The sequence below is a fragment of the Phaenicophaeus curvirostris genome, chromosome 15, assembly GCF_032191515.1.
Source record: "Phaenicophaeus curvirostris isolate KB17595 chromosome 15, BPBGC_Pcur_1.0, whole genome shotgun sequence".
In the NCBI taxonomy this organism is placed as follows: Eukaryota; Metazoa; Chordata; class Aves; order Cuculiformes; family Cuculidae; genus Phaenicophaeus; species Phaenicophaeus curvirostris.
This window is the reverse complement of record NC_091406.1, coordinates 12,309,998-12,593,804: the sequence shown is the minus strand read 5'-3', so window position 1 is coordinate 12,593,804 and position 283,807 is coordinate 12,309,998. Positions and strand designations below refer to the sequence as shown.

The window sequence follows — 283,807 nt, the reverse complement described above, 5'->3', positions numbered from 1 at the left end:
GGATGTGGCAGTAAAGTGTGGATAAAGATCTTCAGGGGCGAGACTGCATCTTGACTTGCCCTGTGATCAGCCTCCTTTGCAAAAGAGAAAGGCAACATCTGTGGCTTCAAAAAAAATCACCTTCTCTCGGTCCTGCCAACTTCTGCTTTTGCAAAAGCCTCTTCGGGAGAAAGTATGGAAAGTGAATTATTCTGAACTATCTTGATCTGTTGAGCTCCACACCCGCCCCCCCTCCCAACACCGCCCCCAGCTTCAATAAACCCGTGCAGGCTCTGTAAATCCTGGAGAAGGAAAGTTTGTTGCAGCTGGAAAAAAGCAAATCGTAACAAAGGCTCTCAAAGCAGCGTTAAACCCCAGCATCCCCCGGCCCCCCCCCGCCCCTCAGACCAGCGCTGGTTTTCCCATCCAAAATGGGAGAAAGAGCCGCGCTTCTAGGAGAATTTCAGCAGCTCCCACTGGAAAAGAAAAAGAAAAAAAAAAATAGGGGGAAAAAATAGGGGGAAGGGGGCATTTTGATGCGGTTTTGATCCCCGGTGAGATTTGCTCACGTCTGAGCCGTTTTCCTGCAGGCGTTTCAACTTTGTATCTCCCCCTTGCCCCGAGAAAGCCACCCCTCCCACCCTCGGGATGGGAAAAAAAAAAAAAGAAAAAGCCCCCCCAAAAAACCAAAACCCCCTTTTGCGAGCACCCGCTGGCAATGAGTCCCCGCCGCCAAACCGCTCAGCCCGCTGGATCCCCGCGCCCATCGATCGCTGCGGATTTCCAAGCGGGAGGGAGGGCCGGGGGTTGGGGGGGGGTGGGGGGTGGTCGGTCCCTGCGGCAGCGCGGCCGCGGAGCCCCCAGCGCGGAGCGGAGCGCGGAGCGGGGAGAGCCCGCGGCCGCCCTTACCGGGAGCGCCTCGCCGGGGGGCTGCGCGGCTCCGGCCCCGCCGCTCACTCCGCCTCGGCCATCCCCGCTCCGCCGGGGCTCGGATCGCCTCTTCCCAAAGATTCCGAGCGCCGCTACACAACAAAAGCTTTTCTCTCTTTAGCAAAGACAGTAGTAATACGTCCCAGGGTAAACCGGATGTGAAATAGGCTGTGACTTCATGCCAGAGAGATTTTATTTTAGAAAGGAAGGTGGTACCAAGCTCTCATCTAGAGACCAATCCGCCCATTTTTTTTATATGCAGCACAATTTAACTTCCAGTGCTCTCGCCCTAATCCCTTTCTCTCTGGCTGCAGACTCAAATCCTTCTACAATCTGCAGCATTATTATTATTAGGGGGGGTGTGGGGGTGGGGGGAGGCTGCGCTGAGCATCTTTACACACTTCCAGCGTGCAAAACGGTCTATTTTTAAGGGTCGGACGTTAAAAACATAACATTTAATCGCGGTTTAGATATGAATGAAGGCTGGCCGGAGCCGTGGAGGATGCAGCAGTAACGCGTGTGCCTCCAGACCGCACCTTGCCCGTAGGGACAGGGCAGCCAGGCGGGGACGGGGACGCTGCGCATCTCCCATTAAACCCGCGGAACACGCGTTTTGGGCGAGACCCGCGGGAAATCCGCTGCGGGACGCGGTGGCTCCGCCGGTGGCTGTGTCTGAGTGTCCCCCCCCCACGCTCTCCCCAGTCCCGGGGCCCCCGCTCACCCCTGCGATGTCGAGCGTCCTCTCCCCCGGGGCGAGCGGAGCGGGCGAGCCCGGCGGGGTCTGCGGAGAGACGGGGAGGGAGTTGGGCGCATCAGGTACGGGGAGAGGCGGGCAGCGCCGGGAGCCGCTCCCTGCCCGCCACAGGTGAGCGGGGCTGGAGCCGCGGGGAGCAGCCGCCGCCGGCAGCGCCCATCGTCCCTCCCTCCTCCCGCAGCGCCGCGGGCAGCGGGCACCGGGAGCGCCTCGCTCAACAGGCTCCGGCGCTTATAAAGCACCGACCGCTGTCCTGGGGTGGGAAAAAAGCCTCGCATCACATGCACCTACTGGATTTCAAAGGGTGCCTGCTGCCCCCCTGCCCCTCTCCACGCCGTCGCGGCTCCGATTGCTGTTCCCTCCTATGAAGCTGTAGCGAGGGAAGTCGAAATCCACATATTTTGTCAGAGAGAACCTGAATCCGAATCCTACGTCGCGGTTAAACTATCTGCTGCGGGCTTTAACGGGACTTTTAAATCAAAATATTGCACGTTCTGCACACCCTTGTTTGTAACGACGTGAGAAGGATTTGCTGTGACCCACCAAACCAGTGACATTCCCAGGGAGGCTGGCAGTTCTGTGCAAGGAGCAGGCATTTTGGATAAGAGCCTGACTTAGAGCAGTCTAAACCCTGCAATGGTTTCCCTAAGCACACAGAAAAATAGAAATTCTGTTTATCGAAGTCCCCAAGCACACCAAGTTCACCCAGTCATTACGATCAGTGTTAAACAGCCACAGGTTATTTTAAAGACTCTCAATGGACTTTTTGCTTAGTTTCCTGACGTTTCCAGTGTAGCTCATCTCACTTGATTCAACGTTGTTAGCACTGAACAGAAAAGTAGGCAACAGAAAAACCTCGTGACTTCCCAAGGAAATTGTAAGTAGTGACTTTTCAAATCACTAGCACAAAGACACGCTCTTAGTGGCTAGAGGCATTTTCCAAATATCCAATGTTTCCACCTTCCTTTGCTCTTAGCTAACATAATTTACTATGTTTTTATTCTTGCACTGAAGCATGAGTTTTGTTAAAGCAACAAGTAAACTGAGATCCTCAGCTGACTTTACGAAAACAGCACAAGGTATTTTTGTTAAAGTATGAGGACATTGTGTGGCTGTAAAGCCACCGAGATTCTTTGCCTTGCCACTAGGAAATGAATTATATTATTTACAATGACCTTAAACTGCTTTTTCTAGATGAATAATATATGTTTGCAAAAATAAATAAATGTTCAGCATGGCTCCAGTATTTCATTTTCCTCTTCATTTCTCATGAACAGAGAAATTACAAGTCCATTTGTTGTATGTGTGTCTCTGTGATAGGTAGCTAGACAGACAGATGGGCTGAAAAGTGAGTGATGGAATGGCTAGAGGTTCGTGTACCTCTGCACTAAAATCTGGACAAGTGGGCAGCTGAAGCAATTTCAGAGCCAATGAGACATAACCTTGCATCCTATTTTTTTTCTTCTTACTTTCATTAGTATATAAACAATACCAACTGTGTTAATTTTAGTAAAGTGTGAAGGGTTGCAGAGGGTGGCCTTTGCCTCCACGGACACAACTGCCGCGTGCCAAAGGATGATATGTTTTTCTGAGTTCTCCCTGGGTGAAAATATTGACCTAAAATTGGAAGTTGCTCATTCTCTCTCTAATTCTCATCTGCTCAGAAAGTAGGACAAAACTATTTTTCCTCCATGGCTGAGATTCCTGTCCATCAGTGCTCACACATAACCCAGATTTTCCCTTTTCTTTTAAAGGGCTGTTATCACCGTTATCATGTCATTCCATAGTAAATGCTAAAACAATTTGGATGTAATCGAAAAAATAGGCTGGTTTATAACGGATTCTAGTAACAAAATAACTGTCTTTTAAGGAAAAAAGCCCAAGAAACCATATAAGAAAACACCTAGTCTTTTAAAGACAAATACAGTTTGTTGTTACCAACAGGAATGATCTTGGGAAGAAAATGTGCTAAGTGGGAGATACCTGTCTTGCAGTGCTGACTTTTTCCCTTTCCCGTCCAAATTCCACTCCTAATTCAAACACCACTAAGGGAATTATCAAATAAGTCCATCTGCAGGTTTCAGGCACCAAACCTAAGAGGACATCTTTGAAAATCTCAAGTTATATATAAGAATATGTATAGTACTAGTGAATCTTTGGGTCATGTGATTTTATTCTTGAATGTATTGTTCAAATGAGAAAGGAAAGATGCATTTGAACTTACTGTCCCCAAGCAAGTCAGTATGAGGCAATGTGCACCTCACTGCATGGTTTTGCAGTCACATTTGGAAAATGAAGATGTCAAGAAGACCTAAGTTTTTTTCAGGCCATTTTTATGACCCCATAAAGTTTTCAAAAAGAGGCTATGGCATTTGTGTTACAAGGTAGTGTAGAGCTAAATCCCTTTAAAAAAAGAGTGTTATTAAATCTAAACAGACGGCCAAAATCAGCTTGGCACAGCTACTATGTGCAACGCTTTGAACCTTGATGTTAGTGCAAGTGATTAGTAGCAATGATGTTAAACCAATGGAATCCTATTTTGGTAAAATAAATTTATTAAGTGATGGATTAAGCTTGACGTAGAGAAAGATTTTTAAAATAGTGAGAACTATTTTTGGTTTTGAATTTCTAGTAAGCACTTTTTGAAACCTGGCCTGTTCCTGAAGCGGCTGCATCCTCTCTCTGTATGTGTGTATAAGCATAAAACATAGACAAGATATTTATATAAGGCACCAGGGAAGAAGTGTTGTGGTTTTTTTATCATGTTGTTCTTTGTGTGCACAAAATATACATATGTTTTCTTTTAGTTTAGGAACATATACAAATCAACTGAAATTCCACAGCAGAATGCTTTGGCACAATGTGTCCTGAATAGCCAGGGGATTTGAATAAAGCAAATGAAACTCGGAGATTTACTGGCATACAGCAGATCAGATAGAGAATTAAAACAGAAAGACCATCTGCTCAAAAGCTTTGAACTCTGTTATTTACAAGTCCTTCTCATGTGATTAAATGGAAATATTTTGTTAAATGTATAATTTGAATTGGATTTCTAATTTAATGTGCTTCGAAAATACATTGAAGAATAGCTATTGACTCTTTCGTAGACATAGCAAAATTCAGTTGCTTAACTTCTTTTTCTTTGAGCTACACTCAGATACTGTTTTTATGAAAGGCAAGTCATGATATGAAAAAAAGATCACTCTTATTCTGCCTCTTTCATTTTACAGGAAGGTTCTATCCATTGCTTTTTTCTTTTTCAAAAAATCAGTGGAAAGAGAACTTCCAGAGAAAAAGTAATATGAATATTAATGCAAACAAGTTGCACTGCTTTCAAAGAGTCAATCTGAGCTGCAACGCCCCTTAAAGACATTCGAATATTCTTTCTACATCTGTGTTGAAAATTGAAAGTGGAACTTCTTTGAAACCATTATCTGTTAAAAATGGAATAAAGATGTAAAATAGCTGATGTCCAGAAACTTTGAGATTATGATTGCCTCTTGAATTTTAAAGTCTCCAAATACAAGATTTCAAACAGAAAACCCAATTACTTACAAGTTTCTCAGACTTTCTAAATCCCAGAAACAACAACCGCCACATGATTGCCAACCATCACCACGCAATTCAATCTGTAAAGACAGAAATGGAGGATTCTTTCTTAGATAGTAATAGGATTTCTTGTCTGATGTCAGAAAAGAAGAATGGGATAACATTTTTTTTTTCCTAAAAAAGCCACTGCGGAATTAATGAAAATCACCAAAAAGAACAAAGGTCACTGTCAGGAGCTTGTGGGGATTATAAAAACCTGCTTAATCCAGTGGTGATCATTGACAAGATCTTTTTCAGGAGGCTTTTCCTGCAGCAGCTGGATTTACCTACGCAGAATACAAACACCGTCTCCCATGCTCTAAATCATTGTTTCTGATGAGGTGAAGTCTCAACAAGAAATCTACAACCTCTTAGAGCTTTCATAGCATCTTTAGTATAAATTCAGCACACCTTCTATGACTAGGAGGCTCTCCCTACACAAAGGGAGGAGTCTACTCTTGTCATCCAGGTATGGATGTCATTCAGTCACCCTTTAGAAACAAGAAAAAGTTTTGTGGCTCACTGTCCTTCCTGCTCTGCATTTGGAAGGAAAGATCTATTCAAGGCTCAGATCTTAGGAATATGACTTGTGGCTTGATATACTTAATGACAGTTTTAGTTCCTATGGAACAATGAGCTAACCTGTAATTCCATATTTTCTCAAACAACAGTTTTGATATTGATAATGATGTCTTTTTCTAAAACTGGGTAGGATAAAAATCTATGTAAGTAGAATTTCTAGATTATTCAGGGTTCCTGAAGGTGGATACTTTTTTTCCTTTTAAAAATTTATCTAATAATATAATGTTTAGTGCATTAATGAGCCCTTGTTACTTATTTTTGGAAAAAGAAAAGAAGTGACTATGAAAAGGAAGAGAGTGAAGTAGATTAAATATTTATAGAGATAAAAAACTTTAAAATACATTTTTAAAAAATTAAGACAATTAATCAGTGGGGGAAAACTAAGCTCATTATTGTCCTGCTGTAAATGTTTGCCTTCAGTTGAACTAAAAGATGTAGAGTTTAAATCCATGCATATTCAGCCAAACACTTGAGAATCCACTTAATGCCGCAGGTCATAAACATTCTTAAACTTTAATGTGTCACATTAGGCTGATTTTTGCTGCTTTGGAAGCCAAATACCCTGCTGACTTCTTGGGTGGCCTTAGACACATTTAATTTCTCTCCCTGTTTTGGTGCCTTTATCTTCAATGAGAATGCTGCAACCTGTGAAGTTCAATTAGCCAAAATTCCTGTAGATTTCAGGGAGTGCAGTGCTAACCTAAAGCTTTCTTGCAAAAACAGTTTAGAAACCACAGAAAAGTTTGGAAATTGAATGTAACACACATTAGCTTAACATGTGCTGGTGCCCACGGTCATTGAGACACGCACAGTGTTTGATTCTCTCATTCCTCCTACTCCTCTGCCTTCCTCACTCTTAGATATGGTGACAAGGAGGCTCTTCAGATGATTTTATCTCCCAATTGGACACATGGTATGCCTCCTGACTGATGATGTTACTGCATGTTACTTGCTTAATTACAGTACAATGTCCAATCACTCTTTCATGCACTGCCCTGTTCTGGAGTTTGAAGTCTGCTGTAGAAACAGCAGAGTAAACATTTAGGTGATTTTCAGATTTTCAAATTTAAATTTTGTGTGACCTGCGTAATGCTAAAAATCCAAGTTCAGTCAGGCACAGGAAAAACAGATGAGGAATACACCGGGAAAATCATTAATGAAGTGATGTTGTAATTGTATGATATTATGTTTAGCCTTTGCACTCATCTCTTTTAAGGTCCTTGTCCAAAAAATACCAACACAAGTCTTCTGCATTTATCTGCCGTTTTAAAATTATTTATGTTTGGGTTTGCATCTGCTGAAAGATATATACAAAACACCTGTGCTGGGACAACTGAAACGTCCAGGTGTTTGTTGCAGACACTTGCAGGCAATATAAAAGCAGAGTAGGTTAGATGCAGCCTTTTCTTTGGCCTAAGGCTTATAGGTTCTATGCATTTGGCTTCCAAGGTGAATTCTTCCTGATTTCTTCTATGGTTTAAAATTGCTTGTTTTGACTGTTCTGGATTAAACTCTGATTTATATGTTTTGAATTTCCTTGCAGAGCCCCCACTGTTAGTCAGGCAGAACTGAAATTTTGATGTTGCTTCTTGATGGGCTTTTTTTTTTTTTCTTGCTCATTGCTACTTACTGATTCAACTACATTCCCTCTTCTCTCAATCTCTTTCATGGAAATATAACTCCCAGTTGTTATATTTATGTTCCCAGCTTTGGATCATGAAGCCTATATTTACAATGGTTTGTATATGTGGCTGTATTATATTATGAAATTATTGTCTTCATTCAAAAGGAGCTGAACTAATTGCTAGGCTAGAGAGGCAGAAACCCAAACAATTTAAAATCAATATTTTCTGGACATTATCAATGAATGCAAGTATTGCTTAGAACAGAAACTAATCTAAATCGTTGCTTTTTTTTTTTTTTCCTAAGGGAGAGCTACGGTTCATCTAACCCATCTTCAGCTGTGACTAATTAATTGAATCCTTGAAGTCTTATATAGACACCATTTTGTAATCAACAGAGGTAAGATGACTCAGTTTACTTGCTTAAGAGATAGAATGAATAATTTTTTCATAGGGATATATCTTATTCTACTAGACAATGCTAATAAACAGCTAAAACTTAGTTATGGAAATGTACTGAAGGTTTGTAAAGTCAGGCCTATAAAATATTGCTGCTGTTTTGTAGCTGTTCTGGAGGGCTGGGATGTTTTCGTTTCTTACTTATATCTGATCAAATGAGAGTACAAGAAAAATAGTCAACACAATAGCATTTTGATAATGAGCCCGATGTGATGCTGTGATGTTACCCTCTACTTTTTCAGAAGAAAAACCTGACTGTGTTGGCATAGGAGGTCATTTGCCAAGAGTGAAAATATTTTTCTTATTGTAAACTAAAAGCAGTGTTCTTCACTAGCATACATAATTGAAGCAAGAATCTGAGAGGCCTAAATGTTGAAATGGCTTAAGCCTGTATCAATAAAGCGTATGACACTTGTCTTATCAGTAGTCAGCAGCAAAATCTTTAATCACTTTGTAGTGGTGTCATGAGCTTCTCTCATCTGTACAGAGATGCCAATGGCCCTATGACTGCGAAACTGCTGGTATTTCTTTTGATAACACATAGTTATTTACTTTAGCTGCTAAAATACATCGAAGTATGCATTGCCCTGTATGACAAAGTGAAGACCCTTTTCTAAAGGCAGAGATACAAACTAAACAAATAGGACAGCAAACCAGCATTTGCCTGCAAGTACAACTGGTTAGTCAACAAAATTCTAGCTATTGAAACTTCCAAATGCTAGGCTCTTGGCTGAGAGCAACTAAAAGGGGCTCGGCCTTGGACTTACCCCCTCAATCCCTAAGAAGAAGAAAAAAGGAAGCAAGTAAAGAAAGTATGCTGAAGGCAAAAAGTTCCTTGGCACAAAGTACCTGCTGTACAAAGTAAAGTCTGTCAAAATTGCTAATGTTGTCACTTAGAAGAATCAGCCAAAGTTACTTATGGAAATAATTCGGTATATAATTTATATTTCCTATGATTTTTTTTTTCTGAAATAACAGAACACGCACTCTTCTCACTCCCTGTTTCTATGAACTTTTACTTGTTTTATCTTTTCATTGCTTTTGAAATTGAGTAACAGAGAAAAAAATTATCAGTTACCTAAACTACTCGAGTGTTTTTCCTTGCTTTTAAAATACACTTTAATCCAGCATTATAATTTCTACTGCCTAATGATAAAATGCCTTTTCTATGAATATGTTGTTGTAGACACACCCCCAGGAGTGGGCAGCAGTTTGTAGTTTGGATTTTCTCATTAAAGCTCAAAGATTTTAACTTTCTAGGTAGCATAGCAGGAATGCATGTATTTTAGAAATTTTTGCAATCCAAATGCTGAAAAATACTTAAGAATATACTTCAAAAGCATTATAAAGACTTCTTTACATGAGAGATCTACTACCTTTAAGGTAACAAATATGGGATATTTACAGCTTTGCGTGGCCTTGTGGCTCATGCGTGTGTTAACATTGCACCTGGAAAAATTCCATTACATCCAACCAAGGGAAGGTGCCAGGAACCGTCTTAATTCTGAATTCAGCAGGGCACCTGGGAATTTTAGATACCACTGAAAGGTATTCATGATAGGGACTCATAAATAGGATAATTAAAGCGCTATTTGTACTCTCAGTTACTTCTTCTGATCTAATGAGTACATGCTCATAGTAACAATGCTACTGTAGAAATGCACTTAAGTCAAAGCCTTATTTAGCATTTTGTTATCTAAAAGATGAATTTCTGCTAGTCCTTTATTCATATTGTATGACCTTTCGAAGCAAATCTGACGCTTACTATTTGCTGCAGTTTGGCTCACGTTAGGGAGGAGTCTCAGAACATGGAAATTAAAATAATTGCAAATGGAATAGTAGCAGATGATGGTCTCCAGGTGTGTCTGATATGCTCCAGTAGCTAACGGATATTTAGCCCATGGGGCCAGACTGGAAGTAACTCTCTCAAAATGCATAAAAATTGGATACTGATTCACGGCATCCCCTGTTTTGCTCTAGATATCTTCATCTACTTGTTCATAGTACTTGATAATGCAAAGCCAGCCTACTATAGTTAGATACCCATAATAAATTTTATTTTGTATTAATTCATTTTACCTTTCGCTATGTATTTGGGACTGGTATTATAGATATTAGGCATACCAATATCTGTGTCCCCAGCTCTCAAAATTCTTTTAGAAGGTGGATCAGCGTATACCTGTATGGTTATGCCTGCCACGTATTTCTCTGATGTTGATTCTCTGCTATCAGCATCCTGTGGAGCAAGAATAGGTCATACCTTCTAGAATATTTATTGTGTGTATTTACTTGGGTATAATTTTATTTACTAGTGCATAGTCAGTGTGAAGTAGCATGTGCCAAAAGCTCAAGATTAGTTTTGTCACCTTTAGTGAATAATCACAGATTTTATAGTTTCCTGTTAGCCTGTTTTATTTCTTTTGTAAATTTTGAGTTATTCAAAGTATTATACAAAAATAGAAACTAAATATGCACTAAATAAAATTACTGCTATGTAGTGAACAACACTGCTCCCAACAATGAACAGAAAAAAATAATGGTTGGAAAAATTTGTGTGCTAAAATAAGATTGTAACTCAGAGTACCATTCACCCAAAGAGATTTTACACAGTTATAAAAAGAAATAGTTTTTGTAATTAAGGTGAACGAATACATTTATTTCAGCACACCATGTTAACAACTTTAGATTAACTTCTATGACAGAAAAGCTATTTAAAGGACCACTGCAATGAAGAATGACTGACAATATGGAGCAGAAGGGTCCTCATTAGTTTTTTTACAGGAAGAAGAAATTGGAAAGCCAAAGATTTCAGAGGGCAAGAGTCAGCCAATGTAATGAGAAGGTCTTTTAGAGAGCTGTCTGTTCGCCTATTACAGAGCAAACATTTCGGTTGAAATTCCAGTGAGAAGTAACCTAGGATACTGTGGAGATTGCGAAATATGTTTGTGAAATGTTCTATTTGCACAGAATTTATCTGTTATTGAATTTAAATTAAAAACACAAGGATGCAGTCAGAGCTGTCCTGATAAGTAAAAAGCAAATACTTATTTACTGTAAGGCATTCTTGCTTGATAGTAATGATGGTATCATGGTAAGAATTAAATATCAGTGTCAGATGCTTTTTTGTCACTTATACAGTAGAATTAATTTGGAAGGTTTTTTTAATGCAGTAATTTAGAAGCTGTGCTTTTCAGCAAGCAGTGAAGGAATTAAACAGTAGTAGGGATCTGGGACTGAGCAGGTATTTCAGATAACTGTATTAGATCTTCATTAAAAGTTAGCAAAAAAACCCAACAAATGCCACTATGGAATTCAGTTTATGCTGAAGTTCTTGAAGTTTGCTGGGCAATATGCTGGATTCTCCTGTTATAACCACATAAGGGTCTGTCGAGCAGAATGACAGGGGACAGGCAATTAACAGGAACGGAGAATTGACAAAACTCCTTTGGTTTGTTTTAACACGTTCACTGCCGTGAAGGAAGAAATTTTAAGCTGATGAAAACTGTAATCTTTAAAGGATTCTGAGGGGCAGATTGTCACATCTTCTATCTCTGTCCTTCAAGTATAGTGTTCACGTGTGTTCTGCATTTCTTCTGTTCTGTTGTATTCTCAGCTCTTAAGTCTTAATCTCCAAACACCATTCTTCAAATATTAATACATTTAAATAGTTTTTTTTATACAGAGCCTGAGAGGTAGTAACTGCATGCTGTGGATGAATTAAAGAAGCAGCTGAATATTCCAAACATCTATTTACATTGTGACACCTTTTGTCAACTTGGAATTTGCAACTGTTTCCTTAGAATAGGAACTACTGAAAAATCAACAAGTAAATCAAGGCTTTAGAAATTCAGTACCATATCATGAAAATCGATATTTAGCCTTTACAAAGGGTCAAGATTTTATCCCTATTCTGGTTTTGATGGCATAACTAAATTTGAATTTATATCTTATGTTCTAGGTTATTAAGGATCTCCCTCCATAAATGAAAGCTCAGGGAGCTCAATAATTTCTATTGATCTTAGTTGTTCATTATACAGAGAACGGGTACGTTCTTGCTCTTAATGAATGCAGTTATAAGTGTCATTCCTGTCTCTTGGCCTTTTATGTGTATTTCCAAAGTTTTGTATTGGAATTAATATATAGACTTGCTCAGGTTATTGGCAGTTGTCTTGCTCACATTTCAAAGCCCCTTTCAAGAATCTGCAGAAGACTAGCACAAGGCATGAGTAACTGGATAACTAACCTTCCCAGGAAAAATGTGCATGTCTTTTAGGAGCAGCTTTGCGGGTTTTACGATTTTTTTTTTTTTATTTAGTAGCTCTATTGAGAGCAATAGGAACACAGACACTCAAAATACCCTAATTTTTCTTCAGCATCTCCAGAATTTCAAATCATACCTTCTATCACTGAACAAGACAAGCACCAGCATTAATCTTTACCTTTTCCAGCAAAATTATTACACTGCATCTACACATTACTAATGCAGCTTCTGACCTAATAAGAAAGCCACAGTATAAGAAAAAAGTAGAAATATACAAGTTTTATAAAACGGATTCTTTATAATCTATATGCTTTCTTTTTAAAACAATGAAAATGTTTTTCTAAAACATCCTTCATTTTATTTTTCTCATCAGTAGCAGGAGACCTGCTGGCATGCACATCCTGTCTCATGAGATCCAGCCAATAAAGGCAGCAGGCAGGATTAAAGTACAGCAACTGATAGAAAACATGAAACTTCATTTCTATTCTTTTCTCATGTGTATTTACATCTACAGAACAACCACACTTTTTTTACCTTAGTTGTTCTTGCCATGGGTTTTCATGCTGTATTTCTCATAAGTTCAAGGAAAAAGACTGTTCATATATAGTTTGATACCTGTGATTTCTATATCAAGATAATAAAACTTGTATGGATTGACAAACTTCTCCAGGGTATTATTTTTCATCAGCTCAATGAACAAGAACTACGTTCTGAAGATAATATGGGTGGGATTTCAGTAGGAAGGGGACAATGTCAGCTTTCTGCACTTGACGAAATGCAAGGGCCTGACACCTGTTTGATCTTACTCCTTGACAAGGTGGGCTCATTGCCTCCAGCAAAACTGAAAAAAACCCTCTAAAGGTGAACCTTGTGGTATATGGATCTGGAATTATATTTCAGGAGTTCATGTTTCTAATAGGACCCTCAGAACCAGATTAAGCGAAGAATGTATGTGCTCTCAAAGGAAAACTGAGCAATTCTTGTAACAATATTTTGTAGCTGAAGAACACTGTTATGGCAAGGAAACTTCTCTTATCCTTGCAGTTCACTATACTGCATACATGTATGTGTATATGAAATATTATTGACAGCCAAATGGCCAAGAAGCTGCTGCAAAGGGTGTTTACAGCTGCCACTTCATTGGAAGTGTCGCAGCTCCCTCTTTCCACAGGCTGTGCAATCACGGTGCAGTTTGGAAGTGTAGGGTGCAGCCTACAGCAGGCTCCCCATTAGCAGGGCCAGGCAGCAGAGCTGCAAGGATATCCTGAGTATTAACACTGCTGAGGATGAAAAAACTAACAGTTAAGTTCCACATAGCTACAAATGCATCCTCTGTCCAAGAGTTTCCCTTTTTTCTGACCTATGGAATGTAAACGAGCATATTTCCTCCTGAGCAGCTCACTAGCTTATCCTCCAGGGCCATGTTTTTGTTTGAAATTTGGCAGTGGTGGGCAGATCCTGATAGTCTTTGGGTTAGGTTAAAGTAGCTCTAGGTTTAGCTTCAGTATTGTGTTTCTAGTATTTATTTCTATATCTAACTTCAAGCAATGCATTAATATGAGGCTTTTGTGAAAAATGACATTCTCTACAGGGTTCTTCTCTTCAGCTGACATGATTAGACATATTCACAGCAAAAGCGGGTTTTCTGGGCATGTGGCAAGACTCAGATAAATAAAAAAATGCAACACCTAAATATAAGGTCCAAATCTCATAAGTTTTCTGGCAGTGGATGCCTCTAGAAGTACGCTGGGGCTTACTAGCCTTATTTCAGAGGGATAACACTGATGAAACTCATAACATGCTGTCATGACTCTTGAGAACTTTCCAAACGATTGTCCCCAACGCAGCTGAAACCATGAGGAAAAATATTCACTGACATTGAGGGCAGGCAGGTTAGGCTGATTTATTTTTAACCTCTTTAACATATGAAGTCAACCATGATCATGTGTGAGGGCACAGTACTGTTATTTAATCCATTTTGGGGAGCAGGTATTGATAACAAAGGTGCTGGAAAAATAATTTCCTCTTCAAAGGGATGTGTAATTAAAAATGAAGTTCTGTTTTCAAGTCTTGCTTGACCTTCTAATTAAGAGTACCTGTATACACTGGCTAAATATACTGCAGAAATTGTAGTGGGTCTGGGTGTCATTGTGTACAATGAATACCAAAAGTTGCTTATAGTCATGCTTTAAACAGACTATCAAGATTGTTTCTTTCTTTAGGTTATATGTCATGTTAGATGTGGCAAATAAAATTTGTGAGCATGTTTTTGATGGAGTAAACCTTTAAATGTCTTGGAGGTTCTCCATTAGCTTTAAATACATTAACATTACAAAAAGGCAATCTTGCATCTATACTTTATCCCTATAGAGTATAAGCCCTGATCTTTTTTTCTTTTTAAACTTTACTGAATGTTCTTTAACATAAATGTTTCTTTACAGCACAAGAGCATAGTAATAAGTGGAAAAATACCCTCTCAGACAGTCAAACCCACACATTTGCTAATGTATTCTCTTTGTAGGAGAAAATGATCAAGTTAGGGTTTACATTTGAGAGATTTTAAGAAAACTTGGCATTTAGTTTGAAACAATCCTCTATTATCTCTGAATTGCCTTAATTAACCTTTTCTCAGAATTAGTAGAATGTCATTAAATTATATGTGAACTACCCAACTCTTTATGTAATATTCTTCATGTTAAAAATTATGAGCAGGGATTCTGACATCAAAGTGATTTCTAGCTCTCTCCATATCTTACAAGGACATGCAGGCTTGTTAGCAGACTGTTTACTCCAGGGATGGTGAAGTAATAGATTCACTGGGATCCCAGCTAAGAGTTCATGGGTTGTAGTAGAAATAATGTTTTTTAAAAGTGTATTAGTCACAATGAGGAGAACAGTCAAGAAAAATTTGTTTTTCTTTTAGTTTTACTTAAATTTGAGTACTGAAGAAAGTTCTTAAAATACACTAAAATGTAAGTAAGTATTTTCAGAACAGACCTGTTTTTGTACCAGAGTAATATTATTCCAAATAAAAGAAAGTCTTGCAGATAATAGCGTCATTGGTCTAATCACACAGAGATGCTGAAATGCATATGTATTTTTCTGGGTGAGATGCAAATGAAATAATAAATAGACTGAAATTGGGCTGTCTATAATTAAAACAAAACAGAAGTCTTTAAGTGCTTCCACATTTTAGTCAATGGCCAGGTAGAAGTGTTCAATTTGGAGATGAAATGCTTATTGCTTGATTCTGTGATTATAGAGTACGGTAATTAAATGCTGATGAATGATTTATTAGTTCTCTTAAAATATATGCCATCACTTTCAGTTTATCTTCTACTCCTGTTCACTTGCTGAGCTAACTATAGATTTGAAGGTTTGGGGGCTTTGCCAAAGGTTGTGTTGTCTATATTTATAATGCTTTAAAAAAGGTATCAGTCAGTATTTTAAAAGGTAGTTTTCATTAAGCTTCTATTCTTTTTCTCTACTAGTCTCGTTCCTATTTTGTGCTCAGCATAATCAAGTATAAGCATCTATAAGTAGGAGACACCTACAGTGTCTTGATGTTTCCCATCTGCTCCTCTTGTGACTTCAACTGTGCTGATTGGGACAGCTAAGCACCTCCTTGAGTGGGACAAAACTCTTCTGCTCCTTTATGATGACTGACTTGCATTCATTTCCATGCAGTCACCTTGGTGATACCCACCCTCCGGGGCTTGTGAAGCCCACTCAGGCGCCTCAGGATTGAGCTAGGGCCAGAAGTGGCATGAAAGTGAAGACTGGGGCCTTTGACCTGAAGCATGAAACTTTTATTTAAAATATATAAATAGTTTCAGTGAACTCAGAGGAGCTGACACTTAAATATTTTACTAAAATGAAGCATTCATCTGGATGTTCTCTCTTTGATTGTCTTAGTTTATGTAATATACATACTAAATTAGTGAGATCCTCTGTATAATGTGAAAGATAAGTGGCAAATGTAAAATTCATAGCAATTTGGTGAGGTATTTTAAATATTTCAAATTGTAGGTAAGATCTAACAGTATATAATCCATACTATATGACAAAGTGAGAAATCATTTCTGCTGGGATGAACTTTTAGTAGTTCAAATTCAATTGTCATTAAATGGAACTAGATTGTGATGTACCATTGTGCATAAAAGAAATTTTATTCAGAATAGTCTTGGTCAGTAACTGTTCTTTGAAGTAGATGTGGACTTGCAAGATGTGTGTACATGTATGTGTATGTATGTATATTTAGTAATATATTACAGAATCACTAGGTTGGAAAGGACCCACTGGATTATCAAGTCCAACCATTCATATCAATCACTAAACCATGCCCCTCAGCACCTCATCCATATGTTCGCCTTGTACCTTTGAATTCAAAGAAAATTTAATATAACTATCTGATCTGTAGCTGTGAATATATACTATTATATTTAGCATTCATAGCTATGTGTCAGTAGTTTATTTATCTTTAACCACAAGGAAAGCCTGGGTTGTTGTAGAGCCTTTAGGACTAATTTTGAAGTTTCTTCTCAGTGGAGCCAAATAAAAGTGGAGCTGCTATAACAGCCTTTGATACACCAGTAAAGTAGGCTGTGTTTTTGTACCCTTCTAGAAGCTATAGCTCAAACAGAGAAATCAAAGGATTTTGTGAATTATTTTGGCACTCCAACACTGCAAATTATCAGGTGAAAACTAAATGAAGCCAACAGGTTTTCTCCCACTATTTCTTCCCAGTAAAATGTAACATTCAACAGGAATACTGAAGCTTAATCTACAATGTCACATGTAATCATCAGATCACTGGTATCTTTTGTACCGATTTTGAAATAATTGCATACATCTGTTCCCCAGGAGTCACCTTTGCCTACAGAGTACAGAGGTGATTTGAAGTGGAGGGAGGTAGTTCTGCAGTGATGCGCTGCTAGCACAGCAGCAAATGCAGGCACAGGGCAGTCACCTCAGCCCATAATAAGGTCTTTTCTCCGTAAGAAGATGGGGGGGCTGGAAGCAAACTCACAGGAGTTAATGGAGAGGGTCTAAATATGTCCTGGCTCTGAATACATCCCACATGGGAAAGGAATGACAGGGAATCTGTTTTGCTGAGAAGTGCTTTATTTTGAGCATATCTTAAGGAGGAGGCAAAGCCATTTAGCAGACAAACTTGCATGGAGTGCCCTTGCTGGAAACGTTTATGCTTTTCATAAAGGGATGCTGTGCATGCTAATATGCCGGTGCAGTGCTCAGCTGGTGGAGCAGAGAAAAGCAAAAGAGTAAAGACCTTGTAGGGAGGTTATCCTCCTTTGGGAACGTTGCCTTTGAAAATACCTGCCATTTTGGGCAGCCTGATACCTTCTGAAAGCGAAAGATTTTCTCCTCAGAAGTCTTTCCATAAGCCACAGGGAAAAGTTATTTCTAGCAGAGATGATTTAGCAATATCCAGAAAGGGGTGCGCTCCATTGGAAGCAGGGAAATCAATCCGGACTTCAGTGTGATAGTGGTATTTTAACACAGGGCTTGTAAGAGGCCCTGAGAGAGCCCTCTGGCAGAGACAAGTTTCACGTGCAGTGTCTGTAAGAGCTCACGTAGCTAATGCCTGCTCACACCAGTACAGGAAAAGCTTGTTTCTCTCACTGTCAGCCAGGTATTTAAATTCACTTGGCAGTCTAAGCACACGAGTTCCTTTTGAAAGAGATTTACTGCTGAAGGTTACGTGGAGCTTTTCATTAAGTCAGAGTTTTAAGAGTTAAAGAGTTCTGGATAGTAAAACTGCAAGAAATTTCTACTGACCGTGGTTCACTAGAAAATGTCAACTGGATTATCCTTTTTAGACACGAACAGTTTACTGCAATTTCTTACCTGTTCTGCAGGGTGGGGAAAATACTGCAGCTCCTTGATTTCTTTACTACATATCAAATATTTCCTACCTCACCTATTATTTTTGTGTTTTTTCATTACAATTGGAGCAAAACCTTTAATCTCCTATCTCAATTCTCAACTCTTTCTACAGCGAATGAGAGAGAATAGAGGAATGAATGGCACTGTGGCAAATGTTTTGCTATGGGTATTGTTTTAAGTTGGCAGCCATTTTGACAAGCAGGAATATATGTTTGTACAGTGTTTATAATTAATTCATTTAATCCATTTTTTAACAGCATTCATCCGGTACAGTAACAGCTTAACTTCCCTTGAAATACATAAAGCAAGGGAAATGGCAAACAATCTCTGCATTAAGTGTTATAATTAAAATGCATTTGAGTTTTATTTGAGAGTTATGAATTTTTTGGAATGGCATTTCTGTTTGCTCTAAAAAGATATTAAAGCAAACAAGGAAGCTGGAACCTGGAACTGGAAAATTAGTCACCTCTAAGAATAAGACTTCCTTTTAAAAATGGGGATGTCAATTATTAATCAGCTCCAGACACTGTCTCCTGGAGTTTCTATGAGGCGATCTTTATTTGGTTATATACATTTTTGACTGATTAACCAATTTTTTTTTATTCTTCTCAGTCACAAAAAAAGAGAGACACCTGCTGATTAAAGTGGAATTTATCTAGGGTAGGACAGCCTCTTTTGACAAAGCAGTTTAAAGAGCAGAGAAATAACAGGAAATGATGCACTTAAAGATGTTCAAAACATAGTTCAGAAGTCTTTTTTTCCTCAGTCTCTCTCGTGCACATTTATTGAAGACTGAAAATTTCCAGGTAGAGTCATGTATCTTTTTTTTTTTTTTTTAGTTCTCTTCGTTTTCTATAAAGAAAGTGAAAATAAATAAAAGGAGGAATTTTTTTACAGTCCATCCCAAGTTGTTTGAGGGTCTCTTATTTTTCTATTTGGTAACGTTGTCCTGCCCAGCAAGCAATACCCTTCCTTCCAGCCTAAAATGATAGTACAGGGTTTTTTTTTACAGAGCTACAGTAAGTACCACAACGGGCTATGTTTGATCGTGTGAGCTGTCTCCAGGTAACTAAATCTAGTGCTGGAGAAATGCTGGTGAAAATGGGCTTGCTCAGCTCCATCTTTCCTTTCTATATCAAACTTCTACGGTTTTACTCTGGGTCTGGCACACAACTTAAGTAGTAGCTTTGTCAAATACTGAAAATATTAAATGCACTGATCTGTGGGCTGGTGCTTGATTTTTTTTTTTTTTGGTAGGAACCCAATACAGCCAATCTGGAAAAGGCCTACATGATTTTCTTTATTTCCTTTTAAATTTTCCACGTATAATAGGATTTAGTCCTAGGATGAGAGGGGAGATTTCTTTCAGGTCTGTTAATCCAGAAACTGACGGCTGCCGAGGAGGCTGCTTGTACAAAGGGAAAAGACATGAGATTGCTTTTGGAAGCAGTCTCTCTCTGTTATCCTGTACCTTGAGTTTGTGAAACTCTGCATGGGTGTTAGGATTGTTAGTTTATTCCGCTAGGATTTTTGGGGTCAACTGGCTGTCCCTGTCATTGCCAGAAAGGATCACTATTAAGACATTTGTTGGAAGATCTAGTTGTTACTTGGTTTAGATCAGCTATCAGGACCCTGTCAGTCGAGGTTGCCTCAAAAAAACTGTGGAATCTGGAGTAAGGTCTGACGCCACATTGTCCCAAACCTACCTTATGGATTTGGAAGCCCTGTGGAGGGCATTCTCACGAGAGGCAGATTAATAGAAAAGAATAGCTTTTAACTGGGAAATGTATTTACCTCCTTAACTGGTCATAGGATTTTGGCTTTTCAGTGTGGTATCAGACTAAGGTCAGATAAATTGATGTAACTTCTACAAAAAAGCCAGAAAATGAGACATTAAAAATACCACTACTCTATCTGTTAGCTATATCAGTGTAACAGGCAGTAGCAGTCAGTACTGAACATATTAGAAAAATTACTATGGTTCAAACCCCTCTTGCTATTATTCTGTTATACTCTCTGCTCTGTATTTATTCCATGGCACAGAGTGGCACAGCAAGAAGTTGTCTTTTTACTGCAGCAGACAGTCATTTGCTTTGAATGTTAAATCATTTCAGAATAAACAGCAACTGAAATGACTGAATTGAATGTAGCCTGCTAAAGAATTTTGCACTAATGATTTCTACAAAGAGAATTTGTCCTTGTTAAAAAGTATGTAAACAGTAAGAAGCAATTCTAAAGCCCTCTGATGTCAATGGAAGCCTTTCTATCTCAGAAACTCATGTATGTTTGCTTTAGAAAAGCAGCTTCTCTACAGTGGAATGCTCACAGCAATTTCAAAAACCGCAAAGCAATTGGTTTTCTTAGTCTGGGGTTGTTATGAAAAAAAAGCAAAAATACAAAACATACCTAAGCAATGGGTTGAGAGGAGGAAGAAATAAGAATCTTTTTAGCAGAAAATCAACTTTAGCTTTCAGATCTCTCAAGGAACCTTAGGAACCTATAGTCTAATAGCAAAGTCATAAAAAGAATACTAAATTTGCAATGACATCATAATGATCTGTGTAGTCTTTTATCTAACTCATGATAATAGTTCACTTTAATTACCGAAAGAAATGAAAAATGAACAGATAGTCAAGTAAATATAGCCTGTCGTGCTGAACCTTTTACATGAAGATAGGGTTATCGTTCCTCACTCTTGCAAGGGACCATCTTATAACTTTATGCATAGACTTGTAGGATTTTCATTTTTTTTGTTGTGTCTCTAGGAATGATACTGAAGGCAAAGTTGTATATCCATAGTATAGAATACACAATATAAAATGTGTAAGGCCAGTGCTTCACATTTCATGGTCAAACTGATTTACTTTTTTCTAACTGCCCTAGATGAACAGCGTTGCCCAAGCAAGAAACAGGTACTCTTCTAAAATGAACAGGGAGTAATTTCTTTACTCTTCACATTGCTGATTTTTAAAGTGGAAGGGGACTACTTGGTTAGAATACTCAATACAACAGGATATTCCTCCCCTTCTTTTTTTGTTTGGTGACTAATCTGATGGACCCATTAATGAAAGACCCTATTTTGTGATTGATGCATGTCATAACCAAAATGCATTAAAAGGCTTCAGAGGACTGTGCTAATATATTAATTGTTTAAAGCTATAATGGAAGAGAAAATTCTTGAGGCAGAGGGAAGACTTCAGTGATATTAGGAATAAGCAGAGGGGGAAACAAAGCAAGCTACCTGGTAATCCTCAGTGTTCGAAAGTGGTTATTAAAATGGTCATTCTGGATCTGTCTGATAACATCTTGTGGTTTCAGATATATACAAGACTTAGACTACAGACCGAATGGTTGAGATTTTTCACTCCTCTGGCTTTAACTCCCTAATGAACATATGCCTACATCTGAGCTGGTCAGCTAGATCCCCTTGCAGACTCATTTCTAGGATGTGATTTTTGTCTGCTATTTCAGACAACTGCCCAGAAAGGGACTGGTTGTACCTAGAACAAACCTACTTCTCCCCGGTATCTTTAAAAGGAGTCTGCACTCCCTGTTGAGATGAACCTTGCAAAAAAGGGCAGACATGCCAAATTAGCGTGTTTGCCCTATGAATGAAACTGCAGATCTTCTGCTAGAGGAACAAATGCTTTCGTGAATAAAGTTGGATGCATATTTTTTGTAATGCTCAGAAAGGATAGAAATGGAACTTTTGAAATAAAAAAGTTGTTGCCTAAGGCAAGCTTTTATTAGCATTTTGTCTCTTACCTCAGTTCAGTGAGTAAATTCATTACTAATGGTTCTCAAAGAAGTCAGTCATACACAGAATTGTAGAATAGTTTAGGTTGGAAGAGACCCTAAAGATTATTTAATTCCACACCCCTCTGCTCTCCCTGCTCCCCAAGCTACCTATACAAAAGGTTTGTATGGTGCTCACTTTTGTCATTCAAAATGTACACATTGCATAGTTGACACAGAAGATGATTAAACTAGTGTGCAGTACATTTGCTGAGCCATAGTGGTTTACAGCAGTTGAGGATGGGAGTATGTGAATTGTGAATTTGTTTCCATTGTATGCTACTTAACACAATAATTAAAATCTAGAATATCCTCTTTCCCACAACAAATGCCATTTTTTAGCTGATACACCATTTTTAGCTCAAGAGTCTAGAAGGTTATCCTTTCCACTTCTTTAAGATATTACATAATGTTCTTGCCTGTCATGCCCTTGGAAGAGGACTTCTTGTTCATTGATTGTTTACACAAAACAGAAATGCACATTTCTCTGACAATGAGAATCTGACTAATCAGTATGACATTTGCAAAAGTAATCACTGATTACAGAAAGGCATGTAGAGACTGAGCTCAGACTTTGCAGTTATACAATGTCAACACACCCAGCAGAAATATTGAACTGTAACTTAGGGGGAGATTTTTCAAATAGTCCAGCTTTTTTTCAGTTTTTGAAGATCTCTACAGACTTGTAACTCTTTACCTCATGGTTAACTTTGGCAAGGTTAGCTGTTTTCTCTAGTGTCTCCTCACCTCAGTCATTTTAGTAATTCCTCCGGATGTGACTTAGACTTTCCATTGAACCCAGCTAAAAACTAAAGGTTTCCTCTAAGGTGATCAGTGTTGTAGTAATGTGCAAAATGTAATCACAGACCTGTAGTTCTCACACCTGCTCATGTGTTGCATAAGTTCAGGAGTTCTCATTTGGTCACTGGTGATTATTTCTCCCTGGTCCTCATTCAAGTAAAATAAGCAAAAGGATAAATTTGCTTCTGTTTGCTGTGCAGAACATCTCAGGGAGCTGAAAACTTGGCTTTAAATCACCCTTTTCCTGGGTTAAGGGAAGGTTGTTCAGATTTATATCTCTAGGAACACGCTTATGGGTGTGGTCTCAAATTATTAGTGGCCTACTTTCTCACTCCAGACAGAACACAAAAGCTCTCAGAGTAATTAATCTTTATGCACTTGTATTAATTTTGTTGGATTTTCAGGAACAGAAAAAGTCCTGACTGAGTATCCAAGTATAGCTTTGACTTAGAAGTTCAAACATTGAAATCTTGCGTAACTCTACTGAAATGCTCAGAATGCAGTCCATATTTAATATCTACTTCCAAATAGCAGTGATAGCATTAAGTTAGTTCCCCAGCTTGCCAGTCTTGGCAGAACAGGATGGGTTATGTAAGATGCTTTTGCATAAAGACGTAGTAGCAGCTAATGGAAATTCAACATCTTGAAGAAGTGACCTGGGAAAGATTATCAGTACAATGTATTTCATTATTATAGACTTGTATTGAGTGTTGGAAGTTTGGGAGTTCGGGATTATTTTATTCCTAGTTCTACTGTGCAATTCTAACAAGGTTGATTTAACCTAGTCATGACTTGATTTATCTAGCTGTACAACGAATGCAAAATTGACTGGAACTTCACAAAGATATTAATAGATCTAATGCTAGATGGGAGTTCTGCTTTTTTCCCATTTTTCCCTCAAGAATCTGGCACTGCCAGTAGCGAGGAATAGTGTTTTCCCCTTTACAAATGACCAAGCCCTCTGTGGTAAATGAGAGAGTAGAGGAAAGGGCAATTTCATTTCTGCTCGGTTGCTCTCCTGTGTAACACTGGGAGTATTAGAAACCCTAGTTTTTCTGTGTATTACTAAAAGTATTAAGATTTCACTGTTGAAGAGCAGTAGGGAAGGGAGTGTGATTCTGTTGATATAGCTGTCAACTTTCAACACATTAAAAGATTGAGAAGTTGAGGTGTTTTGTAGCAAAGATTTTTAAGAATCTGATATTCCAGATCTCTATCCTGCATCACTTGCAGCAGAAACTCTCTCTGAACAATTTGCATAGCAACTGTTGCCAAGAAAAAAAAAAACCTGCAGCCTAAACCAAAATTCTGATAAATTCAAATCCTATCAGCATTTCCAGCAGCTGGAGAAGACTAAATATACATAGTTCAAATGGCTGGCTTCCTCCAGCAATGGTATTTTTAGATGTTTAAAAGAAAAATAATGATTCAGAACACACAAATATTCTTGCTATATATAACCTTGGGGGCGGGGGGAGGTGCGGGTGGCCACATCAAGGCAACAGAGCATCTAGGTTTCAGTTGTCATCTGACGATGGGCATAATTCATGTTTGAAATCAAATGCACCTGCTCAAGCAAAGTAACTGATGCTCACAAGAAGCTTCTGCCTCCACTGTTTCAAGAACCTTTCAAAGTGGTGAAATGGGTGTTTTCACAAAGGCCTCTGAATCAAAACAAACTGTCCCAAATTTATGAAGCTTCCCTTGTTAAGCCATGATCCCAAGTCATACTGGAGGCAATGGAGAACCTTAGTTTGTACCCACACACCTCTCCTAGATGAGTTTTATTAATAAAGTCCTTAAAGCAGTAGTGTATCTCCTTAAAGATTTCAACTGGTGGAATGCTTTTGGGAAAGTGCATCTCTACACCCTCTGGAATAAAAAAATGAAAGGTAAAGGATAAATATAGGGACCATTTCCTCTAGGGAAAAAAAAAAAGCATAAATGAATGCAGTGTGCAATACATTGATAAAATCACATGCTGACTCAAAGAAAAGGCTAGAGTCTCGTAACCTGCCAGCAACAGTACTGAGTGAGTCCAAATCAAATAAATCTGAAATTATCCTCTATTTCAGCAAAGACCCTCTTGAGTCTCTGTCCTTTCAGTGTGACAAACTTATCATAGGCAAAGTCCAGGATAAGCCTGTAAACTGAACTGGGTAATTTGACTTGATTGCCCAACAGAAGGAACGAAAAACCTGTGTGGTAAAAAATAAGCATGGTCGTATTTAGCTTTCTAAGACAAACACCTGTCAAACAGACTCCTTCATCTGCTTGCTGCTGAAGGAAGTACTCATTAATTTTGTTGATATCAGGCTCAACTACACTGTTTGCAGAAAAGAGGTAAAATAGAACAAAATGACTCATAGGTCTTTTTTCTAACAGAAAATAGTAATTTCTCCTTCTAAATGTATGAAATTATTATTTTGTGTGTATCTAAATGTATATATGTGTATGTATGTAGGACTGAACCCCAAGTGATTAGCCAGTATGTAATAGACTCATATTGCTGAAAACTTTCTAGTTACTTTCATAGTTATGATTTTGGTATTCCTTTTTTCTTTTTAATTGAAAAAAAAAACCAAAAACACAACAAAACACCTCCCCTCCAAAAAAACCAACCAAACAACAAAAAAACCAAACCACCCAAACAAAACCAGAAAAGCCATTTTATTTATAGAATTCCTGAGATCTGCCTGGAACATTACTAAAACAAGCATGCAACCCATACCTGCTAAACCAAATGCAAACTGCTTCAGGGCACATCTGACCTTGTAGCCCACCTATTTTGTCCCATTTGCATGTGAATTGTGTATAATGCTTTCAACAGTACTGAAGGAAGCAGCAACCATGACTCTCTTTTCTGGTCACTGATAAAAGAGTATAACATTGCACTCCGTTCAAGGTATCTTTTCAAAATGGGTTCAGAATGTATTTTTCTCTGATAGTAGCTGGGGCAATAGTCTACAAGAGCTCAGAGGCTGTATGAAGTATCCAAATCTTGGAAAGTCACTCAGTGAACTTTCTGTAGTTTATCTGTAAAATTACTAGTTCCTCTTTAAACTGTTATTTGTCTAAGTTTTTGCTAGTTGCTCCTTTTCAGGTTGAACTGTCTTCTTCCATCAAAAGTAACAAAAACCAGTCTCGCTGACACTTAACCCTTCAGATGTTGCTGCAAAATTCAGAAGCAACATGTGTGTTGCTAGTCCCCTTTACAGAACCTCTTTAAATACTGCAGCAGTTGAACGCTATCTGCTTGGATGAGTCCATGCCTCAACTGCAGGACACAACACTATTTAGTTGGGCATGGCTGTTCCCAGCACAGAGCAAAAGTTGACATGCAAATTCCTCCTAGCTAACCCTCAAGGAAGTGGGACACGCAAGAATGGAGATGAAGGCCAGAGTTCTGAGCACTGGGGGAAGACTAACACTTTTAGATAGGCTGTGAATCACACCTCCTATTCCGTTCAGGTACAGCCAGGAGCCTCCAGCATTTGCTTACCCCTGCTGTGCACCCAGCAGTCTTCAAAGGTGGTGTCTATCTGCTGTGAAGTGGTGTGATTTTGGTTTCTCACACTTTACATAAACTGAGATCTGCTTGCACAAGCTGTCAGCCAGTGCAGGAAACTTCTGTAAAAATTGCAGACCTCATCTCTGTGCCCATAATGAATAGAAAGGTATTTTTTTTATCTTTAAATGAAAGCCTAATGTCTTACATATAACTCATGATCCTGTGGTATAGGCATCGTCTTATGAAAATGAAGACACTTAAGAATATTTTTTATATATATTTTGCTGCCAATTAGCCTAAGGTAAGGATCAGAGGATACAGACTAGGTTCTGTGCTTCCTCAGGGAAGAGGAGATACCACAGTCAAATAGGTATGACGCTTGGCAGTTTGGACAAGGTGTAAACAGTCTAGAAAGCAACAAAGGCAAGAAGCACAGGGAAAGAACAACATAACAGGAATAAAACGGGAAAATAACTACAAAAGAAAGCAGCGAGACTGATGCATCTCTGCACTCCCCTGCAGATCTGTCACCAGCATGACTATGGGTGGGCCTCATCCCATCATCAGACACACACAGATTTCTGAGAAGAGCTTTATGTTTCTCCTCTGTGTTTCTGAAAGAAATGCCCATCTTCCTCCCTGAAGACAGATAATATTTGTTTCACAGAAGAAATAATTGCATAGGCAGAGAACCTCATGGGATACAAGTTGGATACATAGCTAAGTTTGCCCTCAGAGATTGCAGACTCCCTCAGTGTGCTGCATGTCTGAATGATGTGTGAATCTCACTTTAAAAGGGGTAGGGCTGATACTGCCTGTGGGACTGGGATGTGTGTGTTCGTGGGTCTGCAGGGACTTTACATTGTCCTCTAATTCAAGGGCTGTGAGCGACCCAGCTGTTTTTTGGCAACACTTCTCTCCTTTTGCAAATGTACCTCTGGGAATATTTTCATTAAGAGCAGCATGGTAACCTATTGGAGGGAATACAAGCAAAAGAATAACCAGAAAAATAAGAACATTATGACCAGCTATTGAAAGATTCTGCATCTCTAAGTTCTTGTAAAGATCAGACTGTGATTTAATAAGTACCATTTTCCAGCAATAAAGAGTTGCTCTTGGGTGCTTTTTGAAGGAGTAGATAGTTCTGTATGAAAATAGGAGTCTTTAGCTCTGGACTGTCATTAGACATTCTTTCTCCTGCCTTAAGGATATTTATGTCCATTCTTGGAGCAGAGTTTGGAGTACTTAACCTGAATGCAAAAATACAATTTTTGCCTTGATGTGTTGCAAATGACTGCTTTTCAAACAGCCAGTCTAGAAGCGAGGTGTTTTGGAAAAATATGCTGCATCCTGAACCTCATGATGGATTTCCAAACACAGATACCAGCACTTATGTATTCATATACAATGGCATGATTTATAGGCTTGAAGGATTTATGGTACTTTCTCAAAATACTTCTGGAGCTTAGTTTGCATTAGTAAAAAATACCTTGGTGTATTAAAATATCACTTACCCTGAACACTAAACGTGCGTGTGCATCTGCTGTCTCTTTCTTTGCTTGCCTGTTGGAGAAGTCAGGTTTGTCAGCATTGTATGCAGGAGGGAGCACATACCGAACCAATCCATTTGAGAATGTCATCAGCTGCTATCGTTTGGTGCTGGGAGCAGCTCAGCCTTTTCTTGGCCACTGGCTTCCGTTTCACTGCTCTCAACTGAGCATCACTGGTCCTAATTGCCCTAAGTCAGCAGTCGGGAAGTGGAGAGTAGCAGGACAGCACAGGCTCTGGTCACCAACATTGCAAGCCACAGCAAGTAGTAACTAAGGGCTAGAGCTTTATTCCTCATTTCTTTTTTCCTTTTAGTTGTCTTTGGGGGTAATAAACTATTATTGTTTACTTAAAGCTGTAAGTGCTGAAGATTTTGTTCTGTTGGATGAAACCAAGTGTGTTCCTGCTTAATTTCATTATATTCATTCATTAACAAATATAACAGCAATGTTCAGCTTTTTAAAACACTGAAAATACAGGTAATTTTATCCTAAACAATATAAAAGATTAGATAAAAGGATAGCAAGTGTATTACTCGAAATGTAGTATGATATTAACAGGGAGGACTGGCAGTAGCTTAATATTATTCTCTTAATACATGTTAGCATTGTTCATTGGGATCTTTAAAGAAAAGAATTACTTTTTCTCCTTTAGTAAGTCGGGGGTTTTTTTAATATTATACCCATCTGGAAAAATTTGAGGAAGCTGAAATATAACTGATAACCTATTAAGATCTCAACAGTTCATTTCCTGGGTATTCAAAACACCAGTGTTTTCTAAAAGGAATATTTTAATATTCTGCAAAGCAAACAAGGTCATAATGTCATGCAAATTAACTTCCAGATTGGAGAGGTCTCCCATTCATACATTCGTTATGCTCCATTTTCATGGATGCTGATGACATCAAAGCATTCAGTTAAACCCGATGTTTTATTACAGTGAAATGGTAGATGGGTAATATACCCCTATAATCTTATTGCTTACTGGCACATCAGCAGAATGTTTCTTAATATGAATTTGACAGCTATTGCTCATTGAAATTAATGGTAAAACTTCTGTTGGTAGACTGCAAGAAGTTTGCAGCAGTAGATGTTGCATTGAAATGTCTTTCTGAAATTAAACAATGCAGCATTGTTGTAATATTGAACAATAAAGCAGAACATGTCTTTAATACTGAACTTGTTTAACAAAAGCTTCAGGGAAAAATATTGTATCCCAAATAAATTATGGGCATACACTGTATGTAACAGTGACTTAAGAATGGGAGTAGCTGTTGGTGAGGCTTCTCTAGAGGCTGTGGTAAAGAGGTCTCTGATTTCTCTTCTGTTTGCTAGAAGTCATACAAATCTCACTGTCACTATAAGTAAACGAAACTTCATAAATATGAGATGCCAGTGGGTTGTGTGAATCTGTGTCTGTCTCCTATATATAAAACAAAAAAATCCTTAATGAACAAATTCAAAATGGTGGTAATCCTTTGTAAAAACTTCTGCTAGGGAAAGTAATTTTACAGCAATCTTCTCACTTGTTACCTGAATATTGGACTTGAGTGTAGGGAGGGTACTTTAAAAGATGAGTACTTCCTTTGAATACGTCTTGTCATTGTGTGCTTCTCCATTCCCTGAGCTCTACCCTAGATCTCCCTGCTTAAACGCATTTGAATGTAGGAAAAGTACTGTTAATTCCTAAAAGGTATTTCATCAGAACCTTTCTCAGTCAAAGAGCTCATGATAGGTTCACTCCAGTTTAAGAGTTTGAATGATGTCTGCACAAATGAAAAGTCTTGTAGTTTGGAGTTCTTTGTCCAGACTAATTATTTGTGCTGTTTTCCTCAAACTTGGAGTGACCACATACATCCCAAGAAACCAAAAGAATAATTCCTTTTGAAAATTATTATTCTTATGTGAAAGCACTGCAGTGTTCCAACGTTGAATTAAAAAAAAAAACACAAAACAAAATTCAGATTTATATACTACACAGAAGTTGCTGTGTAATTATTTCTACAAAGGATAATTTTAAACGAATCAAATGCTCTTAATATCAGGATAAAATCCTAAATTTTAATGATCAATGCAAATATTGAACAACTACATGTATGTATGTATCCTGCTTATTAAAGTTTGAAAAATCAACTTATTTTCACTTAGAGGTGGTACTGAAAGTATTTGCGTAGAACTGAGCATTGATTCTTCTAATTTTATTGGAGATAAGGTTTCAAAATAGTGGGTTTGTTCCTCTATGTTCCGACTCTTAGCTCTTGTTTTGAAATTCTGACTAGGACTACCTAATAACAGCTTTGGGAAAATAAAAAAAAAATTAAAAAGCAGTATGAAGCCCATACTGTGCAGAACAGAATGATTGGCAATTTTGCCAGAGTCAGAATAGTGTTGTTCTGATGAAAGGGAACAACGTGGTGTTTAGGGAACTTTTGAACGAGTCCTTTGTCTGCTAACTTCATCACACCGCATCACTGAACGAACCCAAACAGTTTATATTTCTGATATAGGTACAACATCTCAGCTTTTTATTGACAAAACCTTCATAGAAATTTAATCATCTAGTGACAGACAAATACTTTATTCCCTCTGTACAAAATGCAGGCTGGCAATAAATATTTAAACAGAGTACTTTAGAAAGCTTAAAATTAATATTTCTGACATCAAGCAAATCACTAATGATTCTGCTTCTGACTGAGTGGAAGGATATGCATTTTTTTCAAGCTTTAATCATAAAAGTTTAAAAAAATTTTGGGGTTAGCAAAATGGCTACCTATCTTGTGTAAAATGGAGCTATGAAAGTGGAAAATATTACAACATGAAAAGAGGGAAAATACCAAGAATGCATAGAATTTACCAGAAGTTATAAGGTTGAAAATAAGAGAAGTAAAAGAAATTAAGATTGATTAAGTAAAACAAAGGAAAAAAAGTAATGCCACTGGATCTCTCTGGCTTTAATAGGGAATTATTGCAAGATTTCTCCTTCTTTGCCTGTCTCTTTCTGGTTGTTTCCTTGAGGCAGGCTTTTAAATAGACAATTAGGGCATACATACATCTATTCTGACTGCAACTGCAGTTGCATTAGTCATGACAGTCCCACCTCTGTCTGGGTGGTCCAAAGTCTGGTTGAAAAAGGCTTATAAATTTTGTTGTGAAGCTTTGGAGCAGATAAAAATATTTTTGAATGCAAATGAAACATGTTTAGACTATAGATTAAATATTTTTAAAACAGATTGCACAATTGATGAAGTTTTGAGCATGGAAGTGCTGCCTGCCCCGTGGTGGTGGAGTCCTTCCACTCATGGGCGATGCAGCTGGAGATAGTGGAGGTGCTGCATGAGACCTCTGTGCTACACAGGGATACCCACAGCATCTGAAAGGCACAAGCCCTTGCAGATGACCTAGAGGGAGAGCACTGTCCTTGGGGAGGCACAATTACACCTCTCCTGTCAGCAGAGGAGCTAACTCCAAGATAGCACTCTCAGAATCTCTTGAGAGGTGCCAAACTCTCAATTCATTTGCAGGAGAGTGCTCCAGCACTTTCCCTTAAGTGCTTCATCTGGTCTGTGAACTAAGTGCTTGCTGCCAGACTCTCAAGAGCAAAATTTGTTTGGTTTGGTGGATGGCAGAGACGAGAAGCTCCTGAGCGGATACGTGCTCCACTCCTTCATTTTGTGCTCCTGTAGGTTACTAAAACCCCGTTGGGTTTGTGCTTATTACTAATTTCTAGACCCTTGTCCCAAGGAGACTGAGTGGTGGTTTATGCTCACCATGCTCTGAGAGGAAAAGGAAAGTTTCAAAAACTTCTTCAGTGTGACAAATAGAGCACATTGTATTCTTTACAGCAAGGGTGATGAGACTTTGCCTCCTGAAGTTTATCTACCAGCTGCAATTTTCTCTTTCACTTTCTAAATCCTGTCCCCTTCTGATATCCTTGTTCCTTGCAAAACTTAAGTCAGGATCTATACTGGGCAGGTGACTCGTTTATACTTACAAGGCAAGAAATTCTTGACATTGAACCTATAATGTGTGTGCTGTGAATAGATCCCTAGCATGTATGCAATTGCATGGGAATTGTATTTAGTCAGCAGTCTTCAGGGAAGGTTTCTACAGGAGTGAGCACCAAGAAAACAATCAGCAGACCCCAAAACCTGCTGACAGGACATTATTTCAGAATGAGCAGGGCTGGGTGTGAGATGATAAGGTTAAATGAAGGTGAAGAGGTCAGGGAAAATGCACCGCAACGTGGTGTGCAGACTGGTGTATTAATGCGAGCCAGCATGGGAGGGTGTATTTAATGGAGGGTTCAGAATATTATGAATAGCGTGTTGTCTTTGGGTCTTACTTTTTGTCCTTCTGGATAATGCAACTCAATTCCCCTTTCCCCAAGTCTTTTTCATTATCTGAATTGAATCCTAAGTGTTACATTCAGAGGCTCTTTGCCTTTACTTAGAATTCCTGAGAGGGAAGCATCTCTTGCCAGGCAATTTTCAACTCCTGCTAGAGTAGGCTGAGTTGTTTATCTGGTTTTTACTTTTCAAATGGTTAATGATAATGAACTGTAATTGAGAATTGCTTTGGGCTTATTAATATGCATGTTGTCATCCATTTATCTCCCTGTTTCCTTTGAAATCACCTTCTCAAGGCTTTAGAATGATGTTTGGTATTCATCTTTTTTTCCCTGCTTTCCTGTTAATATTTGCACATTTTTATTTTTGTCCTTTTTTTATAATTGCATTCTTAAAATGCTTTTTCTGAGTAAGTTTCTGATTCTCCTTTAAAATTTTTCTGTTACTGTAGGCTTCTTGATTTCTAATTGCTCTATTCCAGGTTTTTAAATGTAGTTCCAGTGGATGAATAGGAGTGGAAAAGGCTTCTTAACCTAAAACTTTCACATATATCTTGCTTAGGCTCTTGTTATTAATACATGTGCTCTTACTGCCTTAAGACACTGCTGAAAACAAGATGTCATTTTCCTAACTTTTATTTTGTCTTGACCAAAACCCTATTATGGAATAATCAAGTATCTGCCTGACCATCTTGGCTTTTGTTTTGGTTTTGATAAAGAGAGAGCTTTGATACTGCTGTGTACCAGTGAACTTCTATAGACTTTTTCTTGGCTATTCATGGTGTCTTTTTGCTTCTCAGCTTGTTGGAACTGCTGGGTTCCCAGCTGAATTACTTAGGTGTAGCATGGATGAGTACTGCTCATCACTTTCCTGATCTTTTACAAATTAAGGAGTGCTGTACACCTTTGAAAAACTAATTATTAGGTACTGCTGGAATGCTGTCGAGTGCACATAGCTCAGATTCCTTTCTCCATCATTCCAAGGCAGCCTTCTTGCTTTACAAGGTGGTGGAGCACCCTGAGGATCGTCCCTTGGACCTGCCTTGGGTTCATTTCTATAGCTTCTTTCTCTTCTCTGCTTCCATGAATAGCAACTGTGCTTTCTGAAGCGATGTTCAAAGAAAGTGGGAAATGGGAGCTTGGCTCTGAAAGCCTCATTAGTGCGCTTCAATCTGAGTGATCCCACATGAAAGAGTAAGAGAACTGTATCATTAGTAAGAGAAACAAATTTTGTTCATGATCATTCACAGTTAAATGGAGAGCTGAATATAATAACAGATGAAAACTAATATGAAATTGTGTTTATTCTAGTTCTATTCATTCTAATTTTAGTCAGCCTTATGAGGACATTTTTCAAACATTGATTTTGGAAGAGATACTCCCATCTTTAAGAAAGCCAACAAAATAAACATAAAGCAACCACAAAACAATCCTGAATATCTCTAACTACTTTTATGTTACATTTCTTTTTTTTTTCCCCCTGAAAGAAAAGTTTATTATTATGGTCTCAATGATAGCACTTCATTGTCAGCTGCCCTCTCTTGGAAATAAAGCTCCAAACATGAATAGTGAGAGCCTGGAAATCTAGTTCTGAAGGCTTATGACAAGTTCAGCTCCAAAGGCATATTTGACTGTGGATAACCTTGATTCAAAGAGAGGATCATTCAGAAATATTACATCCTTATCTAATGATTGCCATCTCACTTTTTTTTAACGTGGATCCTTCCACTTTTTGCACATATGCACATTTTCTAGGCTTTTGACTTACTATCTATGACCAGAGTAGTATTTTCCTTTTGTATTTTATTTGTCCAAGTTTCTGTCTCAAAAGTTTTCCTTTCCTTGAGAAGTATTGCTTATTTAGAACTTCTTTCTTAAATACTAATAGAATGAAGAAGGTAATATATTACTACATGAATGTCCTTAATATGAAATTTTGTATCATATGAAGGCTTTTAGGAATGACAGATTGAGAGCATTAGGATGCTCTTCAGGCAGTGAGTCTGAATGTATTATTACAGTTGAAAAGGTTTGCTGAAGTTGCTAAGTCTTTGCTATCACACTTTTCTACTTGATATTTTGTGTAGAGAAGTATTTCGGGATTCAAAATTGCAATAAGGGGTCTTCAATGCACTTTTTTGGTGGAGAATACCCATGCTGCAAGGATCAATAGCAGTTGTTATGTGTTTTACTTCAGGTATCTATTTGTTTACCTAGCCGGTGTCATTATGCAGTAGTTGAATGGTCAAGGATTTATAAGTAGAACTGTAGAGAGCACCATGAAGCTTCTGTTCAGGCTTGTGACTAATAAAGGCAATAAACGAGTGCATGTCCTGGAGCTGCTCTGGCATACCTCCAATAAATAAAGCATGCTAGCATTAGTTCCCTAATTCATGAACTATCTCTTCTGACTGCTGTGACTTATAGAAAGGAAAAATTTTTACGTATCATGGAATCTAGTCTTTGACTTTGAATATTTCCTCATGGCATTTCTTTTCTGTTACAACACTATTAAATTTCTTTGCATCAAATTATTAGACATCATAACTCTTCATTACAGTGAGTAGAGGTTGATAATTGTTTTGACTATTGTTTCTGTTCTGTAATTCAGACACCAGTTTCATCCACATGTGCATTAGTGAAGCAAAACTTCTAGTTGTGCCAATTTGCTCTGCTTTCCCAAATGGAAAATAGGCAGGAGAGTGAAATTGCATAATTAGAAAATATACATTTGTTTCTTTCCCCCACTGCTCTGCAAGCAGCTTGCTACCATGCCTTTTGCAGGTGGAAGAACAGATGTTTCACAGTTGACATCCACGCTGCCCCTCAGCCAGCTGGCAGGAGAGGTCCATCATTGCCTCCCACTTGAGTTCACAGATGTCCCTTCTGAGACATGTCTTTACACAGAGGGTGATCAAACTGTGCCAAACTTGGCACTGCTGTTCAGTACAACAGGGGAGTTATGCGTCTGTGAGCTTGTGCTGATAAAAAAGCCATGGAACTGTGTCTAGGGAATCACATATAATGTAGCAGAGACTCAAAGAAGCAGCTCTATGGATTGTGATTTATAGTATATAAATATATTTATTATATAGTATATAAGTATATTTATAGTATATATATCTCCCATGGGGATTGTTGTTCGCTCACAAAATCCAGAAGACTGTTTATGCCAACTCACCTGTTGCTGCTGCCCGAGTGCTCCTCCTCAGCTTCTAACAGCCTTGTGCAGTCTAATATCCCATAGGCATTAGCTCCCAAATATCTCAACCAACTCAGTTACGCACCCTGTCTAGCTTTGAAGGTGTACTGGAAAGGAAGAGCAAAGCGTTTCTGAGAAATTTCTGGGGTTAAAAAGTTTGTAAGTACTTGTGATTCAAGAAGGCTGTGCAACCTCCCCCACATTTTTCAGAAAGAACCAATGTTCAAAAGAGATTCAGGTGGAAAATAGCTGTTGTCAGATATTTACCGCATCGCTCTGTGTGAGTGGTAGATCAACACTGTCTTAAGCAACAATGTTTTCAATTCTCTAAGCATGAACACTTGCAGTGCTACTTTTTCTAGATGGCCTTTGTAATGCTCAGTTTCCTACTAGTCTTCTGCCTTTACAAAAATTGCACTGAATAGAATTTGTAAATTGATAATAAATCAGGCCTCTGTGAAATCCTTGTAAGCCAAGGAAATTTTCCATGGAAAATATTCTGTATACCTACTTGCCTGTGGGCTTGCAGACTAGAAGATGCCAGACAACATTTCTCTTCTGCAGCCCTTGACTGCAAAGCAGGGTGAAATCAGGCTAACGTATCAAGAATTATCATTAAGTGTGAGGTCATTGATTGCCAGAAATAATGGAAGTATTTTAAGAATAGAACTTAAGAATAAAAGAACTCCTTTTAACACCAGAAGTTTTATATCTAATCCTGCACTACTTACTTCAACCGAACCAGCAAACAGAGCAATTTAGGATACGTGTTTCTTACCAAAGACTCCCTCCTGACTAAAATATCACACTGTAGCCCCTCAGAATCTGCCAGGAAAGCCTATACCCAGATTCCTCAGTCTTCATCTTTCTGCTTTGCCCTCCTTTTTCCTCTTGTTGCACAGAGGCCACAACGAAGAAAACCTTTCTTGTTTACAGCAAGCATGTTGATTTCAAATAGCACAAAAGGTTTACTCTAAAACAACTCCAGGTCATTTTTAAAAATAGCTGGGGAAAATTTTGGTTTTGTTTAGTTACGGATGGGGGAAGGATTCATAATAAAGCCAGATACGTTTGATGCAGAAAAAGAATTACTGCAGTGATCTTATTTGTCTCTGTAAAAGCATTTTTAAACAAGCAATTTTTCAGTAGTTTGGACAATTTAAGAGACATTAATTTTAAAACTCTTGATGTGTCAGGTTAATAATCTGTTCCTTGCTAGCACTGAGACGCTTTAGGATGTGTAATAAGAGATTGAATTACTCTTTTTTCAGGTTGTCCAAAGCACTGCCATTCTGGCCTCTAGTCTCTCATCTTAGGTGTTTTCCAATAGTGTAATATAGCAGCCAGCCACTTCAGGGCTGAAAGAGAATGTGACTTTAAGATAATGAGCACTGCTCAAGGAAATCACCCAACAAATGTTTGAAGGAAGTGTGGGTCAATCAAAGATTACGCTATAGAATCAAGCAAATCAAGTGGTTCAATAATCATACTTTCCTCTTCGAGATGAAAGGATGTTTATTCTAGTTTTACTCTTGGTGTTGTTGTTGGTTTGGGTTTTTTTAATATTGAAGTAAAGGAAAATTATCTGCCACCCAGTAGAACAACCATCAGTTGTCCAATTAAAATAGGACTGAGAGGAAGGAGGGCAGGCTTGGAAAGATTTCTTGCAGTGCAGGGCATAGAACTTAACACGACAAGTAAATTATGTCCCTTCTATGCAAATTCAAATATAAAGCAGCCAGGTCATGTACACAAAATCTTGCTTTCAATAACTAATTCCTGTTGTAAACAGTATTGCTGTAAGGATGTTCAACCATGATCAACTGAGTCTGAAAGATGCATAAGAGTAAGAGTGAGCCTTTCCTTTGGCTGATGAGCTATTACATCTCCTGCAGCAATGACAAATATCGCAGTGTTTCAAGATGGCATTGTTCTGTAGTTTCTCATGCGTCTTCTAAAGTGAAATCTGCATTTATGTAACTAAGAACAGAAAGGATTCTAAAAAAATCCTTTCAACTACTACAGGGTGGAGGAATCCCAAAGCAACTCATTCTCCTTTCTTTTATCCACTCCTGAGCTACTAAGCACTGCAATGATGTTTATCTAATAACTCCATTCTCCTTGAGGCACATATTCTATTAATAGTAATTATCTATGACTTATAATTTGTCTTGAATTCTCCTTAGTAGTGCAGCACTTGAACTGATTATGTACTCCCACTATTAGAATAAAAAAATGATGTGACTGCATTCTTAACAGCTGCATATAAGTGTGTGCATAAAAATATCTTATCTTCTGAAAGTGAGAGGTGTTTCTACCCACAGTGAGGTGGATGAATGTCCACCAATTGCAGAGTAAGTGGGATGAAGAGGCTCCTGACATTCTCTTTAATGAGACAGAATGTCTCCTGACATTGACTTGCAGGATTTGGAAGACTCAAAGTAACCTTAGTTTATTTATATATAGTTTATTTATTGTGGAAACTCGGAGAACAATGATGGCTTTGGTACTTAATTGGGGATTTTTGCTGTCGTAAGCATGTAATAAGGCAGACCCTGATTTAAAGAGTTTATGATATAAGTAGAAAAGACAGAAACCACTCTTGTGTGAAGTCCCCAAATGTAGATTCCAGGGAGATCATGAAATTCTCAAGGTTATATGAGACTTTTGACAGCATCAGGGAACAAATTTTAATACCTTCAATCCTAGTTTAGTGCATGTACTGTCATGGCCTATACTCCTTTTGGTAAATGAAAATTGGGTCTAGATTGTTATACCCATATCTATAGTTCAAAATTGTATGTTAGCTCTTCACTAATTTAACTGTTGGAGCAAATCCTTCTGTTGAGTAGGTGAGTACTATCCTTTGCTTCTTTTAAAACAGGAATTCAAGTTTTGCTGATTATACAAGAGTAGCTTGGAAAAGTCCAGCTAAAAGAGGAGCAGGTGGACTTTATTCCTCTGCAAAATGTATTATTTTGCAGTTGTACAGCACTTAATGTTCCTTGTATGGTTATCGCTAGGCTATTGGTAATTATGAAACATGCCACAGAGGAGGAAACTTATGAAGTCTCATTTTTGTTCTGTCTTGATTCATCTGACCTTAGAAAGTTGCATTGAAATCTTTAAATGCAGTCTGTAATTTTGAATGTTTTACGTCAGCTGAGTTGTATGCACCTTAAATGAAATTAAGGAGAGTTAGAATTTTCCAGTGCATCTGATGCTTAATGTCATATTGAGCTGGTAACTCTGTCATCTTAGCTTTATTAGCAGTTGAAAAAACAACCCCTCTGCCCCCCCTGGTCTGTATTCACCTCACAGGAATGATGTAAAATTAGCAGTTTATCTTGAAAAGTCTTCTGAAAAATACGTTTCTAAAAATATTACTGTTGTATGATAAAAAGGAAAAAACCCAAACAAACTAAAACCCCAAACAAACCACGATTTAAAGTGACTCCTCTAACTTTAGTAGTCTTTAAAGATACGTTAGGAAAAGGTATCAGGCACTTTGGACTTAAATCTTTCAAGTTTTATGTTTGTAAAACCCCTTGTTTTCAAAAAGGATACTAATTTACATTTCTACACTTGATTTATAGAGATGACCAATACCATTTTTATAAAGGACATTGTTTCTTCTCATTCATTGCATCTACAAGGGCAGCAGTGGTGGGAGCAACTCTCAATATTTGGATATGCTGAACAGGGAACAATGAAAGCCTATCTGAATATCAGTAGTTATGATATTCCCATGGGAGAAAATTCAGTGACATTGAGCCCACCCAGCAAATTAAATAAAAAATGTGAATTTGCATAACGCTGTCTTGAACAGATGTTCATCAACAGAATGCAAGCATAGTTTTTTAATCAAGAGGCGTAGTGCAAAATTTAGTTCATTGGCTTGGAGGGGGAGTGGTGTGGGGTATATGACTCCATACCAAGACTACACCTACTAAAAAGGTAGAGAAAAAACATCAGAGAAAGCTTTCCTTTTGTTTTGAAGCAAGCAACCAGTAGAATCTGGACTGCAAAACAAATTTTTGCATTTTATTTTGTTAAAATAAATAGACAATTTAATACTGAAAATGATCTATTAATGCTACCTGTAACTGCACCATCTGGTGCTACTTGTCATTACAATATGTCCAAATTACTATTGTATTTAACACCCGTGTAGTCTTGCATGGACCATTGCATTCTCATCTTAAAAGACATTAAACTGAATTGCGTGTTTTCAGAATTGCGTAACAAAAGCTGTGTCAGTGGCAAAACTAGCAGAAAGACTAGAGTAGATTACAAGAGAGCTTATAATTACGTAAAAGTAATTCAATATCATGTGGAATTTAGGTTTGGAAACATTCACCATTTTTGCTTGTGCCAATGGAAATAAGATGGTGAACTGTAATTTCAGCATACAGTGAAAGGTAGTCTATGTCATGTTAGAATTTATTGATGAATATACAAAATAAATTTACTTTTTCTAACCCTTGAAATATTTAGCAAATAAATTTCAAAATTGCTGAATGGAACCAGCAGATAGGTACTCACCTGCTCCTCAGTCTTTGCACTTCTTTGCTATTAATAGTAGAACCTAACATTGTTTTAGTAAGGACCCAAAGCAAAGATTTGCCTGAAAGTTGTGTTCGTATATGAGTTGTCATAATTATCTTCTCGTGTCAGGGAGCACCTTCAACAATTTCTTTGTATTTAGCAAAATCAATGAAGCTTCTTGGCCGCTGTGAATTTTGTTTCCTGTCAAGTGAAGTATGAATTCTATACCATCTTTTAGTTTCTGGTAGGCCACTGCAAATCTTGCACATCTTGCAAGGAAGCAATGAGATGGAAATGTAAGACCAGCAAACCTAACGCAGGAACACTATTCTCTTCATAAAACCCCGTGTAAAGTTTAGTAACCTTGATTGTTTAGAATGCTTGGGAATTGCTTGAGAATTATTTTCCCAAATAGTCTTTGACTTGGAAATTTTGGATGTAGGCTGATTTGCTGTGAGATACTGGATTTTGTACCCTCTTTCTTTGTTTCATTCCAAAGTGGTAGAACAGTACTACCAATGGAGTCTCCACAGTCAGTTTAAGATAACATACAACTCATTGCCTGCTCCATTCTTAAAAATGGAAAATCACCCTTCAGAAGAATTAGGTGAAATGATAATATAAGAAGTTATTCTGTAGTGCTATTGATCCCCAGATCAGACTTCTATGCACTCGGCCAGTATGGTTTGGGCATTTGGGTTTCTATTTTTGTTGGTTGGTTTCTGTTTGGTTTTTTGTTTGTTTGTTTTTTTATTTATTGTATGATGATGTCTACATTCTCCTCCAATTTCCCCCCCCTTATTATCAAGTAAGATTTCAAGAATGAATGTGAAAATACTCTATTTTCACTGTCCTTATGTCCCCAAAGTGGGAATTAAATGTCCCATGTTTAACTTCTGTTTAAAGATGTAGAAGTAGAAGATGATGGCTGCAGAAAATTAGTATTCTCCAAGTTTGTTAGCACTATAGAGTTATTTTAGGTGTGCCTAAAGAGTAGAAGGATTAATGTGTTTCCAATAAGTTTTGCAATTCATTTGAATTAACTATAAATACATTTAGAAAGTAAGCCATCGCCACAAAGGCTACATCAACTTAAGTTTAAAAAGGAAAAGAAACAACTGATATTTTTGTTAAATTAGACAGGTTTACCTACTAAGGCTGTTATTGATGAGCAGTGACCTGCAGGGTTAAGCTATCATGGAGCTAATGTTATAACTCAGATAACAAGTTCAACTTAAAAGTTGTTGGTAAACTGTAGATACAAAACTGCTTTTTCTAGAATGGTAATTACACCAAAAGTATTGAGTTGTTTTGTTAAGAAGTGTGCAAAATAGATGCCAAGTATATTAAAATAAAATATAAGAAACACATTTAAGAAAGTGCTGCCTTGGACCTTCTTAAAGTGAGATCTGCAGCCAGTAAGTTATCCAAGGCTTTTTCTGAAACAAGCCACTGTGCTCTTCGCAACAGAAAATGACAATTCCATTTTGAAATTTCTCTAAATATTTCCAGTGAGAAAATACAGGTCATAAAGAGACCAAGTGAAATTACTTGGTGTTATTTAGACCAAATTTATCTCAATCAAATTTGATGGCTGACTGGGAGCTCAACAAGACTGGAAACCAGGGGGTACATTAATGCTGAACTTTTCACTCAGTGCTTTGTGACACACTTGAATATGCTTTTATATCCTGCGCTATGTAATGTACAATCACCGTAGTAAAACTAGATAGCCTTGGTATATTTAAAATTTACAGATATATTTCTGACAATCTTGTAACAAATCAGTTATTTTTTACAGTAAAATATTATGCATTCAATTTTTTGCTCTTTGTTGAGGAGTACCCTATTTTACTGCCAGCTCTGTTCTCCTCAACCTGTTCATCATAGATTAGTCCATGCTTTTTATACACACAATATTTAGATAAACAGTATCGGAGACTTTAATTACAATTATTTATCCAGCTGTAGCATAATGAGGTGTTTTAGAGACTTCTCGGCATATTTGCCTGTGCAACTGTTCTGATGTGAAACATCTCCTTTAAATACTACATTTTCTGCATAATTGGTTTGTCATGAGTTTAATTAATCAGTGTATTTGCCTGGCACATACAGTACAGAAAACAACTCTAGCATCATATTATTACTTAAGTGCACCAGCTCTCTTACTGACCTGAAAGCCTTTATGGGTTCCAGAAAACAACTGGCATTTTAATCAGTAAACCATGCTTTATGGGTGCTTAATTGTGTGCACTGAAACAACAAATGAACACAAGTATGTCTATATGGTAAATAAAAGTTCTATAAATTATAGGGATATCATAATCATTTTAATAAAAATATTTAAAAGTGAAAAGGTAGAAATGAACTGTTGTGGTGAAGTACCTTTGAGCTATTTGTACTGTACTGTAAGAAAAAGTGACAATGTCCACTTGATCTGAGGTGTGTATAAGGTTATGTAGTAGTGAATTTATATTGATTTACTAAAAATGTCTGTATTTGGATCTGATCTCTAAGTGACTTTCATTGGACTGGCACTTGTTTAGAATCTTGGGTTTCATAAGTGGCTTCTGGCCTCTTCCTATTTTGTGAAAGCTTGAAATGTCTTTACCTATTGTCCTCTTTTCTATTGCCTATTTCCTATTTGGAACTTGCTATAAGAAAGTAAAGGTAGGGACCAAAGTAATATGAGAACAGAGGACGTAAGGTGCTAACGAAGAATGGCAGCAGCCTAGGTACCATATGATACAGTTTCTAGTAGCTGACAAAGCACGTTTTAACAGTTAGTGGTAGAGATTAAATAAGTTAAGCCTTTTATTCCCCTATACCATATGTGTCATAAGAAGTTAAGGACTCATCTCGCTCCCTCCAGGGAAAATAGAAATATATGGAAATAATAACAAAGAGGTAAACTCTCTTTTCCTAAGCTGTGCATTCTAAGGTCAACATAAAATACTGTTTATGTGACAAATAAGTAGTATTAAAACCACAGTAACAGCCTTGGATGCAAAGTGATATTAAATTAGTTGTAAGGTGACAAAAGGCCTGTTTAAGATCCCAAAGTAATTATTGTTACCTTAGCTTATCCTGGTATAGCATTTTTTGCAAAAACTTGTATCCACTTATAGTAAAACAGTGGTTTGCCTGAATTTTGTGCCCAGAGAGAGCTGTAGGATTTAGGCACAGGGTGAGCGCTCACCTACCCTGAGCTACATGGATGGCATCATATTCTGGAATGCCTTCTTTCTGCCTTTAGAATAGCTGTCAGGAGATGTACTAGTTTCCTCATGGGAATGCATTTATGAGTGTGCTTTGTAACAAAACCACACTGTCCTTAAATGAGTTCTAGTGCAAGAAACATGTGCTGTGGGTCTGAGCCACGGACTCTTCTTCCTGCTGGAGAATCCATCCAGCAGCCTTTGTGCAGTCCTTCACATAGATGTGAAGTGAGCCTTGGCATAGGACATGCTGCACTTCACAGAAATAACAACCTTACTCAGAATTCCTCTTAGACAGAAAAACCAGTGTACCACCCAAGGAAAGCATTTGTATTAATAATAGCTTAAGTGGGGATGACACATCAGCAGTGTCGCTGCTGGGGGCCATATATTGACCTAAACTATCTAGTTTTTATTTAACTGTCTAGGAAAATACGCAGAATAATATGAGAACTGTCAGAGGAAAACAGTTCCCTGACAATTTCTGAGGAAATTTTTTACTGTCTCTAGAATGAAACTTCTTTTCCCTGAAATGATGTAAAGCAGACATGTGCTGACTTGAAAGCCGTCTGCTTACCGAGTTTGTTGATGCTAATTTTTGTGTGACATTTTGGCTTTCATGAATCATGACATGTCAGCTAAAGTACATTTAGCAGCAAGAGTTCAGATTGCACTCGAGCCCAAGTATTATTCAATTTTTGCTGTTCCAGTGAAGGAAGGCCCTCCTGTCCTTTGACACCATAAAAATATTGCTCTTTGATCACTATTTTCTCTGTAATCATGGGGACATCTTTACCATCTCTTCAGCCTTCAAGGCAATGTGAATAGTGTGGCCAATAAGGAATAAGACTGAGGCGGTGAAAGTGGGTCTTAATTTGTCTGTTATTGTCAGCCTGCTTTCTTGGAGACCATTTAAAATAACATTTATTTGAATAATGGCTAAACTGTCCCTTGCAGAAATACGTAAGTGACAAAATCCAGTTCTGCTTTCTTGTAGTACTAAAATGAGAAAAATTTCCAATTATTTTTTTTAATGTAGTGTCTCCAGGAAATATTTTTTCCTTTTGAGGGTGTCGTAGGAGATGTTTAGAGATAATAGTAACTTTAAATGGAAACTGTGGAGAGGAAAAGTGTTTATACATCGCTGATGTGAGTATTTTCTTGGCAATTTTAGAACATTAAGGTGCTTGCTCATCAAAGTCATGCCTCCTTCATCAGCCCCAAATTAAATGATGTTTTTTCAGTGAATAAATTAATTTCCAATATTAAAATAAAGGTGGGATGTTTGAATCATGTGGATCTTCTAGTACAGCTGGAATTAGGGTTTTAAACTCACTTAGCTTTGCTTGCTGCTTATTGGTCCTGAATAGAGCACGCTTAACCAGTGGTTTTAATTTATTTCAAGGACATAATGCTCCTGTGACTGCTCTGTATATTAATGAATGGAACTCAAACATAGAAAGTGATTTTCTGATATAGAATTTTTGTATGCCTGCAACACAGAAGTACAAATAGTTACACTGCACATACAGCTTCTTACAAAGACATCCATGGCCTTTGTGGCTTCTAAGTTCCTGCACCCCTGAGGGTTTTGTTCTTTATTCACTGCTATTGTCTCTTCATGTTGTCTACATAGGGCACATAAAGGATGGTTTGGTTTTTGTTTTCATTCTTTAATAAGTTCTGTAGGCATTTCTAAGTATAGCATTTAAGGATCCATTTGCCTTAATTCACATAATTACTGAAAGATGCAGGCACTACTATTCTTAAGCTGGTCTTTTTAAGGCACTCCAGTCTACGGTAAATGGATTTATGTAGTTTTTTGTAATAGATTTGTCCACATTAAATTTAAGTAATACAGTACTGTTACACCTGAGCTATCACACAGGCTTAAAACCTGGCATTTAAAGCAGCTTCTGAAATATGGCACCAGTTAGACTCAGTTAACTATTTCTCTTCACTTCAGTCTTGCTCAATCTGCTTTAGTAGAGTTACTCCACATTTATGGTGCTGAAAGTAGCATCAGAATAAAGCCCTTGAAGTAGTAAGGATGAAACCTACTGGTTTGTAATAGTGATTTTAAAGTCTACCTGGAAAATAAACTTGAGTTACTTTTAAAAGCCTGCAGTCTGACTCCAGCCGTCAGACACGTACACTGACTTCTGTCAGCAAGGGCTCCATCCACTTTATCAGAAACAGACTTGTTCTGGGGGAGACAGGTGCAGTGTAACCTGCAGGCAAATTATGCTTGAAGTATAAATGTCTGAATGATTTCAAATCCAAGACTAGACAGGTGATGCGCTTGTTAGTTTTTAAATTGAGAAGTAATAATTTGGAAACAGGAATTCTATGGTTGCTGCACTGTGAAATGTTTTGAACTATTTGCCAGAGACCATATTCAGTGTTATTAAGGCATTATTCTGCCTGTGAGTGATTCAGCAGTTTACTCCTGAAAACAAAACCTACCTAGAAATGTAACTAAATGAAGGAAGATTCAGAAAAAATCCAAAGGAAATGTTAAATATGCTGATTTTCCATGCTAGGTCTGCATTTTACAGATATGAACATAGGGTAATTTCTTGCCCTTGGTCCAGTCTGTGTTTTGAGCCCTCCCAGCCATTAGCGTTATCTCTTTCATTCATGGAAGACACCATATACCAGTCACAAACCACTCTGCTCAGCAGCTTTTTCTTATATTGAGAGATTTAATGTGTTTTTTAAATTTGTTTTAATAATATTTTTTTCTGTTTTGAATTAAATTACTTAAGGAAGGAGAAATCCTGCTCTTGGCAGCATGTAGTACAGGATTCAATTCAATAGATCAGTAAGTAACTCAGAGGCTACGCTCTGGGTTTGGTTTCTCATGTATGTATTCATAACACTAACACTACTCAATATTAATACTTATTCAGCTACTCCTTCAGGGTGATCCAGTGTAACTCACCTTATAAACTTTTGTTATTCAGGTAATTGTTTAGTACTCAGTTCTATAAGGCCCCTGTCCAAGTGGATTTATTTACTTCACAAAAATCTGTAGGAAAACAAGTGAGAAGGATGAAGAGTGTTTCAAAATAAAATGTATTTGGGTAAAAATATGTTTTCATTTTTTAACATATTTGAGCAAGCAGACATCTAGTGCCAAGCAACTAGTGCTGGGTTTTTTTTCATGTGATGACTGGATCAGATAGGAAATGGAAGCTTTTCTTCATCCAAAATGAGGAGGAGGGGAGAAGGAAGTATACCGGGTTTCTTCCCACAAGGAATGTGTAACTTAACTTGAGAATGCATATTTGTTACATTTATTGACCAAACCCCCTCCCTTTATTCTTACAAAAGTTATTTCTGCCTTTTAAAATAAGTTCAATCCAGTGAAATTCAACTCTTTGGAAAAAGAACTAGTCCATTTCTGATCAATCCTTCCCACAGACTTATCTATGGAACTAACAGTTCTTTAATGTAATTTTCTGATGAGACTGCAGATGTTATGCACTGACTTAAGTGGCCAAGTCAGGTGACTTGGTGTACACAAAGTGGATGAAAGCAGACAATAAAGCACGTAGTTTGAGCTTTAGTATTTCTTTTACTATGATTTGTTTCACATGCAGATAGGACTTATATCTTCTTTGCTGAGAACCTACTTTCAAATCTCATAACTATTTCCCACATTTCTATTGGGAATACCATTTCTCCATGTAGTTTAAATCAGTACATCAAGCTTACAGCCCTTAGAAAAGTCAACTTCTAACAGTTGATATTTCCTAACTTTAACCAAAGCAAAGCTGGCATTCAATTATAGTCATGAAGCAGACGTAAGTATTCCAGTAAAGCATTTTAGATTCTTAGTTTTATTTAGTTTTACATTACAAAATATTACTATCTGCTCTATGAAAATATTATTATATACAAAGCAGGCGTGAGGTGGGGAGAAAAACCTTTGCAGTAGTGCTTGAATATGTAACTGTATACAGCCTAAAGAAGGCTTACTTGCTCCTTAAGACTTGTAAGGAATTTAGTACCTTAGAACTATTTAAACTCTTATTTATGGAATAAAAATAGTCCAGTCAAAATTGAGGTCAGGTCATATTTTCATGAACTAATGATCTCTTTGATAACAGCGCAAATGTGTTGCAAAGTGATTTGCAAAAATGTATCTTACATGGTTTATGAAGTTCTTCAATGACTCATGTTGTCTTTTATATGACTACATTAAATACATGACTTAGGATTTTTTTTCCACATCTGTGCTTGACAGATCACATATTTGGGGTTTGGAAAGGATTGAGAATAGTTTTTGTCTGATAAAACAACTCTCAAGATGCATGGAATTCTGTTTCCTAATTTACAATTGTGTGTATACTTCTGGTTTCTTGAGATTCCTTCACTTCTCTTGTTCAAATATACTGTTTTAAGACTTGCATCCTAGAAAACATGTCTAAGACTAATTTGTAATCTGCCATTAAGTTCTACTTGCAATATACTTTGACACTCAATTGCTATCACTTGCATCAAGCTGCTGTCTGAAAGAAACTGTGGATCTTTATTCTTTGTAGACAAGCACCACTCCAGCCATGGCTGAGTGACAATTCTGTTGAAGTAGTGATGCAGAACAGAGAGTTTACTCCTTTAGTTTCTACTCCTTGTGTCTGTGGATAAGGACTTCACAGGTTTCTCCATAAACCCAGGTGACAGACAGCATTTATGCAGAGTGTTGAAAGCTTTGATTGCTTACTAATTAGAGGAAAATCCTGCACGAATGACTTCAATAAGGAAAGCTGATGAGGAATGCTTTCCTTGTAGTGAACGGGGAGATAAACAAGAACATAATGAACTAAGCAGTAAGTCGCCTCTGAACTTTGTTTGCATAGGTATAAGAGAAAGGCCTTGAGTTAGTAACGTGACAGGATGCATCAAAGTATCAAAATACAATACAATATGCTGTATCAAAAGTGCTGAGGACTTCACATTACTGGGATTTGTCCAACTCCTGCTTAGCTCCTGTTGAGGACTGTCCTTTGAACAGAGTAGTGGATGATTTCAGAGCTGATCTAGTGTGACCTTGCATAGTTTCTGTATCTTAAAACTCCTGGATTTTTATTTGGTTTAGAAGTTATTAAAAAAAAAAAAAAGGGAGGCAGAAGAAAAACCCAGATGAATAATAATAATAATAAAGACTAACAGGTAATTGAGGTTTCCACTGTGCTATGACTACAATTGCGTTCTTAGTTCTTCTATTTCTTGCACTTCTGATCAAGCAGAACATCCTAAAGATGAATTTAAGCTATACTCTGTCGCTTTGAGGGGCTTGTGGGCTAAAACCAGAGCAATCTTTCTACTGGGACACACAGAAAGTTAGGTCAGTGTTGAATAATGTATTACCAGAGTGCGATAGCTCAAGGTAACTGCCTGTCTTTTCCCCCCCGCAGTGTCCTGTTTTGCACATACAAATTCTCATCTTAGAGCAACTTTGGCTCCAGCTCTTCCTATTGCAATACAATAAAGTCCTAAAAACAGGAAGAAACCCATATCCCATAATTTCCTTAAAATTTGTATTAAATAGAGAAATGTATATTATTTATATTCTTCTACAGAAATACATATGTTATATTAGCATATATAAATATATACATATATATATATATAAAACTTTTCTATTTATCTGCTCTTTTTACTGTATTGCTTGTTTTGTTAGTGTTTGAGCACAACCAGGACTGTTAAAAACGGACATTAATTGTAAGTAATTACATTTATTCTAATATTTAAGTTGACATTATTTACATTATTATTGATTACACCTGTGTCTCTATAAATCATTTAGTAGGAAAAATACATATTCCCTTGCTATCATTCAAACAGATGTGGAGAACTATCCTTTCTCTACATTTTCCACATGAAAAGCTCCTTTGAGAAAAGATAAGCAGTCTTGATCATCATGTTGAAATATGCTCTTAAATACCATGAGCTGCTAGTACATTTTAAAGGTGCTGATACAGCTTCCTAACCAGGAAGTTATCACTATTTTATAAAATGAATTACTATGCTCTAAGGAAACAGTGACTATTTAGTAGTTCTCTGTGTATGCTGTAAAATTCATATTTAGATTTTTTTTAAACAAAGATTAGATACAAAATATAGCTTAAGTGTCACTTGTTTTCCCATAGCTTTTAAACATTGTCATTTTGTGCATAAACTAATTTTTAAGTACTCTGAAAACTTGTAGAAATTCGTCAGTGAATCAAGGATAAGTACAGTTAGCCTGAAAAAAATAACCTCTGGTCCCTATAGCACAATTTGGTTTTTGCAAAGTAAGATGTATTTACAAATTATAAAATACTTGCCCAGAGTCCAACTTTTACTTTTTAAAAAAATAGCATATAAAAGGCTGAAAATAGGAAAAATTGTCACAATTGTAGTTTCAAAGCAAAATGAAGATTTCAGTGCACTTACAAATACATCCAAGTGTGCTAGCCTGCAGCCAGTCAGAAAAATGCAAACATGCCATCTCTGTGCAAACAGTAGTTATTATCGACTTGAATCTACTTAAACTGTCCCGATCCAAGCTCTTCTGAGTTAACAATGAGTATACAAAGTCATCTTGCAGGTTCAGTTCAGTTACCACACCAGTAAAAGCTATACACTCCTCTTGAAATAGGAGGAGGAAAACAGCTGGAGCTAGGTCACCAGATAGTCAAAATTGTTACAGTGCCAATAAAACTGCTGACAATTTACTGGAGTCTATTAGTCAGTCCCTAAATATTTTCTCACAGTGATTAAGATGTTTGTTTAGACAAAGCAAAAGGCCCTGGATTTCCTGAAACAGTACAGAATTTCATGTTTCTGTTAAAATTAATTTAATTTTAATGTACTAAAATTAATTTCAACATAGTTGTCTTTAATTTTTATGTGGCTGCATGTAATGCTTCTCTGTCTGCCTTTGACTCCCATCAGTGCCCATTACACCTGCAACAAAATTGGCTTGGGTTTCATTTGATTAGGCATATCTTTTCTAATTACATTCTTAAGAAGGATTATGGAGATGAAGGGTGAATATACAATAAAATAATAAATGACTATGAAATATGAGAAAAAATCCTGTGACTGTGTGTTGAGAGTGACAAATAAATTAAAAGATTATTATCTTTAAACTCTGAATATGCTGACAGTACTTTGCCTCTGGACAAAAAATTCTAGGGAGTTTGCTATGGGCAGTTCAGAAGCATCAGCTAGCTAACACACAGCTTGTTCCCTAACTAGCTACAAAGACTTGCTTTCAGGAGGTTTCCTGGAGCTGGAGGCTTGCACTTAGCTTGATGGGTAGCTGCATTTTTCTGTCTGTTCAGCTTTGGACCTTGAAAACTCCCTGATATCTCACTTCTGCCTTCCTAGATCCTGCCGAGAAATTGCTTATTAGTCTGCTTGTACTTCCGTGGTCACTCTCAACAGAAAAGCTTACACTATCATAACTAATAACATAAAGTACATTAACAGTTTCTTATATCTTGCTCTTTATAAATATTACCTTAAATTACAGCAGATGAAATTAAAGAAAATAGAATTCATCATTCATCTTTACTGTAAAAGGGTTATGAAAAGCTGATGGGTATGCAGCTCCCTTTGATAGGATTTTTGACATTATTTTGGGTCAATTTCAAGAGCTGCAGATCTGTGCAGCTCCTAACCTTTTGGTGAAACTATGCCAAGTTAAGCCAGTTTGGAATCAGGTTTATCTTAGCAATCCTTACTGTATTTAAAAAACAATCCAATGTAAACATTCAATTACTTGTAACAGCATTAGAACAAATATACATATTTTCTTTGACAATCGAACAAACCAATTTAAAAAGAACTCTTGCAGTAGAATCAATGTAAGAAATCTTAAAGTACTGTTAGAACCCTGCGCAGTTTCTATCTTCTTGATTTGTCCAGAGTTTGTTTCTAGGTGATGTCCAATATAAATATTCCCTGTTTGAAAATTGAGAGCACCTGTGGATAAACAAATCCTTCGAAATCCCTTCAACCCTACACAACCTTCAGTGATTTCTTTGAAATCTTGAGCTGTTCCTCAGTTGGACAGATGGTCATTTCGAAGATGCATTGCAGTAGGTTCAAAAAACTGGAATTAAAAATTAGAGGGAAGTTTAAGCTATGGATTGTTAACAATGAAGTTAACCAACAAAACTACTTGATTTTAAGTGTCTCAGCAGACTTAAAATAGAAGTGCTTTACAAAGGAGAATCATCTTAGATTTCTATGTTTGTTAACTGGATAATCAAACTCACCTGTAAGTCTGGATGACAATGACTATTTTCTCATGAACTTTGTTTTTCCAGTGTTTAAACTGAGACATGATGTAACAATGCACACTACAAGCTTTGTGAATATTAATATGCTGAAGTTTAATACTTTTCCAGTTCTTGTTTCTTTCTCTGTCCTTGTTTCTTTGCACATGGCATCAGCAATATCTTCTCCTTCAACCTGTTATGTAACTCTTTCTCTGCCATTATTCTGTATCCGAATCTGTATCCGGGACTCAGCACATTTAGCACATTCAGTGACTTTGCACCTTTCTCTGCTCCCAAACATAAAAGCTAGTGCCCAAGTGTTTTTCTACAGTTTATCATCAAAACTTTAACATTATATCCTTCTTCAGTTTGATTCACTCTATCATTCTGTTTCATTACATTAAAAACGGTACTATAATATTATACATAAAAATCAAGACAGGTTATTTTGAGAATAGTGTATGCATTGTGAATGATATGGTGAAGGTAGACTAAGTACTTGTGTTCCTCTCATTAAAAGGGCATTCTTTGCATTCTAAATTAAGAAAATTTTAAAATAAACTAAGCATGCAATTCACCTACCAAGGGCACTGTGATAAATTATTATTCAGCTCAAGGGCCTACCAAGACTTAAAACCAAAAGCCAAGCCAAAAAATGCTGTATGACAAAATAAAAAGCTCATTTGTCAGATAGGTTTTCCTTTCAATACCTTCTCTCTTTGGCTGATCTATAGAAATGTGTGTTGCATGTTACCGAATAAAGCTTTTTGTGTATGGTAGATAGTACTATTCTCTTCAGAAGAACATGCACCATAGAAACACATCTGTTCCATCTTGCATGAATAAATCCGTGGGATGTCACATCTTCAAACCTTCCTTCTAAATTAATTACAAACTGACCTTACGTAGTGAGGGAGTAAGTCCTCCTAGAGTAACAATAATGCTTATTTTTTTCATATTATATATAGCACAGTGATATTGCTATAGTGAAGTATGTGCCAGCATTACCGTTAAAAAACCTTTTCAGAGGAAGAGGAGGAGCGTATCGTACAAGTATCAACATTTTCTGTGGTGTAAAAACTGTCGTCTTTATTTCATCTGGCAATTCTTCCATATACATATTTTCAAAGGCCTCCTTTTTTCACCTCCTAAGTTGTCCTTTGCTTATATTCGATTCTAACAACATGCTGTCTAGCAAAATGCAGGCAGAGAACTATAGTAACTTAATTTCTATACTCTTAGCAATATAACTGTTGTCCTGCAACCCAATTGCTATTCCACAACACAAAGCAGTTTACATTTAAATATCTTTTATGTATCAAGTTGCATGGTGGGTGACTGCTACTGAATAGAATGTTTTTCCACTAGATACAATGGAGACTAGAACCATTTATTTAAATATTAAGGCCAGAAGATAAATTTATCCTATCCATGTATAAAAAGTACTCAGCTGCAGCACTTAATTTCAACTTGGAATTTTTTTTCATATTTTCATATGCTGTTATTTTGCTTAAAAATGTAGCAAAATACTAAACTTCCTGGCTTGCTGAGCTGGACTTGATTCAGTATATATGGAAGTACAGAGTTTGGCCTCAGATGCTATTTCAACATGCTCAATCCTAGCTGAAAAATAATATTCAACTGTTTCAAGGCATACATTTTATTAGAAACACCTTCTTCAGTATGCAGACTTCCAAATCCTAAAATTTCTGTAGTTAGCATGCTCTTAGTTTACATTTATAGTAAGAGAAAGGGTGATTAACTTTGTCTTCCAAAAATAAAATGATTAAATAGAGAGGGAAGAAAAAGGTACCCCAAGGAGCACTTTGAAAAGTACTCAAGCCCCAAGGTTCTTATAAATAGTATCAAACACAGTATACAAGAATGACTTCTTCATTTCTGTAACATATGGCCCATTACTTAAGCCATAAGAAAACTGCTTACTAGTGCACAGAAATACGACCAAACAGCTTTAGGAGAGAGCTCCTCCTTCCATGAAACCCTGTGTCATTACACTAACAAGACTGCTCATTCTAGCTGATGCTCTGAATCCAGAACACAAAGTAAAAAATGATTCTTGCACTTCCATTAAAGGAAAAATCTGTCTGGAAGACAATGAAAGGAGTTGAAAATTACCTTTGATTCCCGTGCTAATAGTCTACTTCTATAAACAGATTCATGAAATGCTGCTTCTTTCTTTATACGCACCATCGAAAGACATCAGCAATGGTCCAGCTTAGGAATCTCCACAATAACAGACGATGTTCTGCACTCCAAAAGACACTAATCAAAACCCTCAAAAGGTGCACTACGAGAACTGATGCACAGGAAATATGGTATCATATTTTTTTCCTGTTTTATTTTAAACAGAAGCCAAATGAACTCAGAGAAGTAACTCCTAAAAGTAAAGCTAATATACCCAAAATACTGCACAAAATACAATTTCTAAGTGAAATTAAATTTCTTAACTGAGTAATACTGTACCAATATTTAATCTTTTGGACTTGAGCCTGTCATTGAGTTGAACTGCCCTTGAAGTATGCAGTGGTTTGCTCACCTTACTTTTGTGTGTCCTCTGCTTCAATTGAAAGGCTTACATATATTTAATATGTTTTTAAAGCAAAACCAATCCTGGTTTTCCTTGAAAGTAATGACTGGTAAAATGATACCACATTGAATTAGAAACCTAGCAATATATATCACAATCATTATTAGTTAAAATGGAGTGCACAAACAAGAAACTGTAATTTATGAAGAGCTTCATCAACATTTTATGTAATTGCTTACTTCCTTCAAAATACCCCACCTGTCAATACTTTTTCCTTTCTAAATCTTGCTGCTGGATCTCTGACATTCTATAAGGCTAGTACAGAACATAATTTCTGAGTTTGTGAGAAGACTTGTGAACTTGCAAATGGGGCATTTAAAAAATATTTATAGTCAGTGCTATGACCTAAAGTAGTATTTTAAAAGCCTAGTTCCAATAAAGCTATTAATATACAAGGTTCAGTGTAAATATTTCATCACTACCAATGGGAATGGTAACTATGTTCTAAATATTTCTAGATCCAAAATGTGAATGGTTCAATGAAATCACTGGAGTTATGGTGTACTACGCAGGCTGAGGAACTGGCCTCTAAACAAAAGTTGTAATGATTATACATGAGCCTTTTTGATACTTCCCTTCTCTGACTGAGATAAGTAATTTGCACACATAGTCAATATTTTAATAGCAGGATCAGTAGCTCTGGCAGAAATGCTAAATTTAGCATTGGGCAGATTTTGAGTGGTCAGGAGTTAGCAGCTGTGACCTCTTGAGAGAGACATCTGCAGAAATATTTGTAAGAGATAGTGCCTCCTATCTTCCTGCCCTCTTGATTTCACATCAGCTGCTTGGCAGCATGCTTCATCTTTGAGAGACTGCATTTTTCAGATCATACTAGTAGTGAAAATCAGCAAAATTAGAGGCTAGTAGCCTTTGCTTCAGGCAGAGGCAAGATGCCATCAATCAGCTGATCAGCACTGTTCTTTTACTTTGAACTGCAACATCTCTTGGCTGTCCATGAGATTTCCCTTGGCCTGCTTTACATCTAATCTAGGAAATAAAGGTACGATCTATTCACCACACATACCAGACTCCTAGCCTCTGCTTTTATTGATACAGGGAGTTTGTGCATTCAGTACTATCTAAATGCTGTCATTATCTCTCTCGCTTCCTAAATAAAGCAAATATACCAATCTTATTGACTGCAATGTAGAGTGGAAATCAAAAACTCTGTGGCAAGGAGGCAAATGAATATATTTTTTTACCAAGAAAATGGGATGCTATTAGCTGTATATAGGCAAAAGGGAAAATTAAGCTATAAAAGACTTAAAGGTTTATGACTGCTTGAAAATTATAAGCTTTTCACTGATTATTCTAGACATGCTAAATTTGCAGGGCACACACCTCTTCTGGACCTCATGGGTATCCAAAGACATGATCGCACTGCCTGATTCAAACAAACTTAAGCAAAGGATTCAACAGTTGTATCTGTATAAAACAGATCACCTTCATGAAGAAACAGGAAAAAAAATCAGTATTAAAATGTATAAAAATAGGGACTTGATTCAAAAACTATATACAATACTGCACTTGTCAATTCTTCACACTATGGATATATGTTTAGAATTAATAACAAACTTTTTTCGAGGAGACTGTTATCTCATTACCTTACTGAGAAAACCTTAGGAAATCTTGAATTTCTTATCTCCTTCACTACATTGCTTCAACAGATAATTCTACCGTTTCTTACTGCAGATAGGAAGATTAAGAAATGGAAGATTTAAGATTAGTTTGTTTGCTGAAAATGGCATCTTACATTGTGTTACACAATGTGTTCTGCTCAGTGCAACATGGCATAGAAATAAATGTTTACATTTCTCAACTTTAAATAGCCTTTCTGCACTGTAGAGTGCCGCTGCTACTGGAAGCCACACCTGATCATTTAGAGAAAGCCGTTAACAGTAACTTTCCTCAAAAAGGACAGATTAACTGGAGTTGCAAGAGGAAATGAACAATTACAGTAATATTGTTCAAATAAACATATTGCATATAACAAGCAATTATTCAGAAATTCGACTACTTACTTCCATAGTGTCTTTTGAAAGATAAACAACCCAGTATACTAGGTTGAATCCTGCAAATGCCACTGGAAAGAGGATCCTAGAATACTGATCTATTTTACTTGTGCCTCCAATTGGTGGCAGTGGTGGTGGTGGGGCTGGTGGAGGAACAGGCACCGGTTGACACTGGGATGCAGTATGTGATATTATGCTGGCATCAGGAGACTGATCTGCCTGAGATGCTAGAGAGTTTACTCGCTTCTTCAAGTTACAGTTGGAGTCAGAATGCTGTGGAAGAAAAAAGAAAAAGGAGGTGTTCAAAAAAAAAAAAAAGAGTGGGTTTTGGGTACAGTGTCTTAGGTTTTGTGATCATTAGGCTTTTCTCTACCTTTCTACTCAACTTTCTGATATTATTTCTACTTCTCTACTGTAGAGCAAACTAAGTAAATCACAGAAACAATGCAAATATACAAAGGTATATTAGTAGCCTAAAGCTTTGCTGTAAAAAAATAATAGAATATGTACTTTCTGTATTTTTAACTCAGTAATAAACAGAAGCTACAAGACAGAAAGGAAAATAAAAGATGGAGCTAAAAGGAAAAGAAGGTAACAGTGTATCTAAATTGCAATATATTGGTATGATGGAAGTTCATGTAGATAGGAACAAAATTTAAACAAAATAGCAAATATGGGCAGGCTCAAGTGCAATCTTCACTGTGTGAGTTCATTGCTGAGTTTTGGTAAACACTCAATGAAATCAAGCCATCACACCATCAAGCCATTAGTCCCCAAACTAGCTGGTTATGAACTAGAAGACTGTAGCACAAAAGGAAACAAACTGATCTTACAGGTGCTGAAGACAGGAATGCTAAATTGACCTGTAGCTTTTTCTAGGATGAAATTTCATTTTCGAATATATTATCATTCCCAGAGCAGTTTCATATATACAACTGAAGACAAATACTCATATAAACTGTAATGGAGATATTTTTGTTTTCATTTATGGTAAAAGAAAACAAAAGTATTCCTATATTTTGTGCAATATTCATAGCTGGGTCAAACTAATCTTCAGAAAGCTGTATGAAAGCTCTTAAAAATTTAGTTAAATCTCAGGTACATTTAGTGTTTACCTCTTAGTTGCTAGGCTGGCATGTATATTCACTATATATACCTCTCTTGTTTGTGGCCAGGTTGCCATCTTTCACTTTCACAGGAATCAAAGTAATAGATCTCTTCCTTACTGAAATGGCTTAGGAACAGAATCTCCCACAAGGTCCGAGCCTGCTCTAATGGATATTAGTTACCCACTTTCACAGCAGTATCAAACGAAAGGAAACTTTCAAAAACCTTGCTATTAGTGCCACTAGCCAGGACTACCGCTAATAAGCATGGTAGCAGCCATGAGATCCATCTGATGGTTGAGAAAATACAGAAGAATATCTAGACTGTCAAGTTGTTTTTTATTGTTTTGATATGAAGTATTCAAGTTCTCTGTTAACAGGGAGCAATAGAAGTACCTTAGAGCCTATTAAGTAATGCTAACATACAATGTTTTAGTTGAGCTTGAGTTTGAGGCTTCATAAGTAAAGGACTGAAAACTTATTTCCAGATTATTGATGAAAAATGTTGTGCAGCAAAATTGCACAACATAAGACAGCTCTTCTTGGGTTTGAATAAGGAGAGTTTTTGGTCAGCAGAACTGGATAACTCACTGACTGAAGCTGATGAGAGAATTCTTAAGTAATGTAAATAACTTATAATACAACAGTATATATTTCTATTGTAAAATGGAACAGCAATATTTGAATGGCTTTAAGGTAGCAAAATTCTGTTACATATGCAATTTCCAAAGTAATTCCTTGGGTCTGAGTCAGTGACAATCGTTCACTTACATGTAGCCCACTGTCAGCATTTTTGGGATTTATCTTGCAGGATTTCTATGCATGGAAACAGAATTTAGTCAATCAGATAAATGAATGGGTCATTAAAAGGAAAAGCAGCATCTCCTAAAATACTCTGCCTATACTTGGGCCACAATTTCTAAATAAAAGAGTAGCCCAGAACACCTGGTATCTCCCATATGACTTCAAATGGAGTTAAAACAAGTATCCTTTTAGTGGTCAGTGTTTCTGCCAGAGTAACAGAATAAGTGACATTGCTACATGATGCCAAATTCTGATCATAGATGAAAGGAGCGGTATCCTGCTGAAACTAGGGAGAGGTGAATTCCTCACAGCTGATTTTAGTCTAAGTAAAAGGTAGAGAGAACATAATCATACTCAGGGAAAAAAAAAAAAGTGCTTTTTCTGTATATGCCTCTTTTACCTATTAACTTTTTCTTCCTCCACATACCATCAACACTTCCAACTTGGCACATCCTCCTCCTTCCACTTTGCCATCTACACATTAAAAGACTAGTATCATGTTTTGCATGGATATTAAATGGCATTGATACTCTGGGGTTGTGCCTATCTGGAGCACAGATGTTTGGGTTTGTATTTTCCAGTAACACAACAAGCAACAGACAGATTTAAATGCAGGATGATCTACGGATGTGTCTCAGAAACAGAAAGAGGGTTATCTGTGTCCACTTGCGCTAATCATAATAATAATAATCCCACTCTATAAGCAGACAGAGAGAGCCTGGGCTACTGCTTTCATTCAAGCTACTGTTCTGTTCTGCTTGAATGCCCTGCTATGAACTGAATTGTAAAAGTTATAAGGTAGCTTGTTTCTCACTTTACTGCAAGATAATTTGACCTTCTGTGGAGAATAAGTGGTTCCCAAAAATATAGGTGCTAAGGTGAATCTTGGCCCTTTTTTTCTGTGATATTCTGGTATAAGGTGGGTCAATTCTGCCCTGGATCAGTCAGCCATGAATCAGGCAGACCACATGTAGAATATGGTCTGTGGATGAACAGTATTGAACATATTTTGAATGTAATGGTAGTAAAATCAGTGTGAATAGGCACTTCAAAAAGTGTAATCTTGGTTGTTATTTTGTTTATATTTATTAAATCTCATTCCTGTAGGAGTATTGCTCTAGAAGGCAGATTATCTCAATGTGATTTCATCTCAAGTTGGAGATGGGAAAATCTAGAGCCAGTGTGCACCCTTAGAACTTGGGAAGCATGTTAATGAGTGTGATTATGCTCCCACTTTGGGGGCAGTTTCTGTCCATTCCTATCAATACAGTTATATTCATCACTTCTCATTACCTAGAATACCCTATTCCAATACTCAGGAAGGACCAGTGCATTTTACTGTCTCAGTAAAGCCACAGCTTTTTATCATGCTCTTCACCTGCTGAGGAAGTGTTTTAGAATTGGTGTAAATCATTAAGACCCCAAGAGTTCTTCACGCTGTCTCTACAACTTCTATGTGCCCATCTACCAAGTCAGGATCAGGACTATTTTCTTTTATATCACTAACTCGGACGTGGAATTCTAAGTCCAAATTTATCCCAGATGCGTAATGAAGATGTTTCTCAATGTGGTAGCTGAGTATAGACCAGACTTGCTGCCCCAGAACCACAGCTCATATTTTTCACTGGAATTCACTGCTAAACCAAAAGAAGGACACAGTGCGAAGGAATCATATAGTTTCTTATTACAGCTGAGTTCTGAACATCATCTACAGTAATTTGTCTGCCATATTTAGATTTAGCTTTTCCTTTTGACAAAGATTACTTACAATGACATAATGAAACCTTAGCTAAACACAGAGAAAACAGGAATGAATAGCCTATTTTGCATAATTTACACAGCCAGTCACTCAAAAGGACTGTTTTTCAAGCAGCAAGAGCAACAACAAGAAGCCTGAGGCATGGCAAGCTTGTGCCACAATGAAATAATAAACTTTGTTAAGTAACTGATCCTAATTCAGAGAAGTACTCTTAAACTCATGTGGAATGTTAGTCCCATCAAGCAATTAAATTTGTCACTACTTATGACTACCCAGTAACACAAAACAGATTGCAGTATCACTGTTTAATGTGAGATACCATAAAACTGGACCAGACAAAGACTGGCATGTATATGGGCTAGTAAGGTATAGTTTGGCTTCTGTTAAGCTTTTGCAGCTCAGCTATCTGATCTCCTAGAAAGCTCACAAAGCTTGTCTATAAAAGGTGCTGCTCTCTCACAACTCTCATCAATATCACTAGAATTTTCTTATGCTCAGAAGATCTCAGGAGGCTGTCAGGAAATTGCTTGGCTCTCAGATTTAAAAAAAATACAGCACATATAACCTTGAAGTAAATGTAATTCCTTTGTCTGCTTTTTCTGATTTTTATATCGATGCAAACTGTGATTTATGAATGTGCTTTGTTCTTATGTATCGTTTCCTCAAGAAACTTCTGTAATTCATATTTGTAAAATTTTCTGCTATCCTTTGTTCCTTCAAACTGCAAATACATATTCTCACTATCAATTTAGTTTATGACCTATCAGTAACATGAGTATGTTATGTATGCACTCAGATACTGGCTAACTTTAAACAAATTAATATCTGTCCTTACTTATCTTTCTTATACTTGCTTATGTCTCTTCTTTCCTGCAGCAATGCAGTAAAAAAAGGCTCGTGAGAACAAACTCTAAAAGTTTAGGCAAAAAATGTGTTATTCCTCCTTTACTTTACAGTTTATTGGAATAAGGGTATTTTGCTGACACGACAAAACACACAAAATGAAGCCAGAAACACAAAAAAACTAGGGTTAACATTCAATGTCTGGACACGACAGAATACTAAATTGAATATGTTATTATATAATGATTATATTATTCTTTTTCCCTGCTCATCTCATTAGCAGATACAATCTGAGTAATTTCAACCATTCATATTATACACAGAAAATCACATCCTAGTGACTTAGCTCCCAGAGGGACTTCAGCATAATTTAGCCCCTACTTTCAACAATGTGATCTGTAAAAACTCCGCTTAGCAACTGAACAATCCACATGCAGTGCTCTGCAGCAGGGAAGTTCACCTGAGTATTAAGACCTCTTTTTGCACAGGCACTAAGGTATCTCAATCTTTAAAGTCCCGTGCAGCTTAAATGTCCATCACATGCCACAGACTCTTTATAACCTGCAATTTAGATACCTCTTTGCACATCTCACTGTGGAATCTGATTAAAAAAATGTGTATTGCAAACATTTATAAACAGTGTTCTGCATAATTAAAAGCTGAATATAGTTTAGAAGTTGTTAATAGTCCTAGCTTTAGGCATCCCTTTAGGAATTCGAAGTTTCATTTCTTAGAAATATTGTGAGGAATAATATGGCAATTTGTTTTCTCTGCATTTTACCCTAGGTAAAGGGTTAAACTGCTTAGATTAAATTACTCAATTGGAGCATGGGAGAGCCACGCTCCAGTTCTTTCTTAACCTTCAGGGACTGAAATTTACCTCTCAAAATCTAGCCCCACCGTCTGGTAAAGGTGGTTAGGGGAAAGGCTGTTAACTTATTACTTTGAAGATGTTTTACTTCCTGTGAAATATCTGAAAAGACAACAGAGGAAGAATGCATAACTTCAAAAAACATACCACGCCCATTGTATTAAAATTGCTGTCATACAAAAGAGGTAAGCACTAAAGAGAACAGAAACTGGAACCCTGGTTATTGTCTTTTCAATGTGAATGTAGTGTGGTAAGAGTCTCTTCCTAACATTTGTATGTAGCATATCGTACAAATATAATTAGTACAGAGCCTCTGTCAAAATATGTGTTTATATTAAACAGGTTTAAATATTCAGAGTCACGTTCAGCTCTTAAACTTATCAGTGTCAGCCCAGAACAACCCCTGTCTCTACATTTACTTTGCTAAATTTCTGCCACATATAAAAATTACTTCCTTCAGTGTCTAAATGAGGCAGAATTGTACAAACAGCACTAGACATGTTTGAGGATTTTTCTGTAATGTAACTTAGGTTGTTTTGTTCTCACTGCCTCCCTGCAAAAAAGGTAGTGGGATTAGACTTCAATGTTGAACAAAAAAAAATCTAAAGCCAACTCATATTTAATCCTCCTATTTTGGTGTATGATTTCAGCTGCTTCTAAACCTTCCTTACTGCATTGGCTTTGTCAATTGGATGAATATTTCTCTCAGGCAGAACCAAATAATTAGCATCTACTTCCCTTACTGGGAAAACAAAAAGTCAATATAATTGGAAGTTGGTGTTTGTTTTTAATTGTCTACTTGATGATCTGAATTGTGGAGGAGCAGGAAGGTCTCCCTAATTCTGTTAAAAGTGCCATGTTCTCGATCAAGACTTTAATGCGTATAGCTGTACCTAGGATGATCTCAAAAAAGGCTGTTGATAATCAAAAAAAAAAGTGCTGTCCTTTCAGTTACAGTAGGATACTCATTAAACACACTCAATATATTCTGACGTAATTACAAAAAACTAAATCCTCTACACCAAAGCGACATACGGCTGCTCTGCAGTTGGGCAGGGTTTTTAAAGAGGATGAGAATCCTCTTCTGCCCAAGCCATGTCATTTTGAAACGTGGGGACAAGGCTCTGTGTCAGGAGAAGGAAGCTCACCCAGCAGTATTTCTCTGCTTTGTGCTATTTTCTGTTAAAACCACAAGTCTTTTAGTACATAATGGTAATCAAGCTACCACCTTGTGACAGTATTTTGTCTTTTACATGTAGTCTCTCACATGAAAAGGATGTCTTGGTCTGTGGTGTGTACTCCCTGACCATCTAGCACAGCATCACTTCAAATGGTGCATTACAGACTGTACCACCAATTTCCCTTCCCCTGCAACTTCCAGTATGGGGATATTGCTGGATAAAGGAAGCCATAATGATGAAACAATATGATTGATATAGAAAACACACATTTGAAATGGATAAAAAGCTAGATGCCATAATGTTTTTATATTTATGTATGTATATATAATGTTTGGGTTTGTCATGCTAGAACAAGCTTGGTAACCATATGAATAAAAACAGGTTTCTGTCAGGGACCAGATGACTACTCAGCTTGTTGCCATCATATTTTGGAGTGAAACACCCATAGTTTTGTTTTTCACACACGGATTGCCTGCAGCTGACAGAGAGAGCAAGCCAAATTCTGCTAACTGAGGTAAATAAAGCGGCTTTCCTGGAACCAAAGAGGTCTGCTGGGCTGTCATCAGTTAGCTGAGCTCACAGACCATTGTCTCTCGTACTAAAACCACTGTAGGCCAATGAGTTGAGCAGAGTTCCCCATGCTTTCCTTAGTACAGTGGAGCAGAATCTGGTTTTCTGCTATCTTTCCTTTCTGAGTGTACATGTTTTGGGGCTACAATATAAAAACTTGTGAGAAGAAGTTTTGTTTATTTGAATAAAGTAAGTTTTTAAATAAAATAAACTAGACTGAAGGAGGAAGCAGGCTTTCTGATACTATTTTTGACAGATGTTTTTTCAAAAAACATAGCTAATTTAGAGTTAAAAAAAACCCTGAATATATACTGTAAATATGTTTATTTTGACAAGTTTAAGTCCTCACTCAAGCAGCAAAAGCTTCTAACTGGCTGTTTTATTACTCCTTTGAATTTTCATTTATACCAAAACTGCCTCACTGAGCTTCTCTTACACAAAGCTGGAAAATGGATCTTCCATCATACAGAAAATACTAATTCAGTGATTCCCACCACAATGCTCTTTAGCTACTCTTCAGTCAGCTGAACATAATGGAGTATTAAAAACTTATAGTCTGTGCTGTTACTTTTGACGTTGCTACTGGTAGCAGAGTTCCATTGGCAGTTGTAGGTATTTTCAAGTAAGAATGTCTCACTTGTTCACTTTAATTTCCACAAATGGACTCCCCAAAATTAAGTAAACCTTCACAAACTTCACAAATTTCACAAATGTTCCCAATGCCACCTTCTATATATAGAATGACTTCTATAAATGCAAAAGGTGGTAAGCATTTTTGACTTGCTGTTCACTAGTCCCCACCCACTATGTGTCCTTTCATATAGCTAAAATTTTGACAGATTTCATGCACTTAAAAGTCTTAAATAAAAATACCACAACAAGTGGATGAAAACTTTTAACTATCCTATCTAAAAAAGAAAATGATATTAAAAAATCACAGATTAGAAAAGGCAAGGTACCAAAGCCTGAGGTAAGAGAGAAGGGAAAGATTTTAACTATAATAATAATCAGTTAATAAACATTTTAACATATAAGTCATGGATTCTAATAGCTTTTTTTTCCTTAGTGAGCTAGGAAACAACATTTTAAAAAGGGAGAAGGAGTAAATAGGGAGACAAGACAAATAGAAAAGCAGCAACCAAAATAAAGACAAATCTGGAAGGAAAAGTTATGAGAGAATTTAGAGGCAAACAAATGGAACAATTTGAGAGGCATGGGGCAAAAAAAGGGACATCAGAACCTCAGAAACAGCTCATTTTAAAATCAGCACAAGTTTCTGCTAACATTTGCTTCCAAGCGCGTTTTACAGTTTTAAAATTTTCTTTTGTATTTTCTATCTTTAACTGTGGTTTACAAAGCAAACAAAAAAAAGGTGGTCCTGAGATTTTTGTACCTTGTACTTTTAGTGAAAATCAAATTAATTTCTTTATTATATCTTACAATGTAATCAATTTTTTCAATATTTAAAAAGTGCAATATGGCTTACAAGCACAATGCTTCCCAGTTGAACTGAATAACATTTGTTGATTAGCTTTAATGAGGACCAGTAACAAGATGCTGTGGAGCTTTGGTTTTGCTGTTATATAGAACTTGCAATTATGACTTTTAACTGCTTGAACGTATCTGAAAGTTTTAACTTTAACTGCTTTTTAAAGTAAATTTATAAGCAAATGTGGAAAAATAACTATCTGGTAGGTAAGGTGTTGCCTTGATATTTAGTAGCTCTCAGACTGGTTTTCTTATTCAACTACAGCTTCAGAGGTTTTGCAGGTCATTAAAATTCTGTTATTACACTCACAATGGGAAACGTGGCCGTAGCGAAATGGATTTTGGAAACAAGAGGACTATAGTGATAAGTATATTAACATATGTTGTGAGACAGCACTCACTGCTTAGCCTGAGATGTAAGGAATAATATTTACAAGTTATTCTGACATAACTTTTTTGATACTAGAAAGCTTTCCTGTCTGCATACAGTAAAATCTATCATTAATCTTTACGTTCAGTTATGATTTTTCCCCTAGCTTCCACCAACAAAGATTTTTATGGAAGTAACAGATGCCAAGTTTATGTAAAGGCTAATTCCTCTTCTTCCAGTTGACCCACTTATGGTATGTACCAGCATACTACAGTGATGCCATAATCATCTGGACAATGCACACGCTTAGTCCATTGTACAGAATCCTACAAATTCTGCAGACTTGCTGAGAGAACCACAGCTGCCTGACCACACTGCCTACAGCATTGCTCGGTAGAAGTATTATGGCTAACAGTCTAATGGCTTTCCTCAAATATCTTACCAGATAAACATCTCTCTAGTAAATTGTATCTCAAATTTAAATAAACAGCACGAATAAATTAAGTCTTTTCATATTCCGAAATGAGAATTATGTGTGATAAATAGATATGATCTGGTTACATAATCTGTTTCAGGTTAAATCCACTTTAATATTGTTTTGCATTTGTTACTTCAACTGCCTCTTCCTATATGACGCTTATTATGAGAAAAGCAAGCAATTACCGAGACAATCTCGTCCTCTGCCGGTACAGTTGCTGCTGATAGAGCTGCTGCCAGTGCTGCTGCCCTGGCTGCCTTCCTCATTGCTCTCTGAGTCTGAAGATTGGTAAAGTAGTTGACAGCTGCAAACTCAATAAGTGCAGAGAAGACAAAGGCAAAGCACACAGCTATGAACCAATCCATGGCGGTAGCATAGGACACCTTGGGCAAAGAATGGCGTGCGCTGATGCTTAAAGTGGTCATTGTTAGAACTGTAGTGATTCCTTGAATATAAGAGAAAGAAAATGGGGGCATTAGAATTTTGCTTCAACCCTGCTACTCTTCATATATATTAAAAATACCCCAATTTCTCTTTGGTTTTAGCTGTCGTCCTATGTACATGCTATCTCTAACAAGACTGTTGAGTATTTTGCATTCTTAAGTAATTCATGTATACTGGCTTCAGCATCTAAAAGCTCTGAACAAATTTCCTTAATACATTGAGCAGACTGAAAGTTAAGATAATCCTCATGGTGCAGCTTCCTAGAATTGTGGTAAACATGGGTATATCACAATTTGGGCTCAAACTATGAAAGAAACTTTACTTGAGGGGTTAGTAAGTGGAATGTTTGGTAGAAATCTAGGTTAACATACTGTCATTTCCCAGAAGTCATCCTCTCTTTCTTCTGTTGTTGCAAGACAGATCATGGCTTACAGAACCTTCACTGAATCAATTGAGTTCTGGGTAAATATCGGTGGTAGGCTATGATCCAAACATTTCTAGCAATAAGAGTTTGGTCCTCTGTGCAGTTGTCTTTAATCACTGCACACATTCTTTAAGATTCATGAACGGTATCTTGATTTTAAAGTGACCATAGTTACAAATACAGAGGGACAGAAAAGCTACTTCTCTAAAGCTGCTTATCTATCTACACATAACAAATCTGGTCATGTAGTTCATGGGCCTCAAAATGTTCTTCACATGAACTCATGGCTTTATTCTTCCTGATTTGGAGTGTACAGCATTAATAATGTAGGAAATACACTTACTTCTCACTGCTGCCTGATACAAGCAAAAAGTGCAAGAGCAAACTCGTTCATTAATATATAAGCCTCAGTGACTCATGTTTACTTATAAATATGCCTGCTATAATGTGAAAAATACACATATTTAAAGACAGTAAGGTGGAGAATACCCTCTTCTGCTCTTTTCTGCAGATGGAAAAGGGTAGGTGGGAACGTAAATGATGTTATAATGTCATGTTGTGATGATGAATCAAAACGCTGTGAATGATGCTCAGTGGAAAGGATGCAGTGTCATTGCATACTGCAGCACCAAGACAGGTTGACTTGATTTTTTTCAGAGGTTTTTTGCAACTCTCTCACGTGATGTAGCTTGCCAGCTGCCCGAGGTTAACTACATCCCAATGTCATTACTTAATGTGTTTTAATGAAATGCATATAGGAGATGGGATAAAAATATGTAGGATCTCTAGTTCTCCCAAATCTGACAGACTTGTTTTATAATATGAATACAAGTATGCTGAGATATATTTCAATTTCAAAGGTCCACAATGAACTATTCAATATGATGTGTGATTAGATTAGAATCTGTCCATGTGCTAGTTAGTAATAAAAATGATATATTCTGTGTCTGAATAAAAACTTACTGCAGCAAGAATTTAAACTTAGGAATAGGACTCCTATTCTATTACAGATATAGATAAGACTTCTCTCAATGTGGAGTGAATATTGATGAAATGCTCTGCTCTGTGGAAAACTACTTTATCAAATTGATTGCCAAATTACAGTTAGTAAACTCTGTAACTGATGATTGTTTACCCTTGCCTTTCCAATCTGAACACTTCTTAGAAAGTTTTGAAGATTCTGTTACATACTGCAAATACTGAAATATGAACTCCTTTTTTATGAAAAATGAAACAACAAAAAGACCCAAACACCTTTCCCTCTCTGAGACTTTATTATAAATAAAATTTAATGACTAGATATTTAAAATTCCCAGGATGGTCTGCTAGGAAAGTAGAAGCTGACTACTATAATTCTGCAAAACAGCAGATGAATTTTTTTGTTAGGAATAAAAAAGATTAGATAAAAGCATATCAAAATGTGAAATAATAGCCATCACTATATAGATTCAGAGCATATTTAAAATCAGGCCTCCAGTAACCATGTTACTTATTTTAGGTAATTTCTAAATTACCTAAAGTTTTATGTCAGTTATAAATTACCTAACATTTCATAAAACTTCACATATACATACATATATACATATATGCTTAGCTATGTATGTAGCTCCACATAAAATAAGTAATTTCGTACTAGAAGTCTGATGTTCTTTCCAATGACACAATTATAAAGAACATGAGTACCTCTTTAAGTATTTCTGTCTCCTATCTTTCACTTGCAGACCAGTGAAGAGCAGGTGCTTATGACCATTGATTTATCTTTGCACAGTGGTCAGAGTATTTATTGCAATATTACCTGCAAAGGATAACTGGCATCCATTTTGGAGGTAAACAGAGCTGCTAAATTAATTTGTTCTGAGAAATTGGTTGGGCACACCATTGTTATTTTTCTACTATTAGCTTCTCTTATCTCAGACTTACAGTTTGGGAACTTAGAAGCAAAACTGAAAATTTGTAATTCAAGTATTTGCAATATGATGCAGAAACAAGACTTATTTCTCCATTTTGAACTTTTTTGGTTTTACTGGGATCTGAAAGTCTCTTTTTGTCATAAGAATTTGCCCTCTTTTCCCTACATGAAGGTCTTCAGAATCCATGGGATTTTGAATTAGGGGACTATATATTCAGACTGTGCCTGGGAGAAATAAGAATGGAATAAGGACTGAAATATTCTTTTGAAATGCTGACACGACTAGTTTTCCGCAATACTGAGAAAGATGTCTATTTCACTTTTTTTGTAAAATATTTTCCATTCCTAATTTTATGTTTACTTGTCAGTACGACATCTAAGAGCTGTTATTCCAGAGTTTTGGGGTATCTGTGTATAAACCTTCTATATATATTATGCTTCAGATGCAATAAACTTCCTTGGAAGTCTATTGCTTTATATTTTAGTATTTTTTTAAACTTAAAGAAATCCCAATTGCAAGAAAATAATACTTGAAAGTGCTTAATGATGCCAAACTGCATCCCAGTTCCCAAAGAGGGTTTTACAAGAATGAAAGTGTTGATCTTCCTTCAGAGGCACCTAAGGAAGTTGTGTTCACCTAGCATTCCTAAAAGTTAGGAATGCTTTTATGAATATCATTCTATACTGTTAGGAAATGCCACTTGACCAAAATCACATTATACTAATTCCATATCTTCCTAACTACAAATATAGACTGATTTTTAATTATGAGACTTGCATGATTTATGCTTGGGGAACACATACCTGCCTTTTTGTAACTGAAGACAAGTCTCACAAAGGGAATTCTTTATATAAAAATACTAGGCAAAACATGTATGTTTGGGCAGTGGATTCATGAAGTTTTTTCAATTTTTTTTTTGCCTAGTATTTTTATTATTTGCCTTCTAGAAACATCAATTCAGTCAGTGAAAGTTTATCCCTTAACAATAACTGCCATTTCAGATCCTATCAATATTCCAGTGGGGGGTGCGTGTCAAATTTATTAGCAGAGTACACATTACAAATTAAGGAGACAAAACTCACAGGTTTGGGAGCATTAATTACAAAAAAAGGGCCTGCCGTGGAATAAGGACAGACCTTTCATATTACAACTCCAACTTGTGCTAGGTACGAGATTCTTCTCACCTAACTTTATCAATCTAAAGTCCTTGCTAGTTGTTTAGATACCTTTGCAGACAAGGGGAAGACAACGAGTGCTAGATGAGGTACCTTATGTCAGATGAGATTAATTCCATCCCCTGTGGATTTTGGGGTTTTTTTTCAGCTTTAACTCAGATTGATTTCACAAGAGAATAAATCAATAGAAAAGTTCCTCTTTAAAAAATGGAGAGGTTGACATTTACCCTGAAATTGTCCCTTCTTGCATATGAAAAAATATTGAGGGGAAGAAAAACATCACAAACAATTCTGGCTAACTAAGCTTTCTGAGTAAAGCACATTGACCTTAGTGAGCAGATCAAGTATTATTTAATTTAATTTTAGTATTTACTTTTGTTCACTGAAACCTATTCACCGTCTTTTCCAATCCCCACTGGATTACAGTAGCTATTTGATACAACAGATGCAATACAGTGAATGAAGTGAATGATGTAAGAACAAAAAAAAATACCAGCTACGGTTCTTGCTGGAACAGATTCTTTGTTGATCCAAAACACAACTTGAGACAGGACTACAGTCATGATGCATGGAATGTATGTCTGAATGAGATAGTAGCCTATTTTCCTTTGAAGATGGAAATAGAGCAGCTGAAGTGAATATTCACCTAAAACAAACAAGTAATGAAAGTAATGAATGAATGGTATATGTGATGCTAAGCTTTTCAAGGACCTTAATGCAGCATACCAAAAACTGTTCTGGCTGGAACAGACTCCTTGTTAATCCAGAAAGACACCTGAGAAAGAATGACTGTCATAATGCATGGAGTATATATCTGTATCATGAAGTAGCCCATCTTCCTTTGCAAGTGGAAATAAACTGTCATGATTACATATTCACCTGTTAAGAGACAAGTCTGTAAGCATTATTTTGGCAACATATGAGTAAATATTGGCTTAAAGCCAACATACAGTGTTCCGAGGAAAGCACTTACAGGCTTCATAATGCATAATAAAAATAAGCTGATTAACAAAGGTAAAATGACCCTGTGGAAACAGAGGAGAATAATATTTATTTTTGTGTATTTTTTTTATTGGGGTGGAGAGACAGGGAATTCTTAAGAACTGCATGAAAAATAGTATGCTTAAAAAGACTGTTTTGAAAAGCCTTCTTCTAAGAGACAATGGTTAGATTCTTTCCAATTATTTTAGTTTTTAAAATGGCAAAGACACTTAAACTAATTCTGCTCTATATGAGAAAACCCCTGTAATTTATTTTCAAGATGTGTTTTATAAAGTCAATAGTTCCCACACGGCTACGTCTTACCTGTGTTAGATTTAATTGTTTCACTAGATACAGTTTGTCCTATGAGATCATACTGGAGGAGACTGGAAGACTCCTGTGGTACTTCTACTGAATGCAGGGGTCCTTTTTTCCATGTGTAAATTATCTCACTTTTTGGATAAGCATCTGAGTTACAGAGGGAAAAAATACTATTATTAATTATGTAATGCATAAACAATAGAAAAAATAAGTATCACGATCCCTTCTGTGGCTCAAATACCTATAGAAACATGTATTCTGCTCCAGAAAGTTCCTAATCTCATCAATGATAAAAGGCAAAAAAAATATTGAGAGAATGGTTGAGGTGGGACCTGACAGGCACTAGCTTTTGTTTCTTAATTTGTTATAAAGCACACACATTGATTACCACAGAACTACTCTGGTATAATTTGCAAAACTAGAATATAGCAAATATACCACAGCCTTTATGACTTGCTGAAGGACTCTTTTGTCTACTTGATGTGTAAGAACAAACAATAAAATATGCTTCAACAGTCACCATTCAGTGAATAAATCCATGCGCTTATGAATGGTCTGAGTCTCAGAGGATAAAGATTCCAGTATAAAAAAATAATAACAAATTTCAGCTATGTCATTAAGTATTGTCTTCGGATCTCACTTCTTATCTTCTCACATACAGGTAGACCAAAGGCATTACTATAAAAAACCAGAAAGGTACAGGAAAAACTTACAGCTTCCAAACTTCAATGGGCATGCATGTCCATCCATAGGGAAGTTCACCAACCGCATAGGACAATCTGCATTAATGGTTAGTCTAGAATACATTACAGTAAATGACAATGAAAAAAAATGGTATGCAGGAACTTGGCATGAAAGAATCAAAAATAAAGGTCAATGAAAAGCAAAAGCATAGGCTCTCACCTCATTGTGTAAAGAATAGTTCCATTCTGCATAATTCTGAAAAGTTTGTTAGGAGTTGTCATATTATGAGCAATTGATTTTTTTCCGTTTCTAAAAAAGGTGTCCGGTGTCCAAATTTTACTGACCATTAAATTGTTCAATCTCAAAATTTCAGTTGGCCCACTAAACTTCAACCTCTCATCAGTCCATGTCTGCCGAAAGAAGACATCCATTGTGTATTCCTATGGAAAATAAATAGGAAGTTGACTTATGTGTAGGGGCCAGCAGTCCCAAGTGGCTGTGTATACAGTTCCTCCCTGAAAGAACCTAACACACATGTCAATAGCATTTCATTTACTGCTTAAACACGTAATCCTATTATCATTAAGTAGTTACTAAAAAAAGTAGTCTGTGAAAAAATATCCTATTTTCTTATTGTTCAAGGAATAGCTACAAATTAATCAGTGAACAGATACTTTGATATAAGTAAGTTAAAAAAAACCCTTCATTGTCCCCTCAGAGGTAATAATTTAATTCAAAGTGACTGAGGCCTAAGAAAATACAAATAACTAATTAAAAGTGCAAAAAAAATAATGTGCCAGGAACAAAAAGACATGCTCAGTACTTCTACAGCAGCTTACTTTGGTTATTCGCAAAGAAAGGACTGATGGGAGTGAGTCACATCACAGTAGGATTATGGTGTCAAGTTAATGTTAATCTAAGTTATTTTTCTCTAGGATTCTTAGTAATATTCTCACAAGCCTTCAGAAAGGAGTTCTCTACATAAGTTGTTTATGAAATGGAGCTAAACCTTGGCTGGAGGCAAATGTGCAAGAAGGCGAAGTGATGCCTCCTCTTAGGATGACTGATGAAGAGAGGTGGAAAAGCTTTCGGTTGCATCTTGGGGCTCACAGCTGTTTGCCTGCGCACTGAACTGAAGGCTCAGGTGAGCAGGCGTCGGAGGAAGCGTACAAGGGAAAAACAGTGATCAAAGTCAATTCCAGAATAAGAACAGCAATGCCATCCTCATGGCAAAGGCTTAACATTTTCCTGGGGCTGCTGCTGCGATGGACAGCGCACCCAGGTCTGCAGCTGCAGGGATTGGGGGGCACCCAGCAAGGCAAGGGGCAGCTGACCCCCAAATGGCACCTTCCCCGCAGGGGCTCGGCAGGTTGTCGCCTACTCTGCAACCCTCCTGCAAACCTATGCATCAGGCCACAGATGCTCCCAATCTTCTCAACGAGGTTAAAGAGACATCTTTAACCTCTCGGGTGAGGCTGGCGATGCCCTCTATGCTCAGCCTCAGGCCGGGGAAATAGCCGTATGCGGCTCCGCACACCCGCTCTGCCGGGCCCCAGAGATTGTCAAGAGGATTAAGGCTCGTAATCTGCTTTAATGACGGTCAACTCAGATGCCACCGTAATGAATCCCAGGAAAGGAGAGCAGGGGCAGCAAGCAGGGCCCTTACCATTTCCACATCGGACACCGGCCCAAAGCTGGTCACGTAGATGTCTGTTTTGACTTCAGTTACGGCACCTGTGAGACATGGAGAGGAGCTGGGAGAGGAGCAGCACCCCTGGGACCTTGGCTCCCACCACCCCTTCAGCCGGCCCAGGACAGGGCTCCCCATGCCCACCAGCCACCCCGAAGGGATGGGAGCTCCCCTCTACCTCCGAATCCCGGTCGAAGCCTGTTGTCGTAGCCGTCCAACAGCTTGTCAAGGATCCGAGTCACGTTTTCTGAGTAGAGGTCCCCCGCATCATCCTGGGCTCCCACCACCTTCTCTATGCTGTGAGGAGACATGAGTCCTGCTGTCAGCTCCTTTGCCTGGCCCCTGTCCGATTCTCCTCTCCAACCCCCCTGCTCAGCCTTCCTGTTCGACTCTCCTGTCCGTCTCCTTGCTCCAGCCTCTGCCAAACTCGCCCTCCAACCTCCCTACTCATCCCTCCTGTTGGACTCGCTCCATTCTCCATCCTCCCTGCTCCGTCCTCCCATCGGACTCACTCTATTCTTCATCCTCCCTACTCATCTGTCCCATCAGACTCACTCCATTCTCCGTCTTCCCTACTCATCCCTCTTGTTGGACTCACTCCATTCTCCATCCTCCCTACTCATCCCTCCCGTCGGACTCACTTTATTTTCCATCCTCCCAGCTCATCTCTCTCATAATATTCACTCTCTATCCTTCCTGCTCCATCCTCCCGTCGGACTCACTCCATTCTCCATCCTCTTTGCTCCGTCCTCCCATCGGACTCCATTCTCCATCCTCCCAGCTCATTCCCCTCGTCGGACTCACTCTATTCTCCATCCTCCCTGATCCATCCTCCCGTGGGGCTCACTCCCTTCTCCACCCTCCCTGCTCACCCCCGCTCCGGTCCCGTCCCCGCCGCCCGTGCCCCGCTCAGCCGCCCCCGGCGAGGATCTCCGGCCGCTCCCGGGGCTTTGGGCTCACCTGGCCGCCAGGCAGAGGCAGGCGAGGAGCAGAGCCATGCCTCGGGTGTCCTCCGAGCCGTCAGCTGGAGCGGGAGCCGGTGCCGGGGCTCATCCTCCCGTCCCCTCTGGTCCCTCTGCCCGGGGGGGGCCGTGGCCGTGCGTGTCCTTTGGCTCCGCTCAGCCTCATCCGACTGCGCCGGGGGGGAATTGGGGTCTGGAGGGACGGTGCGCGGCCGGAGAGCAGTGACAATAATCGAATAAGGCATTAGGGGAGATTAAAAGGAAGAAATCCACTGCTAGTTTTGGCATGGAATTAGCAGGGACCCGTTAGGAAATCTGGAAAAGCGCTGGCATCTTGCTGATAGAGATTATGTTAGAAATGGCCCCAGCTTTTATTATGTTTATGGTTCACGGGGAGATTATTATGCAGCTTCTGCATCATTAAAACTTTGGGGGGGGGGTTGGGGGGGGAGAAACACTACAGTTTCCAATTTACTGGTGGTTTTCGACCTTTCTCAATGAATTTCCTCATGATCGGTCTTCATGAACTGTATAGAGGACTTGAATATCTAAACATGAATATATGAACGCTAAACAGTCAAAGTTGGTTCTGGTTCAGGGTTTGGGATTTTTTTGTTTTTAATACTAAGCCGTTTTGAAGGGTTACATACGCAGATTTCACTCGGACTTTAAACCAGGGCATTACTAGGACTTTTGTTAGAATTGGAGCTCCTTACTTTTAAACCACACGGATTGTATATCATTACTAATTTTGTCCTGATAAGTACTGGCTGGATCATTACCGTCCCCTCTTTCAATAAGTGTGTTAAAGTACTCAGCTCTAAAGGAAAATACATTCAGGCTGCTCCAGCTTTTTCTGTGACCTTATTACTTCTTATAAAGCCAATGACTGACATCACACCTATGCCATTTAGCTACACTGTAAACAAAGCAGTTGGGTTTATTGTTGTTCCTCGTGGTAATACAGAGGAACGTAGAGTGAGATCAAAGCAAATTAATTGTTTTCATATAATTTTGTTGTGTAAAGCAAATATGCATTACCAGCTTCTAAGTAATTATATTTAATTTTCAAGCAATGAAATTATTTGCACAAAATAAGGAGAACTGTGTATGTATTCAGCAGTACAACTAGATGAAGTCCAAAACTGGGGTTCTGTGCTCAGGTTTTGTGTTTAAGAGAGAACACGACAGTACAAAACCAAAAGAATATAGAAATGTGATTTAAAATACCAAATAGCCTCTGTCATTGAGTCCCTTTCCCTGTTGCTGTGGTCAGTGGCGTCAGATAATTCACATAGGTGGGCTGGTTGCACACAGCTGGAGTGCTGGCTCTGCCTCTGAGCAATTGTGAATCCAAATTTCTGAGAGGCTTTGGTGCTCTATGAATACACCAAAGACATGATCTCTATGTATTCATCATAAGCTAGTATAGCTCAGTATTTTTCTTGATACCTGGAATCATTTATCTGCATGAATTTATTCACAGACAATAGTACTGCATCTATGAAAAATCAAAGGCTTACATGAGCTACTGGGAAAATGTGGAAAAAAAAAAGGAAAGAAAGCGGAAAAGTAGAGAAGGGAAATCAGGAAACCAGAAACTTCTGGGTGTTATGTTCTTTTATCTGGTCCTGATTTAAAACTTTACCCTATTTTTCAAATACGTTTGGTCTCTCTGATGTGTTTGAGGCTTTTGTGTGCATCACTTTTCAGAACATTAAAACCACATGTAGCATAGAAACACCACTAGTAACCACTTTTGCAGAAATGCTTCTATTAGTATTCAATATTTAACAAATTTTAAAGGTTTTTTTTTCTCTTTTTCTAGTTACACTGGATCACTTCATTCCAATCAGCCTTTTCCAATCAGCATCCCCCAGCCTAACTGCACAGATGCAATTTGTCTTTTTTTAAAAGGTTTATTTTAGCAGCTTCTTTTAATAAGCATCTCCTCCACCAACCATCCCTCATTTCCTTTATTTCCCTTCCCTTCTCATTGTTGTGAATTAGACAAAAACACGTTTTCTGTTAATCACGTAATTTTCAACTGCCTTTTGCTCAATAGCACCCTGTTCCAAATTAGACTCCCGTTGTGTCAAAAGACAAACAGTCTCTGTCTCATTTACTAAGAGTAGACCAGGATGTGAGTCAGAGAAATGGAACATTTGGGTTTTTTCCCTGGAAATTTGGGGAGACCAATATATTTACTTTTTGGATCAGGTTCTGGGTCATCTGTGCTGGTCTTACAGACAAAGCACCTACGGAAGTGCAGGGTCTAAAAAATTTTGCGTTAGATATATGCACATCCATGGCAGCCTACTTCACAACTTATTTAGACTGAAAAATTAGTGCTTTGTGGAGAACTCAAGGAAAGAAAACAGAGAACATAAATACTACATGAATTTAAATGTTCTAGTTCACTGTGCTTTGTTTATGCTTTTCACCTAAGATAAGGCAAGCTAAAGGGATGATTTGGACAGATAAACAATTCAGTGTTTGCCTTCAAAATAAAAATATAGATCATGACTCTTGTCCTCAAACAGGAGGGTTTTGTTGAATCCCTGCCAACACTGAAGTGTGGTGCAGCAGCGGCATATTTGGTTATCCGTGTTTAGTATTGCTGCTGTAAGGAACATAGTACACTCCTCTCGATGCCAACGTGCTCTGTTGAAAAGAATAATTTACAGGAGTAACCAAGTAAATTAGCATGGGATTTGGGCCACGAAGCTACTCCCCTTTTAGTCCCTCAGCTAGCTTTTCATACTGCTGCTGAGCACTGGGCTTTGCTCTGCTGCAATCCTACTGTTGGAATTAATGAACGAATTCTGTAAATAAAGGAGTGCAAGTTACAAGTTGGGAGTTGAATGAAAATCCGAGTGCAGCGAATCAATGAGAGTTTAGAGCAAATCCAGCTTAGTCGAATATGTGTTTTGAAGAATCTAGAGCAAAGCATACCTGTTCTTCAGCCAGCAAACTCTCTAACTCCCCTAGCTGTCTATTATTATCTCAACTCTGAGTCTAGCCTAACAATTTTTGCATGGCAACATGGATCTCTGATGGCAAGGTAGATAACTTGGGCAAATGTCTGAATGAGTCATATAATTTCAGCCTGGGATTTCCCAGCATGTAAATGGTGTGATAATAGTCTTTGTGAGGAATTTGCAGAGAAGAGTCAGACAAAAAAAAATCTCAAAGCTATTCAAAATATTCCAGGCTGCCTTCTAAACTACTAAACTCAGCCTTTGCACGGTAGAAGCAGTAGAAGGGACTTTACTGTCAGTCACAGAGCTAGATGGTTTCATGAGCTGAAATAGTCTTTAGATAGATTTTTTAGATTTTATTAATCTTGAACTTTCAGTTAATGTTTTCTTTTTGTGGATTTGGAATTTTCAAGAGCAAATTTTAATGGAACTGTGGTTATCAGGCCAGTTTACGAATAAACATAACTGAGAAAATGATTTGGAAATCATAATTTTGTAAGTTTGTATCAAGCCTTATAAAGCAAAAGTGGTCATGAAGACAGGAAGAGAAGTTTCCTGGGAGACAAAGCTCTTGTGAGAATAATGAGAACATTTATCTTACAAAAGGCTTGTCGGCAACATATGCTTCCAGCGTTTAAACAAACAACCAGTTTGGAAATTTGTTGAGCGAGTGGCATGAACTGGACAACAGCTTGGAAGAAGTGAATGGCAAATTGGCAAGCATGATGACAAGATTACACTTTCCAGCTGCTAATTTTATCACCTTGTAGGATGTCATTAGCACTGTGATGAAACATGATCTTTCTGATTCTTTTGGGAATACTATTGCTGAAAATTAAATCAATTTTGTAACAGCTGAAAACTTCTTGAGAAATGTGTTTGTTTTTTTCTTGAAACTGAGGAATTTTGAAATGAAAATAGATATTCTGACTAAAGTTTCTGTGGCAACTGGCAAGTTAAAATATGATGAATTTGGCACGAAGGCTGAAAGACTGCAGTTAAGTCTCTGGTATTTACAGTTATTCTGATACGAGCTAACTGTTCTGCCCCTGATTGAGAGATGTGGTGTGCTTCCCCCACTTTTTTTTTCCTCAGCATCTTCATACTAGATAAGAAGAAATAAGCTTTTATGATGTGGATGTGATTACTAAATTGGTTGAAAGAAGACAGTGTATAAACATGTGCCCTTCATAAAAAAAAAATCGTATTTCAAGGGTTTGGGGTCTTTTTTGTTACTAGCTCTGTTTATTTCCAAATGAAGAAATTAATTTTGTAGATGATTGAGAATGGAGATACTGGGTAAATATTTTAATCCTTGTACAATTCAGTGTAAATGAGATGCATGCCAGATTGCCATTCCTCATGGTCATCTTACTGTCACAGTACAGTGTTTACTCTGTTTACCCTTTCAGTACATTTCCTGTGCCTTCAAAAACCTTCAGGAGAATGTGATCACCTACTGCTACCTATGCTGCTCTGCCCAACCTGTCGCTGATAATACTGAGTGTGGATGAGTCATCTGCTCACAGATTGCCTTGTTGGTACCTTGCAACACAGGCAGCTGGCACAGGACAGAGCAGCTCTCAGAACAGAGGGAGCACACTACAGTAAAGGTGCCTTTGTGCTACTCATTCTTGTCCTGTGCAAAGCTCGACCTCAGTGAAAAATTGTTTTCTGATCAATATGTACAAATCTGCACCTGCAAACAAGTGTAGAAACATACATTTTTATTTTTACATGTTAAATGCTTCAATATCTGAGCCTATAAGCAGAGGAGATCGAACTTGAGTTTGCTTTTATGTCCAGGAAAATAAAAAGTTCAAAGAGACAGAAACCAGAACGTATTGTTCCAAATCTCAGATTGATTCGTAGACATGATTCAATGTGCAGTCTAGCATAAACAGTTCAGTAGAGAAAGGAAGCTTGCTTTTGGCAGGTTTACTGAGCAGCAAATGAAACAAATCCTTCACTAATGAAGGATATGGGACAGTCTGCTGTTCAGTTATTAGCACTTGTTCCACCTACCATGCAGGTACATAGCTGACATTTCAAAGTAAAGATGGAACTGGCTACGAAGTGTATAAATTGACACAAGTAGTGCATGGTTTCTTGTTTTCCCTAGTGGTTTCTATCAGTCATAATAATGATTAAAGCATTTCTGGGCAATGCAAAGCATCCATGAATCATTCTATATAAGGTGATGTCTCTCTTGAGGTGCTTAATACACGTACTATCTACAGGTAACCGAGGCCCATAGACTCCTTCCCTGTCACAGAGAGGTGAAACACTGCAGAACAGACATGGTAGGAACACATAGGAGTAAGCTGTGTAACTCTACCTTGCCTCAGTTCTTGAAAGATCTTTCCTTCTGTGAGCCTTTTTGCCACCTGCCATACCAACCACTTTTCACTACTAAATGGCAAGAGAGCTTTTAGTTAATGGCAGCAGTTGTTTCATATTCTCAGTTGCAAAGGGAAAGGAATCAGGGAGCGATAGCAACACAACTGGACATTCTGCGTCATCCTGTTCTTCTGTGTGTTTCAGTCACCATTTTTTCAGCACCATCACCACCAGCAGAGCTGATGGCCAAATAATCATTCTGTAAGTGAATAAGAGAAGGAATGCCTTACTTTTTGAAACCTTGCTGGTTCTGCCAATGTTCTCATCTATTTAGTTAGGTTCCTAATTTTCTTATGCTATCTCAGTACTGTGTGTCTGAAAGACAGATCCATTTTAAAAGAAGAAGTGCTCTTGTATCTCAGAGATACTATACGGAAAGCAAAACTGATTCGCTAGGTTATGTATGCTTGGTGTTAATCATCTGCTACTACTTCACATTCACAAGTAAAGAATGAGTCTTAGCATTAATTTATAGGGAAGGCAACAGTATCCTTTGTCTCAGGACATATAGTCATAATAGGGGAGAACCAGGCTATACTGTATATTTTCTGGTTTTCTGAATCTTGCATAAACTTTGCCATCCTGACTGCATTGGCAAGTGTCCCAGTCCTAATCTAGGAAAAGCAAGTTCTCCGTATGTGACTATCAACCCAGCATGTTGGTTCTATAATTGTTTGGGTGTGCTTCCAGCACAGGTGTAAGTGCAGGTCCAGGTGGAAAGCTAACCCTTCTCCAGCAGCAGCACCTGGGCCAGGAGGCCCTGGCAACAGCAGATTTACGGCACCTGAACTGGTGTGAAGCTTAGTGAATTCAACTGTGTTAATTGATAGTAATCCCTGTGATTATATAATAGTAATGAATGGGGTGATTTTTTTCTTTACAGTGCCCAGGCTCTGCTTCATAACAGATAGATGGTTTCCAGCAGGCATTCTTCATGTTTCAAGAATGAGAGAATAAAAACTCTTAAGTCTTATGATTTCTGCATTTATTTTGGAGGTCAGTCTTTTTTTTTTACATTATCTAGAGAGAATGTTAAGCCCAAATGCACGATGAAAAAAGCCTAGTAAATCCATGCTGTCCTTTTATTAATTGTGTGGTACTAGATAAATGGGTTTCTAATTAGTGATGTAGATGGTGGACTTCCAGTGTTTTACAGGCAGAGCATAGTCACATTCAATATCATTGTCTTTGATATAAAGCAGCCCAGAGAAAAATATGCAAGATTGCACAAAAGTTAGACAAGTGATTCAGGAGATTGTAATATGCTGGTTAATATTCTCTCCTTGAGCACACTTCCTTAGCAGTACACATTTAAAAATCCACCTAAAGGAACTTTTCAGTTATGTATTCATATGCCTTTATAGAATTCTATGATAGCATTAAATCTTTAGCAACCACTACATAATGAGGTTTATTTTACTATAGGTATGTAGGATTAAGCTTAATTTAGTTTGTTTTCACATCATTTTTGGATAAAGGTTCCTTTCTTATAAACTTACTTCTCAGCTCTGGCTATTTCTGCTTGAATTTTCTTCCAAAATGATGATTTAAAACCTTCAACTTATCTTAGATCTCAAGAAAGGTGAAATAATGAACTTCTGTTTAATCTTTGGGGGTTTTGTTTGTTTGCTTTTACATGAGAGTGAAATACAATAAAAAGGGGAGAGAGAGAGTGCACTTATTTCCCTCTTATTCAGAGTCACTTAAAGCACTAAATTGCCTGGATGATTTATGTGCCTAGAGAATTCATGTTTTTCTCTCAGAATCCTCCAGTTCACCAGTTTTGGGGTTGTGTGTTAGTTGAGAAAGAAATGTAGAAGAATTAATGTAATTTAATTCTGTAGCTCTGAATAAAATGAATACATGTTAGATCCAGAATGTCTTAAATATATATTTTATTATACCAAAGGCATTAATATTTCATGCTAGAGCAACTGTGAAATACATTGATAACCAGTATTATCCCCTCTAGCTCACACTTCTTGACTGTGACCAGTGATTGGATTTGTGTCATTTCCCTGTTGATACTCACCTAAGCACTTTACTAAAATTAATTTATCTATATTTCTCTCTGTTTCATATATTCTCTCAGAAACAGTTACATGAGTGAAATACATAACTTAAATGCATGAATTCCAAAGTCACATGCTTGTATTTTTGTGCATTTAAGCATGTACTGTTAGCTGGGCACTCAGTAAAACAGAAAGCAAGCACCATGTGTAAGTTGTTTTGTCAGTTACATGTTAAACCATCCTTTAAGTATTGCGTTCTATAGAACACTGTTTATGAGAAATCTATTAAGATAAATATATTAAAAGAAAATGTTTAATTCTTCCCTTTAGTGTTGCAAATAATTTTCATGTTATTGTAACTGTCAGACAATCTTTTCCCTTCTTCTTCCCTATCCCCTCCAGGAATGGGAGAAGTAAGATTTGTGATATTATTTCTTGTGGACTATTTGGCAATGTTTAAAGGTTTCACTTGATTTTCCTTTTCTTCACAATATTGAAATTTCTTTTACCTCCCATGTTGGAGATTATTTTGTAGACTTGCATAAAACATCCATTCTGACCTATGAATCTCTCCCTCTTGTTGACTACTTAGATAGAGCTAAGCCGGGTAAGTGTTTCTTAATTAGGTTCATGCTCAACAATTGCTTGAAGTTATTAGGAAAGACTATATGGTTGTATTATGGAAAGCGTTATGATGTATGTTTAATGCTCTATAGTAGTAAAAGGAATAAGAAAAACGTTTTATTCTCAACTTTCCTGACATATGAAGAACAATAAAAATGACAGTTATCACAGATTTCACCTATAGTGCTAGCAGCTTTTTCTGTCTTTCTAACTTTGTATTCCCTGAATCCGTACATTAATTGTAATAGTATTGGAATTTGTTATTTCACATCCATCTTAAACTGGAGCATTATCAAAGTTGCAGTACTGTAAAAGATTAACCTTCCAAGCAACCTGAAAAATACAGCCTGTCTTTGTCAATCTCATTCTGAGTATTTTATACTCAAATATTTTGTTTACATGTTCATAAACATTTCAGACTATCAAATGGAGGCATGAAAATATTAGTTACTCATGCTGCAAAAGATCTGTATGCCTTTTCTTATGTTGCAACTAAATCACTGTATAGGTATGTCCAAGATGCTCCATTTACTTCTTTTCTAAGAAACGTTGTTAGGCCTTTCAGGGAACATTGAACTTGTAGTTACTTTGCTGTACATCTCTAACTATTGTCCTTAAATGCCCTACTATAAACAGGAGCTAGTTATCTCGGTCAAATGACACACGTATTTGAACAGTAAAATCTTGACAAATGAAGACTAATTTAATAGAGTTAAAGGACACATTTATTTCTGGTTTTGCACCCTCTCCTAGTATAAAAAGTAAACGCTATTTAAGTGTAAATATTAAAAGCAGCAGCATGAGCTGTAGGGAAATAAACCAAACACCACAACTCAACAGAAACATGTACATTATCTTTTAGTTAATATAAGTACCTGAGTAAGAGGATAATTTAAAGATGCAATATTACTACAAAAGTTTCATGCAGAATTATTCAGATAGAAAATTATGTGAATCAAAACTATTATTAGATTGCTCATGCACTTGCTACATATTAAAATCATTTATGATGCATTTCACAGAAAAGCCATGTATTTACTGCAGATTTTTTCTGTCTTCAAAGATTTATGGTACTGCACATACTATTCTTTACTACTATTTCTACAGTGGATAAAATTATATTTCTCAGATGAGCATCTTGGAATCATTAATTTGTCACCAGTTACAAAATATAGAAACACTAATTAGAGTAAGTGCTTTCTAGATATTTATAGCCTTTACTAGAAAGGGGATCTGGCAGAGGCTGAAATGAAAGACACAGAGGGAAAAAAATAGAGAAATTGTTTGCTTAAAGTACTTGCCAGATGTTCTTTGACATGATATATGGTGAAAGAATGAAATATACCCTAGAATAATTTTATTATAATAGGTATTATACACAGAGGCTTCTTAGGTTGCTAACACTTCTATCTCAATTGAAAATTGTTCTTTTCAGTCTTGGAATAGAAAGGTATATAAATAAACAGTGTTAAGAGCTGAGTTGAAGTGAATTTTTGACAGTTGCTCATATTCAGATGATATTCCGGACAAATATTCCAGCCCTGTTCCTATTACTTAGTGAAATCTCACATCTTCCATTATAATAATCGGGATTCCTGCAAACAAAGAAACACAGACAAGGATTGTGAAATCTGATCCTAAACTTTGGCTGTGAAGGGAAAGATGTAATACAGAGTTCTTGTTTTTATTGTAAAACACGAAGAGATGACAGTGAACTCTCCTATGCAGAAAAGCTCTAGACCTCAGGTACACAGTGACTGAAAGAGCTGGGTCGCTACTGGGCTCTGAACGTTACGGAAAAATATTCTAAGTCAGCAGTTGCGTTGTGTCCTGTGTAGGAAGACAAATATGACGTGTATGTCTGTCTGTAACAGCAACACAACAACCCCCATGTGCTTTTATGCACAAGCTGCACAGTGTTAATTTATACAAGGAATAGTTGTAGCATAAGCATGGACATTGTATTTTCCAATCAATTGAGGCCGTAGTTTAGCAGATTAATTAGAATGCTTGCTATCAAACCTACAATTTCAGGGCACGGTGCCTGTCTGTTCCCAGTACATTCATCTCTTTTTCACCTCAGCACTGGAAATTTTACTTTCCATAGCCTTATTCAATCTTGATATTAGAGAAATAACCCAACAACTTAAAAATCGGATCCATCTAAAAGTACGTATTTGATTCGGCTGAAAGGCTTCCATTTCTTTATTATTATGGCAGTTTTGTGTTTATTAGTCCTTGTATGTAGTAGTTTATACATATATCTCCGTATATAATCTTGATCAGCACTGCCATCTTTTCATGTCTCTGTTAATACATGTTACAAATAAGAGACAAAATAGTTTAGGCAATGGACAAAAAACATTCTGTTATAGGACAACTGGAGGAAAAATAACAGTTTAATGGCAGCTATTTTTATCCTCTTTATCCTATTTCCCAGTATAATTATTTCTGGATCAGTGTCCTCCTTTCTGCATGCAGGCTTCTGTGAATATACTAATTTTTTTTCTTCTGCTGTAATGTATCGTTTTAAGTTGTTTTTCACCGTTTTTATAGCTACTCTTTCTTCATCTCTCACAAATGCATTCATAGCATTTTAAAAATCTTGGTTAATGCATATACTATTTTGTAAGTGCGTTATTTCCATTTAGATGTGTCAGCCCTTTTCTTTCTGCGAGTATTGGTATTTCTAATTGAAAATTAAACGTGATTTCTCTTCCCTTCAGTACTGCAGTAGATCTATGCAAATGTTTCTGTTGCAGATAATAAGATACAAATGCTGTTCCTCTCAGTTTAATCAGTGCATTGGGTCATAGTGGCCTTCAGTACCCAAAGTAAATTTGGCTTTCTAAAGTCTGAGTATATGGGGAGAAGGATACCGATTCCCTTTAAAATGCTTTGAGACCAATGGATAAAAGTGACGATCCCTGCATAACAACTGTTGTGTATAATTTTTGAACTAATGAGTCTAGTGTTGTTTGCTCTGACACATTTGGGAGCTAGTTTGGATAAAGAACAGCTTCTACCCAATAAATTATCAGCAACAGTGGCAGTGTCGCTATCTGTACAGTTTGTTACTGCTTATTTTTTGAGCAAAGTTTAAATGCATAGAATTCTCTGTCACCAAACTCAAAGCTGTTTTCGAGGTAGCTTTTCTTTAAAAATAGCACTTGAAAAATGCTATGGCAGTAATTTTTGATTATTGTTAACTTTTGCTAGCTTCCATTGTGTCTAATGAGTTCTGCCCATCTTTATATAGCAGTCAATTGAAGTGTCTCTCTTCAGGCTCATCATTTTACATCTTTGAAGCCCCAGCTACTTCTGGTTCAGCTCAGTTACCCAGCATCTAAAATTATTGGTAGTGTCTTTACTTCCATGTGCTATTCTGCTTATAATATTTTTTAGTGTGAACCTATACGCACATATGTTTAAGCTCATACAAATAGAATAATACCAGATAGATGAGAGAGAGTTAACTTATATAAATCTTGCCTCATGAGAAGGCTGCAGCTGACAAGAAGATAGAATAATCTCAAAAAGGTCTTACTGGTTCTGTGTATGACTTTTATAGAAATTCCTTACTTGTAATGAAGGACGAATTTCAGTAAAAAGAAAATAAAATTTTGTCTTGAAATCTGTCACAAATACTCTGAGGGAACCCTTTAAGCTTTGTCTCTGCTGCAGAGAACCTCGGGCTTCTTCCTGTGCAGAATGTCTGTAGGCTTCTGAAGGTCCTCGGCAGTCACGCTGTCTGCTAAAAAGAAAGACCTTTTGGAAGGCTGCAATGAAGTGGAAGTTTTGCAGAGAATGTTCCTGGATTTTGCTGTCCATTATCATAAATTCATGTGTCAAAATCCATCGTATAAAAAACCCTTTTCCTAGTCAAGGGTGATGATGATGATACTGCCTTCCTTGTCCTTCCTTTCTCTTATGTGTTAGCCTTACTGATTTAGATTATTTAGCTCTCAGAGTTCTTTGACCATCTTAGCTTCTGCTGTACCCGCTACAGTTGTGATGCTATTTTATGACAGCCTTTATTGATGGGGTAATACTTATCTAATGAAGCTTTGAAAATTATTAATCAAATACCTCATGGGAATTGCCAGCTTTCTTTGTTAATGTATTTCTTTAAATCAATGGCAGATTTAACAGCTAAATTCTAGTCAAAAATTCTTTCTGTGGGAGTACTGTTGAATGTCAATTCAGGAAACAAAGCCTACCAAATAAGTCTAGTTATCCTTGTCTGACAAGTAACATTTTATCAACAGACAAACCCATTAGTTTTGCTAACATTTCTTCCCAAGTAAATTCTTCAGTCTTTGGTCCTCTTTGTTCTAATTATTTCCTATTATGTCCTAAAAAAAAAATTAAATATATGCAGTCACTTTACTTCTTCCTCTTGGTAATATCATGATATTTATACCTCTTTTTTTGATGTATCTGAGGTAAGAAAAGGAATTATATATATTCATAAAATTATAAAATAATTTAAGTTGGAAGGGACCTCCAGAGGTCATCTGTTCTACCTCTCTGCTCAAAGACCGTATCCAGCTCCAAAGTCAAATCATGTTGCTTAAGGTGAAATCCACCTCAATCTCGAGCGTTTCCAAGGATGGCGTTTCAGAGCCTTTCTGGGTAGTCTATTCCAACTTTCTGTGGTTTTTTTTATTCCTGTTTATCTAGGTGAGGTTTCCTTTCTTGCATTTTGTATCTGTTCCCTGTTTTCTTCATGTTTTATGCTACTGCCTTAATACCGTTTATCGGAAAGTAAGAAAACAATGAAAATCTTACAAATACATAACACAAAACCTATCTAGAAGTGGGAGCTGGCTCAAAAGTTAGTCCTGTCATCAGTGGAACTCATTGTGTTTGAAATTTAACCTTTCTCCCCACCTGCTCTGATCTACCAGTGTTTTGCTGCTGACAGTCTGCACGTTAGCTGAAATGCCAGAAAGTAATATACCTACAGAGTCAGTGTTTGACTTGGTTTTTGAACATCAGGAAAGAATATTAGTCTACGTCCAGAGAATGTGAAACTGCAGATGAAAATGGGAAGGGAGGAAACCGGAGTGTAATAATGATAGAGTAGTGATGAGCCTCCTTTAGCCCACAGGGCTCTATCACGATGCAGTTCCAAAAGAATTCCTGTTGAATGTACTCTGTGTACTGAAGGGAGACAAAGTATTTTTAGAAACAACATTAATAAAAGAAAACATTGATCTAGTTATGTTTTGCACTGGTTTTGACAAATGCAGATACCTAACAAAACAATGCAAGTTCAACGCAAGTTGAACAGAAGGTGATTGCTCTACATCCATTTCATTTGTTTTCCTATCTCCACCTACTGGGAGGAGGCTACATTACACAATTGCCTGCAATGACATGTGTGGTTACCTAGAACTCAAGACTACTTTAGCACTGAGCTACATTTTTGTTTTGCATAATATTAAGTGCCTGCAATAACCAAATAAAGTAATATGCATGAGAATCAGATTTTTTTTTTGAAAATATTGTTAGTAATCCTATTTTCAGCTTCCTCTGCCCTATATGTCGTAAGTGCAAGGTTTTAGAGACTAGCAACTGAAGTGAAATATTTTTATCATGAATATTAAAGCATCACTGACTTTTACTAATTTGGTTTTGGTTCATAGCACTAATTAATAGTATAAGTAGTAATATGAACTTATTAAAGCAATTACAAAAATATTTTATTCATTGCAATAGCAATCTGTGAAGTTTGATAGCTCAGTTGTTATTACCACAGCAGCAAATATTGTGGAATTCCACTACTGAATTTAAAAGTAGAGGAGTTAGGGTTTTGCCTTAACAAAATGTTTATTATTTTCCATACCTTTATCAAAGTTACTTTGTCTTTTATAGCCATTGTATTTTTCCACAGCTGTGGAAGTTTTCATCACTTTCTCTCATTACTTTATCCACAAGGTGCTGAATTCCTTTGTTGTAAGTAAAGAAGGGAGTAGTTTGACATCTTAAGCTCATTGGACCAATTGAGATTTACGTGATTATTCTGCATGATTACTGCTGATCACATGTTCTGGAGGCACTAGAAATTCTGAGCAGGGCAGATGCTGGTCTCGAAATTTACTTTTATTGTGGCACCAGAAATCTCATTTGACTAAGTGCAGACAACTAGTCAAGAAGAATATCTTTATGCCCAGCCTTTACCCTGTGCTATATTTTAGTGAATATTTTTATCTGAGCAAAAACTACGTCTAGAATCACCAGGTTGCAAAAGACCTTTTGTATCGTCGAGTCCAACCATTCCTATCTGCCACTAAACCACATCCCTGAGCACCTCATCTACCCGTCATCTAAATACTTTTAGGGAAGGTGACTCAACCACTTCCCTGGCCAGCCTCTGCCATTGCCCGATGACCCTTTCTGTGAAATACTTTTTCCTGACAGCCAGTCTGAACTTCCCCTGGCACAGCTTGAGGCCATTCCCCCTTGTCCTATCACCTGTCACTTGGAAGAAGAGGCCAGCTCTCTCCTCTCTACAACCTCCTTTAAAATAGTTCTAGAGAGCAATGATGTCTCCCCTCAGGCTAAACAACCCCAGCTCTCTCAGCTGCTCCTCGTAAGACTTGTTCTCCAGCCCCCTCACCAGCTTTGTTGCTCTTCTCTGGACTCGCTCCAGAGCCTCAACATCCTTCTTGTAGCGAGGGGCCCAGAACTGAACACAGGATTCAAGGTGCAGTCTCACCAGGGCTGAGTACAGGTTCAACCATATGTGAATCCAACCAGTTATCTGACTCAACTCTTACTTGAACTTCCCAGCTTAGTTTTACTTTTATCTGAACGTTATGCCTGGTTATGTGAGTTGCTTCTCCTCATTAGGAGGCCTGATCTTGATTTGTTTGAGTTTTTTTTTAACTGGAATAGAGTCTGAAAATTTTACTTTAGGAAAAAATCAAAGCTACTGTTTATATGGTTTCTTCTATCTGAACTATGATTAAATTTTTATGTGCGTTCATCATATACAAGTTTGTTAATTTTGATCCAAAGTCAGCAGCAATGATATAAAGATGGTTATTATATGAAGGAAATAATGTCGTTCTCAATTGCCTTCTCTTGCGCTTTGCAGTTTATTTTCATTTTAACCATCAAGTAAGATGGATTTTATATAAACAACTGAAATGCAGATTGTCTTAATGAATATGTGTTTCTGGACATACTCAGCAACAAAGCCTCTGTTTCAAGGCCAGAAAATTCCATGTATATAAAAAATGAATTTAGAATTCTATTGTATTTCAAGAACTTGTACTAAATTTTACAACTTTCCTCAGCTGGCCCTAGCCAGAGATGGAAATATGGCTATATATGGAAGTGTCATGAGGTCTTAGATATTGTTCTCTGAAGTATGGAGTATCTTTCCTAAGGAAAGGATATCCATGGCTTTAAATTTGAGTTAGGTATCTACTGATTGAGCAGGAGCCTTAAAATGAGGTTTTCTTTTGAAATGACAGTGACTTAAGGTATGATGGTTGATTTCTTTCTATATGATGTTACAGATTCTCACTCATGCAAACAGAGAAGAGAACAACAAGATTAAAATGACCAATCGGTATTCAAAAAGCGACTATTTTTGGTATAACACACAATAACTGGCATTCAGCTGCTGAGAAATATGACTGAAGTATAACAGCTTTTCTAGAACTGTGGTGTTTTTTTCACTAATGAAGGACAGCTCATCCCTCCTCTATTGCAACTGTGTTTTGAAGTTCTCTGTTACTTAATTTATATATTATTTACAGAATCCATAATAATTCTCTTGAGAAATGATTCCTATGCAAATCAGCAAAGTATGAAAGGATAACACCCGTGTAGCACTCTTGTTCTCCGACGTACTTCTTAGAGATCAATTTTTGGCTCTGTGGAGTGTAATTCATGCAGGGTATGTCGAAAGCCCTACTGAAAATTGTTGACAGTTTGAACTTCTTACTGAGTCAGTCAACAACAGCATCTATATATGTAGCTGAGCTGTATACACAGAGGAAAGTAATTTTATTTTTAGCAGATAACTGTCTTTACAGAGAAGTCTCAAAACAGAATCCTAATAAGGGTCTGTTCTGTATCCCCTGTTTCTAGGAACTACTCAGTGTATGCTACAGGTGTGGGCAGTTTTCTCCCTCTGCAAAAAATGTCCCATCTAAACCTGAGACTGTCCTCGTGCATTTCCTAAAATCCTGTGCTGTCAGCAAGGAAAACCTCAACTCTATGATTAACTTGCTAGCAATATTTAAATAATCTACTAAGAATGTTTTTAGTAAGCTTTTCTGATCTTTCTGCTTCTAAATCTTATTACCGTCTCTAATTTTTCCAGTAGGAAATGGGTATTTAAAATTTTTCCAGGACCAAAGCACAAATAAATCATCCAATTTAATGAAACATTAAACACAGAGCTTAACTGCAGTTTAGTAAAATCATTAGCTGATCTACAATAGAGACATGCTAATGATTTAACTTGGAATGTGCAGAGCCCTTCCAGGAACTACCTTGTCTTACAACTCTACCAAAAGAATTGTGTGTGTTTGCTTTGTTTATTTCTCCCTAATATCTCAGATGATGATTAGGACATAAAATACCTATCTTTCTTCAATAATGCTGATGATGACTAAGGAAGAAAACCAGATATTTTGGAATAGATCTGATAGTGCACCAAACTATGATTAAAACTAAAGGGAAGTTGCAGGTGGAATAAGAGAAAAATGTATGACATTTTTTGTGTATCTTTAATAGTTGGTGTCTACAGTTGCACCTATGCAGCATGCATACTTTGGTCCCTATAAAGACAATTCTTTCTTTCAGTGCATTGATACATCTGTGTTCAATAAAGGTGAAGATACTTGCATATATTCAAGGTAACTGATTTTTCTTTTCTTAGGGTCTTTTCTTGCTTCTTGCAAGTGGTAGATTTGTCAGCTTTGTCAGAAAATACAGTTTAGGTACTGAATTTTTATTCTTTAGGAAAATGAGAAAGATTTTAACTCAACTCTGTTAATGGGACAAAAGGAGAATTGAAAATTTGAATTAACTTTTCTTTATTTAAAGAACACCTCTGTTATGTAAGAACACTTAGAATTCAGGAATCTTTGCCACATAAGCAAATTCTCCTAACAAATGTTTCTTTTCCTTATTCCTAAAACAATGGTCATCCCAATTATGGGAGAACTCCTTAGGGTAAGAAAGCAAGCATTGGATTGTAGCATTGCTTTTGCTTTAGAACTCAATAATATAATCACCAGAATTACCAAAATCTTCATCTGCTTTGAAATGTCCAGACTAAAAATTAAAATGGTCTGTTTTCTTTAGAGAACATCCAGTTACTTTCAGAGAAGTGTTCTGGCCTAATGCAATATCATCAGAAACTCAATCATTACATGAAGATGTTGAAGCAAACTGCTTCCAGAGAGCAGTGCGCACAAGTTCAGTACCCTTAGTTTTTCTAATAATAGGTGAACATTAACTTTTTTGAAAAACTGTCTATACTTTTTCTGTGGTTATGACTAAACTTGTAAACTATTATGAAATATTTATCAAGTAATGAAACTTTTAATGAGTCATTGAAGAGAAACCAGGAAGCTGGGGAAAGGTTTTAATATAAGGTTTTGAGGTTTGAGATTTTGCATTTTAAAAAGAGAAATTGGCAAGACAAAATATACATAAGAGACTATAATTCCACTTAATATGTAAGTCCAGAGAAGAGCGACAAAGCTTGTGAAGGGGCTGGAGAACAAGTCTTATGAGGAGCAACTGAGAGAGCTGGGGTTGTCTAGCCTGAAGAAGAGGAGGCTGAGGGGAGACCTCATTGCTCTCTACAACTACCTGAAGGGAGGTCATGGAGAGGAGGGAGCTGGGCTCTTCTCCCAAGTGACAGGGGACAGGACAAGAGGGAATGGCCTCAAGTTCCGCCAGGGTAGGTTCAGGCTGGACATTAGGAAAAAATTCTTCACTGAAAGGGTCATTAGGCAGTGGAACGGTCTGCCCAGGGAGGTGGTTGACTCGCCTTCCCTGGAGGTGTTTAAGGTGCGGGTGGATGAGGTACTGAGGGGCATGGTTTAGAGCTTGGTGGGAATGGTTGGACTCGATGATCCAGTGGGTCTCTTCTAACCTGGTGATTCTATGAAATTGTGTAGGATCTAATGGATGTTCTGACTATCACTTTTCTTTTAGAGTTAACGCAGAAGGTGGTAAGGTAAATCCTTATTGTCTTCTGCCATAACAAGAGTTTAATCCCAAATTCTGAAGAAGGGAGAGAAAGGAAAAATCCAGAGAGGTAGTGGCAGACTTTCTTAATTTTTTTTTAAATGACATGTAGTTTCAGACTAACAATTTAGCCTGCAAATAAAAAAACCATTTCCATAATGCATTCCAAGAAACGAATTACTGTGAAAATATTGCCGAATTGAAAATAAATTGCCAAGACGTATAGAAAAATTCCTCCTTTTCTCAATATTCTCATTTCCAACAGCGTATAGTAGAAGAACTCATTTGCAAAGTTAATAACACAGTAACACAAATAATTTTCCAGGAAATAAAGTGGTTAAAAAGTTCAGTAGTTTATGACTTGATTTTGAAGCCTGTTGAAAGGTTTCCCTTTCGAGAATATGGATCAACCCTTAATATATTACATGGAAGTCAATTCCCAGAATTCCTATTTCCTTTTGCTGCAAGCAAACTTACAGCCTTTTGCTTTGTTCCCAAACAAAACAAAACAGCTTTGTTGAGCTTAAGACCTTGAGTTATAGCCTAGTGAAGTGGGAATTTAAGTGTTGTACATAAACTTATTAGTGTGATAAATATCCAGTTTTTGGTAATTCATAGATTTGCCTTCCAAATTGCATACATAATGCTACTACTAAGTGTCGATCTGCTGGAGGGCAGGGAGGCTCTGCAAAGGGATCTGAACAGGCTGGACCGCTGGGCAGAGTCCAATGGCATGAGGTTTAACAAGGCCAAATGCCGGGTCCTGCACTTGGGGCACAACAACCCTGTGCAGAGCTACAGACTGGGAGAAGTCTGTCTAGAAAGCTGCCTGGAGGAGAGGGACCTGGGGGTGTTGGTTGACAGCGACTTAACATGAGCCAGCAGTGGCCCAGGTGGCCAAGAAGGCCAATGGCATCTTGGCTTGGATCAGAAACGGCGTGACCAGCAGGTCCAGGGAGGTTCTTCTCCCTCTGTACTCGGAACTGGTGAGACCGCTCCTTGAATACTGTGTTCAGTTCTGGGCCCCTCACCACAAGAAGGATGTTGAGGCTCTGGAGCGAGTCCAGAGAAGAGCAATGAAGCTGGTGAAGGGGCTGGAGAACAGGCCTTATGAGGAACGGCTGAGAGAGCTGGGGGTGTTTAGCCTGGAGAAGAGGAGGCTGAGGGGAGACCTCATTGCTCTCTACAACTGCCTGAAGGGAGGTTGTAGAGAGGAGGGTGCTGGCCTCTTCTCCCAAGTGACAGGGGACAGGACAAGAGGGAATGGCCTCAAGCTCCGCCAGGGGAGGTTTAGGCTGGACATTAGGAAAAAATTCTTCACAGAAAGGGTCATTGGGCACTGGCAGAGGCTACCCCAGGAAGGGGGTTGAGTCACGGTTGGACGAGGTGCTAAGCGTCATGGTTTAGTGTTTGATAGGAATGGTTGGACTCGATGAGCCGGTGGGTCTCTTCCAACCTGGTTATTCTATGTTTCTATTCTATGATTCTACATTAAAGGAACTAAAACTAATTAGAATATTTTATGTGCAAGATACACTATCCTGGACATAGTAGCCTTTTGCTCTTAAATAGAGAACACTGTTGTGTCCTCAGGTATCCTGACGACTAATAGCAATATTTTGAGTGCCTTCAAGTATAAGGATGTGGAAATTAAGTATCAAACATCTCTTAAATGCTAGTTAACCATCTGTTCATGTCAAGTGCTGCTAAGTACTTTGGCCTAAGAGAAGAAAATATTTTTTTCTTGTTTAAGAATTTTGTAGCCCAATTAAAATTGTTATACATCTGCTAATGTGGAATGAGTTCCTTGGATCATAACTTAAGAGGAAACTACCTTTACAGTCATTAAATTGTAATTCAGAACTCTATTATCTCAGAAAGGTTTTGTTCAAGATCCCACTTTGATTATCCTGATCATTACAAGACCTCTAAATTTTTTGCTTAGAAAAAATCAGGTAATGCTTCCCCTACTGGGCTTTTTTTTTTTATTTTTACTTCAGTAATATAGAAAGGTTGTGCTACAGACACTTTGTGCATATAGTTGTCCTGTCCTTATACTTATGACTTTGAACATTAAAATAAAAGTGATGTTCCAGGGCTCCATAACTACAATTCCAATTCTTTTATCAGTCAACTGGATTGTTGATGCATTGCCATCCTTCTCTTTCCCCTTCATGGCAGCTCAAAAGTGGCTAATTCCAAGTGTCACATTTCTCCTTGGTGTGAGCACAATGGAGCACATGCAAGTTGCTAAAGATGCCATGTTACTAATGAGGCTCATTAATGGGCTCATGATGAGCACTCTGCAGAGAGCTACTGAATTCTTGCTGCATTTATGGTCTCACAAGAGTATTTGAGGTAAACAATGAGACTTTATCTACATCAGTAGATAGGGTCATGGAACGCGAGTATGCAGACTTCTCCAGAACTCTGGTGTGCGATATGTTTTTTTAAGATCTTTTGTATGAAACTCCCATTTTTACAACAGATATCTTTTGCTTAATCATGGGATTTTGACAGCAAAACTCAAGATTTGGTTTGATAAGCTGTGATAGAACGTGATAATATTTTCACATTGGAATGACTCAATTCGAGAAGTTCACAAAACCTGAAGCCATTTCCTTTGATCTATATAGTCATTCTTTTCTCAGATGATGGCCAGCAACTTATTTGGAATCAGAAACTCCATTTATTACTGCTGGAAGTATCTCTGATTGACAAAGAGGAGTGAAAAAAAGCTAGGCTTTTCATATGTATGTGTAGGTTCAGAACTCTATTTTAATGGTTAACACTTTCTTCTGGAATTCCCGATCATCTTAAACGTTTTCTCTCCCTTTCTCTCAGAAAGTTTAAGAAAGCCCTTGGAAGGGAAAGCCATAAATTATCACTAGGTCCCCTAAAGGTTATATGTTTTAGAATCTGCTTTTAGAAAAATGAAACATCTTTTTAAAAAGATTTTGAACAAAAAATTAAAAATCCACCTTACTGAATTCTGAATAGTTTTCTGCTGCCTTTCTCTCTTATCTTCCACTCCCTATAGCAAATTTGATCTCTTTTACCAAACCTTGATGGACAGATGACTCTAAAAATTAGTAAGCTTGTTAATACAACCTGTTGCTAAGTGTCTATTTTACCTATCTTGCAAATAGTCCTTCTGTGTAACACACTTCTTTTTTTACACCATTCTAAGTATGAAGTGTTGACTGTCAGTGAACTCATACAGCCTGATGCTGTTTTAGTGGCATTTGTCCTAGCTTTAGACCTCAAGCAAGTTTTCAGTGGCTGGACACAAAATCCCAATGTTACTGGCCACAGCTGAATCATGTAACACAAGGTGGAGGTACTGTGGATGGGCAAAATGAAGTCACTTCTGTTACATCAAGTCTGTAAGGTACTGGCTCATGCCCTTGTTTACCCTTTTACAGTATCATTTTCTGACCTGAATGAGACTTTCAAATGGAAAGTAGAGATGAGGGGTGGGTATCTATCCCTTGCAGAAGGGAGGAAGGAATGCAGAAGTCTTTCTCCTTGCACATGTCCTATCAGCCAGTCAGCTCCCAAGGCAGAGCTTGATGAGGAAGGTGGCTTAATATGTATTTTTCTTTTAAAAAACCCACAAGTGAAATAATATCTAAGTGACTTTCTTATTAGATTGTTAGCTGAATCTGAATTAAGAAATTCAGAAGCAAATTGCCCTCTCACCTGTGTTTTACAGTAGTCTTACCTCTTCCTTTCCCATCCTTGCAGACATCAAGTTGTATAACAGGACCACAAGAAAGTGATGATGAAATTACTATAATCAAATAATTGTGAAAGATCTTTAATTTTGAAAGCAGTGAAACTAAATGAAGACTTCATTTTTGTACAACGCAGGCTATGTATCCAAAATCTGAAAGCATTCTGGTGTTGAATTTGAGAGACTTCAATGGAGTATGACTTCCAGGTTACAGGACACTATTTTTTTAGTTACTTTGAATAATGTTCCCAAATGACCGTTGCTTCTTAATATGTCAAAGCTGGTGTTATTGCTAGACAAAAAGATCTATAACAACTAGACATGTTGTCCAACGACGCTGGAAACCAAGAGATGGGTTTACTAAGGGAAGATCTATTTAGGTGCTTTGATGATGCAGTCATATGTTTAGCAGAATTATTTAAAGGCAATTGAGACAGCAACAACTACTTCCCACTGAATTTCACTTAGTCACTTCTGTAAATCCCATATGTATCATCTACATCTTTAAGTACTTTAAATATCTGGCCCTAAGTTGAACAGCTGAAATCTGTTCAAACTATGGTCAGGCTTGTTTTTTCACTGCTGGAAGAGAATCACATTTTTAAAGCTGGTCCTCAAATTAATAAGAGTTTCAACCTTAGATACTGTTGCTCAATGGAGGTATTAACGTTATTTGTGAACTTCAGTCAGTGTGACCCATTAGGAATCTCTGCATATATTACTTTTTACTAACATTATAAATTTTATAAGAAATGTTATCATAACTGCTTTTTTTCCCTTTCTTTTTCCTTTAATTCATAGATTAAACTGTTAAACATTCCTGCCTGAATACCAATTCTAAAATTTCTAAAATTAACAAATCATAAATCAAAGTAGGTAAAGCTATTTCCTTGTAGGAAGAGAATTTGTTAATTTTCAAAGTAATAAACCACTGTAGGGAGACATCCGTTATAGTGCTGGGGTGGGGGGGTGTTTTGGGTTGTTTTTTTTTATATACTAATTTTTTTCTACTTTTTTAAGCTTACATAGTGATATGGGCTAGGGATGAGTAAAAACCACCACTGTCAATGTTTCAATAGGGAAAAAAAGCATCCAAATCCTTATTTAACAGATGACTCACATAACCAATACAATGGGAAATGTATCTTCATATACAGCTGTCTGTTATGCTACTATGCCAAAACACAGGAGAGGAGAATGGACAGGTTTTTTTCTTTTCTAGTCTCAATTGACACCATTTTTTTCCCTATATTATCGACTGAATGCATGGAAAAGGGTTCCAAATGCATCATGTAGTTTGTTAAAACTGTGCAAATTATGCATGGCTTCATAATATATATGTCTTCACTCTAAAAAAGGTAGATGGGACTGGAGGATGAGATTAGTGAGAGTGCCAGTATGGTCTCAGGCCAATACTACTTATTCATTTTTCAAGTGCCTATTCTTATAATGAACCAATTCATACAAAAAATCAGAAGCTTATAGCCTACAGAACATATTCTTACTTTGATGTTGAGTTTTTAGGCTAGAGTTTTTTATTATTAATCCTTAAGTCTTTGGGATAATCTAGTCAGGAAGTAAAAGAAATATCAGGTAACTGATGTAGCTAAATGAACTGAAAGGTGTGAAGTGTCAATACAAAGCAACAGCACTTACTAGTTCACAAGTGAGTCAGTAACTTTTTTGCATACAAATATATAAAACAATTAGAAGGTCATTAAGTAGTTTTGACTTGCAAAAAGATTTTATTAGAATGGAATAACAATATGTTGGTCACTGGTACGTGAATATGAAGTTGTAAATGGTTTACCAATTGCAAACAGAAGCGTGGAGGAAAGTCTAACACTTATGGATGACATACAGAGATAGTGAGTGACCTTATCAACTCTGTAAACTGCTACTGAATACTTACATCCAAAAGAGGCTCTCTTTTCATTTGTTTTGGTCCTTCCTCTGCTATATCTTTCTAATATCAATTGAATGACTGTTTACTAGTTTACCAAATGATTCTAGGGCAGTATAAAACATTCTGGAGCTCATTATTAATAAGATGCCACTTGGCTCCTATGGTAACTTTTTATCTAACCCAGATCTTATATCTCTGCTGCTCTGTGTTAGATAATTATTAGAAGACTGTGGATAAAAGTGAAACAGCTGTAACTTACTGAGACTTAAATAGGCCTTTCCCTTCTGTATGTGCCTTTGCAGAAATGTGTTTAAATGAAAACCAAAATGGCAAATGATTAAGAAAAAAGTGAAAGTGAAATTCAGCAGGTTGCACCATCCTTAACAGAGCAGAGTGAAACACTGTTCAAGATCACAGTCCTCATAGGCTTGAATGTTTTGGGAGTCTTGGTACCCAGCAGTTCCTTGTGGTATGCAAGATGAAAAGTAAGCACTGCAGTGATTTTCAGAGCGAGAGACTTGTCCTACCTTTTACAATTTACTACAATATGTTATCCTAATTCTGCAAGAATGAGTTGCTGTACTCTTAGGTTGAGTAGTGATTTGACCAGATGCAAGGAGCTCTAGACTGGACTATCAGAGGATGCTATTGATCATGGCAACTGTGTATGTGCTAATCTTAATGATTAACATATTGAGCAGACTGTCTGAAACTGGTTGGTTTATTTTGGTAGTCTACCAACAGTGCTAAATAAATCTCAGGGTTGAAAGAAATTAATTGCAAAGAATAGGATTTCTAGGCGAGTTATATTCCATGCTCATAGTACAAAGCATGGTATTTCTAATGTATTTATTTTACATACTTGAAAAAGGATTTTACTTATCCTGCATCAGAATATATATATATAAGCTGACATTTTCATAAGGCTGTTGCTGATTGCATAGAAGCAACACACTCCATTCTAGCTAATATAATCTATTTTGGTAACAGACATTTGGGTCAATCTGTTCTCATACAAATTCTTAATAAACACATTCTTCCACCTCCCCCCCACCCCCCCATGCAAGCTGAATAGAGGGGAAAATGTAAAGCAAATGGGCAAGCTAGAAGAATTGCATCTTTATATTTCCAGGAAATGTCGATATTGTTTACTACTATATACTATGGGGACTATAAAAATAAATTTCACTTTTTATTGTGTTCTATGAAGTTTTAGTGTACAATTTCAAAAATGTATTTTCTGAGTCAAAGAATAAAAGCTGTTATTTCTACAGACAGATGGTTAAGCATGTAGTTATCCTGTCTGCATGTGCAAGCAAAGGTTATTGCACTCTCATTGCCTGCACCTTGCTTTCAAAATTTGGCCTTAATTTTATTTACAGAGCTGTTTATTTAATAATGTAAGAAGTTGACTTCACTGTGCCTCTTTTTCACAAGTGTTGTAGTATATAAATGAATTAGGGTTATGTTCTGAAACCATTTTATCTTACAGCAAGATTTAATATGATGTACATGTAATCAAAATTAGTACTTGATTGCCAACTTCTGATCTACTCTAATGCTTATATATTTGTTTATCTTGGAGAGTACTAGTGTTTAATTTTTCAATAATTGAAAAGAAGTATTGCATTTTAAAATTTTTAGCAACTACTGCACAGCTGTTAAATTTAATAACCTAACTAGTTTGACTAAAATCATTAAAAGTCATTTGAGTCTGTAGTACATTTCAAACCACTCAGACCAATCTGTGAGCTTGGTGACACAAGCACCACCAAACACCTTGTGTCATCCAGCACTTTATAAAATAAAAGATAATTAAATGCCTTTATGAAGAATTTGTTTTCATGAGCAAGAAATATTCCTTTCTAACAATGAAAGAATCTCCCTGTAAGGAATGATAATCAGAGGGCAGAGAGAAATGGTTCTGCTGAGTGGAGTCTTGCTTTTTTCTGATTTGTTATTGTTTGGGTGTGGGTTTTTTTTGTTGAATTGACTGGATGCTTTGTTTTTTAGTTTTATCTGAGGTTTGGTTTTTTTTCCTTTTTTTGGTAGAAGGCAGCCTCACAGATAAAACAGACTTTTCCTGATGCAGAAAGCATTTTTCATTTCTGGAGATCAAAGTTTCTGGTTTTGATGAATTCACAAGAAAATCCAAACCTCGGGATCATATTAGATCCTGGGGAATGGTGATGTCTGTCCACTGTGTGGCTTTGTACTAAATTTCAAAATTAGAGAAACTGTGTCAAGGTGCTTCTCAGGAAAACCTTCCTGTATCAGAGCCCATTATTGGGTACAAGCACTTTATTTTTGATAATTACCAATGCAAAAGGTTCCAACGCTTGGTGCTGACAAAGTTCTAGGATAAATCTATGTAAAAATCAGCGTCTTTAGTGTATCATGACAAAGGCTGTTCACTTCTGTGTGGTTCACTGATAAACAGATAGCAATTTAAAAAAGCATTTACAGAGACAAAACAGAGAAGGTGTCATAATTGTCATAATAAGATGCTTCTCTCATTTTCTGTGGTTCACCAGTGAAGGGAGGGGTCCATACCATAGTTTGAGAAGCAGGGCTTCAAAAAGGCTCTGTAGCCCTTCCGAGCCACTGAAGACAGAAGTGCTTTATCATTGTCTTTTTATTCTGCTTTGGTCTTTTGCAACTGTTTTTTGTCAATGCTGATGTAGTTTTTGTAGCATTCCATAATATAAAATCCAAAGTATTGAAAAAAAGTGGAAATGCGGCAGTGTTTTGTGCATTTCTTTTCACTGTGTGCAGTCCATGTCGGTGTCTTTGTTGGTTACCGTGGAAACTATCATGGGGTGAAATTTGATTGGCTGCATTCTCCAATTGATTATTAAAGTCGTGGGCAGTTTCAAGTGGCAGACATCTCATAGGTTGCACAAAGTAAGCAGCACTAAATGATTCACAGTTTAAGATTCTTTTATTTTAAACTAAGTCACATGAAGCACGACATCTGTAATGCCTTCAAAGTTTGATTGGAGTCACTAACAGATGGAGAATTTCATCATTTTTGAAGCTTTAGTGTTTTGTTTCTTTTTTCTCTCCCCCCCCCCCCCCATCCATGTAGACACTTTAAACTCTTTATTTCATGTCTAGAGCTATTTCTTGATGTGTTTTTCTGGTGATATCTGCTATAGGACATGCTCCTGGCACTAAGGGGGAGGAGCAAAATAACCCACAGATGGCTAAACAAAAAAAAGCCCCTCAATATCCCAAAACTCTGTACTGAAAACCAGAAAGATCTTTGTAAGAAACTACTAACTGTTACAAAATATAATCTTATATTTCATATTGTCAGAGGAATAGGAGCAGCTCACATTCTCTGAGCTGCTTATGTTCTTCCCCTTTTTTATGTCTTAAGAATTTACACAAAAATTATTTAATAGCCTGTCCGGCTCACATTGCTGACTTCATGCATACTAATAGGCTACAGAGTGATGCAGTCAATACCCTTGATTGTGCTTTGCTTATATTTTTTTTCAACAGTATTAGGAATGCGTTTTTTTTGTTTTCAACCAAAAATTCACTGGTGACTGAAGTGTCCATACGTCAGATTGTCCCACTTACTTCTGAAAAGGCAAAGTGTGGCTTAAAGCAAAAAAAAAAACCCCATTGTTTCAAGAAATTATTTGGGAAGTCATGGATGATAATGTAATTCCCCTATACCTACCTTCAGTGTCTAATGTTCGGGTGTTGCCTTCTGTACCTAACATTACTTGATCATCGCTGTCTGCTAAAAAAAGTCGAGTATCTGATCTTAGTGAAGAGTTTATATTGCATTGCAAAGGGCTGACATCCCAGATTATTCTAGAATGTTTATATGATTGCGTTAGGAGGAAAGAGTGAGTGTAAAGTAGAATTACTATACCATTTAGAGATATGCTCGCCATCTTTATTTTCCAGCTGCTGCTTTTTTAGGAGTAGCACTTCTTTTTCATTCTTGAATGACTCCAATACTTTTTTCATTATTGTAGACACTTATTCAATTAATAAAATTATATATAGCTAAAGTACCTCTTCACCTTTATGCTCAACTCTGGTAATAATCAACAGCAATGGAACAGGTTGCCTAAGGAGGTTTTGCAGTCTCTACCACTGTAAGTTGTCCAGACCTGACTAGATCAAGCCCTGAGTGAACATCTCTGACATCAGAGTCGATCCTCCTCCTTCCTGTTTCAAGCTGGTAAAAAAATCTTCTGAGCAAAGCTCTGAATCATAACTATTCAGATCAAATAATTTTCTACACAATTTTCAAAAATTATTTATTTTTTTTTAAAAAAAGAAAAGTATCTGAAGCAAATTTCTGTCTAATTTTTTACAAGTTTGCTCACCAGTTGGACAGTCAGATGTTAAACACAGGCAGACACGGATATCTGAAGAGCTGCTGCAGTCTCTCACCTTTGCAGTACTATATCACTTGTTCTTTCAAAGCAGGAAATCCCAAGAATTCAAGGGCTAACCCTCCAGAGCAATCAGCTATATTTTTCTGCATGGATTGAGTACAATACTGCATTGTACTTATTTTTGATGCCCTGCAAAAAAAAAAAAAAAAAGACATGTAGGCAATGATGTTCATCAACCAAATTTGTAATCTTTTGAAAGAATAAAATCAAGTTTTTTGTCCAGGCTATTTGTCTCTAAAATAGTATAGCTGGGAATTCAGTCTTTTTCTACACTTTAATTTGTCAGACTGTTGCAGCAGCTTTCTGTTATTTTGCCAAGGTCTGAAGTTGGGTATCTGGCCTGTGGTTACCTGATTCACCCCTCTTAGCATTTTTAGTATGGGCAAAATATTGTCTCTCTTATAATCTTCTTGAGTTTCTCCAGTTTTCCATGATTTATTAGAAAATTAGCATTACCAGACAAGTGATCTCATCTGCCTCTTCTGTTTTGGGTACTGTTTAGGTTTTATTGTTTGTGGTTTTGCCTTTTTTTTCCTTCTAGTTTTTCTGATTTTTAAATTTTTTATCCTTCATGAGCTTTCCTTACAAACCTTCCTAATAAATAATTGTTAACAAATTATGTTATCATCTTCTTCTGCAACAGCTTATCCTATATTTCGATTTTTTTCACATGAAGCATTACTGTTTAATTACTGTATCCCTAATTATTATTCTATGAATTATATCGTTTTATATTGTATATATACTACAGCTGGTTTTCTTTTTTATGTGAGGTTTCCAGTTTTCATGAAATTTCACTAAACTATATAGAACAGTATGCTAAGGCTGGTTGTATCTAGGAGAAAAAAATCTCTAAAATTTATTCCAAATTAAAAATGACAGAATTCATTAAAAATGACAGACTGATGATGGGTCTGAGGTGTGGTTTGAAGATCTCTCTGCCCAAGTCAGTCATGGTCAAGCAGTGTGCACTGAGGGAATTTGGAATCTTCCTTCAGTCCATTGATGGATATTCCTGGAAGTCACTGAAAGATCCCCCCTGGAAATAGTGTATCATACCTTGGTCCCTTTCCAAAAGCAGGCAACAGAAAAGTGAGGACAGGCGGTGACTAATAGTGCAAATTTAAGTTCCTTGCTCCTTTTATAAGATTCATAAAACTTCCTGTCAAAAGCTCTCTCATTTGGCTACCAAATCTTATGTCTGGTCTAGCTTCGCATAGTTCTTTCTAAAGGAAAGACTTTTTCTAGGGTCAACCTAAAAACAAAAATTTCAGAGCAAGTATTTCAAAATTTGACTAAGCTCGGGTTTTGAGGTATGCCTGTTATTTTAATGTGAAAATGGTTGTAATTTTGCTACTGTGTTGAAGAATAATTGATGTCTTCTCGAAGTTAAACCCAACATTAACCCTATTTGAAGTTTCAGATCATCATTATTCTTGAATGTTAATTCTCCTAAGCATTCAATTGTCTTTGTCATGAAAAATATATATAGAAGTGCAGAGTTCCAGTGGAAGATTAATTTGTTTACATGTTTTTGTTTTGTCCTTAGTAAGAAGCTGTTAGCAGATTTAACCTAGGATGCTGGAGATTAAGCCTGATGTACTGCATTGAATATTCACAAGTAATTGTCAAATGCATTTTATTTGTGATAGGATCAAAGAGAAAAGTTAAATGTATGAGCTTGGAAGAGATAGTTAACATGTAACACCAGTTACTGTACTTTTTGTTAATATATGACATCTTTATATGCATCTTTGTTTATCTGAAGTGCTGAAATATCCTCTAAGGATTTGATCAAAAAGATATCAATTTAAAGCCAAAGGTGTCAATTAACACAACTAGAGCACTCATTTTATCACAGACTATAGCACAAAGATGATAATGGACAGATGAGCCAGTACTACTTTGGACTGGACTGCCTCACTCAGCAATCTTAGGAGGCTTCCCACTCAAATTGCTTTTCCAATGCCCTAACAAGACAGATTACCTAATAGTATAGTTCTACTGTAAGGGCAGGAGAAGAAACAGAGATAAAAATAGGTATGCAGATGGAAACTGTTTCACTTTTCCATATGCTAATAGCAAACTACTAGGCCTCTTAATCATCCCTCTCATTAGTGGCTGTATTTCCAAAATGATCTCAAAAGGATCTTTAAATGCGGATAGTCAGAGAGAGAGCTACACATATAAAACTGCGTGAAATTTTGAGGGAGAAAAAATTAGAGGCAGAGTGTTGGTGTTGTTATGGAATAACTGGAATGTGATTTTGGGTGTGCAAATAGCTTGCACACCATACAGTATCCTTTCATCTAGAAAATGTCTTTAAATACCGATCTCTTTGAGCAGTGTAAAGGGAAGTCCTTTACATAAAACTCTATTGTTAAAGGTGATAACTTTCTTAAAACGTCTGAATAAGAATTTTTGTTATTTAGGAAATATTGCATATTGAAGAAAGGACCAGTCTTAAGGCCGAGGACGCGCAGATATCAAGGAGCGCAACTTAAAAGACAAAGCGTGTAACATACAACGTGGTCTCAGTGTATCAGTAAATATGTGGCAAAAATGCAGTCTGATGCAACTTCAGACCCTGAGAATATGTGGAGACTTACTGAAAGGAGCATAATATTCAGCAGATTTATCTGTGTATGTACAATAAAAGCCTCAGATTCAAATGTTCAGTTGTATATTTTCCTGTGGAACACAAAGATCAAAGATGGGGGGAAAAAGAAAAATAACTCTCCAGCAACACTCCACAGTGTTGATGCTATCAGTGGTCACTGCAAATCTTGTTATTATACATTATTTTACAAGTAATGACTTATTTGTTTAGAACTTAAGATAAATAAAATATGTTGAATATTATGTGAGGTGTTATGAATATACAATAAGGCAGCTCCATTTATCAGTGATTTGTAACATGGTTGAATTCCTTAAAATGGATGTGATGAATTTCTAAGTTACTATATCATGGCAGGAATCGCTGTCAAGTATTAGCTGATATTTTCCTTAGAGTCCCTTAACCATAACATGTGATGTCTTAGCTTTTGATTTACTTTGCAAAAAGATTTATACAGAGGGTCCTAAACACTAATATCTTCTTAACATAGATCCCATCTTTTCTACATTTTATGTGATGGGTTTTGATGGATTCTGTTGAACACAGCAAAAACAAATTTTACCTACCCAGTGAATATTCACTAGTTCCCTGATTTATTGATCATATTTGCAGATGGACTTCTTTGCTCATATTTTGAAACAGCCATTTGTAAAAAGGTTCTGTATTAAAAATGAATAGTTTCATATTGTAAAAAATATTTATTATTTTGTATAATATGCGGTAATAGGAATGTGCCTCTTTTTAAGTTTCATATGCTTTCTTTTTTTCAATTACTTTTTTCCTTATTATTTCTGCCCGTTGGACTCTGAAACTTGCCAATTCACAGAACTGTCTTTAAGTGCACTTTCCAGGACAGTTAGTAATTAGGACGTCGATGACTGCAAAAGTTCAGATAAAACAGAAAAAATTATTCTAGGCTTCATGGCTGAGCAGTGATACTAAGCACTCGATCACCTTGTTTTCCTCAGATCTGAGCAGTTCTTAGGAGATCCATGGGCTATGTAGTGAGAAATTCAGGTTCCCTGAGTTGTTCAGAAAAGCATTTTTAGCTTAAGAAGCAAGTAGACAACAAGTAAACAGAAATTTGTATTTGTAAAGCCCACAGTAAAGATATGCAGAACTTGCAGATGTCTGTCTATTTTAAATGATTTTAAGAAAGCTGTTAAAAGTACTGAAACAAATCACCGTTTTCCAATCAACTGATCCCTCTTCAGTTATCTAAGAGTTTCTAATAGTAATTGCTAATGTTTCAACTCTTGAATTTCTTATCTCACTGATCTGTAGATGCTAATTTATCACTACTTCCACCTTTATATAAACTTACTTCATCTCAGTTCATCTTAATTCTTTTTTACAATACACACATACCCTTTGAAATGTTATAATATATTTTGAATTTTATATAAATCACTTCTTCCTTTTCCTCTACTGTCCCATCTCCTCTTAATTAATTGTTTCATATTCTGTGGCTATTTGGAGGACCTTTAGAAGTCTCTTTTTAGGAACAAAGCTTCCTACCCAATTTGCACAACTGTGTAGAACAGCGTTAAAGATGTTGAACACTGTATATGTTAATTTTGGTATATTGTTTAAAATCTGTGATTTACTGGCAGCTTATTAATTGTATGAGCTCTTCAGGCTTCCTATAGCCTTATACAAAACACAGGATAGCAATATGTAACAGTTTTCTTGAAAATTCATGGATTAATTTATTTTTTTAGCCACTTTTAGGCTAACCTTAAAGCAGTTTAGATTCCCCTGAATCTGTCATGCTCTCTTTGAATTTATAATAACTATTGTCTGTAGTACATCATCCAAATAGATGTTTCATAATGCATGAACACACTCATAGCATCTCCTGAACTTTGGTTTTCAGTGCCTTGTTCAGGCCATAGCTTGGAAAGGAATGGGACATTAGATGGAATTACTCCAAAAAGAAAAAGACAGCACAGAAAGTATTTATCTGTTGCCAGGATTCACTGGTCACTTCTGTAAGGGTGTTTTCTTTTTGTTTCTTTCTTTTTTTTTAAAAAAAAAAAAAGAGCAAATCCTATTACTTAGGAATTGCATGTTTTTAATGTATCAGAATCAATTTGCCAGGAATCAGCAAGTTGTCTTGTGAGGGTAGTGACACAGAGGAACATATTTAGAAGGCATATGGTAGAGAGAGCAGGGTGTGCTGCACCCCGGGAGATCTCTTCCTATTTTCCTGCCGTACTTCACTGAGTAGACCTCATGCATATGAGGCTCTCTTGAATGTGTATTAATTGAATAAGAGACCATTTCCTAATGATGAATTCTATGCTCATTTAGTTTCTTTCTTGTTTACAAAAATAACACCCTTGAACAGTCAGTATATAATAATTGCTGGTCTCCAGTAAGAGAATTAAATAATGTGTCTTTGTTATTCATGATTCAGTTACTTTGTGCATAACATAATACTTACAGCTGAAGCAAAGCAAAGAAAAAGCCAGACATGTATAATATTATACATTATGCAGGTATATATTCTCTCTATATATGTCTATAAAGAAAATATAATTAAGATACAACATAACATAGTATATCTTTATATCCTGTGTTCATCCTCAACTGCCTCATGTCTTGTTTTTAAGCACACTGACACCTGCAATCAAGGGCAAAATGCATCGTTTTGCAGGGTCTCCTGTACCGTAGTTACAAGACTAAGCAAATTTTTAGGCTAGCATGTATTTCAAATACCAGCAGTGAGCTGCAGCATCGCATAGCTCAGTGTGGCCTGCAAGTGCTTTCTGAGAACCCTAATTACCGCATGCTGAGCTTCATGCTGCTACAGCTGAGCTCCTGATACCTAGGTGAAATATAGTTCCACAGGAAGCCCCTCCAAAGGTACAGTAGCATGGATGTGTTGGGTTTTTGGTTTTTTTATTTTCAAAGGTACAAATTCAGAGGCAATGCGCTACTTGAGTCTGTCTTGAGGGATCAAAATAGGACTTCAATGAGACCAAGTGTACCAGACCTTTTTGTAACCCACTGTAAACATTCCAGTCCCCATCCTGGAGAAGGTAATCTGTCCTGAATTATATATGTCACGAGGAAGAGTAGCTCATGGGCTGACTCCAAAGCTAGTGGGGACTAAAAGCAGCGTGAATATTCTGCATGCTGCATCTAGACAGGAATGACCCAAACCAATGGTTTTATCGTATGTGTGCTATTCCTAACTTGTAATACCAGTCTGGACACATTAATGGTCAGAATAGAACTTAAAAGTAAGACGTGAAGCCATGTGATGCAACTAATTAGGAAGTCTTATTCTATGATCATATGTGAATTGCAGTCTGGAATTCATAGCAGGAAAGAGGGCAATAGGTATTTGCCTTTCTACTTTTGAGTAGCCATTTATTCTTGAGAAAGTTTCAGCCTTTCACAGACACTTCATCTGATTGAGGGAGATAATTTGAAGTGTTAATATATATTATTTTTTCTTTATCTTGGTAATCCTGGCATAAAATTTTACTACCATGTTAGCATACCTCACAGTAATTTATTATTAGTCCTTAATTAAAATCCATATAGTAGACTGTATAGGTGTCGGTTCAGACTTAACCTGAAAAGACATTCTTATTTTTGAGAGTTCTACAAATATTATCTACTAGTTTTCCCAGAACTCTAAAAAGTTAGAGAAATTCATTTCTTCCGAAACTTAGGCTGTTGTATCCACATCAGAATGTAATTAAATGAGTTTCACAGATTGTCTGATAGTACTTGTTACTGCATACGTCAGTTCTTTCAAAACTCTTGGATAGTCATGCAATTTTTATAACAGTTTGATTTCTCCTCTGCTTTCATCCACTGCTCTTATACTTTTTGATAACTCTGTCTTTGGGAATGCTTCAAAAGCTGCTTTCTATTTCACTTCTGTATATATTGTATTCGCTATGCCTGAAGAACTGTTATAAAAAAGATTGTCTAACTGCAAGATCTCTGGGGGTACTGACATCCCACGTGCATTCTGTTAAGCTTCCAAAGTTTGTTATATACCCTATTTTGTTCTTATTTTTGGCAATCACATTGGAATTCTAATCTCCTAGACAGCCATTAGTTAGAACCTTACTTGCTGCCATAATTTGAGTGCCACTTGGAAAAAGTGGCTTGAAGGCCTACAACCTTTACATTTAAACCACTTCATTTTTGTTATTTTGGTACACAAGAGTTTTCAGATCTCTTGACTGATTGTCTAACAGGATGGTGTTCTCATTTCCTATGGATTTTAGTTTCTATTCTTTTTACTTCATTGTCTTCCACATTGCTATAGCCTGATAATTTAGAAAGCATCTGGATCCTGAATTTTAGTGTTGTGAACTACCACTTGGTCTGATCTTACAAAACACGTCAAGTTTAATTATGTTATTTTTTTCTTTAGCAGTTCAATCATACTTATTTTCAGGAATTAATTCAGAAAGTTACTCAAGGCAAAGTCAAGAATAGCCTATTCTCTTGTATGCTTCAGAATAAGCCACTCCAAGATGCAATTGTTTATTACTTTCAAAACTGTCTTACCAATTTACGCTATGATGTGACATCCAACTCATTTATATTTGGTATAATAATTGTCCTAACACACTTTGTTACAGATTGCCCTAATGTCTCTGAAGATCAGCAAACACTCTGAACTGGAAGAGTATTCTACAACTTGCATCGTGCTGCAGTGTGTGAACCTATCTGCATTCTGACATATGACCTACATATACAACAAAATCTGTCTGAATTAGTCCAAGAACAACCACCTTAGAATAAGAGTTATCCCTCAGGTACACAGAGCCAGAAGTTTCATTATTGGTCCAGTGCCTATCCAGTAGAGGAAAAAAAATGCAGAAGTATTTGAGAAATGACAGACTTCTCATGACACGTCGATTTTGAACCATACACTTAGTGCAGTGTGAAAAGGCAATAGAAATTGCTGTGACCTTCAAAATATTGTAGTGCTGTCCTGGATGGATTTAGTCATCAACAGAATCATTATCATCAAGGTAATGCAAAGCCACAGGTGGTATGTATACAACAACTTTTGTCTTGTAATGTGCATTTTTCTTTTCAGGATACATGATATATGCATGTCCAACCATATACATAAAACGTAACCACACTACATGTTCGTAAATTCCTATACAAGCATCCTGTTTATCTTCAGAGACATGTTTATGTATTTATGTCTTTTGTCATTGGATGAAAATATTTATCTCGTCATGTTTTACAAACACAAACTTTCTCCCAAACCCTGTGAAGCTTACCTTAAATCTTCTCATGTTTGCAGGTTTTGTGACTTATTTATTGTACTAATGCATTTATTTTGAAAGGATTTGTTACACCAGTCACCATTTTTCTGTTCTGGCATGGGTTGGAGGAACGAGGATTTAAAGATTAATTTCTTAAAAGAAAAGCAGGGTTAGTAATGAGGATGTTCAAAACACTGACACTGGAGTGCCTGCATTCCTTGGAAGAGATAAGTTTGTTCTTGCAAATAAACTTCTGAAAATGTTTGAAGGTGATGAAATTGGAGGAGGAAATAGAAGGTAGTTGGTTTTTTTTTTTCTCAAAACAAAATCTGGAGTGAAGAAATGCTGAAAGAATCACTTTGATTCTAGAGGCAATATGAATTAGAATTATAATGAATTTTAACATTGCAGCGATCTTAAAAAAAAAAAAAGGAGATCATACATGCAGAACTATATGTGGCAGTAATGGACAAATCTCCTGTACATCTGGCATGTTCCCCTCTGGGGCTATGGACTCATACATCATCATCAGAAAAGTGAAGGGTTCAGAAGAAAAAAACAGAAAGTGAATGACAGAAACATCCATCGGCCTTGCCCTGAAAAGGGAACACTTATCCATAGCTGTGACCATGTCAACTGTTCCTTTTACTTAGTGTGAAAGGTCATAATAGGGACTAATGCTGGGAAGACGTTGGGTTAAGCTCAAACCAGAAAACATTTAACTGGGACTTAAACTTCAAGAAACTAGAGAAGAAAGTATTTATCTCTTAATTTCTTGACGTGTTCAAATGACCCTTGATGCCTTATGGTGATGCAAATTAACTATATTTATAGCATATAACTGGAGAAAGTAAAAGATATGGAAAGACAGATCCAGCTCTTTTTGAACTTGAACTTTGAGGCATGATGGACATAGGAGTTGTTAACGTATGCAGTTAGCCTTATCAAGCTTTGTCGTGGAAGTTACACAAAGCATACTTAATTTTTTCATAGTGAGCTAAACAGCTATGTGTAACCAAAGTTAAGCTAAATACATCACTGAAGATGTGTGATTATTTTACTCTACGGAGAAGGTTGTACTTTAAACTCTGTGGTTGGGTTTTTTTTAATGATTTAACATTTATAGTGTTAATTCTGATTTACACTAGCATGATATATTCAAAATTGACATTTTAAGACATAAGACACAGAGCAGTAGTTTGAATTTGCTGTATAACAACATCAAATATGGGTATTACTCAGCTGCTTTTTTCACCTGTGCAAAAAAATTTACAAAGTTAATACTATTATTAGTATTACTACCCTGAACTGTTCTTCTGCTTCTAGTGACAGACTCTTGGTCTGTTTCAAAGCAGCTCTGAAGACATTTTTATCCCCTTGTTTAAGATTTCACTGAACTGGAAGAGTGATCAGTAATACTAGTTGTTCAAGTGACCCTGTGCTAGCACATGGGGGATAGATTTGATCTGTCTGTACAGATGAGGGAGGAGGTCACCTAAATCAAACTCAGAATAGGAATTTACAATTGCTGCAGCCTCTCTCTGAGCCCCCCCTACCACTTCTCGAGGACTGAGCATACTTGTACCAGACTTAGACATCTCTACAGTTAGACACATCCTCTCTTTTGGAAGCTCTATCTTCCAAAAATGTAAGAACTTAAGGATGTTTTCATTTCCATCTAGTACTTCATTAGATCAAAATTACCAAGTATTTCTTTTTAATTTCTCTGGAAATGTGGTACAGGCCATATTGGTAAGAAGTTATTGGACAATCATGATTCTTGGGCACCCTTCCAGTTTTCTACCATTTAATGCTTTGTAAGATGGCTTTTGCTGTTGCTGTTCTTGAGCTGAATGTGGATTTCTGCCACTAATTTCAGCAGGAGTTGGCTTGGGTGCTTAGCCAGTGTGCGTTTCACATACCTCATCTGTGAAATTGGCATAATAATATGGTAGAAACTTACTTATTTGCATGAATGAGATCTCTTCCAGATCACTGCTGTTTGTAAATTCCCAAGTATGAACACAAAATGGTGTGAGAGGAAAGAATGAAGGATAACTATCCACCAAAACACTGCGGTATTTCAGAGAGATCCTTGGATGCAAAGTGGTTAATATTGACAGTATTACTAAGTTTTGTTCTGCATATAGCTTCTTGAGAGGCCTTATTCTAGGATTGGTTTTGTTTTGTTTTTTCCTATCCTGGCATACTGAATTGTTTTCCCAATTATTATAATTTCTCCAGGACTGATTTGCAGCACCTGCATACTCCGTAGGTTAATTTTATTTTCTGTTTTCAAATGTTACTTCTGTGTTCATTCACTCATCTGGTCCTACCTATTTTTTCACTACTACTAGAGGTGCTTTGATGTGTATATAACCATGAAGGGTAAGTTGCTTTTTCAAGTGCTCTCTGTGATTAGTAGAAACCACGTTTTTGCATTTACGGGGCATTTTGACTGGTCTTCAGTCCATTTGCATGGTACACTGTTTAAGTAAGAATACCCTTTCTGTGGAGTGTAATGCAGCTGTATAAAAACACTCAAGTCAGCAAAATTATTCCATTCAGTCTTAGTAATTGCTGCTGAACAGAAACATCTGTCTGTGAAACTTCTTCCTTCTAGTGTCTGTAAATAGATGCAGATCACATGTAAGGCAAGTTTTGAGTCTGTGAAATGTTTGGCCTGCATACACGAAGTTAGAAAGCATCAGTCGGGGGCAAAATATGTTACCAACCATATATTTATGCTTACTGCAGCACTGTGGGACTCTTTAACTAGGAGTAGTTATAGGATAGCAAAGAGAGAACAGGAATACTAACTCAAGCATATGCGGGGTAGGCATGGTGTGCAAGAAGGTGAAAGACTGAGGAGCATGGCCTGTTCTTCATTCGTTCTCCAGGAAAGCTTGAAGTAATAGTACTATAAGTTTGCAGAAGCAGTTTCATCTCCTTTGCTGGCACACAAATAAAAGGACAGCTGTAATCTATTTTACAGTAAGATGCAAACTTGTATTCTCCTGGTTCTTACTGAAAAAAGTCTGCTTGAAGAGCAGCTCGAGTATTGCTTATATTTATTGATAGTATGTCTCCTTGAAGTTTCTCTATTACTCAGTTTTTAACCTGGATGATGGTTTACCAGAAGATACAAGGAACTTGTGTGAGTCAGAAAGTGCATTGCATAATAACAGTATCTTTTGCAATGAATGTGTAAAGTTCTTTGCTTTCTTAGAACAAAATTGTCTTATGCTTTGGCTATTGTATGCTGATCACAGTTGGTTTCTTTGGGTTTGCTTACTTTTATTAATATATTGCTCATGTGACAATATACTTTATAACTACGAATGGTAAGTTAGATTAAAAGTATCTTTTCTTATTTACAGGAAGAAATAAATATTAAGTCTCGAAATATTTCACCTGGTTCAAAACATGTTTGATAGCTGGTATCACAGAGGTCAGGAGTCTCAATGATCACTTTTCAGTAATCTCCCTTTATCTAGAGAATAAAGAATTGATGTAGGAATTGTTATTTCTGAGATAGTTTCATGTTTTACACGTCAGTTTAAATGAGCAGCGGGGTTTTTTAGTCCCTGTTAAATCAATGGCTCTCTTCTCTTTGTCTTTCATTGTGCTATGGCATAAGTAATACTTGTCTCCACTATTCTTCCTTTTTTCCCCCTTTAGTGCCTCTTCACATGTCCTGTTAATTTACTTATTCCATTTTTCTGTCTTGGTTGCTACTTCATTTTTGCCCTGCTGTTGTCCCTTCAGCCTGGTCATGGTAGTGATAATAGTGAGGAATTTTCTGAAGTAGTAAGGTCCTTCCAGCCAGGAAAAATTCTGCTCAGACTAAGTAGTTTAGTCTTCAAACTTGGGTGCAGTTATACCAGACCCAAGACTGATGTTTGAAGTTAAATAGCTTTAAAAATAAAACAATTTAAGTTTTTCATCTAAAGTTTTCAACCTAACAGTTTTAGAACCCTCAGATATTGTTTATAGCAGCAGTGTGGAATGTATGACCCGATACAAAAAATTTAGGAAACCAGCTCTCTGTCCAAGAGAGCTTAGAAAGGAAGACCAAATCCTGCAATCAATTGATGCAGACAAATACCACTCCATTAATTTAATAACAGGTTTCTGCAATCTGCTTTCAGTGCTGAATCTTACACAAACAGCACGGAGGAGATTTAGACACAGAGTGACATAATCTTGGTGTACATTTTGTGCTTTTAAGTGTTTTACTATCCTCACCCGAAGCAAGCACTCATTGTGCCCTGTCCTGCCTTCCTGTCAAAGGATGCAAATACTGTAGATATTTCCTAGCTATCTAAGTGCCAATGTAGATAAAACTGAGGAATTCAAGAATTGTTATGTATATAGCTTTTAAGATAATTTATTCCACAACTTTGAAGGAAATAGAGCTTTTTGTGGTGCTTTCATGATTTGATAAGAGGACTGTAGACTTCATTCCATCATAATTCTAGGTGCCAGACATTTTGTATTTCACTCCAGTCTCCATTGAGCTGCTAACAATTGTCTGCAATCAAAGCATTTGTGGATGTCTTGCACAACCTTTTACTTCTACTTTTTTTTAATCTGTAATTCAATTTCGCATTCTCAAATTCTCGCATTGACTTTCCTCAATATATGCCTAAGATCTGTTGATCCCAGCCTACACAAAAGATTTTTTTTGTTGTTGTTGTTAAGGCAGGTCTTTGACTCATGAAGTACAATCTAGGTCATGATCTGGGGTAAATTCTTATCTATTGTCTTTCACACTGTGGGGATGCCATGCAGGCAGTTACATAATGAACAAATGTGAGCTCTGGCAAATGAAGTCCTACATAAGGATGTAAACCAAGAGTCTATTACTTGCCCCTCCCGTTTGCTCTTCTCTTGCAATTAAGTGGAATTCATGCCCCCACCAAGTGGTGCTTGTTTACTAAGCAACCTATCAGAATCAGTTTCAGTACAATACTGATCATTTTTTTTTTAAGGACCAAGAACAGTATAACTGTTAGATCATACACTATTGTTTTTGATAGTTTTACCACTTTAGATTCTTTTAGATAAGCAGTAGTTGAAGCTAATACGCACCTGTAAATCCCAGATTGTTGTCACTACGCAAAAGTGAATTCCATTGCCAATGAAAAGCAGAATCAAGGTCCTGCATGAATAATTTTATGTATATGTGATCTAACAGGGATTTTTATGCTGGCAGAATGATGGCTTATGGGATGGTGTATGGTGTGTGAACTGTTACACACTAGATCTGAAGACGTACAACGACAAGTGAAACCAAGATAAAGTATATTGAAACTTTTTCCAGGAAATTTGGTTTTATTTTACATGAATTTATAGCCTTATAGGGGTTGGAAATGGAAATCATGTATCAAACTTAATTATTACTAGCAGTCTGTAAATTAGAGAATAAAATCTTACCCGATACATAGAAACGGCCCTCATCTGAGTGTTTCTAACACTACTGCATCTTATACAAGTGCTCGAACACTCAAGAAACATCACATTCATAGACTGTATCCATACCAGTCTATTGAGGTGCAGTGAAAACTTTTTTTTTTCTTTAAAGTGGGGGTTTGCCCTTGTTACGCACATTGCTTGTGATATAGGACTGTTTTGTTCTCAGTCCAGCATAAATCAGCATCTCTTCTGTCTCTGTTGACTTGAGTGATTGGATCACTTGAGATCCTGTCTTGAAATCTGTACTCCATCTGAAAGCTTATTTTGCATAATCTTTACATTTACAGCAGACCATTTTAAAACCACTTCAGAACAGTTCTCGGTACATGGCCTGGTATATTGCTTGTGGTGACAGGAATATAGTGCTACAGTCAAGGGCTGACAAGACAAGAAAAGTATGACGTTGCGTATAGCCCATTTCTTGTACAGTGTCACATGCTGGTCAGCAGGGATTATGGGTCATTAATTTCAGGTATTTCAGTTTTGGGGGTTACTTTTCCTCTCCTCAAACTTTAAAGCTAAGATGCAAAATAATCTGAAATTGCCATTTAAAATACAACCATCTTTGCTGGCTTCTCTGAAGATTATAGTATTTGTAATTTGACTGAGATACTTCTAGTGCTAGAAACATCATATCCATCTGGGAAACAGGTTGTTTCCCCATTGTTACACACCCAAAATCTTAGCAATCCTTAAACACATCACATGAACAGTTCTGCCTCTTGCCAATACTGGTGTTCACACCAGTTATTTCCTTTCTTTTTCAATCAAACACAGAAGCACAAGTGACAAAAACAGGGGAATGATTTCTTTGACAAGCTGCTTAAAATAAATGGGAGATTTTGAAGGTGCTGAGAAATTTTGAATGACAGAGGACCCTGTGGTCAGGTAAAAACTGGTACTGCCAAAAGTGCATAGCAAAACATGAAACTATTTGCAAAAGTACTATTGCATGACTTTATGTCAATATAGAATGATGACTTGGGAGGTCTTCAAGGCCAGCCTGGATAGGGCTTTAGCCACCCTGGTCTAGTGGGATGTCCTTGTCCATGGCAGGGGGGTTGAACTAGATGACCTTTAAGGTCCCTTCCAATCCAAACTATCCTATGATTCCATGATGATAACCTTATCACATAGACTTGTTTAAGCACATAGAGCCTGGGAGGGCAGTAATGATCTGTTACTGATATAGATCCATTTAAACAATGGTGCCTTTACAGCTAGAAAAAACAATGAGTTATGCTGATCATCCCAAGCACAGCTCAATAGAGCCTTTACATTTCCTAAGCCCAATGATATACATTAATTTTCCACACACAATGCGCCATGATATCCATATGTATTGAATTGGTTTAAGACATGTTTCATTTGCTTTTGCTGGAACAGCCAGACTGAGAGCAGGTTTCACTACACATGGCACACTGGTACTCTTGGCCCAGAACGAGTATTCCCTGATTATACACCAGCTCAGAGAACAAATGTTAGCTATACTGGCATAGCTTGAATTCTTTGGGTGTACCATTCTGATATTCCCATGGAAATACAGTGCTTTCCTGCCTCTGATTTTTATGTTGATATGTAAATGAAAAATTCCTTAGTCCAGCACTAGATAACTACCCACCTTCAGCCTCAGGTTTGTGATATCTGGTTTATATTCAGACAAGATGAATGAATGAAATGTTTCTGTAATATAATGATAATTAGCAGCAGAGACTCAAACAGCTCAGAAATCAGGAGTGTCAGATGGAGTCCCAAGTTAGCACTTGCAGGTGAGTTTCACAGTGCACGATTGAAGTGTTTTACCTCGAGACCTCCTATTCTTATCATATGATTGCAGAAGAAAAAAAAATGCCTATTATACACCTGAAGTGAAATGATTCACTGCACAGAGCATCCACCATCTTCCTTTCAGAGCTCTATTTCAAGAGGTTTGGCAGTGAAGCAGATGAGCTGTGTGAGAACAGAAACCTCCACTGGTGAACAGGGAGAGCGGCTCTGTAACAGCAGCCGTGGAACAGAAAGCTGGAAAATGGGGAGGGAGGGGGAGTTCATCGTTTTAACAAATGCTTAAGCATTCTTTAACTTAGGCACTTGAGTTTTTTTTTCTTTTGAAAACACAAATGAGACGTTTTATATTTATCAAACACAAGTGATCTTGTCTGTTTCATCTTGAAAAGTGTTTTCTCCCTCTGTGTAATTGCGATTGTCACAAATGAGAGATGGTGGTGAGAATATGTCTTGGTGAATTCCCTCCCCCCCTCCCCAAGAAAATCCTTTTGTGTTTTTCTACAGGTAAAACCCCAACATACGCTAGATGTCAGAGGCACAAGGTGGTGCTTTAAGGCACTGCCAGAGCGGGGAGAGGGTAAGGATTTGGCTCCCCCAGCGCGGGGGGGTGGGGGGCGCGGAGGAGCGGGAGCGCTCCGGGCAGGCAGGTGGATGCTGCGGGACTCCCCAGCGCTCCAGCCAAGGTAGCCGCCGGTTCCTATTAAATGGCTGCTCGCTGCCGGGGGCGGCCGAGCTGCTCCACGGCTTCGCTGCTCGTTTCTCCCGCAGCCGCTCGGCGCTCCCCTCCGCGGGAGAGGCTGGAGCCCCCGGGCCGAGGCGGCTGCGGGGCGCTGCGCTCCGGGCGTGCGGGACCCTGCGCGGCTCGCTGCGCGACGCCCTCCCCCCTCCTCCTCCCGCCTCCTGCAGCTCGTTAAATATTTCTTTTGTTAATTGACGCCCCGAGCGCTGCCGATCCAGCCCCGGGCCGACCGAGGACGCGTGCACGCCCGGATCCGCTCGGTGAAGCAGCACAGATCCGCGGGGCCGAGCGGCTCTGGGCGGGAGAAGGAGGTGTAAAAGCAGCTACGAGCACAAAGCAGATTTGAGAGGAATAATTTAACTCCGGTGTTTGTTGGGGTTTTTTTCGGTTTTGGTTTTTTTTGGTTGTTTTTTCTTTTTTTCTCCTCTCTTTTTTTTTTCCTGCTCAGGATTTAAATGTCACTCAAAGCATCCCCAAATCAGCTTGCCGCTCGTCTCCGGTTTCTTCCGAGGCATTAATTGGATCACACGTTGCGTTTGAGGAGCTCGGCTGTTTTACCCACGAAGGTAAGCGGGCTCGCGAACGCGCATCGGCTCTGGATGCTCGCTAAGGCTCAGCTGCCTTTCGGGGGTGCGTTTTTCTTCCCCTTCCCCCAGCCCCGTGGCCAGGCTTAGCTCTACCTGAGGAACTCGCATCCCCGGGTCACACCCGGGTCGGGACGCGGAGGATGCGCCGGGGGGAGCGGGGTTATCAGCAAATGACCCGTGGGAGCCGGCGATCCCCTCCGTCCCCGCTGCTTCTTCCCCCCCCCCAGCAACAGCGCCTGGTAGCACAGTAAGGAAGGAAACAGCCTAATCCCCTCTTACAAGAAACTATTCGTCATCATTTTTTTTTTCTTCCTTGAGAAATGCTGTAGGCGCCCATCTCCCCTCCTCCCCTCCGCCCGCCCCCACTCCTGCGCCCGCACCTCGCCTCGCTCCAGGCGCTTCCTTCCAGGGACCAAAAAGTTAAGCTGCCCCCCCGCCCCTGGCACCATCCGTACGCTGTGCATTCCCCTTTTTAACCTATTCCCCCTCTGCCTCCTCCGAGCCCGTCCAGCCCCCGCCACCCCCCCACTTTAAACTAGGTTGCGAAGCCGCTGTACCTTGCAACTCCAAAAAACTTCTCTCCTTGCTGTGATTTATATTCTCTACTAACAAAAAGGACAACAAAAGCATACGCGATCCTCCTGTGGATGACTCTTTTTTTTTTTTTTTAAATAATACATTTCCTTCTTCCCCTTTAATTTTTTTTTTTTTTTGGCAAGGAAATTTGCTCCATCTCCAGCAGCAACCACTGCTCCTTTTGATGTTGTGGTACGCCGTGCGCATGCGCTTCACATTAGAATTACTGCACTGGCCAGAATAAGTTGGCTCTCTTCTTCTCTTCACTGAAACCCTAAATCATATCAAAAGCTAAAGGGATGCTGAGAGTCCGGAAAAAGGGTTACTTTGGGATCTGGTCATTCCCTTTAATAATCGCCGTGGTGTGCGCACAGAGGTAAGTGAGGAAGGTATCTCTTTCGCTCTACTTTGAATCGCACTGCATGCTCCTGCCGAGAGCGGTATGCACCTCGGGGCTGAGAAATAAGAAATAATACAGCGTTATTCTTTTTTTTTTTTTTCCTTCAGTGTCAATGACCCTAGTAATATGTCACTGGTAAAAGAGACCGTGGATAGGCTGCTGAAGGGCTATGACATTCGCTTGAGGCCAGATTTCGGAGGTAATTTAGCTGTTTTGGATGAGAGGGATGCCAGACCCGGGCTGTGGGTTGTGTGGCTTCGGCGTGCGTGGTTTTCAAACGTGTTGCGGGTGCTGTTGCCATTTTCCCGACACGATCGAAAGTTAAGCCCCGTCCTTAATCAATTCCCTCAGCGCGAGACGCCTCCAACGCGACCCCTTAAGCCGCCTCGCCTCTCCCCGAGCGGCCCCTCATCTCGTGCGCGCGCCGATACTTCATTAACCCGCAATGAAGCCCCTCGTTTGACTACTCTTATCGACTCGCCCATCTTTTAAGTTTCCCCGACGTTCAGCCTGACTCGTCTGTGACTACGATTACTATTCTTTTTTTGGGGGGGGGGGGTCGGAGTCCCAGAGCCGCGGTGCTCGCCGCTCCCGAAGCCGCCGCCGCGGCCCCCCCCGCGCCCCCCGCCCCTCGGGGGCCTCGCACGTGCGCGCCGCGCGTTACATAAAGCGGGGGGAGCGCGGGGCGAAGCCGCTGCCGGCGCCCCCTCCCCCGTCCCCTAACGCTCCCGCGTTGGATGGATTGATTGATTTGGCTAGTTAAACGTCGTTTCCAGGCTAACTCCGCTAAGAATGAGTTAAGTTCTTGTCGGTTTGCAGGTCCCCCGGTGGCCGTCGGCATGAACATAGACATCGCCAGTATAGACATGGTCTCGGAAGTCAATATGGTGAGTTTATTCGCGGGCTCCGCTCGGTGGGACGAGGAGGAGCGTTTCCCACGCCGCCCCGTGCCGCCCCAGTTTTGATTTTTTATTTATTTATTTATTTATTTATTTATTTATTTATTTCGTTTCCGAGGCGGGGGAGCGCGGGGCCGGCTCCTGCCGCACCGCTCCCGGGGCGCTGCCCGGCCGAGCCGCGAGCAACGGCGCCCCCTGCCGGCCGCGGCCCCGCGCCGCGCCGCCCCCGTGGGGCTCCTGTGGCACTACAGGCAGCGCTTGCTGGTCTTTCTTACCATCGTTCTTCCCTTTAAAATCAAAAAAAGCATCTCTTCTCTCTTGTATATATCCAGATCCTACCAGTTTTTTAATTGATTTTTTACAGTTCTTAACTTTCCGAGATGTTTGTCACCTAAGTAGTTCAAACTGAGTGTGCTTGGATGAGGCACTTGTTCATCATGTTTGCTTAGACATTCTGTGGAATTTTTTTTTTCTTTTTTTTTTCTTTTTTTCTTTACCTGGGAGACTCGTGAAGTGTGGAGAAAACTGGAGAAACTCAGGTTTTTAACGTAGAATAAACTGGTCTTGATTTAGGATAAACTTTCCTAACATGTACTTTTCTTATTTGGAAATGTCTGGCTTTAAGTTTTTAAGGTTTTCATCTTAACTTATGTCTTACTTGGCTAAGAACACAGAATTTGGCCTAATAGTCTTTGGGGCTTATACAACGATCATACAATTGTGGAATGATTTGGGTTGGAAGGGACCTTAAAACTCACCCAGCTCTAACCCCTCTGCCATGGGCAGGGACCCCTCCCGCTGGATCAGGTGCTCCAAGCCCCATCCTACCTGGCCTTGAACATCTCCACGGATGGGGCAGCCCCCCCTGTTCTGGCCACTTGTGCCACTGCCTCACCACCCTCACACGAAAACATTTCTTCTTAGTGTCAGATCTAAGTGTATCCATCTTTCCTGTAGGCCCCCTCTAAGTGGAAAGCTTCTAAAATCATAAAATAGAAGGACAAAATAAAGACTGAAGCACAGTAGAAGCAACTGATACAAAATAAATACTGTTTTGTGATAGAAATTTATTGTTTGAAATAAACTTTCCGTTATTCTGAAAGAAGTAAGGAAATGTCTTTCTAAACGCAAATGGGATTTTAGGAATACTGCTGTAGCTGCAATGATGCACTTGAAAATAGTGTTTTGAAACTTGTCTGTTGTGTTAATATCGCTCTGATCCTGAAATATTTTGTTTAACTACTCAGTAGTTTGTTTGGGTTCTCAGACATGTTGAACTGTCAAATATTTATTCTCAAACTGGATTCATTGTGTTATGCATAGGAGGTTTCTTTCATAGTGTAAAATATAGCCCTTGGCCTAATTTGAGGATGATATTACTGGTGGTTGTATGGTGAAACTGTGAGGTCTTCGTGATGGAGAGGTTGATACTGGTCTTTTTCAGGATACCAGAAAAACTGAATAATTTCAACTTGAGTGATGTTATTTGTGCAATGTTTTTAAGTGGTTGAAATAGGCTTCCACATTTGTTTCACTAAACTTGTAATTTAGTATTCTACCTTCATGAGCTTCAAGCACAAAGAAAGAAAATTGCCTTGTATTTTAAATCACTTACTTTTCATTAAAAGAACTATGGGTAGGAGATGGATGTACGGAGTCATTTCTTAGACAGTCACGAGCAGTGTGGGAATGACGAGGTTTTTCTTGATGGAATTGCGATCTGCTAGGCCTGTGTTACATCCCTGAGTCTCTTCAAAACTGGAAAGTAGTGCCAAGTGTTATGTGTTCTTGTGAAAAGGTTGTGAAGATTCTTGTGATTATTTGTTTATTTCAGTGATTTCTAGACACTCATAATTAAAGCTGATAGCACAGCATAATGCTGTGATCTGACACTTGCGGAGTAACTATAAAGCTGAGTATTATTTTTAGTGTTCTATAGCTGGTTTATTGTGTTTCTATGAAGAAATGTTTGATTTCTGTGAGAAAAATCTTTTCAGAGTACCTGCAGAGTTCCAGGCTGGTAGTGGTGGGAACACATAGGTGATTTTGTCCCACTTATTTCACTAAAGCATTTAAGCTCTGGACTTCTTTACTCTTAGGAGCTATGCATTTCTTAAAACCAGGCACTCGTTTTACATACTTCCTGTTCACTTGCAATTTCAGGAGAGATTCCAACCCAAGATTTTTTTCTTTATCTACTTAACTGCAAAAATGTAACATGATCAGAGAGGGCTGAAGCACCTCCCATATGAGGTAGTTGGGTTTTTACAGCCTGGAGAAGAGAAGGCTCTGGGGAGACCTTAGAGGGACTGTCCAGTAGTTAAAAGGGGCTACAGGAAAGCTGGGGAGAGGCTCTTTATGAAAGATTGCAGTGATAGGACAAGGGGCAATGATATTAAGTTGAAGGAGGGGAGATTTAGATTAGAGATTAGGAAGAAGTGTTTTCCTGTGAGGCTGTTGAGGCCCTGGCCCACGTTGCCCAGAGTGGTCATGGCTGCCCATGCCTGGAGGTGTTCAAGGCCGGGTTGGGTGAGGCTTTGAGCAGCCTGATCCAGTGGAAGATACGCCTGCCCGTGTCAGGGAGGGTTAGAACTGGATGGACTTTGAGGTCCCTTCCAACCCAAACTGTTCCAAGATGCTATAATTTTGCGATGAGCTCTATAGCGTAACGAGTACTAATATAGCCAGATAGACCCAAGCTGAATGAGAAGAGACATGCCAACAGACGATAAAATCCTTGGTGTACAAGGCCTTAACTTTTTCCTTGAAAAGTCACTAGAATTTGGGGTAGAAACTTGGAGAAAATACCACTAGCTGCTGCAAAAGCCTCTGAGATAATGTGAGACGCCCAGAATCTTTTGGATTTATGGACCTACATTCTAAGCCATGGGCTTGCTCTTGCTTTGTCTGTAGTCGTGGCAGACACCACTGACCAGAGATAAAGGAAAATCCTTGCCTGAGGTCACGCATTAACATTAATGGGATGAAACTTTTGCCGTGGGAGGAAGGCTAAGCAATCATAGTTATTTAGCTCGAGATCATTTCGGTTAACTTACTTTAAAATTATCCTCCTTACATTTCTCTTCCAGTCTTGACACATCACATCCACCATAGGCGTTTTTGCTGCTCTGAGGCAGAGGGCTTGTCTCCAGGGTCATGAAGTAAATCACAGCAGCTTTACTTTGTTCGACAGGAGAAGGCAGTCCCTGTTACAGGGAGGATGTGTGTGTTTAGGATGTTCCAGAATATTATTTGCTTTGAATTCTTAATAAACTCATAGTAACATGGTAACCAGCTCCTGGTGTAACAGGCTTTACAGCTGCCTTCCAAATATTTATTGTATGCAGCAGAGTTGAAACTCTTAAGCTTTAACCCTTTGTGGTCAGAAACTTGAACTGACTTATATGTTGTTTTTCAAACGTGGTTTCTAAGTACTAGTACTTGTGAACATAATTCTTTCTCACTCTAGGGAATGCACTGAATGCGTATGAGAAAATCTCTTCAGGCATATGTGCTTGTTCAAAAATATGACTATTTGGACCCTTTTTGGTTTTTTGTATTTTGCAGAGAAATATACATCAGGTAATGATTTTATGCAGTACAATAATGATTATGGCTAATTCCACTCATTTCTCTCAGTCGGACCTTGCAGTATTGTTGAGTCTATGCTTTATGCTAATTATGCTGTAGATTTTCTTAAGTTTATTTTTTTATTCAGGTAACAATGTAAAACAAACATGGAGAGGTCTGGAAGCTACTAAAATGGTTTTCCTGGACTAACAGTTTTGGTATGAATTAAAATTACCTGTATTGCAGTGAGTCTAATGCAACGTTCTCAAGATAGTTTGCAGTTGTTTTTTTACTGTACTTGAATTTTTCTTCTTAGTTTCGTTTTCCTTAACACTACCTCTCATTGTAAGAATAGTATCTCCAGAGAGTTTAGTAGTCTAATTTTTCTTTTTTTTTTTTTCTTGTTCTTTTCTTTTTTTTTTTTTAATAACCAGTGCTAGCTGGGATGTCACGTTTCCACTTTTTCATCTCCTTAGTTAATTATTGGATTAGACCCCTTAATAACACAGCAACCATTCTAATTCTCCATTCTAATTTTCTCTCATTTTCTCCCAACGGTTCCTTCTAAATGTTTTAAAAAATTGGTACAGGTTCATTAAGAAGAACAGAAATAAATATTCTTCCCTAGACACCACCGAAGATACTGCATAGCATGTTGTGTATCTGATCTATCTAGACCTTGAGGATTTCTATGGATAATGTTGGTCATGTGGTGGTTTTCAGTGTCTTGGTTTATTCCCCATTAAATAGGTCAACATTTTCTTTCCTCTTCTTTTTTTTTTTTTCCTTCCTTGGTCTGTGGCTATTCTGGGCTTCTAGTACAGGATGTCTTGAAAAGAGAGAGAAATGTTCCATGGATGTGTTTGGGGTTTTGGTTTTTTTGGGTTTTGTTTTTTTATTTTTTCCACCCAGGGAATATACACTTTTTGAGGTAATGAGTTGTGTATTTAGTTAAATATAACTATTCATGCTGTGGTTCACTAGGGTCTGCAGAGAGGAATCTGAATGGTTTATTTAAAGTGTTTGCTTATCGTTGTGCAGCTTCTGGCACGTGGACTCAGTATGTGTTCATAGAGTTAAATAGATGTAATGGATTGGTTTGTCTTAGTGGGAGCCATTAGGGTTGATTGAATGCATAATCCTTCTATCAAGTGGGAGTTGGAGAAACAAAGGAGCTGTGATCATCTATCAGGGAAAGGTTTACTTATTAGTGCATGCCAAGTTTTACTCAATAGAAGCTAATAACTTCAAAGCACTAAAAAAAAGCTTTTTTTAATATTCTATTTCACTTCTATTTTCATAATATGCCAAAGTTGCATAAAATACTAAGTGTAATACTCATAGATCAGAATATTCTTAGTCTAAAAAAAGTACAGGCACAGCGGTAATTTGCTGATAGACCTCTGACTTTCAGTTCCTTTGGTAATAGAGGTCCAGTATTAGTTTTCTTAAAATTTCTTGTGTTTTCTTGAGGTGTTTTCAGTAGGGAGCTTTAAGAAAGCTCATGAGATGCAGGTTTAGATTATGAAAACAATGGAGCTATATGCCTGCCTCTCAAGTAGCAGCAGTTGTCTTTATGTGTGAAGAGAGAAGAGACACTTGCAATATAAAAAGAAATGGGGTTAATTTGTGAGGAAATAGAGTGGAGCTGTTCCAAACCAAAATACTTATTGGAAGATTCCTGGTACAGAGAAATCGAAGAGAAATAATATCATAGTACAGGAAAAAGTATCCTGTATGGTGCAGAAAGAAGTGAGGAAAATGGTTCCTGTCAGCAGTATCTTTTGTTGATCCATTCTATTTGTACATGATCCATAGAGACTAAGGAGAGGGCAGGACTGAAAATACATTGAAAAGGAAGTATTAGAAATATTGGGAAGATGTTGCTTCCCTATTCCTGAATTCTTCCCGCTGCTAGAGACTGTTGGTTTTATTATTTCCCCTGTGACTTAGATGCATATGCTTCTCATACCGGATTACATTTCTCAGAACACAGTTTGAGTTTGACTTTCACCAGATTATTGTTCTTGTACACTACTGTACACTGAAGTGTCTATAATGGAGACCCCTGTCAATGCAGAGCATGTGATGTATGTCTTAGAAGTGAGAAGATTTCTTTCTGAAAGTCCAGTTTCACCTGCTCCTTCAGTTGTTTTCTGGGATAACATCACAAGACCTTTATTTTCAAGCTGTAGTTGGTTATATTTCCATTTCTTCTTGCTACGTCTACCTAATTAATGTATTTTCATTTCTTGGCTTTAAGGTATGTAAAAACAAGTAGAGGTGCAATATTCAAGTAAAATATTCAGTCTTGGGGACCAAAATGAGTATTCCTATTGGTACACTACATGTGGATTGAAGTTTTCATGTTGTTTTTTCTAGAATATATGTAGACACAGTATGAAATGATTTCTGTGTGATATATATGCAGGAATGTAGTGAGTTTTTAACTACTTTTAGAAACTAGCTCAGAAGCAATAATAGGTATGTTTATATATAGGATGTGTATCCGTTACATTCAATAGTATGACATCTTTCCTGTCGTTTCTTTTTAAGGTCAGTATAAATGGTTTGTTAAATGGATAGCACTTCTGGTGTGCTGCAGTGTTCCAAAAGTTTAATCAGTAGGAAATCCTTGTTTGATTGGTAGTGGTGATTTTTTGAAATGATCCTTCACTTCAGCGGAGCAGGGGGTGGTTGTCAGAAATTTTAAGAGATGGCCTTGGAGGTGGTTTGTCCAACTGAATTAGTGATTATTGTCTTTTTGTTTTTAGAAAGCCTTCACCTATAATTATTTAAGTAATTTGGCTCCTACTGTAGAAGAAAAAACATATTTATCTTTAACGTGTTTTATGGACAGTGTCTTGGCGCTGAAGCATGGGAATGAACATGAAGTGTATTTTGTTAGCTCCTACTATAGGCTGCTTTATTTCCTAACTTCTCTACTGAAAATCTCGTAAAATCTTTATAGATGAGCTATGTAGTAGTATGAAAGATTTTTATGTTGTGCTCTACAAACTTGTTAGAAGTTTAAGCTGTTCCAGTGGTTGTATTTGTGCTTCTTAGTGACTCTCAAGTCTGTCAGTGCACCATGACTAAATCCTTATTATTGGTCCCTCCCTTTTTTTATCTTTGTAGTCTGCGCAGTCCTCTGCGAGGTTTATAGTAGAGCCATTAGTATTCAAAATGGTTGAATTACAGTCTTGTGTATTAATAATTCTATTTTTCGAGAAGTAATCAAGGTTCCTTGTAGGCTTTTAGTTGTTAATGATGTAGGTCTCTAAGTGTTGTATGAATCAGGTAGGCAAGATTTAGTCCCTTCATCCATTGGTGCTCATCCAGTAGGTAATATTTTTAATGGCTCTTGCATAGTGGAAGGTGCTGTCTTGTTTGTCTTTAGAGTGAAGAAATTCAGAAACAGTCAAATGTTTTGAGTTGTTAATACTGAAAAATTGGCTGCTATGGATGGATAAAATCTGTAATTTAAAAATAAAATAATGTGCATAATTACATTTAAATTGTAGACATACTGTGGGTTGACAAAAAAAAGATAAACAGGACAGAAGAAGCCTTTGTGCTTTATTGTAATTACTCTTACTGTGCTTCTACAGGGATTCTTACCATGCTCACATTTCTTGACAGCAGTGCTACATGGGATGGATGTATAAATGACATAACACAAGCCTTGTGGGAATATTGATGTAGTAGGCACGCTTACCGTTAGTCTTACGTGTCTGAAGGCCAGGTTGTGAAGCAGCAGTCTGTTGCTTTATAGGTTTTGTTTATGAAGTTCTTTGCATGTAGATTGTCTGGCTGAGTATTTTCAAGTTAGCTAATCAATTCTCCTAGACTTGGAATCACATCTACTGCATGTGTCCTTTTTATATGAGTTTTGCAATTAAGTATGTAAGTACTTCCCAAGCAAAACTAAAATTTCTGTTCTGAATTCAAAAAGACACTGAAAATTCAGGAAGCTGATGTGTATGCAACTGTATATAGAATTTGTCGATCATATTTAATATGGGTTATCACAGGCCAGATAAAGCATTTTAGGGCTGAGCTCTTCCTGTGTCCCTGACTTAAAGAACAAGGAGACTGTTATCTCTATCTTGAGCTGCTTTTTGCATACTCCATCGAGGTTAAATCCTATTAATTTTTATTCTGTAAATACTGACAGAGGGATTCATTTATTAGTTTTCAAGTAATAAGAATTTAGCTATGTGGGGGGAAAAAAATACACCCTTCTGAGAAATGGATTTTGTATTTCAGGTGTGTGCTGTTGTACTAGATATGGCAGTTGAAAGTATTTCCAGTGATTTTCCTATAGGCAAACCAGTGATGTGTTGTGATTGTGCTAAAAAGACATATTAAGCTCTATAAATTTTGAACAAGAAGAAGAAAAAGATATAGGAAATTTGGCCTTGGACAAGGGCAGTACATTAAAATGCCCTAATGAATGCATATTAAGAAAGTCCAGCTGCATGAAGTAGGAAGTCTTTGTTCCAGTGCCTGCTCTCTGAACTTTTTTCTTTCTTTTCTCCTCTAATGATTAGGCATTTCCATTAACTAAGCAAGTCTGTGAAAATGGATTAAAAAAGAGTTTTCCTTCTCAGCTGAGTGTCCTGATTGCTGCTCTTGAATGTCTCCTCTTCATGGTCATGAGTTTTGAGTTCTTTTCATAGAAACACCAGGTTGGAAAAGACCCACCGGATCATCGAGTCCAACCATTCCTATCAACCATTCCTTTTGCTGCATAATAGCCTGGGTGCAGTGAACCTCTAGTCTAGCCAGCTTATTAGCCTGTGGTGGTTGTGAGTGGAGGTAGTCAAGTTGCAGAGGACTAGGAACTGAGGACTTTTATGTCATGGATTAATGCACAAAAGGCTGCCAATGCATCTTTTACCTTCTCCTATTGCTGGAAATGTTTTTAAATTGCAGTAGCTATGACTTACTTTTATGTTTGGCATAGTTTAAGTATAATGGCTTCATCTACTTTTTCATGAGATTTAAATACTGTGAACCTATCTGAATGAGCTTAAGTAGGAACAACATGCCTGCTCATCTGGAACAGCTCTATTCTGAGGAGGGCAGTACAGATATTTGGGAATTTGTAAACTAAATCATCAAAATGACAGAAACTTGTGAATGTAACCTTTGCAGAGATGCGTCATTGCATACAATTTTCTTGAAAAGTTGTTTTGGACTGACATAGGGCAAAGGGCCCTAATGTGCAAAATACCCTAATGTGCAAAATACCCTGACTGTTTCTTTTAACTCAGAATTGTTTAGGTTGGAAAAGACTTTTGAGATCATCAAGTCCAACTGTGAGCCTAGCACTGCCAAGCCTGCCACTAAACCATGTCCCTAGCACCATATCTACTCATCTTCTAAATACCTCCAGGGGTGGTGACTCAGCCACAGTCTCAACCTCCCCTGGTACAACTTGAGCCATTTTGACTTGTCCTGTCCTAGATGTGACCCTTGGAAAAGAATGGGCAGAAAAATGTAGAGTTAGGTAAAGGTCATGCTAAAGACACTTGAGAAGATGATCTTCCAGGCAAGTTTGGGAGTTTTCATTTGTTTGGGATGTCCAAGAATTGTGACTCTTGTGGTTTAGATTTTTGCAAGTGTTTCTCATTCAACAACTTCTGTTGTGTAGGGGTGTGAAGTAGCCAGAAGTTTCTGTTGCTATCAAGGAACTAAAGATATTTTTTTCTTCTGTGAGAATTACCTGGTGGAACATGTAGTATAAAGTACCTGAATAAGATACTGAAGACTTTTGAAACACTACTCACTGCAGTGGATGCAGAGCCCTTCTGAAAATATGATCCTAGTTTCTGTTGCAGATTAAGGTTTTTTAATTAAGATTAACTTGGAACAGAGATTCTTTCTGTTCAACTGTGTAAAATTACTACTCAAACTTTAGTTCTTTTTGTATATATATACCTTTCAACAGGTATTTTGTAAAAAAAAAAATAAAAAAGCATACTTTAATACTTTATTGCATCGTTTTAGTGAAAGTAGCAAAAGGTCATCGATTCCTTAGGTCCATAAGGGTACATATGTGTTGTCATTTGCGTAACAGTTATTACCAAGTAGTCCAGAAGTTGTTACTGTTCATTGTGCAATCTGTATTTGTTTCTTTTATAAAGCCTACTTTTTGAGTTAATGAGCTTGCAGCTCCAAAGGAGTTAGAGAGCAATGTGGAAGTTTTCTCTTTTCAAGGACTGCTGACCCTATAGGCTCTGTTCGCTTCCACAGGAGTGTTTGACATGTTTGACAATATGTCCACTGAAGGAGTCATAAAATTTAAGTAAAACAAAATTTATTTCAAGGTCCAGTATGCTGAGTCTCTAAATTGAATAATTTAGGAATGTAGCTGTTTTTTCATTATTGTGAAATGATTTATTCTTTTAGATAACATGCAGGGAAGAAGGAAATAGGATTAAACCATTATGCATCTCATATTTACAAATGAAAAGTAGCATCTTGTAACTAATTCATCATTGTTTCACTAAACGTTTAAGTCCAGAAATGACCAAAGAAGCGTTTTAATCAGTTTGACATCTTCCCAAAGTTTATGCGAACACTCAATCCGTTGCACTGGCTTGTTGCTCTTTTTCACTGACGTTTTGTAATGCAGATCCTTTTAGGAATTCCATCCATAGTAGAATTAGAGATGTAATGTTCATGCCTTGTAGTATATGCCACCTTAGGTTGCTCAGGATAAAATCTGTAACAACCTAAGTAGATAAAAAATTATTTGCAACATTACTTTTGTGGTTTGGGCTTTTTTTGGGTTTTGGGTTTGTTTGGTTTTTTTTTTCAATTCTGAAAGAAGCCTTCTGAAAGGCTTAGTGAGTTAAGCATAGCTGAGAGCTTTCAAATCAAGTTTTGGTCAGAGTTTTATTATTATAGCTGAGGTATTTGTCCTTCCAAAATGCCCAGCGACCCCTAACTTTAATAATTCTTGTTAGTGTAAATGCCTAGAAATATAGTTTTCATTGATCTACTGTTTTGTTACACAAGTGACTGCTTACAGAGAAATCCATAATAATTCTAGTTAACTAGATGCATTAAAAATGCAGTTAAAAGTACCCACCTCTGTGCACAGGCTCTGCAGAATGCTTTTGTGAGCTCAAGTCCCAGGAGACTTGTTTTGAAGTCTTGAAATGTGTAAATCTGATGCTGACTTTTCCACTGAGGCTATTTCTGCCCTGTTTTCACAGAAGATTCGCAGGTGCTTGAATGTTCTGAAATGCAATAGAGGATGGGTCCTATGATACTTCAGGCGTGAAGTGTGAATGGGGGCTGGGTAGTAGTTTCCAAAGTTGTTGCCATGCAATACTCTTCAAGTGAGTGGATGTATTTGGTAGTTTTTATTGGCCAGAAATTTTGAATACCTTGCTGGCAGGTTTGATTTAAGGATGTTTAAAAGCTGATGAGGGTACTTTCTTACTCTAAGACTTGAGTCTGTACTGTAACCAAATGCATTGTTGAGGCAGCATTAGGACACTTATGTGGTTCTTACCAGGGCCAAACTTTGCCTTTCGGTAAACGGCAGACATCAGTTTACATAGGTATCTTTCTGGCATCCTTTTTAACTTTGAGTTAAATGAATAAAAATGAACGTTTTTGTCCTGAACCATAAAATCATCTTGGGTAAGTTTGATGGTAATGCGAAGTCTTAAGTATAGAATTAAATTTTGATTAACTTTTAAATTGAATTGAGTGCTTGAGAACACAATGATATATGAACTTTTGATATGGTATTTCACATTTTAGAGATAGGGACCTCAATAATATGCTGACTAGATAACAGTTTTGTGTAAGTATGAAGGCAGCAATTATTTAATAAAGCTTCAGAATGAGAAATTTAAATCAAAATTGCTGCTCTTGTGTATGAAAAAGTTTTGGTTTAATCAGTTTCATGGGGAAACAATTATTTTATAAGGAAGTGTTTCATGTTACATGTAACTCAAATTATTTCTGGAGTTAATATTTTTGAGAACAAAGAACGTGTGTATATATTTTCTCATTAAGTAATTAATCATAAAGAACATTTTCAATGGAGCATATAGTGCTTGAGACAGGTAAAACTATCATTCATTTTTCTGTTGTACATTTAAATAGTTTGCATTTATTCCTTTCAGTATCCATTAACAAATTATATTGGAAAAAGCATAATTCTTTTTAAATTTGATATCATATTGCAATAATATATTGACTGCAGTATGCATAACCTTTTTATATTTGTAGATGTTAGTAATGCAAATATTATTTATTCGAAAAGATTAATATTTCCACTTCTGTCAGGTGGTTCTGTGGAATAAGATGCCACAGCTGTTTTGTTTGGGGTTTTTTCACCCCCTTTTCTGTAAATACCCTGCTGTCTCTTTCTTCGTGAATAATGTAAACCCACTGTCCTTAAGTCACTTACCTTAGAAGTGAACCCCTTATGCTTGTGGCTGTTGGTAACTCAGTAGTAAAATTGCTATTTGGCTTTTGAAAATTGTTTCTCAGAACTTTGCTTAAGGAGAATTTGCTCTGATAAGAAACCCATCACTGTGATGTCTGGCTGGTATGGAAGCTGTGTCTACCTCTGCTGCTTTGAAGTTTACTATTCAAAGCTGCAGGATGTAGTACAAGCAGCAATGTGTTGAAACTACGGCATCAAGATTCAGGTCAAATATTAGCCAAAACTGATAGTAGGATGAATACTGGGAGGCTCAAATTGATGATTTAGGATAGTCTTGAAGAATCTGTATCACTTTATTGCAAAGGTTATGGGTCTAGTTGATCCTATCTTGGGAGACAAGAGAGTAAGAGATGCACAGCTTGAGTTCTACATCATAAGTACATGACTCCATTACAGTTAGAATTCTAAATGAAGATTTTTGTTTGCCTATTTTGAATGGTATCGTAAATGGGAAGGAACTGTGTTTGAGTAGCTTTAATTATGAAATAAAGAGGTGAGCCTGTATCTGCATTTCGCTGTCTTAGGTAATTGAGGACTGATTATTAAATAGATTTTAATAGATTAATACTATTAATGCCCTGTTAATACATAAATTACTGCTGTTTCATAGCTCAGATGATTAATTGCAGACTGCTTGCTTAAGTTTGAAATCAGACTGTTTTCCCTAAATTGAAAAATATTTCTGTATATCTGATGGGTAAATCAGGAAAATAGTGTTTTGATGTATCAGCAGAAGAGATAAGTTGAATTATTTTTGTATGACTCAGATTTTTACCTTGAATCTTGATTTTTTTTTTTTTACCTCAAAATCTTTCTGCCTCAAAAACATATCTCTTAATCTTTCCTTATGTTTATTGTTATCTTAAAGACGACAAAAATTACAGTTGAGCTTAAGTAATGACAGCCATTAAAGAAACAACCAACTAACCAACAAGGGTGGGTTTTTTTGGGTTTTTTTCTGTGTAGACATGTAGCAAGATCACTTTTCTTTAATCACTGGTTTTAATTTCCCTAGGCCTGGTTAGAAAGCAGGTGAAAAGGAGTATAGCTTGGTTTGAGAAAGTAAAAAGGGAAAATCTTGAGCAAGGGGACTGGAGAGGAATAAATGCATATGGATGTGGTGGTGTAGTACAGCAGTATAGAATTTTATGCCAGTTTATGAAAACGAACTTTTATGTTTCAGATAGTTGTGATATTCATGGATGTGAGCTGTAATAAAGCAGTAACAGCAGAAGTAATTCCAGCTGTTAAGTGGCAGTATTTACATGTGTTATATTATTTAGCTTAGTTATGGTGGTACATATAGTCACATGGTAATTTATGTATCATAAGAAATTATTTTGCACAGCTTAAGATTACTTTTTTTTTGCATTCATGAATCCAGAAGGGCTTAAGTCCAGGTTTTTATGTGCTGTGTCATCAATGTTAATGGTGTTTAGCTGTGTTTCTCTTTGATGGTATTAGACTGCCAGGATGTCTTTGTTTTTGTTGGAGTTAATATTTATATTGTATATATTTTTCTGGGGGAAAGAGGCTTCCTTCTTTAAATGTATGGTTTTTATGTTAGTTAGTATTTGTGGCTGGAGTTATTCATGTTGTTCATTAGTCCTTTTACAGACGTGTTGTCATGGAATTCTTCCTGTTTTGTTGTTGGTTGTGGTTTGTGGTAGGTTTTTTTGTTTTGATTTTGTGTGTTTGGTTTTGGTATTTTTTGATTCTGGGTTTTTTTTTTTGGTTTGGGTTTTTTTAATGCTAGTGTCAGTGTAAGCAATTGTCTAAGGTATGCCGTGGCTGGCATTGTGTGGTGAGACTAATATTCTGGAGAGAGTGGAATGATGCAATTTATTATTATTATTTTTTATCAGTTTAAGGAGCGACACACTCTGGTAGGCAAGGTTGTGTTTGTGGAATTGGCTATTAGGTTTCCATGAGTGACACTGGATCTTTTCAGCTATTGAGGACAGAAGGGCTTCTTTGCTACTGTTGCAGTTAATTACGGTAAGCGGTGACTCGCACTATGGTGTGTTGAAGGCAATTGTGCTTCTGGAGTCTGCTTACATCTCATCTACCTATGTTTCAGGAGAATGTTTATTTAGACTGTCTTCTGAGTTGCTATTCGTCTTCAAGTTTTAGTGCAATATATGTGTATTTTATTAGAACCACCCTATTGCTAGATAATTTTTTTCTGTTGTTACTCGTGTCTTCATAAAGAACGGTTGGACTTGATGATCCGGTGGGTCTCTTCCAACCTGGTTATTCTGTGATTCTGTATTCTCAATTTATTATTGGAGTCTTTAAATACATTTATAAAACTTTGTTTTCAGAACAGGAAGTTGGGGCATAGTGTATGTGAGACCACACATTGAAATCTGAGTGGAAATTAATAGAATTGTTCAGCATCCAGCCAAATTTTTTACAGATTCTGGAATTTGATGCCTCATTTGCAAATACCTACATGTACAGTGTTCCAAAGAGCTTGAAATATTATATAAACAATGGCTGTATTTTGGATCCCCAATTGTGATAGAATCATCAGTCTGCTTTTGAATTGTCAGTAATATCAAATCTGTGAAACACACAGTTGGTTTTGGATTTGAAATGTTCATTGGGTTTGTAACTTTCACTGTATAACTAACAACTTGCATAAAGTTGGCTTTAAAAGGTACCTCTGAGGTTTTTATTTTAATTGGAATATGCTACTTTTCAGTGTGCTCCTGTTTTGCATGAAGAGACATGGTATTTTCTTGAGAATTGTGATCTTTAAAAAGTTTTTTTAATCTTGTGCCCGGTTGTAAGCTTCCCTCCTCCCATTGACTGTATTCAGCTGCTACTGTATCCTTTTACTGTAGGATGGTAAACCATAACAAAATTGGTTCCTTTGCCCCTCGCCCATCTCTACTTTAGGTTGGGACCGTGTTATTGCAGACAGCATGGCTGGGAGCCCCTGCTGCATTTTGAAAGCGAACCTTTTTTCTTGCTGATTATCAAACAAATCTAAGGAGGTGTAGTCTCCTGGGTTAAAGTCAGCCCTTGTGACTTTTATGGCCTTCATGAATTTTCCTGTCATATTTTTTCTTGCAGTTTAACCACAGCAATGCTGCATAATGCAAGCATGCAAAGAATGCATGCGTGAAAGCCGAAATGCATTCATGGACTACTCTGTATTGAACATCAGCAGATGTGCAAATCTCTCCTTATAACAGCTGATCAGTTTCTCCAGTTTTCATGTTCATGCTGTTGTCAGTTTGGCCTGACTCCATAGTTCTTTTCCCCTTGTACGCCTCTGAATGATTCCCATTCATTCAGTTCCCTGGGTCTGTTACGTTTATTGCGGCTGATACAATAAAATGGTTGAGTATCAATGGTTCAGCAAGTGCAAGCATGTTTACAAACAAGCAATGTGAAGTTGAATTCATAGTGCGTAAGGGTCTGACCATCGGCTTTAATCTAGCTGGCAGTGCTGTTATATCATGACACCGACTGCAGGAATGGCAACCTGAGTGCTTCCCAAGATGGAAGAAGAAATTCGCTATGTTCTGTCCCCACGTCCTCATTTGCTGAGAACACACATCCTCTAAGACATAAGCATGTGCTGGAAGTTAAGCTTGCAAGTGTTTTGCTGAGCTGTGTCCTTTTGATCGTCATGCCTTCAGCTGACGAAACTGAAAATAGCTGGGAGGTGGGAGAGCTTTCCATTGTAACTGATGGTAGTCTCAAAAACAGGATTATGTCTTGAGTTGCAAGTGGCAGATCAGACAACCATCAAGAGAAAATCTGTTTTTTCCAACAAATATTCTCAGTGATAAAGAACCTTAGAAGAGAAAGATAAAGCGTGATATATAGGCAGAATTGTTTCTATGCAGAATATTATTTTCCAAATTTCCCTTGAGGCGTCAGCTGTTCTCTGAACAACCAAGAAGTTTGTTGTGCTTCTGATCAGCTTCCCACACGTTCTCACCCACACCACATTGCTGTGTCATCTTAATGTCATTTTTAAATACTAACAAAAGAAGCATTTTGTTTATAACGCAGAAATAAAAATCTTGAGGGAGAAAGAATGTCTTCTCTGTGTTATTTTAGCAGATCAAAGCTGACTCGTGAGTAGGAAATATGAAATAATGTAGTTTATGTGTTTAAAATTGGCAATTCCTGAGTTAAGGATCTGTTTAAGAAGTACTTTGATTATAGTCATCAGATTTTATAGGCTTTTTTTCATATGTGATTGGTATTTTTAGAACGTTTACCTTGCTGCAATGTAGTAAATTTAGAATATGTAACAATATAGCGATTTGTGAAAGTAGATATAACTGGTGCTTTAAATAACTGAGTGTGCTAAATAGAACAGTGGCCAGGTACATCGAAGACCAAGTGGGAAGATGGAGAAGCAACCTTTATCTCAGTGGAAAAATATGCTATGATATAATTTACTTGGCGTGGGAAGTTTTAGTCAGCCCTTGTCATCTGCTGCCTTTGTGATGGCCTGATACAGGAGGTTCCTAGAAAAAGCAGAAATATGTTACTGCCCCCATTGTAGGCAAGTACTTATGCAGGTTATTTTTTGCATCAAACCTAAGCATTTTTAAGATTACTGAACTTACGCTGTGTAGTCTGTTGGAAGTGCAAGGTGAAAAAATTACTTCTTGAGAGGTCAATGAAGGTCAAACCAGTTTCTCCCGGGGAAAGGGCAATAGGTGTTGATTTTGGGGTGAGAGCTTGATCTTGGTGCTACAACATAACAAATGTCTTAAAAGAAAAAAAAGTACCAGTTGTATGTGGAAATTGCTAGCAGAATATGAATTGCAGTGGGTGGAAACTTATTTGCATATCTGTACCACATATTATCAGTAGAACAAGTGCTTTATCTCCTGTACATTTCTAGAAAAAAAACAGTCTATAGTTTTAAATTCACTATTTGTTATTGTTCTGAATAAACAAAATACTTGTCTCTGTTTTTTTTTTTTATTGGCTATTGGGAATCTTGATTGCAATGCTGATTAAACACGGTGATCGTGAGATATTTGAAATTAGGTCCTCTGTGACTCTCTAGACGAGAAGGATACTTAGATTTGAATTAAAATTTGATTAAATTCATGTAGAAGTTGACAGCTTTAAATTTTTATGTGACGTTTCATAATGAGTTTCTTCACATATGGCACAATAAGAGCTTCTAAACTGTGGGGTATATAATGTTACAGTTCTTATTTATTTTGCAGTAGCAGCCCCTGTAATGACCCTGCTGTAATAAGGACAAAGATCTTGTGCTTGAAGGATGTGAGCTGCAGTTTTTCTCTCAAAGTGGTAACCAACAGTCTAGCTCCCCTACTGTCTGAAAGTCCCACCAAAAGGGTAATTTTAAAATATGAATAAAACCTTCTACCAAAGCAAGAGGAACATCTTGTGACTGTCACTAATTCAGCATTTTATGACAGATTATTTCAGAAGCTCACTGGTGAGGAAAGGGTTTCCAGAATCAGGAGTAGTGTAGTACAAACTTACAAACTGTCCACTGTAGAAACATCTGCCACCAAAGGGGCCAAGTTTTATTCCACTTAGGTTGTGTTTCTGTATTTGAAAACAACCAAACAAAGCCAACGAGTTCAGAAAAAACACTTATGTGATTCTTTGTGAATTTGAGCATGCTTTTAAACCTTGGAACTCTCTCTTAAGTTAGACTGTTGTTACAGTGATTTGTTGTTTCCCAGTTTCAAAGGCTTCCTTTTCAAATCTGTCGTACTAACTATTGGTTGACCTTTAGAACTGGCTAAGGGGAAAGAGGGCAGTGGCTTTTAGTTTCCTTTCATTTTACCCTTCCATCTACTTATGAAAAAGAATTGGAGAATGAAGCCAAGTAATTTTTTTAACTGTGAATAAATGTAAACTGTAATGTCTATTGCCTTTATATATATATATATAGTGGCAACCATTGTTGATCATTGTCTTAACATATCATGAGAACTTTTTAAAAACATTGGAAAGCCACCATTTTCAGGAAAACTTATGAATACCAAACTGTTATCAATCTTATTTTATGGAAGGCTGAATTAGCTTCTTTGTTAGACTTTCAGAAACATGACTATGCTAATCATCTGATAGCAGTGAGCTTATGCATGAGCAGATTTTTCTTTTATGGCAAAACTTCACTTGTGCCTGGGCTCCCAAGATGCTACTTGTATGTCATTTAAGTGATGTGGAACAGTGGTGCTGCTCATTTAATCACCTCTGTACACCTCTGATGCTGCATTTTACATAAGTTGCTGCATTAGAAATGAGACTTTAGTTTCATTATTGCATACTATTATTACTGACTTCAGAAAGTTTTCCCTTCCTTCAGCACTGAAGATAAGAATTAAAAATAACAATTTTTTTCTTCTAAAAATATTGATAGCTAATTCAAAGCTGGTATTTGCATAGACCTTTATTTGTGAAGGTATGAACAGTTGCCATATTGCTTCTATCTCAGGGTCATCACCGGCAGAAAAGATTTGCTATGTTGGACTGTTTTCTCTCATGTTTTCTAAATATATCTCAACAGCAGTCTGGCTCCTAAAGCCATCTGCATTAATATGTCTAGAGAAAATAAAATACTGCATTAGTAATTTATTTTATGAGCGAGCATAACTTTGCAAAAATGAAAATAATTCTTCATAAGGAAATGCCCTTTTAAGCAAGGGCAGCGTTCTTAATGTGCTACAACACAGAGGTTTTACGAGCCAAGTGATTGTGCTTGTCTCCTGTTTATAGGCATCTGACTTTCAAAATGTTTTTTAAGACCTGATTTTGAGAGAGTAGTAATTACTCACCTTCCTCTGAGGTTTCCACTTCCTCTCTTTTCAGCTAAAGTGTTGTCCAATAGGAAAAGGGTAATAATTTCTTTAAAGGTGAGCCAGAGTAGTAGAAGGGAAGGAGGTTTGAAGTGAACAGGTGCAACTCAGGTAAGCCAATTGTTCCAGCATATTAGCAGTATCAATTTTTCATAATTATCGTCTTTAAGAAAATAGTCTTTTAAGTGATACAGGGGAAATAAAATAACCAACGTTTCTTCTTATTTAGAATGTTGCTAATGCTTTTCTTTATATTCATCTTTTTTCTGGTTTTTCTTTGGTTTGTTACCTTCATGTGTTTGCTTCTAGTGATAAATTATAATCAAACTTTTCTTATCGTTCAAACCTGCAAAGATATTTACAGAAGGGCTACCATTTAAACATGGCATTCCTTGAGTAACCGTCAATAACATTTTGTAGGTTTACTATTAAGCATTGGTTTCTTTTACTAGAAAAGATTTTGCTGTCACTACATTGTGAACTAAAGTTAGTGCAGTTCGCCCATGAATTTGTCTGCCTGACGCTGACACACTAAATCATCAGTGCGATCTCTTTGATCTGCCAAGCATTGTTATTAATTAGCATTCTTTTATTGTTGTATGGTGTTTTTTCTGTTTGATTTTTGGGTTCATCTTACTTATACACATTTCTTTCTGAATTAATAGCAGCAGGTGACTTCATGTGATTTTGCTGTTTGGTTACTTTAGTTATTTTCTTGGCTTTTTTTTCTTATTTGTTTCAGGTTCAGCTTGTTTTTTTGGTATTGTATAGTTAGGGGTTTTTTTGTTTTTGTTTTTTTTTTTAAACCCAAGTGGTTTTCTAGAGGCAATTGTATTTATAATGATTAGCAACATTTCAGTGGTATGTTTTTTGTTGTAAGTAATGCTACATTCAAGACGGTTTGATTTACGCAAGCTTAAGACTGTTAATGCCTTTCTCTTTAGGCATCTGTTGGCACTCTGCTTTCTCTGGAGGCTGCACAGTCTGCTGCTTATGCCCCTTTTTTGATTAAATTTTAAGATTTCATGTCTAATTGACAGCTATAACTGTCTTCAGACAGTGTGCAAGACTTAGCTGTGTGTGCTTATCTATAAACTTTGACTTGTTGATTTTTATTTTTTATCAAGTTTTACAAGACTTGAGATAACTCCTGCAATGACTGCCTTTTAAAAAGTTACTTCCTACTGACATCCACACAGTGGTAATTGAGCTAGAACTTCTGTATACTTGGAAGTAACCTCTCTGGGTAAATGCTGCTTTTTTTCCCACTTATGACATGTTTAATGTACCCATTTCTATCTATTCTATATATATATAAAGTTGGATAGAATTTTTACAGAAGACATACTGTTTATGATATCAGTTTTCTTGTAACTTTATAAACTTTCCTTTAGAAGGAGATCAGTTTGTGGCCTGGAGAAGGATGTACAGTTAGAAGACTGTGCAATCCTCTAGGGTCTCCCCAAGTCATCTGTGAAGGGTGATTTTAGTGCATCGCATGTTGGAGCATCTCAGCACTGTTTGTGGGGTTCCTCTGAGTTCTGCAAAAATTTCCTTTGAATACAGGAGCACAACCCCAGTTTCCTTTAGCTGTATTCCTGCTGTCAATCATACGTAGCTTGCACACTTAATGAGTGGTCTGGTTAGCTTTAAATGCTTAATTATGAAATGTCCTGGCTCTAGGCTGTCTGTAGCAGAGAGGGAATTAGTAACACAGTGCTTGTTTTGCTAACTAAAAAGTAGTGGCAGTCGGAAGGCTGCTGTGAGAGTTCTCTAGCCATTGTTCATGGAGAAAGGGATGATGTACTAAGTACTACTATTACGTAGTTATTTGTTAACAGTTTCTCCAAGTACTGCTAGCCCATTTTTCTTAACAGCTTGTTTTAACCTTTTTTTCCTTAACACTTCTTAAACCTTTGTTATTGAATAAAAACAGTGAAACTAAAATACAGGATAAGAGCATTAAGAATGAATGTGGAAAATACTTAAGCGTTTGTGTCTAGTGCTTTTAGCATTTTAACGGAGTACCCATTCATACTGCCTGTAAGTAAATAAATCCAATAGTAAAGAATGTGAGAACATCTGGAGTACAAGCCCAGTATCTAGGTCAACAAAGTAAGTTGTTGCTTGAAAATACACGATTTAAGGATAGTGGATGAGCCTTACTTCTGCAGGTTTACCTCAAAGTCGAATTTTTTTGTTGTTGTTCATTGATTGTAATTTGTCATTCAGGTTGCTTTGAGAATATAATTTTCAGCTTCATCAGCTTTACATGTGCCATTATCTTATGGCTACGGTAATTTTATTGATCTTGTTATTAATGTGCATCAAAAAGTGTGCAAACTTTATTGCATGGGAGCAACATGTCTTGGGGGACACTGCAATGAAAGATAACGTACCTTTGACTGAATACTATTTCTCCAGAGAAGAGAATTTTTATTTAAGTTTTCATAAGGCTGTGAATATGGGATGTTTAAATCTTTTGGATGTGTAACTAACAGATTTTATCTTCAGTGCAGTCTGGGGTTACTCTCGTGCTAGTAGAGAGTGAACCAGAGTGGCCTAGAAGACAGGTGTCTATTTTCGATAGAGTATTAGGCTGTTTGAAAAGAGAAATAGTGAAGTGGATGAGGGATTTCAGTTGAATAGTAATGGAAATATAAAAGTAATTTAACAAACATGGCAGTCTTTTGATATCAATATTCTGCAGTTGTACAGTTTAGGCAAATGCCAAGTTATTTTCAGGGGACTGTCTAGAAGTTAATATGCTTTCAAAAATCAAAGTGAATATGGATCAAGTTAATGTAGCTGCTTGCAGTAGAATCTTATCTGCTTTTCTGTAAGTATATCGAAAGCTACATTGCTATTATCTTGGTCTTATCCCCCAAACAGAAAATACAGCTGTGCTTTTAAATTAATTCCCGTTTGGGGTTTAGGGCACTTCAGTCATATATATGCACTGTAAGTCCATAAGTAGGCCTTTGCAGTCATTACATTCTGATGGGGCAAGAATATGTGCAGGAATGCAGATAAGAAATTCAGAACTAAAAAATGTTACTTAGAACTGTGCACTATAGCTGTCCTCACACCGATAAGTACCTTACTTGATGTAAAATACTATTTATGTGAGTAGGCATTTTTTCAGAAGTAAATTATATCAACTTCTGATTTCAGGGAATAGCCTCTTTGACTTATTCCTGGCTTATACCTTAATAATCCATAATGTTTTCCCTGTGCTAAGGAATGAGTTTCAACTGATTGTCTTCATTAACTGGGGTGGAAAATAAGAATGCATAGCTGGATATGTCCATTTGACCATGCATTTCAGTACATAGAAAACAATGCAGGGAACACGTCAGCAGTGGAGCTATACTCCACCTAATAAAAAAGGTAGCTCATTTTTTGAGTATTCATGAATTACTAGAAAGAGTCCTCTTGAAAGACTTATTATTTATTTTAACAGTTACTAAGGAAAAAACCAAGAAGAGCAAAAATGAATAGAACAAGCTAAAAATAGTAGGCAGCTCACGGCACGCTTGTTGTATAGTGCAGCGCGCAGCTGACAAGGGATGTGATGACAGACAGCAGACAGCTTCCATTGGGAGTCCATGCCAGGTTGAAAATAAAGAAAATATTATTGTTTGGCTTCTGTATTGTGGAGCCCTCACTGTAAAATATATAACATAATCTCTAGAAAAGTTCTTGCACTCCAGACCTCTTCTGACTCTTTGGAGTTTTAAGGAGTAGAAATATGAAATTACCTGACAATATTGTTATTCTCACTGGGAACGGATTTGGTTTTGTTAATCTGAGTTTTAAGCCCCATGTTTTTTCAGGAACCAAGAACTGTGTGATATCCATATGGCATGTCCTCGAGATGATGGGAATTTGGATTCCCAGGTTTCCTAGGAATTACTCATAGGACATAACTGCAGGTTTAGAGGAAAGAGGAAAAACAGAAGCAGGTTATACGTTAAAAATCTTCACATGAAAAGCTCAGTTTGTGGGCACGCAATTTAAACTGGTGTTTGCAGTGCAATTAAAAACCACTGTCATTTGAAAAGACCTTAATTATATGAAAAAGGGAGGTTCAAGAAGGCTTCAGTATCTTGATAATTGCCTTTTGGATTTAAGGCTTTAAAAAAAATAAACCTCTGTAATTGAAGTGGCTCATACAAGAACAGCAGGATCTCAGTAATGGGCAGTTCCTCCAGACCACATCTGTGAGCCATAACGTACTTCTCAGCATCAGTGTTGACTGGTTTATTTCATAGTCTTTAGGGTAGAAAATCATGGTTTTATTTCCACACTATATTTTCATAATATCTCAATGGAAATAGTTTCCAAGAAATAAGAATGAAAACAGTTGAGTCCAAAACCTATGAAATACTTATTTTAGAGCAGCAGCCATTATCTTTTATGTCAGTTGTCAGTGTTACAAATCACTTTTCTGACTACTGAACATTAGCTAATTTTCTTAATTCTGCTTTTAATGTTTATGACAATCACTAAGTGAAGTGAACCAAGAACTAAAGAAGTGAATGAAGTTGAACAAAATAAGCTAAAATTAGTAACATGATTTTCTTGCTGTGAGCAATGTATGACTGATTCATGATCTGATGACAGTGAGGAAACGGATCTGAGCTTTCAGTTTGTAGTCTTTGTTCTGTGTGTTAGTTATTGGTCTCACTGTCCACATCAACTGTGTTACTTTTCTATCCTTGTCTTTTATTTGAATGTATTAAAGATTTTTTGTAAAAATGCTGAATGTTGAGCTCTTGCCTGTATGGGAAATTCCACCTTCTCCTCCCTGGCCATATGTTTTGTTTATAAATTGGGAGGTGCCTAGAAGGAATAAAGTCTTTTTTGGTAAAGTATGAGGAATGTGTGATTTGGGTGTACCCTAACACAGGGTTCTGGTTCTGCACCTGTTCTTGCTACTCCTTAGCCAGCCTTTCTGAAGATACAAAGAGTTGGCTTTTTGCTTTAAGCTTCTGACTTGGGCTTCTTCTGCATCTCACCTACCTTTGCTACTCCTCCCCTCTGTACAGGCACGTTACCTGACGACTGCCTCCTCCTGTTTGCTTTCCTGAATCTTCCCTGTTTCTCACCCATGGCTCCTCACACCTTTGCATAGATAGATTGTTAAGAGTTTTCTGAAGGGAAGTGAGAGTTAGGATTTCATGGCATGTGTGTCTTCAAATTTGCAAGGTTCTTCTCAGAAGCAACTGAGCAAGTACTGCATGTTGGAAACGCACAGAGCTTGAAGGCTGGGGTTCCTTCTTCTGAAATGTGTACTTTACTTTGACTCTTGTTTACCTGCCATGTTCTGAACTTTGTTGCCTAAACTGTGTGTTAAGACAAAAATCACAAAGTGTTGATTTTAAAATGTAAAATAGTTCCACTTTTTTACTGAGGAAAACAGTTATTTCTGGAGCATTCTGTTATGCATGTAACTCCAAGTATTCCTCTCTAGGAATTTATGTTCTAATTCAGGTGCGCTGCATTAAGTAGAAATGCTGAAAATTGCAAAATGGCACCAAGGAAGTCAATTTGAAGAATTAATTTTAATGAGGAAGTAGGACCTATTACTGAAGGAAGATACAGATAGGCACTTAACTGAGGGCCACAACTTGACAGAGAGAGCAGACAGGTGGCATACAGGGAGTCAACCAGAACTGATGATTTTGTCCAGTGGAGAAAACTAGCTCTAAGTGAAAAAGAGCAATATTTCTGTTATTAGGGATCAAAGACTGTGTGAAGATGCAGCTTTGGCAATTCTTGACAGTTGAACGATGTAATTTTCTACTTGAGTTTTTGAGGGAGAGACCATTCTTTTGTCATGTGTTTGGCCAGTGCAAAAGCTGTTGGGGCTTTAATTAGTTGCCAGAACTTTGGAGTGCTAACCATAGGCAATAACATTTGTGCAGTTATTGCTGTTAAGACCAAGAATCTTAGGAGAGAGGTCTTTGAGAGAAGGCCTGACTGCATAATTGTATGGATAAAGCAGTTAATTGCAGGCAGATTTATTTTCAAAGCCATCACTATATCTCACAGTTTAGCTTGTATTATTAAGGTGTTTAAATCTACACAGAGACACTGAAATGCAGTCAATAGTAATAGCAGCATGGATGCAAAGAGGCATTAGATTATTAGAAGCTAGGATGTAATGAATGCAGTCGCCTTGTAGTAAGCTTTCCAGTGACAATGGAATCGAGCAGATCTGAACGGGGAGACGCTTCAGCAGGGGCAAAATTAAAGAAGGGAACTTAAACAACAAAGAGGTATTTGATGGAGCTTTTTTTTGGTACAGGAATGAAGAATTATTGTGGAGGAAGAGAATAGTATGTTTTACAGAGTGCCTGAAGTAGAGGAAGAACACAATGAGAAATTTTTGTTTAAAGATTTGGTGCTCAATAGATTTTTTTTTTTGGGGTGACACGAATTATAGGCAATTTGTACAGAGTTATCTACCACTTATTTTCATATTCTTGATGTCTGTGATAGTTTTATATTGATTAACAGGGTTATTTTTGATGTGTGGAAATCTTTTTGCCTGGCCCAAAGCTTGGTAGTTTGTTAGTATTAGCTCTGATCTTCTGATACTTGCTGAAATAGGAATGGATTTTTGTGCAACTGTCTCACTGTAATATTCTTTCTTCATTCACATCATATCTTCAGACAGAGCAAGTTGCTGCTTGTCTGGAGGAACATCTAGAATACAAATTTTATGGAAATTTCTGTGTTTATTCCATGCTTTTTGGAAGTATTACAATGCATTGAATATCAGTAGTTACAAATCCAAAGCCTCAGATAAAAGTAAACCAATTTTTCACCTCGGTAGTGATACTTTATCTTTTTTTTTTTTTTTTTTTGCTTTAACTTCCCTTCTTTCTGCATCACTCTCCCTTCCTTACACAATCAACAGGATGAGAAACTTGTAATAACTTTTACCTGCATCCCTGAGAAGGCTGTGGCAGAAATCATTACAGTTGGGAAAATCCGTTTTATTCCACTCAGAGTTTTGTTTGTTTTTAAAGCAGAGTAGTTTATGTGATTATAGGTATGCAATTCTGCAAGTGTGATGTCTTCAGAAAATTATTGAATGTTACACCTTTCCAGTGTGTTTGGGTTGTTTGGGGTTGTTCAGGAATTTTTGTTTTGCTCAGAACAGAATCTGAAGCTTCTGATACAGGAAATTAGGGCTATCCCTAATCCATTATGCATGAATATTACTAGTGACTTGCAAACTTGTTCACAAAATTTCTTGCTTGCACCATCTGCAAAAATTCATGCAGGAGTGGAATTTGTTATTTTTTTTTGTAAGGTAATTTAGATTCCACAAAACTGAAAAGAGATTTTTGCACTTCCTTAGCATCTCTTAAGCTCTGACATTTGTGATGCAGTGTTTATCTGAAGAGAATCGGGTCAACATTTTGAGTCAAGCAAATATTACCAAGAAAAATTGCACATTGCACTCTGGAGAAAAAAAAAAAAAGAACCAAAAAACTGTTGATATACAATGGTTTTGCAATTAAAAAAAGATGTTACCAGCTGTTTTATAGATTGGTCACTGGGGCTCTAATGTGGGATAATAGACTCTACCTTACATAAGGTAAATTATGCTTTCACTCTTTGTGTGCCACTAATGAAAGGTCCTTTAGGAAAATGTAGAATGAACTGTGTCGCATCAATTTTTAAGTCTGCCTGGTGCTGTTTACTTTGGCTACCGCATTACCTTATGCCACAGGGGGTATAAGGAACCAAATAACAATCCTTTATTCAGACATACCAAACACAAACCTGCTGCACATGCAATTTTAATCTACCTCCAGAGCATTAATAGATTCTTAGTGCCTGCTGAGATGTTTAAAAATCTGTAGATTTCTAGTCAAATGGTAGTAAATTTTCGTATGTCCAGGACTTCTAATAATATACTTAGACACTTCCCCCAGCAGGAAAATACAGCCTAATTTACGGAATGTCTTAAGTGGTTTGTTCCTGATTACGGAAGTTTGTAGAAGGCAGAGGAATTGAACTGAGGTTTAGTGCCCTAATTGCTGGATGATCACCAGACTGTCCTACAAGGAAGGGAGACTAAATAAGGAGAGTGAGGAGGATAAAAATGCTTTGGGCCTAGCCTGCCATCCCAGATTAAAAATGAAAGAAAAATAAAAAGGGTCAATGCTATATGCTTTGGAGTTCCTTGAGAGGACCATTTTTAGCTGTTAGTCGTGTTGGCTTTACATGCAAATGGCTTCCTAGTCTGAACTGGATGGGCACCAATGGCATAAGTTACATCTGAATTACTGATTTATAAGAGTGGTTTTACTTGTGACAGATCCAGTGCTTTTATTTATTGTGAAAGCTTCTTGAGAAATTCAGTATAGAATATCTTTTCATTTTATTTGATCTTCTTTCAATTTATATCATATTTCATATATAAACTGAAAGAAAAAATAATGCAATAAATGAGTTTTGTAGATATAATAAAGCTTGTAGCTTCTAAAAGGAACCATGTAAGCTATATAGTAACATCTAGTTTTAAACATGAAATCTGTGACATAATTAGAGGCAGTAGGATGACAGTTATACTGAGCAAACTAAGATATTGGAGGCAAACATATATAAATCAACACTTCCATACAGTTTTTGTTGTAGCTCTCCTCTATTAGTTGCTGAAATGAACAGGATTATCATTAGAACAGTCTTGTTTCTCCTTCCAGTGCTTGTCTGAATATGTGTTTTGCTGTGGATTAGCGTATGTTTCAAGCTCCCAAATTTCAAGATACTTTCAGTACGTAAAATATGAAATGGATCTTTTGTTCTGCCTTTGTTGTTCTCAAGTGTCTGCTGTCTGAGTTATAGGCAAGTTTAATTTTTTCCCTATGTTCAGCTGGACCACAGGGGAATCCTTGCTTTAATTAGTAAATTGCTTTTCAGTTATGTTTTCCATAAACTAATCATGGTTGAGTTTGCGTTGCACTGTAGTGCTTATACACTCTTGTCAAGCTTGTGTTAGCAAACCAGCTCAACAGCTGTGAAGGAAGGAACCCAGCCAGTAGGCAGTGCTTTCTTAAATCCAGAGGTGCTTATTCAGCACTGAAATACCAGCCTATGAATTGATGCACAAAAAGCTTTAGATTCTTCAGCTTGCATCTCCTGATACTGCCAACTCTGAAAAGGCCCTTGGCCACAGCTGCATCACCAGCGTGCAGGCTATCATGTGTGTCAGGAGAGATGCTCTCACCCCCTCACTTGTGTGCCGTGAACCAGCCGATAGCACTGAGTAGACCTTCTTCACTGGCAGTCATTTGTGCAACAAGAGCCAAGTTGCCACTGCTGTTGCTGAGGATCTCAGTCCGTATGGCTCTGGACTCCCCAATGCATTTCCCTTTTAATATGAAGAGTCTTTGCCCTGTCTTCAAATGTTGTGTAAGCACGTATTTCTTCAACAACATTAACCAACAGTTAGGGCAGCTTCCTTGCTTCTTTATACATTTGGAATTGGCTGTTGCTGAGCCAGCACTTTGGCTACGGTATTTTTATCCACTGTCATTATACGGTCTTAGTAAGAGCTACAGACAGGCACCAAGGCAGTCACCAGCAAGCCTTGTCATCATTGTTCTCTTTTACACTAGACTGCTCCAAAAACCAGCACAAAATCTCTGTCCACCTAAAGAAAACAAAAACGTGCCTGAAGATACAACCAGTTATGAACAAGTGAAGCCTTGCTCAAATCATCATTTTCCCTCAGGTGAAGGACTGCAGGGCCTCTTCAAGGAGTTGCTTTTACATCTGAGTGCCGATATTCAGAAAAAGAATATTAATAATGTAGTGATTGAGTCAGGCTTCTGAGATTTCTAACAAATCTTAGAGTTATTATTTCTTTGAGGCCATCACTGTGCATGAGTGATGCATGAACAGTTAAGTCAAAGGAAAAGAGCTGCTACTTCCTTTAGATACCTGAAATCTTTGAAATATGATGCACACGTACCCTCCCTGCCCTCTTTCTTGACATACAGCATACCTTGTTCTGAAGGTTGAAAGGACAGCAAACCCTTCATGCTGCTGTTATAAAAATACATCCAAGTTTTTATGTGTTATGAACAGTTGCAAACCCAGGTAGAAAAGCATCCGTCTCCTTTAAGGTAAACATTTCTCTATTTCTGCCTCTGGTCATTCTGCTGAGCTGTACTGTAAGATGGCACAAGTCTTAGTTTCTGTCTTCAGGGTTGCCATTAAAATACACACCAAGCGTTACTAGATACTTGTCTGAGGTTTCTATGCTTAGATTAAAGGTTGCAAATGCTTTAAGTTCTGCGCAGCACATTTGAGCAACTGTTGCTCTATCACTAAAAAAATAGCAGGTATCAAATCAAATGATTGTATCAACATACTCTGTTCAGTATAACAGAAATGTCATTTGCAGTAGAATATTTTCATAGGATTAATGTCCCTTGCTTTGTAAATAAATGGCTTAGCTGTGCCTGGGCATTTAATACCAGCAGGAGACCATTATCCTCTAACAATGCACTATTTCATTGACATTATCGCTTAAGTAACACAGTATTAGAGAAAGAAATTGTCTAGGCATAAGTGTTTCCTTCTACACAGAAAAAATGTTAATGTAAAGTTTATGTTAGTTCATGCAGCTAATTTCTGTTATCTTCTGCGTCCTCCCTTCATTGAGATGGGATCGTGAGCAGGGACGGTTCTCAGTGTTTTATTAATAGGAAACATTTAAAGTTTTTTTTGTGGTTTGAAGAAAAAGAAGGGCAGTCTTTTTGATGACAGTTTTTTGGGGAAGAAAATTAATCTTAAATCTTTAATTATAAAATCACACAAGCTAACCTACTTTTTATGATATGTAGTTGTTTGGGTTTGTTGGCCTATTTTGGTGGTTTGCGTTTTTTTCAGGGTGGGGAGGGCTTCAGCCTTGTTAACAGCCAGGCTCTTGGCGGAGGTGGCGTTTCTCACTGCACAGGGTCGTGGATTCTGCCATGTGATGCCAGCATGCCGCTTATTGGAGTAATTTTCTTGAGTGTGTGTCCCTGTCTTAGACCAAACTTGAAGGGGTCAATGCAAAAATCTTCTATTAGACTTATAAAAAAAAAGTCAAGCAATAAATTGCTCAACCTTTTCCATGGCAGAAATCATATTTGTATCCAGAGGTGTCTGTAGCGTGATGTATATTCTCAAAAGCCCCAATTTGTATTCTTTTTTTCATGTACTCATCTTACTGTCATTTTCCTTCCCTGACTCTGCAAAAAAATGGTTTGTTTTTACGGAACTAATATTGTTCATGTCCCATTATAATGATTTCATATTTTGCCCGAACATGAGGTACCCTTAGCTAGTTGCAGCTAACTTTGATTTTTGTAAGAAAATTACGTCTTGAAGGAGTAGGCATGGAGAACATCAGATGTTATATCTGCAATACAACCACTAAAATCTGTACGTGAAAGGCTGGAAGCAGCCTGCCAAATAGAAGTACTGAAGTGATTTCTAAGAGCCTACTTATGTGGGTGCTTAAACTTGTTGTTCGTGTAATAATGGCACCTGTTGTTTTCAAAATGGCTTTTTACCAAGTCTTTTTGTAAGATGTATGTTTCTTTCCCATAAGACACATAACAAGACTTTATATTTTTTTAATACTTGCAGCTACGTTGCTTCAGATCATTTCTAGACTCCAGACTTCCTGTTCTGTGCTGTAGTCTGGATACTGGATCCTCAATTTTCTCATGCTGATTTTACATATATGGTGTAGGCTATCGTAAGCTGGATTTGGATGACCTGTTCAGTTGCAGTAAAATGTAGGCTGTGAAATCCCATTTTATGGGGAGAAAAAAAAGAGCAAGAGATTGCGTAGGCAAATAACTGCAAGAACAAATAAAAATCAAAGTGTGAGGTACTAATTAAAATGAATATATAAAAACATCCAAACATTAGTATATGGAGAAATAGCTTAATATCCTTGAGTAAAACATATACTGAGTCATGGTTTGATTTCCCTAGGTATTAGAAAGTTTCTGCTAGTATATCTAGAGGTTTCTTTTGCACATTTGAAAAAGCTTTCTGACTCTATCAAAACTTGGGTATTTCATATTCATTATTTTTAAATTACTGAGCCCTTGAGTCTACCCATTGTGAAATTGTTGTAGGTCTTTTCCAGCCTAGTGATTCTGTAATAGGCTATGCTTTTGCTGCTATCTTTGACATGAAATGCCCATTGCTTGCACTGAAATAAAAAGACTGAAGTATTATTGTACCCCGATACAGATGATCACGGAAAAGAGGGAGGACTTTTCAGGATATTCTTTAGGGTTGTTCTGTTGGAGGGTTTCCCAGAGGTTAGGTCCTTCTGTATTCATATGATGACTGTATGCAACATAAAGGCAAAGTAGAAGACTGGAAAATTTTTTAAGCAGCTGACAGGTGAATCTACCTGCTGTAATTAACATATTGGTTTAAGTGTGCAGTGATGTTGAATAAGACAAGAATCAAAGCTTCTCTGCTCAGGTAAAGCCCCTTTGCCTGTTTGGCTGCAGAATGTTGTAAATTTGTATTCGATTTATACATTTCCATAAGAGATATTTAACTGTCTACTGTAAAACTAGCAATGCCTGTTCTCTGATGTCCATATTAACAAATAAACAGATGGACACTTTATAAATACTTAAGCTAAGAGTAATCCTGCAATCTGTAACCCCGTCTGGAAGGGTGAATTGGAGAAACCAAAGAGAATCAAAGTTGACATACCCTTTTCTTTGAAATGCCAAATGAGGTTAATTGTCGCAACGTGGTGGAGGACTATGGTATAAACGCTAGCTACCTTCATGGGAAGGAAGAATGGTGCATTCAGGTAGTACAAGGACATAAACTGAAAGGCTGAGTTAACCCCCCAAAATACATCTACTATGCTGAGGTTGACCAGGTGGACATGAAGGGAACCATATGAATGTTTCAGAACATTGTGTGAAGATGGAGAAAAGGTATCTAAAAACAAGTCAAAAGTGAAAAACATATAATGTCTTTTTGTCAAGCGTTTTTCATAGGCGTGAAGCTGTTGGTTCTTTCAGTGCTTGTTTTTTATGTATTGGTGGATATATTGTGAGTACTGGGGGATTTAAGTAGATTTTTTTTTCTACAGTTAGCACTGTTTGGTGTAAAGGATGCAAAAAATTGTTAGTCTTTTTAGAAGCAAGATAATTCTCTTCCATTTCTAAATGTGAATTTTTGAATGTCATCTGCCACAGTTCTCCTGTGTTGTGGTAGGATCAAGAGATGTTTAAGTCCAATCCTTAGGATAACCTGTCTCATCTAACAGCTTATTCTAATAGGAAGGAAATAATGTTCTTATGCCAGTGTATTTTCTTCAATTTGAGAATAAAATGAAGAAGTTATTTGAGCAGAATAGGACCACTGTTATCACTTGTGCAGGTTAATACAACTTTGTGTCTTGCTATGAAATTTCAATAATAAAATTAAGGGAAATATTAAATTACTTAAACAAAATTTAAGAAAATTACAAAATTAAAAATTATTTTTGGGATTCTCCCTTCTAGTTTTTAACCCGGAGTACAACTTGAGTGGCAGCTTATTTTGAAGTAAAATGGTGGCAGACCTTATTATTTTGTCATTTATATTCTGTCTCCAAACAATACTGAAAAGTACATTTGTCCTATTATATTATCAATAATCAATTTAAATGGCCAGTGTGGAAGAGGAAACCCAATATGCAGACTGCCTTTACAGATCTTTTAAATTACTTAATAACACTTAATAGGGCTAGGGACTAATCTATTCAACTTCCTAGCAAACTCTTATTTATGTGACATGATTAACATATTTAATAAATACCTATGAATAGCAATATGGCTGTGAGTGATTCAGCATGTGACATAGAATAGTATGTGCTATGAAAAGATGGTGGCACTTATCTGTGCTTTTTAAACCAGAAGTTCCATAGGAGAATTACAATGTGCTTTACTGCATTATTAGCTCCAGGTATAACTTCAATTTTACCTGCAAATTAATACAACGTATCCATGTATATTTGCATGCATACAACTAGCTCAAGTTAAATACCTTAAACTCCAGTTGTCTGCCATGTCAAAGCACCTGGGTTAAAGCATGAGTACTGCTGTCACTCGAGTGGAAAGGCAGTTATTGTCTGCTGCTGGAAGACCACAACAAACTGCTAAAGTCTTGTTCTATAGCGTCCACCTCTACCTGAGCGAGGCTGGCTTTTGCATTCCATGGAAATAACATGTGTTAATGTTAGAGGGAAGAGAACCCTTGACTGTATAATAAAACTGGCCAATCTACTGTAAACAAGAACATTGAAGGACCATCTGTAAGGTAATTGCTTTTTTTGTGATGCTACATTAAGAAACGATGAAAATAAATTAATCTGTGTGTTTTTAATTATTACTGATACTTTAAATATTGAGCTATATATGCAATTTTTCACTTAATATATTTCTAGCCATATGCTACGATGTAAGTGTGAATAAGATCTTTGGCTTTCGTTTCAATTTTTATCTAGAAGTAGATGGAGACTTAAAAAAAGCTTTTTCTCAGGAGTGCTTACGATGAAGTGAGGTAATGTCACCACCACTGCTACGCACTTACAGCCCACTTATCTTTTCACACATTCTGTTGAACTGATTTTAGGAAGTGTATTACTGTTTTGTGACAGTGTAAAGTAAAACTACAAATTAATTGAATTATTATGATCTCTGTAATTTCTGGTAATGCCTTGAATTCTTGAGGTAGGAAGCTAAGTCACAGGTCACTGAAGTTCAGAAGTAAATGAGTTTTTCCCTTTTTCTCCTTTCTTAGTTTATTTCATTTTCTCTTTTTGATAAAGGGTCCCAATTGAGGTAATTCTCTGCTGGTTGTGTGATGGCACATTGTCCTAAGAAGCACATTTTTCCATAAACATTTGTTCCATAAGTAATTTTAACTAATGTCAAATACTTATGAATCATCCTCTTATCACTTACAAAAAAAGAACTTTTAGTCTTCCATCTGCTTCTCCTTAATTTTCAGCTTTATTACACAAGCAATTACAATTTTCCTCTTCTAAATAATTCACTGCACGGTTCATTTCACACAGAAGGTAAATGAATAAAAATTTGTTTTCTTTAGCATTAGCCTGTCTGTTTTCTATGCATGGCTGGCAGCCAGGAATATTAGATTTCAGCTTCCAGTTTTTAAAAGTCTGAGTTTTAGTGTTAATAATAGATAATATGTATGGGTATTGTGTAAATTGGAATCTGAATCCTCTTTTACTTGATTTTACTCCTTCATTTCGTTGTCTGTTCTATTCTAAGCAGAATGGCTAATCATACCGAGCAAAGATCAATGTAAAAAACACGCTATTGTGCTACAACTATGCATGAATACAATGAGGTTTCTTTATCGACTGGAAAGTTCCTGTGCATCTGGATTGTCTTGAACGTGGTACTTAAAATAGAAATACCAGTGCCCCACCCCCCCCCCCCAAAAAAAAAAAAAAGAAACCCAAACCAAACCAAAAATACATCCCAAATCTGACATTGATGGGACTAGAAAGATACTTTCTCACGAAATCCAGGCTATGACACCTGAAAGGTATTTGGAAGTTATCAGCTGATTGCTTAATAGTGGTTGATTGAAGCTTCTTTGACTTTGTTTGAAACACCTGACTGATATATGGGGATGAAGAGGAAGAACTTTTTTGATAGGCTGCTCAGATTTCTATTATCATACAAAGTGATTATTTCAGAGTGATGAGGGGGGAAGGGGATTAGTATCCTGATTTTAAAATTGCTGTTGGTAAACAATATACCACCATATATAGAGCATCCTTTAAGACTGCATAACAGATTAAAAAAATATTCTATGTAACAGGTTAGATCCAATTTGTTGAGTTGGCAGTTGATGTATTGCCGTTCTTATATTGTAGTACAAAAGCATCACAATTTTTCCTTGCACCCAGATCTAGACAAGTAAGGATCTTAACAGAATCTTAAATAGAATCTTAAAAAGAATCCATTTATAAATTGCTCACATGAATCACCAGTTCAGGAAAGCTCAGAATTGTCTGTATTAATAGCCCATAGAATTTAGTTTTTTTCAAAGCCCTGTACTGGAGTTTGACCATGATTTCTCTGAGTGTGGGATTGCAAGATGTGTGTCAAGGTTTGTCAAAAGCCTCCAAGCCTTCATGAAAATACAAAAATGAAATAATTTTGCCTGTGAAATTACCTGTTTTGTGGATTTTTTTTTTTTTTTTTTAAGACCCTCCTCAGTATTGATCTGGTCAAGTGCTCAAAGAGCATCATTGGAAAGCACTGAAGGATATGCAGATTTTTAAGTATTTAATATGTTTCTGAGGAGAGGTGCTTTCATCAAGTATTGAGTATGTATTTGCCTTCTGTTTGTGTGAACTTTGTATAACTAATTTTGTATTTTTTCCCCTATTTAATCTTAAAGTCTCTAATTCTCACAGGTTCTGAGAGCATCTTAAGTTCTAAGTTTTCTCTGCTCAATAGCTCAAACAAGCAGACACAGCATAACTATAGTTTGTTAATTATGAACTGCCATAGATAATCATGTTGTGCAATAGGCATGTTGAAGTTTAGCTTGACTTTTTGAATGAGGAGATAATTTAAGAGGAATATTTCATTTTAATATTTTGTGACATTAAGAATAAGTTTTCTAATACAAGAAATTAAACAATTCGTTTTGGACGCTGTTGTCTTAAAATGTTCATGGAGTATCCCAGATTGGGAGGGACTTTGAAAGATCAAACATTCTTGACTCCATTCCCTGATTTTCCTCTTTCCCTTGCTGGGGTGACTGCAACAGTGGACACAGGTAAACTGGCGGATGTGATCTCTCTAGACTTCTGTAAAGACTTTGTCATGGTCTCCCACAACATCCTTATCTCTAAATTGGAGATATGGATTTGATGGGTGGACGGTACGGTGGTTAAGAAACTGGTTGGAGAGTCGTATTCAGAGAGTAATGCTCAGTGGCTCAAAGTCCAGATGGAGATCCGTGACTTGTGGTGTCCTTTAGGGGTCTGTACTGGGACCGGTGCTGTTTAATATCTTCATCAATGGTACTGACAGCGAGATTGAGTGCGCCCTCAGCAAGTTTGCAAATGACACCAAGCTGAGTGGTATAGTTGCCACATGGGAAGGATGGGATCTCATCCAGATGGAATTGTATTGCTTAAATCTCCTGAATAATAGGGCAGTGCATATGGGTTACTGCTCGTGAATTAACACACACCCCACCCTTTGGTTTATTTACTTTCTTTGCTGTGAAATAATTACAAAACAAAGCATCAAGCTTCTTAGTGTTTGGTTATGGACCACCTGCAAATAATAATAACTAAAAATACTCTGTCTGTAATGGAATGCAGGGCTCCTTTTCGGTGGTGCTGGTATCAAATGCTGGTTCTATTGTGTTTTGTTACAAATATGGAACTGATTCCTTTCTCATTTTCACTGTGACTTTCTGGAAAAGATGATCAGAAATCAGTAAGAGTGTTGATAAGCAAAGCCATGTAGGCAAAAAATTTTAAGGTCTAAGTAATGCTGAGGATTTTGTGCTTTCTTGCTTGCTTGCTTACTCAATGGGAGGGAGGAAAATGGAAAAGGGAGTGAGATCACTGACACTTTGGTGAAACATCCTTTTTGACTTTTTCAAGTTGGACAAAATTATTCGTCAAGAACAAATTAAGGGAACTTTTCATTTGGACATGGTTGACAATGCATCTCCAAGAAGAGTTTCTTTAAAAATTAAAAATCCTAACTTTTAACCAGTGTGTAGTAGTATAAAAATATGTTGTAAAGCATTTTTCTGACTCCTGAGGGAGAAACAATGCTGTTATTTTAAAAGAATAGATGTGTCATAAATCAAGCCAGTGAACTGATGTATGAATGCATTTCATGCATGAATTAACCAGCTACTAACTAGTAGATTTCAAATCGATGTGTTCTGCTTGCTAACTAACATGTGGTGTGCTGAAGCAGAAATACTTTATAAAGCACGTGAGGTAGTGGCTAGAAATATATGAGCTACTGGAGATCTCGCTTGTGGTAACACCTGCTAGAGCCGTGCACTTATTGTGATGGCTTAATGTCCATTCATTTGAGAGAAAAATCAAAACACTTGAACTAATGTCTTTTCAAACTGGTTAAGATGAAAATATTAAATAAAATCTTATGGTGAAGGTAAAAATTTAATTCAGAAATCCAGCATTACAAATTCATTAAGACTAAACAAGCTGCCAGGAGATGAGTCATTACTTTCATGACAATCTCAGCAGAGACATCACAGAGCTTTTTTGATCATTTTTGTGCTTGTATGTGTGTGCTTGAATATGTGTGCTCAAGAAGGATATTATTAGTAATCTGTGTGCATTCACATGTATTTATATGTATACATTTAGTATGTATTATAGAACTATAATTTATACAGCATAATGGCAGTTCATTTGGCAGGCGAGAACAATGAGCACGTATATAAGCTTTAGTGACCGAGAATCAATTATGGTTTTTTCTTGTCTGGTTTTAAATTTTGAAAATGGACAGGCAGGCACAAACACAAAAAGGAAGTTGCTTTTATTGTGAAAATGCAAACATGTTGCTGAAAAGACACACATTTTTTTCTAGCATTTGGTGCATTTGGGGGATAACAACTCTTTTCTTGATGAAGATGTTTGTTGTGTCCTTAATTACATAATATCTTGTGGATCAGACTGCGATAATTTTCATAAAACTGACAGTGTAGGGGGTAGATTCTTAGCAATCTTCAGCCCAGCCTTGAGGAACTTCTTAAGAATTAGTTTCAAATCACCATTTTTCATATGTCTTCGATATTGGAGCTGACTGCAAGGTATGTTTGATGTCTACCGACTACTGGGGAAAGTTAATGAAAGCTTTTTTGTAAATGTAGGGCTTGAAACTCTTTTGCCAAGTAATCTGGTGAATGAAAACATTTCTTGCATGAGTTTTGAAAAATATTTGATTATCCTGTGCCAACAAATTTAGTTTGTTTATGATCCCTGGATTAGTTTGTTTTCCACATCTTCATTAGATTTCAGACAGTTCTTAATGTAAAAATTGAGAAGGAGGTGGGAATGTGTCCTTGAGACTTTTTTCTAATAGAGCACGGTCAGTTGGTGAGTTTTGATCTTTTCCAAATATATAAAGATATGAGAATGATAATGTAGTTCCACATGTCAAAAAAAGCAAATGCATTTCTTCCTGTTACCTCTGCAAAATGGCTACTGCTCTTGCAAACTCTGGATTCACATTCCTTCAGAGGTGAAGATAAAGCAAAAGACCGTTCTCAGTTTCTTCATAGGGTCATAGAATGGTTTGGGTTGGAAGGGACACTTAAAGGTCACCTAGTCCAACCCGCTGCAGTGAGCAGGGACATCTTCAACTCAAATAGGTTGCTCTGAGCCCCATCCAACCTGACCTTGAAATTTCTAGAGATGGGGCATCACCACCATCACTGTAATAAATTTCTTCTTTATATATGGTCTGAATCGCCTCTCTTTCAGTTTAACTCTGTTGCCTCTTGTCCTTTTGCAACAGGTCCTGCTAAAAAGCTCATCCCCTTCATTCTGACAGGCTCCCTCTCAGTACTGGAAGGTTGCTATAACGTTTCCCTGGGGCCTTCTCTTCTCCAGGCTGAACAACCCCAGCTTTCTCAGCTTTTATAAATAATTTCCTAAGCATCTAATCTCCCAGAAATTTCAGTAAATAACAAGTGAGTAAAGTAGAAGGCAGGAAAGATTGCATCCAGACTGCTGGTTTGCGTGCCCAGATGTAAGGAATAATGTAAAGCCAGGAGTCCCAACAAACTGTGTTAATGCCCTTCGATAAGTAGTTGGAGGAAACGTCTGTGTCAGCAGAAAGTTCACTCTGGGCGAGATCAGAAGATTGCTTAAAAACCACTCATGTTTTCAGAAGAGAGTCTGCTAAATCAAATACATTCAAAGTACAATTATAATGAAGCTGCTTAATTAAGAACCAGGTCTATTTTTTTTCCTGAATAATTTTTCTGCTGAACTTAACATCTGTGAGAAGGGGTAAAAGTCTGGGACCAGGAATAATTTTATTATTATACCATTTCCACAGCAAGGAGGCTGAATGAAAAAAATGTATGGTATCCTTGTTTTGTTCAAATATACTGGATTTGTATTAATGCCAAGTCAGAAATCCTTTTCGTACTGTTTCCATTAAGCATTTACCTTTCACACCTTGGAAAAAGGCAGCTTCTGTTGTCTTCTTAGTGTTTCCAGCTGCCAGGACAGTTACTTCCCTTTGGTCACTTAAGTACAGGCTTGACTTCAGCTCTGGGACAAACAGTGAACCACAAAAGAGGAGTTAAAGTTTGAAGGTTGATGAGATATGACATGTAATCGAGTGGACACAGCCAAATAAATAAATCCATTTAGTAATGATGGATGCCAGATCTCTCTCTTTTTTTTTTTTCTTTCCCCTGCTGTGTGTCTGTTCTTAGAGTATGTTTCTGAGAATTGATAGTTATAAGAATTAATAATTATAGTGATGAGGACTTGATGACAGGGCAGCTTTAGTCTGAAAATCAGGATTGTTTACTACTACTTAAATTGCAGTCATTGCTAGGTTGAGGTGGCCATCCTGATTTTTCCTTTCTTGAAGCATAAGGAGTTTCTTTCAAAATGCAAATAACAATTTCATTGTTATTAAACTGTTGTTCTAATCCGTGTAGAAAGAAAGGAAAATCTCCGCGTTTCAAGGTTGGATAAAGCCTTGAACAATTTGGTCTGACCTCAGAGCTGATCTTACTTTGAGCAGGAGGTTAGCCTAGAGACCTTCTAAGGCCCCTTCCAGCCTGAATTTTCCAATGATTCTATGAAAACCTGAAAATACACCATTGTGGCTGCAAATCTTTCCAGTATTAGTCTCCTGTTGATTTCTTGTAGATAAAATATGCAGATCGATTGTGGGGAACTGGTGGTATTTTGCTGTGGGCATTGCAGCTGTTATTTGCTATAATGTTTTATCTGTCTGTCGAGGAAAATCCACGTTTGTAATAGAGGCACTGAGAATGGAAATTTGTCCCTGTGAGATATTCCAGTAGGCTTTGGCTTTGCTGAACCATGAACAATTTAAAGTATAATTAATGCAGGTGCAGCGACTGTTGAAGATGCAATATTTTTCCTCCTGAATTTTTTTCAGGTTTTTTCTCCCTAGAATATAATATTCGTTTCTTTTTCCTCTGAATACATCACTTGCTCTCTTGGAAGCATGTTCTGTGTTCTCTTTGCTAAGTGTTGGGCTGTCATGCAAATTGGACTTTCTATCAGTTTCCACAGGCTTGTCATCACTATGAAAGAAATGATATGTACTTATTTAAAATTGTCCTTTTACTTTGGTGCTGGCAGTTCTCTGCAGTACCTGACATTTTTGAGAGAAGCAGCCTGTCACGTCTTGGGTTACGGGCAGGAGAGCATTTAAAATAGAGGAGAAGGTGTATGTGGCACGATGCTATTTCTTTTTTTTTCAGCCTCACACTCTTCACTATTCACACCCCATGAAATCTGCATGTAAACTTGGAGGATTCAAGATATTTGCGGTGTTTGGTCTATTCCCACAGGATTTATCTGTAAACAGGGAAGAAACGCATTAGTCTAAAGTGCAGCATGTAGCCTCTGAGGTATTAGACCATGATACAGAAATGCTTATAGAAACGTGGCTGCAGAAGATTTGTACTCTCCCAGAGTACATTGCTTCTTTCGAGACATCGGTTTGTTACTAACTGATTAATGAACTTCTTGGAATCAGCAGGCCAGAGAGACAGAGTGCTGCAGGATCTGTGACATTGTTTAACAGACGTGAACTGCTGCTGGTGCTCCGTCTGCGAGTGGAGAATGGCATTAAAAGCAACTGGCAGATTACAGTTGCTAGAACCATTCCCATTAGTGATTCCTAAGTGATTGCATTTTCATAAAAACAAGTAAGGTGTTTTGAATTTCCACCTAAACTTTGGTTTCTTTTCTTTATTTCAAAGAAGAAAACCCACAGAAATACCCAGAAAAACAGCACAGAATTCTAGCGTGATCAGTGGTAATGTGAGAGAAAATGCATACATAAGAGACAGAGGGGGAAGGACTCTGAATTCATTTAGAAGAAAACCAGAGCAGAAATAAAATCAGGCTATGTCATGCACATAACCTGTTTGGTTTTCCCCTGTAAATTTCTGTGAAATAGCAGCAGCTCTGGGAGACTACAATAACCTAATGAAATCAATTAGTCTAACTATATTTCAGTTATACAATGAATTATTAAAGGAAATGTAATGTATCCTGTTGTTTATATAGCTTTGAGACGAGCTCTAAATCTTAAAGGAAATGTTTTGGGTTTTTTTTTTAGGAAACTTTTCCCTAGATACACTGTCTTGCCCTCATTTACTGTCCCTCTCACGTCAATGTGTCTTATGAGATTGTTGTTTAATGAATGTAAACATTGCTTTGTGAGCTGATCTTAAAATTATTAAATAGATACTCATTTAGTCTTAGTAGTGTTACGAATATAAGATAATCATAAATGTCTTGGAAAAACCTGTATAATAACTGCATCTATATCTTGCTAGAGGGTATTCCAAGGCAGAACAGAAAATGTAACGGTGCTCAGTCTCCTGAAGCTCTGAAGAAAGCAATCATTTCACGAAAATTAATGGTTTATCTATATTATTTTGTCAGATGCTTTGTTTAGGGCAATATTTAGAAAAGTGCTCTGATTTTGTCCACTTTTCCAATGCTAGTATGACAGGGCTTTCTAGACTGCTGACAACGTACAAGTTAAATTAAATTTTGAAAAAATTAGAGTTGCCGATATTGATTAATAATTACACTCTACATCCTGAAATTTGTCTGACAGAATATTTTAGTCTGAGCTTCTGAGCTCTGTCTTTATGTATTTGTCTTTAAAATGAAGGTGGTGTTTAGTAATTACATAATGCTGAAAATATTGCTTTATTATTGATTAATAGTCATGCCATCTTTTTGTATATACTGTTATACTCACAGTAAGGTTGTCTGATATGTTGTCTTTGGCTCAATGAAAATGGCATTTTCAGACAGATTAATAGTATTTCATTTATTTTGATCTTGCAAATATTGCATTAGAAACACAGCAAATACTGTTAGCATTCTCACCTGTGGAAGAATTCATAGAAGAAAACTTATTTCAAAGCCACCTGAAGTGTTTCGGTATGCTGTGATACAGAGGGAATCTGATGTAGGTGTGGCTCACAGAGAGTAGCAGTAATAGCAAAACAGAACAGCAGAATAGAAAAATGACTTGAGCATGTTTAGGACAATGAAGAATATATATATATATGTTCTTCCTTTAGTATCTGCCATGGAAGTTGTCTTGCAGAAACGTCTCCATTGCTAACTGAGGAAACATCTACCTTTTTACCTGAAGGGAAATACTAGGAAAGTAATCTGCTTAGTAAAACAAACTAAATATAACAAAGTAAATTCCTTTATAAAAATGATTCAACAAAATATTCTTATAGTGTTTTTCGAGAATTGTATCCTCGGGCAGCCCAGTTAAATGTGATCACAGAAGGGATTTATTTTTATGAGAAGCCTGAGCACCTCTAAACATACTGCAGCTTAAATAATCAAATTTTTGTTAGCCATTTATCTTAACATTTTAATATTAAAACTATACATAACTTTTCATTGAGATCGCTTTGTGACTTGTTTTAGTATATCTGCGAGGAGGATTGTGTCATCACTGATAATGTAGCGACAGGGGTATCACTGTTGCTGGGGTTTTTGTCAGCACTTAAAGTGTTCCTATTATTTCATCACTCAAAACAGCTCAGAGATTCACTGTATCATCCTAAAAAGCAAACATGCTACCAGTTCTTTGCAAGATTGAAACAGCAGAAGTGACTACTTAGTGAAGATAGATTATGAACTTGGTTGAGGTGCTTGTAGAACTTCAGATTGTAATCCTTGAGGCTGAAATATTTTGAATTGTTGGTTGTTATCGGTTCAGAGAAAATGATGACTCTGGTGTGCAAGTTTAATTGAGGTGTTACAGGACTCTGAAGAATGTCAACAGGCTGTGTTCAAGGGAAGAACTTCAAATGTTCGTGAGTGTTTAATAGTTTTGTAATGGGCAGCCAGATTCTCTAGCAGCCTCTTCTTTTGACGTTATACCTGGTATAACGCCAAACTGCTGAGAGCATCTCTGTTTTATTCTCGCAGTTTCTATTTCTGGTGGACTGAAGCCTGCCGTTGTGAAATTAGGGATTGTTGTACATCTTTCTAGATGCAAAAAGGCAGACAGAGCTATCTAGTGTAGTAGTAAACTGGGGTATTAATGGCACAATTGTCTTTGGAGTCAGCTTGCCTTGATGGAGTGACATCTTGACTGAAGGAAGCAAGGTTGTATTTAAAAATAAATAAATAAATGCTGGGAAAATATATTCATTTTAGTGTTCTCCTTGAGAAATATTGCAAAATACTGAACTTTTTTGTTACATGCTTTATATGAACATTTATTATCAATTTTGTAAGTTGTTCAGAAGTTAATTAAATTGAAAAGGAACAGCATTAGCCTGGCAGTTGTTTAAATTTTTAAATGCATTAGCAACTCGGGAAACTATAAAGCATCAGGAAAAAGAGCACTTACCCAAATTTTAGTCTAGTGCAGTTCTTCACCTAAGCACAACCTGAGTTCCTGTGTTTCACGCGGCTTTAATCTCACTATCAATTGCTGTATTCTTAGCCTGGAAAAATATGTAATTTTTTTTCGTTAGAATTATTGGTAAGATATACAGGTTCCTTTAGTTGTTTGGGTTTTTTTTTTTTCTTCTCATTCTCTTCTGCAAAACAATAGTGCAAGCCACCATCTGCCATCAACAAACTTTACAATTGAAACTACAGTTCTGCTTAATCAACCTTCTACTTCCACTTTTTTTAAGAAGTTAAGATTTTAATTTTTGTGGGTTTTTTTGTTATATTCAATGATATTTTTTTATTCTTTTTCAATACTATCAACTAATAGGCTGCAATAAGGGAAGCCTAGTAATAAAAGCAATACTAATATTATTTCTGTTAGAGATATTCACCTTTCTAAAGATCTATAGGATTGTACAGTTGCATGGGAAATTTTCTGTGAACTCAAAGTATTCTTCCCGCTCTGGGAAATGGCTTGTGATACATGACTAAAGAAGAATTTGAAATTCAAATGTAAATAAACTTTTTTTGATATTTCTTCTGGCTTAGAATATTTTATTCTACTTCAAGGGTATGACTAAATGAAAACATCACATAATTTTGTCATATGTAGCAAACTACTGTTTCCGTCACTGTTCCTTAAAGTGAATACGTTTTGCGTTTATTTGTCTTACTTGCATTTGCATTGTTCATCTGAGAATCCTGCAACACTGTATAAAGGGACTAGATCCTTTCAAAAGAGGAAAATCTGAAGATACCAAGATATATGACTGTCTTAAGCAAGGAACAATTAGATTACAGTTTTCAGTCTAAAGTTTATTTTAATCACTCTATCTCTTGTTATCAAGAGACCGCAAATCATAGAGAGCTTAAAGGACAGGTGTTTTTTGATTGGAGTGACGTGTAGATTGCTGGCTGGGTACAAGTGCAGTATCATGGTTCACTGTGGATAACTTGTCAGAAATTAAAATCAAGTGTCACAGTGTCTTGCTAAAGTAATTGATGTTACAGGAAGCGTCTCAGCCATAACTGCTTTGTTTTATTTCAGTGCATGAAATATGATGACACTGCATCACAGTGCAATATATAAATCACTGTGTAGAAACAATCTAAATATTGGCTGCTGTTAGTAGTGCTAAGGACACACAAATTCATGATCTTGTCTCTGAAATGGTAAGCTGTCTTTTACTACAGATTTCATGTAATGAATAGTGAGGAGTTTTATGTCTGGGAGTCCAGCTCTGCTGACAGTCTTTTTTCTTTCATACAGAAGTCTCTTGCTTGATTTAGTAATATCGTTTGTTCGAGAACTGTTGTAGGAGGTAAAAGCCCATCTTTCTTATTTGTTCAGCTGAGAAATGAGAATTGCTGATAAATAATTCTGGGTAGTTGCTGCAGAATAAATGGTAAGCTTGCTTTTTGAAATCTGTTTTGGTTTTGGTAAGATCACAGGCTTTAGATCACATGCTTCTCATTAAAAAAAAGCAAAAGATTGAAGCAAAGATTTACGGAATGTGAAAAATACCTTTTGAAAGGGCATATGACAGGTTTTATTTTGACACCTCTTTTGTATCACCCGTTCTTTCAACAGTTCATTCCACTTATAAGTCACTTTGTGGTGTCTCAAGTGGTAACAGAGAAGACTATGTGAGTTTGAAATAAGTGATTATGAATTGAACATGTTGTAGTTTATGGCCTTAAATGAAATGACAATTGAAAAGGTTGTCAGCCAGCACTCATGAAAAGACATAGCTTTTGTAATAAGTCCAGTGAAGCTCCTTTAGCTTGAAGTGCTTTGTTTTGGATTGGTTTATGTACTATTCAAGTAGCGCAACGTACTGTGTGTGTCCCACTGTAGACTAAATTGCATGCATCAGTGAGAACTTCATTTAGGTCTGAGGGGGAGCTAGAATTAACATTTGTCCTTAAGTATATAATATATATAACATATATATTTTAATACATTAAAATACATTTTGTATTTTAGATGTATGCTTTTAATAATTAACTTAATGGCATTTTAAAATATATCATCAACAGACAGCTTTTTAAATGTACATGGTAAGTAAATATAGCATTCAGGCAAAATCTTCAGCTTCAAGAATTTTCAGGAGGAATTATTTAGCTTTAATAATGCCGTATTGGGAAGTGTGGTGAAGTGGTTTTATAAATTAGGAATAGCCAGGAAAGCGATGAGAAGTGGACTTAAGACAAGCCACAAATGAGTTCTCCGTTCGTTACTGATGAGTAGAGATAAATTGCTTCTTCAGTTCCATGATGCTATACATTCTAATTATAATACACAGAATGTCCTCCTACTTACTTATTTTTCTCCTCTGAAGCTTCCTGATTTTATGACTTCCAAAGTGTTTCAGTAGCTATCATATTCCTGTTAATACGAGTGTTGGTATGCATTTTTAAGATCCTCTGCGTATCAGTTCTGTTTTCTGTAATGCAGTTCTATTTTAAATGTTGTTTTTCTCACATCGGACCTTGTCCTCATGCTTTGAGAAAATGTACATCTGGCACAGTCTTTTGCATTAGACTCCCACTGTCGTTGTGAACATTCATGAAATTTATTTCCTTTTTTGCCTTGATCCATTTTCCAATACAAAAGGAGGACTGGCAACATGCAATTCACAGTTACTGGCTCAAGGGTGGGTTTAGCCATGGCCCGTGCTCTAAACTTTTTAAGCTAATAATAGGCCCAAATTAGCATTTATTTTTTTGGCTTAAGAAAACTTTTATTTGAGAGCATTAATGAAATGAGAGACTACAAATAAGAATGCTAGTTTTCAGATTTGATGCTTTCATGCACCGTATCTTTTCTTGGGTCTTTGAAGCTGATGGTCATTAACTGACAACTTAACTTGGCTGTCTATAGCTTCTGTAGTTCCTAATTCATATGAGGAAAATTGCGTTAAGATTAAGTTTGTCTCATACTTGCTGCTTGTGTTCATTGTGTGAAAAAAAGAAGAAAACTGGGAAGCTGAACTTTAACTGGTGAGGAAAAGAGGAGAGATCTTTTCTTTGAGCAGAATAGGAGGAAGCATCCATCTTCTGTTGCCTGAATTTCTGCATTTGGTTAGAATAAAAAAGTTTATTAAATAGAAATTTATGTGAACAATGGAATAATACAGAAAACATAGTATTTGCCTATTTAAATGCTAGATTTTGCTTGTAATTTTGTCTATGCTAATAACATTTTGTACATTTCAAGTGTCGTATGGTGGGGGTAACCAAGGAACGTATTTGTTTATATTTGTACTCTGTGCCTGTATTGTAAATCGTCTGTACCTGTGTAGTTTGTCTGTGCAATGGTATGCAGAGACACAGTCATCATGAGATGTGGTTTCATATTTCTTTCAACTCATTGTAACTACTGTCTATTGCTAGATTTTTAAATTAATTCACTCCTGTTTAATTTTCAGACTTATACTAAGCTTATAACAATCCTATCCTGTGAATTTAATAGGATGCTAAGGCCTTAGCAAATTAAAATAATCCTTTACTACCCATTTCTATTTCCTCATTTCGTGTGTCTGTTTTCCTAGAGAAACAGAATATTTGCCTGTTTACATTGATATTTATCTGTAGAGTACAGGGGTAATCCCACATTTAACGTGACATTAGCAGACATTTTTCTTGCAGTATTTCTGCTAGACAAGCATGTTGTTAATCTTAAAGAATAAAGTGTCTTGAAGTAGTTCAGGGATGTTTTATACCTGCACATCATCTTCATCTTTTTTAATTATTTTAGCATTTGGTGTTTTGAAAATGGATGCCTCCTTCCCTTTTAAAGAATGAACTGCATCTTATGTGACAGATTTTCCTTTTTTTCCCCAACTAATTGCTTATACTTTGAAATGTGTAGCTTGCAACACATTTATTTTTAATAAAGATTTTTTAAAAGCCACCTAAATTTGAAAGGTTGTAAAGGTTTCGTAGAAATTTATTTAAGCTGTCCTCTCTTGATCATCAGAAACTCCAGTCACATCTGAAAACTAGGGCCAACAGATGACAAATAATTTTTAGTTGGAACACCAGCTCTGTTTCTGGAACACACTGTGTTTGATTCTGAACTCCAGCCTGGTGGCTTGGCTTTTCTTTCAGCTATAGCAGTGCTCCAAATTTACAGTTTTTTGTAATTAATTTTTATGTACTGAACCATGAATGTTTCATTTTCTTCCTCCTCCTCTTTTCCTCTCTTACTGAGGTGTAAGGAGCGAAGCACGTTCTATACTGATATGCTGTATGTTAGAACATGCTGATTATTCCTTAGGATAGGAATAAAATGCAACATTCCAAGGATAATAGGGGAGTGATTACGACAGCTCATCTACTTCATGTTGTGATATGTTAGTATATTTGCTTACTGGCAACGTAGTACCAAACATTTTCTGGTGTCTGGTTATGAATCAAATACTGCAGAACAGTGATGAAGCATAACAGTAATATTTTCAGATGTAGGTGGAACATTCTTGAAAGCAGACTCTCATCCTGATCCTGAGAGTTTGGGGAGGGAAAGAGATTTCAGATCATTACAACTGATCATATTAGAATAGTTACCAGGTACAAGTGCTTGATAGTAAAATAATTGAAAAAATTATTTGGTGTTTACCTCCTTCTAGCTATGGAGTTTCGTTAGTATTTGTGACATTCTACCAGAGCTGAGTGGTGTTTTCCCTATGGGATGGATGTACAGGCTTCTCTTAGCACCTGTAGTGTAATGGAAGTTTGTAATAAAGGTTATATCCGATTTTGATTTTCTTTTCAATTTGCCATTGACACTGGCTTGAATTTATGTCATTTAACTGGAGGCGCTTCACTGTTGTGCGTAAGTTAGGACCGATTGCCCTAGATGCTCTAAAATCAGTGGAGAGAGATATGTCTCCAGGGCTTGAAGTTAACTGGGATGAATCCCACCTCTCTGCGTGGCAGTGGGAGAAATTTAGTGTGGATTTTTTTCCCATTGACCAAGGAACTTTTCCATGTACTATTTGTGAGGTTTGGTGTTTTTCAAGACCTAGCCTGTCCTATAAAAAGATAATTTCCAGAAATATAAAATGTCTTATTTTTTTTCCCAGTAAATTTCTGTGATTTCTTAGTGTCATTTTTGTAGATTTTTTGAAAGTTTAGAGTGTGAAACTACAATATAAGAAAATTTTACTTGTGTATTTGGGGAGAAGTTCTGTATTGTATTTATGTGTCAAATTTTTGTATATACTGCTTGTAAAACACAATTGTGGCACACGCTTTTGACGCATTTCAGCAGGAAGATTGGTGTAATAAAAACAGTTTTAATAATGGTTTCTGCCTTTAAAATACAAAGTAGCTAATGAGAATTAATATTGCAATTAATGCAATAAAATCTTCATATTGTGGCTGAATACTGGGGTTGCTGATAGTTACAGCAGCTCTTGTTGACTTTCCATTGAAAGCAATCTTTTTTAAGCTAGTAGTTCTCACGGTTTAATGAAGTCTGTGTGAAATACGAACTCCAAGAGTCATAGGCCTGATTATGACTTCTCTAGAACAAGCAAACTAAAATATTAGTTCTAGAATATTCCTCCTTTTGGTATTTCTTCAGTTTCACTTTACAGCCCTTGACCCAGTGATCCATGTTCAGAAAGACAACTCCTTTGTGTATTATTTATTGAGGGGTTTTTTAGTATCAGCTAATACATAATGAATATTTAGCCTCTGTATAGCAGGTCTTACAACAATGTAACTTCTGCATTTATACTGTTCTCTTAAAAAACAAAAGATCAAACCCTTTCCAAAATACTGTTCATTAGTGGCCTCCATCAAGACAAAGCAAGTCTCATAACACTGCAGATATTTACCCAGATGCTTAATTGTGCTCTCTAAATTGTTCCATTGAAGTAACCAGAGTTACTTCATCTGTAAAATTAAGTAGAAGACTAAAACTCTGTAGCATAGATATCTCAGACTTCCCACTGATTTCAGTGCCCAGGAGAAGATTAACAGACTTTAAAGAGATTTTAATTTAGAGAAGTGTTTGGGTAGAAGAGGTGTAAGGCCTAATCCAGAGGAGCTCTGTTGAATACAGTAGAGACCATGAGATGAAATTCAGATTTGTGAACATTCCCGTTTCTTACAACTCCCAAGCTTGTAAATTGCTGCAGAAATTGCAGACTGTTAAACATCTACTGGTTTTTTTCCCATTTTGTTTTTAGATATTGAAATGAGAACTCCCAAGTCCTTCATAAAATGTAAAAACCCCCTCATTTCAGTTATTAAGTATACACACGATGTTCAGTGCTTTAAAAATAAAGAGAGCTACTTATGGAAATTCTGAACAGAAATGTTTGCTGTTACGAACAGTCACAATGAATAAATGTGTATTTGCTTTTTTTTTTTTTTGCGTATGTATGCTGTCTGTTTCAATGTCAACTGTTTATTGTTTTTGTAATTACAGGACTATACCTTGACAATGTACTTCCAGCAAGCGTGGAGGGATAAGAGGCTGTCGTATAATGTAATACCTCTAAACCTTACTCTGGACAACAGAGTAGCTGATCAGCTGTGGGTTCCCGATACCTATTTTCTGAATGACAAGAAGTCATTTGTGCATGGTGTCACTGTGAAGAACAGAATGATCCGTTTGCATCCAGATGGGACAGTCCTTTATGGACTCAGGTCAGTCTGAACCATTTCTAACTCTTCTGTCTTTTATTTTTAGACTTTTAATTATGTCTTCAAATTAAAACCCGCTTCTTGCCTTTTTAATAGTGTTCCTTTTATTGGCGTAGTCTATGTAGCTGATGACATTCCAGAAACAATTTTAACTGAAGTATTGTAAGACTGGATGAAGTTTTTAATTATTTCTTAGATAAACTGCCATTTTTAGTGTATTAAGAAGAGATAAGACTGTAAATAATATTTTAAGTACTCATTCTGGATTAAAAACCAATTTTGGAACTGCTTCCTCAAAGAATTCAAATAAGAAATAAAAAATGAGGATTAGAGGAGAAAAAGGGAAAACATATATGACAGCTCAATTGATAGTTTAACTTAATATTTTATAAATAATTTTGATTAAATATTAAATTGGTTTATATGCTAGCCGAGTGAATCATTTTCTCAGATTTTCTTTGAGATGTGGTATGAATGAAAATATTTTTCAGCCTGTTTTTGTTATTATCTATGACTGTATGGAAAGTGGTGACCATAGAAATCAACAGAAGACCTTCAGTCTTGAAGTTTTGAAAACTGGGGGGAACTGGGTCTGTTTAACAGTGTTAATAGACAAAATAAATAGTAAATCACTTCTAATATCTTTTATGAAATAAAGAGAAATCTTGTATATTTTTACACCAAGCTTTTTAATGTGATTAGAAACATTATTAATGCTCTGATACTTTATTTCCCCAGAGTTAATTTTTTCAATACTTGTAATCTCAGTGTGATATCCAAAGTGGTTTTAGAATTCTGTATGTTGCTTCTCTTGTAGAACTTCCACACAGCTCTCAAAGTAAAGGTGTTTAGAAGAATTTTTTTCTAGGTCAAGAATTTCAGACCAAGAAATAATTTTCTACTATTTTGGTACACCTAGTAATCTCTTACTTGTGACTATCAATTCTTATATCCCTTTTAAGACTCTACTTGGTGCATTTCGTATGTTCTCTTTGCCCTGTCAGCTGGTACAAGGTGAATGGTGGATGTGTATTTTGCCTTAATTCCCTTGTGCTGAAATGAGCTGTACACGGAGGGCAGTAGCAAGGTGACTGTTACGCTGTACTCCCCCTACCTATCGCAAACGATTAGGAGCTGCAGTTGTCATGGGTCCTACAGCCACTGTGTACTTAACAGAAAAGAGGGGAAGGACACCTTTTGTTTCTCAGAAAAGGTACTGTGTTCTGCTGTAGAGAGTATGCAGCATGAACAGAAACCTAATAGATGAGGACATGGCAAGAAAAAAGGCCAGCTTTTGATCATAAGATAGTCATAAAGTCCATTTTGTTTTCTAGTACATGCGTGACTACATAGCCTCTAGTGCTGGGAGAATGGTCAGATTAAAGTTAACAGCTATTATTAGAAATAAAACAGTTATTAGTCGTACTTGCATGGAAATGAAGACCTAATAATGCCAGTTTAATATGAAAAAAATCTCTATTTTCATCATTGTACCTTATGCTGTGGTAAAAAATATGCGGGATGGTGCTTGAGGTTGTTAGCTGCATTTGGAAAGATTCACTTTAGAGTAGATATGGTAGATGGCTCATCATGTACCTCTGCCCTTCTTATATAAACTTCCACACGTGTAAACACACACAGTCCTCTGTCCTGAGTTTAGGAGAAAGTATAACCCTATTTATTTCTCAAGTGAAAAAAGGATGGTTAAGTGCATTAAAGGTTTGTTGCTAGTTTTTGTGATGTATGCAATTTAAAAAAAACAAAAACAAAACACATTTAATGGCATAGTAGGTAGTGAGTTTGGATGAAGTTATTTGGATAAGTAAGTTTCTTCTAGGGAAATCTTGATGGCATCTGTGTGTGTTTGTTTGTAATGTATGTATCAAACTGTTACATTGTTTGGGTAGGAAAGTGTTGTGAAGGCCATGTTGTCATTATTTTGAAAAGTATGTATATTTCTAGCTTTATGTTTTAGTTTTCCAGTTTGTCAGGTTTTATCTGCTTGCCCTTCTCAGGTTGCAGCTTGTTTCCAAAGACTGCAGAGGGGATTGCATAGAGCAAGAAACAAACCTGACTATTAATATAGGTCTACTGTAGTTGGATATTTACCCTCAAACACCCCTTCTTATATGTCCTATTTATTAATGATCCATGGACAAATTTTTATGCTGAAATGCAGAAGAGCCTTCCCTCCTCCTCCTCAGACTTCAGCTGAGTAGGTCTCAGAAAGGCTTTCTGGCTAAAATGTTTTGAAACGCTGGACTGCATGGAGCAAATACACATGCTGGTAACACCACAGGATGATGTGATTGGCTGTGTTCTGCTTTTGCCGTTGCTGGACCATGTGGCAATCATTGATATGGCTCTAATGTTAAGGTTTCAGTTTTATAGGTTAAAACAGCTTTAACTAGCAATTTTATCTAAAATTAATTCAAAGTTAATGTCATTTAAAGTGTCCATAGCAGTGATATGTTTAATGGCTGCTTTAGTGTTAATTTCCCCTGTCTTAAAAGTGCTTGCTTAATATTAATTTCCCCATAGCATTTAAAAAAATCCTGTACACTTTTACTGTTCTGAGAATCATTACTATTACTGCTGTGGTAATTTACTTTGCTTTCAGTGGCATGTTCTTGCTTTGAGATGCATACTACTAAATGGAGATTTCTTTAAATTTCAGTCTTGAACTTTTACTTTTGTCTCCCCATACATCTATCTGTAAACATGTGTATACACACACACGCGCACATATATACAGATTTCTGTGAATTTGGCTTCATTTACCTTGATTGCTGTAATGAAATTAATTTGACTGCGACTGATCTTATTACCAAAATGGTAGTGTATAAATGTAGCTGTCCTTTTCTTTTATGCCCTTACATTTTCATTTCTCTTTTGGATATAGCAAGTGGTGATCCCTTAACGTTATTCACTTTGTTTCTCCTAGCAGAGCCCATACCTGGTATGCATGTCGGATGTGATTAGATGTAACACTGTGAAGGTAAATTTAAGGAAGGACCAGGAGGCAGTTTTGTAAGCACCTAGCTTATGCTGTCCCTGAAGGGGAGGAGAGAAAAATGGCTAATAATGAATGTAGACATCTATATGTTAGTTTTGATGTCCTCGTAGCCTGCCGTGTTCACTGCTACAGGGCATTAGTTAAGGGCATTACTGAATTGTGACCAATTTTTTTACAGAGAACTTGGCATACAGGTTACTTAGAGGTTTAGAAGGGATAGGTGCCAGCTATTTATGTTTTGGGAAAATGCTTTTTTTCACATTCTAGTTGCAGTATGGTATTTACAAATATGACTGAACTTTCTTTTTTTCAGTTTAAAACATGTTCAATTTCATATTATTTTTATATTCCATCTGGCAAGAAAATTATTCTTTGCTGCCAAGACCAGGCCATTCAATAGATGATATACTTAAATCATTAAAATGGCAGAAAATTGTAATATATCGTCTTAAATGAAGAGTCACTACAGGGAAAATTGCTATGTGTTGGTAGTTAAGATGATGGGCAATAGGATATTAGTGATTTGACAATGTATAGGGGAAAATAAATTTAGAGGACCAAGATTCAAATCTGGGATAACAATCAGTTTACAGTAAGTTGAGCAAAGCTTGGATATGATCTGCAGCAGACAGAATTCAGAAAAAGATATGGGTTTAATTAAATTTCTGTATGTTAAAGTATATGGTTTATATAAGACACATAGAAGAGATCGTTGCTACGGTAGATCAGATTTGTCATTTCTTAAATACATGTTATATATATGTGTGTGTTATATAGATATCTCCCCTGACTTTTGACATGAATTGTGTTGTGAAGTGCAGATGGAAGATTTATCTGTCTTTTACCCTGTGTAACTCTGGGGAAGAAACACTTACCTGATTTTGGTTTGCTTCCTGTGGAAGCACAAAAAGTTTTCTAAGTTTTTTTCCAGGTTTGTAATTGCTACATGTTGTATAACTTTCTTAGGGTGTCTCTCTGGAGCTCACCTCTTTGTGGAGGAGAGCATTTGGATGTTGTGCTTCAGAATAAGGAAATTTGATTTAGAATTAAGATTAAATATAGTTGAAGTGGCTGAAGACAAAGATGTTCTGTGTGGTATTATAGCATTAACAGGCTGGGTTTAGAGATGTTTACTCTTATATACACTTCTAACAGTTCTGGCAAGCGAACACTGCAACAGTGGGTTACTCATCTAGGGCTGGTCATTACATGATGAAGGGGATTGTGTTCTTTCATGTCTCTTCAGTAGACCAGTTTTATGCTTTTTGTAACTGAAGCTTGTGAGTGTTTTTCACTGGAAAAATAGAATATACACAGAACTTCAGATAGGGGCCACATCCTGTGAGGTGATGACATAGCCATCCTTTTTAGCCAGAAGAAAAACAAAAGGAAATAGAACAGACTAGTTTTGTTGGAAATGAAAGATCTATCCCATTTGAAAGCCCAACAGTTTTACTTGCCAAAATTTATTTAATGCATTGCCAACTATAAGTTTCCAACCCAACTAGCAGTAATTCCAAACTGTTTGACTGATATCACCTAGCAGTATCCCACAAATGGGAGAATTATGTGTATGACAGTCTTGCTTTGTCCTCTCTTTGTTTCTTGCACCAGCACTGAGTCATGTGAATTATAAATAGTCCTGGATGCTTGAATTTTGTGTGGTCTCAACTGTGCCTCCTTCTGTCTGCTTACTTAGTTTCAGCTGCTCGGAGATTTGCACTGTTGCAAGTAAAATAGACTCTCCCACTTGTTCAGCATTTTAACGTCTTGTATTGGGAATATTGAAGCATTGCAAAGAGTAAGTGAAAAGTAATTTGTTTAAGACTTGTTTGAACACGAGAATCTCAGTCCTGTGGACAAGGGTTTCCATTTTGTTAACTGGGTAATTTTTTTGTGCTAGCACACTTGTTTACAGGTACAGTTACTGGCCTTTCAGATACCAGCACTTGCCCAAGTTGATTCACAGTCTGACATGCAGTTGTTAGGGTTTGCACAAGAAATTAGGTGAATTGGATTTCTCTGTCCGAATTGTCCAGGCTGTTAAGAGTATGCATAGACGTGTAAAACAGACTAATCTTGCACGTAGGTCTTGAAAGCAGGAACTTTTTGAAAATGGGCATAAGTAAATGCAAGTATAGTAAAACATTGTCTCAGATTGAGGTCATGTTGCTATTGTGAGGACTTGAAAAATTTTGAGTGGTTAGAAGCTGCACAATTATGTAGAATTTTGAGTACCAAACATCATCTGCATTAGCAAGGAAGCATTGCCACCCCTGTCCTAGGGCAGGAAAAGTCTGATACCAGCTCGTCTTGCACAGTCAGTATAGGTCCCACATAAAAGGAGTAACTTGGATCCCAGCGTGTTGCTTAGGTGACTGAATTCTTTTAAGTAAACAAGGTATCAGCTGTGGCCCAAGTTAAGGGACAGTTTGTTTTCCTTACTAATGCAAATAGTTTAACTGAAGGTCTCAAAGAATTCACAGGAATAGTACTACTGTTGTTTCTAATGATAGAGAGTCCAGGTCTTCATTTTATAGATCTGTGAAGCAAAGCATACTGCTCTTCTGCCTCAGTTACTCCATTTATTAACTTGGAATACTAAAACCTGCCTTCTCACAGGGGTGTTGTGAAGATTAATTAATTAGTTTGTAAAGTGCTTTGATCCCATAAAACACTACATAAGTACCAAGCATTATTATGAAGAATTATAAAATGCCAGCCTTCATGTGCACCTTGGGATAACTTTTATAGCTACAAATCTGTTCCATTCTCCTTAGAATCACGTTGTTCCACTTTTCCTACATAGCAGTTCATTCACAAAAGGAGCCACTTCTAGGAAAGATGCAGTTTTTGGAATTAAAAGGAGATCACTGACTGTCATAAATCTCTTTTTCAATTAAGGACTCGTAGATTAAAGATGCATTTTGCTGTAGGATTTGGAATGTTATCATTTCAGAACACCTCCATCCACAGCAGGAGGGGAGGGTATTTGGATTTTAAATACCTCCCGTATCTGAAAGAAAACAAAGCTATCTTTCTATTTCAGTTTTCTTATTATACCTTAAGTATTGGGTAAGTATTCAAGAGGTTCTTTTGTCTTTATTTTGCATGAAATGGCTGTTAAATCATTAGTATGTGAATAATTAATTCAATTAAGCTTAATAAGGAAAATGCTTTAAGTCAGAAGAATCTCTAAAAGCCCTATTATCCAAGATTATTACATTGCAATGAAGTGAAAAAAAATCTGAGATTTATTGCCTAACAGACAAACTGTGGCATTTACACTATGTTAGCAAGAAAACCTCCATCAGCTATAGAACCATGTAATATTTTAAGTTGCTGCAAGGGTATTGCATATTACAAGAACAAATAGAGGTCATCAAACATTTAATCTTTAATTGAAATTTAAATATTAGCATAATTTAGAATTGCAGCAGTCTATCTTATTTTCCTTTTGTAATGCCTTTTAACATATCATTTGGGCTTGTAGTTGGTGATCTTGACTATGGAAATTTTCCTATAGGAAGAACATACATAAAATCCCAGAATGTCACAATCAAGACTCAGCTAGTGAGATGGATGTTAAATGTGTGTGTACGCACATATGTTTAAATATATTATATCTATATTTGACATATAATACACTGCATGTATATAGGTATAAAGTTCTACTTGAGCATATTTTATTGTCTAAAGTTGGTAAAATCTGAGGTGGATGTTGTAAGTAGGGTCAGGGACCTTTAGGGGTGAACTTTTGAAGTGTTTTATGTCAAAGAAAAGTAAATGTTAAGACACTGTGGTTGAACTAATAATGACTCTTCCTTCCCCTGCTTCTGTGGGTCACAAATAGTCACTTTCTAGTTGTTCTTGTGATTGTACGGGTGAAGGATTTTTTACACTTTAGTGAACATTACTGTAAGATATTGTTGAATATTATTTCTTAAAAGAAAGGAACAATTTTGATTTTTCTTAGCAAGTGCTTTATCTGAAATAGCAAGTATTTGAGTTCATTTTTCATTTCAGTGAAATGTCTAGTTTTAGGGACTTACTTTAAATTTTTCCTTTATTCTTGAATTCACTTTATGTGAAGAGAATAGTGAATTTGTTCACCTACTGTTCTGTTGTATTTTATTATTAAGCTTTACAAAATGGTAAAATGGTTTCTGAGAAATAAGAATTGCCTAAATTCTGAAAATTAAAGTATTCATTTTAATTTTTTTTTTTTTTTGCATTTCTTCTGAGGCTATTTTCTATTTCTTTATTCCTCTGAAAACTCGAATTTCTTTCGGCCCTCAATATACAAAGCAGTTGAGGATACCTTTTCTTTGAACACAGTTCAGTCCTGCTTAGAAGGAGAGAAAGTAGGGTAAGTTAGAAAAAAATCTGCGATGTTTGTGCTTTCGTGTAAGTTCTCCAAACTCTGGGGATGTGTGTAAGTATCTGCAAAAAAGCACTTTTAAGCCATAGACGTCACTGTTCTTTGGGCTGTGATGCAGGCATTTGCATTAGCCATTCAGTGAACAGGGTTTTTTTCTCCTCTAAATTACCTATGTAAGAAAACAATACTTTTTTTTAATGCTTTTTTTATTTCTGAATAGGCATTCCTAGAACATTCTCTGCTTCTACTGGTCTAGAACCATGTAATTTGAGGAGAGAGCAAACATACAAATTTTGGAAGACTGTTCTTTTAAATTAGCTTGAATATGCCGTCTGTATCAGCAGATGGGAAAAATGTCTCAGGGCCAGAAGAAGACTGAGATGAAATTACAAGGAGAGACCTACATGCAGGCATGTTCATAGTGTCAGAACAAAAGGGATCTTAGCAATTACCTCTGTGATGCAACTTGGAGACTACTCCCTCAGGAATTGCTGTCTCCATAGCAGAAGATGTTTCAAGGGGCTGTAACAAATACTGTATTGATCCCCATGGCATGTCATCCATGGACAGTCATTTCTGGGCAACAGCCAGAGAAGAACAAATGTTCAGATCCTCAGATTATTCTCACATGCAAATTGTAAATCCGCATTCAGGATTTCATAAGGGGAGTTTGCCAGAGTGCATTATCCTCCTCAGCATCTGAACTGAGAAATCATTACATGGTCTCCTTCTTCAAATGGTACATGAAGTCTTTGTTGAGAACACTGTTTGGAAAAAAAAGATGCATTAAATTCAGATCATTGAATGGACGTGTCATCCTTCAACAGATTATGGTTTCAGTTGTATGATGACTGTTGCTGACAGTGAATGTCTGTTCAAAAATGGTGTGAAAATAGTTACAGGTTGTAACTATATTTTCATTTACTGACAAGGGTGTCTATTTGGACTGTATTTTAAAACTCTGACATTTAAAAATACCTACTGCAATAATTTGCCTTGAAAATTGAAAGGCATATGAAAGCGTATGAACTCTTGATGTGAAAAATCTACTTGCCTTGTGCAGGGTTGTAAAGCCACTGGAAATTATAAAACTAGTGTTTATTTGCACTTACAAAAAATAGAGAGCGCCTGGCAGTGGTTGTTACGACTAAGTTAGTTTAACTGTGGAAGGTGTTACATGCCATTGTTTTGCCTGTTCAAAGTGCTCACGGAGAATTTATTCAATACATATGGAAAAATTTTATGGCACATTCTCTTCAGTGTCAGAATGGAAAAAAATGAGGGATGAGTATCTGTTGGGGAAAAACTTAGAGATCTCTGTTTCAGAGAGGACTTAAACTGGTGCAGTATGGTTAGGACCAAGTGTTCTAGCATTTATTTTGCACACTTCCCTCTCATGGACCGTAACTTTTCTAAACCCCTTTAGCGTGTTAATTCTGTCAGGCCTGAATGCACCTCCATTTGGTGGCCTCTGGGTAAACTTCAGAAATACTTTTACTGCATTATTATCATTCACAAATTCTGACCTCTTTTTTGTAACTTCCTATTTGGGACTTTCTTTGTCAATCCAATTTTGATGGCAGTTGTTACTGGTGAAAATGGTAGCAAAAAATACCTAACAATATTTGGTCTTTGTGTAGGTACTTTTTTATGTCTAAAACCAACATGAATGTATTTTAGACATAAATATATTTTAAAATAATAACCATGTACCTTAACAAGGTCATGTAGCTGATACTACATAGGAAGAAACACTTCAACGAAATTCTGGATGCTTCTGCTTGTGTGAGAGAGCAACTAAATATTAATTTACCATGATCATAAGGCTTCTCACAGTCTACTTTGTAGATATTTTTACTAAGTATTACAAATTTCAGGCAATCAAAACCACTTGGAAATAACTTAGAAATCTTGAACTCAGATGACTACAGAATGTTTGTACGTAGTCTGCTGAGGAGGTAAATTATTTTTAGATCTTGCTTTCAAGCTTTATCCTTTCAGTAAGATACCATCATCTGTGTTTTCATCTCTCTCTCGAATATGGCTCATATCTGTTCCATTTGGTTCTGTATGTAAAAAGCAGAGATGACAATCAGTGCACAAGATGGGAAACAAAGGCAAGGAGTCGCATACTGAATATTCATCCCTCTCTTCTTTTATTTTTAATTATACACATTAGAAGCTTATTTTATAATTAGATCCCAGACTACATTTTATTCTTTGCTAACAACTGAGAATAAAGCACTGTGCATCTTTAAACATTAGTCTCTGGATTGTCTCTAGAACAAGAGGGCCTCCAAAGGACATGTAATTGTAATGTACAAATACCATGTTATGGTTATCCTCAAATGCCTTTGAATATTGTTTCATAGTGGTAGTGTTGCTGAAGAAATGTTGTGTATGACAGAGAAGAGATGACTTTTGTTCCTGTTGGATTTTTAAAGAGGTGATAGAGTTAACTATAAGAAAGATATGCCTTTAGTCATTTTCATAGAACTTTGTGCCTTCAAGAAAATACATTCTAGAGCCAAAATATTTATCTGGATAAGAATTGCATAAGGGCATTGCTGTGTGTTAAAACAAACAACACCCCCTCCCCCCAACCAAATTGAGTAATTTATGTCCTTTTACTGAAGATATAGTCAAGAATAATTACTTTTTATAGCCTTGTGTGTTCAACTTCTGATACGAGGTGCTTTTATGTCATAGAGGAGACACGGTATAATTTCAAGGCATTTATTTGCATGTCATTAAGACTGAAGGATACTATTAAAATGTTGGACGCTTATGTTTGGGAAAGTGATCTTTGTTTGAAGTTACGTGTTTGTTTAATAATACAAATACAGAAAACTTAACCTCGTTCTGAATGGCCCTGAAGTCTTTTCCAGATACCTTTGCTTCAGGATTCAGAGTTCTGATGTTTCAAAAATATTCTTAAAATAAACACTCAACCCAAACTAAAAAGCTGAAAAATATGAGGAGATGTGAGTACAAGTTACAATTCCAGAAGGGATAAAAATCCCATTGTTTGAGAGTATAAAAATCTTTGTACGCAGTGATTAGGAAAGAACACTGCAGAGGTGGTTCTGTAGGTACCCACTGATGCTGTGTGTGGGGTTCCCACTCACGTAAATCAACAGCAACTGCAGTTTGCCGTTTGTCAGGCTTCCTCTCATCATCTCTCTTTAGCCCTTCCTTCAATTTAGCTGCACAGACCCAAAGCTTATAATGCATTTACATATCATGGCACTCTTTCTATTGTTATACTGAACATGTCACATTATTTCCAAAACTTTCAAACCCATTATGTGTAGAGATGTCTCAGAATCTGATACTGTGATGTTATGGGTTTGTTTTTTCTGTGATAATATTTTGTTTCCACAAGTACTGAAGCTCTTTTTCGTGTATTGAAGGAGATAGACTCCAGTTCCATCTGTCTTATCTGGTAACATCCTTTCCGCTTCACCTCATTTAATTTTCTTTAAGCTTCATCTTTTCATTTTATTTCAATACAGCTTTAATTTCAATACAATCTGTATCTGTGATCTGTGGGATTGCTAGAAAAATATGCTATGTCCTGGTCATAGAAGTAATGGTCAGACTGAATAAAGGCATTGAGATTGTTATCAGTGGGAATACTACTGAATTGAACACAAGAAAAGGGACATGGATTGTAATGTTTGTTTAATGACAAGAATTAAAGTAAATATGAATTGTTACCTCTGCTATTCGTTATAGCTGTTGCAGAATCTTATTAGTAATTTGTTCAGAGGACAATATAGTTATCAGATCAGTGTAAGTCAATTAAGAAATACATGATTATATAGCTTCAAGAAGGGAAAGAGAATTATGACTTAACCTAATAAAAGAAAAAAAAATTGCTAAAACATTTTTTTCATGTTGAATTATTTTTTTAAGTTGGCATTTGTCAGTGCAGTAAGTAGCAAAAACAGCTTTTAGTTTTGCTTTTTTCAGTAATGGATCTGCGTACTGTGTTTTATCTTATGCAAGGTATGCTACCGATAGCCAAGCTGATAAACCTAAAGAGTTTGTTGGGCCTGAGAAGATATCTCAAAATTTCACTGCTATATTCCTAAATTTCCCTCCCCTGCAAAATGATGTGGGAACGTGGCAAATTCAATATTGTGTTTATAGCAGAAAACCAGAACAATTTCTACAATTAAGGTATTCTCATACTTTCAGACTGCTTAAATTCCTTTTCAGTTGAGAGGGAAATGAGCAGAAAATTAGAGTTGATTTGTGATCATTAGTTTTGACAGGGTTGAGCAACTGAAAATATTTATTCCTTGTAGCTTTTTGTTGTTCACCAGTTCTTACCAGCCCTAGAAAATATGATGTTCTAAGTGATTTTTAGAAGACATTGGTACTTCAGACCTAGCGTGACAAATAATGTTTTGTCTTCCGTCCTGAAAATGTGATGTTAGTTAAGAGAACAGAGTGTCAGCTCTGCATCAGAGGATATATCTATTAAGAAAGTTTTAGTGAAGCCATTGTAAAGCCAGGAATGTGGGAGATAAACAAGTGCCTCTTAGAAGCTGGCAAAAAGGGTTGATAATAGCAGAAACATTGTTTTTCCCCGTCTGAGCATTTCTTTTGTATTATTCTCAATATTGAGTAGTAATAAAAAAAAAAATATATAGGTAAGTTGAGATCTGTGGCTTCAAATACATTCTTAGCACTGACAAAGTTGTCCTGCTTCCTTGTGTTTTATCCTCTCCCCTCCTGGCTTTGTTTAACTTTACTACTCTGCCTCACCACTGCATGCTCATCCAGGCTTTCTGTTCGGCAGTTTCCTAATGTAAAGTCTGTACAATCTCTAAATCTTTTGGAAAGCCATTTGTGGTTTTGTGAACAGTTTTTCATTCAATTACAGACCTTGTTTATCCCACGTCATAATTTTCCTTTAAAATTTTCAATGTGATCCATTTTCTTTTCCTCATTGAAAATATTGCTTGAACTGGAGAGGAAGGAGGGGGGTTGCCTTAGACTAATATAAGTAGATTCTCAGTTTATCTTGATGTCATCCTTCTATGTACTAACTACTGCTTCAAAATGCATCGTTTTCATCCAACTCCAGTGGGACCATTTATAGAGTATTGTTTTGGAGCCACTGTGACAGCTTCAGTAAATGGTGAGTTTTAATTTGTTTATCTAATGAAGATTAGGATCTTGGCTAATGACTACATAGTCATAAATGATGATGCTTTTCCCTCCTACTCTCTCGTTGCTTAGAACATATATTAACTGTGCAGATGGTAGTGGCTTCGCTGTGATAGCTCACTTTCCATCTCCTCCTCTCGTGACATTTACACCATGCAAAGAGGGTGTACTGCCATGTCCTTATTTATGAAGATTTGTGATTCATCACCTGCCTTTTAAATCAAATACTAAGATTATATCTTATTGCTAAGAGGCAGAATTTCAGTGTGAGCTTTGTGGTTTAAGCACACCTGTGCCAAGCTTTGCTGAAATGTTCAAGAAAATCACAGCCAGAAGCACTGAATTTTCATCTTCATTCCAACCGACAACATGTGAAACTTGCAATGCCTCTTTTATGTGGGTAACTCTTAAGTCATTCCTTACGTGTTCAAAAGATTCACAGATTTCTCAGTCTGTATCCTAGCCAAAACTTAACCCAAGATTTACAGGTATTTAAGTTTCACTGCAAACATTTTCTTTAATTACAATATTTCAAGTGTGATTTGTATGTAACAGATGGAAAGTAAATATTTTTGCTGCTTTTTTTATTGTTTTGCTTTTTTTCTTACTTGTATATTTATTCATATGGTTTGCAAGAAACAACAAGAAAAATAATAACTCAGGCACACCTAATAAAGGTAATTCCTTGAAATTTCCTTTCTTCTTTGTTGCCATCTGCCTGTCGTGATTATTCTAATCACCAGATTGTCTACTATTGCTTCTTTGAAAGAATAGTATTGCTATGTCTGCATTCAAACGTTTTCTGGGTTTGTTATTCGCAAAACGCTCTGATTTTATATATTTTACTTATACTTAAAAGTAAACCAGGCTTAAAGTTATCACTGATCATTATTTTCAGGTACTATGGTAATTGGGTTTGGTCTTCATGCTTTATTTTGTTCTTCATTTGTTTGGGAAAGATCCTGTGTTGCAGTTAAAATCAAAGGAAGTTCAGGTTTACTCTTTAGAAGTTGTTTTTGCAAACTGAGAGAACAGTTCTTCTGTCATTTAGAATTCTACCTCTGGTGTCTCCTTATCAAGTTTACAGATTATCTATGGCAATACAGGGATTAATACCTCTGTACTTAAAGATGCTTGCAAGGGGAGGGCTAAGGGAGCAATGAGCCTTTGGGACACAGAGGAGTGATGCTCAGAGAGAGAGGAGTGGCTTTGAGGGCTGTGTTTGGCACACATCAAGGTTCCTGAGCTATAGACGCTCAGATGTGTGAATGGAGAAGTGATCTAAGAAGGAGCAGAAAGGACCTTAAAGAAATTTGGTTTTGCTACATATGGAGTTGTAGGCTGGGATCCAGTGCATGATTTCTGTTACCTAACATAGAAGATGCAAAAGCTCTTCCTTAAATGTAGTTTGCCCTCTGAGTGAGGGGCTGGTATTCTGAATTTAGGAGTCTCTGCTGTTTCTAGAGGAGAGGAGACCTTGTTGAAGCACTGCAGTCATGATTGAACCAGCTGACTAGAAAATTACTTTATATGAGTACATGAAAAGCTGAGACAGATCTATTGCACCACAACATGCTTGCATGTTTTCAGTGTCATAAATTTGAGATTCTCAACTGTTGAAAATTCTGAGAAGTTCAGCAAGTTTGAGCAATCTGTTTATCACCTCAGTGTCTCTGTATCTATGAAACATGGATTATAGTATAAGCAGATTCCATCTAATTTCCAAAGGCCTGCTTCCTTAGTGCAGTGCTGCTGTTCGTATGATTAGTCCTCTCATTTGTCAGCTTGCAGGAACATCAGGGGACGAACACTTAACCTTAATAAGAAAGTTATTAAAATGCTGACATTATTTGCTATATTTCTGGTCTGTGGTTATAAATGAGATTTACAAATTATTAGAGGGATTTTACAAAGTCACTAACTCTAGCTTTACATTAAATGAACATATGTAATGCATGACAGTAGTGATGAATTCTGGTCAGAGCTTGAAATATCTGAAAGTAAGTTTGTATGTGAAATACTGAAATGTTGTGACAATGAAGAAGAACCCAAACAAAGCAAACAAAAAACCAAACAGATGGATATTTCTCCATGTGCAGCATTTAGCCAGGCACTTGGGAATATGTATTATGAAATGAATATTTTAAAAGAAGAATGCTGTGACTGGTTTGTATGGAATTATCTTACCTACTCAAAACATGACAGAGATAATTTTCAGGTATCTTCCATGTTTCTTACTTGAGAAACCTGCTTTGCCCATAAAAGTGGGACTGTTTCATTCTCTCCTACTGTCTCCAAGTTGCAGCCAGTGCTGACTTGAAGTCCTCATCCATGTTAAGACTTTTCTCTTGAGCTGTTGCTTTTAGCAAGCTCTTCAAACACTTTTCCCTTAAGTATATTGCCTCATGGAGGCGTAACTATTATTATCCTTGTACATTAAGAAAATTAAAAGGTATCTTACCAGGTGTTTAGTGGAGGCTGTCATGGCCTCTTACCATCATTTGGTATCAGGTAACAGTGTTGTTATGCAGACATTCATAACGTGAAAAATAACATCTAAAAAAGACACTCTGTGTCCTTCACAGTGAAGATTCCTTTGATAAACACTAGATTTGACATAGGGGAACAAACTCCAACTCTTGGCTTTGGAAATTCCTGTCTTGTAAATATGAATCCTGGGAAAAATCAGACTTGTTTTGGTGCTGAAAATTCCCTGCTCTAAAGCCTAGCAAACAGGCTGATTTTCTGAGAAGTTGTCCACGTTTTGCTGAAGAGCTGTGGGTGGCTGGCTATTGCCCCCATGCTTGGGCTCAGGAGTGGCTAAGGGTGTATAAAAGAGCACATGGCAGTCATCAGACTCACTGCTGCTCTGGGATGGCTCTGTCCTGAACCTGCTATGCAAGTGATGCTTTCACCTTGTGGGCTTCTGCCTGTGTTTTCAGTCATCTCAAAGTACCCATGCATTTAATCAAGCAAATGCCTTTCTGATGCTCTGAATTTAATTTACTGAGTTTCAGAATGTGTTGCCCTGTTGTTTATGTATAAAAGACTTCTAAGTAAAGCATAGAAATAATATTAAAGATTGTTTAAAAAAAAGAAGAAGTTGCACTTTTTACAGCAAAATGATCGCTTCAAAAAAATCCTTGAATACAAGGAATGTCCCCAGGACAGGTCCAACATATCTCAGAAAAGTGGTATTTTCTCATCAAATGCGTGTTTGCTGTATTCAGGGTAGGACAGATATTTTTTCAGCTGACTTTTCATCCACCTCAAACATAAACCAGTCAGAACTTGTATCTTGGAGAACAGAAGGTCTTGTGTGTAGCCAAGGTAATGTGAAAAGAAATGGGAGATGTGTTTTCTAAACTATGTTATAAAAGTACAGAATATAAAGAAAAACTCCATATGTAGCATATGTATTGATTCAACTTTCACTGCAGCATGAAGTGTTAAAATGCAGTTCTGGATATACGAAATATTAAAAATTATACCTGCTGCCTGCATAAGTATATGGAAAGCAATGACCTGAATAAACCCTGATTAGAATCAGTTGAACTCTTTTGATTTTCTTTGAGTCTCAAGTCATATGCTGTCTGTACAGCATTGTGTACAGAGTCATCTCAGGCTGTTTGACAAGTCACAGTCAAGTATCTTCCAAATCTAATAGCTTTACTGATCACAAATGCAAATAACTTTCACCATAGAAACTGATGGATCTTATTAGCATTAGAATGGAAAATTAGGTACCTTGGTAAGATTAAGGGAATTTTATTTATTAAAAACTGTATTTTGCAGCAAAACATGGTAATTAGGAGAAAACTCCTTTTTTTTTTTTTTCCTCAGTGTATGGATTAGTGTTCTCAGCCCTGAGATCTAGTTACTGAGAAGTTTCAAAGGTATTTCAAAACCTGGAAAGGACCGACTGAATATCGAATAGCAGCCTCTATGCAACTTTTCTATTTAGATTTCTGATGTTCAGGGTTTTATACCAACTACCAGTGTTTCATACAGCTTATCAAGCTTGTAGTTCTTTTTGGCAGTATGATGCAGCTAGTATGTCAGAAGTTTTTGGTATGTTTTTTCCTCTTTCTGTTTGGAACAAAGTTACAAATGTTTTGAAATGAAGATGGGGAAGAGGAAGGTCATAACTCAACATACTAACTTTGGCACAGGGGGTGATGTGTGATGTAAACTTTGAGAAGTGGCAAGATAGCTAGAGTTAACCTAGATTTCTGTTATAGTCGTTAGGTTTCACTCGCTGTTAAAGAAAAAAAAACCCTATGCGCTTCTCTCATGCATCCAATAACCCTTTATCTAACATTGAAGTGGTCTGAAGTGTAGATACTGATTTGGAAATGTCAATTAAGAACATGACTTCCCATTTTCTAAATAATATTGCTGCTACTTCAATAATATATTAAAGTAATACGGGCATTTGGTGTCTAAAATAGACAAAACATGGAATAGAGGATTGACATTATAAGCCCAACACAACAGATAAGAAAAGCACTGAGACCAGGCATGACATGAGGAATGTGATAGGAGGCAGTTTTTAGTAATTTTTTTCATTCTCAAAGAAAAAATGAAAGAACCATTAAATCCTTCCCCCAAGGACTTATCTGTAATTTCACAGTGCTCCCTTTAATTCTATGAGGTGTTACAGGTCGTTATATATTATGTCAGTTGTACCACTCTAACATCTTGAAATAGGCCCTTGGTACTGCTGTGATTATGTCTTAAGTGCATGAGTTAACACGGTTTTAAAACCGTCTGTGGAAACTAGCCAATGATATGTTTGTATGCAGCATGTATGCTGTGCTTACATCAGAGATGTCAGAAAAACAATAAGTGTAATTATATTTAGTACATTTTTTCCAATCAAATGGTGGTAATTTTTTGCTATAAAAACCAAAACTTAAAGAAACTTGAGATAACATTATAAACTTATGGTCAATGTATGACCTGTAGGAATTAATAAATCAAGTCGTTTAAAGAATTTAGATAGAAATCCTGATAAAAATAAGGTTCTTAGGAATGAAGCTGTTTAGATCAGTGGTAGGTATTAATTAGAGTCTTATGTCATTAATATTTTGGTCGATTTCTTTTTCACTGTTAAAATTATAAATTGGGTGATGTAGCAGTGAAGTACAGTGTATGAATTATTGATGAAAAAGATTTGTGTAAAATCGAGGATAACAAGCTAGGTGATAGATAATACTTCTCAACCACTGAAACCCAGTTCCTGTCAGTCTGTTTGGCAAGGGTTTTAACTAGTATTTGGCTGCAAAAAAAAAAAAAAGGCAAATAAAAGTGTGGGAAGAAGCCCTACAAATCAGAAACAGGATGCATCAAAGAAAATCAATTAGAGAGTCTATATTACTTAGGTTGTTAGGTATATGTGTGTTTGTGAATGTATTCATGTTGTTTGTCATTTATGATGCGTATAAACACAAACCAAGATCATAAGCTTTTTTGATATGGCTACTCAGTTGTGAACTTGACTGAATTGCTCAAGATGTTTTCTTCTTTTAAAAATAATGCTTTCCTCTACTTTGAGATCCATTCTGTGTAGCAAGACAGGTACTTCTTCCAAGGAGTACTAAAAATAGGCTTCCCATTTTCCGTTGGTTTTGGGTTGAATATGCCCTGAAATATGTGGGTTTGAAAATATCATATCCTGAAGCTTGCCATTAAAAGCAAGGGGCAGGAGAGAGGGGGAAGCAGGATTGTTCTTACAAGTATAATTTTATTTGTTTGTTTTTAAAACCTTGTACGCAGCCCCTAGAGATGCCGATCAGATGAGCATACTCAAACACACTTGCAATTAGTATTGCATGCATTGATGCTGTAGATAAAGGGCTAAGGTCAGTATGGATGGTCTCCACCTCACTGAAACATAATATCCCTTTACTTCTACTTTTTGTTTTACCAGTAGCAATAATAGATGCCTTTCTGCTTTCTGCAAAATGTATCATGGACTTCACAATCTTATCACATGGACTTCATCTTCTGCTTATTGCCATACTCTTTTTCAGTGGTGCCTAGTGACAGAACAAGGGGTAACAGACACAAACTGAAGCACGGGAATTTCCACCTGAACCCGAGTATAAACTTCTTTACTGTGAGGCTGATGGAGCACTGGAACAGGCTGCACAGGGAGGTTGTGGAGTCTCCTCTGGAGATATTCAAAACCCACCTGGATGTGCTTCTGTGCAACATGCTGTAGGTGAACCTGCTTTAGCGGGGGGGTGTTGGACTGGATGATGTCCAGATATCCCTTCCAACCCCCACCATTCTGGGATTCTGTGTAGTGTTTCTAGCTACTAACTACAAATACTGGTCAATCAGTCAAGTGAAACGATACATTAGTATTAATGTGCTTATCTAGCTAATTGTAGTGTTGATATTATTAACACTAGAATTATTGCAGTAGATTTAATGAGTTTGTTCAATATTAGTGCAGAAAGAGGCAGCTTTTTATTCTTTTACTTGTTGTTTGTTGAGCTTAGAAGAAGCATGAAGGGAAAGGGAAAGTGGGGACAGCAGAGATTTTTAGCTACATCAACATGAAGGACTTTCTTATGTGCTTAGCTAATGTTTGTGCTTTCAGCACTCATCACAATAAAAATAAATAAATAAAAGGAAATAAATTGATTTTGTACAACTGTTTGATAGTGGCTGACCTTTCTCAGGTAGAGAACAAAAGAGGTAGCTGTTAGCAGAGTTATGGAGATGCATTTTGCAAGAGTACTTCAAGGGATGCAGAACACATTACAGCTGCAGCAGGTGAGATAACTGTTCGATAGTGGCTTGAATTGGACTGGACAAGCTCCCTTGTGACACAGGAAATTAGTGGCCTCTACTTTTGCAGTTTGCTTGGCATACTGTTTTCTAAATCTGAATATCTGGTGAATGGCATTTTGGTTTTTTAGAACTATTCATTGTGAAAGAAAGTGGAGAAAATCCTCTTTTTCATCAGTAAAAGAACAACAGAGAAGAAAAAATTCTATAATAAATATTTTTGACTTGGTCATAGATAGAGGCAGCCTAGAGTGATGCTATATGGAAAGCGTACATCAATGGGGCACTAGGAATAGCCTAGATAATAGTGGTTACTCAGGCGTTCCCATGTTGGCACACAGTGCTGTGGCTACAGATCTGCTGCGAGGAGGATTTTTTTCCCTTACCTGTTCTCTTTCATGGTAAGGAAATCACCCATGGTTGTTTGTACCAGTCATTTTAACATGCTCCTGAAAAACTTTCTGATGCATTTTAGGGAGTGTCAGGTTGTCTGTAGGTGGAAAATAGAAGAGGAAATTAAGAGAAGGTAATTAAATACTTCATTCCAAGCAGCGGTGAAGTGCTGTTAGAGCAGTGCGAGGAGGAAAGAAATTGTATGGTTTTGAGCTATTTTTGCTAAAATTAGGAAGATATACAGTAGTTTGTTTAATGGGGGGAAGAAAGCATAAAAAGTAAATGGTCTAATTGAAGTCCTGCAGTCACACAGGGAGGCAGTGCAGCTATCCTTGCATTCCAGTCTGTGTGGATGAAAATTTCTAATCATAATTGAATTAATAAGTAATAACCTATTTCTATTATTCTACTTTATTTTACAAAGTTTGCCTTTGTTATGACTGTTAACTGTCTCTGTTTGATTGCTTTTAAAGTGTGAACCTTGCTTTAGGCCAGGGAGAGTTCATTTTACTTTCATCTCAGAATTTTTTGAGTGTTAGAATGTTATGGGTTTCTCCTTTGTTGTAAAGATTCTTGAAAGAAACTTAATAATTTCAGGTCTGCACTAGAGGGATTTTAGTCACTTTTTTCCACCTTTTTGGGTCTGAGTAATTCTGGGTGGTAGAAATATCATTTTTTAAGAAAAAGAAGCTGAAATAATGCACTTTTTATTTCAATTTTTTATTGACATTATCTGAGTGCAATAAACATCAAGAACATGTTTTGCAAAATATTTAAAAGTAAAACTTGCAGTTTTCCAGTTATGGTCATAAAGCAAAAGGACTATGAACTCTTTATAAGTGGAGGAGATGTACTAGCTCGTTTTTACAAGGCTGTTTGTTAACATACTGAGTCACTCAGCCACATTGTTCATGTTGTTTCATTGTTCAGTAAGTCCTGTAGTGTTTTTAGCATTCTCTCTTTTATTTATTTTTAGCTCTTTTGAAAGGGAAAAGTGAAGTCAATGCTGAAAGACAAAGATACATTTCACAGTGATAAAATATTAAAATTATTAAGCGCTCCTCTGAGCTCTTCTGCCATAACTGCTGCATTGTGTTGTATGGGTGTTGTCTTCTAGAGGAATACATATTATTTTAGAGAAAGGCTTGAATAACTTCATTCTAAAGCTGAGGTTATTGTATGAGAAGATTTTACTGCAGAATGATGTGTGCTTTTTATAGGGACTTAAATTATAAACATGGTGACATGGCTGAGTTTTAGACTTGGGGACAGGATAGTATGCAATGTACTCTAAATTAAAGGAGATTTCGGAGAGCTGTATGTGGAAAGGTATAGCAGAAAATTTGGCATCATGACATGGAAATCTGCTACAGAATTCTGATTCTTCTAAGACAGAATTCCTTGGAACTTAGGTTGGAACACTCATGAGATGATAAGTGGAACTAGAAGAGAGCATGTTACAGATTCGGTATAGCATGGGCATAACGTTTAATCTCAAACTGAGACATCAGCACTAATAAAACGATTGCTATTTTAGCCTATGAAGCTACACTGAGAAACTCTATATGGAGTTAACAGTTGAAAGTTTATAGTAGTCAGTAGCTGAATATTCAAGTTTAATGATGGACTTGTAGAATTTTCACTGTTTATCCCTTGCTAAAGCCAACTCTTAACCTGTAATAGTACAAGAGAAGTTTAACTTTTATACGAGTAGGCAGAAGAACGAAGAATACTGTGAAGTGTATATTAGCAATAAATCTATTTTCATTTAAAAGTAGATACATTATTATGTCTAACAACCTTGACACCCATCTAAACCAATATTGTTGTTCAGGAGAGAAATTGAACACACTACATTTCTGTCCCCAGATTTCCATGTGTTTGAAATTGGTTCTGCTGGCTGCTGCCACCACCAATGTTTCCAGCTGTCCCACAGCAGGACTGTTTCCAAGAAGCAGAAATAAACCGTGGGCTTAGCTGCAGTATGTGGTTTCAGTAACTAATTCAGACACTTTGTGATTCCCAGTCACTGTGTGTAGAAGATTCTTACAAAGTCCATAATAAAGAGATGCAGTCTGCTACAGAGTGTGGTATCCTTGAAAGCTCTTTGGATTACTCCTGATATTGTTAATAGGGAGTCGTCGTCTGCCTTCAGATACACAAATCTGAAGCACTGCCTTGGACTGCTTTCAGCAGGATGTATGTGCATACTTTAAAGAAAGAATTAGTCTTTGTATTTTCCTGGATTTAGTTTGTCCTTAACTCAATAGGATATGATCTCTCAGTGCTAGTGTTGAGTGTTACATGGTACTCATACTAACACTCTACTCAGAGGAACCATGTGAAATTGTCAACTTCTTGCTCATCAGTTCTGTTGTGTCTCTAATTACAGGTAAGGGGTGCTTTCTTCCTGGGCATAGAGAATTTCCTGTTGCTGCTTATTTCCCCAATGCTTTGTGGAGCCACTGCAGCTCCGAGAGGGAATTGAATTCTGTCCATCTCCACGTATCTTTTAACATTTCTCTCCTGTCTTTCAGTGCTGATTTTAGTTCACTGGTGATGCCAGAACTGTTTAAGTTGTTACTTTGAATTTCAAATCCCACTTGAATATGTCAGAAGTGCAAAATTTGGAAAATCTGTCCTCTGTGTAGCTCTGAAAAATAAAAACTGTTAGTATTGCTGGGTTAGTATTTGCTATAGGTATCATTTTCTGCATCACTTTAAGTTTGGAAGCATTTTATTGCCTTCAACTTCAGCCTGTGAAAGGACCAGTGCTGATGTCCAGCTCTTATTTGAATTGCACAACCTCCACGAAGGTATGGAGACAGGCCAGATTTTCAGCTTTCTCAGAAATAATAGTTTATCTGAATTATTCTGAATTATTGATAGATTTTTCCCTGCATGTTACTTGTGGGGCAGGTTTCTTGGCACTGTAGCTATACTTGGTTTACCATGTGACATTTTCTTTAGGTCTACTTTATAGTATGTGTGTTTAGTCAGTTTAGGGCTTCAGGGTTTTCTCTCTTAATTTGTTCTTTTTTTAATTTTGTACTCCATAATCAGTTTACATTCAAAATATAGACCATTGAAGAGGAAGGTGAAGACTGGTTTGCATTGTTAGGAATCATAAAATACTGCAAGGTTTCTTTTTCTTTAACAGGAAATGAATAGATTAGTGTATGAAACAGTTCTGCAATGTATTTAATTTCATTTGGTGTTTCTCTAAAAGCAGTATTATTCTGCTATCATCCCTAAAGATTGTCATGCATTGAGTCACAGTGTTATTTTTTTAAAAGCTTTCTCTTCTTCATTGTTTGCTGTCGAGGCTATGTTATGCAAAATGCAATGTTATATTTTGTGCACTAGTCCTTTTCTTACAATTGAAATAGCTTTGCTCTGAGAAAGAGCCTTTGTGCCTGATTCAAGTATTCCTAACTGCTGTAAAAACTACTGGTTTTTCCTGTGTCTGAAAAGGTATGGGACATGTGTCTTGACTTTAAAAGTATTCTAACGTGGTAATTCTTGCATGCTCTTGCATTGGTAATTTGGTTTGCTATTCACTGTGAATTGCAAACCACTAAGAAATATCTAAAGGTAGTTTCATTGTTTAAATAATTTAGAAGTTGAAAGAGTACTTTTTCTACTTTGTCATAAATATGAGAAAAGTCAGGGTAAGAATATAAGCATGATACAAAGAGAGAAAAGGACAGACTTCTTTATTTCAGTGAATTTGTATTATGGGTAAGAAAGAACAAGTGAGTTGAATTAAATACATTATTCAAAACTGCTGGTTTGGCTTGGTTAAAACTCTGCTCCTCAAATAATTTTCATTACTCTGCCACGATTTTTTTTTATTATTATTTCATAATGTTCCCTACAGAGCTTTTATCCTAGTTGGCTGTAGCCTTTGGCCCCTTTTGTTGCGTATGTTGTGTCCAAGAGTCCTACTGAAGATGTGTGAGACCAGTGAGTGCTCAGCTCCACCATCAGTATGAACAGACAAGTTGCTGATGATAGCACAGGTGTGGTGTGCTTCTGTCTCCTTGTTGAGGCCCCTGGTCTGGTAGGCTGTGTTTAGTGCAGAGGAAGGCTTTAGAAATCTTAGGAGTCAACCAGGTTAGTATTTACTATGATTCTTTTGTGCACTTAAACCCTGGTTGTAAATCTATGCTTCCGCCTTTTCCTTTGTGAACTACTGAAGTTCTTCTGTAACTCATAATTATAATACATACATAGATGTGGAAATACTGAGGTTATTAAACTAAAGGAAACAACAAGCCTCCCCACCAAAAAACCCAACCAAATGAAAGACATGAGCTGTATTTTTTTTTTTCTGTTCTCACTCCAGTTTCCAGAAATAGTCAGTCTTCCTAGATATTGGAACAGGCCAATTTCTTTGATTTTTTTTTTTTCCAAGTATTAAAACAAGGAATTAAGTATGAACTGCCGGGAAAGTTTTTTTTTCAACAATATATGCTGCTGCTTGATCTATTTGCGTTTACTATCAACAAATATATATTCCTCAGTGGCATGGATTTGTTAAAAGCTGGAAGACTTCCATTGAGGATGGATTCCAAAGGATTGTTTTCCCTTGCTTTTTGTCCACTCCAGCAAGCTTTCTTTTGAAGTATCTGTGATGATCCACACTGGATGAACACAGTATGTTTTCAAAAGAAATGCTGTGAGTAATCATGTACTGATTGAAGGAAAAACTTAATTCTAAAAGGTGTTCCTTTTCTGTGAGAACCCAATACATGTGAGTGGTCACAATGTAAAATTAAGAGATCTTGTCTGGATCCACAAGGAACAGGTCGTACTTATGAAGTGTTTATAGGAATAACTTGTCCCTACGTTTGTTCTCTTTTCTTTGAAGAAATATACAGGGATGATGTTTCTGGAAATGGAAGCGAAGCATTGTGAGATAGGACAGTAAGGATACTCCTGAGAAGGTTGTATAACTTCATCATTTCCTAAGTGCCTTGTGGAGAGGATTGCTGGGAGTCACTTTTGAATGAATTTTGAGCCTCTCTCAAGCAATTGCGGTTTTCTTCTAACAAACTCTTATTGGGTGTTTAGGAAGAAACAATGAAGTCCATCAAATGAGGAGTTCTCTGTCTTGTCAGATCTAAGAATGTAAAAGAAAGTTTTTAAACGTTTAACAGTCTAAGTATCTACTATGAAAGACCAGTAACCCTCATGCAAGGGACAGGATTTTGAGAAGAGATTTGTTGGTCACCCAGTCTCTCATGAATATCCTGGAAAACTGTGGCAGCACTGTCATTTTTTACTGGTGTGGACGCAGTCGGCTGGGCAGCTGCACTTAACTCACAGGAAGAAATCCTTGTTTCACCAAGTAGTCTGTGTAAATCACCAGGCTCTAGTAGCTGTAGGAGAAAGGCTCTGATCAGATAGAGGAGAGAAGAAAGGCTAGAAACCTCTTAGCTTGTGCACTAAATCCACTCCTGGCCGTGTGTGGTGTATGTGCAGGGCGTATGATTTTGACTGTTGGCAGATTCCAAACTCTGGGGATTTTTTAATTACTACACAGTTATATAGCACAATTTCAGGGAAATAAGGGCAAATTAGGAATTTATTTTTGTCTGTACATTAAGAAGGCTCGATTGGAACACAGTTAATAAAATGCTGCTGAGAATTGTGGTTTGGTTCATATTCAGCTCAGGATCATATTCCTCTGTGAGGTTTATCAGCAAAAGATTAATATTGATGGTACAGATGTTTCTTTCAACATCTAAAAGACATGCCTGACGTGTATTAATGTTAGGAAGTTTGGTCTAATCTGGAGTGTTCTATATGTTTTGTGAAAAGGGTCTTGAAAATGTTTACTTTCTAGTGTGTAGGTAAAATAATACTTCATTTACAAAGCACTATTGAACGGAAGAAAGAATAATTAAGTGTCATGAAGGGATTAGGGTATTAACCCAGGATATCAAGTATATGTCTTTCTCTTTTCCTCTTTTTAGTTTTCCTCTGCCACCTTTTTTAAGCCTTTCCTTTTAGGCTTGAAGTTCTTAACTATAAAATGAAAGCAATATTGCTATCCATATTCTTGCTTCATTTTGTCAGGATAAATTGATTGATGATTATTAAAGCTTACAGTACTATGATAATGGTGTGCAAAGGGGAAGCTCTCTGCTCGCCCACCAGGCTGGCATAACTTTCTTAGAACAGCATTTGTTACAGGTAAGCAGCAGATGTGGTATTTCAGTAAATACAGGGAACAGAGTCAGTTATGTAGAAATATATTTTCTTCCCTCAGCTGTGCAGTCAAGGAGAGATTGGAACAAGACACATTAACAAGCTCTTCTTTTTCCTTCCTAGAATTACAACAACAGCTGCTTGTATGATGGACCTACGGAGATATCCGCTGGATGAGCAGAACTGCACGCTAGAGATTGAGAGCTGTAAGTACTTCTGCAAATCCGACTTATTCTGTGGTCAACTGCTTCAGACGTTTTATTTCTGTCTTTTTTTTTTTTTTAATTTTTTAACATGCTACTAACCTAGTTGTCTTTCTGTCTGTTGACATTTAGATCCTTGAAATACATGCAAAAAATAGCTTTCCAGATGGATTAGTAATTTGTGGCACAAGGATTAGCAAAAGTTATTCTCTGTTTTGATGGACAATTTACAGCTTTAAAAGTCTCATTCAAATGCCTTGTTGGAGTTCATGTGAGGAGCATGAGGATTATTATCAGTTCTTTATCCTCCTTTACTGCTGAACTGTGTGGCAGCTTGTTCCCATTTATAAAGGATGGCAAGAGGTTAGAATTGTCCTTGAAATGTAGGTGCCTTGCGAGTTTTTTCTAACCCCTGTGCTGCAGTTAAACTTTCAACACATGCAATGTAGTCTCTTATACCTTCTGTTTTAATAGCTGGTGTCTCTATCAAACTTTCTATACAGATAAAACTTGTGTTGTGAGATAATATGTCAAATCTCTTTTCACAGAAAAAACTTTAGGGAATCTAAGTACATCAGAGGAAAAACAATTCACAGTCACTTTTATAAAGACAGTTATTGTAAGCGTACATTATTTGGCACTCTAAATAAAAGCATATATAGCACTTTCAAGATACATTTCCTTTATCAGGAGAGCCATAAGTAATCCAGCTGAGAAGTATTATGAAGTTGAATGTGGCGAGCAAAATGGAAATTAATGGCATGCTTTAAGATACTGTACACAAACTTACGAGTATTTTTAAAGTAACTTCTGTATTACAGAAGATTGTGTGGGATTTCTGTGTGCACTGAAGTATAAAGTGACAGTAGCTTGTGCAGCAGTCTGCTAAGAACTTGGTACAGCTGAGCTTCTTTATCCCATTCTAGAAAGCATTTAAAAATATGCTTTAAATTTGTGTTCAGATTTCATTCTTTATAGTGTAATTTAAAGTTATGCTGAAATCCTTTCCTGTATTAAATCTGTAACACTGCTGTGTGAAAAACTTACACGCATAAATAAGTAAAATGTGTTTTTGTCATTAAAGCTCAACCCCTCTCTGTGCTGAAATACACAGGCAGCAAAAGTGATGGTAGACCTTGCTCTTTTGAGAATGAATAAGAACTTGGTTGGTTTGAGTTTTTTTGTAGTTCATTATAGAATTTCTATTGATAGTATTTGATTCAAAATTTCATACTTGCAGCCTTTCACTGGTATAGAAGACTGGGTTTAACATGCAATACAACTACTGGTGTAACTATATTTTTTTTACAGAGATTTTTTACTCAGAATGTGGCTTGCTATGTCAGTGTCTTTTAATTGTTATTATAGCAAGGACCTGGAATTTTTCTTTTTCCAGTAGTATGAGTAAGGTGGAAAGCTGGAGAGCCAAAGGACATCCTTTCTCTCTATTTGCAGTGTTGTTTAAACAATCAACAAAGTCTTGCCATCTCTCTGCATTGCTGAGATGCCTGAATCTTCTCGAGATTCACAAACTAGACATACCCTGTCTGTTGTGCTTCCAGGACCCATTCTGGGCTATATTCCCAGGAAATCACTCCCAGGTCAGTCCTTATGCAAAACTGAAAATTAAATCATGTCCCTTCTTTTCAGTGAAAGCATTTGTTCTCACTCAGACTTAGAATGTGGGACTTCTGGGTTGAAGTTTCTCTTTTATGTGATTTGGAATAGAAGTTTGAAACCAGATCATTTCTCTTTCAAGAAACAACCCTGGTAAACAGGATGTTGAGCTTTCAGAATTGTTGCTGTGCTTGGTATGAAGAGCACAGTACTCATTGTGTCATAGAAAGGGTAGGAGTTTAATTTAATGTAGAGGTTGGGATGCTTGTAGGAGAGATCCTTTGTGGATTTATTAGCTCTGTTACAGCATCACAAAAGTAAAATTGATCTAAATCAGGATACTGTATGTAGCTAGCCTGTCTTTCATTGCAGTAACAAAAGCTATTAAAGAATGTGGATAAAAGTAATACTTGAACTGTGTTTTGAAATGCTTTCATGCTCCTTTAGAACACTATTTCTCTTCAGGTGAAGACCTGAGTCTGTCTAATCTTCATGAATCACTTCAGACAAAAATGCTGGTAGGTAGATAGGTAAAGTGAATAAAATAGAAAGTGACTTTCTGAGGCACTCAGTGCAGTTACTTAAGTCACAATCCTTTAAACTGGTTAAGCTGCATGCTAAAAGTAGCTTGGTTTCTTGCCCTTCTGATCTTGTTTCACCATTGACCTCTTGTGATAGTTAGAAATTCCCGAAATCTACCCCATGTGTTTTCATGGCTGTGAAAGCATGACATAATATTTGCAGCTCACGTCAACAATTATTTTTAAAGAAAGCCGTCAATGCTTTCTTATAGGCTCCATTTAATGAAACTGAATATGCTGCTGTCTTTTAGTTTTCCCATACAAGAGTATGTGAAAAGAAATGCAGAACTAGCTACTTCTTCAACAGGAGTAACTAGTACCGTAAATAGTATCCCAGATGAAACCTGTGTTAAACTAGGGCAATAATCCTGCCCTTTTCCCAAAAGCCACCTTTGCCTTCCCTCACAACTGCATAACTTTCACAGATTATAGTCTTTCCTGGAACAGTACAGTTAGGTCTTTCCCTGTCTCACTCGTCTTCCAGCAGTGGGTTCTACCTTTTGGCAGATTTTGGGGACTTTTTGCATAATAGTAAGAACAAGTGACTTGACATTTCATAACACTCTTCACATAAATTAACATTCTTAATATTTCTACAGTCTTCAAGGTTATCCAGTTCTTGCTATATTTATTCTGATTTTGATTTAGCAGTGCCTGCAGATTTTGTTTCATTAGAAATTTCATTAACACATAAATGCTAAAGAATATTAATGCCAAGAAGGAAGAGCTTTGCTTATAATCATTCTCTGTACTGGCCATGATCTATTTTTTCAGCGCAATACAATCTCCTATGTGTTTTTTATATACTTTTACTAGTGGTCTCCTCATAGATAGTCCTATATCAAATTTAATAAAGTCCAGGTTAGATATACTTTGTTAATAAGGAGTTATTGTCTAACCAGATCCTTTGAGTTAAGTCGCAGTAGATTTTTATCCTGTTTCCATACGTATTAATATCTATAATGTCCTTCCATTCTTTTTCTGCCTCCTCCTTCCTTTCCCTCACTCCTACTGTTCCTGATGCCAGAGTTGATTGGCTGCTTCTTAGCTGCCTGGGTTAGATTTTGTCACGCATCGTTGTGTTCCCTGAAATTTGTGGCCAATATCAAGTTTCTGTTAGTCTAAGTTTGAGTGAGTATAGATTAATTTGCAAAGTCGAAATTATGGTGGAAAAGGGCTGTATGTATGTATTAGTGTGATTAGATGCTGAAAGTGTGAGAGGACTATTCGCTGTTGCCTCCAAGAATATCACTTTTGAGACCTGAACTCCTATTTTTTCAGTATAGCTAGTTACACGTCTGTGATAATTTTTCTGCTTTGCTCATCCTTTAAAGGCAGGAATATGTTTAATGTTTGGTTTTACTATGATGCTTCTGAATCTATAGGCCACTTTTTCCTAGGATGTATAATCTGAGCTATACTATTTTTCTCTTTTGTTATTTTACAACACACTGAGTAGCAGGGTTAAAATACCAGAGGGAAATCACTTTTCCCATGTATTCATTTCTTAGTCTTCCAGCTTGCAGGCAACTGAGAGCTTTTACCTTTTTAGTTGAATATTGACTCAGTGAAATACCTCTCCTTTTCTGCTCCCTATCTCTGCCGCTGCAGTATGAACTGCTGAGTTTCTGGTGATGCTCTAGAATAATTTTTGTTTCTCTGCTGTTTCCTGCCTCTCTGGAGTTGTAACTGTTGAAAGGAATTTATCGGCTAATCAACCATAAGATTAGTGGGAACTGAAAGGCAAAAAGTAGTACAAAGGAGTTTGAAGAATACTTTATATTTGTATTCATATAAACAAGTAAAATATCACATTGGACATCCTCTATCATAACAGATAGAAATTATTGTGATTCTTTTGAATATTTCTTAATATAATCATTCAAGATTCATCTGATGCATTTGGACCTTTGTCCTTTTCGTTGATGTGGTGCCATACAGAGATAAAAATTCATTTCAATTCCTCCTTATCTCATTTCATAATGTGTTTGGCATAGCTATATTGGTGTTATACTGAAGTATAATTCAGAAACTGCCTGCTGTGATACAGTGACTTTTTTTTATTTGTTTTTGTTATTGGCTTTTTTTTTCCTTTTATTTTTGTCTTTGTGGAACAAACAAGAACACATGGAGCTTCTCCTGAGAAGCACATTCACAGAAACATTTTCCATGGTGTATTAAAGATGTGGCATTAAAAAAAAGTGCATTAAAGCTCTGCTCTCTTAGCAAACAGGGAGCTTGCCACTCCGGTGTACTGTCCAGGGAAAAAGAACAGAACGGTGCACAGAGAGAGGGAGGAAAAACTGTTTTGCTGACAAATGAGAAATGACTGGTTTTAGGTTATTTCATTTATTTAACAGCCTGAAGTGTTTGGATCAGAAATCATTAGGTATTTTATTTTTCTCATTTCATGACAAAAGAGCCACAGAAACACACCGAGATAAGTTAAAAACTTCAATTTAATAACAATCTAGAAAAAGCCTACGGAACAGAGGCAAAACCCTATCATTACTTCCAGTATCAAACACTTTCTAATCAGGTCATCTGAAGGCTCATCAGCAAGACAAACAGAAGTCATCTTTCTGTGCTCAAGGTGACTTCACAAGCACATTTGAGGCACTGAAAAGAAATCAAAGATACCTTTTGCTGAAGCCTTGAGTACTTTGCAGATGGCTGCTCTGGCCATCGATCAAAGCTGTAATCGGGTCACACGAGACAAATGGTAGAACTCCAGGAGCTGATCAGGCAAGACTTTTTTGTTAGAGGCAAATGTGCTTGATGCCAGACAAGAGGCTCTGCCGATCTCCAGGGAGTAGGGTGTTTCGTGAAGGATACCATGGGAACAGGTTGCATCCAATAATTTCACAGTAAGTGGAAAGGTAAACATGTTTTTTGGGCCTCCAAAGGCTAGAATCTTAATAGCGGTTTGGGTGTTTGTAGGTTTTTTTTTTTTTCTTTTCATTTATCAAGTTTAGTATGTGCCCTGTCTCCTTTTATCCCTTCAGTTAAGTCTGTTTTGCATAGTGGCCCTTGTGCAGGGAGGATATTCCTCATGTCAGTCAAAGCTGACCTTATCAAAGTGCCCGTTTTTCCTCTTTGTTCATCATCGTTACATTTGAATGTCTTCATATGGATTCTGTGACAGTTTGAAATGTACAGCACTTGTTGGAGGGAAGATGGTTAGACTGTTTAGCAAACAGTGATGAATTCCACTTCTTCACCCACACTCCATCCATTTTAGCAGCATCAGCTTATAGTGTGGCTTCCTTGGGATAGGTACTTAGTTCTTCATTTACCCTTAGTAATTTTGTCTCAAGGATGTTGGAAGTTATATAATTGTATATTATATCATTTCAGTGGCATAATGCGCAGTGAAAATGAGCAGGAAATCCTTGACTACTTTTCAGTGTGTAGGTACGATGATTCAGTAAGGGCTAAAAAAATCCCAACAACAAGTGATTCTTCTGGCTAGTCTGAAGAGGAGAGGGAAATTTAGACTAAATATCAGCACATACGATCAGAGCAGATTATGTATAAGTGAACAAGTGTTTATAACGTTTTGATTGCCCCTACCCCAACAACCAGGGATGTCGGACAGGCTTTCAAATTGGAACTCAAGTAATATTCAAGATATATTAGCCTACGGGTAGGCAAGAAAGAAGTATATTTCTTATTTTTTTTTTATATCTCAGTGCATCTTTGCAACATTCTACATCTTGGAAGCTCTCATAATGCAAACAAGAGAATGTACGGTTTGCAAATGAGCAAAGAATTGTACAGAAACCCTGGGATAGCTTCTTAATGCTTTGAAGCAACCTGGAGTTAAATTTAAAAGGCAATCCAAGATACTAATATCTAATCTCTGTTTATTAGAACTGGACAATATAGGCAATGTAAATTTCCACAGAGAAATTCATAGCTTAAAGCTCTTTTTTTTAAAATCTTTCTATAGCTGAATATGAAGAATGTACAGAATCATAAAGATACAGAGATAAAATGCAGACAGTTTCAAAACTTCTAATGCATTTTGTATTTTATATCTAGTCTGAGCTAGAGTACATGTCTCCTTATTACACATAACCCTGCCTCTAATCAAGGGATTATTTGAAACAAAAAGGGCCCTATTCAAAGGGTCCATGTTCAGAAATCAACAATTGCATTTGCTAAAGGTTTCAGGGAAAAACTAAATGCCCATGAAGGCATCTCTGATGCTGTAGAAACACGCCCTTCAAGAGAAAAGAATGTATTTCTAACAATTACTCTGATGATCTTGCCTGCAATTAATTATGCGGAAGTGTGGAAAGCTGATTGGTCGGCACTTTGCAGATAAATAAAAGGTAAATACCCACTTTCTTTGTTTTTAGAAAACTGAGTAGTAGGATTTCTGTTAAAACATCTCATACTTAAGCAGGTGTTTTTGTGTAGGACTTGTATTCTTTTCAATACCTTGCAACTGGTGATTTCTTCAAGACAAAGAACTATTTATAAGTGCTATTGGAAGGCACGTCTGTGATACCGTTATGTCTTAGGTATATGTACTGTGTGATCTGAGATTATAGTTTATTTTTATTATTTTCCTTGGAGTACATAGATTTTTATTGGAAGCTTGCAGAATCTTTGGTGCGTGTTGTCTATCGATAATATTTATTGCTCTGCCAAGTTCTTTTATTTTGGTTTAGGCACAAAAGGAATTACTTTATTTACTTGCTGCCTGGTGCTTCTAAGTTTTGGACCTAGTCATTGTTAGTTGTAGAATCACGATTGAAACTATATAGATCTCCCAAAGGGGCAGAGAAACCATGCTCCGTTGTCTTTCCTTATGGCCAGAGGTTGAGTTACATCAGAGGCAGCTGCTCCTGGCAATCAGTAGCTATTGTTTTGAAGCGGCAGGACCAGCAATTTTCTGATCCCTAGGTTAAGATGGCAGTACTTCTTGAGTTTGGCCTAATGACACGTTAATTTGTCACGCTTTTTTCTGTCATGGTGACAGCTGTAGGTTATGTCATGGTTTTTATTGACTCTTGTGAGGTTTATTTGCATTGGGTTCATAACAGCTAACAGACCTGACTTTGCGGTGGGATGAGAAAATAATACTTTCTCTCCTCCATTCCCTTTTTTTAACTAACAAAACCAGTATTGATAAACAGTGTTTTGCTTCCCTGTAATGTATGGCTTATTTGGATTGCAGAGTTTAGTGCTGAACAAAGGTTTATTTGGGACTTAATGAAATGACCTAAATAACAAAGTGCTGTTGTAAATAATGCCCTTATTCCAACCTCTGTCAATAGAAATTGCATGTGGTGGTTGTCTGCCATATACAACTATATGTATACAACAATGACAAACTAAGCAGGATCAACTCATACCCTACACAGGGAAACAGTGTCTCATCTTTCCTCTCTGGCTGGGTGAGACTGAGCAGTGCTTATTTAGTTTTATCTGTTTGAAGAGAAATAAATCTGCTTCTTGAGGTACAAGCCAAATGACCTGACTTCCAGTGTGCTCTATATTGGGTCACTTTCCATGGTCACTGAAAATGTAAGCTGCTTTCTGTTACTGGATGTATTCCCATTTTCCTGTGTCCTCAAGTCTGTATGTTGGGTTCAGAGTTAATATTGCTTACAATAGTAGTAGTCAGTTTAAAAATAATTCAGTCGTAGTATTATCCAACTCTTGGCAATGTTAGGGGAGTTAGTTGTCATCTTTTGTCAACCTAACACTACTATAATTAATGTGAGAAAATGCAATTGCAAATTCACTAAGGCATTGCATTGCTGTGCAAGTCATAAAAGGAATACTACACAAGGAAATTACTCTAGTTTTAGAAATATTCCTGATACATATGCTACTCAGAATATTCCACATGTATTTGACACACTGTCCAAAATAATCTGGATGGAAATCCAAAGGATTTGTATCTTTTTGTATGAAAAATTCCAACTCAGATGAACTTATGATGTGTGTGTGTTCTGAGTCAAAATTAAATGCAAATAACACTGGAGAGTTTTTCCTGGTAAAGTTAGCACTTTTATCCTTTTTTCTGAAACAGTTAATTGACAATCAACATACATTAGAAGTGAGAACGAGTTCAGTAGCAGACACAGCTTTGTTCAAGCAAAGACCTGTTGTGGACTGCTACGTGAACTAGTTTCATGAAAGCAGAGCAGGCACCTGCATCTTACAGTGTGGGAACTCATCTGTGCACATCAGAGGCTTTTCAAGAAAACAGCAATTTCTTTCTCCTGACCACAGCCCAGAATGTCTCTACACAACAGCTTACTTCTGGAAGACTGATCTCTACCAAAATGTTATACAGAGTACCTGAGTGAAACTGAAATGCTGGTAAGTTAAGGCTTTGCTTGTGGATTTTGCTTCTCTTTTTTTTTTCTTTTTTTTTTTTTTTAATTTTTCTGTCTGGACCTTTGTAACCTGTCACCAGACGCATGTTCTATCTCAGTCTGGGGAAATTGTGGAAAGGGGCAAAGAACAGAACAACAGATTATTCATGTTATTTTTGCCTATAGTCCCTCTCTGTCTTCTTTTCTCTGCAGAGCCAAAATGAGTACATAAAAAGTAACGTTGATAAGTCCTATTCTGTCAGAATTACTCTTATAGAGATGGTATCCATGCCAAGCAACTTCTAGTTCTTCACATCCAACATGAATGTGCAGGGAAGGATGAGCATCAAAGTACTGCAGGTTCAATGCACTTCTACGGTAAGTAACTTATGTTAAGGTAGCATACTTGATCTTGATGGTGTTTTGTACATGTACTAAGTAAAGTATTATTTTCCATTCAGGTTCCAGTAACAACTTTCTGCAAGTCCGGAAAGATCCATAGTCTTATTAGGTAAACGCATGATACTTTTCTCCTGCAAAGCCCAAGTTCTTGTCAAAGTTTGGTCTCTTGCTGACCAATAAGAACTAGCTTTTGTTTGTCTCAATTTTTATTAATTTACCTCTATTTTTATTCATTTACAGGAAGGAGGGATTAAAGAAGTGAGTTTTACATTTTGCCTTGAGGGCAGAAAAACGTATACCTCACTGCGTCCACTTTTGCATTTTGCCTTATAATTTGCTATGTACAGCACACCCTTCTCTTTCTCTTACAATGACAATTGTATGTATGGTTCTGTGAAACTTACTTGCACTATAAAATTGCAAGGTGTCTGCTAAATATGTTTCTCACAGAAATAAAACTTTTCTACTGTTGTATCTGTGTATTTCATTATGAGTATAAAGGAGTTCTGACCACAATAAAACATAGGAGACTTTTATGGTCTCCTGAGGGAAGATGACTGCAAGATTGGAATCCCTGGGATCTGATTGTTCTGGTTTTATATAAAAAAATATTAAACATACATACAAGTTATTGTATACAAAAGTATTATTTACTAAAGAAGCTTTTTTTTTGGATGGGAGATCTTGCAAGTGATGCAAATTTAAGTATCATTGTACTGTGCACATTCCTGTCAGTTTGTGCTACTGAGCGATATATGTACAGAGTTCTAGTCACCTTTTTTTGAAAACAAGTTTTTTTGCAACTGAACAATGAGCCTCTATTTGCACAGATTTACATGTCTACTAGCTCTTACTTTGTCTTGAAACTGTACTTAGGGACACTTTGTTCTGTCTGGATGCCAACTTGCTTTTGGTTTTAAGGATTTAAAAAGGAATTTTAAAAAAATTGATCAACGAAGTCATTATGACTGTTGCAAATTGTATGGCTGTAATTTTACCAAACATCAAATTGTAAATATATTGATCTAATTGTCGTTTAAGGATGATTTTCATGGTTTTAATGGACATATATGAACAGGTGTCTTACCATTGTTCTCGTACTTCTAAGCATATCATAAAATGACTTGCTTTTACAGAGAGCTCTGATTAAAATTTTAGTTTTGGCCTTCTGGGGGTACTGAGTCAGAGTTCAAAACTGGAGCCAGGATGTTTCATCTGCATCTTTGTTACAGCCATTTCTGATCAATATTAACTTGACTGTCTTATGACCACTGAAAGTCAGGCAATCTCTTGCTGCCATTCTGGTTTTCACTTGTTCTGGATTTAAAGTGTCCATAAGAAATCTTTAATATTTGAATCCACCATTTCTGTCATTGTTCTGATATAGTATATTTTCAAGGCGCTACATTGCAAATGCAAATAGCAGTTTCGCATGGGTCCTGTACAACAATCTCTCACAGTAGTGTTACAGACAAAAATTAAAGGCTATTTTAAAGTATTTTCCATGTGAACTTCTCAGCTTATAGAATTGTAGAATGGTTTGAGTTGTAAGGGACTTCTTTAGTGAAAAAATGAACTATGTAGAGTGCTGAAACATGTTGTCATTTCATCAGCACAGATGAACAGGACTTGTTATTTAACTTGCATCATTGCCTACAGAAGCACACGTGGGAACAGCAGGATTAATTTTGTCTTTTTTTTACAGCTGGCACTCAGCAAAACCAAATTTCAGACACCGACTGATTCTGAAGGTGAAATACTGTTTTGGGGGCAGGGAGGGCATGTGTGGTTCTGAGAATTGCTAGTTTAGAAGATGGACTACCAAGACAAGGTACATATCAGACCTAGCTTTTGAAACATAAAACTCATTTGGCGTTATGTCTTGGAACCAAAGGAAATCACTGTCATACTTCTCTCAGTCAGTACGCTTAATTAAAACCAAGACAGCCCAGTATTAAATGTCTGGAGAGATATTCTTGCTTGAGACAAACCAGAGAAGACCTGAATTTATGATGTGAGTATATAAGTTTCTTTCCATGGACTGCACCGTGGTAAAGACAATAATTTAATTTGAATATTCTTAGTTGTTTTGAGAGTGTGCTTAGGAGATTAAAATGTGGCTACTCCTGTTGTGCAGCACAACTCCAAGATCTCGTCAGGGATTAGATAACTCTTATTTCTCTTACTTAAGTCAGGTGTAGTACTTTTCTCAAATCTGGTTGTGAAGACAGGGCAGAGTTAGTATCTCGTTCACTATGTTTAGTATGAAGTGATCTTAGCCTTGCATTCGTGTAAGATTTGATGACTACGATAGTAAATGCTGCTCTTGACAGGGACAGACATGCTGAGTTTAATGATTGTGCTGCTTCTTTTTGAGACACTGGACTAGTTTCAGTAGCCTGTATGTGGCAATGTGACTTTAAGGGAAAATACCTGCTGTTTAGCCTTCTGTGCTGTTAGTGGTCAGGTAGAATTGGCCATAGTGATAGTTTTGCTCACTCTTCAGTGCATAAATGTACTGGTTTACAGATAGAGTATGAAGATTATGCCAAAAAGTAGGCAGTTAGATACAGTAAAAACCTACTTAATTAATAAAAAAAGGATTTTCTCTTGTATTGTTATACCTGTGAGATAGTATCCAGTGCTGTGTTCTAAGCAGCTTTCCTGTCTCTGCTTTAGAAAGAGTATTGCACATTGGTTTTTTTCCTGCTGTTGGAAGAACTACTTTCTTGAAAGGGCTGATGCACTTGTTTTTCTTGGTTGAATATAAGCTTGCACCCTCTACTGAGTCATGTTCCTATGACCACTTCGCTAAGTTAATAAACTTGGAATAGAAAAACATTAACTAGTACTGTAATACTAAAGTGGCTGCTTTGAGATGTGAAGGTTATATAGACACAATGTATTTTTGTGATATCACTTGCACTTAGTGGGAAAACAGCGTGGTATTTGAATGCAGCATGTTTTCCTTTAAATACAGTGATTTAGGCAACGTAGAGCAGCTGCTTGTTTTGTGTAGTTTTGTTTTTGAGGTTTGTTGGGTTTTTTTTAATCTTTTCTTTCCTTCAGGGATTTGGATGATTGTGGAAAGTATTTTAGCCAGAAGGTAGAACAAAGCTCACTGAGGAGACTCCAGCTGGGACTGAAAATACAGCGTTGTCGGTTCCACATGCTCATGAGTTAACATGAGGCCCCATGAGCAGCCAAAAATGAACTCAGTCTGTTAGAAAGAGCATGATACTTTGTTTTTAATGCTATTATTAAGGGCCTATCATTCTGTTATGACATACGTATCTCCCAAATTTCCTAGTTTGCTTATGAATATTGACTATTCCATGAGTGTCTGACCTTCGAAGAAGTAAGCTCAGCTATCAACTCAAGTGCTGTCATCCCTGGTGAGTTATCAGAATAGATTACAATCTGCTTCCGAAAGTAAGCTATAAATAATTATGAGGATGATGAGTAGGCAAGCCTTTTAGTTAGATCTTTCCTTATCTAAATTGTTTTTCCAATCATGACGAAAATACCAAAGTATGCAGTAAAAATATCTGAGCAAAATATCAGCATCAGTTGCACACAGGAACATAATTAGCAGAAAGTGCATCTGTTCTTGCAGATTCAAAGAAGGGCAGATGAGCTGATGTGGAGCTCTGTGTACTTTAACCTGGACTATTTTCAGCCCGTTGGTTATCCTGCTATTGGTCCACTGCATTGCAGCTTTCTGCACAAAGGTGTATCTAACAGTAAATTGGTGTTATTTTCTAGTCATCCTACAGTGTACGTGGAACTTTTAAGTTCTGACTTGACTTGTGATGGAAATGGTTGATGCCAGTGTAATTTCTTGGCCAATGTGAACAGAGGATTTCGTGGCAAAAAGAGATGCAGAGTTCTTATCTCTCATTAAAATATGACCAAATAAATGTTCACTGAAAGCTCTTGCCATTGAAAGATGTTTGTGTTAGAAGAGATATTCTTGTCTAAAGATATCATTGTTGCAACTGGAACACATAGTCTGAAAGTAGTATAACTCTTTTGAGTTAAATGTTGCTGGTCTCTCATAATACCTGTTACTGTTGATGTGTGATGATACCTAGAGCTTTACTAAAAACATTTGCTCTTAAAATTATAGAATGACAAAATGTTTTCAGTGTACTATTTTACCTGTAGAAATATTCTACTGTCATCAGTATGATATAGTGAGATTTTAATGAGGTTTAAATGAGATTTTTCGTGTTCAGAGAGGAACTTGTGCAGTCTGTTCTTGATGGTTAATGTTGAATGTCAAAGTTATGAGGGGGGTCTGATCTGAATTGCCATCTGGACAAGGCAGGTTCTGGTGCTTTGTATTGTCCTCAAGAGAGACCTGTCTCCTGTGACTGAGTAGTTTCCTAGCTTTGGCATCAGTGCCTCAATGTATGCAGCATGAAATCCTTCTTAAATGACATTTCTAAATTGACCAGTATAGCCACATCTGACAATATAGCATTACAATTATGGGAAGAAACACAAAAATAAATGCTAGTTTGTAAAACTGATTTGTCCAGCTTCTTTTTGGAGCAAGTGTAACAATTGAGATAAGTACATTGAAGGATAATTTAAGTTATTTTATTTGTAGCTTTATTTTTGATGAGAAAGTGATTGGATATTATTTACTGGGTGTCTGCAGCTCAGTTATATATTGTTGCTTTTTAAGTTGTTTAAGCTAGGGCAAAAAGACCTTGGGTTGTGTATGATTAGATAGATTATCTCAGAAATTTCTGTTTTGCAAGGATAGGTATGCTGTATGCTTGTGTTTCCATAAATCTTACTAATGGTTGAATATTTCATCTATAGGACAGGGTTATTGTTCATTCCTCATCCATTTTTTACCTATCTGTATGCTCTATATGACTCCTCTGAAAATTTATGATACTAGAGAATGGCGAAAAAAAAGGTTCTATAACTTTGAGGGTATTTTAAGTAACAAAAGGTGGTCTGCTCGAGTTGATGCATTACACAGTATTCCCTTGTCTGAACATAAAGAAGAGAGAAGCACCTTCCTGAAGACTTGGCTCGCTAGTTCAAATGTTATGTATGCTTCATGTTGATTGTTTGAGTTTTTGGGTTAGGATCAAAAACAAGAAGGTAATTGTATATAAAATATTTTTTTTTTCAACCTGAATTAAAAATACAAGTTTTCTGTTTCCCCTTTGGGATGTTTGGGGGAAAAAAGGGGTCATGAGGCAGGTTGTGTGAAGGAGAGCCCTGAGTCAACAGCACTCTGCCATAATTTGTTTTTAACAAGGAGGAATTTTTCTCCATCTCCTTTGGGTTTTTTGTCATATACTTAGGCCTTCATTTGTCTGCTCTTTACACACAGAAGATGCTTTTTAGGATCTTACTGCAGATTATGGAGTTTCCCTGCTCCAGTGGTCTGCATTAATTTTCCCTCCACCGTAGCCATTGTTTTTTTACTCCTGTTCCTAAGTTTACTTTTTCAATTCAGTTTTCATTTTCATTTTTTTTTACGTGGTCAGTCTTAATTCTTCCATTTCTTCTGTTCAAGTATTTTCCAAGTACCAGCCTTAGAACCTCAGATTTTCTGACAAGTATCCATTCTTTTTTATTCATGTTCAGTCTACAAATGGGAGGGAACAGCTGACTTGTCCACTGTTTTTCCTTATGTAAAAGAAATCGGCATTTATCACAGGCCTCTTGAGCAATGCAAAAATTCGTGCACGCCTGTAGAATTCCACCCATTCTTAAAGTATCTGGATTGTTTCAGAGCTCCACAAATTCCACATTCTTGTGGATTTACAGCCTAATAATTTGTTAATAAAGCTCACGAAGTCAGGATGACAACCTAGCACTAGCTTAGCAGTAGATATCCATCCATTGTGAGCCAGATTGACTGCTCACATGTTCCTAAGATATTTCTAGGCATGCCGATTACTTGAATTCCTGTGATCTGTGTAACAACTCCAAAAATGTTAAGTGTCCTGTGAAGTATATCCATACAGGTGACAAAACATGAAACTTTTTTTGTGTGTTTTCCTAAAAGTGGCAAGTTGTCTTTTTGGTCATAAAAGTGCTTCTAGACTGTTTGGATTTTTTTATTGTCTTTGTCTGCCTTGTTTTCTGTCTCAATTTTCCCTTGTAGGAATAAATGAATATACGAGTCTGTTAAGTACATCAGTATGGCATATCATAGCCAGAAAATATATTTCTAGGTTTTTCCTTACGCCTCTAACTGCGTGGCATGTTCAGTGGTGCTGGTAAAGAGTTAATGCGGTCTGTGTGTCTGCCCTGCCACATTATGGGGAGTATAATCTATCTCACTACTGACAGTTTCATGCTGAACCTATGATTATTTGTTTTCTGAGCTCCTATGTTGGAATTGTCAACAAGGGATTGTTCTCCTTATTCCATACCCTCTTTAATAAAACATGTACCAGAGTGTTTGCAAAGCTGGCAGCGTGGTGAGACCTTGCACTCGCTGCTGCCAACTGAGGAGCCCATGAGGCTGCTGCCAGCACAATGTCACCGTTGCAGGCACAGTCTCCGGGGAAAAATCACCTCTAAGAGCTGAAAATGTTAATGATTTTAAATGAGGAACAGAATTATTTGCTCAATAACTATTTTTAAAGCTCTCGTCTGCAAAGCTGGTCAGCCGCGTATCTCTACTCCCCACCGCCTGCCCCTCCACCCCCCAGTGCAGTCCTACTTGTGTTACCATCTTTTCATTTTGAACCTAACACTTGTTTTCGTGAGTGGATCCCATGTGATGGTGCCCATTTATGAACAGCAGAGTAGTTTGCTGGAGGCACTAGATGTCCTATATTTTGACATTAATAGTGTTCCCAACATTGTCTTAAATTGCATTCTTATAAACAAGGTGGGGAAACACAGATTAGAGGAAAACACATTTGGAAAATAACATGAAGAACATGATTGTTGATTTTATTGGAAAGCAAGCGTTTTGAATCAAGTCCATCTTTAGTGTTTTCATTTACTTATCTGAAGGTTAGGAAATCTGTTTAACAACTGATAACTTGAAAGAATATAATTAGATTTTGAAGGATTTCATCTAGCTGAAGAGGTGATCTGTAAAAGTGAAATTCCAAATTTTATAGCTAAGAATGGCAACTCAGGACTGGAAAATTTTACAGCTAAGAATGGAGTCTCAGAACTGGGAAATTACTAGGTAGATGGCAGTCCAGAGTAGGGGTGTGGGAGTGAAAACAAAATTTAAAAAACAACTCCAGGGAAATATCATGTATTGCAATGTGACAGTGATTCCCTGTCAGCCTGTTGTGACAATGGGAAGGCTGACATCAGAGTCTCCAAGTGGAACTGCTGTTTATAAAATAACTGAAGTAATCTTTCTGCTTTGTTCCATGGTGGCGAGTAGTTGGTCATCAGGCTGTGTCTTTCCAAGGGCTACACTTTAAGACAGATTTATATCAGTTAGAGAATATCTAAGGGATAGCAATGAAGTTAATTCCAGACCTGGAAAACCTGACTTGGGAGAAAGATTGCAATGGGAGTTGTTGTGGTAGAAGAAGAATCTAAGGAAGAGGAGTTGAGTCTGCAAATGTACAAAAAGTACTGCAAACAGGAAGAGGGCAATTTGTTCTCTATGATGTTGGTTAGTACAAGAAGTGACAAGCTTAAATTGCAGCACTGAAGGTTCAAAGTGAATATGGTGGGAACGGGAAAATACAATAACTGTAGTGAGATGCAAAGGTAGACTGTTGCTCTTCCCCTCATCATAGACCACCCGTAGCAGGAATACCAGGACAAGCAAAAAAAAACCCCTGTATGACAGCAATTGTGGGGATACAGTGGCCCAGAACATTGCAGATAAATTGGTTTTGCATGAGTGGCAGATGTATCCAGTAGCATGAATTATTGTTGTATAAACAGTTGATTGAATACCAAAGATAACTCTCGACACACAGTTCAAGAAGTTGACAGGTCTTGTCATGGACTATATTTGCGTTCCCTCCTGTTGAAGTTCTCTGCTCTCTCCCTCTCCAGATCTCAAGAGAGGAAAGGCTATTTTGACTTTTTTTCTAGACTGTACTTTCTGCGTGTGATGGCATATGCTTCCTCTTGAGATACATACAAGTATCAACAAATAATAAGTATATTGCTGTTCATATTGAGTAGTTTTTAAGTATGCATAAAAAGGACATCTTCTATGCCTCACTGGCGTCTGTTGTACTCTGTCCTGCTCCTTAGTTATAATGAGTTGTCTTTCCTGGGATTACCCTTAGCAGCTTTCTGTTATATTAGGGAAAGGTAGTGATGGCATAGTTAAACAGTCAGTGTGTTAAATATTAGGATGTTCTGTCTAAACAGATTATGATAAAAGTAACAAAACACATGGAAGCAGAGTCACATGTGCATAAAATTATTCACCTTAGTACTTTTAAAACAACATGCAGTATCAGTGCAAAATATTTTTCATTCTAAAAGTTGTAAATGAAAGACCAGCATTTACTGTTTTCTAACATATGCTCATGCTTGGCAGAAGTAGTGTCAGAAAGCATGTCAAACGGCAGTGCTTAGAGTATTAAAGTTTTAACAAAATGTCAGAGAAAACTGGAAACTAGTTAATCCACAGAAATCTGTCATAAAGATTGCATTGTAAGGTGGTTTCTGCATGAATTCTAGTGACATATGGGAGCTTAAAATATAATCTAATGATATATCTCGATCAGTGAGATGTTTATGTAACATGATTGCAACAGAGATGTCTTTTCTTGTTAATTTATTAGGATAACGAAAGTTGCATTCTTTTTAGAATAATACAAAGAACACATTTTACTCAAAAACAATATTAGCACTGGAACGAAAGCTTTCTTCATCTATGTACATTTATGAAAAGATAAATGATGCCTCTAGTTTGCAGTATGTTGAAGACTGACAGCCAGACATATGGAAATCTGTGTTGCTGCTGTCTTTTGTTATCATGCATTGCTGCTCTGGGCATTAGTATGTGTAGCTGCACAGAAGAGACACTGCAGAAGTACAATATAAGCTGTGATATTGATGTGCCATAGTGGAAGACAAAACTTCGTCCTGAGGAAACTGTGGGAGAAAGAATTTCATAGAGGAGTAATCAACTGAAGGTCTTTTCCCATGGAACTGGAATTTTAAAAGCTCTGTCTGTAGCACTGAAGAAAAATTCTAAATTATTTCAATGTGTTGCCATTTATAAACTGGTTTTGATTACCGTGCTGCTTGGTTTTATAGAAATGCTATTACATGGAAAAAATTTTTGCATCACAGCAAGTTTCCAGTGTTAGTACTCAGTGTAAATATTTTTCTGTGTTATGGAAGGTTTTTAAATTCAGATATTTACATGATCAATGTGGTTTGCAATGTGACAAGCTGTGATATATCACTAACACCCCATAAAAATGTATTTTATTTTGATAAAATTCTACAGGTGAAGCAGTTAAAATAATTTCTAGTATACTTTACATCAATGGCTATTCTTAGATTACTCAAACACTGGGACAAGAGAGAAGAAATCTCTCCTGGATTTTTCTCTCAAAAGGTAAACTAAATACTGTCTGGGAAGGCCTTTGCTGCAGCTGCTGCCACAGCAAGACTGTGTTTGCATGTGATGGTGAAGAGGCATTTCCCAGCTGGTCTCCTGGGTGACCAGGTGTAAAGCACGGCAGAGGGATGGCAAGTCCCAGACATCTTGATGCTCTCTGGGGACATGTGGCAGCCATTCCCCTGCACTGTACTCTCCAGCACCTGGGACTTGTCAGTGCTCAGAGGAAAAGTTGTCATCAGTCTCATGCCATTAGGGAGAGGAGTTGGAAAGGCTCAGGCTCTTCACAAATGGTCAGGCACTCTTGATTCTGGCCAGTCTTCTAGCTGTCTAAATGGAAATATTCCAGCCTCTTTTCAAAAGTTAGATGTTGCATTTCATACTTATTATAAATACATTACTGGAGTACTGAGGAAATCCTATCTGATACACTGCTGTAGAAAAACAATCCTTTTAAATGAGGATTGAAGTTATTAGTGTGTATATGTTCAGATAACATTTGTTCTGAGTGATTTTCTGGATAGCTTGGAAGATGTATGCACCCTGAGTATTACATGTTTTTCACGGAGTCTTATTTTTCTCTCTTTCTTTTAATTGTTTAAATATTTCCTGTATCTCAGAGAAGAGTGTGTGTAAGTCACTGTTGGCTGGCTTTGCATGGCAGGGAGAGTTGTGTGGGAAAAATGCTGTATGATTGCCTTACTATGGACTGTATCATAATGCAAGTATACAGTACAGCAAATTAAGGTAACAAAGTTCAATTAGAGGGGTCCACTGTTGGACTTAGGATTCTCCATTTTATACTCCTTATATGCTTTGGAAAATAGAGATTTTTGAGGATATTAGTCAGGTACGTGCTACAACCATTCCCCGTATAATTGTGAGACCATTAGTGTCCACAGTGAATAATAGACAGAAAAATGACAGGATTTCATGGGAAAATTGAACATGACTGTGGTTTGTCTGTGGCTAGATAACATTTTTTTGACAATTTTTTTCCTTGTAGTATGAGACCAGTATTAAAAAAAAAAAAAAATACAACCTTCAGTTCAGGAAAGTGTCATTTTGTGATTCAGCAGAAATCTTCTAGACATTGAGAGATAACTAAACAGCCTCAGAGTAGCATTTGTCTGATGAGTTAGATTTAGTTTGCCTAAGGGTGATGATCTACAAGTCAGCCATTTAGCTAAATAAACTGAGTTCTCCTTGTATTGCCAAGAGAAAGTTGTGTTTCCCCCAGAAATCAGGTCATCACACCTACCTTAAGAGGAGATTAATACTCTTCTGGAGGGCGTTCATTCTTTCCAGTTTCTGTACATGGAGTCTAGTTGAGGCTCAAGATTAAGAATCGGCGGTCAGGGATGCTAAATATCTCTCTAGCCCAAACTGCACTGATGGTATCCCCAGAATGCTTAGTATGTTAATTTTGTGCTTTTGCAGTATCATCATTTAAGATATATTCTGTCTTGTTTCTTCTGCTGGTGAAACTGGAAGTTTCCTGAAACCCTCATTTTCTGTGTCTATGGAATGTGTGTTTCATATCCAGACAGTAACTCTGTAATCTGGACAATTGACCATGGGGCTTAGTGCTTGCCCATGAGTACCTGTCTATATATAAATATATTTGAATCCTAAGAGTCTAGTAGTAGTTTATTCAAAATGAGAATGATTTCAGATTAGGTATAATGGTGATTTGAAGGGCTATACTTCTTCAGTCATCTTGTGTTGTGGGGAAAAATACCTCTTATGTTAAAAGATGTATAATTTATATCTGGATTCACTTAGAGATAATTTCTTAATTCCAAAGTTATCTTTAGAATGATGGTATATCTAGGCTAGAGGAGGTAATACCGTAACACTGGAAGCAAGGCTTAGTGTCTCTAATATTGTGCGTGCTTTCCCCTTGTTTTTTTTTTTTATTTCCAGGCTATCTAAGGACAGCTCATCACTCAACACTTAAAGTGTTGAGCAGTGTCTTTGCAGCTCACTCCTATCATTCATGGATTAAAAGCCAAGCTGTGACATCATGCTATACAAGCATGATTGGTATTGCTTTGGCTAAATTTGTGTCTTTTAGACAGAATTGGTGACTAAATGCGAATTGATATGTGAGTACAATTGTTACAAGGAAAAGGAGCAGGAAATGTAAAGTATCTCAGATATGTAGCCTACGTCAGAGTTGTGCACGCTGGCACCAGCCCGTGGAGACTGTACCTGATGAAAGTTTCTATTTAATGAGTATTGCTGTTAAGGTGTAAGAGAAGATGCATTTCTTGTTGTGGGTCAGGTCGCTAATTTATGTTACACGGTTGACAAAAACTTGTAGCTCTCAAAGAAAACTTGTTTGAGAGTTGTGTTTCACTAAGGGTGAGCATCTGGTGTGGGATAGCACCAGACTAGGAAACTACTAGGAAAAAACTAGGAAACTTCCGATTCTACATTTACTACTGATTTGGTCACTTTTGTGACCTGTGGTGACATCTATGTGTGCTATAGTTTCTTTTTTTGCTATATTAATCTTTCTCTGGCTAACAAATCCACTGTAAGAGTTGAAGTTGTTGTGATCTAGAAAGATTTGGTTCTTAATAGTATACGATGTTAGGAGGAAACTGTTCATAGTGAGAGAAGTGAAATATAATGCATCTTCTAGTAGAGAATAGTACTACTGTAGAGTAAGTACTGAAGTCCATTGTATTTTCAGGTTATCAGCAATAATTGCTGTCAGCATTATGCCCTTTATATCTAATTACATCTTTAAATAAAGCCATTTTCGTAAAGCGTTTTCTCTTCCTCCACATAATGTTTTATGATTCAGGCATCTGATGATTCCCCAAGAGAAAGCACATTGTATACAGATTGGCCCCATTATTGCAAACCACATAACAATGTAATACTATAGTCTGTTACACATTATTTTTCCAATGATTGTTTCTCACTTTTCTTACAGATTGCAAGCAGAAATTAATAGCATTGGGCAGCATATAAGAGTATGCTAATCTGATTTGTCTCTCCCTGAAGATTACTATCTATATGCTGTCTATCCTGCTAGAACACTATTAATAGATTGTATTTTTGATATATTTACCTAAAAAATAGTTTTATATCCTATCAATACTCACATATGACATTAAAAAAAAAAAAGAGAGGAATTCAGTATTATTTATCTATGTGTTTTTATGGAAAGTATATTATTTCAGGTAATCAAGAGATTTTCAATACCAACAAGATCTGGAATATAGAGCAGGTATCTTGAAATCCAGGGGATTAAATGCACTTCACCTGATTGTGTTTATGTAACACATGCATGAATTGCTGATTTGGTTCTCTTTTTCTTTGACTCTATGCTTCTTTTTTTCACCTCTTACAAAACAGAGAAATACTTTCAATTTTGCTAGTTAAGAAAGTTTCAGACATACTCAGGCCAGCCTCTTTCTATACAAAATGGCTCAATTGGTACATCTTATTTTTTAGTGTAGAGGAAGTTGACATTGTCTAGAGCTAAATACTTTGAATATTGAAGGCATTTGAACATCAGAATGTGAGTATACTGAGCAGGAAAACTGTTGGGTTTGTGTCAAACCAGTCTTCGACAGAGACATGGAATTTTTTGACCTTTCTTTTAAAACAAGTAAGTCTTAAGTATGAGAATAAATCTTTGTCTCAGGAAACAGATGTTCCTTTGTGAAACTTTAAAAAAGCTACACAATACCCCAAAGGAAAGGCCAGAACAAGCCCTGCTGTACATACTACTAGGAGCAGCAGAGCTTAAGTAGACATGAGGATCTGGAATATTTCAATGAGATTTTCAATTTCAGGTCAGGGTTTTCAGTGAAACAGCATCATGCTGGTTCAGATGCTACAATTATTTTGTCAGCTTTGCATCCAGCCAGGGCTTTCATCTGGTTTGTAGGATGGGTTTGAGAGCTGTTGGTTGGGGCTTTGGTTTTTTTGGTTTGGGGTTCGTTTTTGTGTTTGGGTTTGGCTTTTTTTCTCCTCCTGTAGTGTAAACCCTGACAGTAAAGGTGAGAGCTGAGAACAACTTAGAACTAAAGATTCAGAGGAGATAAGGTACCATTTGAAGTTTTCTGTTTGTGATTGGGTTACAAATTTAAGTCATGAGTTTATGCAGTTACTTACTTTTTTACTGAGTAAAATACAAAATTGATGTGGAATATGTGGAGCATATTTACCTGAGCTTAGTAATATTTAAGTATAATATCAGAGAGAGGCAAAATTTGATATAGCTAACTTCCTCACTGTGTGAAAGCCACAGATGTTATTAGCCACAAGAGTAAATTGCATCATGAATCAATCCATTTTTTTTATTGCTTAAATCTGATAGTTTTGTTAAGTGTGTGACGGATAAAGCCAAACTAATGTGTGCAAGTGTATTCCTTGCATGTTTTCAATTTTTTTTTCTGCTACTTTGCTTCATTTCAGTTATAAACCTTTTCTTATTAAGGGAATTCATTATTAAGAGGAAGATGGAGCAATATTCTGTTAAAAAAATAATGTGTTAAAGTGACTTCTCAGCATTGCATATTGGTCAAAGCTGTCTAAATGCCAATGAGTTAGGTCTCCTCCAATCTTCAGTAGCAGCTGATCCAGCTTTAGTGGTGGTTATTCTCAGACAGAAAAGAAAGAGTTGAAATTGATAGTCCTTTTTATTAATTGAGTTTGCCTTTTTCTTAAGCATGTCATTAAGATGAGGGAGGTGGTGTGGGTGTGGGGGACTGTTGATTTCTCAGTGTTTGCACATTCTTAAACTGTTCCTGTAGTTCATTATATGTCTTAAGAAAGCAAGAGGAATTTGTAAATACTCAGTGGGTACAAACTGTATATATAAGTTGAAATCCTTTAAATTGCTCTGCATTAAAGATATGCAGACTGTATATAAACAAATATATGTATATTAGCTAACATGAGGTAACATTTTTGTTTCTTTTGAAGTATCAGTTACCATTTAAAGTACTAGGTGAATTGTATGTTTAATACTGAATAAATCTAGTTTTTAGATATGAAAGTTAATGTATGGAAGAGAGGGAATGGCTGCCTTTAAGGGCTCAATTATGAAGTAGCGCCTTGTATCTGTGTCTATTCAAAAGTGATCTCTGTAAGTGACTCAAAATATTCACTGTGTTCCCACATTTATTTGCTGTTTAAACTATTGACCAAAGTGAACTGCTGACAGGTTGTTTTATCATTTTTCTATTGTCTCTACATGCAATTAAACATAAAAAGCTCACTGTCAGGTAGCATCAACAGCAGTCTTCAACAAAGAGAGAACGCATGTAAGAGACACATTATTTATTAAAATAAGAAAGATTAACTAGATGAGAGAGAATTTTCATTTTATATTCATTGAAATTAGATGAAAGGAAATTTGGAGTAAGTACATTCTTCCCTTTTCCCTTGAAGTTACTTTTCATTTACTTAAAAAAAATAAAATATATATATGCATACATGCATTTATGTTATACATATGTTATGCCTGTATCAACCTACAGATATGTTCCAATCATTACACAGCGAAACGTATAAATGATTTCATGTGACTGTGAGTTGCATGTTTCTTCTGTGCAAATACATATGTTCCTAGTTGCATTAACTCCCAGCACAGAGTGGTGTGTTGCACACATGAGAATTTCTCGTACCTTTTACCAGCCGTAATTTTAGTCTTGTTTTACTATCATAGCACTTGTGACCCAGGCGGCTGCGGAGTCAGAGCACAGTGCAAACAATATTGGTAGTGATCAGCCTAACATAGACTTAGAGGCTATAATGGAAAGCGGAGATTCCAGTCTATGCTGTAATTCTTTATTCACAGTGTCTTTTGTCAGACACCTTTGGAGCAAACGTGGACTCAAAGCTGCAACTTGCAAAAGTGGATAACTGCAATAGGGAAGTGGAAAATAAGTCTAGAGAGGAACTTTTGAGAGGAAGGACTGCCAGTGCTAGATAGTGCTCCATTCATTCCTCCTTCATTGCTTGTGTATATTTGATGGAAGATGGGCTCTCATTGTGACTGCTGGAAAGTGCAAAGGTTTCAGGACTGAAGTATTGTCTTAAGGACTGTGCTACACAGATTATACCCCATAGAGCTTTTGATATACCATCTCAGATGGCACCTGTTTGTCAGAAGTTCCTTAGCAATCAAGCTTTTAGAACTGCATCTCCCTTTAAGTTCTCCTAAGCCATGTGCTAGTCTCTTTAAAGTATTGATTCCTACACATTGCAGAGTATTAAAAGCAGTGCTGTTGTGGGAAGATTTAAAAAAACTGATTTTATAGATGCAAGTTATAATTGATTCTAGGTGCACACAGAGGAATTGAGTAATTTCCTTAATCAACAGTTCACAGCCACTTCATAGTGGATAATTCTTGTCACTTGCTGAGTGAGAGCTGAGATAGGGTAACAAATGCTTTAGGTGAGAAATGGGTTGAGAAGAAAATCCACTGTGCACAAACCAGTAATGTTTACATAGCACACACCATGCCCTGGAGACTTCGGTGCAAATGTAAAAGCAACTGTGCAAAAGCAAACTTGTTTAGAAAATAAACCAGATTTGTTACAGATGTTGATATCTAATAAACCCACCACAGAAAAGACAGTAATTTCTGTTGTTTCGATGGCTTTGTGGCTGGACTTCCAAAACTTTCTTGATTTCAATCAGGACTGTTTATACTAGTGATCGCTCGTATTCCAGCCTAACTAGGTAGGTTACTCTAAACATTTTTCTGGCCATTCGTGTTCTTTCATCCCTCTACAAGAACAGATTTCATTATTTCTGCCTGTTTACACCACCCAGAAGTGGTTAAGACAATTACTATTGGTGTTATATTGTAGACAGGCAAAGATTTGCCATAGACAGACTTGTCTGTTGTCATTCCTACCTCACGTTGACGATAACGCAGTTTGCATAAATTTATATAATGTAAAGCCAGATAGTTTGATGTGTTCAGTATCCTTTTGTTTACTAGAAGAATATAAACTACCTCAGATTTTCTCAGTGCACTGAATAATTATGATTTATTTGTTTAGATTTACTGAATTTTCACTGTCTTAATTAACGTGTGATTTCGTACATTTCGGTTTAGGATTAACCACTTCTACCCTTCCTCATTATACAAAGTATGATGATCCCTTTTGAATTCAGCAGCACCATTCAAATGTGAGAAGATTTTCATTAAAATGGCACATTATCTAGTACCAGATATTTCTCCCTCTCTACTTCTCCAGAAAAGAGGGCTTAGTAATCTGGCAGTGCTGTGCTTAACAATACCCAGCTGAACTGGTCGTGTTATTCCTCAGTTCTTTTTCATCTTTCTATGTTTTTATATCAAAGCTTTATGTTGTAGTAGTTGATTTGGGGAATCAGTAGTGTATAGACTTAATTCACGATTTCCCAAATCACAAGATTTTCGTTTCCTTTAGATAAAAGGAATCATAAGAAATATCATGCGTACACCTTCATTTTATGATGAAAAGTTTTATTTTCAATATTGAATTAAAAATGCTAAATGAAAATTAAGGTAATGTTTTTCCATATTTCTGTTGTTCAAAGGACAGCCTCGAGGCAAAGATGAACATTTGCTAAACACACTTTGTATTTCCACTTAGAAAGACATTGCCAGAATTTCTAAGTGAGGTTTTAAAAATTATTTTCTCTCTCATTATTTATGTAATTATCAAAGCTTTAATTTTTATGCTTTATTTGTTCCATGCTACCACTACATGTGGATTTACTAACAGTAGGGTTCATTCATGTTGGGTTTCTGATATCTATTCCTTTCCTTTCATCACTAATACTATAGGATTTTAACTTGTAAGTATAATGCTGATGGATGGAATGAATTGCTTAATCAGTGACTTCATCTTTTCATCATTGAGGTAGTACAGTGACTTACTGTTAAAGCTAATGAAGTTGCTAGTGAATTTAGAGGAAAAAAAACATTAACTGCAGTCATTTAAGATAGTAGAATTGAAATTGGATTTTAATTCATAATGTTGGTAGCTGTAATGACTTAACAGATACAGAAAATGATCTTATTAGACTTTGCAGGATGTCACGTCTAGAATTGTGAATGAAGTCTATGTTTCTGTGGCTCTTTTGCATACATATCAAAGTAAATACCAACTTTCTCTTAAGCAAGTAAAAAATACCAGAAGAGTATAACAGAAAATGATGACGATTCAGTTCATTATTTCAGTTCACTGTTAAGATTATTTCTACTGTTGGGAATGCTTAAAAAAATAAGTGATCTGTATTTCAAGAGATGTTCTAATACCTTTAGGTAGGTCAATGCTTTAATTGCTACTTTGGGCATGCAAAAATCAATAATGGGATTTAAGAAAGTCTCAGATCAAGTTAACTTTAAAAATATGATGCAACCAAGTCTCCTTGGTTCTGCATACATTCCTGAGAAAGGTGCTCTTGACCATGGTCTCAGTTGAGGCATTTTAGTTGCATCCTGATGAGAAAGCCAATTTCATTCACTAATAATCATCCCTGCCTGTTTAACCTTGTTTTCTTCCAAAGGGAGCAAGACCTTGGGATGGTTCACTCTGCCTCTTTGCCTGCTTGCCATGTGGTACAGGCACAACCATTATATCCCTGTGGCCACTCACAACAGCTTATAGAAAGCATTGTAGCTATTCACATAAAGTAGATAAAATATGCTAATAAGTGGGATTTAAACTGTGTGCGGAAGTATGAAAATAAGCGTATTTCAGTGTTTCAACAGTATTGCTTGGGTTGGATTAGGATTTTGGAATGAGTCAGAGACTTCTGTAAGCAGCATTGGCAATTAAGCAAGCACTTCTCTCATTCTAAGGAAAACAAGGATATAATGTGACTAGAAGTGGAGCTGCCTAGCAAATGTAAAATAGATTATGACCCAAGCATTTGTTACTACATGTTCCTTGTCACTTTACACTTCAAAACAGGTGTTAGCCACAGTCTCTTGGCAAAATTGTATCTTTGCTAATTAAATTTTGCCCTGCAAAATTCCCCCTGAAATTTTAATTGGATTTCATATTCTTCACTGTATGCCATAAGTTAAGTGAGGCAGCTTTGTGCTGTAAATGGCTGCATTTAATTGATAGGTTACATAATCCTCTACCTCTAATACAGTGTCTTATAATTTCTGACTTGATTTTAGATTTATTAAGGCTGGTAGCTATAGTCCATGCAATCTTCATCAGACGAAACTCATTCTTGGTTTCTCTTCCCAAGTGGTTTTATTTGCTAGAAACTGTTTTAGAGAATAAACTCAAGGGAATGTACAGGTAGAACTGTAAAGTGTTTCCTTATTCCAAAAATAACCCACCAAATCCCAGCTTCATCCATACTGAAAATTGATTTTAAAAGCATATATAGTATGAAGACAGATTGTAGAATGTACTAAGCTGAATCATTTTTCTCGTGAGGTACACGTATTTTGGAAGTATGCTACCAATATTTCTCTATGTTTTAGACCATTCACAAGTTAGCACTTCATACCACACTATGGATTAATTTATTCATGCCTTAGATATATACTTAAACTGGATTTAGGTATCCATAGAGTCATAAACACTTTATAGTCTAGCAAAGCTGAAATTAAGGCAGACAGCTTGAGAGCAAAATTGTTTTCCTTGTTTTTTTTCCTAATATGCTTCTAATTAATTTTCATTTTTAAGATGGGCTATTCTTTGTTGCAATGCTTTCTTTTTTCCTCTCCCAAATTTGATTTGATTTTTTTGCTTTCCTGTAATTTAAGTGCTAGAATACTTCCATGATTTCCAAACTGGAATTAATTTTCCCTTCACAATGCCACTTTTCATATGATTTAGTTTCTAATGTTGTCTAGTGTTGTCGTGGTGGTAAAAGCAACTGTTATCAAGTACCCAGTGTTAGCCTGACGTTCTTTCTGATCACCTTTCTGAGCCGAAAGAAGTCTATTGGCAGATCCTCAACAACAGGTGTAAACCCTTGTGAGTTTATTGACAATCAACACTACCTGAGCATCTGCCACTGGATTGCTATCTGTTCTCAGAGAACAAATTCTTACTGCAGTTTCTGAGTTACCAATGGCTCTGAAATACTGACATATGGTAACTTTGCAGAACACAGATGATATAAATGCAATTTCTGATATACCTGCTCTTGGTAAAACTACGCACGCTTGAAATATTGTTCTCAAAAAAGTCAGTGAAAGTTCTTTTTCAAAGATGACATAATTCCTGAATATGCAGTTCAGGTGCAAATCCTCAGGAATTTTGACATCTTTCTTGATCTACTTAATATTCAAATTAAACAGAGCATGTCTGTAGCTAGGTGTATGTTTATATGTATGGTTCTATGCATTTGAGCATGTATTTGCACTGTTGAGTGACTAAACATTTCAAAATCTAGATGTTTAATAAGAAATATAGGATATGTTTGCATATGTTTTCAGAAAAATCTCTATTTCTTTTTTATCTATATTTTGCTGGTTTTAACATGTTACTTGCTACTTCGGCTATAAAATCTTTCAGTGTTGGTTTTATGTTAATTCCATGTCTTCAACTATTGACCTTTTCCTAGTACACTGATGATCCTACAGAAAATGTTAACAATATAGTGCTATTTTCCTTATTTAATGATGCATCAAGTACTTATAATGAACAGCATCTTGAATGCATTTGGGTTGGTGAAGAGGACAATAATTTAATCGCCGCACCATTGATTTTTATTTTATTTATTCTAATTAGGTTGGCAGGCTGCCTCCTATGTATATGGTTTCATCCAAAACCAAACCAACCAAAAAAAAAAGATTGGAAGGAAAGTTACGGTTAAATTGCTGTCAACTTAGCATTTAATACTATTAGTCCTTTTTCCCCTTTCTGTCCTAGTAAGCGTTCTACTGATGTTGATCTATTTTGTAATTTTATAATTGTGATTCTGCTATTGGAACTTGTTTTTGGTTTTGGTTTTTTTTATTGGTGATCTCCAGTAAGGCTGCAGGGAGAATTTAGAGTGTGCCTGAGGAGTTGCAGAGGCTGAGCACATAGCTTAAAGCTCAGTGGTGCATCCTCTCAGAATCCTACTCCTCACCATCCTGCCCTTGGGATTCAGGTATTTACTCTACTTGTATCACAGGAATATGGTGCTGTGTTTTTTCTGGAGTTGGGGATGACCTCTTTTGTGTTCGCATACATTTGTATTTATAGTACTTACAGTATTTACTGTTAGCCAGACAATTCCATCAAAATGAAGAGTCTAGCCTGTGTGGTTTCCAGTAAGGACTGTTTCACGTTTTGTATGTATCTTTACTAATAATTTCTAAACAGTGCTTTATTGTTAGGAGTTTTCGGACCTGAATTTTTTTTTTTGTTTCCTTGAAGAAAAGGTGTCCTATTTATTCCCCTTTCACTCAGCCGCATTTGTTGTTTCAGTATCCCTTAATACTATACAAAGAATCAGACTCAGTCTGTGTTTATATATGAGGGCTTAGTACAGGCATGGTAATGAAGTATTTCTTAGCCATTTTGGCCCTGTACACGCAAGCTGGATGTAATTACAGACCTTGTGCCCAGGAAAACACTGGGTTTAGAGCCATTCCACTCATCTAACGGCTTTATAAGATGTTCCAACTGACTGTTAAAAGCCACCTGGGGACAGTTCAGCTCTACAGTGTTCCCATTTATAACTTGTGACCAAGTGACATGATAAAGCTCTAACGAGACAGATCTGTATCTTCAACTCAGTGCCTTCCAAAAATACATGTTGCTTATTCCTAATTATTCTTTGCTATATGGGAGGCCTTTTATTCTAAGCTTTGGATCAGCTTTATACAATAATAGTAATAAACTATTTCCTAATAAATGCTACAGCTTGTATGTACTTATAATGTAAGCGGATTGCAGTAGTAATTCAAATATACAAAGTTGGGAGCACTATATATTGAACAGTAGCTTAATAAACGTGTTGACAAGGTAACTGTTGGGTAACTATGGCATTGATGTGCTCCTGGGTCCTAACAGCCTGCTGGAGCCTGAGGATGGTACAGAGCAGGGGAGGAATCCATTTTTCATGTTTATGATAACAGAACTCACTGAAACAAAGAAGTTTTCCCTGTGAATAATAATTTTCTGATTCATGAATCTCACAGACATGTACAGGATAACACTTTCCAAAGGAAGGAGAAAGCTAGAAAATAGGAATAAAAATGTAGATACTAGATTGTAGATTGTAAGGTTTTATTAGGACTGCCACTGCACAGGGCAGAAGGCAGTTTAAGCCCACAGGCACAGGTATGGAATACTGTGGGGTCATGTTAAGATACTGTCAAGTTACTCGATTTTTTTTTTTTTTTGTAGTTTGAAACAGAATTTGAGTCATAATTTCGTCAAGAATGAAGCTGTGCAGTTGTGTCAGAAATATATAATGATTATGAAGTACTAATAATATCATCTTCCATTGCTGCCTTGTGTATTATACATTATTGTATTATTCATGTGTTTTTCTCTTAGTTTTTTTGAAGGAAGGGTGTTTATTTCAAAGGCATGAGAGGTGAAGTCCACATGGGGCTTTCAGCATAGAGATGTAGTAGTGCTTTAACTTCTGTATTTGAGGTCATTTCCCTTTTATGTAAGCTAAAATATTGTACTGGGTTCTTTTTAATGAACATTTACATGCAGATATCCTGCTTTTCCAGCCCAAGAGGCAACCTTATGTAATACGTATTTGCATATTGACACAGTTACAATACTAGAGCTAGAGGAAACTACAATAAAAGTCAACAGCATGTGTTATAATTTACTTGCACGGAAAGTTCCCTTAAGGGTTAGTATTATCTTGTCTCAATCACATCTACTTCAAAAAATAAGCATAACCTCGAGCAATGCCTGGAGTCGATACTTAGAAGAAAATTGAATATTAGAAAAGTTATGGAAAGTTTTGTCAACTTAAAAACTTTTGAAATGTACCTGGGATACAAAACTAGAGGGGAATACAGGATACCAAGTGAAGCAGGGTATTTCTTATAGTGCAGTATTTAAGACGGCTTTATGGTACTTAAAAAGCCAAAACTTAAACTGGACTAGAGGCAGTGAAGTGTTCTGGTGGGGAGGATGTGAAAGGAGGGTGCTTCTGCCATGGATTTCACAGAAGGCAGCTGCTTAACAGCACGTTTGGGGCTCTGCAGGGTTACAGTGTTCTATGCCAGCTAAATGCAGAGAGATGAAGTAGATTCCTCTCTCCTTCTTTAGCTTTGTCCCATCTCCTGTTAAAACACTTCTACTTCCTGCTACCTTGTGCATACCTATCCACAACCATTAGCATCTTGTTACCCACCACGTAACTTTTCTTTGTATACCATTCCTAAAGCCTGGAGGGTTGGATGTCAAAATAATTTATTCTTGCCTCTTTCATCATCCTAGGAGAGTAGCTGGGATTCTGCCAACAAACCTGTGCTGTCTTTCCTGATATAGGTGTCACAACAGAGTTCCCTACAGAAAAGTTCTCTGAGCCTTGAGGCACGCAGCTCCCACTGAAATGTATTGAGAAGGCAGAAATTTGGGTTCTGATACCAACCAGGCTGTGTGAAGGACATCTAGGAATATTGCAGTTTTGAGCAAATATTGATGCAGTTTTAACAAGATTTGTGTCTATAATTAACATTCCTATAACGTTCCTGATACTGTGTAAATAATTCTCCATAGCAAAGGTACATGCAATTATCCTTGAAAAAGCTTTTGGAAGAGAGAGGAATTATCCAGATAGGAAAGTATATTAAGAAAAAGTTCCCCAATCTATATACACATATATATATGGACTTTAAAACAAGTCTTCACGATAACTTGCTCATTACTGAAGAAAATTATTTTTGTAAGCTCAGCTAAATGTTCAAAATGAACCTTATTTTTACATGCGTAAAAACATGGGATTTTTTATGTTCTAATGATATCTAGTTTTTATCAGGAACAGATTTTAGCATATTGTTGTTGGACAGTCAATGAGAGCCATGTTTGTATTCTTTCATGACCAGATCTTTACTTAAAAATAGAAGTGGTTCAGATAATATAAGGTCTTGCAGGTAAGGACAGGATAATATACCAGAACATTGCCTCACACCACATTGCAAGCTAACTTATCTTAATGAATATTTTTCTAAGTTGAACAAATATCGTGGGCACCAGACAGCAGGGGTTTCTTCTACATATTACGTTCTCCTTGTGGCCTTGGAATTTTAACAGGGCTATGGAACAATTAAGCAGAGTAGAGTATTAATGTTGTTTTATAAAAAGTGTTAAGGTTGGCAGATGTTGCTCATTTGTCTTTGGTTTCTTTTGTTGTTTTGTACATTAGCATTTGAAATGTTGGCTGATAGTGGGTTATTGGGAACTTAGATTTTTAAGACCAAATGTTTTAAGTTATTAAAAAATCATGCACATAATGCATTTATGCTCCTCTCTTCTAATTCCAGTTTTGAAGAGAACAACTCTTAAAACAGCAGAGTCTAACATATACAGGCTTCCAGTGAAGTCTTCTCTTAAGTAAGAGAATTGGGAGATTCATTTATGTATTAGAAAACAATATTTAATGACTGAGCCTCTTCAGCATTTCCAGAACATATGTAATTGTTTTGGAACACCAATTTTCCCCTGCATGAATTTCAAGTTGCATAGCAAAATGACGTAAAAGTGTAGGAATCAGCTCAAAACATGAGAATGATTATAGGTTGCCATGATAAAATTAATGGTAGGGTGCAAATATAAGTATTTGTTTTGCCTGTGTGATTTTTGTCCTTAATGAAAAGGTGGACAGAGAAAATAAATTATCTTTTACACCCACTCAGTGTGGATGTACATTTTACTGTAAAATTTCTATTCCTGGAACATGCTCTCTGCTTAAGAGTAGATGACAGGTGCTAAAGATAGTTTTCAAACATCAGAAACAGTCTTCGTTTTTATGTAAAAAGTTAGGGTTTAGGATATTTTTATCAATCTTCAAAACTAACTTTTTGGAATACAGTTGAGAAATTTGGTATATGTTTGCATCAAAGTACAAAAAATTGTTCCCTCTGCGCCCAAGTTGGATCTTTAATATTACGGAAAAAGATAACAGTACTTTTGAATTAAATCACTACTTATACATGTGCTTCATTTAAAAACATGTAAGAAATTTCGTATTTCATTCTTTGGTTGATGAGACTACCATGTAAAATCTGCTCCATTTTTAGCCATTTTGTAAGTATAGCCTTATTGATAAAAATGTTTCCTCAAATTTGCTCAGGTACACACAAGCACGGCACTAGAAACTTGCCAAGTGAAGGCTAAGCACAGGCTGAAGGGGGCTGATTAGGTTGAAGATACTGGCAGGTCTTCAAAACTGGTTGAAGAAATGTACTGTTGACAGAATGAGGGCATGGTAATAGCACAGGACCAGAATGATGGTTTTTACTGCCTCAGGTATTTGTGGCTTCTTTCTGCTCATTCAAAACAGCCGTTACTGACTTAAAGAGTCATAGAATCATAGAATAACCAGGTTGGAAGAGACCCACCGGATCATCGAGTCCAACCATTCCTATCAAAACACTTCTCATGGGTGATACTGCCCTCACTAATTTCAATAAGAATATCCAATTGATATGGGTTGCTTATGCAAAAAAATGTACTATAGGTCTTCTAAAAGATCAGTGGAGTCGATAATTTTTTATGCTGTACATGTGTAATTATTCACTCCCTTAGGAAACAGATCACCAGAACACCTCACAAATCCACTGAAAGTATTATGGACAAACAGTGCTCTTGTCCACCTGTTTGTTTATGGATTTTATATAATGATCCAATTGGTATTTAAGTGATGCATGGTTCATTTACTAAATTTTGTTCAGGTGAAAATTTTTAGCCCTGTACATTAATGAATGCACTTAACTATAATCCTTTTTACACTAGAGGGTTTTGGGTGTGGTGAAAGGTTGAAGTAGGCTTTTAGTAGTCTCTTGAATTTTTGAGATAATCCTTCAACATCTATATCACAGTTCAGCTTCATGGGAGGTGTACTTTATTTCTTTTTAAGGTTAAATTTAGTGAGCTAGGTGAAGCAAATGTTTCTCTGTAACCACTTTTCAATGCCAAAGCATGGGATTGAAGGTACTTATTCTTTTTATTTAATGTTGACTTGATTTCATGGTCTTAAATGTGGAAGAAAATAGTTATGAATGGTGCAACATTTTCTTAAATCTTGAAATGCAGTAAATATTTTATGTATTCACTTTGTTTATTGCTTTGGAAAAAAAGCCCATTGTCTGCTTATACCTGATTGCACTTGTCTTTTCAAAATTATTATTTTCCCTTGAGTTCTGTTCATTTTGTGATTCAATGGCATTGAAAGAGATCACTTAAGAATTGATGTATTCATTTCTATCATATTTACATCAGCTGCGGTCCACATATAAAGAGCAATTTGTTATTTCTGCCTAATTATTGCTTTCCTCAGCAACAATTTATATCATGCTCATGGTTTTATACTCTGTTTCCTATGGCATCTTTGAAGATTTGCTTTTATGAGAAGTGAAAGTAAGTTTCATAGTTCTCCTCTGTAGCTCATAATCAGACTGAGCTTGGAGAAAATAGGCCATTATACTGGATGTCTCACTATTCAGCTTCCCAGTGTTCTATCATACTCTACTTTTAATTAAAAATTAAACTAAGCTTTTGGTTTTATTCCCACTCATTAAAATGTCTCTTACATATAAGATAGATTCATCATGTTTAATATAGTTACTTGTGTGTTCAGAAACTCCCCTTTTATGTGCTGTGTTTGATAGGGAATTAATATTATTGCAGAATACTGATCTACTTTTTGTATTGTATAGGTTGAGGGATTGTTTTCTTTATAATTTTACTATTAGTGGAAGTGAGAAATAAGTATGTTTAGTGCTATGTTTATGTCAGCAACAGTTGCCACTTATGTTTTCAATCATAACATTTTCTTAGCGCCACCCATGCTACACTAAAATCCCCTTCAAAGATGATGCAGACTTAATCGATGTGGAAAACTGACATATCGTTGTCAACCTTCTCAGAAGAGGTCCACTGCTGATTGAAGTAAATGGGTGAGATAATACAAACTGTGACAGAACTGTGGGATAGGGTATTTCTAGGTATGGTACAAATTATACATGGTTACCTAACATTATTTGTTTCCCCACAGAAATCAGAGATGTGATTCTAATAGTGAGAGAAATCCCTGAACTTTAGATATTTAAAAAAATAGAAGTTTTATTATACATTATTGTGTCTGGGATATGCTTAATACATAAACATAGTACTTGTTCTGCAGGAAACACCAAGCACAAATGAATGATGGAGATCAGAAGAAAAAGATGAAGAGTGAAGAGCGTTTCTTGCATGTGATACGTGAATTCCCCCAGATCTGGGAAAAATTTGTACTCCAAGTTACACAGAGAAGCACCAGTGTGTAGCACTGCAGAGACTTGCACTGGCTGCTGTGATGGCCAGTTATTGCTAGAGTTTCAAAAGAATATAATTCTGATGGCACAGCATCTGCTTTGGGCTAATTAGGCATCGTTAGCTTCATACCACTAAGCACCACTGTGCTGCATGTACTCATCTCTCTGTTACGTGAGGAACACTTAGACTTGCAAGATCTCCACGATGTTGAATCCAGTAACTGTTCAGATCATTCATACTGGTGGAAGTAACTGAGCTTATGGAAACAGAAATATTGCAAGAAATTTCTAAGTTCCAGGAGCTAGAATGTTTTTGAATAATATTAAACTGATATAGTTCTCCCTCTCCTCCTAATCTGTCTTTCTTTTCCTAGAAGTATTGTAACAGTGGAAGTTTACTTATGAAAGCATTTTGTGAGAAGTGTCCTAAAGTGCAAATAATTTTCATTTAAATCATTGGGGAAAAAAACAGCAAAGTTATTTTAATAGATTATGCCAGGACACCTATTCTGTAAGGTACTAGGCTTACTGCAAGCAAGAATCAGCCTGAAGTGCCTACATGAAAATTAAACTTGGTTCTACTAACACCATGAAAAGCCTACTCTGAACCCTGGAATCAATTTGGTTATTTCACTTCTTTATCAAAACACCTTTTTAAATAGCTGTATACTGTCTTATATGGGTTACCGAGTAATGTATCTTTCTTCCCTTCTTTCTCCTCTCCATCCCACTCTTGCCAGTAAGAAACCATTTGTACAGCTTGAATATGATGTTTTTTTAGAATGTTACCAAGATAATCTAAAAATCAATACAGTTTCGCTGTAGTCAGAAAATTGTACATCCTTTCCTGTGTCCAAATCCTTAGAACCTTAGGGGAAAAAGTCTTTGAAGTGAAATGTGAAAACAAATTTAATGCTTTATGCAAAAGCCAGAATTTGGAGGGAGTGAGAAAATGGAGAAAGAAGCAAGTATGATGTGCTTTTTCCAGTTTCTCTGATGCCAAATGTGTTCAGCAGCACACAGACTCTGACTTTTCTTCTTCCCTTTGTATAAACCTATTGATTGCAGTGTGTGGTAACTTGTATTCTCCTCAGTTTTGAAGTTCTGTACAAATTCCAAGGCACTTCTTCTTCTTTCTGACTGTGTTTTCAAATTAATAAGTAGATGGCGAAGAATGCAGTGATGCAGTGAACCATGTTTGAGTGTTGTGAAGGGGGTGGGAATTTCAAAATATGTTTAGTATGTTATGATTTTATAAGTAATTTTGCTGTATACTCTTTGCAAATGCAAAACTGCTGAAGAAATTCTTGAAAATGGATAATTTGCTGGTTCTATGTTTAAAAATAAGTAAAATGCATTTATATTGCTACTAAATGTGTTCCATGATCTGTAATATAAACAGGATTATTTATTTAGTTACCCATTTTTGTATAGCATTCATCTCTTGGTACAGGGCCTGTAGGTGTCAGGTTTCTTAATTAGTCTCATAGTCTGTGGCCTGAATTTAAATAAATTAACATGTCTTAAGACTGTCAGCTAAGAATATTTTGTATATTCTTAATCAAAACAGTTTGGTATAGGTAGCCATCGGTTCTCTCCGTTTTATTTTGGTAAGCTACTATATTGTGAGTAGCTAGGCAAAGAAAATCGAATTGATAGCAGCAGAGATATTTAAGATTAAGTACCTTGGTACTCATTCTCTACCTATGAGTCCCTGGGTTTTTTATATTGTAAAATAATGTTGTGATTATTTTTCAAGAATGCTATGTGTGTAATGCAGCTTCAGTGTTCTCCACAACTTATATGCTATTCTTCTTCTAAATAGATGCTTTATAATAGTATTTGATACTTGCTGTAAGCTGAATTCTTATCTGTTTTGTGTTGGTGAGCAAAAAGTAAATACCTCAGGTGATCAGAAATATTGCGCAATGCCAGCTGAGCCTCCAGACCCACTGAGCAAGATTTTTTTTGAAGTGGCTAAATTGTTCTTCATTGTACTTCCATGCTGACAATGTCCAGAATGGCTGATAGAAGATGTAACTAGAGGGACACTTTATTGGATAACCTTGAGCAGACAGGGTTAGGATTAAGAAAGTTTCCAACAGGATCCTTTTGCCTCATTTCTTATGCTGAAATGGTTTTTCTTATCTCAGACGTGATGCTGATTGTACGCATGTGTTGCATGTTCCAGACATGCTCAGACATACTTGCTGATGGTTCAGAGCAGAGTGAGGTTGATGCGTGGCCTCAAAATCACCTCTATATTTTATCCTCATTTTCACTGGTTTGCCTGTTTATATTGGGTTTGTTTCCACAAATCAACAAATGTCTCTTTAGTCTCCAGGTGCTACTATAGTATTAGTAATACAGACCACTTTAATTCCTACGTACTATGCACACTGTAGATGTGTAGGTATCAATCTAAAATAAAGCCCAGGTGTCTTGTAAAAGCAAAAGAACTGTGAGGCAATGAATCCTGCTGATAAATCTTGAGGGTGTTAGTGAACTTGGCTTCTTTTTTTTCCATTGTGTGGTATTTCTGGTGACTCATGTTTCTAAATTTTCTCATTGCTTAGACAGTAATGCTGCAGATTTCATTTTAGGTTATTTGTATGTAAGGAATTTCAGAATTTTGACTTCTCTTAAATAGACCTGAAAAAATAGGCAGGTTTATAGTTTCTGTACAAAGAGGTTTTTATTTTATGTTCTACTAGTTGTTTATTTTTCTTCCTCAGTGCTTCATATTCTGTCATTCCTTGCAAGTACAGGGAGTGATAAACTCCCTGTCCATGTTAATGGCAGTTGAGACTGCTTTGCTTCTCTCATGGTTGGTGCCATATTACCAGGACAATGTATTGATTTGGTTGACTGCTGAAGTGTGATGCATGGCAGAAATGAGAAATTGAACTTTCTGCATGTGAAGTAAATAGTGCTGCTGCTCATATATAAATTATTTAGGGAGAAGCAATCAATCAGAATCTCTCTTCTGGCGCTACTATTTAACATGTAGTAAAACAACAGTGCTTTTACAATCTGAACCAAATAGTGTTTTCTGCTAAACTCAGATTCTTTCAAAAATGACTTGCAGCATTTTTGGGTTTAGTGTGCTTTACTTTCTGCATTACCAGCACGATCCGATAATTCAGAAATATTGAGTTGACATTGATTAATTCGGCCTCTTTTTTGGTTTTGGGGTTTTTTTTTTGTCAAGAGCCACAAATTATTCTTTTTAGGCTGTCTATTACTACTGTAAATTGGTAGGTCTTTAAATAACTTTCACTTATAAGTAGAATTGTTTTGAGTTCCAAATACCTGCAGGTGGAGATTATAATTGCCGTATGTAATTGGACTTCAATATCTGTAAAACATCCACTGGAGATATAATAGGCCCATTCTCTCTTCTGGCAGATGTTCTGTGGATATTAGACTTATATCCAGTTATATTTGGGTACTTTAGCAGTACACAATATCATTAATTTACAGATGACTGCAACATTCTTGTCTCCCGTTCTCCGTGTTAGGAAATGAATGGGGTAATTATCCATCTTGGAAAGAGAGAAGTATTTTAATGAAAGCTCGAAGACATCACTTGAACTACTTGTTATCCATACCAGCTAACAAGTCTTATCATTCAGTGTCAAAAGTTTCAGCTTAGTGTTTCCCCAGCACCATATGCAGCAGGGAGTTCAAATGTTTGGGTGTGATTTGTGAAGTAGTTCTTGATATTTGCTTAGTATTAAGATTGTGGGAATACAGGGAGAAGCTTAACCACATCTTCCTGATAGAATGGTAACACTGGTGCTTTTGGCAGTCTGCTGGAATGTAAATCCTAGAGTTTTTTCCTCTGTGAACGCTGGTGTGATTAGACGGATCAAGGCCAAACCATGTGTAGGCAGTAGGGCAGAAAAGATCTACTAACAGATGTTCTAACAAATAAAACATACATTATTGTATTTTCTCTTACATAAAAAGTGGGTTTTTTTCTTGCTCTAAATTATTTTAGTATTTATTTTGTCTGAGAGAATAATAAAATACTGATTAGCTATGAAGTTTCGTAGTTAAATTATCTCAAAACTAAATAAATTAACTTGATTAATCCCATTAAGTTCAGTAAATGGTAGTTGAATCCAGAACTTGCTGTTGGAGGGCATGGTAAATTTGAGGTAGAACATCATACTCAACAGTATCATGAGGAATGATTTTTTTTTTTTAAATAACATAGCCAACTTATTAATTTTTCTTTATTTTATTTTGGATTTTATATTGGTTTTGTCTCTGGAAGCCTAGAGTGAGACTTGACAAATATAAAGTGGTGACAGACAAGGAAACATGAGTAAGCTGTCCTCCTTTTTTCTGAAGATAGACTCGTGACCAGAAAAGTAAAAGATATAATGACGATTTGATGGATTTCATGTCTGCAGAAATTGCATGTTTCTCATACATTGTAATCCTTGGTAAAATGACCAAAGAATTTACTGCACTGAATGAAGGATTTGTGCTTCCCACCAATACTGAAACAAATGTGTTCCCTTTAAATGTCTTGTTGAAGTGGGCCTGTCTTGCTGTGAACACAGTCATTAACAGCCTCCATCCATGTAGCACTGATCTTCCTGTAAAGAGGACCTTTGAAAGCAAATGAAGCATATCTAGTGGTACTTAAAATCTGGTATCCTGCAGAGAATAGGAACAACTTACCAACAGCCAGTGCTAACAGTAATTTCCCTTCCTGTCAAACAACTGCTTCTCTACTGGGAGAAGGTGCATCAACATATGGAATCATCCTATGTACATCGCTAAAAGGGCAGAGACTTCTTTCCATGCAGTATTTGGCAACATGACAACTGCTTTTGTTATTTGGAGATTCAGATGGTAAGTAACAGTCTGTTTGCTGGAATACATCTTCTACAGATATCCACTGGAGAACCAAAGGATGAGGCCAGGCAGGATGAGGCATTCAAACCCACAGCCCAGGGAAGAGGAGAGGAATTACTGAGGTGTTTCATTAACAGTATCAGTCAGAACTTGATACAAACTTTTACTACAAGAAGTAATAAGCATAAAAAAGCTAAATTAAAGATGACACTATATTTCCAAAGGTTTTCAAGTTGAATTTCACAACTCAAGTCTGTTAGTTCTGAAACTATAATATTCTCAGTTATGTGGCTAAATACTAGTATTCCTCATTTTAGACATGCTGCAGTACTTAAAGGTTATTTCAGAAGGAAAGAAAGTTTTCAAGTATTGGGCTCTTCCATTTTTTACTTTTTTTTATCTTTATGTTGTGGGAGAAATAGAACAAGTTTAGTGGTAGAAATGAGAGAGAGGGAGAGCAGCTCTCATGTAACTAGGCAGTTTCAGAAAATCGTAATTAAGCAGCAAGATACATTGTTGCCTCATGAGAACAAAACTATTCCAGTTTCCTGGGTAAGTCTGTTATTTGAGTCTTTTGGGGTAATTTAATTGATGCTACAGAATGATTCAAAATTAGTTCTAGCAACAGTCTTGGCTGAAGGAAGGATGCCTCGCTTAGCCATTGGAAATCATTGTGCTAAAACTATTTTTATCTCTAAATGCAGCATTTCTTGGTCAACATGCAACAATTTTGTGCTGTAAATATCATCTGAGTCAATTCTATGTGGAGTGATAAAAGTTTTCCTGTGCAAAGTTGCAGTAAGCAAAAAACAATGTTTAATCATATGTTTGTCTTCATGAGACAGCTTCAAAGCTTGTGAGTCGTGAGGATTAAAAATGCAGATTTTAACGTATATTGTATCACAAAGTGTATAAGAAGCAACAGTTAGGTGGTGGTGTCATGGTTAATGCCTGTTTGATTAGGGAGTACTTTTACTGACAAAGAGCAGTGATCTTAGCTCTTTTTCATAGCTCTCATGTTTTAAACAGAACAGGTAACATCCAGTAAATGCAAAGATTACATTATCTATGAGATTCTTTGTTTGACAGAAAATCGGTATGGAGGAATTTAGCCAATTTCTTTAATGTCACTATACAAGCGGAGGAGGGAAGCTAAATGTTATGGGAAGTTATTAGTCGATATTCAGTTATTCCTTCAATGAATCTTGGTGAAACAAGAGAGAAAGGTTGAGGGGGAACAAATCCGTGACCATTGACGTAACTATTTGTTGATGTGAATTTAAACTCTGTTTAGTAGTTATGGGTATGTCAAACGCATCTCAAGTTTTACATTGTACAGACTTTTTTCCCTTAACTTTTGAAACTTTAGAAGATACAAGCTTCCTTTTTCTTTGTTGATGTCATTGGGTAGAGCTGGTGAACTTTCAGGAAAGTGGAAAGATGGGGAAGAACTTATTTAATCGAAATTTTTAAAAAATCTATTCTTTCATTAGTTTTGTTGTCAGTGTCAGCAACTTTGAAAGAAGAGCAGGTTCCATCTTGAATTCTTGATGAGCTGTCCAAAACCTGCCCTGTATGAGGGAGATGGCTATGATTCCTTAAATTAGTTTTCGATTTTCTGCCCTCAGACTACTTTAGATTTGCTGCTAGCCCCATGAAGAGCAGAATGAGAGAGTTGTGTCTGGGATTGCTATCAATATATTATAAGAGTGTAACTACTAAAATACTTGAAAACTTTCTGTATGTTGGATATAGTCTTATGGTTGTTTCAGTGTTTTTACAGATTGTTGGGTTCATATCTTCAGACTTACTTGCCTTCTCTGCTGCTTTACACCTGGATTATACTTGGATTATCAAAAATTGATGATGCATGGAGACAGTTTTATAGTTTCTCGGTTATCACAAAATGCATTATCTGCATTACTTCTTGAAATTAAGTGCTATTTGAGCTCTCCAAAATGGTGGTTCATATAATTTTGTCCTTTGTCTGTGGGTGAGAACTTAAAATCAAGGTCAAATATATATAATTTTGTTATGTTAGTTTCCCAAAAGGTCATAGTCATTATTATACCTCTGAACTGTCTTCTTTATTTTCAATTTTCAGCAATGAAAGCCCATAAAAGGCTACAAACATTCATGGATGTCTTATTTCCTGGTTTAGTAGCAGATTTATTTCTGTTGTCTACTGCTCAGTTCTGTATACCAACTCTAGAGTGTGCAAGCTAGCTCAGCTGCCATTTGGCCGTCTCAGATTCATATTTCATGCATGTATTTTATGACTGTGTGAACACGTTCTGTCTTTTGGGGTTTTTTGTGGGTGGTAGGATTTTTTTTATTTGGTTGGGGTTTTTTTCCTGGGTGCTTTTTTGCCATCCAGAGCAATGGCTACAGTTACATCAGCTACAGTTACATCAGCTACAGTTACTTTTTACAAGAGCCCAATGAATATGGCTGTCTTTATTGCATTTAAGCTATTATCAGAAAAAATGTTTTCCAAGTAAGATCTAAATGGTTTTGAACTAAAGTTTGTTCTTTCCATCTGTAATCAGATTATGAACTGCATAGCACAGAGAAGAAAGATGACAAGATAACTGTACACTGTACTTGTCTCTTACCGATTTTACTCTCACTCTCCTCTTTCCGATGCTGATCGTGGTGCACAAGACAGAGAAGCATCTCTTCCAAGCCTCACTTGATGCCCCCGGTCATGTTTCTGTTACCAGTACTGATGTTTCAGCCCAGGGGCTGAAGTTACAGCATAACCCACACTGTTTTATCCAGCCTTGGAATCAGAAGTTACCTTAAACTGAATGTACAGTTACCATTTATATATAGGAAATGTGTAGTCTTAATTTGTTATTAAAGGTTTGCTTTATGAATATATTGATATAATATTCCTTTAAAAAAAACAAAGATTAAAATACGCCTAGGATTGCCATTTGAAATTCTATTTAGAATTACTTGTGTCTGCCTGTATGTTTGTATCTATTGTGTTATTAATGGTTTAGTTTTAGAAATAGATTTGAAATTCTTTTCTGAGTTAATACTCTGGTGTCTTCTCCCTCTTGTCAGAAGTGATGTGGTTCTTAACTGTTTACTCCTGTTTTTATAGATGGCTATACAACCGATGACATTGAATTTTACTGGCGTGGGGGTGATAATGCAGTCACAGGAGTGACAAAGATTGAACTGCCACAGTTCTCCATTGTAGACTACAAGCTTATCACCAAGAATGTTGTTTTCTCTACAGGTTCGTGGAGGGGAAGCTAAAAAGGGAATTCACTGGGAAGACTTTTAGGAACAGGTTAATTCTTAACATGCATTTCAGGATCTGAGCGAGAATTTTAGCAACAGGAATAAATTAGAGCAGCAACTGTGAATTTTGAAAGGAGCAGGTTTTATTACAGCTTTCACAGTGTAAAGTCATCACTTATTAACATATGAAGAGGATACAGTAGTCTTGTCATGTTAAGGTTCCGTCAAATAAGCTGTATTTTCTGTTTTCCTATGAAAACTGATTAAGCCACTTATACACCTCAGCACCCTAAGCCCAACAAGAAGTAATCCAGCCTGTAGGAAATATAGGAACCTTTCTACCTCTATTTCTAGATGTTCCTTGTGCCAAGCTCTGACTAATTATTTTGTCTTTGCTGTAAAACGTTTAAAATCCTTGTTCTACAGGATGTGTTGTTTAGCCTATGCTAGCAAGCATATGACATTCTGAAAGCTGAAAAGATGCTTTGTGTGGAGGAGTAGCAAATAAGATAAAATAAAAAGCAAAACAAGAAACAACTAGAACATTTCAGTAGCATATTAAACCACTCAAAAGAGACTAGTCAGGTCAGGCTATTACTATGTGGTTTTCTCTACCTACTCGAGAAAGCTGCTAGGTGTATTAAAAAAAAATAATCTTCAAAGCCTGCTTTATTGATATGGATAGAAATCATCTTTGGAGGAGCATAGAAAGACATTGTGCATCCCAAATTTTTCAAAACCAAACAGAAATGGGACTTGAATAACGATGTCTAGCCCCTATTTCAACACGTATTTCATACACGAAAGTATTTCTGGTGTCCAGTGACAAAGGGCAAATGTTGCATTGCTTGGTGAGAAGGTTAGAATAAGGATTACACAAGTAGGCACAGCTTGTCAGGAAAGAAAAAGCCTTTCTATAAGAATTTGCTGCTCTCAGATGTATGTGGCTGTTGATTGTTACCAGCAGATATGCACTTAGAGCATCCTTGTACCCCTAGATTAGTTAATCCCAGTTCTTGGTAGAAATTCTGCACCTGATTATCCTGGATCTTTTAACTCTTTGCATACTCTGTATTGCATGAAACAATAAAACCAAAATGAAAGAAAAATGGATTTGGGCTTTACAACAAGTTAGTTATGGCCGTACCAACTATTCTCTTTTAGGTGCCTACCCAAGACTGTCTCTCAGCTTTAAACTTAAGAGAAACATTGGTTACTTCATTCTGCAGACCTACATGCCTTCTATTCTGATCACTATCCTGTCCTGGGTTTCCTTCTGGATTAATTATGATGCTTCAGCTGCAAGAGTTGCTTTAGGTAGGCGTTTTTACACATCTCATGCAGTGTGCATTAGCTGAATGCTTTTTCTTGCTTCTGGCCTAGTGGATAGTGCATGATTTGAAAATCAAATCTCTTAGATCTTTTTATGTCTAGCTTGTTAAGCTTTGTATTATTCAAATCAGCATTTAAATAATCACAATTTAAATAAAAATTAAAGTGATTTCATGTCTGAGTTAGCTAACTGTATAATCATTAGAATTAGCCTAATTGTCTCAATGTTTTCTGTTGTTGTTTTACTGCTTTTTCTTCTCCAAAGAGAGTGCACTTAGTTTGTTTTTTGCCCATGGCAGTCCAGAGTACACATACAACACTGTGTTATGGATTAGAAATTGTTTTTCCTCTCAGGTATGAATTAAATAAGGTTTTAACTAGGGTTGCATAGCAAACTTCTGAAATTGATTATGTTTTTCCTTACTGTTACCTTACATTCTAAAAGAAAACCCGTTTCCCTAATTAATCTCTAGAGCACTTTTATATCTCATTATTTACCCCGTGCATGTTTGTTTATACTGTGCCCCTTGTCAGAGGATGTAAGCATGTTACAGAAATAAATATGATTATTACCATTTTTTTTATAAATTGGACAGATTCCTGCCACTACAGCCCTCATATAGGTAAAATAAGTAAATCATAATAAAAGATGCAATTGAGAATTTGATATTTTAACTTTATAGACTACTGTCTGAGTGTTACAATGCCTTTCTGTGTAGTGTTTTCCCATAAGAATTCAAGACTGCAGGCATCCTGAAAATGATAGAGAAAAGCAAGATAACAGTGACTCTAGGCTGGTAGTTTTAACTGAGACTAGTTAGGGAAGGATACAGTTTAGCTAGTTAAAAACATACTCATAGAGTCCAACTACGGGGTTTTCTTGTTTGTTTGAATGCAATTTATTAAAGATGTAGTCTTTTTTGCTGTACAAAAAATTGAAAGCTAAGATATGGAATATAGACAGAAGTTGAGGGCAGGGTTTTTTTTCCACTGAGAAAAAATATCTCCTAGAATTTCCCAGCTCTAGCTTTTCAATATTATGAGCTGTTATGGTAGAAAATTAAAATTAATTCAATCAGTAGACTTACCAATTCTTTTTTCCAGGAATCACAACTGTGCTCACAATGACAACAATAAACACCCATCTTCGAGAGACTCTTCCCAAAATTCCATATGTGAAAGCCATTGACATGTACCTTATGGGATGTTTTGTCTTCGTTTTCATGGCTCTGCTGGAGTATGCATTGGTCAACTACATCTTCTTTGGCAGGGGACCTCAACGTCAAAAGAAGGCGGCAGAAAAAGCTGCCAGTGCCAACAATGAGAAGTTGCGAATGGATGTCAATAAGGTAAATTGAAATGGGGGTATATTTTTAGCATTGCTACAGGAAGGCAGACTTTTGCTTCTGCCATGCAGAGCTTTAAAATGTAATTTCATGTCGAATATGAGTGGAGTGGGATTATTATGATCTTGTCTTAGCTCTGCACCTCAGCAAGGAATGCTGCCCTCTAGCCCGGAGAGCTGAACGATGATTATCTAAAGCACGTGCTCAGTTAAGCTGTACTGTGAGATGTTTTCTAAGTCAGGATGTAGAGTTAAAGGAACAAATCCAAAATGATGGCTATAGCTGATAGTCTAGTAAGAGCTGTATGGAAAGCTGGAAAATAAACCTAAATTTAATCTACTTTCCTAAATCTTTCAGCTGACCTGGATGAGAAATATTTGCTACAGAAGTGTTTGAAATCTTTAGAAGTTCGTATATTTTCAACATACGGTGGCCCAGGACACTGCTGAGACTAACTCAGAAACTGTTCAGAAATAAAGCATCAGCTTGCTGTGTGCTTAATTTTGGATCTAAAAATGGTCTCCTGTGGCTGGAGAATTGAGGCAGAACATACATTTGCCAAGGTACACACTTCTGGAAGAGATATCCATTATGCTTAATGAAAAGGGAGCACTTATCATAATGCATTTGTCATTTTTCACTCTGACCGTTTTGGATTAGTTTCACACAGTGGCAAATCTGGGCTGAATGCTAGAATGTACTCAGTGCGAAATGTATAAACTTTCATACACATGCAAAATTAGAAAGTTAAATAAAGCTAATGTTTGGGATTTATTTTGGCATGGGAAGCTTTTTGAATTTGTAATTTGGCATGATGCTCCAAGGAAAAAAAAAATCAAAATAAGAATTTTAAAAAATAATCTAAATCAGAAAAAAACCCAAGTGATTATTTATGAGGTGCAAACGGAAGTTTTGTACAGCTCTAGTGGAGGAATTTCTTGTATTTGTTCAGAACTTCTACACTACCATAGTGTGCCTGCAGACAGCAGAATATTTTGGTCTGGTTTTGCTGGAACAAGAAAAATCTGTCACATGCTGATAGCATGATAGTTTTATGAGTTATAGTTTATAGTCTTTTAAGATGGAGGATTATGTTGTCATGATTCAGATTTCACCTATTCATGAATTTACCTTTTTTCTTTTAAATTTGAGAGAAACATGAATGATGGTAAATGCAAAATGATGAATTTAATTATGATGTTATGGTACCATAGGACACATTTTAATATTGTAAAGTTAATGAAGACCCTGCAAAATCCTTTTCTTTCTATTGGTGATTTTCAGAAATGTAAAAAAAAATTGCAAGCTTTTATTTACTTTGTCAAGTTTATTTTTAAAAAATCAGTTTCCCTTTAAACAAGCAAAGCTATTAACTTAGAAATGCTGTAGGTAATTTTATGAGACTAGATCTGGTTTTTACCTGAAGACTTCCCTCTAACATCGATGGAAACCTAAGGTTCGTGCGTATCCAAGTGTCACCCCTAGCTGAGGTATATTTTTGTATACTGTTTCACTTGGGATATTTTCAGTACAATTATTCATACATTGAATCTTTCAGGCATGTAACAGAATAGCCAAAGTCTGATGGTGAATTGCTAATCATGAACTAGAACTTGAAAGCAAATTCCCATGAAAAGCCAAGTATTTTAGAAATGAGACCAAAGGAACACTCCATGTCGTATTAGCATCCAACATTGAAGGACTAATTTTACAAAGTATGAGTATTCTTGTGTCACATTACTAGATTTCTCTTTTGTCACTACATGGAATACTATGGATTTGTTTGTGATTTCAAATACTATCTGAGAAAAGATTAATGCCATGAGTAATAAACCTTAAAACATGAGAATGAGAATTTTTATACAGCTCCGTTACTGCCTTCAGCACAGATGTTGCAAAAAAGATGGATGAATAGTTATTGGAACTGCTGTTTGTGACGCGGCATCTTTTATACATTTTACACCAGCAAATTTCTGCAGATTCCAATATCAGTATTTGTAATAGTCTCTTACAACTTTCCTGAACAGCAAATAGTGGTGATTAATAGTGATGAAAAATAGTGATTAATAGTGGTGAAAAAGTGCTGATTAGTCCTTCCATTAGTCCTAAAACTACTTGTAAAATCAAAGTTGAAGTTAATACACACTGCCTTTATACTGTTGAATTCTCTGGCATGGAGAGGTTCCAGGGCAGGAACAGATATTGGTAGTCTCTCTGCTTTTGCTCAGCATTATTCACAAGATACTAAAGACCCTACAAAACAGTTAAGGAAACACTGTTCTTCCAGGATTGTGGTATGTGCTGCATCCAGTGTAATCACTTGGAGATTTGGTGACTCAGGTGAAGAATGTCTTCTTTTTTCCATTTGATCAAACACCACCAGGCTGGTTGCAGAGCTTGTTTTGGGCTATTCCAAATGAAAATGTGGCCAAATATTTCTTTAAATTTCATGTTATATTCACGTCAAATACAGTCCATGTGGTGGGTTTGGTTTTGGTTTGGTTTTTAGAATTACAGAATCATAGAATGGTTTGGATTGGAAGGGACCTTTTAACGGTCATCTCGTCCAACCCCCTGCAGGGAGCATGGACATCAAGTAGAGAAGGTTGCTCAGAACCCCATCCAACTTGACCTTGAATGTTTCCAGGAGTGAGGCATCTACCACCTCTCTGGGCAACCTGTTCAGTGTTTTAGTGCCCTCATTGTGAAGTATTTCTTCCTTATAGTTAGTCTGAATTACCACAGAAGATAACTTCACATACTCCCTCATTTTCAAAGATACTTGGCTCTGTTTAGGGTAAGGGGGAGGAAGAGAAGGAATTGGGCTCGTGTCTTGATTTTCTTTTTGAATTCTGAAACCTGAGTAATGAAATCATGGAGAAATTTAAAGGACATAAAACTCAGGGAAGATTCAGACTCAATTGCTAGTAGATACATTGTCACAGATGTGTTGAATCATACGAAACATGCTCAATTTTCTTTGCAGTGACTGGAGGTTAAAATGCTTGCGTGTGTGATCGTTCCACTCTTGAAGCTTCTCAAGCTGCATTAAGCAGTTTATTCCTTTACTCTAACTCATCATCTTTTGCCTTTGTTGAAGCTAATTGTACTCCCTGTAAACAGTCATGTGGTTGCTTATAGGTAAAACACTGACTTCATGCTCACTCTAGACATCCTTCGTTTATTTGAGAGATCATTCACATCATTTTCACACCTCTCTTTTCAAGCCTATCATCTTCCATAATTTCTTCGAATGCCTTTCTTATCTTTATCTCAAGTTTTTGATTCTCTTCTGTTGGGAATGGTGTAGTACTGCAAGTTTATATGTAAGAACAGGTAAATTGGGAGTGTTGTATTTCTGCCTGAATACCTAATATGTGTCATAAACTATGTTATATATGCTCTTAACTTGTTGTTATGCGTATTTATTCTGTGGACTTTTAAGTAGCAATGTTGCCTGTCATCAGCATCCTTTTGACCATTTGGGGGCATGTTTTGTGCCGCCTTTACTTTAGGCTCAGGGCACTAATCTAATACTTGGTCTGTGCTTCTTCCAGATGATTAAGAGATATGTTAAAAAATAGCACCAAATTCTAACCTCTGGCTTCACAGTATCTTTCAGCTGGCTGTCTTCCTGTGGGTAATTGTACGTATACTGGGGACATGTCTCTCTTCACTTTTAAGACTGTGCATCAAAGACTTTATCAAAATCCATTACTTTGATCTGATAATTCTGTGACTACTGAAAAATGGTCTGAAAGGATTTGGTCTAGAAGTCTACGAGGCTTTTTTTTCTTCTAATTGAAATTTTAGTTTCTTTTTCCTTTAGGGATAGAAGGGGGCAGGGGGAGGGAAACAAGCTATTGTCATATAACCGTCCAAGTTTTCTGCATTATAAAGCCTGACTGTGTCTTCTAGGAGATGAATAGCCAAACCAGGATGTCAGTGTAGAGCCTAGTACAACTGATGCAGCCCCAGAGCCATTTTAATATACTTAATTTCAGTTATTGCATTTCCAACAAAATGAGGTGCTTGGTGTTTACTCAGTACTGATTTATTCCCAGTAAGTTTCTTCCAGAATCCAGTAGCTAAGGTGGTTTTGATTAATCTTTAAATTTTCTTTTACATTGTTGGATCCAATCAGGTTACTTTAGATGTTTCCATTGCAGAACGATGTCTTGGATGGGCTTACTGATGCTGATCGCTATGATACGTCTGATGCATCTTCTAATCTTTCTGTTCAGGATTTACAGTCTCATCAGCTCCCAAGCTCTGTATGTTTAGTATAATTTCCTGTTGTCTTAAATTCCCAGACAACCTGCTGCTTATGCTGTTGTTGTATCTTTTGGATTCATGGCTGGTTTTTCCACGGTTGCTTGTCTTAACTCATATGATCCAAACCACTACGTATATTAATTGACTTCTCTGGAGGTGTAAGTAAGGTGAAAATGCTTTTGAGTATCAATGATATCTGTGTATTTGTTATTCTGGATAGATCAGAAAGCCTCCATTACAGATATGTGATAATTTAGTGGAAACCAGACTGTCACTGTAAAGGCCATGGTAAATGTACTGGGCTGAATGAAAGGCTGATTCTTCTTCCTCTGTAAAGAAGTGCTTCATGCATCTTGCCAACTGTAAGTTTTACAAGGGGTGATACTAGTGGAAAAGCAGCTGAATGCTTCTTCCAAAGCAACAAAGTCTGCAAGTATATCAGGCAGCAGAGATGATACTCACTGTATTTATATCATTTCCTTCATCAAGGCTCTTGTTAAACTAAAGTCTACAGATTCATCTCTTGATGGAGCACCTTGTCAGTCTTTACTTAGACATCAGTATGATTTACTTATTAGGATATTGGCGAGACACAAGATGCAATACTTGATTTTTCAACCCAAATATCAAACCTCATCGAGGCATTACCATATAATGATTTGGTGGTTTCCATTTCTAGTCTTATCTTTCTAATTCTTACATACATATTATTCAGATAGTGTTTAAATGACTTCTAATTTTTTTTTTTAGTTAAATCATCTAGGTTTAGGACAGTTAATTACTGCAAATTAACATTTCTTATATAAAATTTGTTATTTTCTTTCAGAGTAATTTGATTTGCCACTTCACAGAAGTAGCATTATGTTTTGCAATTATACATCACTGATGTGGCTGTATACATTATAAGTATACAGCTGCAGTCATATTCGAAGCTGAGACATTTCTATCCTAGCTCAAAGTACAGAGACTGCAAGTGTACAGGCTATATACCTGACGTACATGATAACATAAGTCACATAAATAAAACTCAACCTCTAATTTTGCAGTCATGCTGTTGTTAATGTGAACATTAATAAAGTAATTTCCCTCTGGAGAAGAGAGGAAAAATGTCAGGACATTATGCAACACTTCATAAAACTGTTTATACAGATTTATTCAGTCATTTGTTTTTTAAATAAATGTGAACTGACATTGCTAACCTCTGCATGTTTAGATAAGGGGTTTTTTTCTGAACACAAAGACTTTTTTTAAATATACTGAGTTTATTTTTAAAACGATGAGTAATTCTTTACTCAGTAGGCTTTGTATTACGTAAGGTATTCAGTCAGCTCGCCTGAAAGTTACAGTCTATTGCTGTAACACAGTGCCAAGTCACAAGCGAGTGAAATTGTCAGACTAATTATATTTTTTTGCATCAAAAATTTGTGTACCAAGTAAAGAAGATGGTACTTTAATATGATAATGAGATTAAATAGCATATTAATAGGTTTGAATCACAATAGAAATGTTCTCTTGAAGAATTAGTATAGGGCTTAGCAAGCTAAGAAGGTTTAACGAATATAGGTATCTTTGCAATTCATTGCCCTCCTGACCCACTGTTATTCTATCTGAATTAGCTCACAGTTGCTAAAGATGAGATGGCAAGAAAAGAACAAATAGAAGCTTAACCTGCCCTCAGCTGCACTTGACATGATAACTTTCTTCCCCTTCTGGTTCTCTCAGCTTCTGAGTTTTCCCCCTTTCACCTTTTTGACCAAGGAAGAGTGACCAAATTTAACCAGAAAAGCTGAAGACTTCTCAGATCTTTCATTTTTAGAGGACTCCACTGTATTATCAGAGTTTTAAGAAAAACAAGACCATGCAATTACCAGTTTCACAAGCAATTGCACTTAACGATTTCCCCTACGCAACTGGGAAGGTTGGGTGGACAGTTTCTGGCCATTGTGGAGTCTGGCAAGGAAACAGGGCTCCTACAGCATCCTCCAGGTGTCCATTTTCAGATTCGCTGGCTCACGTATGTGTGCTGTTTGAACACAAAGACTGAGTACTTTGTGTTTCATTGTGCCAACAATATCATAGCACACTTTGCAACAGAATAGATTCAGCTTGGGTATTACTTTACTACCTGCCATTTTCCATGACAGATTCCAAATTTCTTTTCACCACTTTGCTAGTGAGTAAGTGGAAGAGCCTGTGCATTTTTTCACTCTTCTATCCATAGATGTCTCCTTTGAAAAAGAGAGAGGGTATTAGATGGAGTGTGTTAACTTGAGCCAGTATGAATGCATTGCTATATCCATGTGGCCCTCTGCAGGCCAGCTTGTGATAACTTTCAGTCAATTTTCAGACTAAGGTGTAAAGATGCATTTACAGGGCTGCTGGCCTTGCATGATATACCTTGCTCATTAGCTTAGGCTTGGCTAATACCTTTTTTTTCCCCTCTGACTTACTACTGGTTTGTCTTCAGCCTTTTCAGTTCACACCAATATTTATTTCTGTCTGAAGAAATCATATAGATGCACCTCTAGTGAGGAGGAATTGTTACAAAGGTACCTAAAAGTAGTTAGTATTTATTACATAGAACTGCACCTTGTACCCTACCCAGTAGTTGTACTTCTACTTCAAAATATGAGTAAGCAAAAAGATTTTAAAAGCTTTTGGGAAAAAAAAAAGAGGAATTCTAAAATAACTACATGCACAGGCTCAGTTAATAAACTGAAAAAGATATTAAAGCACTAAGGCAACATAAAGCTCTTAAAATTTCAATCTAACATCTCAAATCCTCACTGCTCTATATTGCTGAAGCTATTGCTGCCACTGCCCAGATTCCAGTGAGAGCATTCATCTTCTTCCTTTCCTCTCCAAGGAGTTTTCCTCCTATTTGCAGTACAGATAAAACTGCAAGACGACTGATTCTTGACCCAGCGTCAGAAGTCATTCCCTGCACAGAAGTTTACTGAAGGACATATAATAAAAATAGTCATGGATTATAAAAGTGCAGTCTTTCTCCTAAATTTACATTCATGCATTATTAAGGAGCAGCTTGCATACAAAACAATTGGCAGTGCACGGAGTGCTTGGCCAGTTTCTTTTTGCTCTGTTGAAACCTGAGGTTTGATAGGAGTGAAATTTGAGGAAGTTCCAGTTTTAGCCCGCAGCATTTTGCAGAAACATTCAGAAGGTGATTTATTTCCACGATCTGTAGTGGTATTCTACATGACATCTGAATAAAGGTCAAGTCAACTGCGTGAGTTTTTCTTTCTGCAGCCACGCTCCTTTGAATGCCATGTTTAATTAATGTAAGAACAATGCGTGTACACTCCGTTTGTTTAAAGCACAATATCCCTTTTCCTTTTTTAGTACATCTACAAACCTGCTATCCACCAGTGACCCTGAATTAAATACACTTGTGGTTGCAAAAAAGAATCCATTAATGCAATGTGTATCATTATTTCTGATTGTGGGGAAATAAGGCACAAAAAATGCAAATGCTGTACGATGAAATAGAAGAAATGTGTCTGGCTGCAGTGTCTGGCTGGCGAATTTGGCAAATGGATTTCCCGAAGCAGATCAGCTTTAAAGACTTTGACAAGGTTTAATTGAATGACCATGAGTCAGCCAATTTCTGTCCAAAAAATAAGCTGTAACTCTAAATGTTATGTGCTAGGGGATGTAACCTAGTTGTGCTCATCCTGGGTGAGTGTTCACTAAATTGTGTACACTAGGATGACACTAAGCGGTAAAAATATTAATATAATATAGAAGATGAGTGTCAACCCCTTAGCTTTATTTATAGTGTCTAAAATGATCATTTGTTTGGTTTCTTTTTGCAGATAGCAATACATTATTACGTCTAATTTAGGAGAACTCAATTTCAAGTGATCCAAAACTGATATCACAAGATTTTTGATAATCAGAATGACAGTATCCCAAACTGATAGGAAGGAGGATATGTATTTCAAATCTTTCTTTTGTAGTTTTCGCTTGTCTTTAGTCTATTGGTAACTACATCCTTCACTATTAAAAAAACAAACAAACAAACAACAAATTGCTGTGTTAAAACACATTGTAAAGTTTTTTCCCAATATTTCAAAATTATTTTTTCCTCCAAGTATTTATTTTTTCCCCTTGACAGTAGAAACACTCTGCTTCTCAGGAGAGGCATGGTGCAGTCACTCTACAGCATGCCATGGACACTGCTTGTGTTGCATAATGATAAAGGTAGGGCAAGGTTAAAGAGCAGAATAGCCAACCAATTTAGAAATATATCTAGCTATATTCATAAGGAAATATTTCTAGTACAGCATAAGAACTAGGCAATCATGCAAACATGTACAAATTGTGTACTTTTATACATATATATTCTTTTTTTTTCAAAGTGTGTTGGGGTGTGTATGCATCCTTGTATCTTAAATTTAATGAAACAGTCATGCTGGGCTATTAAGACCTAAGTTTATTGGTAAATTCACTTAAATTTTTTTGGGTATTAGTTGCTTTCCCAGAATTCTGCGTATGGAGAAAGACGGACACCAAGGCTGTTGTATGCTGTGTGGTGCTTTGCTCATGGTATTTGACTTCAAACAAGAAAAATAACATCTATGTATTTTACAGCAGTAAGTTCTAGAAGACCAATAGATCAGCTTTATTTTTACTGTCTAGTTCATAAATCAAAACCATAAGTTTATACAAATTATGCCATAGAAATGTTGCTGGTTGTGATAATCATCAAACCTTCCATGCATTTTTCATCTTTCATTTTTTGTATATAAGCAATTTTCCTGTCTTTCTGTAGGAGATTCTTGGTGCTAGGTATATCTGTTAAAGTATATTTTGTAAGAAAACGTAACAGGAGAATTAGCTTATGGCCATAACAGAGGTTTAATGAAATTTTGGTCTTATTTATCATAGATGGAAAAGAGCACCTTCTGGGATGTAGGTCCTTGCTGATATTTTTCATTTATATTATCTCAAAGAGGATTAAATGTATACACGTAAATAGAATGATATTTTAACAAATGGATAACAAATACTTCATTGGGGCAATATCAGCAAACATCTGGCTGCCTAACACTTTGTTTCTTGGTGATACAGTAGGATTTAGAGCTATTGCTTGCTAACTGGTACCCTAGAAGATTCTATATCACTTGCGTTTGCTTTCTCCTGAATGTCTCAGTGGTAAAAAATTGCTGCTGAAAATTGTAACTGACATTTAAAAAATTCTGGTTCTGCTTACCAGACCTAGCTCACTGTCTAGGTATTGCACTTTCTCTCACTTTCTTTTTTTTTATTTTTACAGGTCTCTTGTTTGTTTTGCTGAGATTTTCAGATTTTAAAATGTTCAAGAAACTAAAGAAAATTCTGATTGAATTTGCAGAGTTTCTCTGGATTTTCTGACCAGAAACAAATGTAACCTGATACTATAAGTCAACTCGATTTTACTGTTCTCTAACCGTATGCTTTACAGACCCAAATCTTAGGTGGATAATGCAATCTAAGCCAATGCAGGCTAATGTGGTTTCATAAAGAGTTACTGCGATGCTGGCAATAAATTCAATTCTGTACAGACAGTGGAAATGCAATGTTTGTTACATTCTTAAAGACATTGTTTCACATATGGGTGTTTTGAAATATTAGGCATTTGTGCTTTATGAGTTTGTGTAGCTTTATCTGAGCAGACTCACTTATCATGTCAAAAATGTCTGTATAGCTTTAAGCAAGTACCATTTGAAAATCATTAATCCTTTTTCTTCCACAGTGAACCTAGCAGCACTTATACATAACTATCTGCCTTCCATACGTTACCTTTTGTAGTCAGTGCAATCCCCAGAGATCAGTGGTTCCTAATAATAAGTCAAAGCTTGCTGGTGAGGTGGAAAATCCCTATTAAATGCAAAATGCACTCATACTTTCACCTAATTTTGCCAGAGCTACATTGACTAGTCAGGAATAGGATGATACTCATCTTCCAAGCAAAGCTTAACTTTAAGTGGTGGGAAACTACACTGCCATTAATATTACTGTTTTTATCTGTAATAAATTAAATTACATGTCTAGACAGTCATGTTGGTCTTCATTGCAAAAAAGGATCTGTATTTCTGTCTTCGTTTCTTAAGAATGTCAGTTCACAGGACCTATAAATGCTGAGATGTAATCTCAGGTGTTAATCTTTGTAATAGATGGGGTACTTCTGTTCTCTCCTCTTGTTTTATTCCACCATATTTTGTTTTGAGCTAGTGACAACCCTTCTTAAAAAAGGATATTTCTTTTTAATTTGCAACTGTTTTGTTTCACAGGGTTTTTTTCATTAGAAGTTTCAACCCTACTGTGTATTTTGTCTATGCTTCTGAGCCATTCTTCCAAAAAATGAGCCATCAGTACCTGCATATAATCGAAGGTTATAGGTGAAAATGAACAGTATACAAGGAAGTAAATGTGTCAATAATGTATCTTTCCAATTCATCAGTATAAATTTACCTATGATTTTCAAAGCTGTGTTTCGCGTAACAGCTGAGCATAATCACCAAGATATCTTTTTACTATGTGTTAGCAGTTTCAAAGATCTGTTCATCCTTGGAGGATTTGTAGTATACGTATGTGTGTGTGTATGTATGTATGTGTGTGGGAGTTGTAATTTACCTATATTTTACTGTTGCTAGTGTTTTAATGTAAAAGGAATTCCTCAAAAAAAAGCCATCATTTTGGAGTTTCTAGGTAGCAGGAAGACTATATAATGGTAACATTTCTACACTTCCCTCTGTATTCCCCTTTTTTGAGGCCATCAAAAACGTCATGGCTTCTTTCAAGGCTCCGGAGTCAGCTTTTCTTCCAGTTGACCTGGACCTATAAGTGAATATCATTTACATCATTTATTTTGTCATCCACCTTTAAGATTGATTTATAAAAAGCCCACTCTCTTGCATGATTGTTGAGTTCTGGTCATTTTTCCTCCACTTCAGTTTTCACCTTTTTTTTTCCATGGTACTTGCTGCTGCTTTTTCTTCATCTTCACATCTTCCCTTCCTTCCTTGTCCCTGGGAATTTCTCTGTTAAGTTTGAATTCTGCTGTTCACCATGAAGAGTCTAGTTCTATGGTTGAACAGTCCTTCAGCACTAAGAGATCTTTTTAACCTTCTTCCACCTCCTTTTGAAACCACTTTAACACTTTTCCCCCAGAATAATTTTAACAATTATTTTCATATCATCATATCTTCCTTGGTCAAGTGACCAGCTGGAAAAAATACATTTACATCACGAAGTTATGTTACCTTGAGTAGCAGGGCAAGGCAGTAATAGCACCTCTGAAGCCAGAATGTACTTATGCCAGTTGTTGGCTTAGAGGTCCCTATATCTTTTAATTAGTTGTCCTATTATTACCCTAGACTGCTTTAATTTGAAATGAAAGATAATAGCTGCCTTATCTCTAAGGAAACTGGTCTTGATTTTATTAACTTACAGGACAGAAGAATAATTGGCACATATCATTGTCCAGAAATGTATTCAACAAAGGTATCTTTCATTGTTTTCTAATGTTTTTATCCTTAGAGACTTAAAATTCAGGTCCTGACCACTTACGGTCACTAAAGATCCCATGGCACTTTTTTATAGCGTGGTCATCTCAACCCCAAGCATCTGGCCAAATATCAATTTGTGTAACTGTTCTGCTTACCTAACATTCCCCACCACCACTCACCCACCCCATAGTTTCAATTGGCTACAGCATTCTCCATTTCCTCAACTAAAATATAGAATGTATTCTTCTGCACTGTTAGTCACCACATTTCACCAGAGGTGATGGTGCGTCACTGGGAAGTGAAGTGGTTCTTCTTTCGAAAGCTTGTAAAGCGCTTTGGGATCCTTTTGAATGGGCAGTGCTCTGTATAATAAATGTAATTTATTATCGCTCTATCTCAGGCTTCATTTAGTTATAAAAGCATGTTTTATTTAGAGTTGGGCGAACCTGCTTGGTGGAAATAACACTCTCAGCTCTCTCTACTCTGAGAAGGAACCTTGTGTCAAAGCTTGAAACTTTAGATTAATTTATTTCTGATTGTTGTTGTTGTTGTTTTTGTTATTCTTTGTTTCTGTGTTTCTTTTATTTTACATTCATTTGTACTTCTACATTGGAACTTTGGGAGTTTTTCAGATTGGAAATTCAAACTTCCATGAAAAATGCAGTTCTTGTTGTAGTTAATCCACCATTCCAGGTGCAGGAGAATCAAATTAATGTTCAAAAAGCACCTGAACTTTGTGGTGCTTAACTAGCCGTTGTAACACTTGAAGGTTCGCCCATCACTAATTTTTACTGTGTTTTGCATTATTTATTCTGAACGATTCTTGAAATATGAAAAAATGCTGTGCTTCAACTCTGATATCAATATTTGCAGAAGATGACACTTTGCTCTAGAAGATAGTTCAGAATATTGTTAGATGTTGTTTTTCTGCCCAGCATCACTAATTTTACTAAGTACTGCCAAGGTTACCGGATATTTGCAGCAGTTTGCTGTGCTGAGAAATTTACTGAGAAAAGAACTGAAAAAAGAATCAAAGCAAAAAGTTATCTGAACTTATTATGTCACTAAAACATGTCTGTATCTAACTCTAGTAGACTAAAATTACTTTTCTTGCATATGTGTTGCATAGAAAGTATACGAGTGTGTTAAGAGCACTCAAATTTCTAATGTCATTGCAGATCACAAAGATAAAATACCTAAATCTTCTGAGGATGAATCTATTTTAAGATGTGAACAAATTTGTTGCCACTAAAATCTTTCCAAAGATAATATCTCATAATACACAATGTTGGGGTGAAAATAACCTAGGCTCTGAGCTAAGGGGTAAAACCCCATTGCATTAGTGGATGTTATGTCAAACTTCCCCTGACGTCAATGGGAGTAAAATTTCTATTCTTTTCTTCAGGCTATGTGAAACCATGGGAAAAGTAGTTTCCAAATGGTCTTGCACCCCTCTTGTAAGATACTTCCCTGTATACAGATATTATTTGGTTTTAGACTTTCTTGGGATCAATGAATGCCAAGTGCATATAATTTATTATATTTTCAGGATACTAGAAGTCTCGTTATTTGTCCGAGATCTTCTAACAAAGATGAAAGCCAATTTTGCCTTACCCAGAAAATCACTTAAAAATTTTCTGAGTAACTGCAGTCATTATAAGAAAAAGTCTGAAAGCTCCCTTGAATAGTTTCATATATCTGTTTGAAAGCTTTTGCATATGTTTGCTTTTCTTCAAATTACAATAGCAGGATACTCTTTTTGCCTTAGTTTTGTCTAATGCAGATAAGAACTGATGAGAACTTGATGGCCTTCCTGGCTAGAACGCAGTGTTTCTTCATCATGCACAATATCATGCTACAGAATTCTTAAAGGAATATTTCTTGAGTTTCAATTCAAATTTCTTATTTTTCTGCTGCTTCTCAAGAAAGATTGATTTCCTAACGTGCTAGAAAACTCAAAAGATTTCATACAGCTTCGATGGAAAGCAAGCAAAACCCACATGATTTTTGGCTGCTTCACATTTAAGTTATTAGATGTAATGTAAAACTAAAATATGATGGAACTAGAGGGGTGCAAACTCACATAGACTGGAAAAAAAAGAGAGAGAGAGAAAGAGAGAGTGATGTCAGTTTTTATGCATCACTTTAACAGATGTAATCACTCAAATGGCAGTGTTTCAGTAGGTCCAAAGTATTTCTGTGAGTATCCAGCTTCCCAGTTCATAATGCTATGCAGTGGATGCTACTATAAAGCAATGGTTTTCAACTCAGTTGTCTCACTGTTGCACGTGAAATAGTATATAGCAGGTTTGGGGTTTTTTTTACTAATGGCAAATACAGCACTATATGGGTAGCGCAGGGACGTACCTGCTGCTGACTGCTGGCTTCTAAATATTACAGAATAGACTGGTGCCATATTCTTGTTCAAAAAAAATCCACAAGAGTCACAATTTGTGCACTTTCAATAACAATCACAGTATATGTGACATACGTTATAAGTTAATAATGTGGATGAGTTATTCTTAAAGGAGCTCTGGGTCAGTTTCAGCTGTTATTTGGCCTGGAGTATGTCTGCACTACCACCATTGAGTCAGTGTACTTAATTAGCTGCTTATTAGCTATTATTACTTTTGAATTATTTTTATTTAATTGTAATCATGCAATTCAAAATATATGCTTGGAGAGAGGGCCTAGGAGAATTAGAACTTCCTAAATAATCTTGTATTTGCTTTCTATAAATGGATTATTTTGAAGTTCTCCTACCGTACTCAGATCTACTCCACGTTGCCTAAGAATAGAATTGAGTTCCTTATCTTTGAAATCCTCTTCATTTTGTAAGGGTATTTTTTACAACATAGCGTTTATTATTTTTCCACTGAACTGCCTTTTAAAAATACATATAGTACCCAAAACTACCCATTGAAACAACTGTTCAATGGACATTTGATGTGATTACACTCTATATGTGTTTTTCCTTGCTCTAAATTGCAGACCTCTGCTATTCCAGCATTCTGGTCTCCACTGCATGCACTGTATTTATGAAATTCATTAGCATTGGGGAATGGAGTTTCTGCATAGATATAGTTAGACTGTGCTGGTGCCTTCCCCCAGGTAACTAGCCGTCCTGCTTGGAATATAGGGAGTGAAAATTTGCATTCTCTTTTGCAGTGCTCTGAGCCTCATTCTATAGAGGCAGAGACCTTGGGAATACCTGAAGTTTTTGTTAGAGCAGAAGCTTTCATTTGAAAGAAGCAAAACCAGAGCAAAGCAGACCCGTTTCCATTTGATTTCCCTCCAAAAAATATCCAAAACATTCAATGTTCACCTCAGATATCCTACCTAGTGCCATAATCCCACTTTCAGGGGCTGGGCATCTGCCCACTTCCAAGTATTGCTTCTGCTCAATGAACACGGGTTCTGGGGGGATGCCATTTATTCCATTATACTATACTGGCCGTGTTGCTCCTTGAGTTCACAAATAAATGACACTAAATATAGTTACAGCTATGCTTAAAGTCTTTGAGACAGACTGACATGCAGTGAATTAGTAGCATTAGATCTATCCCTTGTCAGCATGGCTTCAATTTGCAACTGACTGGGCTTTTGTCTCCTGTTAAATGTGCTTTTTTATTTTTTACAGATGGATCCACATGAAAATATTTTGTTGAGCACACTTGAAATTAAAAATGAGATGGCTGCCTCCGAGGCTGTGATGGGGCTTGGGGACCCTAGAAGCACTATGCTGGCCTATGACACTTCAAGCATCCAGTACCGGAAAGCTGGCTTACCCAGACACAGCTTCGGTCGCAATGCCCTGGAGCGACACGTGGCACAGAAGAAAAGCAGGCTACGGAGACGTGCATCTCAGCTGAAAATTACCATTCCTGACTTGACTGATGTAAATGCCATAGATCGATGGTCGCGCATATTCTTCCCTGTTGTTTTTTCCTTCTTCAATATTGTCTATTGGCTTTACTATGTGAACTAAGAAACAAAGCCACACAGGAAGCAAGAACTGGATTTCTCTTCAAATCGGTTGTACAGCCAAAAGTGGGACTTAGAAAAATTCTGTTCAGGACAAAAAGTTATTTTAAAACACCTTAGTTGCTGGCCCACTCTATGGTCTGGTTTTATAATGTTTTTGTTGTATCTGCTAAATAGTAAATACATTAAGTTTCAGTATGGACTTATCCCCTTAAAAAAACATAAGTGAATTTTGAGTGTAAAGGCAAATTGGATTTTGACAATCACTTCTGTCTCATTGTCCCTTACTCTGTCTTGTTTTTTCTTTTATTTTTTTTCTTTAATGGCCATTTGAGTTTAGTGATAGAAATTGTAGAGCACATTTGAGAAACAATTTCTAGTTTCAAGAGCAGTACATACCATTCCCAGGGAAACTGTATATCCGAGACATGCATCTACACTTTAAGAGAGTGTATGGAGTGATCATGATCGTGAAACATATACACTTTACCTTTTAAATGTGTAAACTTGAAAACAAGTAGTGCCTATTATCTTTCCAAGTTGATGATGGTCAGAGGTTTCCCAACCACGTTCAGGTATTTCCTGTTGTTTATTGAAAGAACTAAACCTTTGGCTGATAATATTAGGGTTGGGTGTTTGCACAGAAGCTGAAGCAAAAAGCACTAGTTTTGTTTGTATTTTAAAGAGAGAACATATGCTCACAATCACAATGACTGTAGTTGTGATCATTAGAGGAATGTAGCAATAGTATAAAAATGTGTCAAGTCTGAATGGGTAGATATGCTTCTGGTTTTTGTCAGGGAAAGGAAATCGTCTGTCCAAAGTGCCAAAATTGTTTGGCCAAATAGTAATTCTCTAGGTGGCTGAAGGAAGCTGATGGTGCCCTCCCTTTCTAGGGTAGGGAGAGCTAGAGAGCAATTATGAAATACAGGTCCAGGGAGAGAAGGCTATGTGTATGTGTGTGTATATATATTTATATATATATACTGTGTAAATGAATGTTGTCAGTTACAGTACATACCTTAGTCTGAAATACTGATGTGGGGTTGTGTGAGTTCTTCCAAGTTTGCAGTCTTTCCAGTGTTACACTTGCCCCTATTACTATGCTTAACACTTTAAATCCAGTTTGGTTAAAGTTACCGTACCTCTCTCAGCAGTAAAGATCCAAGGATACGTGCTTCTGAACAAGAAATGCTGACAGGGTACTTTCTCAGTCTGGATTAGGCAATACCATTTCACTTTTTATTTTGTTTTCCTTAATGCACTATTTTAAAGGGACAAATTTGATAGCCATCACTTTAAGAGTTCAGTTACACTCTTGAGTGTTTCATGCTTCAGGATGATTTCCATTGGAAAACTAGCAAATTTCAGTTCTGCTTTATGAAATTTTTTTTTTTAAAAAAAGGGTTGGTTTGGTGGGTTTTTTTTTCATTCCGTAGAGTTCTACTTTAAAGCTGAAATAGAATAGACAAGAAAAAATTTTATAGGAAAATTAGCATTTGCCATGTAGTCCATTGTGGACTTTTTTCCTGTAATTAAAAAAAAATTGCAAGAACTGTATAAAACTCTGATGGCTTTTACTAAATCAGCTTCCCAGTGTTGTTTGACAGACTATTTAGTGAGGCAAATGCCACATGTGTTGTATCTATGCTACCTCTTGTCTACGTACAAATTTCTGAAAGAAACTAGAATTCAATTATCTTCAAATAGCAATGGGTAGTTTTCAGGCAGATACTTTTTTACCATTGAAGTATTCCCTTGGCAATACTTTAAGACAATTCTTTTGTCATAAAATATTTTCTTTCAATTTTTTGTTCTTGCTTTGTAAAAATAATTTTCATATAAGTTTCTTTGTGTCTTTTTTCCTCTTTGACAATGGCTGGCAGTTCTAGGAGGAAAGCGGCTCTGGGAAATAATAGGCCAATTTTCTGACTTTGTTTTGAGCATATAATATGCTTATTTCTGCTTCAAGAGGGAGAGAATAGTTCTCAACCTGAAATGGGATTTGCCACGCATACACACCACCTGTTGTTTTCAAGAGAGTTGTGTGTGTTCACTTACACAGGTTCAGACTCTGCAATCTATAGAGAGAAGCTTTCATCATGTGATTAACTTTCCAAGTCAAAATGTTGCTTTTATAGTCACATACTTAATTTCTGACTGCATTTCATGCAAAATGCAATAAGCTTTGTAGATGCATTTGAAATTTCAACTGAAAGGTGTGGATCATGTTGGAAATCTTTCCCAATTTTAAGAGAATGAGCCATATAAAAATTTAGTATTTCTCTCCCAAATCTGTTATTTAGAAATGGTATTAATTATCATAAATAAAAGCCGTCTTATAGTATTCTCTGTACAAGCTTTTCTTTCATTTCATTAATTGCTGCCAACTCCTTTTTTTATTTCACAGAAGCATAGTGTGAACACAGGGAGCTCACAGCCTACTTGCAGTTGATACAACTCAAATATCAAACCTTACAGAGAATATGTTGACTCTCTGCATTGGTTTACTTGTATCAGCTATTATGAAAACCACAGAGATTGAATCCTAGAACTGCACATTCATTTATCTGAAGTTATAGTACAAGCCATAAAACTCTCTGATATCACTGTTCAGAGAGAGAAAGAAAATGTCTGGTTTCTGCTCAGGTGTCACTAGGAAAGATACATTACTAGGGGGAAGGAGCACTTTTGCTTTTACTGTGTCCTGGCTATTAATGTGATGTACAAAATTAGTGAATGATAAGTATCTATCATTTTGTACTAAGGCTTAACACTGTGATACACAAAGATGGGGGTGAGAAAGATGTTGTCAAGGGAAAACTGTAACTCAAGCCTTAGGTGAGCACTTGCTCCTCTTCTGAGGTACTTGAGTGAGAGTGAGAAATTGGGCCAATATACATGAGAGAAGGGGCTTGCTATGTGTGCTACCCTCCAGGTAAATTAGAATAAATTTGCTTTTATTTTAGAATCGACTGAAAATAAATCATCTAGATCCTTTTAATTGTGTTAATTGCTGTTAGTTTCAATAAGCAAAATATCAAAGTTAATAATTTAGATAAACCTTGTAATATAGTTGCACATTTTATTGTTCTATTAGACATGATAGCCAGCAATTAAGGTGTTTTTCATCTTTGTGAAATTCATGGGCAAATTATGACTATAACATGGCACAGTTTTAGTGAAATCTTTGAGATCAATCTGTAAATATGTACTGTACATGACTGCTAGCAAGTATGATACACATTTTCAGAACTCAAAATTCATGCAACATATTTCTGTGTTTGCATAAGGAATGATATGTTTCTATCCTATCACAGTTTAATGACTGGGAAGAAAGACTCAAGCAATGACATTGTGACCATTTCTTTTCTCATTCCCAGGGGAGGAAAACGGAGTCTTAGTTAACAGCATATCACGGAGTCCTTCATGGAGTTCTTACATTCTAATATAAAGGACATAAAATCTGTAAGGTACAAAAGCACAATGCATAGAGAAAATGAGTAGTGGTCTTACACCTGAGGAACAAATCCCATTTATTTCAGACAAATATGCATTAAAATTAAAGCTCAATTAATTTTCACTATAATTATTAGACTGTGTTCCAATTCTATACTGTAACACAGTACTAAACATAAGTGAGCAGATGTTAAACATTATCCAACTATATGTGCATATGGACATATGCCTAAATGTCTATATGGACATATGTGTGTAAATGTACACGTACTGAGTGTATATATGCACACACATTCATATGTTGGTGTGTTAAAGGAATAAGCTAATAATAGTTTTGTTTCTGCCATCAACCGGTGTATGAATATATTTTTGAAAAAAATAACGTATAAAAAAAACCAACTTACTATACAGGGTACCTGGGCATTTCTATATCAGGAGATCAATGCTTATAATTCGTATGGAGCATTGCACCATTTGACATGATGATAGTACTGTACCTCCTAGCATCTGAAATTAGACTAGTCCTCACATTGCTTGCCTATTTCTTCTCTCTCTTTTTATAACAGCATTGTCCACTAGTAAGTTTTCAAAACCAACAAATCCCTTAGGGAACCAAGAAAAAAAAAAAGCAAAAATATTAACTATTTCTAGAAAATAATCTAGGGTGGTATGGCCAGGGTACAATACTATATCAGTAGTAATCATACATTTTGCTGTGTGTACATAAAACATACAATGTGAGAGCAACCATAACTTAAGCTGAACGTGTGTAAATATTATCAGATTTCTTAAACATTTTTAACTTCTAATTTGTACTTTATGGTAAGGCAAAAAGCTAATTCTACTTATGATTTAGGTTTACGTGTCCTAAAATTATGTAAATAATTAAATAAGCTGTAAATGAGCAGTCAGTAGATACAGTAATTGTTTAGTGACTTTTTTTTACTAAGTATAATAATTGCAGTGCTCTAGCAGAGTAATTTAAACACCCTTTTGCATAAACAGATTTGGATTCCAGATATTAAAAAGTACAGAGAGTACTGTAGTGTAAAATAGCCGTTGTGGCGATGTTACTGCTAGCACAATTGATTCTTTTGTATCGTTAAAATGGTCAGGCAGCAGAAGATAGTAGCTTGGCACTCAGTACTCAGATTGGCATAAATAAATAGGGCCTGGCTTTCACTTACAATAAGGCACCTTTCTGTCACTCCAGGGAGTGGAGTGGTGAAGGAATCCAGGGTAAGTGAGAATTCAGCTGGTGGTGATTTCATTACAGAAAGCCTGCGTATTGCGCCTGTCTGTTACTGAAATCTGTATCTCTTATGGTATCTAATAGTAGGCTTATATTTTTCTTTACAAAAATAAAAAAGGATGTTTGACTGTCCTTATATAGTGTAGTCCCCCAAAGCCAAAGAATCTTCACTCCAGAAATTGTTTAAAAGGGAAATCTAATAAGTCACTGCTTAACACCAAAGGTAAAGCTTAATAAAATGCACTAGGAATTTTGTCTAAATCTTTAAGAAGCAAATGGAATGTTGATCAAAACTACTGCCCTATTCTACTTTGTAAAAATAGTAATAATTTAAATATCCATTAATATAAACCTGGAATAGATCAACTCTACAAGAATATGCAACACTAACATTTCATAAGTATAAAATTATTTTCTTCTTAAGTGCTTTGACAAAAAATGAAACTTAAATGATGAGAAAACTCACCTCTACTTTCATACTAAGGGTTGTATTTTTTTAATGTTTTTCAGACATGAGGTCATCTAATCCAGTTTGATAACATTTTGTATGTTTTCACTGTTACTGTCGTTAGACAGGTGCTCACCAGGCTGTATTGTTCATGGTCTGTCCTGTTACTTTCAGTTGAAGACAAAAAGAGCATTTGAAACATGATTAATTCTAACAAGCTGACTATGATTTGACTTCTATCACGTTTTTCTTTGCATGGGTGTTTAAATGGTTCTGTTAGTACTGTCTTTGCACAGTTCTGATTTATCTTTTTTTACTTAGTACTATTTACTTCATAATGTAGTAATCATCAGCCTTACTAATGACCTTGTAGCCTTTCTTATATGCACATAATGCACATTTTCCAATGGCTAGAAAATGCAAAATACTAGTGGATATCATTGCATCAGATCTTCATGTCTTTCTCAAAAGGACTGCTAACCTCTGGGATATAGGAGGTAGTAAAATGATGATTGTAAATGAGTAGCACATAAGAGATATTTTCTTGAATTTAAAATTATTGCAGCCAGTTTCAGCATGTAAATATATAATAATGTTGGCTAGTGTGTAATTCTTGAACTAAAAAAATATAAATAAAGAAAACCTAAAACATGTATATGTAGTTGTATTATGTCGGGCAGGCTCTTTTCTCGAAGCTGCAGATCACAGTTCTCACCTGAAGTGAATGTCCATGAACTTGGGTCAGAAAGGGACACCAGCAGGTTGGGCACTGGGGTATCTGAAATGTGTAGGATTAATATATGACAGAGTAGCCATAACACGGTGTTAATTTGCCTAAGCAGGGCTCAGGGGAAGTTGAGTGTCTGGGGAATATGAGCAATGTAGTCAATAAGAAAATGCTGAGATGAAAGCAACAGCTGAAAAAAAAAAATCTCAGAAGTTCTTCTCAGAATCAACCCTTGTGAGTCTGTTACTGACAGTAAGTTGCTGGTGTCCTCATTATAGAAATAAGGTAGCATCTGTTCATGGTGGAATGGTATTTCCTTTTACATAAGGTCTAAACAGTCTTGTCTGTTTACATGGACTTAAGATATGGAAGACTCAGATTCCATTCCTTCCTCTTCGTACTTATTGACCCTTTCACGATGGTGGATTTAGAATATTTTCCTGTTGGAGCAGTTCTGTTGCATAAAAAAATAATAATACAAAAATCAGGATCAGCAGACTGGAAGGACAGTGCAGTCAGGTATGGGCCATGCAAGGGATCTGTGTTGTTATACTCCATCTGCTGACTGCTTTGTACAAAACTTTATTGGCAGTCACAGGGACCAGAAGCTGTGTCCCTTGTGTTCCCCAAGGTGTTCATTGTCCACTAATACAGTTCTGTTCTTCTTTCTCCTTTTTGTCCTAGGAGATCTTGAGCATTTAATAGACTTCAGAATTAGACGTGTTTGTTTGCTCTGCTGAGGGGACAGTTCATGTCTATCAGCTTTTCTTGTTCTATACCAGCCTGGCTTTGATGAAAGGGAATTCATAGCTGTATTTCCAAACCCCAGATATCACTACATGGGGGAGATGAAAGGGTATTTACTCATAGCCTTAGCTGCATATACTTATGGGTTCTGCCACAACTTGCTTCTTTGGTTGATTCAACCAGGGGGAGCAGATGGAGCACTAGGAAAGGGAACAAATGGCCATCAGGCAAAAGGCTGCCAAGGGCTAAAACTGCCATATCCTCATTTTTGTCTGGAAATGCAGACAGCAGTTGGTAATTCCTTTTGAAGTTATCCACCTGGCTACTCTCTGTTCCCAGCCCCACAACAGCACTGTTTTAATGACTAATCTTTTCTGTTCTGCTTTTCTGTGGATGAAGAGCACTGGTTCTGCTCGGAAAGATCGGAGATTGAAGCTGGGAAGACCCGTTAGCCTTTCATCTGGTACTGAGCTGAGGAGCTGCTGGTTGCAGGATGCTGTGTCTCTATCGGGAGACATAGAACACAAGAACTGAAATGTTCCAGACTGTTAAGGAAAACTCCAGTATGACTTAATCTCTTCACTGTTTAAAATAGATCCCATCTTCCTCTGAAGCTTCTGAACAGCAGATCCAAGTTTGGAAAAAAGACTAAAATGTCACCACAGTACTTGTTACAAGAACGTGATGGGCTGTTGGCCCTTATTTTCAGAGATCATTGCAAGTTTGAAAGCAAAATATTTCAACACTAAGACTAGTTTTAGATTTTAGGCTCTAAAAACATTTTGATTCCTTGGTATCATTTCTAAATGAAAATACAGCAATTTCTCCATCTACCTTTTCACCTGTCCCTATAAATATGTTTAAAGCTATCACATTCTAATAGGTGTTACATCAAGTCCACTGGCACAAAAATGAGACTAGTGCTGCAGAGTATTTGAATAATTTATTTCCTTTATTCTGTTCTGAGCTTTAACACTTATTTCATGACTTGTATAACATGGCTTCTCCTTGATTCAATTTATTTGGCTGCAAATCAGAAAGTTTCATATCAGTTTCTTATTAGTAAATTGTACTTTTGAATACATCTTGATAATCTATAATTAAGAAAACATCAGAAATTATCTGATATCACAGTTCTCAACATATAAAAGGAAAACCAATGTTTTAAAAATGAAATTATGCATTTTTCAAATACTGAACAACTGTGAAACAAATAATGGGAACTGGCTTCTAACACATTGCAACTGTTGCATATTAAACAAATGGAACTTTAACAGCTGCATAGCAAATATGTTCACTAATGAAAATTCTTTGGTTATCAAAATTAATGACCAGCATGACATTATTAATTCATAATGCTTGTTATTCTTGAAGGATATTTGAAGTGACTGATCTATTATGATGTTCATATAAGTCTAGGCAAGCAATGACTTTGTAAAAATTATGGTTATGTCCAGAAATGGGGCTGGGTATTCAGGTAATATAAATTGCTTATGTAAATAAAAATGCACTTGCCTTGACTGAGGTTCTGGCCTGGGCAGGGCTTTTTGACTGTATGTTTTGGTTTTTGTTTTAATTTCAGGGCAAAATTTTGGAATACATCTTTATTCTTGGAGCAAAAGTATTTTTTTTCCTCTTTCTGTCAGATTATCAGAGCTGACATACTGCATTGATTTTGGCAGTCTAATGGCTAAGGGCATGCTTCCAGCTGAGACCACTTTTTTTTTTTTTTTTTAGAAAGAATATAGCTAAGGAAACAAAAACTTCCTGAAGTTCTGGGTCTTTGATTGACTTACTTAGGTTCCCCCACAAAAGCTTTAAAAATTAAATCAGGTAACATGTGCCTATTTTCTGGTTTGGTGCTATTTAGTTTTCAAATGGTACTTGAGTAGATCTGTGTGTATCTATGGATACGTATAGTCACACATATACTCACATTTTTAAGCTTGGCTGTAGAAGTAGAAATATAGGCCAGACAGAGAAAAAATTAACTGGAAAGTAAAGGGGAAGGTGTTTAAGAATCCCTGCATGGGGAAATCCATCTGGTATCCTCCCAACTTCCCGAGCAGCAACAAAGCATAAAGCATAATCTGCATTGCATAATTTATTGTATTTTCTTCTCTCCCACTCATAACAGGCTTTAAAATTAGAATAGTTTAAGACTACAGGAGGGATGAATCTCTTCTTGCCCTCTCCCTCCCACCCCTCCAGTTTTAATGTTTTCTTTCTTACACAAGTTTCAAAACGAGTATGAAGACCTTTAGGTTATTCCAGTGAACTGTAGAAGCCTTAGTTGTTTTTTGAAGGGTCTCCAAATCTCTCTAAGAAAGGTTAAGCATTATTTATTTGCATTTATTGCTACCCAAACCAGTGTGATTACTGAACAGGTTTGACATTCAAACTAATTAAGTATGAGAGAAACGGAGGGAAAAAAATCCTGTTTATGAGATCCACAGAAAAATTTACAAAAGGCAGAAACAAAAAAAAATGTTAAGGACAGGCAGATTAAAAGTAAAGGAAGCTTTCTCACTCCTGCTGTACGATTTTAAAGAAAATACAAGCTGCTTTTCTGCCAGAGCATGTTTCTCTGTCTTTTAATTGCAGCCTAGCCACCTGGTTTTCCTATTTCACATTGCTTACAGGGAAACCATATGAGGTAATATCTCCTGGTGTTGGTGAAAGTAAAGGTTGTCCACCAGAAGTCCACCTTCTTGCCTAAGTGTGTATTTTACATCTGACAAGGCTTGCAAAGAAATACCAAATCCTGCTCCCTTTACTCAGATGAGCAGGCTTGGGCTCCAAGGGTTTCATAAGGTTTTAAGTACCTTGTTGAAAAACATGAGCTTCCCTTTACTGTTCACCCTGAAAAATATTTGAATGAATAAAACAATGGTGGAAATGCAAACATTTTTCTTAGGTTTTGCAAGCACGTATGCGTATTGCTGAACTGGAAACTGCAATGCATGCAAAATCTGTAACGTACTGAGTACAGAGCTGGCTTTGGTTTTTTGTGCCAGATTTCGACTGAATTATTTAATTCTACTGAAATAGAGGGCTATGCACCTTGGAAAATATAAAAAGTCATATTGTAATTCCTCTGTTCTTCATTAGCAAAGAAGAGATGCAGAATACCCTTTAGTTTCTGTGTCTGAGATCCATCTTGGAAAGAGCGTGAGAACTGTGTGCCTGTATTTTTCTAGCTTAAAAGCACATGGTAAGCATGTTGTTGTCAATAATTCATAATGCACAAAGTAATAGGGGAGGTTTTTCTTTTGTTAACAAAATATCTAAATTTGACCTTTTCAGATACTTCTTTGCTTTTTGAAGACACTAAATTATTTTCTTATATGTACTTTACATCCCCGTTGATATTTGGACTGTTCAGTTGTGACTGCATAGACAAAACACAGTATTCTTTTTACTGTTACATATTTTTGATAGAGCTAGAGTTATCTATGGAGAAAAAAATATGGATTGTGGGTATTTATTCATGAAAGCATAGTATTTGTTTTATGTGGTTATTTTTTACTATTGTCAACTCTTGCAATGATATTTGATTTAAATTTGAATTAAATAATTAAAGAAGTTTTTAAAAATAAACCAAACTGTATTTTCCACAATGCAAAGGGAGTGTTATCAGGTCAGCACACTTTAAAGAAAACTTTTAAAATGCTATTTTAATGTATTGAAAATTGTTTTCTGAGAGACCGAATTCTTCCTCTCAACTAATTATTCATTTTTCATGTCAAATGTAAGGGGTTGCATTAAAAAAATTTTTTTTTCCATCAAGGTGTCTAGAAAAATAAAATCTAAATGCATCAGCTCAGCAGTCAGCTTACCTCAGAAATACTTAGATTTGGCATGATGAGTGATCAGGATGGTAGGAAAGGACAAGAAAACTCTAGCAAGGACCTATATTTTAGAGTTTCAAAATCTGCATGCTTTGATGATCATGGTCCTAAAGTTTCTGATTCATTATAATTAATAATTTATAATTAATTTAGCTGATGTTTCCTTTAAAAGCTTAAAATTCATACCTGAGATATGCTGAAGGTACAGCTCTGAGACCTGCTAATGCTCAAGTATGACATTCCTGGCGATCTCTCTGCAGACTTGGCCTCTCCTTCTCTGCTCACTACAACAGGTAGGACCCATGAACATGCAAACAATCAATTACTTTGCACTTTGCTTGTTGCACTCGGGTCACTGTGCTTTGAGGAGTTAAATTAAGATTACCATAGCTTTTGCATACTGTGGATTTAGAAGGGTGCTTTGGGATTTCTGAATTTATTAGTCAGATAGACAATAAGCCAGCTGCCAGAAATAGACTTGCCTCGGGTTTGCATCCCCCTTCTCTCCTTGGGGAGAGAAATGTCCCTCTGCCATCCCATAATGGTTGGGTGTTATGTGACAGAGTGAACACAGCAAACTCCCTGTGCTGAGGACACGGCATTGCCAAGGTCACCGATACCTGCAAATAATTTGCAACAGGGCAGTTCTACAAGATTGAGCATGGCCCTTTACCTCACAACTATTCTTTAATTAGATGGTATTTTTCATATTGACAGCATTTTAGTAACCTTAGTTTTAGTGCCTTAATTACGCCAATAAGTGATATCTGAAAAATGTGATATAACTGGAGCACTATTTTACTGTTATTTTGAAGGACCAAGTGACAAAATAAGAGAATGCTAAACGAAACCTGCCTTTCAGGGATCCAAGCTAACCACGTCTTTCATAGTTTCTCAGGTCATCAGAGGCCAATAAGAAATCAGGACCTAGAAATGAAGTTTCTAGGCCATAAATAGCAATGGGTTTGCCTAATTTTTTCATTACTTGCAGAGTGTGTAGATTCCCTGCACTAAGTGGGCATGTTAAATACACCTGTGGTTTGGAAATGAGCACCTACCTTCTCTCACACTTCTGTGCATGTTGTTAGGTATCAGTCCTCAGGAGCTATGAACAGTGCAAACAGACACCCACAGTCTACCTGCAAGGGCTGTGCGAAATAATGAAGTAGCAGCTATGTCAAAAATGAAGAGTGCCTTTGTAGGCAGCTGGTGCCTAATTAATTTGCAGCAAAGCTGAGGAAGGCAGTGCTGATGGCCCTGTAGGTACCACTGGATTTCGTTACTGCACCAATTATGATAAAGCATTGCCAGCCCAAAAAGCAGTAAGGCATTTGCTGTGCACTTGGAGGAAAGGGATGCTAGTTATTAGTCAGCTGAAGAAGTGTACTGTGATCGTTTATATTTGTTCTCTTTCTTTTAATTTCTTACTCTTTGAAAAATGAAGGAGAGTTTCTGTTTTGGCTTTTTTTTTTTACCAACCAACCCCCCTGTTGTTTCCCAGATAAGTTAGATCTTCAACAGGACATTTCTATAAGACAAATAAACCATCATATCTTATTTCATTGCAACCAGCTCCATTTCTGACTGCTAGAGTTTATTATGGTTAGTCCATTATAAATTACATGGTATCTCCAGGGACCTGTTCTGTACTTGAAATATCACAAGACTGCTGTCATGCATAATGCTGCAGCGAGCTGCTAAATTTATATCCACTAAAAATGTGCTTTACATTGCAGAGTGACCCACTTTAACTTTGAAGCATAAATGGGGTGCCTTTCTTTTAAGTATTACCTGTTATTTTTTGTTTGTCCGCAGTTTTAACTTCCTCAGAAAAGGCCCTTAGAAAATTTGTTATTTGCGCTTGGTGTATAGTGTGATTATCATTATTTTATAAAACTTGGGCATACTTCCAAATCCCCCTAGAGACAAAGCATGCAAAGGGCAATTTTGTCTGCCAGCCCATGTAAATTCTATCAGACTGCATAAACAGACAACAGTGGCAGATTGGCTCCTGGAGCTTGTGGTTTCTTCTGCTCCTAAGCAGTTTGCGGAGCAAGTAGAGAGAAAAGACTGAAGCACAAGTTACCCTAACATACAGATCATGACAGTTTACTTGTAATTTGAAAATATGCCCTGTGAAACAGTTTTAAGATGTATTTTTGAGATTTTTTTTTTTGTGGGGTATTTTTTTGAAGGGGGATGGCTGATGATAATATCAATCCTTCAAATTTCAGCATGTTTTTAACAAAATTTTAAAAACAAAGCATGACTCTCTCATTCTGTCTTAAATTTTCACCTGCCTAGAGGGGAAGGAGAGAGCAAATATAAGCTTAAAATGCCTTCAAGATGCTATATATCAATAATTCATTATCAGCAAGAAGTACATCCACAGGAATTCTGCAATAAAGCTTTAGTATATAACAAGAAAAAATATATGGCAAGACTATTATGCTACTTATTGATACGGATTCCTGATGTAGTTGCATAGCTAATAACAGATTCCACTGAGCAGACATTTATAAGTGAACGAAGGGAAGAAAAGAGGCAAGTAAAGACTGAAAATAATTCAGGTTTGATATTTTTTCTAAATCATCCTAACATGGTCAGAAATGGTCACCAGCAGTTATGGTCCTTCCAGGCAAGAGATATCTTCTTGGTCATAAGTGATGTCACACGATCTAGGTGTTTGGACTAGAAAATCTAGATGATCATTGTAGGTCCCTTCCAACTGAAATGCTCTCCTCAGCTCTATTTTATTCTATTCCTTTTAGTACTAAGAAAATGGTGTGGTATCTGTTGGTCCTAAAAGGTGTGGAGCTGAAATGATGTGCGGTGATAATGGACTGGTTTGGCCTATAAGCTCAATTTCCATTCACTGACAGGCAGATACGAGCAATGAATGCATGTCCTCTTCCTCCAGATTTCTTGGCGCTACATCTTCTATTTTGCTGAACGTGGGGCTGGAGTTATGTTATAGTGATAGTCTTTGCAGTGGTAAATACCAAATTGTCCCAGCTCCTATCCCTTGTTCTTCCTTTAGAGTCCTTTTTAAGAAAATAATTCTCTCTCTCTAGAACAGAAGAGGACTGAGAAGTTACTGAAGATACTAAAGGGAAGGACCCCTCACTGTCTCTGAATGCTCTTTCTCTTCCACCATTCAAAGGAGTGCAGAGGTGAATCTTGAATTTCTCAATATCTTCATTTAAAATTTCATACTCAGAACGATTATCCTGATCTTTTTACACCACTGTGTGTCCATTCCCCTTATTTTCTTAAATGGACTTACATCAGGTGTGTCTCTCACCAAAAATGCACAGGAAGTTGTATTCTAATTGAACTTAAAACACATATTCAAAATGTAAAGTCTAGATATGTTTTTATATCTGAAGACTTGAAGGGGCACTAAAATGCATACTAAACCACATTCTATAATAAATACTTTCTTTAGTTAAGCAATTTGCTAAAATTGTCTTTCAGTGTTTGTATAAAAAAACCAAACCATTTTATGGGCAGGTGTTTGCAGCTTTCTTTTGGCTGTAGAGTGTTGCACTGAGAAGATATACCCAAATGAGACTCAAAGAAATGTACAATCACCAGTTTATCAACATTTCAAATGAAGTTTGTGAAAATGTCAAGTGTCGGGGGCAAAAAAAATGAAGGATTTAAAATTTGAACCATTTCTTGCAGGCCATGTGAAGCTAATAAGCTCTTCTTTATCAGCTGGACATCAGGAAAGTTCATGCATAACCTGAAGGTTGATGAATAATAAGAAAGGTATTTTTAAGCTGATTTTAATGAAGAACCAGAGCTTCCATAGGTTACCTTTTGAATGGAAAAAGGTTAATGTAAACTGTAATTACTGATCTGTGAAGCCAGCTGAAAATGTAATACCATTTTGCTTTGTTGTCTGGGCTACTCCTGGGTGGGGAAATAGTTCAACAACTTAATGAAGATCCTTGTTAGACTCAGAAACAAAAGCATTTCTTGGCTAGATCTGCTGATTACATAAGAGGTACTTAAAATAATCCAGAAGAATGATAAAAAGGGCTCTTTTCAGCCTTCATAAATATCAGTGCTGTAAAAGAGGATAAGAATATGAAACGGGTTTTGCAGGGTTCTTGTGCTGTGAGTAGTAGCTTTCTACCATTAGAAAGTTCAGCTTTGCAGAATTTAGCCTAGAACACCTTGGGGACACCCAGCTGACCACAGGTCTGCAGTGTGCCCTTCAAGCAATGAGGCCACCTGTGTGCTGGGCAGTATTAGCAAGAGTTTAGCCAGCAGGGAAAAGGGAAAGTCTCTCTTGACGCAATGGCTATGCTTGAATTACACAGGTTGGTCAAAAAATAATCTTAAAAAAAAAGAAGTGATCTATTCATAGACTATTGCTACAAAGGCAAATTGCTCATTTTTTGTCATTTCTCTTTTTTATTTCATTGATAATAGGATGGAAAATTCAGTGCAACTGAGGTCACTTTGAGTGCAATATGAGTAACATCATTAAGTTCATTGTTCACACAGTTCTGGGAAGTACTTCTACGTTCTCTATTTACAGTGTCACATTACTGTGGTGTAATTAAAGGAATAATTAAGAGGGAAAACTTTTATTTTTTGTCACACTATCTCTTTAGTTATTTCTGTTAAAATCTAAAATGAATGCAATCTCAGTGTTAAGAAAATGTATCTAGAACAATTCATATTACTTGAAGCACTAAGCTACGTTCAAGGAAAAAATCTGTTTGAGTTCAAGCATTTAGTTCCACTGCATGAAACCAGAGCCTATTTAGCTGTGAAGTGTGACTCAGATCCTTAAGCACTGTACATTTCTGGAGGTTTTAGGTTTTTAAATTCAAGGTAGCCTTTTTCATACAAGCAACACTTTGCCACATGATTTGCCACTGTTTTGCCGGAAGCTGCAGGAAAGAACCAGTTTTCCTTATTTTGCCAGGGAGCTGCTGATCTGCATCTTAATATCTGCTGTCTTATCAGGTTCCCTATCCACTAATGTAATATCACGATTGTCACTCTTTAAGGATAGCACAGGAAAGACTGTACTCTACTAACTTTCATTCTAAATCCTTTTATTTTAGTAAAAGTAGAAAAGGTTTATTTCTATAGCAACAGCTGGTTGTCTCATTTGTGTTTTATCTATCTTGCTTAGGACTTTTATGCATGTGTCAATAAATGTGTTGATAAATACTGTTACCCAAGAAGCAGCATAGAACTGTGCTATCTGATCACCATAGCTACTCATAAGGTGAAGTTAGACAGCAAAGCTTGGGTGTAGGCAGTAAGAACAGGGAGAAAAAGCACTGATAAAATCCGAGGTCTTCATCTGCTGTGGGATCCCCCATCCCAGGATCCTTTGAGGTGAGTCCACAGGTGAGGTTTTAGCATCCCAAGGAACAGAGTAACCTGATTGTATATGACTTTTTTGAGTCCAGGGCACAGGGAGATGACCCCTGCCAGAGCCATCATGGAAAAATATTCCTTGGAAAATCCCTGCTTTACCACTGTAACAGTTGCTCCTGCTGCCCAGTGGTGCTCTCTGGACTTCTGCTCTTACTTTTTTAAATGTCTTATAGATGCCACCTATGGCTCCTCGGTCAGTATTTAGAAGTATATTTAGAAAGACATGTTCTTGGTTTGGACCAAATGGTTCAGTGTGTTTCTCTGCAAGTCTTTCTGTGTATGGAGCTGATTTTCCTTGAGAACCCCGTGGCTAATAGGAAAGGTTTAACTACTGTTTAGACAAATTGGTTGCTTGTTTATTTTAGTTTGGAGGAAACCTGTACTCCATGGGACTGTGTTTGGGTTTTGTCTATGAGGATATGACTCCTCTGGGCCATAGGAAAAGTCTTTAGACATGGTAGGGAAGGCTGCCTGAAAAATGGAAGCATTGTGAAAATTGCAGGGGTTTGACATTTGTTCTTTATTCCCTACTGAAACAATTTAAGACTGTGCAAATTAAGTTTGTGAAAACATCAGAGAAAGCAACAATGGAATAGCTGCTGGGAGCCCAAGGTTGGAGATATTGTTCTTCCTGATTCATTAACGTCATGGGCAATGTTACAAATCACTCTTTGTTAGTATTAAAGGAAGTATGGGAAATGGCACAGAATACCAATATCTCAGCAACTAGGACTTCAATCAAATGTACAAGTGAGATGGATATTTGTCCCTGTTCTGTGTGAATTCTTGCTTTAACTAGAAGTCCCAGCTATTCCAGTCCAGTTTTGCTCTGAATAACTGTTCTTAATCAGATACCTCAGAACAGAACCTTTTCTGACAATCTTCATATATTAAAAACATTTCTTTTGAAAATTTATCAGTGTACTCTAATATTGAAGAGCAATGTAGCTTTCTGTGAAGGCTTTTCACACAGGCATTGAACATTTGAATACAAAGACAAAATTTTGTAATGAAGCGGTATTGGAAATGAGTTGAATTGCACTGTACCTCATCTCAAAGAAATGCAGTAGCTCTTGCACATTGAGGTAACATAAATTAATATTTTGATTTGCAGCAAGTTGAAAGATAAATGGTAGTTTATCATTTATTCTATGTTAAAATAACTCCTTCCTCAGGTTTATGGCAAATAAATATTTTTTAAAAATCAAAGAAAACTTGATGTGCCTGCAAATGAATATTAGGAAGACAAGAATGATGATCTCAATTCAGTTCCATGGATTGTAGATATAACTGAATCTTCCGAGAAATTAAATATACAAACACTGGCTTTTAAAAAGCTATGTGGATTTTCTTGAATCAAACCAGCCATGTGCAAGAAGCAGCAGTGTTTTCCTATTTAAAGGCAGAATGATAGAGAATCTGATCCTGTTAGATTTTTTTCTCTACATATGTGTAACTTGCTGCTTTTCACCAAAGAATAATTTGGTAACAATAATTATACACCAGAAGACCTACAACTTCACATTCAAGGCTAGAGCTTTTATGGCACAAGTATTTAAATAACGTTGATCCTAATGAGTACTTGGTACTTTTCAAGGGGAGAGGAAGGAGTATTGCCAAAACATTTGAAGTGCTGTCTCAGCAATGTAGAAGTCTTGGCATTTCCCATGGTCATTTTTCATTTGTGAAGTACCATAAACATATGCTGAAGAAGTATTTCAACCTCCTGGGAATAGTAGCAGCTGGGAATTATCAGCTCAACTCCTCTGGACTTTCTCATTTAATTTTCTGAATTAAAACAATATACTTCATTAGAAATTAGTACTGACCCAGGCAGTCATCCCAGAAAGAGATCCTATCCTTTCCATTACTGCTACACAGATCTATTGCATCCCTCCATCATCTCTTCTCAAGTAATCAGAATAGGAATAATCCTCCTGCGCTCTCTGTTTTAGCCAGGTATTATGCTGCAGATCTCACATGAACTGCCGTATTTCCAGGGAATAAACAGTGAAGTCTAGTCTTCCATTTGCAGGTTTCTTAATTTGCCCCTGTGTTTGATTCAGGAAACAGCACTCAGAAAGAGATGAGTATGTTATGGCAGTTTAGCACCAATATTCCATTGACTCAATAAATTACTGAATTCCTGGAAGAGATGTGGATTACATATAACCACCCTTTGGAGTGTGGGTGGAAGGCACGCTTGAACTAAAGGTGTTAAAATGACACTATTAATGATTTTGTGTGATGCTCTCTCTGTAACAACAAAATAACTTCAGCCAGTTAATTATTTTGTCTATAATTATTTTTTCTGCAAAAAAAGTTACAGAAGGACTTAGTACCATCCTTGAAAAGACAAGAGTGTGTGTGTGTGTGTGTCTATGTACAGATACACAGACACAGATTTATATATATTCACATAAAAACAATAGATCATTACAGTGACAACAGGGGTGCTTTAAGTTATTTCTATAGTACACTTATTTATTTATTCCATGCTTACCTAGAGGCACTCTCAGTCCTTAGCTAGTTAGGGCAAATGGGATCAGGAGAGAGGTCTTACTGCCTCCTCTTTGCCACCCTGATCATTTCTATCTGTGTAAAAAGAAACATGCTTTGCACACCCATTTGTACTGTGCAGGCTGTTGAGTCTGTTTTGCCTTGTAAGAACATTGCACAGAACACTTTATGTGGGGCTTATTTCTTTCTTTTTTCCTGGGATGCTGGTAAGACATATTAATGATTCTGAGGGAAGGCTGAGAAAAAGCTAGAAATAATGAAAGAAAAAGGGCCACTGTTATCAGCACAACACTCATTCCATTTGTTTGATATAAGTAATTTAATTTCTTTATGTTGTCTGTGAACAATAACTATGCTGAGCTGCCTGTTTGGCCCTGTTGTCAGAGAGAAAGTGAAAGTCCAGATAAGCAGAAAGTAAGTTTTTTTGGAGATTAAATGAGGAATAAACCAAGTTTTGCATCCAAAATGAAGAGCTCAAGTAAATATTTCTGAAAAGAAAGACCAATGTGCTTTCAGCAATGATGAAACTGTCACTGATTAGCAGCAATATCTCCTGGTGTCACGGCTTCTGGAGCAGTCTGTGAAAGGACTCTGTGGCTTATAATATCTACTTTTTATAACCATTTTCCTTAGAAATTATTTTGAAAATCTTAATGAGATATTTTTAAACAGATATTTTCTGCAGCTGAATTCTAAAGCATGATGTGGATTCAGCAGCAGAGGCCCTGACAAACTGAAACAGAGAAAAGAAAATGCCAGTGAAAGCCAACTTCCTATACCAGGGTCACTGCTGGTACTGCAGAGTGACACAAGAACCTACCTCCAACCTCATGCTTATGATTCAAGACACACTTACTGATGTATATCATTAATTTATCCTTCAAACAATGTTAAAAAGAACTACCAGATGTATTTTCTATTATGATATTTTCCATTTAGACATATTTGATACTACAACAACAACAAATGTTTTTGCTTATTCCCTCCTTTTTTCCTTCAGGTTGGTTTTGTTGTTGTTGGGTTTTTGGTTTTCTTTTCTTCTATTCACTCTGTACTGCAGGTTTGCGTGTCTCAGAGCCAGAAAGAAATTGATATTGAGACGTGCTGAGAATGCAGTGTAGTTACCAAGGAAGTTGTTACCCAAGCAACAGTAACTACATGAAATTTGTCAGAATTTCTTCCTCTGTAACTGTATCATGTTTGCAGCTTTGGAGGAGGCAGAGTGTGGGTAGCATAAGTGATCTTCTCATTGTTAACCTTATTTTTTAAGCAGATATGGTAAGGTTTCTTAGTTTGTTCAAGAAAGAGTTAACTCCAGTTAGAGCTGAATTCTTGGTTTTGTGTGTGTTGTGGGCTGGGTTTTATTTTCATTATTTTCCTGCTAGCAGACAGATTGTGGATGTGCCAGAGAGTCCTGCAGCATGTGGGCAGATGCTAGAGGCAACATTCTCAGCTGTTACACACTCAGTGATGATATTTACCATTCACGAAAGCCATGCCAGCACCTTGGTTTGCTCCAGCAAATTGGATGAGACAGTTGCCAGCTTGATGATGTCAAAAAGTGTAGGAAATATGCACTTGTTCAGTATTAATAGAGGGATGTGGACCAAGGAAATACAGGGGAGTAAGTCCTAAATCCAGTATGGTGGGGCAAACAAAATGGTCATGTGATGGCTGAGCCTCAGTCAAATACTGCAGGGTTATAGTTCTTCTGTTTTCGTGACAATAGCACAATAAATGTAGCTCTCTGAAGACTAATTTATTTAATCCTTGTTCCCAGAAGGAAACAGAAAAGAACAGGTTAAACATCTTAATAAGCAGTGCAACTTAGTATATTTTCTTAACAGAAAATATGAGTAATCGTTATCTGCTTCTATGTGCTGATGGTTTTTTTAAGTGTCAACATACTGCAAGGGCACTGTTATGAAGGGCTTAATCTTGCATTACAAAGAAACAGAGGATATCAATTGAGTTTTAGGGACTAAGAAAATTAAAATTTCTTTCAATAATTTGTCTTAAATTCATCAATGTCTCTGTGTATCCACTTCACATGCATGGTGAAATCTGGAAAAGAAATGTGATTATATGAGCAGAATCCTGAAGGAAGGTGTGTATTTGAAGTACGAAGTACTTTACTGTAATACTTATTTAGGTACATGTTGTGTTAATTTACTTATATTGCTTTTTAAAACTTAGATTTCTGCTTTGACTAGGATAAAAATATTTTTTTAACTGTTGTAAAAGATTTTTTTTTTCAACTCTCTTTTATAGTCTGGATTACGGGTCACCATGAATAATGAATCCTTTGAGCTATAAAACTTTTCAAAGTGTATGAACAAACCATTATGTATATTATGAAAGTGTTGAACATCATGGATCTGAGCCAGCTCTGTGCATAGCCAGCTATAATGGACCTGCTTTTTGACCATAATTGTAATTCTCCAAGCAGAGACACCAGAGTGAATGAGCAAGAGGATTGTTGGGCTTAATTGGCCCTGGATCTGTACCAGCCCCACCAGGTACAAGATGGCTCATAAAAAGCCTTATTCTTTTCCATCATTCATTTGTTTCTACCTTTCTGAACTACACCATGCAAACACCCTATGTAAACTACACCATACACCTTTTAACCTGTCTCTCAACTCCACTTCCAAGTTCCAGAACTAGCATACCTTTTGGCTAAGTATGTTCTTTTGTTCTTTTCAGACAAAGCTGCTTCTATCCAAGTAAGCTTCTTATTTTACCAGGAAATATGTGGTGGACAAAACCCGATAAGGTCGCACATTCCATTTCAGGTTGTGAAAGTATGTAAAAAAAAAAATGTTTTCAGATTTAGTGGATGAAATGTTGAGATTTAGTGTTGTTTATTTAAAAGACTGGGATTAATTCATAGTCTGGTGTTACATGTGGGATAATACTCCTGTGGACTGAATGTCAGAGAACACTACAGCAGCAAGACCTGGAATAAAGTATTTTCTCCATGAAAAAGTTAAGTGACAGATGTCTGAGCCTGCTGATGTAGCTTTCCCTTCTCCTCACCTCCTGAAATGGCAATACCAGCTCTTTGCCTGAGATGTGTACTGTTAGACAGAATCTAGTGTCTGGAGCAATGAGGGGAAGTTGAAGGCAGACAAGAAAGCTCCAGCTTTGTAGCTAGAAATTTTCTTATGAGCTAGATAACTATAACTTGTAGCTTGTAATTTTCTTTCAGGATATTTTCTTCCAGTATCCATAAATCTGTACAGATAACAAACTTTTGTCAGAGGCCAGATGTGAAGATTGATTTAAAATTCATAATTCAGAGAGCTTTTAAAACTGACACTCAAAAATTATTTATCTAACTAACCTGCCTATTCAATCTGCTAGCCATCTAGCTCTTCATCTTTTCTTTCTCCCTTCTCTCTTGTTTTATACACCACTCATTTGCCTCTTTGTGTGAGATGATTTATCACCTACTCCTCCTATTCTTATATATCAATTGACAAGAAGCCTCTTGCTTCTTTTTATTCAACATCATTTACACTCCTTTAACTCCACAAATTATGATCTACATTCCTTCCACCTCACTGTTCTTTTCTCCCCCTCTGAAACATCCATGCTACAAATACACTTTACGTACTTCTTCCAAGTCTCCTCTCCACTTCCACAAACTTGACATACAATCAAATGTATTCAGTATTTTTCCTTCTTCCATACCTTGTTGTGACCATTAATTTTTTCTTGATAGTCAAAGAGCACTCAGGTCACATGGGTTAGACTGCTCACTCGAAATACATGACGTTAAATTAGTATTTTTATGAACTATCTAATACAATGCCAAAACCTGCTGATTTGAGGGCATTGTGGGAACAGGTGGTCCAGGCATAAGCAGCAGTGGGAAGCCTTTAACTATGTATTAAAAAATGGATGTTTGGCTGGAGGACAAAACCTGAGCCAAAGGGCAGACTTCATTTTCACCCCTCTTCTTTTCAAATTCTTCCTTTGCCCTTAAAGATTAGTGCCTTTTGAATTTACTGTGTTACAAAAGTATTGATTTAGTTACTGTTTTGCTTAGAATAGGGAAATTACTCTCTCCTGGGAAGCATAGGTATAAACATAAATACGGAATCAAATATGGTAGTAAAATGCCACAGATTTAATGGCACCCTGCAGTGAAAGACTGTCAGATTTACTTTAAAGGACTATATGTTTTCTTTTTGCCTTTTGTTATGGAATGGAACTTTATTTACATCATTAAACCATGACTTAATCTGTTTGATTTCCTTCTAGATAATTATTTTATTGAAAAAAAAATTGCCAGTGACAAAAAAAAATACCCAAATTGCTGGTAGTTCTTTCAGGGCTTACCACTGCCTGACATATGTAATAGGCATTTTGCATACAGCATTTGCAGAGGAGATCATAACTGTCAGATCTGCTTGTGCAGCATTTCTTGAGCAGGTACAGTCCAGCACATGGGCAAAGGGCTCAGCTGTGTAGGAGAGAGGACAGAAGACAATGCTGTGCAGGATAACCTGGCTGTTATACTATGGATCATCTATTCTAGGAAGGAGGAAGGTGGAGGTGGCATTTTAATTTAGAGAAGCAGATCATGCGCTGCTTTGTAGACATTTTACAAAGCTAACTGGGAGAGGATGTTGCAAGAGATGTCATGATTGCCAGCATCCAGGAAGGAGCAGGAATGCACAGCCAGGGCAAGATGGAATTATGGCAGCACTGATTTAGGTCAGACTTAAATGCAATGGGAAAACATGGCAAAGTTTCATACCAGTACTGCAGAGACACCAGAGAATACTATTTTGCTCAGGACATGATGGTATAGTCATTCTGAAGGGATGTATTACAGGGAAGAGGCAGGCAATAGCCCCATTGAAGGGTTAAAACCTGTACTTTGAAGTAACTTTCAGGCTGATGAATATCAGGACTTGAATGTGGACAGGACCTCTAGAAGAGAGCAACTATCTACAAATACTTCTGTGTTCTCATCAAGTGGAAACAATATCCAGGTACGACATCTTCCACTAGGTTTGTAATACAGTTCTGAGGGTTCTGTAAACATCCTGAAAATGTTTCAACCAGCTGAAACCGATACCTCTTGAAACTGGAAATTCCAATATTCCCTTCCTAGGGACCCTCCTTCAGTAAGCGGCAGTACATTGAAATCTTGTAATTTTGGATTACAACACTTGCAGAAATGTTATGCAGTGACAGTCATTAACTGGAAGATTCTCTATAAAGAACAGGACAGCAGGCAATAATTCAATACGTCTTCCGCATAGTCATAACATTAACCATTTTTTAAAAATAAATTCTACATTATTTCTGCAGTAGTAATAAGTTTGAATTGGATAGGAATGGTTGGACTCAATGATCCGGTGGGTCTCTTCCAACCTGGTTATTCTATGATTCTAAGTCTAGTTTTGCTTTTCAGTGGATGCCTTAGATGTATTTCAATGTTTTCACTGATAGTTAGAGGTGTAGTTGACTGCTGATGAGGATTTTGTGGCCATGGTTATGGTTCATTACTGGAGATGGGCCTTGGTTTTATGATTTGCTCAGCCTGTACAGGCTGCCAGAATAGTTGAAACTGTATCAAACTGCACATTTGCCAAAATGTCATACAGCTTCTATATGCATGTTGACCTGAATTATTACTTCCATCTGCTTCTTTTATTTCATATTGGATTTAAACAGGAACATGGTTTGCTGAAGGCCTTTATTTCAGAAAAGCCCAAGCTCCACTATCCCACT

At 36.8% G+C, this 283,807-nt stretch overlaps 2 protein-coding genes across 4 annotated transcripts; one reads left to right on the top strand and one right to left on the bottom strand.

The window, feature by feature from the left end:
• Positions 1–50,812: 50,812 nt before the first annotated feature.
• GABRA6 (gamma-aminobutyric acid type A receptor subunit alpha6) lies at positions 50,813–74,058 on the bottom strand. 2 transcript variants are annotated; one of them, XM_069868975.1, is made up of 10 exons: positions 74,008–74,058; positions 73,226–73,344; positions 73,024–73,091; positions 71,577–71,797; positions 71,387–71,469; positions 70,677–70,820; positions 70,098–70,250; positions 65,604–65,863; positions 55,958–56,221; positions 50,813–51,159 (listed from the first exon to the last, which is right to left on the bottom strand). In XM_069868975.1, exons 1-10 carry the CDS (start codon positions 74,043–74,045, stop codon positions 51,109–51,111), a joined length of 1,401 nt encoding a protein of 466 aa, XP_069725076.1. In that variant the 5' UTR covers positions 74,046–74,058; the 3' UTR covers positions 50,813–51,108. The 2 variants fall into 2 exon arrangements, with proteins under 2 accessions (XP_069725076.1, XP_069725075.1); XM_069868974.1 differs by lacking the exon at positions 70,098–70,250 and adding an exon at positions 69,865–70,017.
• Positions 74,059–118,626: 44,568 nt separating this feature from the next.
• On the top strand, positions 118,627–261,037 carry GABRB2 (gamma-aminobutyric acid type A receptor subunit beta2). Of its 2 annotated transcripts, XM_069868972.1 has the most exons (11): positions 118,627–118,762; positions 119,503–119,735; positions 119,867–119,958; positions 120,579–120,646; positions 170,731–170,951; positions 197,060–197,142; positions 241,053–241,190; positions 242,360–242,512; positions 243,632–243,876; positions 255,604–255,654; positions 259,300–261,037. In XM_069868972.1, the coding sequence occupies exons 2-11, from the start codon at positions 119,659–119,661 to the stop codon at positions 259,645–259,647; spliced, it is 1,476 nt and encodes a 491-aa protein (XP_069725073.1). In that variant the 5' UTR covers positions 118,627–118,762; positions 119,503–119,658; the 3' UTR covers positions 259,648–261,037. The 2 variants fall into 2 exon arrangements, with proteins under 2 accessions (XP_069725073.1, XP_069725074.1); XM_069868973.1 differs by lacking the exon at positions 255,604–255,654.
• Positions 261,038–283,807: the final 22,770 nt, after the last annotated feature.

Excerpts from the sequence above, each read along its gene's own strand:
- GABRA6 (XM_069868975.1), bottom strand. The coding sequence starts at position 74,045 with ATGGCTCTGCTCCTCGCCTGCCTCTGCCTGGCGGCCAG. Across the intron at positions 71,470-71,576 it reads ACTATTCTTTACACAATGAG|ACTAACCATTAATGCAGATT; the intron begins GTGAGAGCCTAT and ends AATGTATTCTAG. Across the intron at positions 51,160-55,957 it reads TTTCAAAAGACACTATGGAA|TTTTTTGAACCTACTGCAAT; the intron begins GTAAGTAGTCGA and ends TTTTAATTCCAG.
- GABRB2 (XM_069868972.1), top strand. The coding sequence starts at position 119,659 with ATGCTGAGAGTCCGGAAAAAGGGTTACTTTGGGATCTGGTCATTCCCT. Across the intron at positions 241,191-242,359 it reads GAATGTTGTTTTCTCTACAG|GTGCCTACCCAAGACTGTCT; the intron begins GTTCGTGGAGGG and ends ATTCTCTTTTAG. Across the intron at positions 255,655-259,299 it reads CAGAAATGTATTCAACAAAG|ATGGATCCACATGAAAATAT; the intron begins GTATCTTTCATT and ends TATTTTTTACAG.